The sequence below is a fragment of the Dendrobates tinctorius genome, unplaced genomic scaffold (genome assembly GCF_039654945.1).
Source record: "Dendrobates tinctorius isolate UK_male_01 unplaced genomic scaffold, ASM3965494v1 ptg000103l, whole genome shotgun sequence".
Classification (NCBI taxonomy): Eukaryota; Metazoa; Chordata; class Amphibia; order Anura; family Dendrobatidae; genus Dendrobates; species Dendrobates tinctorius.
The window spans coordinates 6,758,005-7,033,498 of record NW_027361771.1 but is presented as its reverse complement, the minus strand read 5'-3'; the positions used below and the strand labels follow the sequence as shown (position 1 = coordinate 7,033,498).

Genomic DNA, 275,494 nt, shown 5'->3' with positions numbered 1-275,494 from the left:
TGACATAGTGTACTTCACGTTCAATATGACTTGCGGTTATTTGTGAAAATATATCAATTTTCAAACTTTTAATATTTCTACCCTTGAACCTGCAGTTATGTCGCACGCAATAGTGAATAAATGACTACTTTACATCAGCAATGTGAAACATTTTTTTTTGTTAGGAAGCCCTATCACCTAAATTATTATTTTATCTGATTCTTTTTTTCACACTTATTGAAAAAAAAACCATCGACAACTTGATGCTGATCAGTGATGTGTGTGACTGATCAGCGGCTGCAGGACGCGCGTATGGGGGTGATGCAAGGGGAGGAGAAAAAATGAACGGGAAAAAAGCCCTGGCCAAAGGCGAGCACAGACGTTTAAGGGTGTGTGCACACGCTGCGGATCCGCAGCAGTTCTGCAGACAGTGTACAGTACAATGTAAGTCTATGGGATTTACAATCCGCTGTGCACATGCTGCAGGTTTTTCACTGTGGAAAAGCTGCGGTTTTATATCCGCAGAAAGAATTGACATGTCCAGGTGTCAAACCGCAGGTCACTTTACCTGCAGATCCACACAGAAAAATTCGCAGCGTGTGCACATAGCCTACAGTGTTGTGTGTGACTGATCAGCACTCGGGGGCTGCAGGTCGCACACACGGAGGTGGTAGGAACAAAATAAATGTCAAAAACCGAGCGATCAAGTGCTGATCAATTGGACGTCATCTTCCAACCGATCCAGTCGCTGCTGGAGCTGGTGACCCTGCCATTGAACAGCTCCAGCCTATGATCGGTGCTATCATAGCACTGAACATAGCTGGACTTCAGTGTTTCAAGCCATTTGATTTGCCAATACAGTGAAATCTCACTGTGATTGGCTGTACAGAATTGAACAGCCAATCACAACGATCATAGTTGACAGGGAGCGGCGAAAATCCCCTGTGCCAACAATCACAGGCGCTGTACTGTCAGGAGCAGAAGGCACCTTCATGCGATCAACCTAGGTTGTGAATGGTTTATAGGGGTGGTTCAAAGTAATTTTCCTCCTAAATCCCATAATTTACCCCCCTTCACAACATGTGCCGTACATGTAGTGCATGTCGTGTCTCACCTTTTGATGTGAATTCTGGGGCTGAGCGCACATCTTTTCCAGCACATGTCAGCTTTTTTGGACTTGTGCCCACAATAGACGCCAGTGGAATCGTGATCCACCCACAGCTTTTAACCCATTAAATGCTGGTGTCATACTCTTGACAGCACCATTTAACACGGGCTTCCGGCAAGGAAATCCCACCCATCGGTGACCACCAGAGGTCTCCTGCAAACCTCTATGGTTGTCACTGCCGGATTGCTATGAGCACCGCCCGGTGGTCAGCATTCATAGCAAGTGAGCCGCTCTGCTACATACGGGTGATCTGATCATCACCTGTATGTAAGAGCCGATCGGCCTATGACAGCTTTTAGTCTCCCATGGATGGGTATATGGGAGGCAGGAAAAAAGGACCAGGATGGATATATGGGGGGCAGGAAAAAAGGCCCAAGATGGATATAAGGGGGGCTGCAGGATGGATATATTTGGGGCAGGACAAATGATCAGGATGGATGCATATGACTGGCCAGGATGGATACATATGGGAAGGCCAGGATATATACAGTGGGGCAAAAAAGTATTTAGTCAGTCAGCAATAGTGCAAGTTCCACCACTTAAAAAGATGAGAGGCGTCTGTAATTTACATCATAGGTAGACCTCAACTATGGGAGACAAACTGAGAAAAAAAAATCCAGAAAATCACATTGTCTGTTTTTTTTTCATTTTATTTGCATATTATGGTGGAAAATAAGTATTTGGTCAGAAACAAGCAATCAAGATTTCTGGCTCTCACAGACCTGTAACTTCTTCTTTAAGAGTCTCCTCTTTCCTCCACTCATTACCTGTAGTAATGGCACCTGTTTAAACTTGTTATCAGTATAAAAAGACACCTGTGCACACCCTCAAACAGTCTGACTCCAAACTCCACTATGTTGAAGACCAAAGAGCTGTCAAAGGACACCAGAAACAAAATTGTAGCCCTGCACCAGGCTGGGAAGACTGAATCTGCAATAGCCAACCAGCTTGGAGTGAAGAAATCAACTGTGGGAGCAATAATTAGAAAATGGAAGACATACAAGACCATTGATAATCTCCCTCGATCTGGTGCTCCACGCAAAATCCCACCCCGTGGGGTCAGAATGATCACAAGAACGGTGAGCAAAAATCCCAGAACCACGCGGGGGGACCTAGTGAATGAACTGCAGAGAGCTGGGACCAATGTAACAAGGCCTACCATAAGTAACACACTACGCCACCATGGACTCAGATCCTGCAGTGCCAGACATGTCCCACTGCTTAAGCCTGTACATGTCCGGTCCCGTCTGAAGTTTGCTAGAGAGCATTTGGATGATCCAGAGGAGTTTTGGGAGAATGTCCTATGGTCTGATGAAACCAAACTGGAACTGTTTGGTAGAAACACAACTTGTCGTGTTTGGAGGAAAAAGAATACTGAGTTGCATCCATCAAACACCATACCTACTGTAAAGCATGGTGGTGGAAACATCATGCTTTGGGGCCGTTTCTCTGCAAAGGGGCCAGGACGACTGATCCGGGTACATGAAAGAATGAATGGGGCCATGTATCGTGAGATTTTGAGTGCAAACCTCCTTCCATCAGCAAGGGCATTGATGATGAAACGTGGCTGGGTCTTTCAACATGACAATGATCCAAAGCACACCGCCAGGGCAACGAAGGAGTGGCTTCGTAAGAAGCATTTCAAGGTCCTGGAGTGGCCTAGCCAGTCTCCAGATCTCAACCCTATAGAAAACCTTTGGAGGGAGTTGAAAGTCCGTGTTGCCAAGCGAAAAGCCAAAAACATCACTGCTCTAGAGGAGATCTGCATGGAGGAATGGGCCAACATACCAACAACAGTGTGTGGCAACCTTGTGAAGACTTACAGAAAACGTTTGACCTCTGTCATTGCCAACAAAGGATATATCACAAAGTATTGAGATGAAATTTTGTTTCTGACCAAATACTTATTTTCCACCATAATATGCAAATAAACTGAAAAAAAAACAGACAATGTGATTTTCTGGATTTTTTTTTCTCAGTTTGTCTCCCATAGTTGAGGTCTACCTATGATGTAAATTACAGACGCCTCTCATCTTTTTAAGTGGTGGAACTTGCACTATTGCTGACTGACTAAATACTTTTTTGCCCCACTGTATATGGAGGGCAGGATGCCGATATATGGGCAACCAGGATGGATATATTTATGGGGGGGGGGGGCAGGACAATGGAACAGGATGCATATATATGGAGCCAATATGCATATATATATATGGGGAGCCAGATGGCTATATGGTAGAGCCAGGAGATATATATGCACATCCTGGTCCAACTTATATATGTATCCTGGCTCCCCCATATATATCGATCCTGGACCCCCCATATAAATATATAAGGGGGGCCAGGATCGATTTATGAGGGGGGGCAGGACAAGAGAACAAGATGCATATATATGGGGGGGGGGAAGAATGGATATTTATGGGGGGGCAGGACAAGGATGGACATATATGTGGTGGAGCCAGGATGCATCTATATGGGAGCCAGGATGGCTATATGGGGCCCAGGATGGATTTATGGGGGGGGGGGGCAGGACAATGGACCAGGATGGATATATGGGAGTTCAGGAGATATATGGGGCGGGCAGGACAAGGGACATATGGGGGCCAGTATGGATAGCTGGGGGGAAGGCTGGATATCTTGGGGCCAGGCTACACAAGGAACATAGGGGGGCCAGGCTGGGGCATATTATAAAATAAAGGGGGCCAGGATGTGGGACTTAATTACTGTTTGGGGGCCAGAATGAGGAACATGCTATATTAGTTTATGGTGACAAGTGGGGAGCATAATTTCTTTAGGGTCCAATTAGGGACATTATTACTACTTATACCCATGATCCTAAGTCAAAAAGGCAATAGTCACTTCAATTAACATGTCCCAAACAGAAATCATCACGGAAGGTGCCGTGAGGATCCAAGAAGTGAAAAAACAATGATATTGATAAAAATGTAAATTTTTATTGATTATAGATTAAAAATAACATAAATTATATTAAAAAGACAGGAGTAATGGTCTCCAACATGGGGGGTAAGGAAAAAACCAGCAAAAAGGTATATATCTCCACAGTGTGCAAACAGCTGTTTCAAGTATATCCAAATTTCAGAGAGAATCAGAAAGAATCCCTCCAAAGCCAGAAAAAAGCAAAGTATTTGAGGCCTATGTTCCAACAGCAGTTACAAAGAACTTGCCAAAATTGGGTGCTATGAGCACTATAGAAAGGAAAGGAAAAAATGGCCTAGTATGAAGGATGGCTAGGGAGGGAAATAATTGGCGGGAGTTATATCCAGAAAAGGGGCACAGCATGAAATAATGACATGGATGAAAACAATGCAATAATTGTGATAAGATTTTACCTGTCGCTGACCACTGTAAAATGAGGCCGATGAAATGGCTAAAAGCTGGCGAACCTAGTTCCCCCACCGCCGCCCGACAGCACTGTTTCGCATAAGTTGCTTCTTCCCGGGGCGTTCTGACAGGTAAGGGTGTTCCTGAAACCTTTATAGTTACCGTGGGCCAATGTAAACGGTCACGTGACCGGAGTTGTATGCACAGGACCTGCCATTAGGTATTTTGCTTCCGGTAGAATACCGGAAAGGGAATAGGACCTGTAGGTAGCGCGCGCGACCAGTTCCGCCCCCTTAAGCAAAAGGGACTTTCCAGGACAGGGCTCTGTGCTCCACAGTGGAACACACTGCGGTCACATATGTGAGCGCTCCTGGAAGTCAGCAGGCCGCCAAACCGGGCGCGTGCGCATAGGTCACAAAAAATACACATGGGGCCAATGTAACAGTATTTATGTATATAGCGATCGTAACATGGAAAAGAAAAAGAAAACTTCTCTGAGTGATTTGATATATGAGAATAAGAGGATCATATAATAAGGAAGTGATTATCCACTTTAGGCAATATGCTGAAAGGATAAAGTGATAGGTGAAAAATTATAATAATGTATTAAGGGGATAAAGTCAAGGGAGGGAGGGGGGGAGGGGGAGGGAGGATGATTCTATTAAAATTATATGTAGGGGAGGAGACAAAGTGATATATATAATGGCGATGGGCAAAGTCTCTGTGAAAATGTGAGGGGGATGTGTGTGGATGAGTGAGGATGGTGCTCATAAACATAAAAGGTAAAAACTGGGATGATCCTAGTGTAGGGGGGGGGGAGGGGGGAAGGAGGGAGGGGAGGAGGGATGAACCGAGGTGAATTAGGATATTGACCATATAAGACACATAAAACAAGGATCATGTTATGTGAATGAACATTCATATAAATATTCAAAAGTCCCAGAAACGTGATTAAGGAGAATTCTTGATCCATTTCTTCTTCTCTGCATGTTTTATCAAACCGAAGAGAATGATCAGGCAGTCATATGCTCAAATAATACGAATTTTCCATGTGCTGATTGTGAGCCACAGGTAACTTCAGATAGCATTGAATTTGTCTGAAAAAGTAATGAGAATATTTTAAGTGATCCTCCAGGTAGACCTATCATCTCAAGTAATGGAGGCCTATGTGAAGTTATTTCAAATTTCGTTGACTTCTTCTTAAAACCATTAGTGTTCACTTTACCTTCTTACATTCAGGATACGACGGCAGCTCTCCAGAAATTGAATAATCTCTATCTGGATGAACACATGATAATGGTAACAGCGGATATTGAATCCCTTTACACCTCGATAAGACATGAGGATGGACTTAGAGCCACTGCCTGGTATCTCCGGACTAGCAATTTGGATCCAGCCTTGTCCGGTTTGATACTCACCCTTTTGGAATTTTTATTAACACATAACATCTTTACCTTTAATAACAATACATATCTACAAACCCAAGGCACCGCTATGGGGGCCTCCTGTGCCCCATCTTATGCTAATTTTTTTGGCGCATGGGAAAGGGAAATGTTCCTGGGTGATACCATGGTGGACATCAACTTAGTTCAGGGTTGGATGAGATACATCGATGATGTATGGTTTATATGGGAAGGCTCAGTGGCTGATCTACATAACCTAATGGCTAAATTAAATGAAAATGAGGTTAACATTAAATTAACATACCAATTTGGAAGAGAATTGGATTTCTTAGATCTTAAAATTTCAGCATCTAGAGAGGGAATTATCAGTACTAATCTATATAGAAAATCCACAGCTAAGAATTCATTATTACATGCCACATCATCTCATCCTCCTGAAACTATTAAGGGCATACCCACCGGTCAATTTCTTAGGGCGAGACGTATCTGCTCCAATGATGCTGATTTTGAGTGGCAAGCGGCGGATTTGACTAAAAGATTTTTGAATCGGGGATACAGTAAACGGAGCATAAAAAATGGTTATAGGAGGGCTAAAAACACGTCCAGAGAAAAACTATTGTATTCGGCTCCTAAAAAACAGCAGGAAACGCCTGATCAAATTAGATTTATTTCAACTTTCAACAACCAATGGGAAGATCTGAAATTTCTTTTCAAGAAACATTGGCATATCTTAAAAACAGATCCCATTTTACAAAAAATTCTTCCCTCCACTCCATCCTTAGTGGCTAGGAGGAGTCGTAATTTGAAGGATCTATTGGTCCATAGCCACTATGATTCTATTACTAAACCTGGATGTAACCCTTTAAAACCAGGTTTTTTCCCCTGCGGCCTTTGCAAAGCATGCATCAATACAAAAAAAGCACAGCTATTTACTAATCATGACGGATCTCGGATCTTTGAAATTCGCAAACATTTAGCCTGTTCCTCTCAGGGCATTATATATCATGCAACATGTCCCTGTAACCTTGTTTATATAGGGCTAACCACTCGGGAATTTAAAATCCGTATACGAGAACATGTCCGGGATATTCAAAAAGCCCAAACCATTGAGGATAATTCCCTTTTAAAAACTCTTCCACGCCACTTTAAATCTCATCACAATTGCAATTCCAAGGGTCTTCTATTCAAAGCTATTGATCAAATTGAATTAGGCATACGAGGAGGAGATCTGAGTAAAATCCTAGCACAACTTGAAAGTAAATGGATTTACCGTTTAGGGACCATTACCCCTTACGGTCTCAATGAAAATTTTGGTTTCAATTCTTTCCTCTAACTGTATATCCTGAGTCAGGTTGTTTTAGGTGTTCGTTGTATTATACTTGGTCTTTTTTAATGTTTTTTATTCTTATTTTTCTATATTTATTTTTTTTTTATTTTGGCTCCAATTTTTTAATAAAATATTCTCATTATTTTTTCAGACAAATTCAATGCTATCTGAAGTTACCTGTGGCTCACAATCAGCACATGGAAAATTCGTATTATTTGAGCATATGACTGCCTGATCATTCTCTTCGGTTTGATAAAACATGCAGAGAAGAAGAAATGGATCAAGAATTCTCCTTAATCACGTTTCTGGGACTTTTGAATATTTATATTTATATGAATGTTCATTCACATAACATGGTCCTTGTTTTATGTGTCTTATATGGTCAATATCCTAATTCACTTCGGTTCATCCCTCCTCCCCTCCCTCCTTCCCCCCTCCCCCTCTCCCCCCTACACTAGGATCATCCCAGTTTTTACCTTTTATGTTTATGAGCGCCATCCTCACTCATCCACACACATCCCCCTCACATTTTCACAGAGACTTTGCCCATCGCCATTATATATATCACTTTGTCTCCTCCCCTACATATAATTTTAATAGAATCATCCTCCCTCCCCCTCCCCCCCTCCCTCCCTTGACTTTATCCCCTTAATACATTATTATAATTTTTCACCTATCACTTTATCCTTTCAGCATATTGCCTAAAGTGGATAATCACTTATTATATGATCCTCTTATTCTCATATATCAAATCACGCAGAGAAGTTTTCTTGTTCTTTTCCATGTTACGATCGCTATATACATAAATACTGTTACATTGGCCCCATGTGTATTTTTTGTGACCTATGCGCACGCGCCCGGTTTGGCGGCCTGCTCTGACTTCCGGGAGCGCTCACATATGTGACCGCAGTGTGTTCCACTGTGGAGCACAGAGCGCTGTCCTGGAAAGTCCCTTTTGCTTAAGGGGGCGGAACTGGTCGCGCGCGCTACCTACAGGTCCTATTCCCTTTCCGGTATTCTACCGGAAGCAAAATACCTAATGGCAGGTCCTGTGCATACAACTCCGGTCACGTGACCGTTTACATTGGCCCACGGTAACTATAAAGGTTTCAGGAACACCCTTACCTGTCAGAACGCCCCGGGAAGAAGCAACTTATGCGAAACAGTGCTGTCGGGCGGCGGTGGGGGAACTAGGTTCGCCAGCTTTCAGCCATTTCATCGGCCTCATTTTACAGTGGTCAGCGACAGGTAAAATCTTATCACAATTATTGCATTGTTTTCATCCATGTCATTATTTCATGCTGTGCCCCTTTTCTGGATATAACTCCCGCCAATTATTTCCCTCCCTAGCCATCCTTCATACTAGGCCATTTTTTCCTTTCCTTTCTATAGTGCTCATAGCACCCACTTTTGGCAAGTTCTTTGTAACTGCTGTTGGAACATAGGCCTCAAATACTTTGCTTTTTTCTGGCTTTGGAGGGATTCTTTCTGAATTTTGGATATACTTGAAACAGCTGTTTGCACACTGTGGAGATATCATATACCTTTTTGCTGGTTTTTTCCTTACCTCCCATGTTGGAGACCATTAGTCCTGTCTTTTTAATATAATTTATGTTATTTTTAATCTATAATCAATAAAAATTTACATTTTTATCAATATCATTGTTTTTCACTTCTTGGATCCTCACGGCACCTTCCGTGATGATTTCTGTTTGGGACATTATTACTACTGTAATATAATTTAATTTTTCAGAAACTGTTTTCCATGGAGGGTTCAAAAGGGGGGGGGGGTCCTGTGACTGTTTTTCTTCATGTGACATAGTGTAGAAGTCAGGAAAAAAGAGGAAAGTGCTCTGCAAGCGATCAGTTATTGATGACTGTGTTATTTTTGCAGAGATGAGTTTTGGCTGGAAAAAGTGATGGCGGTCTGTGCTGGCTGAAGAAAAGGGAAGGATTTCAACTAGAGACGTCATCGGTGAGTCAGTGTATTACATGTACACGCACACTATAGACTGTGTACAGAGTTCCTGTGTATAATGTCACTGATGATCACTGTGTTACCTGTACACTGACACTATATACAGAGCGCCTGTGTATACTGTCACCAGTGATCACTGCATTACTTGTACACTGACACTATATACAGAGCTCCTATATATGTCACTGGTGATCTCTGTATTACCTGCACGCTATACACTATATACAAAGTCACGACTGATACAGGAGGAGAGAGGACCCTGCACATGAGGGTTCACAATCTATCGGGTTCAAAGTACCAAACTAGACCAAATGTTGACATCATGAAATATACTGGTGACAGTACTTGAGATGTATTTTGCAGGTGATCAATTGGCTGCTTGCTTCCACCTCCAAATCATTTATAATAGAGCCAGGTAAAGTGCAACCCTTTGTGTGTCCCAGGGTGGACAGCCAAAAGGCTCTATGTAGTGTCTGCCCTCTGTCTCACCTTCTCCAGTATCTTCATCCTCAGAATGCAAACAGCAGTGAATACATTGATGGAGCAGGGCGCTTTCTCTTCCATCATTGAGCCTGTACATCTGAGAGAGCAACAGGTGTAATTACATCACTACATTGTGGCTTGTTTTGAAACTGTTAAACTGTAAAGCGCTGCGGAATATGTTGGCGCTATATAAAGATTATTATTATTTTTATTATTGTGCCGGCTGCATCTCAGAGCGGAGCTACTGGGAAATGGGGTGAAGCATTATTATGAATGGGGCGCTGTGTGGGGACATATTGTGTAAGGGGGCTTTGTGGTGACATAACTGGTGGCTGTTTGGGTGCACATTGCTGTTTAAGGGGGCTATGTGGAGACAATACTGCATAAGGGAGATTTGTGGGGGCATAACACTGAGTAGTTGTGGTGACAATACTGTGCAATGGGGCTTTGTGTGGATATAATACTGTACAAGGGGGCTGGATGGGAACATAGTATTGTGCATGAGACCTGGGTAGGGGCATAGTACAGTCATGGCCAAAAGTTTAGAGAATGACACAAATATTAATTTTTACAAAGTCTACTGCTTCATTTTTTCTAATGGCAATTTGCATATACTCCAGAATGTTATAAAGAGTGATCAGCTTAACAGCAATTACTTGCAAAGTCAATATTTGCATAGAAAATTGACTTTATCCCCCAAAACACATTTCAACATCATTGCAGCCCTGCCTTAAAAGGACCAGCTAACATCGTTTCAGTAATTGCTCAATTAACACAGGTGTGGGTGTTGATGAGGACAGGGCTGGAGATCAATCTGTCATGATTAAGAATGACACCACTGGACACTTTAAAAGGAGGCTGGTGCTTGGCATCATTGTTTCTCTTCTGTTAACCATGGTTATCTCTAAAGAAACACGTGCAGTCATCATTGCACTGCACAAAAATGGCCTAACAGGGAAGAGTATCGCAGCTAGAAAGATTGCACCTCAGTCAACAATCTATGGCATCATCAAGAACTTCAAGGAGAGAGGTTCTCTTGTTGCCAAAAAGGCTCCAGGGCGCCCAAGAAAGACCAGCAAGCGCCAGTACCGTCTCTTAAAAGTGTTTCAGCTGCGGGATCGGGCTACCAGCAGTGCAGAGCTTGCTCAGAAATGGCAGCAGGCAGGTGAGAGTGCATCTGCACGCACTGTGAGGCGGAGACTCTTGGAGCAAGGCCTGGTCTCAAGGAGGGCAGCAAAGAAGCCACTTCTCTCCAGAAAAAACATCATGGACAGACTGATATTCTGCAAGCGGTACAGGGAGTAGACTGCTGAGGACTGGGGTAAAGTCATTTTCTCTGATGAATCCCCTTTTCGATTGTTTGGGACATCTGGAAAACGGCTTATTCGGAGAAGACCAGGTGAGCGCTACCACCAGTCTTGTCTCATGCCAACTGTCAGCATCCTAAAACCATTCATGTGTGGGCTTGCTTCTCAGCCAAGGGAATGGGCTCTCTCTCAGTCTTGCCTAAAAACACAGCCATGAATAAAGAATGGTACCAGAATGTCCTCCAAGAGCAACTTCTCCCAACCGTCCAAGAGCAGTTTGGCGATCAACAATGCCTTTTTCAACATGAGCACCTTGCCATAAAGCAAAGGTGATAACTAAATGGCTCAGGGAACAAAACATAGAGATTTTGGGACCATGGCCTGGAAACTCCCCAGATCTTAATCCCATTGAGAAGTTGTGGTCAATCACCAAGAGACGGGTGGACAAACAAAAACCTTCAAATTCAGACAAAACAAAAGCATTGATTTTGGGGATATGTCAAAAGTAAAAGAAAAGTCAAAGATGCTATAGGATTTTTACAGGATGAAAATGATGAAATGGTAAGACAGGATGTTGAGAAGGCTGAACTTTTAAATTCCTATTTTGCATCTGTTTTCTCTCAGAAAGGAAATGCAACATCAACTGTTATTCACTGTCCTATTAAGGGAATAGAAGAATCCAGGATATCTATAAACAGAAAGATAGTGAGGAAACACTTAGCTAACCTAAATGAATTCAAGTCTCCAGGTCCAGATGAATTACACCCCAGAGTACTGAAGGAGATAGCAGAAGAAATTTTTGAACCCCTCTCCATAATCTTTGAAAATTCTTGGAGAACAGGAGAAGTGCCAGAAGACTGGAGAAGAGCAAATGTTGTTCCTATCTTCAAAAAGGGGAAGAAGGTGGACCCAGGCAACTATAGGCCGGTGAGTCTGACTTCTATACCAGGAAAGATCTTTGAACAAATTATTAAACAACATGTATGTCAATACCTGGATAAGAATGAAGTGATTAAACAGAGTCAGCATGGGTTTCTAACTAATAAGTCATGTCAGACTAACTTAATTTCCTTCTATGACGGTATCACTGATTGGGTGGATCAAGGAAATGCTGTAGATATAGTATATCTTGACTTCAGCAAAGCATTTGACAAAGTCTCTCATACAATCCTTATTGAAAAAATGACTAAGTATGGAATGGACAAGGCAACTGTTAGGTGGATTCATAACTGGCTTAGTGATCGGACCCAAAGAGTGGTCGTAAATGGCTGCACATCCAGTTGGAAGAATGTCTCAAGTGGGGTACCACAGGGCTCTGTCCTGGGCCCTGTATTGTTCAACATCTTTATCAACGATTTAGATGAAGGAATTGAGGGTAAACTGATTAAATTTGCTGATGACACAAAGCTAGGAGGGATAGCTAATACTAGAGAAGAGAGAGAGAGGATTCAAAAAGATTTAAATAAACTGGAGAAGTGGGCAGCAACTAACAGAATGGTTTTTAACAGGGAGAAATGCAAAGTACTACATCTGGGCAATAAAAATGAAAAAAGCATATATAGAATGGGAGGAATAGGGCTAAGTGACAGCACATGTGAAAAAGACTTGGGTATACTAATAGATCACAGACTGAATATGAGTCAACAGTGTGATGCAGCAGCAAAAAAGGCAAATGCAATTCTAGGATGTATTAACAGAAGCATACAGTCTAGATCACGTGAAGTCATTATTTCCCTCTACTCCTCTTTGGTCAGACCTCATCTGGAATATTGTGTCCAGTTTTGGGCACCACATTTTAAAAAAGACATCAACAAACTGGAGCAAGTTCAGAAAAGAGCGACCAGAATGGTGACCGGTCTGCAAACCCTGTCTTATGAGGAAAGGTTGCAGGATTTGGGAATGTTTAGTTTGCAAAAGAGAAGACTGAGAGGAGACTTAATAGCTGTCTACAAATATCTAAAGGGCTGTCACATTGTAGAAGGATCAACTTTATTCTCATTTGCACAAGGAAAGACTAGAAGCAATGGGATGAAACTGAATGGGAAGAGACACAGATTAGATATTAGAAAAAACTTTTTGACAGTTAGAGTGATCAATGAGTGGAACAGGCTGCCACGAGAAGTGGTGAGTTCTCCTTCAATGGAAGTCTTCAAACAGAGGCTGGACAGACATCTGACTGGGATGATTTAGCGAATCCTGCTTTGAGCAGGGGGTTGGACCAGATGGCCCAGGAGGTCCCTTCCAACTCTACGATTCTATGATTCTATGATTCTATGATTTTGCAAGAATGGACTGCTATCAGTCAGGATTTGATCCAGAAGTTGATTGAGAGCATGCCAGGGAGAATTGCTGAGGTCCTGAAGAAGGGTCAACACTGCAAATATTGACTTGCTGCATTAACTCATTCTAACTGTCAATATAACCTTTTGTTACTCATAATATGATTGCAATTATATTTCTGTATGTGATAAAAACATCTGACAAACACACATAAAAACCAGAGGGCAGCAGATCATGTGAAAATATAATATTTGTGTCATTCTCTAAACTTTTGGCCATGACTGTACTGTGTAAGAGGGCTGGGTGGGGACATCATTCTGAGTGGGGGGCTGTTTGGGAACATAATACTGTGTAGTATTGTCCGTGGTTGGATAATGACTTTTTCAGTGCGACAGTAATGTCATCTTTAAATTTTATTAACACATAGAAATTACATTTTGGGTGGGGTTTTTTTTTTACGAGGTGCCCTTTAAAAGGTGTTTGTTTTAGGTGATTGGCAATTTTGCTGGATCTCCCGCTGTACCACAGCTAGTCTACTAGAGACGCATTAAGACCTTCATGGTCGTAACTTTGCACTGGAACTCATGGTTCACATACCACATCAGCTACAGTGTGTCAATTGTTTTGATCCTTCTGATATGCCTGGGAGGAAACCTTGACACAGTGACAAGCTGTTAAGGTCATTTGAAAAGAGCTACTTGTGTCACTTTGTGCCCACCTTGCTGCAAAGAGATTTTTTTTTTTATTATTCTGGAATGGAATGCATTATATTTCTCTTATTTTCCTAGATCCCCCTTACCATCACAAGAGGAGTTTTGCAAGGTCCTTTCAGTTTGTAAAAACTGAATCGGGCAGGCTTCAAATCAAGGTTTATTGCTGTGGATACAGGACTTTGCTTGCGGTGACCCCAGAATGACAGGACAAGTGTATATATTAGTAAAAATAACGAGGCAGAGAGACAAGAATGTACTGGGCCAAGTGTGGGCGCTGTTCATTTTTTTGACCCGGTCTAGATGAGTATTTCATTTTGTATGGTGCCAACTGTAGTCCTCAGAAATTACTAGTTTTCAATGCTAATACCAGTTAGGTCCACAGAGCATGAGAAATCCCTTTCCTCTTGAACTGAGAGTTGCAGGCTATACAGTGGGGCAAAAAAGTATTTAGTCAGTCAGCAATAGTGCAAGTTCCACCACTTAAAAAGATGAGAGGCGTCTGTAATTTACATCATAGGTAGACCTCAACTATGGGAGACAAACTGAGAAAAAAAAATCCAGAAAATCACATTGTCTGTTTTTTTTTCATTTTATTTGCATATTATGGTGGAAAATAAGTATTTGGTCAGAAACAAGCAATCAAGATTTCTGGCTCTCACAGACCTGTAACTTCTTCTTTAAGAGTCTCCTCTTTCCTCCACTCATTACCTGTAGTAATGGCACCTGTTTAAACTTGTTATCAGTATAAAAAGACACCTGTGCACACCCTCAAACAGTCTGACTCCAAACTCTACTATGGTGAAGACCAAAGAGCTGTCAAAGGACACCAGAAACAAAATTGTAGCCCTGCACCAGGCTGGGAAGACTGAATCTGCAATAGCCAACCAGCTTGGAGTGAAGAAATCAACTGTGGGAGCAATAATTAGAAAATGGAAGACATACAAGACCACTGATAATCTCCCTCGATCTGGTGCTCCACGCAAAATCCCACCCCGTGGGGTCAGAATGATCACAAGAACGGTGAGCAAAAATCCCAGAACCACGCGGGGGGACCTAGTGAATGAACTGCAGAGAGCTGGGACCAATGTAACAAGGCCTACCATAAGTAACACACTACGCCACCATGGACTCAGATCCTGCAGTGCCAGACGTGTCCCACTGCTTAAGCCTGTACATGTCTGGGCCTGTCTGATGTTTGCTAGAGAGCATTTGGATGATCCAGAGGAGTTTTGGGAGAATGTCCTATGGTCTGATGAAACCAAACTGGAACTGTTTGGTAGAAACACAACTTGTCGTGATTGGAGGAAAAAGAATACTGAGTTGCATCCATCAAACACCATACCTACTGTAAAGCATGGTGGTGGAAACATCATGCTTTGGGGCCGTTTCTCTGCAAAGGGGCCAGGACGACTGATCCGGGTACATGAAAGAATGAATGGGGCCATGTATCGTGAGATTTTGAGTGCAAACCTCCTTCCATCAGCAAGGGCATTGATGATGAAACGTGGCTGGGTCTTTCAACATGACAATGATCCAAAGCACACCGCCAGGGCAACGAAGGAGTGGCTTCGTAAGAAGCATTTCAAGGTCCTGGAGTGGCCTAGCCAGTCTCCAGATCTCAACCCTATAGAAAACCTTTGGACGGAGTTGAAAGTCCGTGTTGCCAAGCGAAAAGCCAAAAACATCACTGCTCTAGAGGAGATCTGCATGGAGGAATGGGCCAACATACCAACAACAGTGTGTGGCAACCTTGTGAAGACTTACAGAAAACGTTTGACCTCTGTCATTGCCAACAAAGGATATATCACAAAGTATTGAGATGAAATTTTGTTTCTGACCAAATACTTATTTTCCACCATAATATGCAAATAAAATGAAAAAAAAACAGACAATGTGATTTTCTGGATTTTTTTTTCTCAGTTTGTCTCCCATAGTTGAGGTCTACCTATGATGTAAATTACAGACGCCTCTCATCTTTTTAAGTGGTGGAACTTGCACTATTGCTGACTGACTAAATACTTGTTTGCCCCACTGTATATGGAGGGCAGGATGCCGATATATGGGCAACCAGGATGGATATATTTATGGGGGGGGGGCAGGACAATGGAACAGGATGCATATATATGGAGCCAATATGCATATATATATATGGGGAGCCAGATGGCTATATGGTAGAGCCAGGAGATATATATGCACATCCTGGTCCAACTTATACTGTATATGTATCCTGGCTCCCCCATATATATCGATCCTGGACCCCCCATATAAATATATAAGGGGGGCCAGGATCGATTTATGAGGGGGGGCAGGACAAGAGAACAAGATGCATATATATGGGGGGGGGGAGAATGGATATTTATGGGGGGGCAGGACAAGGATGGACATATATGTGGTGGAGCCAGGATGCATCTATTTGGGAGCCAGGATGGCTATATGGGGCCCAGGATGGATTTATGGGGGGGGGGCAGGACAATGGACCAGGATGGATATATGGGAGTTCAGGAGATATATGGGGCGGGCAGGACAAGGGACATATGGGGGCCAGTATGGATAGCTGGGGGGAAGGCTGGATATCTTGGGGCCAGGCTACACAAGGAACATAGGGGGGCCAGGCTGGGGCATATTATAAAATAAAGGGGGCCAGGATGTGGGACTTAATTACTGTTTGGGGGCCAGAATGAGGAACATGCTATATTAGTTTATGGTGACAAGTGGGGAGCATAATTTCTTTAGGGTCCAATTAGGGACATTATTACTACTTATACCCATGATCCTAAGTCAAAAAGGCAATAGTCACTTCAATTAACATGTCCCAAACAGAAATCATCACGGAAGGTGCCGTGAGGATCCAAGAAGTGAAAAACAATGATATTGATAAAAATGTAAATTTTTATTGATTATAGATTAAAAATAACATAAATTATATTAAAAAGACAGGAGTAATGGTCTCCAACATGGGGGGTAAGGAAAAAACCAGCAAAAAGGTATATATCTCCACAGTGTGCAAACAGCTGTTTCAAGTATATCCAAAATTCAGAGAGAATCAGAAAGAATCCCTCCAAAGCCAGAAAAAAGCAAAGTATTTGAGGCCTATGTTCCAACAGCAGTTACAAAGAACTTGCCAAAATTGGGTGCTATGAGCACTATAGAAAGGAAAGGAAAAAATGGCCTAGTATGAAGGATGGCTAGGGAGGGAAATAATTGGCGGGAGTTATATCCAGAAAAGGGGCACAGCATGAAATAATGACATGGATGAAAACAATGCAATAATTGTGATAAGATTTTACCTGTCGCTGACCACTGTAAAATGAGGCCGATGAAATGGCTGAAAGCTGGCGAACCTAGTTCCCCCACCGCCGCCCGACAGCACTGTTTCGCATAAGTTGCTTCTTCCCGGGGCGTTCTGACAGGTAAGGGTGTTCCTGAAACCTTTATAGTTACCGTGGGCCAATGTAAACGGTCACGTGACCGGAGTTGTATGCACAGGACCTGCCATTAGGTATTTTGCTTCCGGTAGAATACCGGAAAGGGAATAGGACCTGTAGGTAGCGCGCGCGACCAGTTCCGCCCCCTTAAGCAAAAGGGACTTTCCAGGACAGCGCTCTGTGCTCCACAGTGGAACACACTGCGGTCACATATGTGAGCGCTCCTGGAAGTCAGCAGGCCGCCAAACCGGGCGCGTGCGCATAGGTCACAAAAAATACACATGGGGCCAATGTAACAGTATTTATGTATATAGCGATCGTAACATGGAAAAGAAAAAGAAAACTTCTCTGAGTGATTTGATATATGAGAATAAGAGGATCATATAATAAGGAAGTGATTATCCACTTTAGGCAATATGCTGAAAGGATAAAGTGATAGGTGAAAAATTATAATAATGTATTAAGGGGATAAAGTCAAGGGAGGGAGGGGGGAGGGGGAGGGAGGATGATTCTATTAAAATTATATGTAGGGGAGGAGACAAAGTGATATATATAATGGCAATGGGCAAAGTCTCTGTGAAAATGTGAGGGGGATGTGTGTGGATGAGTGAGGATGGTGCTCATAAACATAAAAGGTAAAAACTGGGATGATCCTAGTGTGGGGGGGGAGGGGGAGAGGGGAAGGAGGGAGGGGAGGAGGGATGAACCGAGGTGAATTAGGATATTGACCATATAAGACACATAAAACAAGGATCATGTTATGTGAATGAACATTCATATAAATATAAATATTCAAAAGTCCCAGAAACGTGATTAAGGAGAATTCTTGATCCATTTCTTCTTCTCTGCATGTTTTATCAAACCGAAGAGAATGATCAGGCAGTCATATGCTCAAATAATACGAATTTTCCATGTGCTGATTGTGAGCCACAGGTAACTTCAGATAGCATTGAATTTGTCTGAAAAAGTAATGAGAATATTTTAAGTGATCCTCCAGGTAGACCTATCATCTCAAGTAATGGAGGCCTATGTGAAGTTATTTCAAATTTCGTTGACTTCTTCTTATAACCATTAGTGTTCACTTTACCTTCTTACATTCAGGATACCACGGCAGCTCTCCAGAAATTGAATAATCTCTATCTGGATGAACACATGATAATGGTAACAGCGGATATTGAATCCCTTTACACCTCGATAAGACATGAGGATGGACTTAGAGCCACTGCCTGGTATCTCCGGACTAGCAATTTGGATCCAGCCTTGTCCGGTTTGATACTCACCCTTTTGGAATTTTTATTAACACATAACATCTTTACCTTTAATAACAATACATATCTACAAACCCAAGGCACCGCTATGGGGGCCTCCTGTGCCCCATCTTATGCTAATTTTTTTGGCGCATGGGAAAGGGAAATGTTCCTGGGTGATACCATGGTGGACATCAACTTAGTTCAGGGTTGGATGAGATACATCGATGATGTATGGTTTATATGGGAAGGCTCAGTGGCTGATCTACATAACCTAATGGCTAAATTAAATGAAAATGAGGTTAACATTAAATTAACATACCAATTTGGAAGAGAATTGGATTTCTTAGATCTTAAAATTTCAGCATCTAGAGAGGGAATTATCAGTACTAATCTATATAGAAAATCCACGGCTACGAATTCATTATTACATGCCACATCATCTCATCCTCCTGAAACTATTAAGGGCATACCCACCGGTCAATTTCTTAGGGCGAGACGTATCTGCTCCAATGATGCTGATTTTGAGTGGCAAGCGGCGGATTTGACTAAAAGATTTTTGAATCGGGGATACAGTAAACGGAGCATAAAAAATGGTTATAGGAGGGCTAAAAACACGTCCAGAGAAAAACTATTGTATTCGGCTCCTAAAAAACGGCAGGAAACGCCTGATCAAATTAGATTTATTTCAACTTTCAACAACCAATGGGAAGATCTGAAATTTCTTTTCAAGAAACATTGGCATATCTTAAAAACAGATCCCATTTTACAAAAAATTCTTCCCTCCACTCCATCCTTAGTGGCTAGGAGGAGTCGTAATTTGAAGGATCTATTGGTCCATAGCCACTATGATTCTATTACTAAACCTGGATGTAACCCTTTAAAACCAGGTTTTTTCCCCTGCGGCCTTTGCAAAGCATGCATCAATACAAAAAAAGCACAGCTATTTACTAATCATGACGGATCTCGGATCTTTGAAATTCGCAAACATTTAACCTGTTCCTCTCAGGGCATTATATATCATGCAACATGTCCCTGTAACCTTGTTTATATAGGGCTAACCACTCGGGAATTTAAAATCCGTATACGAGAACATGTCCGGGATATTCAAAAAGCCCAAACCATTGAGGATAATTCCCTTTTAAAAACTCTTCCACGCCACTTTAAATCTCATCACAATTGCAATTCCAAGGGTCTTCTATTCAAAGCTATTGATCAAATTGAATTAGGCATACGAGGAGGAGATCTGAGTAAAATCCTAGCACAACTTGAAAGTAAATGGATTTACCGTTTAGGGACCATTACCCCTTACGGTCTCAATGAAAATTTTGGTTTCAATTCTTTCCTCTAACTGTATATCCTGAGTCAGGTTGTTTTAGGTGTTCGTTGTATTATACTTGGTCTTTTTTAATGTTTTTTATTCTTATTTTTCTATATTTATTTTTTTTTTTATTTTGGCTCCAATTTTTTAATAAAATATTCTCATTATTTTTTCAGACAAATTCAATGCTATCTGAAGTTACCTGTGGCTCACAATCAGCACATGGAAAATTCGTATTATTTGAGCATATGACTGCCTGATCATTCTCTTCGGTTTGATAAAACATGCAGAGAAGAAGAAATGGATCAAGAATTCTCCTTAATCACGTTTCTGGGACTTTTGAATATTTATATTTATATGAATGTTCATTCACATAACATGGTCCTTGTTTTATGTGTCTTATATGGTCAATATCCTAATTCACTTCGGTTCATCCCTCCTCCCCTCCCTCCTTCCCCCCTCCCCCTCTCCCCCCCTACACTAGGATCATCCCAGTTTTTACCTTTTATGTTTATGAGCACCATCCTCACTCATCCACACACATCCCCCTCACATTTTCACAGAGACTTTGCCCATCGCCATTATATATATCACTTTGTCTCCTCCCCTACATATAATTTTAATAGAATCATCCTCCCTCCCCCTCCCCCCCTCCCTCCCTTGACTTTATCCCCTTAATACATTATTATAATTTTTCACCTATCACTTTATCCTTTCAGCATATTGCCTAAAGTGGATAATCACTTATTATATGATCCTCTTATTCTCATATATCAAATCACGCAGAGAAGTTTTCTTTTTCTTTTCCATGTTACGATCGCTATATACATAAATACTGTTACATTGGCCCCATGTGTATTTTTTGTGACCTATGCGCACGCGCCCGGTTTGGCGGCCTGCTCTGACTTCCGGGAGCGCTCACATATGTGACCGCAGTGTGTTCCACTGTGGAGCACAGAGCGCTGTCCTGGAAAGTCCCTTTTGCTTAAGGGGGCGGAACTGGTCGCACGTGCTACCTACAGGTCCTATTCCCTTTCCGGTATTCTACCGGAAGCAAAATACCTAATGGCAGGTCCTGTGCATACAACTCCGGTCACGTGACCGTTTACATTGGCCCACGGTAACTATAAAGGTTTCAGGAACACCCTTACCTGTCAGAACGCCCCGGGAAGAAGCAACTTATGCGAAACAGTGCTGTCGGGTGGCGGTGGGGGAACTAGGTTCGCCAGCTTTCAGCCATTTCATCGGCCTCATTTTACAGTGGTCAGCGACAGGTAAAATCTTATCACAATTATTGCATTGTTTTCATCCATGTCATTATTTCATGCTGTGCCCCTTTTCTGGATATAACTCCCGCCAATTATTTCCCTCCCTAGCCATCCTTCATACTAGGCCATTTTTTCCTTTCCTTTCTATAGTGCTCATAGCACCCAATTTTGGCACGTTCTTTGTAACTGCTGTTGGAACATAGGCCTCAAATACTTTGCTTTTTTCTGGCTTTGGAGGGATTCTTTCTGAATTTTGGATATACTTGAAACAGCTGTTTGCACACTGTGGAGATATCATATACCTTTTTGCTGGTTTTTTCCTTACCTCCCATGTTGGAGACCATTAGTCCTGTCTTTTTAATATAATTTATGTTATTTTTAATCTATAATCAATAAAAATTTACATTTTTATCAATATCATTGTTTTTCACTTCTTGGATCCTCACGGCACCTTCCGTGATGATTTCTGTTTGGGACATTATTACTACTGTAATATAATTTAATTTTTCAGAAACTGTTTTCCATGGAGGGTTCAAAAGGGGGGGGGGTCCTGTGACTGTTTTTCTTCATGTGACATAGTGTAGAAGTCAGGAAAAAAGAGGAAAGTGCTCTGCAAGCGATCAGTTATTGATGACTGTGTTATTTTTGCAGAGATGAGTTCTGGCTGGAAAAAGTGATGGCGGTCTGTGCTGGCTGAAGAAAAGGGAAGGATTTCAACTAGAGACGTCATCGGTGAGTCAGTGTATTACATGTACACGCACACTATAGACTGTGTACAGAGTTCCTGTGTATAATGTCACTGATGATCACTGTGTTACCTGTACACTGACACTATATACAGAGCGCCTGTGTATACTGTCACCAGTGATCACTGCATTACTTGTACACTGACACTATATACAGAGCTCCTATATATGTCACTGGTGATCACTGTATTACCTGCACGCTATACACTATATACAAAGTCACGACTGATACAGGAGGAGAGAGGACCCTGCACATGAGGGTTCACAATCTATTGGGTTCAAAGTACCAAACTAGACCAAATGTTGACATCATGAAATATACTGGTGACAGTACTTGAGATGTATTTTGCAGGTGATCAATTGGCTGCTTGCTTCCACCTCCAAATCATTTATAATAGAGCCAGGTAAAGTGCAACCCTTTGTGTGTCCCAGGGTGGACAGCCAAAAGGCTCTATGTAGTGTCTGCCCTCTGTCTCACCTTCTCCAGTATCTTCATCCTCGGAATGCAAACAGCAGTGAATACATTGATGGAGCAGGGCGCTTTCTCTTCCATCATTGAGCCTGTACATCTGAGAGAGCAACAGGTGTAATTACATCACTACATTGTGGCTTGTTTTGAAACTGTTAAACTGTAAAGCGCTGCGGAATATGTTGGCGCTATATAAAGATTATTATTATTTTTATTATTGTGCCGGCTGCATCTCAGAGCGGAGCAACTGGGAAATGGGGTGAAGCATTATTATGAATGGGGCGCTGTGTGGGGACATATTGTGTAAGGGGGCTTTGTGGTGACATAACTGGTGGCTGTTTGGGTGCACATTGCTGTTTAAGGGGGCTATGTGGAGACAATACTGCATAAGGGAGATTTGTGGGGGCATAACACTGAGTAGTTGTGGTGACAATACTGTGCAATGGGGCTTTGTGTGGATATAATACTGTACAAGGGGGCTGGATGGGAACATAGTATTGTGCATGAGACCTGGGTAGGGGCATAGTACAGTCATGGCCAAAAGTTTAGAGAATGACACAAATATTAATTTTTACAAAGTCTACTGCTTCATTTTTTCTAATGGCAATTTGCATATACTCCAGAATGTTATAAAGAGTGATCAGCTTAACAGCAATTACTTGCAAAGTCAATATTTGCCTAGAAAATTAACTTTATCCCCCAAAACACATTTCAACATCATTGCAGCCCTGCCTTAAAAGGACCAGCTAACATCGTTTCAGTGATTGCTCCATTAACACAGGTGTGGGTGTTGATGAGGACAGGGCTGGAGATCAATCTGTCATGATTAAGAATGACACCACTGGACACTTTAAAAGGAGGCTGGTGCTTGGCATCATTGTTTCTCTTCTGTTAACCATGGTTATCTCTAAAGAAACACGTGCAGTCATCATTGCACTGCACAAAAATGGCCTAACAGGGAAGAGTATCGCAGCTAGAAAGATTGCACCTCAGTCAACAATCTATGGCATCATCAAGAACTTCAAGGAGAGAGGTTCTCTTGTTGCCAAAAAGGCTCCAGGGCGCCCAAGAAAGACCAGCAAGCGCCAGTACCGTCTCTTAAAAGTGTTTCAGCTGCGGGATCGGGCTACCAGCAGTGCAGAGCTTGCTCAGAAATGGCAGCAGGCAGGTGAGAGTGCATCTGCACGCACTGTGAGGCGGAGACTCTTGGAGCAAGGCCTGGTCTCAAGGAGGGCAGCAAAGAAGCCACTTCTCTCCAGAAAAAACATCATGGACAGACTGATATTCTGCAAGCGGTACAGGGAGTGGACTGCTGAGGACTGGGGTAAAGTCATTTTCTCTGATGAATCCCCTTTTCGATTGTTTGGGACATCTGGAAAACGGCTTATTCGGAGAAGACCAGGTGAGCGCTACCACCAGTCTTGTCTCATGCCAACTGTCAGCATCCTAAAACCATTCATGTGTGGGGTTGCTTCTCAGCCAAGGGAATGGGCTCTCTCTCAGTCTTGCCTAAAAACACAGCCATGAATAAAGAATGGTACCAGAATGTCCTCCAAGAGCAACTTCTCCCAACCGTCCAAGAGCAGTTTGGCGATCAACAATGCCTTTTTCAACATGATGGAGCACCTTGCCATAAAGCAAAGGTGATAACTAAATGGCTCAGGGAACAAAACAGATTTTGGGACCATGGCCTGGAAACTCCCCAGATCTTAATCCCATTGAGAAGTTGTGGTCAATCACCAAGAGACGGGTGGACAAACAAAAACCTTCAAATTCAGACAAAATAAAAGCATTGATTTTGCAAGAATGGACTGCTATCAGTCAGGATTTGATCCAGAAGTTGATTGAGAGCATGCCAGGGAGAATTGCTGAGGTCCTGAAGAAGGGTCAACACTGCAAATATTGACTTGCTGCATTAACTCATTCTGTCAATATAACCTTTTGTTACTCATAATATGATTGCAATTATATTTCTGTATGTGATAAAAACATCTGACAAACACACATAAAAACCAGAGGGCAGCAGATCATGTGAAAATATAATATTTGTGTCATTCTCTAAACTTTTGGCCATGACTGTACTGTGTAAGAGGGCTGGGTGGGGACATCATTCTGAGTGGGGGGCTGTTTGGGAACATAATACTGTGTAGTATTGTCCGTGGTTGGATAATGACTTTTTCAGTGCGACAGTAATGTCATCTTTAAATTTTATTAACACATAGAAATTACATTTTGGGTGGGGTTTTTTTTTTTACGAGGTGCCCTTTAAAAGGTGTTTGTTTTAGGTGATTGGCAATTTTGCTGGATCTCCCGCTTTACCACAGCTAGTCTACTAGAGACGCATTAAGACCTTCATGGTCGTAACTTTGCACTGGAACTCATGGTTCACATACCACATCAGCTACAGTGTGTCAATTGTTTTGATCCTTCTGATATGCCTGGGAGGAAACCTTGACACAGTGACAAGCTGTTAAGGTCATTTGAAAAGAGCTACTTGTGTCACTTTGTGCCCACCTTGCTGCAAAGAGATTTTTTTTTTTATTATTCTGGAATGGAATGCATTATATTTCTCTTATTTTCCTAGATCCCCCTTACCATCACAAGAGGAGTTTTGCAAGGTCCTTTCAGTTTGTAAAAACTGAATCGGGCAGGCTTCAAATCAAGGTTTATTGCTGTGGATACAGGACTTTGCTTGCGGTGACCCCAGAATGACAGGACAAGTGTATATATTAGTAAAAATAACAAGGCAGAGAGACAAGAATGTACTGGGCCAAGTGTGGGCGCTGTTCATTTTTTTGACCCGGTCTAGATGAGTATTTCATTTTGTATGGTGCCAACTGTAGTCCTCAGAAATCACTAGTTTTCAATGCTAATACCAGTTAGGTCCACAGAGCATGAGAAATCCCTTTCCTCTTGAACTGAGAGTTGCAGGCTATACAGTGGGGCAAAAAAGTATTTAGTCAGTCAGCAATAGTGCAAGTTCCACCACTTAAAAAGATGAGGCGTCTGTAATTTACATCATAGGTAGACCTCAACTATGGGAGACAAACTGAGAAAAAAAAATCCAGAAAATCACATTGTCTGTTTTTTTTTCATTTTATTTGCATATTATGGTGGAAAATAAGTATTTGGTCAGAAACAAGCAATCAAGATTTCTGGCTCTCACAGACCTGTAACTTCTTCTTTAAGAGTCTCCTCTTTCCTCCACTCATTACCTGTAGTAATGGCACCTGTTTAAACTTGTTATCAGTATAAAAAGACACCTGTGCACACCCTCAAACAGTCTGACTCCAAACTCTACTATGGTGAAGACCAAAGAGCTGTCAAAGGACACCAGAAACAAAATTGTAGCCCTGCACCAGGCTGGGAAGACTGAATCTGCAATAGCCAACCAGCTTGGAGTGAAGAAATCAACTGTGGGAGCAATAATTAGAAAATGGAAGACATACAAGACCACTGATAATCTCCCTCGATCTGGTGCTCCACGCAAAATCCCACCCCGTGGGGTCAGAATCACAAGAACGGTGAGCAAAAATCCCAGAACCACGCGGGGGGACCTAGTGAATGAACTGCAGAGAGCTGGGACCAATGTAACAAGGCCTACCATAAGTAACACACTACGCCACCATGGACTCAGATCCTGCAGTGCCAGACGTGTCCCACTGCTTAAGCCTGTACATGTCTGGGCCTGTCTGATGTTTGCTAGAGAGCATTTGGATGATCCAGAGGAGTTTTGGGAGAATGTCCTATGGTCTGATGAAACCAAACTGGAACTGTTTGGTAGAAACACAACTTGTCGTGATTGGAGGAAAAAGAATACTGAGTTGCATCCATCAAACACCATACCTACTGTAAAGCATGGTGGTGGAAACATCATGCTTTGGGGCCGTTTCTCTGCAAAGGGGCCAGGACGACTGATCCGGGTACATGAAAGAATGAATGGGGCCATGTATCGTGAGATTTTGAGTGCAAACCTCCTTCCATCAGCAAGGGCATTGATGATGAAACGTGGCTGGGTCTTTCAACATGACAATGATCCAAAGCACACCGCCAGGGCAACGAAGGAGTGGCTTCGTAAGAAGCATTTCAAGGTCCTGGAGTGGCCTAGCCAGTCTCCAGATCTCAACCCTATAGAAAACCTTTGGAGGGAGTTGAAAGTCCGTGTTGCCAATCGAAAAGCCAAAAACATCACTGCTCTAGAGGAGATCTACATGGAGGAATGGGCCAACATACCAACAACAGTGTGTGGCAACCTTGTGAAGACTTACAGAAAACGTTTGACCTCTGTCATTGCCAACAAAGGATATATCACAAAGTATTGAGATGAAATTTTGTTTCTGACCAAATACTTATTTTCCACCATAATATGCAAATAAACTGAAAAAAAAACAGACAATGTGATTTTCTGGATTTTTTTTTCTCAGTTTGTCTCCCATAGTTGAGGTCTACCTATGATGTAAATTACAGACGCCTCTCATCTTTTTAAGTGGTGGAACTTGCACTATTGCTGACTGACTAAATACTTTTTTGCCCCACTGTAGCTACAAATTGGATGGAAGTTATGACGTATCATAGCATTAATCGATACTTTTCTTTCTACGAGTATAATAAACTATTATACCTCTACATGTAAAAAACAGTGTATAAACAAAGTTATTTGCCACCGGAATCCAATTTTTAGGTGCCTATGTGCAAAAATTAGATACGACAAGATAAATTTAGATAAAATTCACGTTTCAGACCGCCGAAGCAGGGCGAAACGAGCGCGTCGGGGTGCGGAGGTGGAAGCTCTCGTTCACTCCTTGAAACAGCGACTGCATTACATTAAGGTATATATTTTTGACATGAGCAACCTTTGTTAAAATTTGCTTAACATAGACCTTCAGACACATATGCCTAATAATACAGTGGTCTGCATTATAGTGTCGGCAGTTAGACACCACCATGTGGCTCATTTTGAATACTACATCTGAATTGGGTATAAATCAATGTCTTGACTTGCCACTTTAGCGGAATAGTCTTTGATACCCGCTGGCCATTGCAGGTTATTGTCTGCACATATATCCTTATAAGAGTTTGCTTTCAGACCTGTTTTTTGTTACCAGCAGTCTCTATGACAAATTATATAGCAGGTGTGCAAAAACTGTGATTTTATTACAATACTGACATTTGATGATTGTGTAATTTTTTCCCTTTCTTTTCCTGTTTGGGTTTTTTATGCCTAATTGATATCCTTGTTATTTCACATATATTGAGAGTATTTTCCAGCTCCCCATTTTCTTTACACCATTTCCTGTTTTTTTTTTAATCGATGCTATTTTAATTGATTTAATAAAATATCATAAATTTTATCTAATTTTATCTTGTCACGTCTAATATTTGCACATAGGCACCTATAAATTGGATTCCTTTGGCAAATAACTTTGTTTGTACGTTCCTGATGATATCTATATATGATGATATAGAAGTGCCACTCATCCAAATGAGTTATTGTTTATCTAGGACAACCAATTTATATTCATATAAAAACAGAGTTGGGGTAAAATCATATAGAACAATGGGGCAATTAATTTTCCTGATGGGCCACATGAGAGACAGTGGCTGTTGTGGAGGACCGAACTAATAGGCTGGAATTAATTCCACTCAATATTAATAACAGTTATAATTTGATATTAATTGTACCACTTAATATTGAGCAGAATTAACCCCTTAGTGACGGAGCCAAATTTTTGAAATCTGACCAATGTCACTTTATGTGGTAATAACTATGGAACGCTTCAACAAATCCCAGTGATTTTGAGAATGTTTTTTCGTCACACATTGTACTTTATGATAACGGTAAATTTAGGTCAATATGTTTTGTTTTTATTTACAAAAAATATCAGAAATTTGAGAAAAATGTTAAAAAATTAGCAATTTTCAAACTTTGAATGCTTATCCCTTTAATACAGATTGTCATACCACACAAAAACATTCATAAATAACATTTCCCTCATGTCTGCCTTACATCAGCACCCTTTGTAAAATGTTCTTTTATTTTGTAAACATTTTAGGAGGTTTAAAAATGTAGCAGTAATTTTTCATTTTATAAAGGAAATTTACAAAACTTTTTTTTAGGGACCTATCCAGGTTTGAAGTGATTTTGGGGGTCCTATATATTGGAAAACCCCCAAAAGTTATACCATTTTAAAAACAGCACCCCCTGACATATTGAAAACAGCTGTCAGGTAGTTTATTAACCCTTCAGGTCATTTTCAGTAATTTATGCAAAGTGGCATGACAGAAATGAAAAAGTGTATTTTTACCACCTAAATGCCGCTAACTTCTGAACAGCTTACAACAGCAGTCAGGCTCTAAGGCCGCTATTTGGTCGTGAATTGCCATGTCAAACATCAGGACCACACAATCATGATCTCAGGGTGCCGATGGGGATAAAGAGGAAGCCCCCACACTCTGTTAACCATTTACATGATGTTGTCACTATTAACAGCATCTAAGGGGTTAAAATGATTTGAACGGTGCAAACACTGATTGTGGTTGATGCAGCAATTTGTCAGCTATAGTGTACAGCTGACAGCTGCTGCATTGTCACCTATATGGGGATGTTATTCTCTTATATCTCAGGTCAGTTAAAAGACGTATTGGCGGTCATTAAGGGGTTAAGTATGCCGACATCCCCCTATACACAGTTTGAGCCCGCACACAGCCCCATCTAGATCGTGAGCGCACACACACAGCCCCTATATACCTTAAGAGACCCCACGTAGTCTCCCCCTGTCCAGCATGAGACCCATAGCCTCCCCATATCCAGCATAAGACTCCCATAGCCTCTTCCTATCCAACATGAGACCCCACAGCCACCCCAGGTCTAGCCAAACTTCCCATACACATGAAAAGACCACCACATACTCACCTGCTCCCATTCTGCCTCTGCTCCTATATCCGATGCACTGAGTCTGCGCAGAGCACAGCTGACACGATAAAATGACATCACCTCAGGTGTCGCACACGATTGGTCGAAGAGGCTGGCGGAGCCTTCTCCACACATTGTTCTCACCGCTACCTGGATCCCAAGGATGCAGATGGCAGTGTGGCAGTGACAGTGGGCGGCGGCGGACAGGCTGGGGAGGACATGGTGCGGTCTGTGGGCTAGGGCCATGGTTTTCAGTCCCGCGGCTGGATATGGCCCTTGGGCTGCACTTTGCCCAGGTCAGATACAGAGACATGAAGCATTCCATGCCAGAGCTCATACCTATCAATGCCGGAGTACAGCGTAGTCATTTCCTGGTGATAAGTTATAATATGCAAATCTCTTACATTCTTGTGTTTCTGTTACTATTTTTAAGTTTTACAAGATCATTTATGCTTCCAATTAATATGCTGACAGCAAGCATAATCTTCAGAATAGCACAACTTCTAAAGGGAGCAAAACAGCTAGTGAACAATGACAAAGCTTTCCTAATTGTACAACTGCCTAAACCAATGCTATAGGTTAATGGCAGACCCTTGGAAAATGGCTTGTGTGCAGCCTCGCAACTCAGAAAGCTTAAAGGAAATCTATCCGGTGCTTTATAGGTGACACTATTTCCAGTTTAAGCAATTCCTGAAATGTCTCATTAGCTGCTGTCAATCATAGCATTGGAATACCCTCAGCTGCTGTCTTCCCTGAAAAATGAATATCCTTATAATGACACAACTCCACGCCCTATCGACTGCCCTGCTCTGCAAGGTAAGCGAGAAATTCCATTGTAGGTTTCGCACTTGCGAACTGCACCTCTGGTGTTCCTACATTGTGTGTGCCGTTAACAAGGACTAGGAGGTAGCAGTGGGCATTAGGTGTGAACACAACAATAAAGGGTACATACCTTTATGATGCTGTTCAGTTTAGCCACCAAAAAGGACCGAACAGTTTCTTAGAAGCCTGACTAGAACAGGGAGTTTTATAAGAATACAAAAAAAAGTTTTCCTGCAGAAACCAGTGGTAATTTCATCCATCACGGCTCATGAATAGCTGTAACGTTTTTGTAATGTCATACTGCCACTTTAAAAGGGATTCTTTGAGATGCTGTCCAAAATGGTTCCTGCCTCATTTTTCAATCTGCAACTCATCGTAGGCACATTTTAGGATGGGTTGCCTGTAGAAATATTGCTGGAGACAGAGGTCTCTGAGCGAGCGAATTCCTGTCAAGCTGAGGGGCAGCAAAATGTACGAGCATAACTGATAGGCACACTCAAGGCCAAGTTCACACATTTGTATGCAAAAAATTGATTTTCAAGCCCCAAAACAGTTTCCTATGAAAAAGAATTGGAATGTAAACAAGTAAAAATCAAATTACTTGATTAGACAAATTTAATCCGAAATATAGAAGAGACTAGCGCATGCTGTGATTGTTATTTTCACGCATTCAGGTCATGCTTTTTTGAAGAACATTGGTCCGAGTACTGTCAGTTTATTTCCACAGACAGCGTTCGAACTGGAAATACGGCTGATCATGCTCAGTCAGCCACTGTGCCCTGCTGTAATACTGTAAACCTGTCAGGCTGACTGAGAAAACAAGTTAAAAACTGAGCACGGAATAGTACTGAAGCAGCTGAATAAAAGCCTGTTCTGCTCAACAAACTGATGTTTGGGATTTTCTTTAATTTCTCCTGCTTCAGCTCTACCATGTGTTCATTCGTAAACATGTCAGGGTGAGTTTCAAAAATCAGTTACGCTTAATCACGATGCTGCCCCTCAGACAAACATGCTCCCTCATTGCACAGAGACACCTGTCTCCAGCATTGTTTCTACAGGCAACCTGTCCTAATCTATGCGTATGACTGGTTGCAGCTCGAAATATGTACTGGCAACAGTTTTAGACACCTACCTGAAGAAGCCATCACACCTCATGCATCTAAGCCTTTGTTTGCACTTGCTCTTTATTCACTTTTTGTTTATAGAGATTTTGTACAGGGCACTGGATGATGATGATACAGTACTGAACAATAATGAAGGTCTAAATTTTTGGGCCCCTTGTTTTTGAAAGGGTTTTCCCACAATGGACATTAATATTATTTACATAATGGATAGCTGATAGAGTAGATGTCCCGTGCCCCAGCGCAACCGTAGTGAGAACTTTGTAGTAGTCAAAGACAGAGACTGGTGGTACAGACCAGGTACAGTGCTTGGTTAATTTAGTAGGTTCCACTTTAGTAAAATCATAAATACTTATATCATTCAGCAAATATAAAAACAATGAAATCCATGTCCACCAGTCATGTACGGTATATAGAAAAATGAAGGGGGCATGTAACGAGAACTTAGTTGTGCCTAGAGATGAAATGAGGTCACTAGAAGTCAGATGAAGAATACATGATTTTTTTATTATTATTCACAGTTAATAACTATCTACCAAATGATGCATTGAAGGATTAAATACAGAAGCTGTTCTTAATTATTTAAACACTGATTTGATTTTTTTATATATATACACACACACATTATTCCTCTGCAAAGGATGCAGGATATACACAAATCCCCCAAATACACAATCATATGGTCCCAGTGCGTTCCTAACCCTATTCACTTAGGCCTGAAGGAAGCAGACTATGATGGGCCAAGACACAGAGTCAAAAGTACGGGGCAGAAAGATCAGTTACAGTTGTACTGTAGATATTGTAATCACTGTATGTTAGTTCTCTAGCGGATTTTCTATTAGTATTGTATTTCAGAACACAGGCACCCAGGTTGTCCACAGCCCCTCTTAGAGGGATCATTTAATGTAATGTATATGGCTGCATCAAGGCCAAAGCTCAGCCCTCGTACGTTGGCACTTGTATCATTACCTCTATTGTTAATACATGGAGTTCTGAACAATATGAGTTACATGTGTATCTTGTACAGGACAGAGTTCCCTTTTTTCTTTGTCTCTTACTAACTATCTGTATTATGTAAATCATAAGGCTGACAAATGGAGGAAGTGACATATAGGTTATATCGTTGTAGTGCGACCTTCCCTTTATCAGAGCTCTATCCAGAAAGTAAACTCTTCGTTGCAAAACCCAGGAGCAATTTCCATCTTCAAAGAGTAGATAAGTAAATCGGTTTGGGGGAAAGGAAAGCATTGCCTGCTGTAGGTTAGATGATGGGTGCCATCCCTGTAACACTTGCCTTTAACCTCAAGACCTGAAATCTGAGGACACAATTTTCAATGTTCCTTGCAAACACACCCGGAACCCACGATTTGCATAGAGAGAAAATGATTGGATTTTGTACATTTTATTTTACAGGTGCGTGTTGGATCGAATGCGTTGCAAACACACATGCATGGTAAACAGGAAAAATGTGGAAAGAAATGGAATAAAGGTGGAACAGCAGCAGTAAAGGGAATCTGTTAATTTAAAAAAAAAAGTCTCTTGTTTCCTGTTTAATTTATAGGTAAGTTTTGGCATTCTAAATCAATCCCCACAATTGTATAATCCCTCCCCGTGAGCCGGCAACATCCCCCAACTGCCCACCCCTCCCACACAGTCAAAAGGAGCTCCACGCAGAGGCAAATGGTCATTCCCCTTGCAAAAAGCAACGGCATACAGCACAGACAGACAACCGAGGAAGCCTACGTGTCACATTCATGTTTCTAACCTCTGTCTACACCTTTGAGCTAATCTTTTTTTTACCCTGAAGTCATATCAGCCGCATTTCTACTGGTCAGTTTAAGAGAAATCCCTACACTTTTAAGTCTGCTTTATTTTTACCCCCATGTCCTGTCCTTTTATAATACCTTTGAATTTGATTGATTTTCACCTGTTCCTTGAATTAATGGACAATTTAATTAGTGCTCCCCGGTCTGTCAGTAGTCGGTCCATTCTCTTCTATTTGGTCGTCCATGTGCCCATTCACCCCAAAGTCAATCTGTATGCTCCAATTGGCGTCGTAGTCAATCCCTCCCAAGTACGTCTGCCTGTGCTCCTTCTTGGCTTCTGGTCCGGTGAAGGCTTTAGTTACAGATTGCGGTTGACAGGTGTCACATAGTTGCGTGGAAACATGCCGGTCTGCCCATGACATGTCCCTTTCCACCAGTTGGGGTCTGAGTTGTCTACCACCTGGATGAAATCTCCTCGACGAAATCCAAGCTCCCCATCTTCCTGGGGGTCAAAGTCAAACAGTGCCTGAACATATGTAGGTTGCTGTAAAGGGAAATGTTGAAAGGTTAGTTGTGTGTTACATTTTTTTAATAATGCTATACATACAAGGTGACAAAGATATGTTATTGAACAGAGAAGTTGAAAGGTTAAATTACGAGATGATCTAATGTTAAACTGAGAACTTAACACCTTAAATACCTTGGCAGAATAGATAAAGATACACCTCTCAAATCTGCTGAACAGTCTGTCTTCTAGATTCCCCCCTCTATATACCTGTGGTAAACTTGTGGCTCTGTCTCCCCCGTGTACCTGTGGCACCTGCTCGATGTCACGTAAGAAGATCTGCTGGTTCCGAGACACGGATGTGGACCGATGGTAGTCCACCAGCTCATTCAGAGAGTTAAATTTTACAACCCACAAGAAGTATTTTCCTGCGCCGTCCCGCAGGACCTTGAAATGTTGTACATCATTGCCAAACCTACAAAAAAAAGTGATAACTTTATACATGAAGCTACTGAGAGCTTAGCAGCCTGATAACTAAAACACGGAGCAGATTACGATCATTCAGTAACACAACCACTTAAAACTACTCACTTAACTGACAAGGAGAAGTCTCCTGGAGCACTCTCACTCTCTCGGATCAAAAAGGCACCATCATGTCTCTGTTTCCCCAGCATCTCCTCTGCTTTGGCACGTGGGATTTTGCCAAAAAACCACCTGTAAAATTAGTAAAAGATAAGAAATCTGGTGCACAAGAGAGAAAAATAAAAAAAGATTTACTGTCATATCCTTATAGGAGTGGATTTGCTTCCCAGTACCCCACCCCCTCCCGCGCTGATAAATGATGGCCATCAGAGTGTGGCAATGTGTGCTGGCTGCAAAATCTCATCCATTCTTTCTGGCTAATGACAGGAAGGATTGGGTATAGCTGCAAGGTATTTTTGACCAAATTTCAACATATGAAGTTGAGAAAACCACTGTGCTAAAACCCCATATAACAAAAAAAAAGCTTAAATAAAAACTTGGAAAAACGATGTTCTGTATAGAACTTGCACATGCAATGATGATTTATCAGCCTGACCCAGGGTTTCGCCCACAATCTCTGCTTCTTCTGGGGCACTGCGCTTAATAGCATAGTTTCCACAAAGCACTTTGTTTATCGATGTCAGTGGGCATAACTAAAAAAATATTTCTTCCCTGATGCAAAATTTGCAAGATTTTCACAATGATTTTTTAATCATCTATTTATTTGATCGAAGACGTAATCAGATCGAAAGCTATTTGAATAGACAGCTGAGCATTTCTTTGGGGATATCACCAATGGAGACATAATACAATCTGCAGGCATTTCTACATAGTTTTTTTTTTCCCCCCCTGAACTATAAAGTGTTGGTGAGTGGGATGCACGCCACCTTTTTTCTCTGTGAATATATGGCATTGCAGCACAGTTTCTAGTATTATCATTTTTGTTGATGGGATTGGAGGACTTGCCCTTCTTTATAATTTGCAGAGATTTGGATTCATGTGGCAACACTAGATTCATACAATAAAAGTTCAACCCATACCTCTCCTAATTAGGAATGCCGTCACACACATACCGCACCTCAACAGCAAGTGAAGGAATCTTATACACCACCGAACTTATTCTCAATCCATCCCAAACAATACTCACGGATGTGGTTTCATTTCTATGTAGTTTTTGGGAATAAATCCATCTTTACCATTGAGCTCAGCTTTGTACCAGTTTTGGTCACATTCTTCATTCAAGACCTGCAATGATTACAGACAAAATAGTTGGCGGAGATGGGGGCTTCTTTATATAGTTCCTTTAAAACAACTTCCTAATAGGATGTGCTCTTTAGCCGAGCCCTCTTCAAATTGTTTAAAGGTTATACATTGCATTGGTGTCTGGATAACACCACACTCAATGATACCGGGATTACCACACAGCCCTCTGAAAACAAAACCAGGACTGTCCCATCAGTTTACAACAAAGCTGGCAATGCACATCAGACAAATGTGACCATAAAGTCTGATTAAGGTACCATATTGCATTTTTGCACATTGATTTTTTGTATGCACGCTGCTGTTCTCGCTGATATTTTGTTCAAATTTCTACAACTGAAATAAAAAACAAACAATGAAAACCTAGCATGCATGAGTCCTATCTGAGAATCAAGGGTTGGCCATGCTGGATTTCAACATGTCTGATCCTTCTTTACGCAAAAGAGATACACTGGCCGGGGAGTTATGTAACAGATAACCACACAGCAAACTTCCTATATAAGCATAAATTATAGCTGGGCCAGCAGCCAAAAGGTCCCTATACACATCTGATGAAAGTTGTCCAGATGACCATCTGAGGTGTATTGAGGCTTCCTAGCTCTCCAGGAGATTCTCCTCCATTCCCTGGGTACCATAATCCTGTAAAAAATAGAATTAAAATAAAAAATAGGGGTATACTCACCCTCTGATGGCCCCCGGAGTCCTCCTGGCTCTCAGTGGTGCTGCCGGCATCTTCCGTTCCCAGGGATGATGTCGCGGTCACTCGACCATGACATCACAAAGGTCCTTCACTCAATGCATCCCTGGGAACGGAACGTACCGGGAGCGTCGCTGAGGGCATCGGGGGCCGTCAAAAGTTTAGAATACCATTTTTTTTATTATTTTATTTTGCATAGGCAGCATCAATAATTAAAAGTTGGTCACACTTGTCAAGCACTTTTCCAAGCGATGCTTCAAACTGCTTGGAAAAGCCCAAGCATTCTGCAAGCTAAAAACGCTTGCAAAATGCTTGTATTTTGTGGGAAAATGCATGCGAATTCTGCATGCGTTTTACCCGTGGCAGGGAGTTGTGGAAATGCTGCAGACATTTCCGCAGCATTTCTGCAACGTGGGCTCATAGCCAAAAAGCAGGAGTCCCCAACCCACGGCTTGGGCCATAAAAGCTGTCAGCTCTGCACTGACAGAGACTTGCTAATCATGCATTGAGCATGATCAGCAAGTTTCATAGCTCTGGTGACCTTGATGTTGTCATGATGACATCGGGTCACCATGGCAAGGATCAGGATTTCACGTCACGTCTCCGATCCAAAGGTAGAGGTGCTGTCAGCCCTCTGCTGGCTTCTGGAATGCTGCGATCATGTTCAATCGCAGCATTTCGGGGGTTAAAGTGCCACGAGCGGTCTGTGACCACTCCTGGCACCTAGTGCCGGGTGCCAGCTGTGCGCGGCCAATAGTGATGATGAAATATTCTGTCCCTGGTCAAATAGGCCCAGGTCACATGGACAGAATATTACGTCTGATGTCAGAAAGGGGATAAATAACTGATCTCTGCTGTTTTTGTTTTTTTTTTTACAATTAAAGTCTATGGAAACAGATCCAGTAATTAGCCATTGTTTTTTTTTTTTTTTCACCTGTAATGGATCTGTTTTTTGCCTACTCGATCCAGTAAGCTAAAAACGGATCCGTTACAAATAAAAGAGAAATGGATGGCTAATTAACGGATCCATTTTCCGTAGACTTCGATAAAATATATTCAGCAGAGATCAGTTATTTAAAAACGGACTTAAAATTGTCTGTACAACTTTTTTTTTGCCAACGGATATCTGCTAGATCAGATCTAACTGATCACTGCTGACATTACAGGAACCAATACATTCTGAGAAGAGGAGAAACAGCTGCAACCCAGCCGCAATCTGTTAGCGCCTTCCAAGCAAATGAAAACAGATGGTAACGCATATTCGGCTGTCTATTCCATTTATCATGCACTTATGATGTTTCTTGCCTTAAACAGAAATGGAAAGTAAAGTGTCAGATGAGCGTGAGAAGACAGACAGATGACAGTGAAATTTTAGACTATGGGGAGATGGATATATGACAGTGTGAATCAAGGACAATCCTGTGATTTGGACATAGAAGAAAGATCTTACAGGGAATGTGTTATCGGAAAGTATGCTACTGATTAGATCAGGATAACAATATTGCAATAGGTGATGTCACAGCTGATCCTGCTCCCTTTCCCTTCAAAATGATCTGACAACTGTGGATTATTTGTACATGATGTTTTCTAAAACAGAAAGTCTTAAAAAAAAAAAAAAAAAAAAAAAAAAAAAGGCCAGTGCGAAAATTGCAAGATTTTTCATTTGTAATTTAATACAGATTGTGATATGGGAAAATAAACATTGTTAAAAATGAAAGAAAAAAAAAATGTATGTACAACGGGTGAAATAAGTATTGAACACATTTCCAATTTTTGTCAGACATGAAATTCAAACCAGATGTCGATAACAACTCATCCAATCACAGGCAAAGAAATCAAACAAATATCCATAAATTAAGTTATGTGTAATGATGAGAAATGAAACAGGGAAAAAGTATGGAACACAAGAAGGAAGAGAGGTGCAAAAAGTCATGACACCAGCCATGATCTATCGGTAATTAGAAAGCAATCCTGCCACTTAGTGAAAAATAATATCAACTGATTCAATTATAAAAAGGTGCCACACAAGAAACATCTCATGATAGGTAAAACCAGTGAGCCGTCTCAAGACCTTCGCAATCTTATTGTTGAAAAACATACTGATGGCATAGGTTAAAAAACAATTTATAAACTACTGAAGGTTTCAGCGAGCAATGTTAGGGAAATAATCGGGAAGTGGAAAGAAGATCATTTCACAATAAACTGGCCACGACCAGATCCTCCCTGCAAGATTTCAAACATAGGAGTGAAAAGAATTATCAGAAGAGTGGTACCAGAGACAAGAATAATCTGCGGAGAGCTGCAAAAAGACCTGGAATCAGCAGGTACAATTGTTTCATAGAAAACAATAAGTAATGCACTCAACATCCATGGCCTGTATGCACGCTCACACACCAGGCAATACTCCATCACTGAGCAAAAAGCATGTTCAAGAGTGTTTGAAGTTCACTCAATAACATGTATACAAGCATGTGAAATACTGGGAAAATATAGTCTAGTCAGATGAGAAGAAAACTGAACTCTTAGGATGCCAAAATATAATACACACTATGTTTGGAGGCCAAAAGGCACTGCACATCACCCAAAGAACACCATACAAACAGTGAAGTTTGGAGCATACAGCACTGGCAAGCTTCATATAGTTGAAGGATGGATGAATGGACAAATGTACAGTGACACTGATAAAAATCTGCTGCCATCTACCAGGATGATAAAGATGAAACAAGTCTGGACATTTCAACAAGACAATGATCCCAAACCCAGAGCCAAGGAAACTCTCAACTGGTTTCAGAGAAAGAAAATAAAGCTGCTAAAATGGCCCAGCCAATCACCTGACTTGAATCCAATAAAAAATGTATGGAAGGAACTAAAAATCAGAATTCATAGAAGGAGCCCATGGGACCCTGAGGATTTTAAGAGTGTTTGTGTGGAAAAATAGGCCAAACTCACACCTGAGCAATGCATGCGACTAGTTTCTCCATACAGGAGGTGTCTTGAAGCTGTCATCACCAACAAAGACTTGCGTACGAAATACTAAATTAAATTCAGTAAGCATGTTCAATACTTTTTTCCGGTGTCATTTCTCATAACTTAATTTAAGGACATCTATGGTTTGATTACTTTGCCTGTGTGGATTGGATGGTTTCTTACCGACATCTGGTGAAAATTTCATGTCAATAGCACCTTTAGAAATATATTCACTTACAAAAATTGGTGTCAGGTTTAATACTTATCGACACATCTTTCCCATAGAGGTTTTAATTAGGAGTCAAGCCTGGATCCCGTCTTCTCCCCAGGTCACCTGAGGTCCGTTTGGTCACATTAAGAGGTATTAAGGACCATCCAAATATTAAGGTACACTTTGTTGAAATTGGATGGCCTTTCAATTTCTTGATCAAAAAAATGTTAATGAAGTACCTTTACGGTTTTAACGTTTATAGCAATAGTGGCGTTCGTGTGTATATTAATCGCAGTGTGCTGATGCAGTGTAGGTAAATGATCCCTTTATCCAGGCTAATGATATTATGGCCTATCATTAGGATACGTCATCAATATCAGATCCGAAGTTATCAGCTTTGGTGATTGGAGGAGAAATAGCAAAACGCAAAACTCCATTCACTGTGTAGATGCCTATGCAAAAAAACTGCAACTGAGCTCGTACTTACTTGAAGCCCAGACTCAGCTAATATAGCCATAGGGCATAACATTGGGTAGTCAAAGAAAAAAAGAAAAAGCCTATTGGTCTGCCAAGTTATAAAAGGTTGATTACCCATATGGTATAAACTCATTTTGAAACACAACCCCCATTCAAAAATAATACTAATGCTAGGTCTACATCAAATGGCAGAAGACGACACTGATGTGGGAGAGTTAAAACGCTGTATTAGAAGTGAACTAATGTCACATTTCCCCTTATTAATGAGTTTTTCTGGTTCTTCAGGTGGTAGTTATCAACTTTCAGGAAATATTCAATCCATCATTCAGTTACCTTAATTGCTGGGTGAAAAAAACAGACTCAAAATATAAAAAATAATGGTAGATTATGAATAAAATTAACATGACGGAACTGATAAACGCTGAGGACCCATTTGGACCGGTCATGGATTGGAAAGTTAATACTCTCACTCATTCTTGATGAATGGCCCATGTAAACAGGCATGCATACACATGCCGAAAGAGCAAAATGCTCATTCCTTGGGAGCGATCATTTTTAAGAGGACTTAGAAATCATTGCTCTCAGCAGCACATCGTCCTACGTAAACAGCACCGTGCTGCCAATAACATATCGACAGGTTCGGCCAACAGTTTACGGTGCATAGGGCGCCGGCTGACTGGGAGATGTCGATTGCCGATGGAATTATTTTCCCAGAGATAAGCAGCTCGCTGACATGTCATCAGTCGGCTTTCGCACAAAAGAACACGGGGAACAAGTGCTTCTAAACATGGGAGCCGAGATGGCTGTCGATTGAACAATTGGTGAAGCATCATTTGGCAGACAGCCATCTGTGTATAGAGGGCTTAAGTCTTGTTGACCAAATCAATCAATTAAGGAAAAGGAGATTATGGGAATTGCTTTCTACTTCAAACCGGCCCTGGAAAATTAAAAGCTGGAATCTAGGTGTTATGAGTGTCACTGACACATATGGTCTCTACTGTTTCTTTCTTGCTTTCTTTTTGCTTAGCAAAGACAAGGTAATGGACATCAAATTACCCCAATGTCCTGAGATAATAAGTAAAATGTTAAGCTGATACAAAAGGATCAAATGATTTCCTGTGTAGAAGGTGGCTCAGCTTCACAGGGTTAGATAGACATGGGATAGTAGGATAAGATAACATAAATGAGATTTAAAATAGGCCAGAAAGCCAAGAGCTCCTAATCTGCAATGGCTGGAAGCTAATGGATGAGATCAGCGGGAGTACAGGAAACCGAACAAATCAATATACAAATATAGAAGGAGGAAAAGGCAGCGGCATGTTAATGACAGTGAAATGATTCCAGCCAGAGGATAACGAGCAAAAAATAAATGGACAATTATCATCCAACCCATGGATCAGCAGCGCAGACTAAACGAAAATACTGACTGAAATCCAAGTCGTCTGGTCCCATGGAAACTTCAGAAGCTGCATAACAACTCTGCGTTGTGCCATTCCTCCTAGAAACTTTACAATAAATCGATGACTGTTTTAGCAGTTGGGGGCGTGTCGCTTACTGTCCAATCAGTGCAGTCAGTGTCAGATTATAAAGAGACACACCCCCTCGGAAAGGAGAAAGGTAACACCCAGTTGTAAATTATTCACACACTTCTAGGTGGAATGAGAGAGGAATGACAAGAGTTAGGAGAAAAAGAGGAATCAGAATTCATATTTCATGGGGAATACAATTACTAAACAGACATTTCAGGGGAGCAGAGACAGGTCACGTATGTGCTGACTAAAGGAGCGTTACGCAGCTTGCAAAACTACTGTCAGATACAGAAATCGAGTGATAAACAAAAAAGGCACAATTTGCATGGCTAAATCCACATTATTTCAAATGGGGGGAACAGCAGGTGGCTCAGGTTGACCACCCCCTTTTTAAATATTGATCTTCCCCATTAAAATCCATATTTCTTTGGGTAGTGATCTCACATTGTAAGAAAGCCAGTTGATGACCGATAATGTCCGATAGCTCACCTCATACAGGGACTCTCCAAGCAACATTCGTGTGTGCGCGTGCTCAGCTATTTCTAAGGGTCCCATTTATATTGTACAGAGTGTGGCAGCTCAAGGGTTAAGATGTATGACCCATTGGTGATTATGTTATACTCCCAACTCCCTAATTTGAGTTGTTTAAGGATAACCCTATTACAGGTTTCATCTGTGAGAGCTCCACATACAATCCACACGCGTTTCCATCCTTTCTTCCATGTGAGATAATTATGGCCCCAATTAATCATTTTTTTAAAGTCATTGTCTAGTGGTATTTGCTGAAGTCTTTTGTTATAAATTCTCCAAAATAGAATGTATGATTCATACATTTGGGACACAATCAAAAATGTTCTTTATATTTATCTTTAAAGGGAACCCATCATGTAAAAAAAACGCTATTACCCTGCAGGTTAATAGTGTCCTGAACCTGCTCTCACTGATAGTCCCGCCTCAGAAATTAACTTTATTCCTCTCGGCAGCCTCGGGTTTTCACTGATGGAACCCATCATGTAAAAAAACGCTATTACCCTGCAGGTTAATAGTGTCCTGAACCTGCCCTCACTGAGAGCCCCGCTGCAGAAATTAACTTTATTCCCCTCGGCAGCCTTGGGTTTTCACTGATGGAGGAGGGGGGGGGGGGGGGGGGGGGTCAGTTACCGCTCTGGGCATAGTGAATGGCGGCTGTAACCGCGCCCCCGCCACAGTACAATATAGAGCCAGCTGTCTGTCAGTGCCGGGGGTGTGGATTCAGCCACTGCTCACTATGTACTGAGAGTTGACTGAAGCCCTCCATGACTGAAAACTCGAGACTGGTGGGGGTAAAAGTTAATTTCCTCCTGGCAGACCCCTGATCTTAACAACACAACTAGCAGTAGCCGTGGAGCGTGACTACGTTACCCTAGACGCTTCATCACAGCCGGAGGACTAACTAAGCCTAAAGACAGAAAGGTGAAATATAAACTGCCCCGAAGCAGATCCCAAAAGGAATAGACAGCCCCCAAACATATATTGTCGGTGAGACAAGATGAAGCACAAACACAGACAGAAAATAGACTGAGCAAATGATGGGGCCCACACTGACTAGATAGGACAGGAAAGAACAGGCACTGTCTGCAATCACACAAAAACCCTAACAATTCCAGCACGACTGATGTACAAAAATACTGAGGTTTGCACAAACCTCGCCTCCACTATATCAGCACTCAGGTGTGAACTGGCGGCTAGCAACAGGCTAATACAGCAGGGGACTGAGCAAACAAACACAACATACAAAAATACAGGGCAGGAGCTAGCTGACCCCTGACAGCAAGGCACAATCAGATGCAAAGGGTTTAGCAAATGACACTTAGCAGAAAAATGCAGGATCAGGCAGGAGACAGAAATCCTCAATAAGCAAAGAAAGGAGTATCACCAGCAGCCACTGAGAGAAGTCTGCTCGCTTATGTAGTCCCAGTCACTGCCCCCACTCCTCCAATTATCTTCTGCAGCTGTTGGGTTAACATCATGTTGGCCAGCTCCACTACCAGCAGTATCCACCAGAGGGAGCCTTGCCTCAAAAGTCAGATTAAGAGAGTTCACAACAATTTGCTAACAGTCGCAATTCCTGATTCTGCATAAAACATCTAGATAAGGAAAGTTAAGGAAATTTTTTTTTTTTAAAAAATGGACATAAAAATGGATTAAAAAGTATAGAGAATAAGGCACAAATACTAAAGCCGTTAAAAGAAGAGCAAATTACTCCAGAAAACTGGAGAAACAGTAATCATGAATCAGGATCTATGGGTCTAATAGGAAATGTAGCCTTCATCACTGAGAAAATGAATCAGACAGAAAGGAAAACTTGCACTAGAGAATTGAAACTGGGCATCTGTAGCTCTCACGGATTGATGAACCAAAATGGGAAATCTGACAGTGATAGCTCTTTAATCCATGTCTACAACCATTAGTCAAGCATGATGGAAAAGAGGTGAAAGTGTGGACATCTATAGCACATGCAGTTGGCGATTTGCTTTTTTTTTCCTTGATTGTTGCTACCCAAATAACTTGGCTGAATGAGCACCTGGCGGATGATACCTTTAGTTTAGAGGGTGTATTGGCAACCTTAGTAATAATGCAAATAAATTCCCAGGTCCAGCAGTCACATCTGTCTGCCAGAATGGAGCCCTGCGAACTGCCTCCTACCGGCTGGAATCCCCAGGGTCTCTTTTAATGTGTAGGCCTGGAACGAAGTCATTGTTGCAGAGTGATGCATGCATGTCGTCAGGCAGGACCTACTAATCAATATTGACATGGTCGCTGGACCATGGATCCTGCACATTGATTTGTTCATTTCTACTTAGTACTCAACTCTATGCAAAAATGTGGGCAACTGTATGACAGCAGCATGTCTCCAGTGATTTTTATACTGTAGCTTACCGTATTTTTCAGACCACAAGACGCACTGAAAATGGGGGTGCGTCTTATGGTCGCAATATAGTTCCTGTGGCGGCCCCGATGCAGCCTCCCTTCCAAGGCTGGTGCGGCTGTGGTATGGCTGTGGTGCCGCGGTGGCTTTGCTCTGTGGTGTGATGGTGTCGGGGCTCTGTGCTGCGTGGGGGGCTCTGCTGGTATTTCATCAAAGCACTGAGGCGGTGCATGCACAGATTCAGATCTCGGCAATGAGATCTCCTCCCGACATCTTTCCAGAGGCCTCTGCGTCGCAACTACGGAGCTGCGGGGCTTTAATGAAATGCTGGCGGAGCCCCCCCACACAGCACAGAAAGCCGCTGTCGCCCCAGGACAAAGTGCTACCGCTCCACAGAACCCAAGCCGCCCCACAGAGCCCAAGCCGCAACACAGAGCACCGCCACCGCACCAGCATGGGATGGGATTTCCCGGAGGCCACTGCACGACCCCTGTGACCACTCCTCTACCTGTGCCAATCCCTTCCCTGGTAAGCTGAATTCGGACTGTAGGACGGACCCCCATTTGACACATTATTTTTTTTCCCTATTTTCCTTCTGAAAATATGGGGTGCATCTTATGGTCCTCAGATCCTATGTTTAACATGACAGGTTCCCTTTCAGATCATAAAAAATATACTGTATTTTTCAGACTATAAGACGCACCCCGTCTTATAGTCCAAAAAATACGGTATATTTTTTATGATCTGAAAGGGAACCTGTCATGTTAAACATAGGATCTGATTTGCAGGCAAGATGTTAGAGCAGGAGGAGTTGATCAGATTTGTGGGTAAAGTTTCAGTAAACCTTCAATTTTTATTCATTGAAATCCCCGGTGTCTGTATGCACAAGTACAGTGGGCAGTCCTTCTCAGTGATCTGACACTGCATGCATGTCTATGCATACAGAGATATCCGTCTATCACGAGTATGACCACCAACTGGACTCATACAAATACAAGCACCTGGATTTTAGTGAATAAAACACAGTTATACTGAATCTTTTCCAACAAACAAAAATATAGTGTTAATCTACAAGTAAATAGCGTCACAATGCATCATGGCCACCTTACCAAAAGTCCGGTTACAGGTAGAAAATGAACTTATTTCCACCTGGGAGCCACTGGCTCAGAGTCATGTGGATGGGCATGGAGCGACTTTGGTCGCCACTCACAGCACCGCTTATTATACTGTAAGCATGCCCTGGCACTTTGATTTGCAGATCACTCTCCTCAATGTAATGTTCTCACAACTCCTGTCCATCAGCCAGGCCAGTAATCTGTGACTGCTGGAGGGGAGGCTTGCAAATCATCTTATCCCTCTGCATTCCCGGCTCTTTTAATTGCCCAGTCTGGCAAGACATCGTGTGTATCATGGCCGCAATGATGATGTTTTGCCAGCCTGGCTAAATCACAAAAGAAAGAGGTCAGGAATGCCAGGAGGTACGAAGATTCGCAAGCCTCCCGTCCAGCTTTCCCAGATTACTGACCAGGCCGATGGACCAGAGTCCTGCGAATCGATTGTCTCATCTCTACCTTTAAGCACTGTTCACATTACGTTAAAAGCCCCAAGTACACCAACATATAGACCAAAGGGACTCTTTTTTGAGCTGGATGTGACATGAGCAGACATTTCCAACATCAAGTAATAAATATCCCTTTTTACTAATCTCACCAACTGTTGTGAACAAAGGAAATGGTTTTTATCAGGAAAAAAAAAAAACCTTTTAACTGTTGCAACACTAAACATTAAGTGCTGTAAGATGTCATCATGTGAAACGAGGAATATTTTAATCTTGGAGAGAAGAACACAAATGTCTGACAGGAAGTTACAGTGGATGTGGTTTCCATCAATTCTGTAGAACCTTTCACAATACACCACAAAGCAGGCCGATAACATGCTCCACATTACACAGGGGATGAGACTGCGCATGCTTAGCGGCCATCTTTATGTCTCGCTGGCACCACTCACCTTCAGTACGTCTCCTCGTTTGAAGCTAAGCTCATCATCTGCTGTCGCTTTGAAGTCGTATTTTGCTATGGCCTCCATGGTTGCCGCAGTGTCCCTGCCCTGCGGGGACCTTCAAAACAGGGCTGGACCCGTCTGCTGCCCACACCACGTCAATGCCACCTGGCGCAGCACGAACGGCTCGTCACCCACCTCACGTTATGTTTCCGTGTTTGCGGCCTGCAGAAAAAAAGAGCTCGTTATTTTAAAGAGTTACTTAATCATATCATGGGCAAATATAAGGCTAGGGCTACACGGCCTGCGACACTAAAAACGCAGTATTGCACTGTGACATTTCATCTAATGGCTTCCTATGGCGAGAGTCACAAACATTTCTAAATGTGTTGGATATCCTGAGACACTTACCATAGACTTCAATGTCACATGCGAATGCCACTTGCCCAATTTGGCCATATTTTTACAGCAACCTCACGGCTTTAATATAGTCGCATGACAGCAAGTGGCACATGTCCCCATGTAACCCATACCTAATATTCCTCAATAATATTAGTGTAAATGGTATACAACACCAATAAATACCACAAACATCTCTTTGCATTAGTGTTAGAGGCGTGCAGTGCTATTCCTCCCATCAAAACCACTGACTCCATAATGGAACCCATTGTGGGGTGTAGGTGGTATCCATCGTAGGATACATGCATTGTGGCTTCAATTATAATACAAGTGTGAATACTCCCCCCTATATATATCTCTGGCCCAGACGTCACCTCTCTGCTCTCCAGAATCCCAGAGTGTCTATCAGCTATATCAAACTCAATGTGGACAAATCTGAACTGATCATCTTTCCTCCATCTCACAGATCTTCCTTACCCGACCTTTCTATAACAATTGACAACATCACGCTTTTCCCCGTACCAGAGGGTCTGCTGCCTCGGAGTAACCCTTGACTCTGCCCTGTCCTTCAAACCGCACATCCAAGCTCTCTCCACCTCCTTTCGCCTCCAGCTCAAAAATATTTCCAGAATCCATCCCTTCCTCAACCCTCAATCTAATAAAATGCTTGTGCATGCCCTCATCATCTCCTGCCTCGACTATTGTAACATCCTTTTCTGTGGTCTCCCTGCTAACACCCTCGCACCTCTCCAGTCCATCCTCAATTCTGCCGCCTGACTAATTCATCTCTCTCCTCGCTACTCCTCCGCTTCTCCCCTCTGTAAATCTCTTTACTGGCTCCCACTCCCTCAGAGTATCCAATTCAAATTACTAATACTGACCTACAAGGCCATCTACAACCTGTCTCCTCCATACATCTCTGAACTAATCTCCCGATACCTTCCCTCACGTAATCTCCGGACCTCCCAAGACCTCCTTCTCTCCTCCATACTTATTCGCTCCTCACCCAACCGCCTCCAAGACTTCTCCCGAATAGCCCCCATCCTATGGAATTCTTTACCCCAACACGTCCGGCTATCAACCACACTTGGATCCTTCAGACGGAACCTGAAAACCCATATCTTCAGGAAAGCCTACAGCATGCAACGACCTCGCTGCCTCCTCACCACTACTGGAGCTACTGCCTCACCATCACCGGAGCTGCTGCAACCCCCCAACCTACTGTCTCCTTGCCCACCATCCTGTAGCATGTAAACCCGAAAGGGCAGGGTCTTCTCCCCTCTGTATCAGTCTGTCATTGTTAGTTTGTTTACTGTAAGTGATATCTGTAATTTGTATGTAACCCCTTCTCATGTACAGCACCATGGAACCAATGGTGCTTTATAAATAAATAATAATATATGCACTTAATTGCTCCTACAACCACTTATGGGGAGAATTACAATTGTGATGCCCCCATTCCCAAGGGGTATCTAAGCATTGATGAATGCTCCCCTGTTCAGACCTAGGCCTCTAACAAATGTCCCAGGACGAGGTCTACTTCCCTCTCTGTGTTCAGCCGAATCGTGTGTAGCTGCAGACAGTCTTTTCAGGTCAATATGCCAATAAAATAGTTACACAATAAATGCAGAAATGGCCACACTGAAAAAAAAAAGTTGGGACCAGGAGATTGGCAGGCCATATGCAAGATACTAACACCAAATATAACACAAATCCAATGGTGCATCATGGAGATACAGATTGTGTGTGACACTGCCGGTTGAAATGTCAGGTCGACAGCAAATCGGTAAGCCCAGATTTGTCAGTGTAGACGGAATGCCCCACTCAGACTACTGAGCTCAGTGACTGGATGCAGCGCTGTCGACGGGACATCTGTGCTCTAGCCAATGACAGATGTAGGGAGCAGTGGTGGAGACTTAGCGCTAGACTTGGGAGAGGGTAACAATTTTAACAAACTTAAGGACTGGTGTTTTCTGAAAGGGGACAACCCTTTAAATGGTCAATGTGCTTTCAGACAAGTTGATCTCATTGAACAGATAATTGGCTATATGCAAATCACTGTTCACATATATTTGTTTGCCTTACCCCTGACAAATATCACTCCCAAGTGATGGCTATTAAGTGTCCCCCTTGTGAAACTTGCGGTCCACTGCCAGTTGTCAAATGTGATCCATCTCTAGCAGCAGAGATGCCAAAACACATTACAGGAGGCAGATGCTAATGAAGATCAGAGTCCCACCCACAGATCTTAACAGCTCATTTACATATTAAGAAAAACATGGAGATCTATGGAATAAGACATGTCAAGGCATCATTTTATTCAGCTTACTATGACCTACATGCCCATATAGACGGCTTAGAAGGGTTGATATGCATTAAATCTGCCTCCTGTTATGTGTTTTGGCAAATCTTAATGTCATAGAATCGTAGAGTTGGAAGGGACCTCCTGGGCCATTTGGTCCAACCCCCTGCTCAAAGCAGGATTCGCTAAATCATCCCAGTCAGATGTCTGTCCAGCCTCTGTTTGAAGACTTCCATTGAAGGAGAACTCACCACTTCTCGTGGCAGCCTGTTCCACTCATTGATCACTAACTGTCAAAAAGTTTTTTCTAATGTCATTAAGAACCATCTTCAGTGTAAAGAAAAACAAGTAAGCCTGGAAGTGATGATATTGCCCCCACAGAGCCGTGATCTAAACATTATCAAGTCTGACTGGGATTAGATAGAAGAATTAGTGCAAGCCTACATCCACAGAAGATCTGTGGTTAGTTTTCCAAGATGTTTGGAACAAACGCCCTGCTGACTGCCTTCAAAAACTAAGTATACCTCGAAGAACTGATGCTGTTCTGAAGACAAAAGCTGGTCATGCCATATATTGATTTGATTGAGATTTCTCTTTTGTTCTTTTACTTTTCATCCTGTTAATTGATAAAAAGAAACTAACACACACTTCTTACTGACTAGCACTTACTAATGTGGCTAGCAGCGGATGCTTTGCCACTGCAACGTGGAAATAGCGTATGAGCATTGAAGTTGGCTGGATCCGGCCAGCTTCAGAGCAGCACTTTTTCACAGTTGGCAAATGTGTGCCCTTTGCTTAGGAAGTCAGACACCGCAGAGGAAGCTGGTAGCCAAGTCAACAAGTGGTCCACAATAGAATTAAAAGTCCCTACATTATTAAGAGTGGGGTGTATTTTAAAAAGGGGTAAATTGCAAAGTTTCTTGTTTTTCAAGCACGTTGCAACCATAGCCATTTAAGAAGCTGAGACAAAAGAGTGTATTATAATCTGAATAAATACAAACTCAAATTCTGATAAAGAACCGGCTGGTTTAATGGTGCAATGCTTTGTAGAAACGTTATACTTTATTTGTATTGTTTGTTTATACTATTATTGAAAGTATGCTTACATATCTTCTTTGGATGGTAATTATATGCTGATCCGAATTCTATACTGCATTATTATTTGCTTGTATTAATTTGTGGAATCTTTCATTAAAAAGAGTTTTAAAAAAAAAGAAGAAGCTGAGACAACCTCTTTAAAGAGGCTATCCAGTAACTCTCACTTCCTTGTCAGCAGATGAGAGGCACTGCTGACATTCCATTGACTATTGTTTTTTAGGTCATGCACACATGTCATTTTAGTAATTGGATAGGTGCACAATACCTGCCAGCCCCTTCTGATAGCTGCAGGAGGCCATGTGTGCTACGCCTGCAGTGCCTCTCACCTCTTATGCATGTATGGCAAATCCATTTTACGATAATAGTAATAATTGTATTTCTATAGCGCCAACATATTCCACAACTCTTTACATTTTAGAGGGGATTTGTACAGACAATAAAAGACAATACAGCATACCAATACTCACATAAATCAACAGATACCAAGAGGAATGAGGGCCCTGCTCGCAAGCTTACAATCTATGAACAATAGTTACTATTCTGGTTTCGCACAGTTCTTTAATCAGACTGAAATTGGAATATGATGTATACATAGCAGACTGAATTGTATGACGGCAGCTGATTCCTGTTTATAGAAATGCTTGCACAGCAACAAATAGTTGAACCGTGCCAGCTATTTGCGCAATCTGGGGAATCACTGGCATCCAGAATATGGATTGAGTCTCAAAGTGAATATTCTGGGAGTCGGAAAAATGCCTATAAACCTTTTGGTGTTTGGATACATTTTAATTTAGGCCATTGACAACTTCTTTCACTTTTCGCTTTACATAGTTATGTACCAGGAGGGGCTCAGCACTAACAAAATAAATAAATGTTCACAAGATGCAGCTATTTGTCACAATGACACCATGGTTACCAATTTTATAAGAGCCATGTCGGATCCCACGGATTTGGAATGGACATATTAGTGACTTCAAACTGAAAAGGTCACTTTAAGGCCACATCCTCACATAGCTTAAAGAGGTTGTCCACCTTTGAGGACCATTATTTATTTTTCACAATCTGTCACCCCTTTTTTGAGATATCATATAATGATATCATTCAATTGTGTGTCACATAAGGATTCTCTTCGTACTTTTGCTTCCCCCTGACCCCGCACCTTTCATGCATAAATACCTTTCTTATATCGGTTCAGATGTATGTAAACTGCCGCTGTCCGGTCCGCTGGGCGGGGCTTATTCACTTGCTCCCCCCCCCCCCGTCTTGCTCTACACAAGAAGAAATGCGTAGAACAAGACAGGGAGGGGGAGCAGGTGAATAAGCCCCGCCCAGCGGACCGGACAGCGGCAGTTTACATACATCTGAACCGATATAAGAAAGGTATTTATGCATGAAAGGTGCGGGGTCAGGGGGAAGCAAAAGTACTAAGAGAATCCTTATGTGACACACAATTGAATGATATCATTATATGATATCTCAAAAAAGGGGTGACAGATTCCCTTTAAAATACATGTATTCTGGGCTAAAAACAGTTTTACATTTGAGTTCCATTTAACATGTTGCACTGTTTCCCTTCGATGGCTTCTGTGATACACTGTCTATTGCTGCGATGTGATGCTAGTCATTATGATAGTATTTGTCAACTGAAGGGGTCGGCGGTCCAAAGCATCAGCAGGATCCGAGCAGAGTGTGACCTCTGATCCGAGCATACGTGCTTACAGTTCTTCTGTCAGTCATTGAAAGGTCGGCGGTCCAAAGCATCGGCAGGATCCGAGCAGAGTGACCTCTGATCTGAGCATACGTGCTTAGGCTGTGTGCACACGCTGCGGATTTTGCTGCGGTTCCGCAGCGGTTTTGGCCGCTGCGGACCCGCAGCAGTTTCTGCTGCGGTGTACAGTACCATGATTCCCTATGGGAATCAAAAACCGCAGTGCAGACGGTGCGGAATTTTCCGCGCGGATTATCTGCGGTTTTCAATCCGCAGAAAGAATTGACATGTCAATTCTTTCTGCGGATTCTCCTGCGGTTTTCCATCTCCTCTATTGAGGAGATGAAAAACCGCAGGACAAAACCGCAGAGCAATCCGCAGGTATTTTGACCTGCGGTTTCACCTGCGGATTTTACAAAATCCGCACCTAATCCGCAGCGTGTGCACACAGCCTTACAGTTCTTCTGTCAGTCATTGAAAGGTCGGCGGTCCAAAGCATCAGCAGGATCCGAGCAGAGTGACCTCTGATCTGAGCATATGTGCTTACAGTTCTGTCAGTCATTGAAAGGTCGGCGGTCCAAAGCATCGGCAGGATCCGAGCAGAGTGTGACCTCTGATCTGAGCATACGTGCTTACAGTTCTGTCAGTCATTGAAAGGTCGGCGGTCCAAAGCATCGGCAGGATCCGAGCAGAGTGTGACCTCTGATCTGAGCATACGTGCTTACAGTTCTGTCAGTCATTGAAAGGTCGGCAGTCCAAAGCATCAGCAGGATCCGAGCATCTGAGAAAATCGGTCTGATTATTTTAATCACACTGATCAGAGTCTGATCTAATTTTCTAGGATGTGGAGAATTATAAAAAAAAAATCTCTATCTTTTCTATTTAGTCTGTCCATGAAAATCAAGTCAAAACGACATATAACACTAGTCCGATTTTTACAGTCATATGCATGAGCACTTAGGAAGTGTCAGGGCATATGAAAAGGGTTTAATAGTAGTGGAGGACCACTTTATAGAAGGTGCCCACTACTTTTATTTTGATGCCCTATTGTTAGGACAGTGCATCAGTGTCTGATTAGCAGGGGGCCGGTACTCGGCACCCTCTCCGATCAGCTGTTATCGATGCCAGTTCCTCTCAGATGATTTCTGGCCACAGACTACATTAAAGCTAAATATGCAGGGAAAGGGAAACAAATTAAAGCCAAACAGTGCAACATTTTTAATTAAACACAATTGCAAAAGTTATTTTTAGGCTCAACTATATGTATTTAAATAAAATAAAAGTCCCCAAAAGGTAGACAAGCCATTTGCTGTGTCTTTTCCCGCTGAATTTTTGTGTACAAAAAATCTATTACATTTAACAGTCCACGCAAAGTGAATGCGATTTTATAACTAGTCATACCCATTATGCACTTACAGATGCTATAGAACTGTGGCTTCTTGGTGAGTGTTTCCTACACAGGCTTCTATAGCATAAAAAAAAATGCAAAACCAACCTACTATAATGTGGGAATATTGTTATTGCATATTATGGTCCAGTCACCTGCAAAAGCATAAGGATAAAATGCAGCAGAAAAAACGCAGCATTTACGCCACTTGTGAACGTGGTGTAAAGAGGATCGGTCACCTCTCCAGATATTATATGTTTTACTAATGCTTAAGATTTTCCATTAAATACAAAGTCTGTGAATATGAAGGTCGTAGGGGGTCAACTTCTCTACGCCCTTTCCAGAGTGGCCCCCGCTGTGGAGATCATGGCCTGCTATTGGCAGTGTCCTTGGTGGTGTCAATGACCAGACCCATAAACTGACCACTGGGACCACCTTTAATACATATGGTTGTCTTCATCCAAAACGTTTAAGTGACCAAAAATGACCTCATACTAATAAATTATACTCTAAAATAAATTACTGGGAAGACCTACAGGGAAATCCTAAGCTCTCACCCCAGACAAAACCTAAACTCAGCAAAATGTGGGGGGTGAGAGAAGATAACCCTTTCACTACCAGATGCTGATCAAGATAACTAGGACAGCTTAGGAAGATATAGGGCAGGCATTGGTGAGGAGGTACGTATATAGTAGACAAAAGACGCTATTTTGGCGCTGTCACTCCAGCTTTCTTCTACTCTATACTTACTGATGCTTGTTTGGCAACTCATCTGAATCTCCTCTGGACAAAGGAAGAAACATCAGAATACGCCAGGCATTGGCCGTCGCTACCGTTGCTAACACCTTGGCTCGAGATACGCTTTCAATACAACAAAGTGGGCACCTCCTGGTAGGATATCTTACAAGATGGATGCCCTCTTTGTATTGTTTTATGTGGTTGTTTGATACTTATGTAATTAGCCGGATTCCTTCATCCATACAGAGCTGCAAACGACAGCCGTCAAAAAGCAGAATAAGGTCCCATTCACAAGTCTGATTTTCACAAACGTGTATTGCGTTGGCCTTTTTTTTTTATGGACAGCACATGGACACATTATAGCCTATAGTTGCATCTGCATACCAATAATGACCTGTCCAAGTTTGGTCCTCGGATTCAATCCAAATGGGAACCAAAACACACGCTGGCATGTGTATGCTGTCTATTAATGTGCATCGTGGACGTCATCACCCCACAGGTGATCACAAGTTTATACAACAAAACTGCGTTTGCGAAAAGCACACAGCGTTCTCGGAGCGGTGGAGAGAGATAGGGCAAGCTCTGGCTCTTGTTAATCAGATTGTTGTGCATGGAATCTTAAGGCCCCGTTACATTTAGCGATGCACCAGCGATCCCGACCACGATATTACCTGGTCAGGATCGCTGGTGCATCGCTAAATGGTCGCTAGTGAGCTGCCAAACAGGCAGATCTCACTAGCAATGCAGCAGCGGTCGGCGGTCAATACTTACCGCCAGACGCAGCAATGATGTCTTCGTCCGCCCACATCCATGGCTCACTCGTCGGCGCCAGCAGGAAGCCGACAACGAGAAATGGACCAAGCCAATCTCGCGCGATCAGCGATAACCAGCGGGTGAGCCGGTCGGAGGGGAGTATCACTTATAGAGATATCGCTGCTGCGTCACAAAATCGGTGACGCTTCAGCGATATTGCTGGCGACATCGCTATGTGTAAAAGGCCCTTTAGGCTAGGAATACATGACTACTTTGGCCGTGACAGCCTTTGCACAACTGAAGTTCACTCAATGCTATGTCAAGCAAGTCACACAAAATCCAACCCAGTTTAATTTTCTTCAGCTTGCTTGTCGTGGTAGCGCAGGTGTCACAACACAGCCCCTTTCACTTCTATAGTGCCGCAATGTAGCAGTGATACTGGATGAACTTCGGATGTGCAACGGCTGTCAAGGACATAGTAGCCATAGCCTTATGGGCTAAGCTGTATCAAGAGCAACTTGTTCTGAAAAAAAAAAAAAAAAAAAAAAACAATAAAGAAAAAACGATCAGCTCGCCTATTGAGTCCACTAGATCCCGTAATCCAGAAGGAAGCAGTCTATGTGGAAGAAAGAGAAAATGGTCCAAGCACTTCAGGTAATAACCCAGGATTTATTTCATGCTTTAAAGTATAGTGTCAGTAAAGTTCACACTTGACATGGATTATCTATTGTATCGAAGGAGACAGTCCCACAAGAAATTCATTAAAAAGTTGACGCGTTTCGAAGCACTACGTCTTATTCATAACCTGATTTCAAAGGTGCAACTCAAAATATAGAAAACTCTCTGCTCTTAGAGGCATAATGGTTGTCTGGCTTAGCTAGTATTCCTCATCATGTTAGAAGCCCAGTTAACGGGTCTGACACTGATGTCATAGAGACAAAAAAAAAAAAAAGACATCTCAAGAGAGGGGATATGTCACCCTCACACTGAACATATGGCATAATTAGGGAAGAGAGAAACTAATCAAAACAGGGGAAATGAGAGAAAGACATAAAATGTCAACCTCCATTGAAGTAGGGGCATCCTGAAGTGACCAGATAATTACGGCAAAGATTTGCTGGGAAGACAAAGTCTGAGATTCATTATGCAGAGGCAGGGAAGCACGCATCCAAACCAAAGAGCTTCCTCTGATCAAAAAATATTTCTAGAACATTTTGAGCTAGTGGTCAGTGATGAATTTTGTGTTGCAGCAAAAGGACATATATAACGCCTTCATTCACTTCACCATAAGGTCGGTAGGACCCTTCTAACTTAATATTGTTCCGAGGAATGGTGCCATCTATGCCATGTTTCATCTCTATAGACCGATAAAATTGCGATAAGAAACATGACGACAACATCTACCACCTGGGACCTTCAGGTGCGAAGATATCCCGAAAGTTAGGGATCTCATGAAATTCTAAACAAACCTAGCACATCCCACAATGAAGACATAGTTCGCTGTGAGAGTGTACCATTTTCCCAATCGCAATGCTTCCCTCAATAAAGATAAGAACTATTTCTGCAACATCAGGTTTAGTAATTCTCTTTCATTATTCCTTTTTATTTTATGTGATTGCTTATATCTTATTGTTTTGTTCCCATTTTGAATCATCTTTGCATTTCTTTTATAAACACTGCCTACCTTTCTGGACTAAATATATAAAACGTAATACCTCCTCACACCCCTAAGAACATATGCTACCTGTAACAGGTGCGCCTGTATAACTGATTTGTGGTGGCAGTTAGTAATGTTCCTTTTGTTATTGTGGAGTTGGCAGTGACCGTACTGGGATATATACAGCTCTGGCAAAAATTAAGAGGCTGCAAAATTTTCAGTTTGTCTGGTTTTTCTCTTTATAGTTATATTTTTGAGTAAAATGTAAATTGTTCTTTTAGTCTATAAACTAATGACAACATGTCTCCGAATTTCCAAGCAATAAATTTTGTAATTTTTTTTCTAAAAATGAGAAAGGTCAAAATGAAATAAAAGTACCAGTGCTTTCAGACCTCAAATAATGCAAAGAAAACAAGTTCATAATCAAACAACAAAACTAATGTTTTAACTCAGGAAGAGTTCAGAAATCAATATTTTGAGGAATAATCATTCATAGAATCATAGAATCGTAGAGTTGGAAGGGACCTCCTGGGCCATCTGGTCCAACCCCCTGCTCAAAGCAGGATTCGCTAAATCATCCCAGTCAGATGTCTGTCCAGCCTCTGTTTGAAGACTTCCATTGAAGGAGAACTCACCACTTCTCGTGGCAGCCTGTTCCACTCATTGATCACTCTAACTGTCAAAAAGTTTTTTCTAATATCTAATCTGTGTCTCTTCCCATTCAGTTTCATCCCATTGCTTCTAGTCTTTCCTTGTGCAAATGAGAATAAAGTTGATCCTTCTACAATGTGACAGCCCTTTAGATATTTGTAGACAGCTATTAAGTCTCCTCTCAGTCTTCTCTTTTGCAAACTAAACATCCCCAAATCCTGCAACCTTTCCTCATAAGACAGGGTTTGCAGACCGGTCACCATTCTGGTCGCTCTTTTCTGAACTTGCTCCAGTTTGTTGATGTCTTTTTTAAAATGTGGTGCCCAAAACTGGACACAATATTCCAGATGAGGTGTGACCAAAGAGGAGTAGAGGGAAATAATGACTTCACGTGATCTAGACTGTATGCTTCTGTTAATACATCCTAGAATTGCATTTGCCTTTTTTGCTGCTGCATCACACTGTTGACTCATATTCAGTCTGTGATCTATTAGTATACCCAAGTCTTTTTCACATGTGCTGTCACTTAGCCCTATTCCTCCCATTCTATATATGCTTTTTTCATTTTTATTGCCCAGATGTAGTACTTTGCATTTCTCCCTGTTAAAAACCATTCTGTTAGTTGCTGCCCACTTCTCCAGTTTATTTAAATCTTTTTGAATCCTCTCTCTCTCTTCTCTAGTATTAGCTATCCCTCCTAGCTTTGTGTCATCAGCAAATTTAATCAGTTTACCCTCAATTCCTTCATCTAAATCGTTGATAAAGATGTTGAACAATACAGGGCCCAGGACAGAGCCCTGTGGTACCCCACTTGAGACATTCTTCCAACTGGATGTACAGCCATTTACGACCACTCTTTGGGTCCGATCACTAAGCCAGTTATGAATCCACCTAACAGTTGCCTTGTCCATTCCATACTTAGTCATTTTTTCAATAAGGATTGTATGAGAGACTTTGTCAAATGCTTTGCTGAAGTCAAGATATACTATATCTACAGCATTTCCTTGATCCACCCAATCAGTGATACCATCATAGAAGGAAATTAAGTTAGTCTGACATGACTTATTAGTTAGAAACCCATGCTGACTCTGTTTAATCACTTCATTCTTATCCAGGTATTGACATACATGTTGTTTAATAATTTGTTCAAAGATCTTTCCTGGTATAGAAGTCAGACTCACCGGCCTATAGTTGCCTGGGTCCACCTTCTTCCCCTTTTTGAAGATAGGAACAACATTTGCTCTTCTCCAGTCTTCTGGCACTTCTCCTGTTCTCCAAGAATTTTCAAAGATTATGGAGAGGGGTTCAAAAATTTCTTCTGCTATCTCCTTCAGTACTCTGGGGTGTAATTCATCTGGACCTGGAGACTTGAATTCATTTAGGTTAGCTAAGTGTTTCCTCACTATCTTTCTGTTTATAGATATCCTGGATTCTTCTATTCCCTTAATAGGACAGTGAATAACAGTTGATGTTGCATTTCCTTTCTGAGAGAAAACAGATGCAAAATAGGAATTTAAAAGTTCAGCCTTCTCAACATCCTGTCTTACCATTTCATCATTTTCATCCTGTAAAAATCCTATAGCATCTTTGACTTTTCTTTTACTTTTGACATATCCCCAAAATCCTTTATTATTGCTTTTGACATCTCTTGCAAGCCTCAGTTCATTTTCAGCTTTAGCTAATCTGATTTGTGCCCTGCAGGTTCTGCAGACAGCATTATATTCTTCTTTAGATATGCCTCCCTCTTTCCATTTTATAAACATTTTTTTCTTCCTTTTTAGCATGTGCTTAAGTTCTGTGTTCATCCATCCTGGTTTCCTTAAATGCTTCCTATTCTTCCCTCTTTTCGGAATTGTTAACAACTGTGCTTTTAGAATTTCATTTTTCAAGATTTCCTATCCTTCCTGGACATTTTTGTCTTTAAGGATATCCAGCCATTGGATCCCTCCAATTCTCTTTCTGAATCCCTTAAAATCTGCCTTTCTGAAATCTAACCTTGACGTCTGAGTCTTCACAGGTCTTCCACCTCTAGTAATCCAAAATTCTAAAATAGCATGGTCGCTACCTCCTAGGGTCCCAGCCACTTTTACCTCCTCAACCATTTCCTCCCTGTTTATAAGGATTAGATCCAAGGTAGCAGTTCCCCTTGTTTTCTCCCTTACCTTTTGGAAGATAAAGTTGTCAGCAAGAGAGGATAAGAATTTCCTTGACCTGTTAGTTTTGCCTGAGAGAGATTCCCATTCATGTGTCTTGGCATGCTTTCCACTCTGCTTTTGAGTGACCTTATACCACTCCTGGTACAAAAATGTAAGCAGTTCTTTGTTTGGTAGCTTGTGACCATCTATCTTCCTCTTGATTACATTCCAGAGGTTCTCAATGGGGTTCTGGAGATTGGGCTGGCCATGACAGGGATTTGATGTGGTGGTCTCTTAATTTTTGCTAGATCTGTGCAGGCGCAGTGAATCATTCAGCTGATCCTGGCGGCAGATGTGCGACGTGTCTACAGGCAGAGAAATCCGGTCACATTAAAGGGGTTTTCCCACGAACGAAAATTCATTTTAAAAATTGTCAGTGTCTGACCGTACGGTGCATACCATATCTCCTGGGCAGGGGAGGAAGCAAAAGACAATACTGACATTACAGCAGGGGATCACAGAGGATTCATTTTGTGAGGTAAAATATTTCTATGACTTTTTTGCTTCCTCCCCTGCCCAGGAGGTATGTTCTGTACATGATCAGACACAGACAATTTTTAAAATGAACTTTCGTTTGTGGGAAAATCCCTTTAAAAAGCAAATATCAACGCCAACATGGCTCCACCTAAAAAGTATGCCAATGACAATGAAAGGAAAGCAGCAAAGGCACAACATCGGAGACAACAACGGGCAAATGAGACTCTTAAAGAGCAACAGCATCGCTCGGACAAAAACAATGCATATAAGTGTAGGCGTCAAACACGAGTCCACTGATGGGAGAGGACATGGGGTACAAAGGTCAAAGAGAGAGGACATGAGAGGAGAAGACAGCAGACAGGGGAGAGAGAAAGTGCATAGGAGTGAGAGAGACAGCGCACAGGAGGGAGACTGCCCAAACGGGACAGCACATGAGGGGAGAACACAGCACTGGAAGGAGAGAGACAGTAGACAAGGGGGATAGCACATGGGGTAGACAGGTCAAAGAAGAGAGCACAGATGGGAGTAGTCAGCATATGGGGAAAGAGAGTGGATAAGTGGGTGAGCACATGTGGGGGGTAATTCTCAACGCTGCAAAGCCTGCCCCCAACGTGACATTACCGCCCTCACGATGCGACAGGATGGGACCTCCATCTAGTAGATTGGCTAATGGACAAGGAAAATATCTTAAATGGATACTGTTAGGGTGATTTCACTACTGAAACTAGCAGTATGACTGCATAGTTACCCAACTGCAAATAACAAATGACAGTAGCGTTGTAGTTACCGGATATGCCATTGTGGAGTAATCAAGCCTTGTGGCCTTGGAGAACCTGGCAGTACGAGCTTGTAATGTAAAGACTTGGCTGTAATACCGATTACACAGATACCTTTGGTGAAGAAATCAACTTTGTTGTTCTTCTTTAATCACCAACTCAAATGTTGGTGCACAGGGGCCAGACTGTACACGGGGTCTTCTCCTCGATGTCTGTGATTCCCAGGCCACTATGCCTGCCTCTGATCTTTGTGTGACAGGTCACTGCTGAGATTACAGAGGAGGCAGATCATTCACAGACCGGAGGAGGGCGGAGGGGCCAGAAATCACAGGCAGCGAGGAGAAGACCCCGTGTACAGTCCGGCCCCTGTGCACCAAAATCTAATTAGCAGAAACCTTCAGATGGTGATTAAAGAAGAATAACAAAGCGGATTTATTCACAAAAAGTATCAATTTAACCTGTATTAGGCTATATGCCCATGTTAGCATTTTTAAACGTTCAGGAAACTGATCCCCTTCCGAGAAAACGCGCGTCTTTTATTAGTGCGCTTCTTGCGCGTTTTTTGCAAAAAAGACTCGCGTTTTTGATGCATTTTTTGACGCGCGTTTTCTCGGAACATTGGAAATCGCCGCGGAAATTAATGAGCATGCTGCGGTTTTAGCCGCTAAGTGATTCCTGAGCGGTTAAAAACGCATGCATTGGCACAAAAAGCCAAAAACGCATGCTGATTAATTTGAAGCTTCTTTTAAGCGTTTCTGCAGCATTTGGTCCGGCACAAACGCTGCGGAAACGCTTAAAAAAACGCAACGTGGGCACACAGCCTTAGGCTATGTGCACACGGAGTTTTTTGCCTCTGCGGATTTTGTAGTGAAAACTGCAGATAAATCCGCAGGTATCTGCGGTTTTGCCCTGCGGTTTTACACCTCATAATGGATGAGGTGTGAAACCGCAGTGTTCCTGCACAAAAGAATTGACATGCTGCGGATTGTAAACCGCAGCAAAACCGCGTGGAAAAAATCTGCAGCATGTGCACTGCGTTTTCCAGTTTACCATTGAAAACAATGGTACTGTACAACGCACCTAAATCTGCTGCGGACCCGCAGCTGCAGAAACACTGCAGATCCGCAGCAGAATCCGCACCGTGTGCACATACCCTTACAGCGTTAATACAGCAATGCCTTTACACATTACAAACTCGTGCCGACAGGTTCCCTTTAAAGTTTGATTACCCAAGACATAGACCAAGGACTGAGGAGAATCAATACAGTCACTGCTGCAGAGCATGAAGGGGGCTCTACAAATAATGGACAGCATGGGAGAAAGAAGAGTAGCAAGAGGGACTTTTTAATGTTACCAGAACAGGCTTTTCATTGGATGTTACAGCCATTTAGTACAACACATCCTCGACAGCTGGAATAACCATTTTAATGGAACCTGTCACAAACAAAGAAAGGAGTTGGTGTGCTGTGGGCTGAACTAATATGCATCACAATGTAACCAATCAATCGCCTAGAAACCATTACTTTCGGGATAAAAGGAAAACCTCAGAGAGGCTTTGGTACCTAACAAAGTGACAGGCTGTGTATAAACACGCACGGATTATATATATATATATATATATATATATATATATATATATATATATATATATATATATCTCTACCTCTCTCTCTCTGTGTGTGTGTGTGTGTAGAGGGAGAAAAAAAAAAAAAGAGCTGCCACTGCCCAATGTGCAAAACTAAATGTTCCAATTCAATGTGCTGGACAACAGCAGTGGGGGGAATATTTGTATCAATCGCAGCATTTTACCATTGACTTGAGTTCCTATGAAATTGGTGCACAAAAAAAAAAAAAAAAAGAAATATAGAAACTCTAAAGTTGCTCATGCAAGTTGTCGTACACTGCCGATAGTTGTACAGAAGATAGAGCAACCTTCCATGTAGCCCCCAGACCTGTGATTTAGCCGGGGTCTCACTGCAGGCGATCTCAGCAGCCACTCCATTAAGAGCCTTTGTGAATTTGGATAAAAGCATTTCTATCCAAGGGGCTTCATTGATCTGAGTGTCCCTCTGCAACAATGCACATGTTCAAAAATTAAAAAATACTGCGCTAATGTCCTATCCTAGGAGAAAATCATTATTGGCAGCAATATAAGCGCAATCACAGCCTGAGCCAAATATTGTATGTGGGACTTATACAGCTCGTCTCTAGGCTGGGTTCACATAAACTTATACAACATCATCCTTTTAAATCCTGAAAAAAATAATGATTTTTCATCTGCAATCCGTATGTCCATTTTGTCCATCTGCTTTTTTTGCATAAACTAAACTACATCTGTACATGCTACTTCCCTAAAACCCAAACCCAAGTTAATTATCAGTTGGTTCATTGGTAATCCATTTGTAACTAATAAATTTGCATTATTGTATACAAACGTAGCCAAAGCCAAAAAGAATAAAAAACTACATTTGTTCCGATGCTTTGTGTATATGGACCCATTTGCTGGACATAAGTACCGCCTTTGTACTTTGGTCACTATATTCTCTCTGATGTCACATTTTCAGGTCACTATAACTTCATGTCAATATTCTAGATGATCAGAATTTTTCTATTAATCTGATCTATGTGATAAGGCTTCACACCTGGGGGACAATCTGCCCATTTTCTGCAGGGTTACATATATTTCTAGTTATTGCGGGATGTGCATTTTTCTCTTATGCCACATTAATCATACGGTATACCGTATATATATTTACAATAATCCATTCAGTAAAATTCGAGCCGTCTCCAAACACTTCTACCGTTCTCGCATATTAATCCACTTTTTTAACTCTCCATTTGCGATCCAAATAAAGAGTAGTCGGGGAACAGGCTCTCTATTGTGCGCTGTGGGGGAGTAATCCTTGACAGAGCACATAAGAAGGAGGCAGGGGTAGCCCTTTAAATTGAAGTTATGCTAACATTCTTACTTCCTCTTAGAGAATAGTGGCTTAACTCATCAATGGCTGACAGGTTTTTTTTTTTGTTCTTCTGGAAGCTCAGAGCCTGTCCCAGGACACAGTTCCAGAATCTCAGGCCATCTGTCTGAGACGACGTGCATTCATTGTATGGGAGGGATTTCTAAATGCCTTTTTTGGATGCCTACTGTGATCCCATCTGCTGAGAGGCACAATCTATTGATAAATAATACACATTGTATCCTTTATTTATGCGACAATTAGGATAATAGGTCTTCCATAATGTATAAATGTGTATATTTAAAGCGAGAACCAACTTAAAGAGGAAACTGGGGCTTTCCTTATTACCTTTAGTAAATAACGGAAAGGGGTTTTCACACAAAGACATTTTAAATTAATAGATCTTGGAATAAAAATAAGTTCCACAACTGGTTGTGTTTAAATAAAATGTCTCTGTGCTGAGATAATCTTATAAATGTGCCCCGGCTGTGTACTGTGTAATGGCTGTGTCTGACCATACAGGGACATGGTCTGATCATACCACATCTCTTGTGGGAAGAAAAAGGGAGTACACAGACAGGAGAGTACGGGATCACAACTGATTCTTTCTGAGAGGCAAAACATTTCCGTGCCTGTTTTTAAGCAATGTTTTACCTAAAAGAAGAATCATTTGCAATCCCATGCTGTCCTGTCTTTACTCACTCTTGCTTCCCCCCCTCCCCTGCCCAGGAGCTGTGGTATGATCAGACCATGCCCCTGTATGTTCAGACACAGCCATTACACAGTACATAGCAGCAGGGCACATTTATAAGATTATCTCAGCACAGGAACATTTTTTTTTTTTTTTTTTAAAACACATCCAATTGTGCAAATTTTAATTCAAAAGATCTATTGATTAAAATTAACTTTGTCCCTGGGGAAACCCCTTTAAATAAGCCATCCTTGAGCTTAGGACAAAGGAATCGCCATGAAAAGAAAAAAAATACAAGACTACACTAGTGCTTATATGTTATATATACACACGTATTATCTTCATCGGACTTGTTTACAGCCCTATCTAAGGGTCCTGCTTCCTTTTGTACATGGTTCAATTGTAAATGGCAACAAATCCCAGGGCAGAAACCTAGGAACACTTTACCTGCTGCTTATGTAAAATGAATGAACCGGTCAGGTAGCCTCTTACCAGTCTCCATTCTGTGGGCTGTCTCATGTGACCGGATAAAGGGGAATAGCTACAGTAGTCACCCACTAAAGGCCCCGTTACACATAACGATGTCCCAGCGATCCCACCAACGATCCGACATGGATGGGATCGCTGGGACATGTTAGACAGCCCCTCCAGCGATCAGGACCAGGGAGCAAGCTGGTATCCAACATAAACATCGGGTTTCTAAGAGCCGCTCGGCTCTTAGAAACCCGCTGTTTACCTTGGATACCAGCGTGCAGCGTCACTGATCGCTGGCTCCCGCTGCCACACGCAGCGATGCGCGCTGGCCAGCGGGAGACCAGCATGATCAGCGATACCCGACGGGGAGGCCGGTAGCTGCTGGATGTCACACACAGCGATATCACTGGAGAGATCGCTGATGTGTCACAAATTCAGCGATCTCGGCAGCGATATCGCTGTGTGTAATGGGGCCTTAAGGCTCAATGCAGAAGTGCCCCATTTTACAGGAACGCCGAGAACATTTTGACAGGACAGGATGTCATCACTAATTTACCATCACCCCACACACAGGAAAAGGGTGTGTAAGTAGGAGTTAAACCCTTTAAAGTACTGAACAGCCGTGATGGGACTAAATAGTACAGAATGACTTTACAGTAATTAATTGGTTACAGCAACCCTGAATGAAAAATACATACAGCTTCATTTCTAAAAGTCTCCTCTCCATTCTTGAGATTGTTAAAAAAAATATTCTCAAAATATTGAAAGGGATAGGAGCAGAGTTGCAGTACCCAGGATCAGCCTCTACACAGTATTTGGAGCTAATGAGCTTACAAATGACCACTGCCGAAGCGGATAACAGCTGATCACTGGGGTGTGGGTGTCGGATCCCCTCCGATCTGATATTGATGATCTACGCCAGGATTAATTTCATAGGGCAGCATGATGGCTCAGTGATCAGCATTGTAGCCTAGCAGCACTGGGTTCAATTCCCACCAAGTACAACATCTGCAAGGAGTCTGTATGTACTCCAATTGTTTGCATGGGCTTCCGCCAACACTCCAAATACATAATAATAGGGGATTTAGATTGTGAGCCCCAATGGGGATAGGGATGTCCATGTCTGTAAAGCACAGGGGAAAATAATGGTGCTATATAACTAAGGAAAATACATAAGTGGAAATCCCCTTTAAGGAGTGGTTCCTGTTCTAGCAGACTTAGGTTTTTTCATGCAATACATAATCAGCAATTATTCTGAAGGGTTACCATATAATACCACACTGCCACTAAATGGAAATAGTATGGTTGGCCGGTCTTTCCTCTGCTATATCTGCTGATCGCCAGGCTCTCTTTTGTTGTAAAAGCGATTGACATTACTACTAATAATAATAATTTTATTTCTATTGCGCCGACATATTCCGCAGCACTTTACATTTCAGAGGGGATTTGTACAGACAATAGACATTACAGCATAACAATAAACACATAGATCAGAACAGATACCAAGAGGACTGAGGGCCCTGCTCGCAAACTTATAATCTATGAGGAAAAAGGGGAGACACAAAAGGTGGATGGTAACAATTGCTTTTATTGTTTGGACCATCCCTAGTGTAAAGCCCCCGTTACACACTGCGATATCGCTAGCAATATCGCTGTAAAGTTACCGATTTTGTGACGTTGCAGCGATATTGCTGCATGTGATACTTACCTCCGACCGGCTCCCCCGCTGGTTATCGCTGATCGCGCGAGAAGCTGCTGGACCATTCCTCGTCGGCCACTTCCTGCTGGGGCTTCCTGTGGCGCCGACGAGCGACGCGTGGAGCCGGGCGGGAGGACGCAGGATCGCCTCGTCTGACAGGTAAGTAGCGACCCCCAACCCCAGCGATGTCGCTAGAGAGATCTGCCTGAGTGGCAGCTCACTAGCGACCACCTAGCGATGCACCAGCGATCCTGACCGCGTCATATCGCTGGTCGGGATCGCTGGTGAGTCGCTAGGTGTAACAGTACCCTAAGGGTCCCGTTTCACCTAGCGACTCACCAGGGATCCCGACAACGATATGACCTGGTAGGGATCGCTGGTGCGTTGCTAAATGATCGCTAGTAAGCCTGCTAAACAGGCAGATCTCTTCAGCGACGCAGCACTGATCTAGCAATCAAACACAGCGATGCATGCTAGCCAGAGGGACGCAGACGACGAAAAAATGGCCCAGGATATTCCTGCACGATCAGCGATATCCAGCAGGGGGCCGGTCGCTGCTGCGTGTCACATGTAGTAAGATCGCTGTTGCGTCACAAAATCGGTGACGCATTAGCGATCTCGCTATGTGAGACGGGGCCTTTAGAATCGGGTGTTCCTGTTGCTGCATGAACCAGTTAACAGTCTAAATATGTAACAGTACAGACACAGAGGGCTATTAAATGCAAAAAGCATGTGAGAACATGATGCGAGGAACCTGGATATGTTAATAAATTTTGAAATGAGCCACACAGGAATATTTAGGTTAGACTATCCCTTAAATCATAAAGGGAGAAGGAAATGCATCAATGCATATGTAGGGACATGTGGCTCTCAGGACTTGGGGTGACATCTGTAAAAGATTTGTGACAACCTGATAAAAAAAAAATTAAGACCACGAGGGGGTAAACCCATCTCGATGAATAAATCATGCTCCCTAAAGCTGACATAAGTACTGTCTAAAAGTTAAAAAGAAAAAAAAAAAAAAAATGAATATTCCACAAATGTTTTTATATATACAACATCTTGCAGGAAAACAACTATTTCATTTCATACAGAGAAAAATCTGCACCGACATGACATGAGCTGCATCTGTCAGTCTTGCAAACTATGAAGCATAGCAGGTTATGGCCCCTCATGTGCATCTGTCGCCATGAAGACACATTGATCATGGGACACATACGATCAGCCTTCCATCTTCCTACTCCTTATGCGCCTTCGCCTCATGGCATTTTGTGAAGAGAGATTGTTTAGTTTTCTTTGCAATATGTCAATTAATTGGGACGACCATTAACATAAATATCTGTATGATCAGAGAGAATTTGCTTGCTTGACAAATGCCAAATCTTTCACGATTGCCTAACACTGCAAAGAAAACATGTGAATCTAGCCTTGGGTGGTATCACACACAGCATTCAAAAGAACACCACTGCAGATTTTGGGGCTTAAGCAAGAGGTCTCTCTAGCTGGGAGAAGTATACTTCCTTCCCTTACTTACAGTTCCCATTCTTTTAGAAAACTATTCAGAATTGAGAGTCCTCAGTGGTTGATACCTTTTAATGAAAAGATGGTAACACATTGCAAGCTTTCAAGACTACTCAGGTCTCTTCATCAGGCATATACTAATACAAAATCTGAAGAATCACATATTTATATACAACCACTGAGGACTCTCAATTCTGAATATTTTTCCTATCTACTGGCTAACACGGTACAAAGATATATATTCCTTTAGAAAACATTTCTGACTTTAGCTAAAAAAAATCTATGGTACATCAAAAACTGCAATGACATTTTCAGTAAAGAAGCTGTATGCAAAATCACTCTAAGAGGATTTCATACCGAAATAAACAAATGTAGAATCGTCCTCTTCCACCGAGTATTTTTTGCTTCATCAGTTACTTAGAGTACAGCATGGTATCCTGTATGGACCAGCTAGACGGCAGCCTGGACGGACCAGCTAGACGGCAGCCTGGACGGACAAATGTAGAATCACCTTCTATCGAGTATTTTTAGCTTCATCAGTTACTTAGAGTACAGCATGGCAGCCTGCATGGACTACCTAGACGGCAGCCTGCATGGACTACCTAGACGGCAGCCTGCATGGACTACCTAGACGGCAGCCTGCATGGACTACCTAGACGGCAGCCTGCATGGACTACCTAGACGGCAGCCTGCATGGACTACCTTGCCATCCCTTGAAATCAAAAAACTGTGTAGTTATAACAATAAGTCCTCCTTCCTGTTCTGTGGCAAAAGTTGCAAGATTCACTACTCATATTAAGGAGAGACAGGTTGCTGACATCATACTGGCGGCCATACTGGATTCACCAAGCTACCAGCACTGTAAGGCTATGTGCACACGCTGCGGATTGGTCTGCAGATTTTTTATCTGCGGAACCGCAGGTAAAATGACCTGCGGTTTTACCTGCGGGTTATCATCTCTACAATGGAGGAGATGTTAAACCGCACATGTCATTTCTTTCTGCGGATTCAAAACCGCAGCTTTTCTACAGTTAAAAATCCACAGCATGTGCACAGCAGAATGTAAATCCCATAGGATAACATGCTACTGTACACTGTCTACAGAACTGCTGCGGCCAAAACCACAGCAAAAACCGCAGCGTGTGCACATAGCCTAACAGAGAAATTCCTCTGTTGAGCGTCACTGAAAGGCCAAGTGAGACTGAGGCTAGAACGGTCACGTCTGCAGACATGTTACTTGTCTCATCAGGTGATTCTGCAAAAATGTAACCAAACTCAACAGTGCAGCCATCATTTCACAGTTCTGCCTTATGGGGCTTCCACAGAATCTACATTACAGCATCTTTCCCTGCCAAGAGCCTCAGGACTGGAATTCTGCACGTTTAAAAAACTGACATACTTGACCTCATGCGATCTCCATCCTTCTTTACATGAGAGGGGTCATCATGAGGTTAGGCCGAAGCTTACAAATGGGAGAGACACACTCGTTAGATGTATGTCTACTATGCCACCACCGTCTGGGAGTAGTGTTCCAGGTATATGCTTCTGCTAAAAAATCTCCCACATCCCATATACCTGGCTTCATGGCTCTTGGCAAAGGCTTGTGTTTAGAATGTTCTTCCCAACAGTTTAAAGATATAGTGGTGGCATTAGGCCACGTGCACACGTTGAGTATTTGGTCAGTATTTTACCTCAGTATCTGTAAGCCAAACCCAGGAGTGGGGGATAAATCCAGAAGTGGTGACGGGTTTCTATTCTACTTTTCCTCTCACTGTCCCACTCCTGGTTTTGGCTTACAGATACTGAGGTAAAATACTGACCAAATACTCAATGTTTGGATGTGGCTTTAGTGTTTAAAACGTAGGTTGTCTTCAAATTGAAAGCTCCAGTCATATAATATTGTGACCTCTCTCACATGAGGAGAGATGGAGATAAGATGGGAAAATCTAAAGGGGGTTTTACACAGAGCGATATCGCTAGCAATATCGCTAAAGCATCACCGATTTGGTGACGCAGCAGCGATATCACTATGTGTGATACTTACCTCCGACCGGCTCCCCCGCTGTCTGTCACTGATCGCGCAGCTTCATTTCTCATCGGGCGCTTCCTGCTGGCGCAGACGAGCGACGCGTGGACGCGGGCGGGCGGACGTCAGGATCGCCGTGCCTGAAAGGTAAGTAGCGACCCCCGTCCCCAGCGATGTCGCTGGGGAGATCTGCCCGTTTGGCAGCTCACTAGTGACCATTTAGCGATGCACCAGCGATCCTGACCGGGTCATATCGTGGTCGGGATCGCTGGTGCATCGCTAAATGTAAAGGGGCCTTTACAAGTGGCTACCGGCACCCTGTGCATGCACAATAAAGCGAGCTGTACTGGCACACACAACACCTAAACAGACTTTTAGCTGAAGCATGTTAGGACAATATATTCCAGCAGTGTCACAGCATACAGGTATTTGGGGCACAAAACGTTTCAGAAGATTCATGTTGACCAAACCATTACAGGTGCACTCTGGGAAATTTTGATTTTCAATGCAAAAAATTTTTTATTATTGAAGACACCACAGGGGAATAGTGCGTTGAGGTTCACTGGATGACTGTCTGGACTAAGTTCCAGGTTCAGCTTGCACCTACCTCATATCCACAGAGTGCACACCTTGTCTGTATCACCAAACCATTACAGGGGCATGCTTTGTTTTACGCTAATACTAGAGAGGACACAGTTTAATAAAAGTGAGCCCAGAAAAAGGGAGAAGAGGCAAGGGAGTGGTTCCCCACAAGGCTAAGGCTGTGTGCACAAGCTGCGGATTTGGCTGCTGCGGTGTACAGTACCATTATTCCCTATGGGAATAAAAAACCGCTGTGCAGATGGTGCGGATTTTTCAGCGCGGTTTTTAAGCCGCAGAAAGAATTGACATGTCAATTCTTTCTGCGGATTCCGCTGCGGTTTACCATCTCCTCCATTGTGGAGATGAAAAACCGCAGGGCAAAACCGCAGAGCAATCCGCATCTTTTGACCTGCAGATTTACCTGCGGATTTTACCAAATCCGCGCGGCCAAATCCGCAGCGTGTGCACGTACCCTAAGGCTACATTCACACATCAGGGTCAATTTTTACATCCGTGAGAAGTAGACCGTTCTTCATTCTTTCTTATCCATTTTTTTCCTCATGCTTTTTTTTTTCCTTCCACTGAAGCAAAGAGAACTTTTAGGGTGTGTGCACCTATGGCAAATGGAAACCGCAGTGCAGACGGTGCGGATTTGCTGCGGTTTCTAATCCACAGAAAGAATTGACATGTCAATTCTTTCTGCGGATTCCGCTGCGGTTTATCATCTCCTCCATTGTAGAGGTGAAAACCACAGGGCAAAACCGCAGGCTAATCCGCAGGTCTTTTGATTTTGCAAAATCCGCGCGGATCAATCCGCAGCAGAATACGCAGCGTGTGCACACACCCTTACTGAACCATTTACTTTTTTTACAATCTATATCAGTGAAAAATGGACTTAACACTGAAGTAAAATCTCAGCGTGTCATCCATTTTATATGGGGATCCCCATTGACTCCCACCCCTTCAAAACCAGGCAATTTTTAATTTTTCTGCTTTCGTTTTTTTTCCTACTGGACAATATATAGTTTTGAATGACATTATTCATTTCACTATGTAATGCACTGAAAAATTGCAAATGAAGTGTAAATGGTGAAAAAACACCATTTAAATCCCAGGGTATGAAGAAAAAAAAAAAAAAGTCAAAATTGCAATGGACCAGACAAATGTAAGCAAAGAAAAAAAAAGAAAAAAAAAAAAAGAAAAGCAGAAAAGAAAAACAATTTAAAGAAAAGAGGGTGGAATAAGGGGAGAGGGGTACAGTAGTACATACGATGCTTCAATCATATTCTTTTTTTCGGGAGGTAATTACCAAAAAAAAGGAATTTTGTTTCGATTTTTTTTCTTCAAACAGCATTTACCGATTGAGTTAATCTTATAGTTTGGTAAATCGGACATTTACAGACGCAGGGATTCCAAATAGAAATTTTGAATAAAAGATAGTTCAGATATTTTAATTCATATTTTAAAACAAATATTTTTTACTTTGGTCCTCTCTTGGGGGACTTGTCTGATCGCTTTTATTATATAAGCATGCTCTTACCAAAAAGCCTTCTTTTGACCTGTATTTAGGGCAAAGACGTACAACTTCCAAGACACACCAAGACTTCGAAATGTGAAGACAGCAGATTCAGGGTAGACCAGGCCAACAACCTCCCTCTCAGGTGACGTGCTAATCTCTATAATATCCATGCAGCTTAGATTGAAGGCATATCTTGCCAATTCAGTGGGATCCACTAATCATCTGTATTTACTAAATATTATGTGCCTCTAGAATAGAAAATGATACACCTGCAATACACATGTAATGGAAATTCTGCCTAGATAGTTTTTTTGCACCAGTGTGGTACAGTCAGTGTCTAAAAAAAAAAAAAAAATGAAATGGCCCAGGTTCGTTCTGTGCAATGCATCCAAATAATAGATTAGGGCTAACCCCTGAGATGCATGTAAAGGACCTTATATGTGTGAGACAAGTCGTACAAATTTACCATAACCACCAGGATCAGCAGCCAGTCTAATGTGTATGTAGGTCTCCCCACTTCCACTCTTCCGACAGAGAAGTATCCAGTCTGGTGGATTTTCACTCCTCTTGATCGAGGTATCAGGAGTCTGGCAGTGGCTTTCTCAGAGAATATCCATCTAAGCAATCCTGGGGAGTTGGGAGAGATAGTGGTCAACTAAACTATCAACTGCTACCTAATGGGCATGAGGGCCTTAAAAAGGGGCTCTCCAATTTTAGATAAACGGTCAACAACTAATCAGAGAATAAAAGATCATACATGCCCTCACTCGGTCCAGTGCCGACTCTCAGATACAGCGCCGATGTCTATGTTTGGGCTGCAGTAGTGATGTGATAACCAAGGCTGTGGAGTCGGTGCTCATTTTGGTGGAGTCGGTATAAAATGGACCGACTCCTAAAATATATAATACATTGGGTACAGTAGTTCAATGCAGAATATTTTTTCATAGGAGTTTGGGAAAGTTATGAAATGTCCTATAAATGACTGTTATATTCCTGATCTAAGGCTACATTCACACACAGCGCTTTTGCTGTGTTTTTTGAGGATACGTTTTTCAGCTGCAAAAGCAGATCAGCTTTTTAAAAAACCGCATCACCTGAAAGGTTTTTGAGCTCATAGATAATGTTTTCAATAGCAAAAGCAGATTAGAAATCTGCTCTATCTATATATCCATTTATCCACATCTGTCTATCCATATCTTATCTGTACCAAAAAGAATGAAAGCCAGGTAGCACACAGACTAACACTTTTTTTTTTTTTTTTTTTAGCACCAGTCAGGTACACCTCATAGCTGCCCAAAAGGACGCCCAGGACAGGCATTGCTCGTCTTCAGTAACACATCAACATCAATTGATAGTTGGAATAAATAGACTGCATTCATCACCACATCTTCTTAAGGTGCAGGCTTTATTTTCAAGTGTAGGGGTGTGCAGTACGAGGTTCTGCAGCAGCTGAGCTGTGCAGTATGAGGTTCTGCGGAACAGTATGAGGTTCTGCAGCAGCGGATGTGTGCAGTATGAGGTCCTGCCGCCCCCCCCCCAGGTTTGATCCTGGCTACGCCCATGGTGTGAATGTAGCCTGAAGATCTAGGCTTTGTCTTAGCTGAGATAAGTCATAATATATATATATATATATATATATATATATATATATATATATATATATACACACACACACACACACACACAGACACACAGTATATATATGTAATCGATATTACATAGTGTATTACATATGTACAATTTATTACAGTTTTTTGTGTTCTAAAGTTGTATTCCAATAAATATATATTATGTTCTAAATATCTTGATTATTTTATCATAAAAATGAGTAAATGTCTGATGTTCACATTGTACTACAATACATTTTTCACTTAAATATAAGCAATATATGTGGGAGTCGGAGTCGGAGTCAGGGAAATTGAGGAGTCGGAGTTGCAGGTTTGGCTTACCGACTCCACAGCCCTGGTGATAACTACAGCATGCATCACCACCCCAGCCTCTCACTGAGCTCAGCAGCTCTGCTTTAGGCACAATAAGCCGTGGAGCTCAGTGATTGGCTGCAGCAGTGATGTCATAACTACAGCATGCATCACCACCCCAGCCTCTCACTGAGCTCAGCAGCTCTGCTTTAGGCACAATAAGCCGTGGAGCTCAGTGATTGGCTGCAGCAGTGATGTCATAACTACAGCATGCATCACTACCCCAGCCTCTCACTGTGCTCAGCAGCTCTGCTTCTGGTGTCGCCATGAGCCATGGAGCTCAGTGACCGGCTGCAGCAGTGATGTCATAACTACAGCATGCATCACCACCCCAGCCTCTCACTGTGCTCAGCAGCTCTGCTTCTGGTGTCGCCATGAGCCATGGAGCTCAGTGACCGGCTGCAGCAGTGATGTCATAACTACAGCATGCATCACCACCCCAGCCTCTCACTGTGCTCAGCAGCTCTGCTTCTGGTGTCGCCATGAGCCATGGAGCTCAGTGACCGGCTGCAGCAGTGATGTCATAACTACAGCATGCATCACTACCCCAGCCTCTCACTGTGCTCAGCAGCTCTGCTTCTGGTGTCGCCATGAGCCATGGAGCTCAGTGGCCGGCTGCAGCAGTGATGTCATAACTACAGCATGCATCACCACCCCAGCCTCTCACTGTGCTCAGCAGCTCTGCTTCTGGTGTCGCCATGAGCCGTGGAGTTCAGTGACTGGCTGCAGCAGTGATGTCATAACTACAGCATGCATCACCACCCCAGCCTCTCACTGTGCTCAGCAGCTCTGCTTCTGGTGTCGCCATGAGCCATGGAGCTCAGTGACCGGCTGCAGCAGTGATGTCATAACTACAGCATGCATCACCACCCCAGCCTCTCACTGTGCTCAGCAGCTCTGCTTCTGGTGTCGCCATGAGCCGTGGAGTTCAGTGACTGGCTGCAGCAGTGATTTGTGCTGCAGTCATGAGCTCACCATTGCAGCTAAAACACAGAAACAGAAGCAGTGGCAGAAACATATAGCTGGACTAAGAGAGGGCAAGTACTATAGTCATTTGCATTTTTTTTTACTTCTATCTGACCAGGTGGACAGTCGTTTATTGAGGAACAGGATTTGCACATTCCATTAACGTCACCATCACGTTGCATCTCTACCATTGTTCTCCCTGTGTTTCCTCGTGCAGGTTTTAACTTACAGGTAACTTTACTAACAATACAACATTACCTAGAGACAATGTGCACATGGCAAAAACATGTCATCAGAATGCTAACACCTTAATGTCTGATGATGGACAAATCTGTCACAGATGGGTGCCGGTTCCCAAACTATGACGCTCGGTATGCACTGACTAATGTAGATTGCTCAGCACAGCTGTAATGTGAGATTACCTCTGCTGCCGGCAGTGTACCCCTTAAGGGCCCGTTACACACAGCGATCTCGATGCCTGCAGTGCACGCTGGTATCTAGGGTGAACATCGGGTTTCTAAGGGCCCCGCAGCCCTTAGAAACCCGATGTTTACGTTGGTAACCAGCTTGCTCGCTGGTCCTGATCGCTGGGGCTGTCTATGTGACAGCTCACCAGCGATCAGCTAACAATGTCCCAGCGATCCCATCCACGTCGGATCATTGGTGGGATCGCTGGGACATTATGTGTAACGGTACCCTTAGATGCAGCAGTCAATAAGAACCACATCATCTACGGTAGTTGGCAGTGGGATCACCATGTTTGGACAACAGCACCATGCAAAGAGATTGTGAGGTGCCCAAAAAGGCTTTGCTAGAACCATTTTATGAATGCTGTCATATATATCAACATGTATTATAAAAAAAAAAGTGACATAAGATGAGACTACCACTTTAATAAAGTGGTATCACCACTTTGGGCATCCAAACTGAAGTACCCCACCAATCCTGAGAACTAAGGGGATGCAGCAATTGTTCCCTACACTTTCACTGCTCGATGGTGCTTCCAGTCACCCGACTACATCCAGCCCCAATATGCTGTATTTTTTCACAGTGGTGATTTTTGTAGATCATGAAATCTGTGATAAAATTGACTGCAATAAAAAATATGCACCAAACCTGTGCTACCTCTGTACATGGCATCCAGCTGAGAAGTACTGCAATCTGGGTTATTGGGGGAGCCTTGCCTGAAAGCACTTATGGCCCACGTTTTAATCTTTAGTTGCACCTTTTAGACATTATTGATTGTTGTGTCTGCAATTCATGTCAGTGAAGCTGTAAATATGACCAACAAGGAAGCCATTATCTAGTCCAGGGAAAAAAAAACACCAAACACTAAGGCCTATTGGCAAAATGACAATCACACGTCAGATTAACCATGCATGTAGAAGGATGTGATCTGTATAATTAGTGCACATATATCACATCGCTAGTTACTAGGTGTATTAGGTGTACCGAGGTTTTCTAAAATTCCATTACTCAGCAATTTCAGAACATGAGAAGTGCTGCATTAGCAGATCTTTCAGATTATGAAGCCAGGGCGAGAAATCAACTCAGGACTTCGACTCCTAATTACGTATAGGGCTATTTCCACCGTTGCTGTTCATGGATGAGATGAGAATAACTGTCCTGATCAGATTACCAAAGCTGGAGTCCCGAAAAAAGCAGCGAGCAGCTGAGCTACCCCGATTGCCTTACGCCCATGGAAATAATTGGGACTCACAAAAAAAGCCATTCTCAGCCTGTGGGAAAGGTACAAGGTCCACCACCGGTGGCGTTACCTTCTCAGCCATGAAAGAAGAATTCCAAATCATGAAGAAACAACCACTGGTGCAGCTTTAGCCTTGAGATATCATTACAGCATGCATGGGGGATGGGCTGCTCTGTAGTGAAGCAGGTTAATGAATCAAGATGACATGTCTAAGAGCCACATCACTAACGGTCAGGTCATTGACTGTGATCTTCTCGGATATTTGTGCGATTCTTGACTGGTAACTTGGACCACCACAATAACAGAGATATCCACAACAACAAGTGCGTAAAGCTGTGGTTCCATCTTGTGTGGACAAACCCTTAGGTCATGTGTACATGGACTGATGAGTAAAAGAAACCGTCACAAAGCCGCCAGCAAACTTGACATCATCAGCCAGTGTGATGTGGACTGTGCTGCACATTTGGGGGATGAATCTACCAGAAACCTTAAAATAGTTCAAATATAAGAACAGACGCTGAAGTGGATTATGAGCACCGCCCCGCAGGCCCATCTCCACGCCCAGAGATTCCACAATATGTGGCTGACAACAACCTTGGCTTGTACCGTAATCAGTGTCAGATTTTGTTTGCACAAATTGAAAATGTGTAGCAGAAAGGACCGATATGAACTGTACAGTGTATATCTAGTAATAAGCCGTGACATAAGCTCCCCGCTCACTACAACGCCGGCCTCCTGTAACTCCAACTAGCAGCACGTCGCCTGGAGCACAAACCCCCAAACCCTGCAACAGGAGCTTCCTCTTTTTCGTCATTGGGAGATTTCCTCATCGGTGACAGCCGCCTGGTCTGTAACTATTACATAGGTGCTGGCACTGGCGGACACAGAGGGAAGAGGCCCAGGTGCAAGAACAGGTAGATGTGGGCCCCCTGACCTCTTGAGCCCCTGTGCAGCTGCCCAGGCTGCACCAATGGTATGTCCGCCCCTGGGTGCTGGGTCATTAATGGGAAGCTCCATGTACCTACTAACAGAAGTGGACATCCGAGGGGGCAGTCAATGTGGATTACCAGCATCTTCTCTAACACAAGAGGCAGAAGTCACATGTAGAGACCAATGGCGTCCTGGGATCTGGGCACGACGGTGGCGGGGATCTGGACACGGCTGGGATGGGGCACTGGAGATGACAGGCTGATGAGGAGCTGTAAGGTCAGAGGGCTGGAGCCTGGCTGTGATTGATCAGTACACTGGTGGCGGGGATCTGGACACGGCTGGGATGAGGCACTGGAGATGACAGGCTGAGTAGGTCAGAGGCCTGGAGCCTGGCTGTGATCGCTCCGCACACTGGTGGTGGAGATCTAGGCACGGCTGGGGCACTGGAGATGACAGGCTGATGAGGAGCTGTGGGGGTCAGAGGGATGGAGCCTGGCTGTGATCGCTCAGTACACTGATGGCGGGGATCTGGGTACTGCTGGGATAGGGCACTGGAGATGACAGGCTGATGAGGAGCTGTAGGGTCAGAGGGCTGGAGCCTGGCTGTGATCGCTCAGTACACTGGTGGCGGGGATCTGGACACGGCTGGGATGTCACTGGATATGACAGGCTGATGAGGAGCTGTGGGGTCAGAGGGCTGGAGCCTGGCTGTGATCGCTCCGCACACTGGTGGCGGGGATCTAGGCACGGCTGGGCTGGGGCACTGGAGATGACAGGCTGATGATGAGCTGTGGGGTCAGAGGGCTGGAGCCTGCTGTGATCGCTCAGTACACTGGTGGTGGGGATCTGGGCACGGTTGGGGCACTGGAGATGACAGGCTGATGAGGAGCTGTGAGGTCAGAGGGCTGGAGCCTGGCTGTGATCGCTCAGTACACTGGTGGCAGGGATCTGGACACGGCTGGGATAGGGCACTGGAGATGACAGGCTGATGAGGAGCTGTAGGGTCAGAGGGCTGGAGCCTAGCTGTGATCGCTCAGTACACTGGTGGTGGGGATCTGGACACGGCTGGGCTGGGGCACTGGAGATGACAGGCTGATGAGGAGCTGTAGGGTCAGAGGGCTGGAGCCTAGCTGTGATCGCTCAGTACACTGGTGGCAGGGATCTGGACACGGCTGGGATAGGGCACTGGAGATGACAGGCTGATGAGGAGCTGTGGGGTCAGAGGGCTGGAGCCTGGCTGTGATCGCTCCGCACACTGGTGGTGGGGATCTGGTCATGGCCGGGCTGGGGTACTGGAGATGACAGGCTGATGAGGAGCTGTAGGGTCAGAGGTCTGGAGCCTGGCTTTGATCGCTCCGCACACTGGTGGCAGGGATCTGGACACGGCTGGGGCACTGAAGATGACAGGCTGATGAGGACCTATGGGGTCAGAGGGCTGGAGCCTGGCTGTGATCGCTCCGCACACTGGTGGTGGGGATCTGGACACGGCTGGGATGGGGCACTGGAGATGACAGGCTGATGAGGAGCTGTGGGGTCAGAGGGCTGGAGCCTGGCTGTGATCGCTCCGCACACTGGTGGTGGGGATCTGGGCACGGCTGGGATGGGGCACTGGAGATGACAGGCTGATGAGGAGCTGTGGGGTCAGAGGGCTGGAGCCTGGCTGTGATCGCTCCGCACACTGGTGGTGGGGATCTGGGCACGGCTGGGATGGGGCACTGGAGATGACAGGCTGATGAGGAGCTGTAGGGTCAGAGGGCTGGAGCCTGGCTGTGATCGCTCCGCACACTGGTGGCAGGGATCTGGACACGGCTGGGGCACTGAAGATGACAGGCTGATGAGGACCTATGGGGTCAGAGGGCTGGAGCCTGGCTGTGATCGCTCCGCACACTGGTGGTGGGGATCTGGACATGGCTGGGATGGGGCACTGGAGATGACAGGCTGATGAGGAGCTGTGGGGTCAGAGGGCTGGAGCCTGGCTGTGATCGCTCCGCACACTGGTGGTGGGGATCTGGGCACGGCTGGGATGGGGCACTGGAGATGACAGGCTGATGAGGAGCTGTGGGGTCAGAGGGCTGGAGCCTGGCTGTGATCGCTCAGTACACTGGTGGCGGGGATCTGTGAGCCAGCTGAGGACATCGCCCCATGACTTCTCTGACACTTCCCACACTCCATCCTTCCTTTCCCCTCCCGTGCACTGATGTCACGCAGGACCAGCATCCACAGCTTCCATGTACTGTCATCCTCTCCAGGCATCAGATGGAGCCTGCACTCAGCGCGCCCCATGTTACTCCACCCAGAAGCAGGATGACACCCCGCACCCGTGCCTGGCCGTTATGGCTGCTCACTTCCTCCTGAGGTTGTCAGTCCGACCAATCCTCAGCCTCCTCCTGTCACTAACAATACCAAACCCCACAGCACAATGGCCAAAATCCCCGTCCGCCGGTCTCACCGTTCTCCGCGGAGCCGCCTCTCTCCTCGCTCTTTCTGGCCGCTTCCGCTCCGCCCCGGGGCAGATCCTCCCGCGAGACTTCCGGGGCCGCGTCAGATCCCGCGGTCGTAGAACGCACTGCGTCATTGCGCCGCCGCGAGAAGAAGCTGACGTGTGACGTGCGGCCAGTACGCAACCAGCTCAGTCGTGGGCAGTAACGGGCCGTAGGCTCTGCCTGACGTAACCAGCACTGTTCACGACACTCTGCGCTCTAATTACGGTGTTACCGTGGTAACGGAGGCCCACGGGCCATAGTTTTCTGGAATTTATAACATAATAAGTTAACCAAAAGCAACACAGGGTTGAATAAAGAGTGATTCCCCTCCAGCTCTCATTCTATTCGCCTGTCTTCCAGGAGGTTATGGGCCTTATATCATTCATGTGACCGCTGCAGACAAGCGACGGTCTCACTGTCACTAGTGATATTTGCAATATAGTGTGTGACCACTGAAGCCAATGATTGACAGCTTCTGTTATGCAAATGATATAAGCACGTGACCACTGCAGCCAATCGCTGAAATCTGTAGTGACATTTGCAATATAGTATGTGACCACTGAGGCCAATGATTGGCTGCAGCGGTCAGTTAATAATGTTAGGCTTGTGACATCTGAAGCCAATCGCAGGTCTCAGTAGTGACATTTGCAATATGTGATTGATCACTGAGGCGAATGATTGGCTGCAGCTGTCAGTGAATGATGTTAGGCACATGAGCCTCCCAACCGTCTCGGATCTAGCGGGACAGTCCCGATTTTGACAGCCTACCCCACTGTCCTGTGTCAAGTATAGCGTGGCACTACCACAAGGTGCACAAGTAGGTTACCCAGACCCAAGTGAATAATAATAAAGTAGCTTGGCACTCAACTGAATTGTCCTTTTTAAGTGAAGTTTTTATTTATGTGCAGTCCTACAAAAAGACGTTTCGGCCTACACTTGGCCTTCGTCAGTCCGACTGCTGTCTATATAGTATGAACAAACGTATGTCCACGAGCAAAATAATTTTTTTGTAAGTTCCTGCTTCCAAATATGGTGTAGGCATATAGCAGGCTTCCAGCTACCCTTAAGGTGTGCTGTGCTGGTAATTCAATTAGATGCAATATATTCCATAAGGAAATGAGGAGAGGTTCCTGCTGGATTGCTGAAGCAATTTGCCTGTGGAAGATGTCTGTACTGAGACCGGTGTAAAAATATACCTGTAGAAAAATGTCTATACTGAGACGGGTAGCAAAAGACTCGTATGGGGCATATAATAGTAGCTTGCAGGTGTGCAGGTGAGACCGGCAGCCTAAGGCTAATATAGGGCTTATAGAAGTAGGTTGCAAGTGTGCAGGGCTGAACGCGGTATCCACCGCCGTTTGGAAGCTTTGCCCCCCCATGCACCGACCCCATCCATTCCACACCGCAGCCCCGGCTCACTACTAATAAATCCCAGCAATGATGTGGCTGGGCTGCTCTGTGCGCACAGGACCTGAGATGAGGTCACAGGAGGGGAGAAGTCAGGGGTCCCATGATCAGGGGCCTCAGTGTATGCAGAACTCTGCTGTGCTGTGCTGGTTGTCATGGTGCTGGATGAGGGGAAGTTTATGTGTGGGGTCAGAAGGGGTTTACAGGGTGGATGTAGCAAAGCAGTGTGTGTACGAGGTGTACGAAGCAGAGATGTGCGTGTACGAGGTGTACGGAGCAGAGCAGTGTGTGTACGAGGTGTACGAAGCAGAGATGTGCTTGTACGAGGTGTACAGAGCAGAACAGTGTGTGTACGAGGTGTAAGAGCAGAGCCACGTGTGTACGGGGTGTATGAAACAGAGCCCTGTGTGTACGAAGTGTACAGAGCTGAGCCGTGTGTGTATGGAGCGGAACAGAGCCATGTGTGTACGAGGTTTACGGAGTGGAGCCGTGTGTACTGAGTGGAGCCGAGTGTGTGCGAGGTCTACGGAGCGAAGCTGTGTGTGTACGAGGCATACAAAGCGGAACCGTGTGTGTATGAGGTGTGCGGAGCCGTTCGTGTACAAGGTGTATGGTGGGGAGTATTCATACCTCCCAACCGTCCCGGATCCAGCGGGACAGTCCTGATTTTGAGAGCTGCCCCGCTGTTCTGGTCAGGAGCTTACTTTTCCTGCGGACACGGGAGTACACGGCGGAGCCCCGAGGAGCACTTTAAAATTTGCACGTGACGTTCTACCGGAAGTGATGTGCTGGAAGCTGACCGAAAATAAGGTAATTTCGGGAGGAGATTGTGACGGAACCATGGAGGAACCTCATGGAATGCTTCAGATCCATCACCATGTCCTCCTCTGACAGCACGGACAGTGGGATCGCCTTGGAATCGGGGATGCCGGCCATGGGAGCGGATCATGATATTCCTGCAGTGGGAGGCTCAGGTGGGCACTACAATGGGAGCTGGGCTGCTGTAATATCTTTATAGAATCTTTCTTCCTCTCTCTGTTCCTTTCTCTCTGTTCTTTCCCTCTCTAATCTTTCTTTCTTTTCTCTCTGTTTCTTTCTTTCTCTGTTCTTTCTTTCTCTCTCTGTTATTTCTTTCCCCTCTTTCCTTCTCTCTCTCCCTGTTCTTTTGCTCTCTGTTCTTTATTTCTTTCCCCTCTTTCTTTCTCTCTCTCTGTTCTTTCTTTCTCTCTCTGTTCTTTCTCTCTATCTGTTCTTTCTTTCTCTCTGTTCTTTCTTTCTTTCCCCTCTTTCTTTCTTTTTATCTCACTGTTTCTTTTTCTCTCTCTGTTCTTTCTTTCTTTCACTTTATTCGTTCTTTCTTTCTCTCTGTTTTCTTTGTCTCTGTTCTTTCCTTCTTTCCCCTTTCTTACTCTCTCTGTTCTTCCTTTCTCTCTCTCTCTGTTCTCTTTCTCTCTCTGTTCTTTCTTTCTCTCTCTCTCCTTTCTCTGTTTTCTTTTTTCTCTCGCTCTGTTCTTTCTTTCCCCTTTCTTTCTCTCTCTGTTCTTTTTTGCTCTCTGTTCTTTCTCCTCTTTCTTTCTCTGTTCTTCCTTTTTCTCTGCTGTCTTTCTTTCGCTCTCTCATTTCTTTCTCTCTGTTTTTTTCTCTCTCTGTTCTTTCTTTCCCCTTTCTTTCTCTCTCTCTGTTCTTTTTTCCCCCTCTTCCATTCTCTCTCTGCTCTTCCTTTCTCTCTCTCTCTGTTCTCTTTCTGTTATTTCTTTCTCTCCTTTCTTTCTTTCTTTCTTTCTTTCTTTCATTCTCTCTGTTCTCTTTTTTCTGTCTCTGTTCTTTCTTTCTTTCCCCTTGCTTTCTCTCTATCTGTTCTTTCTTTCCCCTTTCTTTTTCTCTTTCTGTTCTTCCTTTCTCTCTCTGTTCTCTGTCTTTCTCTCTGTTCTTTCTCTCTCTCCTTTCTTTCTCTCTCTCTGTTTCCTTTTTCTCTCTCTGTTCTTTCTTTCCCCTTTAGTTCCCTCTCCCTGTTCTTTCTTTCTTTCTTTCTTTCTTTCTCTCTCTCTGTTCTTCCTTTCTCTCTCTGTTCTTTCTTTCTCTCTCTCTCGTTTCTATCTTTCTCTATGTTTTCTTTTTTCTCTCTCTCTGTTCTTTCTTTCTTTTCCTCAGTACTAGCCACTGTGCCCATAATGCCAGCCACTGTGCCCTCAGTACCAGTCAGTGTGATCAGCAGTGCTAAATGGGTGCTGTGGGGCGTGGCCATGGTTGCGACTAGTTATGAAACGGGTGTGGTTGGGGGCATGGCCTAAAATTTGCCCTCTTTCCCTTGTTCAAAAGTTGGGAGGTATGCCGGACATGACCACTGCAGTAAGCAAGTGGACAGGCAAAAGTGAAGTGATAGGAGATCACCCTTTGCATCCAATTTTCATTTTTATGTTTGCATTTTGTCTCTTCTCCTTCTAAGAGCCACAACTTTTTTCACTGCTCTCCCACGGGGATACCGTGACAGAAGAGCCAGAAGACCGCAGTGTATGGTTTCACGAACTTCTGCACTGGCTAGAAAAACTTCAACATTGTATTAAATTGTGCTTTCCTACAAGGATTGTCTCAGCTGTTCAGTGTTGGCCACTGCCCTCTGCTATATGTCATTGCCTTTGGCACTTAGGAGTTGCCAATGTTAGTTTTTACTGCCTGGTTCTGGTAGTTTGTGATTGCAGTTGGTGTTTGAAGATTGTTCAGGAGATTGTTGTTTGGAGTTTTGTCTGTGCCCACATCCTCTCCTATTTGGTTTCTCCTTCCTTAAACTCCCTTGTGTTCCACTATGTTGTTTGGTGTGTACAGTATTTTGTATGGTTGGTATTTTCATTTATCCATGCCCGTCTTCCATTGTTTGTCTAGTTAGTGTGTTGCTATAGATGTCAGCTTCCCTCTACCCTAGGTGTGGGAGGGAACAGATAGGAGTTGATATAGGAGCATAGCAAGGCATGAAAACCCGGTGTCTCCACCTTCAGGAGTAATCCAGTGGACCAAGTATAGACTAGGGCCCTCCTAGTTTAAGCGACATGATTAGCGCCCTTAGTCCCAAAACCATTGTGACATTAACCCTGGCCCATACCTTTTTTGATCCATTATGGATGGTGGCTGCTCTAGTAGGGTATCTACAGCAACTCAGTCTAGAGGTGGTGGACTTACGCACTGTTATTTTGCATCACCCAAGCACTTCAGGTTTAGAACCCGCTGTTCTCGGGCAACCGCTGGTGGAGCCTATGATCGCTCTACAGATAAGTTTTCTGTGGGTCAGTATAAGTTTGATGTTTTCAGGGAGGCCTACAAACTCTATTTTAAATTACGCCCTCACTCAGGTACCGAGGAGCAATGGGTGGGAATTTCTCTCCCCCAGAGTGAGCTCTAAGCCTGAGCATTTCCTCTCACGTCAGACTCAGTCGCTTCAGATCACTGAACATTTTCTGGGTCATATATGATGACCTTGACCGCGTCTCTCTGGCCGATTCTACACTACGTCAGCTTCGGCAGGGAGACTGGTCACCGGAAGAATATTGTTCTGGGTTCCTTAGGTGGTACATGGATACTAAGTGGAATGACTGCACTCTGTAGTCAGTTCTGTCAGTGGATTTCTGTAAGGGTAAAGGACACTTTTGCTCTATATGAGACCCCAGTTTCTCTGGAGGCTGCCATGTCTCTGGCTATGCGTGTGGACCAGCGCCTTCGTCAGAGACGTTTGAGACTCCAACTTTCGGGGAGCCTGGGGTCAAAGGAACATAGGGATGAGTCAACCGTGGAACCCATGCAGTTGGGGGGGAGTGTGTTTTTTTCTGTGGAAAGGGTAATTTTGTGGGTACTTGTCCTTCCATACATAACCACGAAGAGCCGCCAGAAAATTAAGAAGCCTGGGTTTTGGAGAGCTTAGCAATCTTGATGTATATATTTCCTTAGTGGGTAGGTCACAATTTTTTTTTCACTGGCTGAGATCGATTTTGACAAACATAAAGCCATTCTGGACAGTTGAGTGGGGTTTAACCCCTTCCTGACATCAGACGTACTATCCCGTCCATGGGACCCGGGCCCCTATGCCCATGGACGGGATAGTACGTCTACTGCGATCAGCGGCGCCCACGTGGTGAGCGCCGCTGATCGCGGCCGGGTGTCTGCTGATTATCACAGCTGACACCCGGCACTATGTGTCAGGGGCGGTCTCGGACCGCCCCCGACACGTTAACCCCTTGCACACCGTGATCAAACATGATCGCGGTGTACCGGGGGTTAAAGGGAAGCATCGGCAGGGAGGGGGCTCCCTCCGTGCTTCCCTGATCCCCCCACGGCAGCGCAATGTGCAGCGCTGCTGCTGGGGTCTCTTTCCCTACAGGCCCCCAAATCCAAGATGGCAACGGGGGCCTGTAGGGAGCTGACTTCCTCAGTGCCTGCAAAGCGCAGGCATGAGGAAGTCTGCAGAACTGCCTGTGACAGATTGCTGATCTGTCACAGTGATCTGTGATGTGACAGATCAGCGATCTGTCACAGGACAGTGATGTCCCACCTGGGACTATGTAATAAAGTTAACAAAAAAAAAAAAAAGTGTTAAAATAATTTAAAAAAAATCGCCAAATAAATTAGAAAAAAAAAAAAAATATTCCCCCAATAAATCCATTTTTTTTAAATAAAAAAACACAAAATAATAAAAGTACACATATTAGGTATCGCTGCGTCCGTAACGACCTGCCCTATAAAACTATCCCATTAGTTAACCCCTTTAGCGAACCCCTTAAAAAATAAAAATAAAAAACGAAGCAAAAAATAATGATTTATTATCATACCGCCAAACAAAAAGTGCAATAACGCGCGATCAAAGGCGCATATAAATAGCCATGGTACCGCTGAAAACGTCATCTTGTCCCGCAAAAAACGAACCGCCATACAGCATCATCAGCGAAAAAATAAAAAAGTTATAGCTTGCAGAATAAAGCGATACAAAAATAATTATTTTTTATATAAAATAGTTTTCATTGCATAAATCCGACAAAACATAAAAAAATGACCTAAATGAGATATCGCTGTAACAGTACTGACCCGAAGAATAAAACCGCTTTATCAATTTTACCGCATGCGGAATGGTGTAAACGCACCCCCCCCAAAAGATATTCATGAAACGCTGGTTTTTGTTCATTCTGCGTCCCAAAAATCGGAATAAAAAGCGATCAAAAAATGTCACGTGCCCGAAAATGATACTAATAAAAACGTCAACTCGTCCCGCAAAAAATAAGACCTCATATGACTCAGTGAGTCAAAATACGGAAAAATTATAGCTCTCAATATGTGGTGATGCAAAAACTATTTTTACAATAAAAAGCGTCTTTTAGCGTGCGACAGCCGCCAAAAATAAATACCGCCATAAATAGTAAATCAAACCCCCCGTTATCACCCCCAGTAAGGGAAAAATAATAAAATTAAAAGAAAATGTATTTATTTCCATTTTCCCATTAGGGTTAGGGCTAGGGTTAGGGCCAGGGTTAGGGCTAGGGTTAGGGCTAGGGTTAGGGCTAGGGTTAGGGTTAGGGCTGAGATTAGGGTTAGGGGTGTGTTGGCGTTAGGGTTGGAGTTAGAATTGGGAGTTTCCACTGTTTGGGCACATCAGGGGCTCTCCAAATGCAACATGGCGTCTGATCTCAATTCCACCCAATTCTGAGTTGAAAAAGTCAAATGGTGCTCCTTCCCTTCCAAGCTCTGCCATGCACCCAAACAGTGTTTTACCCCCACATGTAGGGTATCAGCCTACTCAGGGCAAATTGCAAAACAACTTTTGGGGTCCAATTTCTCCTGTTACTGTTAGGAAAATAAAAAATTGGGGGCAAAAATATCATTTTTGTGGAAAAAAATGATTTTTTTTATTTTCACGCCCGGGCTTTATAAACTTCTGTGAAGCACTTGGGGGTTCAAAGTGCTCACCACACATCTAGATAAGTTCCGTGGGGGGTCTAGTGTCCAAAATGGGGTCACTTGTGGGGAGTTTCAATAGTTTAGGTAGATTAGGGGCCCTCCAAACGCACATGACACCCGCAGACCATTCCATCAAAGTCTGCATTCCAAAACGTCACTACTTCCATTCCGTGCCCCGACGTGTGTCCATACAGTAGTTTTCTCCCACAAATGGGGTGTCAGCGTACTCAGGACAAATTGGACAACAACTTTTGTGGTTTAATTTCTCCTCTTACCCTTGGGAAAATAAAATAATTGGGGACTAATTGATCATGTTTGTGGAAAAAAATATGATTTTTTTATTTTCATGCCCGGGCATTATAAACTTCTGTGAAGCACTTGGGGATTCAAAGTGCTTACCACACATCTAGATAAGTTCCGTGGGGGGTCTAGTGTCCAAAATGGGGTCACTTGTGGGGAGTTTCAATAGTTTAGGTAGATCAGGGGCTCTCCAAACGCACATGACACCCGCAGACCATTCCATCAAAGTCTGCATTCCAAAACGTCACTACTTCCCTTCCGAGCCCAGACGTGTGCCCATACAGTAGTTTTCTCCCACAAATGGGGTGTCAGCGTACTCAGGACAAATTGGACAACAACTTTTTTGGTCCAATTTCTCCTGTTACCCTTGGGAAAATAAAAAAATTGGGGACTAATTGATCATGTTTGTGGAAAAAATACGATTTTTTTTATTTTCATGCCCGGGCATTATAAACTTCTGTGAAGCCCTTGGGGGTTCAAAGTGCTAACCACACATCTAGATAAGTTCCTTATGGGGTCTAGTTTCCAAAATGAGGTCATTTGTGGGGGGTTTCCACTGTTTAGGTACATTAGGGGCTCTCCAAAGGCAACATGACACCCGCAGACCATTCCATCAAAGTCTGCATTCCAAAACGTCACTACTTCCCTTCCGAACCCCGACGTGTGCCCATACAGTAGTTTTCTCCCACAAATGGGGTGTCAGCGTACTCACGACAAATTGGACAACAACTTTTGGGGTTCAATTTCTCCTGTTACCCTTGGGAAAATAAAAAAAATTGGGAACTAATTGATCATGTTTGTGGAAAAAATATGATTTTTTTATTTTCATGCCCGGGCACTATAAACTTCTGTGAAGCCCTTGGGGGTTCAAAGTGCTAACCACACATCTAGATAAGTTCCTTAGGGGGTCTAGTTTCCAAAATGGGGTAATTTGTGGGGGGTTTCCACTGTTTAGGTACATTAGGGGCTCTCCAAAGACAACATGACACCCGCAGACCATTCCATCAAAGTCTGCATTCCAAAATGTCACTACTTCCCTTCCGAGCCCCGACATGTGCCCATACAGTAGTTTTCTCCCACACATGGGGTATCAGCGTACTCAGGACAAATTGGACAACAACTTTTGGGGTCCAATTTCTCCTGGTACCCTTGGGAAAATAAAAAAATTGGTGACTAAAAGATCATGTTTGTGGAAAAAATACGAATTTTTTATTTTCACGCCCGGGCGTTATAAACTTCTGTGAAGCACTGGAGGGGTCAAAGTGCTCACCACACATCTAGATAAGTTCCTTGGGGGGTCTAGTTTCCAAAATGGTGTCATTTGTGGGAGGTTTCCACTGTTTTGGTACATCAGGGGCTTTCCAAACGCGACATGGTGTCAGATCTCAATTCCAGCCAAAATCGTCAAATGGTGCTGCTTCCCTTCCGAGCTCTGCCATGCACCCAAATAGTGGTTTACCCCTACATGTGGGGTATCAGCGTACTCAGGACAAATTGCACAATAACTTTTAGAGTCCTGTTACCCTTGGAAAAATAAGAATTGATGGTGAAAAGATCATTTTTGTGGAAAAAATATGATTTTTTAATTGTACGGCTGTATGTTATAAACTTCTATGAAGCCCTTCGGGGTTCAAAGTTCTCACCACACATCTAGATAAGTTCCTTGGGGGGTCTAGTTTCCAAAATGGTGTGATTTGTGGGGGGTTTCCACTGTTCTGGTACATCAGGGGTTTTCCAATCGCGACATTGTGTCCGATCTCAATTCCAGCCAAAAACGTCAAATGGCGCTGCTTCCCTTCCGAGCTCTGCCATGCACCCAAATAGTGGTTTACCCCCACATGTGGGGTATCAGCGTACTCAGGACAAATGGCACAATAACTTTTAGGGTCCTGTTACCCTTGGGAAAATAAAAATGGGGGTGAAAAGATCATTTTTGTGGAAAAAATATGATTTTTTAATTGTACCGCTGTACGCTATAAATTTCTGTGAAGCCCTTGTGGGTTCCAAGTTCTCACCACATATCTAGATAAGTTCCTTGGGGGGTCTAGTTTCCAAAATGGGGTCACTTGTGGGGGGTTTCCACTGTTTAGGTACATCAGGGGCTCTCCAAACGTGACATGGCGTCCGATCTGAATTCCAGCCAATTTTGCATTGAAAAAGTCAAACGGCGCTCCTTCCCTTCTGAGCTCTGCCATGCGCCGAAACAGTGGTTCCCCCCAACATATCAGGTATCAGCGTACTCAGGACAAATTGCACAATAACTTTTGCAGTCCAATTTGTCCTGTTACCCTTGGTAAAATAAAAAAAATTGAACCTGAAGTATTTTTTTTGTGAAAAAAAGGTAGATATTCATGTTTTTTTTTTAAATATTCAAAAAATTCCTGTGACGCACCTAAAGGGTTAATAAACTTCTTGAATGTGGTTTTGAGCACCTTAAGGGGTGCTGTTTTTAGAATGGTGTCACTTTTGGGTATTTTCTATCATATAGACCTCTCAAAGTGGCTTCAAATGTGATGTGGTCCGTAAAAATAAAATGGTGTTGCAAAAATGAGAAATCGCTGGTCAATTTTTAACCCTTATAACTTCCTAACAAAAAAAATTTTGGTTCCAAAATTGTGCTGATGTAAAGTAAACATGTGGGAAATGTTACTTATCAAGTTTTTTTGTGTGCCGTATCTCTGTGATTTAAGGGCATAAAAATTCAAAGATGGAAAATTGCGAAATTTTCAAAATTTTCGCCAAATTTCCATTTTTTTCACAAATAAACGCAAGTTATTTGAATGAAATTTTACCACTATCATGAAGTACAATATGTCACGAGAAAACAATGTCAGAATCACCGGGATCCATAGGAGCGTTCCAGAGTTATGACCTCATAAAGGGACAGTGGTCAGAATTGTAAAAATTGGCCCGGTCATGAACGTGCAAACCACCCTTGGGGGTGAAGGGGTTAATTTGATTGAAGCCAGATTTGTCCAGGAGCAGGGTCTCCAGGCACATAAGCTATCTAGACCTCTACCCATAATCGCCACTGGCTCAGCAGCCTTGAGCCAGGCATAAAATACTCAGGTCGTTCAAGGAATATGCACATCTGCAGGTAGGGGCCATGCACTCGGAATTTGATTGTTATGTACTGGAGGGCTTACCTTCTCCTGTGGTTCTTGAACAACCGTGGTTGAGGTTGCATAATCTTGTAGTGGACTGGCTGACTTGGGATGTGGTAAGGTGGAGTGAATACTGTCAAGGATACTGCTTGTGCACCCAGCTAGCCAGGGTGGATACCTCTGCCGGAATACCTGTCTGACTTCGGGGATGTGTTTTCGGAACAGGGATGTCAAGAACTCCCTCTTCATCATCCTTATGGTTGCACTGTTAATCTTATAGCTGGGGCCAAGCTGCCTAATAGCAGGTTACAGGGCCGCCATCAGGGCATTACTGCAAAAGGGGGCCCACATCGGACCCGTCACCTCTACCCATCGGGCCCCACTGCCCCGCCTCCAGGACACAGGTTCATTTACTCTATTGCCTTGCGGTCCCGCACGGCAATAGTTAAAGCTGCCAGCCAATCAGAGGCTGGCAGCTGACGTCATAGCGCACGTCGCCGGCATCTGATGTCATTTTCAGTCGCCGGTGAGTGCATGCTTTCAGGTTGGGGTGAAGATCACTCGCAGCTGGAGCGCGGCAATGTAAAGAGAAAGGTGTTTGTTTTTTTTAATTAGTATTGAAAGCGGCAAGCTGGCAGGACTGGAGACACTGGGGGCAGGATTGGTCACATTGGGGGCAGGATTGGTCACACTGGGGGCAGGATTGAAGACACTGGGGGCAGGATTGGAGACACTGGGGACATGATTGGAGATACGGGGGCACGATTGGAGACACATTGGGCAGGAATGGAGACACAGGGGGCAGGATTGGAGACAGGGGGCATGATTGAAGACACTGGGGGCATGAGTGGAGACATGGGGCTGGATTGGAGACACAAAGGGCATGATTGGAGACACGGGGGCAGGATGAAAGACATGGGAGTAGGATTGCAGACACAGGGGGCATGACTGGAGACACAAGGGGCATGATTGGAGACACAAGCGGCATGATTGAAGACAATGGGGGCATGATTGGAGACACAGGGGCATGATTGGAGACACTGGGGGCATGATTAGAGACACAGGGGGCATGATTGGAGACACTGGGGGCAGGATTGGAGACACTGGGGGCAGGATTGGAGACAAGGGGGCAGGATTGCAGACACGGGGCATGACTGGAGACACAGGGGTCAGAATGGACACACAGGAGGCAGGATTGCAGACACGGGGCAGGAATGCAGACACAGGGGGCAGGATGGAGACATGGTGCGGGATGGAGACAGATGGGGCAGGATCATGGTGCAAGATCATGGGGCAGAATGGAGACGGTGCAGGATCATGGGGCAGGATTGGAGACACAGGGGCAGGATGAAAGACATGGGAGCAGGATTGTAGACAGATGGGGCAGGGTTGGAGACAGATGGGGCATGATTGGAGACACAGGGGCATGATTGGAGACACAGGGAGCATGATTGGAGACACAGGGGGCAGAATGCAGACAGAGGGCAGGATTGCAGACACAAGGGGCAGAATGGAGAAACAGGGGGCAGTGTTATGAGTGGGTCACCGAGGAGGATAGCAGGACCAGACTAAGCCACCAGAAAACCAGAGAGGTTGGTAACTAAGCGGATTGCAGACCCCTGATCCTATCCACACAACTAGCAGTAGCCGTGGAGCGTACCTACAATGCCCTAGATGCCTCGGCACAGCTGGAGAGCTAACTCAGCCTAAAGCAAGAAAGGTAAAATCTAATCTGCCCCAGAGCAGACCCCAAAGGAATAGATAGCTCCCAAACATATATTGTCGGTGAGACAAGATGAAAACACAAACGCAGGCAGAAAAATAGACTGAGTAAATGATGGGGCTCAAACTGACTAGACAGGACAGGAAAGGAAAGACACTGTCTGCAATCACACAAAAAACCCTGAAAAATCCAACACGTCTGATGCACAAAAAAACCACTGAAGTCACACGACTTGGCCCCCACTATATCAGAACTCTGGTATATACTGAAAGCAAAGCAAAAAGAGACCAATATAACAGGGCACAGAACAAACTGACACAAGCAGTAACATATGGGCGGTGATCCAGCACAGCCCCAGCAGGAGCAAGCTGACCCGCACAAAGTAGAGATAGACAAAACCAGATCAAATGCAAAAAGATTAGCAAATGAACCACTTAGCTGAACCATGCAGGAACAGAGCAGGAGACATCAGACCTCAAAAGGCACAGGAAGAAAATCACCAGCAGGGATTGAAGGAAGTCAGCTGTCTTAAATAAACCAGTCAGAAATCCCAGATCTCTAATCGTCATCATTATCAGGTGGCAAGCCTCTGTCAATCTGACCAGCTCCACTACCTCCAGTAACCACCAGAGGGAGCCCAGAAAGAGAACTCACAACACCTCTGTCAATCTGACCAGCTCCACTACCTTCAGTAGCCACCATAGGGAGCCCAGAAAGAGAATTCACAACAGGGCAGGGTTGGAGACAGATGGGAGAGGATGGAGACAAATCCGTGCATGATGGAGACAGATCGTGCAGGAACATGGGGCAGGATGGATACAATGGAGACAAATGGGGCAGGATGGGGAGATCATATGGGGCTGAATGGATACTTATGAGGGCAGGATGGGAGAACATATGGCTGAAGCCAGGAATGAGACACACAGGGGTCAGGATGGGGGATATTATTACCATAGGGGCTTGTTCTGTCTCCAACATCTAATTTATAATCCTCGATTCTGCTTGTTTATATTTACAGTGATTTACTGGAGAATATATAAAATGTTCAGTTTTCCATAAATTCTATTGTTTTCATTGTTTCTGGCTCCTTCTAGTGACCAGAGACATAACCACAGTGTTATTGTGTTATTTTACTTTCACTTTTGATGCTCGTATTTTTTCCCTCCGTTGCAGTGCTTTCTGGTAAGCTTTTGCAGTGCATTCTGGTAAGGTTGCAATGCATCCTGGTAGCCTTTGCAAAGGATTATGGTTAGTTCAGCCTCCATTTCCCTCCAGTTCTCCATTTACCTTCTGCCTGCATTCAGGAAGCATCTCATTTCTCTTCTCTCCTTGTGATAGCATCGCTGGTATGTATTTATGCTTCCTGTATCTAATTCCTGTCTCATATTAACCTGGTTAATTAGTCCTTCCCCTGGTTAGCTATTAGTTCAGATGTTGATTTATGATGTACTATGTATAACATGTATTTCTGATGTACCCTGTATTGACTGATTGTACATATATGTTTTGCTTGTAGTTTCACCGCACCAATATACATCAAGTTCAGTAAAGCACAAATTCAACTACAGTCTCCTTATTGGACCCCGGTATAGCGGTTTAGCTGCCTGTATAAGCTACATGAATTCTACTTCATTTAATGAGGACAGAACAGGGCTAATTAAGGGATATTATTACTGCAGTGATGTATTTATTTTATCTTTTCAGTATACTGTTTTAAATGGGGGGGCGGTTCTGTTACTGTGCAGAGTGATACTATGTTGTCTTTCTTTCTTCATGTGGTGTAATGTAGAAGGTGGGAAAAAAATTAGTAATGTGTTCTGCAAGCGGAGCTCTAGATAACTGTTATTTCCTGCAGAGACGAGCCCTGGCTGGAAGAAGTGATGGCGGTCTGTGCTGGATGAAAGATGAAAAGCGAAGATGAAGGACTTCACCTAGAGACGTCACTGGTAAGTCAGTGTGTTACCTATACACTGACACTATACACTGCATGCTATATACAGAGGTCCTGTGTATAATGTCATCAGTGATCACTGTATTACCTATACATTATATACAGAGCTCCTGTGTATAATGTCATTGATCACTGTATTACCTGTACACAAACACTGCATACTAAGTACAGATCTCATGTGTATAATGGCACTTATGGTGATAGTACTGTGGGTTTTTTTTAATTACTGATCAGTATTGTAATTTTCAGTCACTATGTGGTAATAATATGTGGTCTAGACATGGTGTTGCTGTATTTGTCCCTTGTATGTGCTATTATTTAGTCACTTTGTGGTGGTAATATGTGGTCTGGTCATGGTGCGGTGGTATTTAAATGTCCCTTGTATGTGATATTATTGGTCATTTTAAAAATTGAAAAATAAATAAAAATTTGGGGTGGAGGAGGCTGCGGTGCCCATGTTTAATTGAGTCTATTGAGACCAGGTATTTTTTAAGGCACATTTATCTGGCCATATTATTTCTATTGTGTCTACTTTAGAGTGGTCAGTTTAGATAGATTTATATGAGGACTTAGACGTTAGCGTCATGTTGCTGTCATATTTAACCGTTACATGTATTGTGCCATTCAGGTTATTTTGATATATTTAGGCACTTATAGCAGACCACTCTAGGTCCAGTTTAGAGCGGTTTATCTAAGGTTGATTAATATGTGGACTTAGACATTTATGTCATGTTGCCGGTATATTTAACCTATATATGTATTGTGCTGTTTAGGATATTTTGACACATTTAGATATTTAACTATTTATATACAGCAGTGAATTGTGAAGATTTTTTGCACTACTTAATATTTTTTGGAGTGTTTATTATCTACCTTTATATGTGACTTTCTGTGCCTTGTTACTATGCCTGTTCACATTTGATTGGTGTAGGGCTATTTGCGCCTTCTGTTGGGCATTTTTTTCATGTTTTTTATATATTATTAATAAATGATTATTTTAATATATTTTTTCTGGATCTCTTCATTGTTCCGGCAATAGGTATTATGTTAGTCCGGTATGTTTTTTGATTCCATATGTTTTTGAAGTGCTAGAATATTATTTTGTTTGGACAATATTAGTATAAATAAAAGGTGGTAATATGTGGTCTGGTCATGGTGCGGTGGTATTTAAATGTCCCTTGTATGTGATATTATTGGTCATTTTAAAAATTGAAAAATAAATAAAAATTTACCGAAAATTGTATTGCATATTCTAACAAATATTTGATAGGTTACAGTAGAGTAGAGTTCGGCCAAAAGTGTCTACTGTGTTGTGGTGGCGGCTTAAAAAATCTTTTGGCCAAAACAAGAGCTGCTGGCTATGTGTGTGATCTGGAGATGGGAACTGTTAATGTGTGATTGGTGAGAAGTGGAGTTTTTCCAAGAGAGAGCAGTGGGGCTGTGGACAGTTTGAGGGGTGGAGGTGGGGCTGGGGTGGAGTCTGGGTGGAGTCTCAAGGGGACCCTGAAAATTTTGCCAGTATGGGGTTCCGAAATTCCTAGTGGCAGCCTTGGCAGGTTACATAGTATTTCTTGGCCGGAGAGGCAGGCCATGAAGGACTATATCAATGAAAGTCTGGCAAAGGGTCATGTCATACCTTCCTCATCTTCCATTGCAGCCGTTTTTTCTTTGTTAACAAAAAAGTTCTGATTAACTTCACAGAAATCTAGGCAGGGGTGTTACACCCCTGCCTAGATTTCTGTGAAGTTAATCAGAACACAGTCCGAGATCCATATCCTCTCCCTCTCATTCCGGACCTCTTTATCCAAATCTTCGGGGCAAAACTGTTTTCTAAACTGGACCTTGGGGGGGCATATAATCTCTTTCAAATTAAGGAAATAGATGAGTGGAAGGCAGCCTTTAATACACCTAAGGGACACTATGAAAACCTTGTGATGCCATTTGCTTTGACTAATGCCCCTGCCGTCTTTCAGCACATTGTAAATTACATTTTTTGTCACCTGGTAGGTGTGTGGTGGTCTATCTTGATGACATATTGATTTATTCGCCTGACCTTGAGTCACATCAGGTACATGTCAGGCAGGTCTTACAGATACTCAGATGCAATCAATTATTTGTCAAACCAGAGAAATGTATGTTCTCTGTTCCGGACATCCCTTTCTGGGATATTACTTATTGTCCTCTAATTTTCGCATGGATCTTGCGAAAGTTCGGGGCGTACTGGATTGGGATCGCCCTAAGGAATTTAAGGATTTACAAAGGTTTTTAAGTTTCACCAATTACTACCATAAGTTTATCAAAAACTTTTTGGTAGTGGTCAAATCTCTTACACATATGACCAGGAAAGCGATGGACTTTTCCAAGTGGTTCAGTCCGGCCAGTGAGACATTTAGTACTTTGAAGAAATGTTTTGCGTCCGCACCAATTCTTATACACCTTGACGTAACTCAGCCATTTATTGTAGAGGTTCATGTGTCTGAAGTGGGTGTGTGGGCTGTATTCTTGCAGGGCACATCTCCAAGTAAATGGCATCCATGTGCTTACTTTTCAAAGAAACTGTTGTCCGCTGAGAAAAACTGTGATATGGGTAATAAGGAACTTTTGACAATAAATTTGTATTTTGAAGAATGGCAACATTTTCTGGAGGAGGGAGTACATCCATCCGGTCATGGTAATCACCGATCATAAAAACCTTTTATATTTGGTATCTGCTAAGCGTCTGACACCTCGACAGGCAAGATGGTAATTGTTCTTCACAAGATTCAACTTGTTTTATGACGTATTGGCCGAGAAATAAGGACACTATGGTGGATGCCTTATCTCGTTTTCATGGAAAAGTAGAAAAGTGTGAGTCGGTTCCTATATTACAGAAAGGGGTAGTTATTTCAACTATATGTTCTGATATGGAGAGGGAGGTTTTAGAGGCCCAGTGGGACGCTTTTGCTGCTTGTCCTTTAGGTAAACTGTTTATTCCGGTGAATCTCCGTCTTAAAGTGTTAAGTGGACATCATTCGATCTTTTCCGAGCATCCTGGTAGTAAAGCCACCTTAGATCTCCTTACTCAGCGTTTCCGGTGGTCTGGTTTGCACCAGAATGTTCGGGAGTTTGTAGCTGCTTGCAGTATTTGTGCGCGTTCTAAAACCCCTCATACTTATCAGTTTGGGGAGCTTCAACCCTTGCCAATTCTCAGTAGACTTTGGATGAATTTGTCAGTAGATTTCGTTACTGATCTACTCGTATCTGCAGGTAATATTGGTGGTGGGAGACAGATTTAGCAAGATGTCTGACTTCATTGCGCTACTCACTTTACCTGCCGCCAAGAACTTAGCACACATTTTTGGCATTGAAATCATGAAGTTACATTGGAATCCTACTGATATTATTTCCAATTAGGGAGTGCAATTTTTTTTCCAAATTTGGAAAGCATTTTGCGCTTGTTTGGGGATCCATCTGTCACGTGCCCCGCCCTGAGTGACAAGGCCAGCAGGCCGGTAACTGATACAACAGGATGCGGCACGTGTGATTGTCCTATGTGACGCGGCCCGCAGGCCGGTAACTAATACAATAAGACAAAGGGAATAGGGAAAACCTGGGTAACAATAACAATGGTGGCCCTGCGATAGGGAAGCGGGGAAGTGGAGACCTCCTGCACTCCCCTGAGTCAGTGTCTCTACACTCCTAACGTTCCCTAGGCCGGTTCCGCACTGGGCGCCGATCAGGAACCTCAAAACCCTGACTCGCCCTACACCTAAACCCTCACTAGAGACTAAAATTGGCTCAGGAGGCAGTTGATAAACTGCACATGATGCAAGCTGAGAGGAAAAGGGCATTTCAGCAAGCTCAATTCTTTGAAGAAGGAGAGAGAGTAGGTCACTTGTTGGCGGTGATATCTGCGGCACAAAGGGAGTCTTCCAGGGTGTATAAACTGGGAGATCAAATAGGGGTGACTCTGACAGACACAAAGGACATACTGGAGGTCTTCAAGGCATATTACATGGCACTGTACACTTCGAGAGCACGGGACACAGAGGGGGATGTGGAGAAATTTTTGGAAGGCATTTCACTACCTAAATTGTCTGAGGAAGATAGGTTGAGGTTGGAAGAACCTGTGAGTGTGGAGGAGGTGGAATGTGCAATACTGTCTATGCCCAATAACAAATCACCGGGAGCTGATGGTCTACCTGGGGAGGTGTACAGGGAGTTAGTGGAACTGCTGGCTCCGAAATTGAAATCTGTGCTTGATGAGGCTTTAGTGACGGGGGCACTGCCGAGATCAATGGAGGAAGCGGTGATAGTAGTTCTGCCGAAGGAGGGAAAAGATCCCATGGATGCGGAGTCGTACAGGCCCATTTCGTTGTTGACAACGGATGTCAAAATACTCGCTAAGATCCTGGCCACCCGGCTCACCGGGGTTGCGCATACCATTATACACGAGGACCAGTCGGGCTTTATGCCTAACCGCTCCACGGCTGTTAACTTAAGAAGATTATTTCTTAATATGCAACTGCCTGCTGATAATGGTGGCAGGAGAATAGTGATGTCATTGGACGCTAGGAAAGCATTTGATAGCGTGGAATGGCAATACTTATGGAAAATCATGGAACTGATGGGATTCGGCCCCGCGTTCATGGCCTGGGTGAAGTTATTGTACTCATCCCCAAAGGCGGTAGTTAAGGTGAATGGAGAACAGTCCGGGATGTTTGACTTGCATAGGGGCACAAGGCAGGGGTGTCCGCTGTCCCCGCTATTGTTCGCGGTGGCAGTGGAGCCCCTGGCGGCCAAGATCAGAGCTGAGAGGGGAGTGGTCGGATTTAAATTTGGGAAGCTGGAAGAAAAAATATCATTGTATGCCGACGACATCCTGTTGTTTTTGGAAAGTGCAGGAGAGACACTGGGGTGCGCGATGTATGTAATTAAACAATTTGGGAGCATTTCGGGACTGGAGATAAATTGGCACAAGTCTTATGTCATGGCTGTGGATAGAGCAATAGAAGCGGAGGAGATAGATGAGAGGGGGAAACAACTCCAGCTAGTTTCACAGTTTAAATACCTAGGGATATGGGTAGCTCTTCCACTGTCCCGATTCACGGGTCTGAATTTGGTTCCTCTGCTAGAGAAATTTAAAGGGAAAATAGGTGCATGGTGCAAATTGGCTTTAACGGTAACGGGTAGAACTAACCTGATTAAGATGGTCCTTATGCCACAACTAATGTACGTTTTGCACAATTCGCCGATATGGCTACCAAAAAACGGTTTTGGGGCATTGATTCTATCTTCAGATCCTTGATATGGGGCAAGAAGCAGGCACGGATTAAATTTGGAACTCTGCAAAAAGGAAAGGAAGAGGGAGGACTGGCCGCACCAAATCCATGGGTCTATTTCTTTCAGTACAGGGCCAGCATGTCAGGGGATGGAGAGAGCTCGATTGTGGAGGAGCAGCTCACCGGGTGCTGGTACATGTGACGGGGAGACGCCCACTTATCCAGGGTCTAGAGGATGGTACCTTTAAGAAACTGGGAGCACCATATCCTACCATAGGCATGATTCAGAAGGTATGGGACACCATTAAAAGGATCAGAGGGGTGGATGAGCTGACTAGGTACTCACCGGTGTGGGACAATGAGCATCTGCCGGAACTTAATAAGCTGCGTCAAATGGGCAATTGGAAGGCGAAAGGAGTAAGATATGTGTGCCAGCTGCAGAGTGGAACGGACCTGAAGACCTTTGAGACATTGAGAGAGGAATTTGATTTGCCTTCGGTATGGGGGTTTCAATACTATATGCTTCGACATGCTTGGAGGGCACAGTGTAGATTGGGAGCCATGACGGTTCAGGGCGACATTGTACTAGACTTTGTGTGTATGAAGGGAGGGACGAGGGGAGTTATATCGAGCATATATCATGATCTACTACACTCCTATCTGGGGGACAATCACCTCACTGCAAAGAGTAAATTGGAAAGGGAGGTGGGTACCCTCACAACAGAACAATGGGAGACTATTCTTGAATATGTCCCGAAGATCTCTCTAAGCGAGCAGGCACGGCTCTCCCAATTATATGTAATACATAGAACATACAAAACACCGCTGGTCCTATTCAAGGCGGGCTTGAGGGGAGACTCTAGCTGCCCTAGATGTGGCACAGACCAGGCCGGACTGTTACATATGTTATGGTCGTGTCCGCGGCTGGTGGCATACTGGCTGGTCGTTATCAACAAAATTGAGAGAGCTTATGCATGTACGCTCGACAGGAATCCAATGCTGTGTGTTTTGGGGGAGGTGGATGGGATAACTGTCTCAGAACATTACAAAGTGGCAATAGCGAGGTTGCTGTATGTGGCACGCAAACTAATAGCACGAAAATGGAAGGATTCGGAACCCCCCACTAAGAGGGAATTTATTGCTCAGACACGTACGGTAATGCATTTAGAGGAAAGCATTTACAGGCGAAGGCATGGTGAAAGCACTTTCGAAAAAATATGGTCCGCCTGGATGGCGGTGATATGATTGCTAAGACTCTCAAGTATACCCGGCATAAGGAGTATTGGGGGAGGGGGGAGGGGGGGATGGCTTTGATTGTATTACTACAAGATATGTGAATTGTTACATGTATATTGATATCCACTGTTTATTGTTTAAAATCTTTTGAAACCTAAATAAAAATAACTGGTTTAAAAAAAAAAAAACCCTCACTAGGGAATTGGTCGGTGCGGAAACTAATCCCACCACTGCACTAAACACACATAAGGAAAAGTGACAAAACAGGGGAACACCACTTAGCTTTGCTCTGTTGCTCACGCTCCCAGCAACAGAGCCCACCACCTGCGTGCATCTTTTCCTCCACCGTGTCCGACATCTGGGTGCACTGTCCAAAAACGGACCTTCTCAGCATCATAGTGCAGCCTTGGAGCAACCAGAGTCCACACCTGCGTGCAGCTGTCGAGAAACAGAGTCCCGCAAATGAGTCCAGCTTTTCTGCCCAAAAGTCCAGCATGCTTGAGTCCAGCTCTCAGCAACCAAGTCCAGCATTTTGAGTTAAGCTCTACACCGCAGCTGCCACTCCACCAATCCATACACAAATTCCTTGCTGACACCATAACTGCGACTCCACCACGCCATGCAAGCACTCCTTGCAGACACCATAGCTGACACTCCGGGAATCTCACTGAGCTGCCCGTGACTCTCCTTTAGCTCCATCCTTCACCCAGGCTTGCTTGCAAATGAATACTTTATCACCAACAGTGATTAACACACCTGATAATCTCTTAGAGAGCTATCACACCTGTTACATAATTACGGGCACAAACTAAGGTAACCAGAGTGTAATGACCCTAATGGCCACCGGGGGGAAAACTACCTTTGGCACACAGCCAAGGGGGAAAAAAAGGTTACTTTGTTACTTTGTGCATTTACTCTGTCAGATCCAACCTGGATCATGACACCATCTTTCTTTTTCTTTAGCCTTTCATCCACAGTTTAATGGACAAACTGAACATGTAAATCAGAATCTTGAGACTTATCTAAGTTGTTTTGTGTGTGAGAATCAGTATGATTGGGTTACTTACTTATCTCTAGTTGATTTCATCCTCAGTTCTGCTCTTTCAATAGGAATCGTTCTTCAGGAGTACCTGAGAAGGAATGGTCTTCTTCACCTATTACATCAGTGTGGCAAGGTATTCTTCATAATTTGAAGAAGATGGGGTCCAAATATAACAGTGTGGTTGATCAGAGATTTTTGGTGGGTTCGGACCTGTATGTTGGTTATTTGGTGTGATTGTCCTCAAGAAACATTAAAGTTCCATCTTGAAAATTGGGACCCAGGGTCATTGTTCACTATAAGATTGTCGTCGTCAATCCAGTTGAGTTTCGCCTTGCTTTGCCACCCACTTTTAGGATTCATAATGTGTTTCACCGATCTCTACTAGAGATGGGCAAATCCGAACAGAAAAGTTTGGCGTCCATTCAGAACACTTACTACTCGGTCACGGAACACGGACTTCACCAGGAAGTCCGTGTTACTGTTTGGGTTCGGCCCCTCCAAACACCGGGTGTTTGTCATGCTGTCATGTGCATGACAGCGCGGCAAACACTGCTTCTGATCTGCGGTAAAATCAGTTCCCTCGCTGTCAAATGACAGCCCACAGCTGTGATCAGAAGTATAAAGTTTACCTCAGGTCACTGGCGTTGGCCGATGGTACAATGCATAGGTGACATCAACCCCACAAATATTACCCCACTTGCAACCACTACAGGGCAAGTGCGAAGAGCGGGCAAAGCACCAGAATTGGCGCATCTAATAGTTGCGCCTTTTCTGGGTGGCTGTGGGATTCTATTTTTAGGCTGGGGGGGCAATATCCATGGCCTCTTACCAGTCTGAGAATATAAGCCCCCAGCTGTCTTCTTTAGCAAGGCTGGGTGTCAAAAATGGAAGGGACCCCATGCTTTTTTTTTAAATTAATAATTTATTTAGTGCGCAGGCACTGGCTGATGAATACTCCCAACAGCCGCTCCTACTCTCGCTGTTATTAGCGGCAGCAGGCGTAGGCTGATGGGAGCAGTAGTCCCTTCTGCCCATGCCAGTGACCGGAGGAAAACTTTATACCTCTGATCACAGCTGCGGGTACATGCTGTCATTTTACAGCGTGGGAATCGTGGCTCTCTGACCGGCAGTAATGATTTTACCACCGATCAGAAGAAGTGTTTCTCGCGCTGTCATGCACATGACAGTGTGGCAAACATTACATGATCAGGTCCCCCATTCACGTAAATGTGGTCTAGGTCCTGTTCTGGTACCCAAGTACTCAAACCCAAACTTTTTTTTTAACTCTTCGGCTGAACCCGAACATCCAAGTGTCCACCCATCTCTAATCTCCACGCTAAAAAATACATTGTTTCCCTTGAACCATCTCCACCACAACCTTCCCCGGTTGTTATTGATGGTAATTTGGAATTTCAGATTGCTAAGATTATTGATTCTCATTTGGTTTGTCGATCTCTTCAATATCTGGTACACTGGAAGGGTTACAGTCCTGAAGAAAAAATGTGGATACCAGCATCTGACATCCATGCGGTCAATTTGATTCAGTCTATTCACGCGACACACCCTGATAAACCTGGCTCTGAGGTTCCAGAGGTCCTTCTTAGAAAAGGGGGTACTGTCACAGAGATACTGCGACAGAGAGGAGCCAGAGGACCGCGGCGTCTGGTTTCACATATTTCTGCACTGGTTAGAAGTACTTCACCAACGTATTAAACTGTACAGGTTTTTTCGTTGCTAGCAGTGCAGGGGTTAATCTATTAAGTTGAAGCTCCTGGAGCTTTCCTACTTGGATTGTGTTAGCTGTTCAGTGTTGGCTACTCCCATCTGCTGTATTTGCTCACCTCTGGCACCTAGGGATTGCCAGCGTTAGTTCTTACTGCTTGGTTCTGCAGTTGGTGGTGTAGTTAGTGGTTGGAGTTGGCGTTTGGAGATTGTTGCTTGGAGTTTTGTCTGTGTGCACATCATCCTCTCCTATTTGAGTTCTCCTTCCTTAAACTCCCTTTTGTCCCACTCTGTTTAGTGTGTATTTTGCATGGTTGGTATTTTCATTTATCCCTATCCATTTTCCCTTCTTTGTTTGGTTAGTGTGTTCCTATACACTTCCGCTTCCCTCTACTCTGGGTGGAGGAGACAAATAGGGTTTTATATAGGAACATAGCAAGGCATACGAACCCAGCGTCTCCACCTTCAAAAGTAAACCGGAGGACAGGGATAGACTAGGACTCTCTGAGTTTTAGGGACCTGGTTAGCGCACACAGTCCCAACATCCTCGTGAAACCTACTTTTTAATCTGGTTTTATTAAATATTATCTCTTCCAAAGATTTTATTTGGATTTTAAAATAACAGGCAAGAATAGGGAGTAAGGGCAGGAGAGGAAGGAGGGGGGGGGGAGAGGATAGGGATGGGGAGGGGAAGAAAAAAGGGAGGGACATAGGTAAAATAACAATTAAATATTATCAATAAAGATTTACCTTTTATTAGTTTTGTGTTTTTTGTGCACGTTTATTCTTCTAATGATAACATTCTTTGTAGCTGGGAGAAGGGACGAGGGTGGAGCTCTGCCTCAGAGAGTTTTATATTCTCTGGCGTGTAATACTTTATATCCGTTATCATATAATTTTATTAATCAGCAATGAGAATGAAACATGAGCCCTACTAAACTAAAATCCCAGACAGTGGACCAGTTTCGGAGAAAAGAGACAAATCAACTGTGTCCCAACTCTCTCAGAACAAGTCACCTCCAATGAACTAAGAACCACCTGCACCTTGCACTAATGAGCTATATCCGGCCATCCGGGTACAATGAAAGTATTGAAAGTTTGCATGTCAAGCTACCAAAACCACAATATCAAAGAAATTAAGATATCTTTACTTTATGAAGATGCACAATGCACCTGTGAGGGTATCAGAGGTTGAATACCGAGCAAGCACACTGGAAAACCAAGCAACACCTTTGACTTGCCATCAAGGGAAGCAGAAGTAAACGTAATGAAGCTTCATCATCTTGGTGACCAGGAGTACCGCCTTGCAGTTGTAATCTCCATGTTAATGAGCTCCCTGAAAAGACAGTGGAACTTGCACTGTAAGCATTTTTGGTAGAATTACAAATGTATTTGGCAAAGACAAGATCTCAGTAATGTTTGCGGTAGAAATAGCTCATTATATTCTGCCTAAACCTTTCCCTCTTGGAGCTCTCCTGTAACATCTGTGTCGATTTCTTCTTCGGCCACTAGTAGGCGCCACACCATTGTTGCTGGTGATGTTTGTTAGTTCAAAACCTTTTTATTCATTGAACTTGTGGCTCTGGCCAGGCCAGAAGCTACGGAGTTAATCTTGTTAATTTGTTTTTATCTGCTGTCAGACTGTGCTATGAGGATCCTTGGAAATTACTGCTGCATTTTCCTTTCTTGGACTTGGTCAAGCTATGATATCTTTCTCTATTATAGTAATTGAGTATCCTTTAGAATTACAGTGCTACCTCAGCACTTGACCAAAATCCGTTCTGGAAGGCGAGTCGAGAACCGATCAGTTCAAGTGCCAAGCAATTTTTTACCCATAAGAAAAAATGAAGCACTCACCAAAAACTAAATACCTTATATTATTCAGATTACAGCATATGTAAAAGGATGGGTTTGTTTCAAATGTTTAACTGAAAAAAAAAAATCAATTTAATCTTTACAGTACTATAAAGTTAAATAACTCATCTTTTTTTAAATAGAATAGATTGCTTCGTTGGTGAGGAATGGAGGAAGGAGAAGGATACACTGTTTGGAAATAATAATAATAATTTTATTTCTATAGCGCCAACATATTCCGCAGCATTTTACATTATATAGGGGACTTCTACAGACAATAGACATTACAGCATAACAATAATCACATACATCATAACAGATACCAAGAGGAATGAGGGCCCTGCTTGCAAGCTTACAATCTATAAGGAAAAAGGGGAGACACGAAAGGTGGATGGTAAGAATTGCTTTTATTGTTGGACCAGCCATAGTGTAAGAATCGGGTGTTCCTGTTGCTGCAAGAACCAGTTAACAGTCTAAATATGTAACAGTACAGACACAGAGGGCTATTAAATGCATAAAGCACGTGAGCACATGATGCGAGGAACCTGGTTATGGTAAAAAAAAAATTTAATGAGCCACACAGGGATATTTAAGTTAATGCGTTGAGTCTGAACAAATGCGTTTTTAGGGCACGCTTAAAACTGTGGGGATGGGGGATTAAACATATTAACCTGGGTAGTGCATTCCAAAGAAATGGCGCAGCATGTGAAAAGTCTTGGAGACTGGAGTGGGAGGTTCTGATTAATGAGGATGCTAACCTCAGGTCATTAGCAGAACGGAAGGCACGGGTGGGGTGGTAGGCTGAGACGAGGGAGGAGATGTAGGGCGGTTCTGAGCCATGGAGTGCTTTGTGGGTGAGGGTAATAAGTTTATACTGAATTCTGGAGTGGATGGGTAACCAGTGTAAGGACTGGCACAAGGTAGAGGCATCGGTATAACAATTGGTGAGGAATATGATCCTAGCTGCAGCATTCAGGACAGACTGGAGAGGGGAGAGTTTGGTAAGAGGGAGACCGATTAGTAGTGTGTTACAATAGTCCAGAGAAGAATGAATAAGAGAAACAGTAAGAGTTTTGCAGAGTCAACTGTAAGAACGGGTCAAATTCTAGAAATGTTTTTGAGGTGCAGATAACAAGAGCGAGCCAGTGATCGGATGTGTGGGGTGAATGAAAGCTCGGAATCAAGTATGACCCCAAGGCAGTGGGCATGTTGCTGGGGAGTAATGTTGGAACCACACACAGAAATGGCAATGTTGGGCATAGGTAGGTTAGTAGAGGGAGGAAACACGAGGAGTTCAGTTTTGGACAGGTTCAGTGTCAGTTAGAAGGAGGACATGATGTTAGAGACAGCGGTAAGACAATCACTGGTGTTTTCCAAAAAGGCAGGCGTGATATCAGGAGAAGTGTATAATTGGGTGTCATCAGTATAGAGATGGTACTGGAACCCAAATCTACTGATTGCTTGACCAATAGGGGCAGTATACAAAGAGAAGAGGAGGGGGCCTAGAACCGATCCTTGAGGAACCCCAACAGTAAGGGGAAGATGAGAGGAGGAGGAGCCAGCAAAAGATACAGTAAAGGAGCGGTCAGAGAGATAGGAGGAGAGCCAAGAGAGAACGGTGTCCTTGAGGCCAATGGAACGGAGCATAGTGAGGAGGAGCTAATGATCCACAGTGTCGAATGCTGCGGAGAGATCCAAGAGAATTAGCATGGAGTAGTGACCATTAGATTTAGCTGTTAGAAGAGGGTTCTCCTTTTCCATAATGACTGAAAATAATGTACCTTCTGGACTCTTCTTTCGCCTGCATTTATGCTTGTCGTTCTTCAATTGAGGAGGGTGTAGATGGCCATCTCACTAAAAACCTCTCTACAGAAATCTGCTTTAGTCTTTTCTTAAAGATCATTCTAATAAAGTTCGATATGATATAGTTATTCCCTAAGTTAATAATACGGTTAGTTCCAGCTCTGTTAGTGATTCTTTTCAAAAATACTTTGTAATTCTGACCATTGGACACAAATTTCTTTTAATATTGAAGTGGAAAGTTCCTTTCTTTTTTCCTCTTCTTCCTCACATGCATATGTAAAGTGACCACAAGCAGTAGACATTACAGAGCTGCTGCTCCTCCATCACGCTCTGGCACTTTACAGAAGTAAAATATTTAGCCCAAAATATTTCATTTTCAGGAGAAATTGAACCATAGAATTTGTTGTGCACTTTCTCCTGAGCATGCCAATACCTCATATGTGATGGATAACTACTGTTTGGGCACACAGCAGGAATGGAAGAAAAGGAGCGACATTTGACTCTTGGAAAGCAAAATTGGCTTGAATAGATAGCAGACGCCAAGGCAATTATTGCAGAGCCCCTCATGTGTCTAAACAGTGGAAACCTTCACAAGTGACCTCAGTTTGGAAAGCAGACAGTGCTTCACAGAATTTTACAATGTTGAGCTGTAAAAATGTAAATTCACATTTTCCAACAAAAATATTGTTTTAGACCAAATTTTTTATTTTGAAAAGGGTGACAGGAGAAAATGGCCCCCAACATTTGTTATGCAATTTCTCCTGATACGCAGATATCCCATATGTGATTGAAAACTACTATTTGTGCACACGGTAGAGCTCAGAAGGGAAGGAATTCATCTAGCGGTGTGGTGAGAATCTTGAATCCACAGGTGCTTCATAGAATTTTAAAACATTGGGGTATGAAAATTAAAAGTTCCCTTTTTTCACCCAAAAATGTTGCTTTAGACCTTTAGTCCCATATTTGGATTGCCCAATTTGTTTGTTTATAGAGCCCTTCTACTTCCAGAAGAGCAGTAAACCGCCCCACAAATGACCCCGTTTTGGAAACTACACCTTTGAACAAATTCATCTAAGGGTGTGGTGAGCATATTAAACCCACAGGTACTTTACATTGAAAATGAAAAATTACATTCACTTACACGAAAATGTTGTTTTAGCCCTGCAATTTTATAAAAAAAAAAACTAATATATTGGAAATGGACCCAAACATTTATAAAGCATCATATTCCAAATCCAGCAATACCCTATATGTGGTCATACACTTTTGTTTGTGTGTACTTCAGGGCTCAAAAGAGAGAGAGCACAATTTGGCCATAAGGGGACTGAGTTTCCTGGAGTAGTTTGTAGGCACCATTTGCAGAGCCCCTCAGCTTCCATAATAGCAAAAATCCCCAAAAAGTTACCCCATTTTGCAAATTACACTCATACAAATCATCTAGGAGTGTAGCGACTATTTTAACCCCACTGGCATTCTCCAGAAATTAATGTGCAATTGATGCTGCAGATCGAGAAGTGAAAATATGCCATTTTAGTGCCCAGTACATGGTGCCCGGCTTGTGCCTCCTGAGAAGTGCCGCATAAAGTGTTAAAAGGGTTGTTTAGGACCTAACAATTGATGAGTCATCTCAATATAAGATTGGTGGGGGTATGACTTTCTCAAGATCAGCTGATACTGCTCTGGAAGCAGCCCGAAATAAAGTAAGGTAAAAACTGCGTTTATGGACACTGTTGGGTGCTTACGCTCAGGAGGTATGCGTCCAATAGTGTGCACTGTCAGGATGGATCCCGAAGCATCCGTCCACCCACTGTAAAGAGACATATATTGTATGGTATACATCTCTGTGCAGTGTTCCCCTGTGCAATCTACTGCACTTTCCTATTTAGGTACATAAGTGCATGCTGGCCCGATGGAGGCGTAACCCCTTTACCCCCAAGGGTGGTTTGCATGTTAATGACCAGGTCAATTTTTACAATTCTGACCACTGTCCCTTTATGAGGTAATAACTCTGGAACGCTTCCATGGATCCCGGTGATTCTGACAGTGTTTTTTCGTGACATATTTTACTTTATGATTGTGGTAAAATTTCTTTGATATGACTTGCGTTTATTTGTGAAATAAATGGAAATTTGGTGAAAATTTTGCAATTTTCCAGCTTTGAATTTTCATGCCCTTAAAATCACAGAGATATGGCGCACAAAATACTTAATAATTAACATTTTCCACATGTTTACTTTACATCAGCACACAATTTTGGAAAAAAATTTTGTTAGGAAGTTATAAGGGTTAAAAGTTAAACAGCGATTTCTCATTTTTACAACTTTTTTTTAGGGGCCACATCACATTTGAAGTCACTTTGAGGGGTCTATATGATAGAAAATACCCAAAACTGACACCATTCTAAAAACTGCACCCCTGAAGGTGCTCAAAACCACATTCAAGAAGTTTATTAACCCTTCAGGTGCTTCACAGTAAGTTTTGGAATGTTTTTTTTTTTAAATGAAAATTTAACTTTTTTTTTACAAAAAATTTACTTCAGATCCATTTTTTTTTATTTTACCAAGGGTAACAGGAGAAATTGGACCCCAAAAGTTGTTGTACAATTTGTCCTGAGTATGCTGATACCCCATATATGCAGGTAAACCATTGTTTGGGCGCATGGTAGAGCTTTTCAAGACAAAATTGGCTGGAATTGAGATCAGACGCCATGTCACGTTTGGAGATCCCCTGATGTGCCTAAACAGTGGAAACTCCCCACAAGTGACACCATTTTGGAAACTAGACCCCCCTAAGGAACTTATCTAGATGTGTGGTGAGCACTTTTACCCCCAAGTGCTTCACAGAAGTTTATAATGTAGAGCCGTAAAAATAAAAAATAATTTTTTTCCAAAATTGATCTTTTCGCCCCAAATTTTTTATTTTCCCAAGGGTAACAGAACAAATTGGACTCCAAAAGTTGTCCAATTTGTCCCGAGTATGCCAATATCCCATATGTAAGGGTAAATCTCTGTTTGGGCGCACAGCAGAGCTCGGAAGATAAGGAGCACCGTTTTACTTTTTCAACGCACAATTGGTTGGAATTGAGATCAGACACCATGTCGCTTTTGAAGAGCCCCTGATGTGCCTAACCAGTGGAAACCCCCCAATTCTAACTCCTACTCTAACCCCAACACACCCCTAACCATAATCCCAACTCTAACCACAAACCTAACCCTAACACACTCCTAATCCGAACCCTAACCCTAATCTCAACCCTAACTTTAGCCCAACTAATTTTAGCCCAACTCTGACTCTAATGGGAAAATGAAAATAAATACATTTTTTTAATTAGTTTTCCCTAACTAAAGGGGTGATAAAGGGGGGTTTGATTTACTATTTTTTTTTTCAATTTTGATCACTGTGATAGGGTCTATCACAGGTCTATCACAGTGATCAAAATGAACCAATAGGAAAAAAATCTATTGCACTGCGTATGAACCCGCCATATTCTCGCTGAAGAAGAAGCCGGGGGGACTTCAGGGGGGCCTGCATGGACATTAGAGGTACTGGGGGGGTGATCGGGGGACCCTATTTCTCATCTGATGTGCGATCACATCAGAGGAGAGAGAAATTAAATGTAAAATCTGACTCTTTTTTGCGGTCGCCGTTATACTGTTAATAACGGCGATTGCAACATCGGGGTCGGTAAAAACTGACCCGAATCATATTCTCTGGGGTCTCGGCTACCCCTGGCAACCAAGACCCCAGAGACATTCTGACGCTGGGGGCGCTATAACCTTAAATCTCAGTGCAGTTAAAAAAATGGCGCTGTGGTTTAAGTACGCTTAACTGCCGCCGTTAAAAGTCATATCGGCGGTCGTTAAGGCGTTAAATGTAACGCTCATCATTCTCCCCTGCTCGCACTGATCGCTGGCAGAGCAGGGGAGAATGATGAGAGCCGTGTTCAACTCCCGCCGCCGGAGAACAGCGCTTACTGCAACGCTTCTTCCTTGGCGCCCGTCCATGTGGTACTGATGCGGCACACACATGCCACACGTGTGCCGCAAGTATTACACACATGGACACTGACATCTACGGTACTGGAAATATCAGGACATGTGAAAGAGGCATTATAGCGGGTTTTTATGTTTGGCAGCTGTCACACACTAAAAGACGCTATTTTTTGCAAAAAATAGTTTTTGCCTTACCACATTTTGAGATCTATAATTTTTCCATATTTTGGCCTTCAGAGTCATGTGAGGTCTTGTTTTTTGCGGGACGAGCTGACATTTTAATTGATACAATTTTCGGGCCCATGACATTTTTTTATCACTTTCTATTCCGATTTTTGTGAGACATAGTGAGCAAAAAACCAGCAATTCATTAATTTCCTTTTTTTTTTCGGGGGGGGGGCATTTACACTGTTCCACGTGTGGTAAAATTGATAACGCAGTTTTATTCTTCAGGTCAGTACGATTGCAGCGATACATCATTTATATTTATAGAAAAAAAAAATTGTTTTTCATCACTTTATTCTGACAGCAAAAACTTTTTTTTTTCCGCTGATGACGTTGTATGGCAGCTCTTTTTTTGGGGACAAAATGACGTTTTCAGTGGTACCATGCTTATTTATATCCGTGTTTTTGATTGCATATTATTCCACGTTTTGTTCAGCAGTATGATGATAAAGTATTATTTCTTGCCTTGGTTTTTTTTTATGGTGCTCAATAAAGGGGTTAACTAGTGGGACAGTTTTATAGGTCGGGTCATTAAGGACGCGGCGATACCAAATATGTGTACTTTTGTTGTTTAGATTTTTTTATTCAAATATTGATTCAATGATAATAATAAAAAATCAATATTTATTCTATTTTTTTTATTATTTTTTACAATTATTTAATTTTTTTTTTTACTTCATTCTAATTTTTACACTTAGTCCCACTATGGGACACTCATTTTTTGCAGGCTGATCATTTCTGTAGCATGCAGATGAAGCCGCATCTGCATGCTACAGAAGCTGTCAGCGCTGCATTCTGTGCACACTGACCTGAGAGACTTCCTGATTTGCACTGCTCATGACAGGAAGTTTCTCAGCTCTGGTAACCCGGATGTTGTCATTGGGTTACCTTGGGAGTGATCGGGGCCCCGCGTCATGCCATGGGGTCTCCGATCCAAAGGCAGAAGGCCTGTCAGCCCTCTGCCTGCTCCTGGAATGCTGCGATGGTATTCAATCGCAGTATTCCAGGGGTTAAAGTGCTGGGAACGGTCTGCGACCGCTCCTGGCACATAGTGCTGGGTGTTAGCTGTGAGAATCAGCTGACACCTGGCCGCGATCGGCCGCGCACCCCCCCCCCCCCCCCGGCCAATCGCTATGACATACTATCCCGTCCGTGGTCAAATTGGACCAGGTCACATGGACGAGATAGTACGCCTAATGTCAGAGAGGGGTTAAAGAACATAATTTTAGCTTGCGTATAGTGAATGATCAGCCATGGTGACTTTACAGCCTACACCTGGAAAGGTTATTGGATGTATACTGTAGGCTAGGTGCACCGATGCATTATGCAGGTAGCCTAAGCAATCTAGGGGCTATATACAGCAACCCCATACATTGTTTTTTGACCACTGCCTGAATACTGCAGTACATTCTCTCCAATCGGAGAACATGCTCTGTACTCGTCTACTAAGAAATATGCAGGTCTGCTGTATTTTGCTCATACATCACTTAGGTCCGGACGCTGCAGTTTTCAGTTGATGGCTGGATGTGCTGGTGTCTGAGCTCCAACTATCTCATAATGAATAACTGTCCAGTGGATAGATAATCAATTATTAGATCCAGAGATGCTATTTAAGGGCATTCTTCCCTCTGCAGTAATGCCATACATGTTGACATTAAGTGTGGTTTGAGCACATTGCAAGGCTCAGAAGAGGGGCCACTTGGCATTCTCAGTTTGGATTTTACTGAATTTTTTTTGGGGGGGGGAACCATATCACTTTTCCAACGCTTCTGAACTTGTAGGAACACTGACATTGACAGACGACAGATCTGGGTAGAGACTTGTTTGTTTTTTTTTTGTGGGATGAGATGAAGTTTTTATTGGTGCCATTTGGAGATACATAACTTTTTTTATTTGACTTTCATTCAAGTATTTGAGAAACAAAATGGAAGAAATAAAAATCAATTCAGGAATTGTCTGGGGTATTTTTTACCTCATTTTACACTGTTCACATGATATGGCAACTTTATTCTTTGCGTCAGCACAATTATAGAGATGCCAGAGTTATTTAGTGTTTTTATAATTTGCTATTTTTACCCGCTAAAATACTTTTACAAAAAATGTTTTTGTTATTGCATGGCCATATTATGGGAGCTACAACTTTTTTATTTTCCGCTGAACGAGCTGTGTGGGGGCTTGTTTTCTTGCAGGATTTGATGTTTTTATTCTACCATTTTAGACTATGTAGAGTGAACATAAACCAGAAATTCATAAACGTTTTTTTTTTTTTTTCACATCATTTACCGTGTAGTAAAATTGATCAGGCAACTTTATTCTTCAGGTCATTATGATTGCAGTGATACCTGGTTTTTAGAGGTTTTTTATGTTTTGCATCCGTCATCATACTCTGATAGCTGTAACTTCTGTTCTGTCGGCGTTAGCCGTTCTCCGCTATCTTACCCGCTCCGCCCCGGTTCCACCCCCTGCGGTCATGTGCCGCAGGTCCTGCACGTCAGTGGTCACACCCCATCTCGGTAAGCTTTCTGTGTGCTGCCCAGCTGCTCGCCTGGGACATAGCGGGGCACATGTACTGAGTGAGCTTTATCAGTCACAGTGTTCCTGATATTATAACTGACCAACACAGTCTCCTGGCGCTGGGGGTAATATGGACCCCATGCGCACCCTTTCTGAGCAGGTGCCTTTCTCTATTAAGGGGAGCCCCGCAGGTGTGTTTTTTTTCTCTCCCTTCCACAGCCCCTGAGAGAATGTCGGGGGATGCATTCTTTGAGGCACTTGGGCATATCTACGATGAACCAGATTGTGTGCATCTGGCTGAGGACATGGTGAGGAGTGTTTGTCAGGGGACGCACTCGGCCAAGTGATTCTGTACTGAGTTTAGACACTGGGCCACTGAGGTTTCCTGGGACGATGCCACCCTTCAGAGCTTGTTCCACAGAGGCCTGTCTGAATGCCTGAAAAATGCCTTGGCCCTTCACCCTCAACCTGATTCTCTGGAGGACGCCATGAGCCAGGCTGTCCATATGGACCGTAGGTTGCGGGCGAGAGGGGTGATGCAATTAGAAACCCCGTTGTTCCCCAGTGTGAGTTAAGCTGCATCGACATCTGAGGCCATGGAGGTGGGAGCTGTCACCCTCAAGGAGAAAGAGAGGAGATGCTGTCGCGAGAAGCAGCTGTGCTTTTATTGTGGGGAGTCTTGACACTGGAAGAAGGACTGTCCCTCCTGCCCTTCGTTAACCAAGGTGTCGGGAAACGACTAGGCCTGGGTAGTTGTCGAGGAGACTACCCAGACCCTCAGGTACAATTTTCCGAATTCTCTAAAGTTTTGCTGCAAGTGGAACTGCTGGTGGACGGTTGTCCTTCTTTTTCTACAGCTTTTGTTGACTGCGGTTCATCCATCAACTTCGTCAACTCTTGTTTGCTTTCTCAATGCAAGATATTGTCAGGCTTAATACTCCGATTAAAGTGGTGGCTATTGACTCTTCTCCCCTCACCAAAGAAGGGATTCTCTATGTGACGGAGTTTTTTTCACTCAAGGTGGGCTCTGTGCATGTTGAAAAAATAAGTTGTTTTATCTTGGAAAATCTGCTTGCTGGGTTGGGGTTGGGGATGCCTTGGTTGCAACGTCACAGCCCCGTCATCAATTGGGAGTCTGGGGACATTTTTCAATGGGGGCCTAACTGTATCAATGTTATAAAACTGCATTGTTGTCTGAACCTGTCGGATCTGCCTCTGTGTCATCTGTCGGTCTTGAGGAAATTCCAGAGTACCTGAAGGACTTCGAAGACGTGTTCTCTGAAAGCGAAGCTGAGGTTTTACCGCCACATAGACCCTTTGATTGTGCCATTGAGTTAGTTCCTGAGGCTAAGTTGCCTAAAGCCCATCTGTTCAATTTGTCAGGTCCTGAGCGTTTAGCTATGAAGGAGTATATTACAGAAAACGTCCGCAAGGGGCATATACGTCCTTCCGTCTCTCCGGTGGCTGCCAGATTCTTTTTCATAAAAAAAAAAAGATGGCGGTCTACGTCCCTGCCTCGACTTTCGAGAACTTAACAAAATAACTGTGAAAAACACATACTCTCTTCCCCTTGTCCAAAATCTATGTAATCAGTTGTCTGGGGCTAAATGGTTCTCCAAACTTGATCTCTGGGGAGTCTAAATTCTGATAAGGGTTCGGGAGGGGGACGAGTGGAAAACGGCGTTCCTCAAATCTGAGGAACTCTTTGAAAACCTGGTTATGCCGTTTGGTCTTACTAATGCTCCTGCCATATTTCAGAATTTCATTAATGTAGTGTTTGCTGATCTTATAGGACGTTTTGTTGTTATCTATCTTGATGACATTTTGGTGTATTCCCCAGACAGTCATACTCATTTGCAACATTTATGAACTGTTCTCCAAAGACTCAAGGAGAATCAGTTGTTCGCTAAATTGGAGAAATGTTAGTTTTTCATACAGGAACTGTCTTTTTTGGGCCTGATTGTGTCCTGTGAGGGGTTTCGTATGGATCCTAAGAAGGTACAGGCTACTGCTGACTGGGTCCAACCCTGGGATCTTACTCCAGTGCTTCTTAGGGTTTATCAATTATTATAGTAAATTTATTAAGGGGTTTTCACAAGTGGTCAAACCGCTTACTGATCTTATACGTAAGGGTGCGGATGTAAAAAATTAGTCTGCATCTGCCAAAAATTCCTTTTTGACTCTCAAAAAATGTTTCATGTCCACTCCGATTTTGGTGCAGCCAGACCCGTCTAAAACTTTTATTGTGGAGGTGGATGCCTCTGAGGTGGGGGTGGGAGCAGTGTTGTCCCAGGGACCAGCCACTTTGACCAATCTTAAGCCATGTGCTTTCTTTTCCAGGAAGTTCTCTTCAGCCAAAAGAAATTACGATGTGGGCAATAGAGAACTTCTTGCGGTCAAATTGGCATTTGAAGAATGGAGGCACTTTTTGGAAGGGATAGCTCATCCGATCACTGTTATTACTGATCATAAAAATTTAGCCTATATTGAGTCTGCTAAAAGACTGACTCCCAGTCGCTTTTTTTTTTCTCGGTTTCAGTTTTCTATTACTTTCCATCCTGGGTCCAAGAAAATTAAAGCTGATGCTTTGTCCCGAAGTTTTGATTCTGTGTCTCCCCTCGAGTCGCCGTCCTCCATTCTTCATCCTGGGGTGGTGGTGGCTGGGGTCTCGTTGGAGTTGGAGCAAGAGATTGTGGGGGCTCAGTCTCTTGCCCATGCCTCCAAACCGGGGGGGGGTAAATTGTTTGTCCCGGAGAGATTTCGGCTTAGGCTCCTTCAGGAGTTCCATGAGTCTAAGCTGAGTGCTCATCCTGGCATTTCGGCCGCACGGGAGGCAGTGGCAAGGGTTTTTTGGTGGCCCTCACTGGGTACGGATATCAAAAAATTTGTATCTGTGTGTGGGGTTTATGCCCGTTCTAAGAGCTCTCATTGCCGGCTGGCTGGAGAACTGATGCCTTTGCCAGTTCCTGATAGACCATGGACTTTATCACCAATCTCCCTCCTTCCAGGGGTAATACTGTGATATGGGTGGTGGTGGACAGGTTTTCTAAACAAGCCCATTTTGTACCCTTACCTACACTGTTCTCAGCTAAAACCTTGTCTAAGTTGTTTGTGTTACATGTGGTTCGCTTGCATGGGGTACCCTTGAATGTGGTGTCTTACAGAGGTGTGCAGTTTGTGGCCATGTTTTGGATGGCATTTTGTAAGAAACTGGGTATTTCTTTGTCTTTCTCTTCTGCGTACCATCCTGAGAGTAATGGTCAGACAGAATGCACCAATCAGTCCCTAGAACAGATTCTTAGGTGTATGGCCTCAGTTAGGCAGGATGACCGGTCTGATGCATTGCCTTTGGCAGAGTTCGCCTTTAACAATCATGTGAGTAGGTCCACTGGTATGTTCCCATTTCTGGTCAACTATGGGTTTAGCCCACATTTTGGGGAGTTTTCCCGCCTAGATTCTGGTTGCCCTGGGGTGGAGGGGTCTGTACGACGTTTAAAAAATCTGTGGGCTGAGGTCAGTCTTAATATCTCCAAGGCTCAGGGGAGGTATAAATTCTTCGTTGACAAGAAAAGAGTTTTGGGTCATGCGTTTCGGGTTGGGGAGAAGGTTTGGCTTTCCACACGGAATATCAACCTTAAGATTCTGTCGTCCAAGTTGGGTCCTAAGTTTATTGGGTCTTATGAACTTGTGGAGGAGGTCAATCCTGTAGCATATAGGTTACGTCTCCCAGCCTCTTTTAAGATTGCTAATGTATTTAATAAATCTCTTCTGAAACCCTTGGTGGCGGTTGAGGAGGACTCTGGGTCAGCTCTCCCTCCAGTGTTGGTTGAGGGTCATATGGAGTATGAGGTTGGACACATTGTGGATTCTCATCTGGTACGTCGCTCCTTGCAGTATCTAGTTCATTGGAAGGGATATGGTCCAGAAGATCGGTCGTGGGTTCCTGCCCACTCTGTACACGCTGTCTGGTTCGGGCCTTTCATGCCAGACCCCTGAGAAGCCTGGGGGTCCAGTGGCCCCCTGTTGAGAGGGGGATACTGTCATAGTTTGGAAGTTTTGGCTAGTACCTCAGGGTTTAAGGCTTTTTGGCCTCTCTCTGGCTATGAGAGGGCTTTAAATAGCCTCAGCTGGGCTCCGGTCTTTGTCAGTTATACTTCTGCCCTCAGCTGAGTAGTTTGACCCTTGTGTGCTTGTGCCTTGTGCCTGTTCTTTGTATGTTATCCAGTTACTGACCCGATTTGTTTCCCCGTTTTGGCTTTTGTCTATTGATTCGGTACTGCTCATTCATTTGCCTGGTTTCTGACTTCTGCTCCGTCCTGACTGCCCGTTTTGCCTGTTCCCCTGGTACTTCTGCTGCCCTCTATTGTTTTTGGCACTTGGCTTGTATTTGACTCCTCTTTTGTACCTCGCTCTTGTACCTCGCTGTCCTCTCGGTATTGACCTCAGCTCTCCTGATCTACTCCTGTTCTGTTGGCATCCGCCGTTCTCCGCTATCTTCTCTGGGAATGTTGCAGCTGGCTCCGCCCCAGTTCCACCCCCTGCGGTCACGTGCCGCAGGTCCTGCACGTCAGTGGTTGTACCCCGTCCTGGTAAGCTTTCTGTGTGCTGCCCAGCTGCTCGTCTGGGACATAGCGGGACATGTGTACTGAGTGAGCTTTATCAGTTACAGTTTTCCTGATAGGATCTCAATCGTTCTTTCTCTTTACCTGCTTCTGCCCCTGAACATGTGTCTATGGATAGGTTCTTTGAGGCCTTAGGACTGATTTTTTATGAGCCTGACCGGGTCTGAGTGGCAGAGGACACAATCATGCGTCTTTTTCAGGGTAAGCTCTCGGCCAAATGGTACTGCTCAGAGTTTCGTCGATGTTCCACTGAGATGTCCTGGAATGACTCTGTGCTAAGATGTCAGTTCAGGAGAGAACTGTTGGATCACTTGAAGGATGCTCTGGATCTCCATCCACCACCCAGCTCATTGGAGCAGGCTATGACTCAGGCTATCCATATGGATCGGAGACTGCGGGAGAGAGGTGTTACACAGCGTGAGGTTCCGTTGCTCCCTGCTAATCTTATTGTTTTGCCACCGTCTGAACCTATGGAGGTGGGGGCCACCAACCTCAAGGAGAAGTAGAGGAGACGGTGACGTGAAGGAAATCTGTGTTTTTACTGCGGAGATCCCAGACATTGGAAAAAGGACTGCTCTACCTGCCCACCGACTAACAAGCGGCTGAGTCTGGGTGATTGTCGAAGGAGGTCACCCAGATTCTCAGGTACCTTTTTCCTCATTGTCGGGGGCTAAATGGTTTTCTAAATTGGACCTCAGGGGAGCATATAATCTAATCCGTCTTCAGGAGGGGGATGAGTGGAAAACGACATTTCTCACTTCTGAAGGGTTATTTGAGATTATGGTTATGCCCTTTGGTCTCAATAATGCGCCAGCTGTGTTTCAGAATTTTATCAACCATGTATTTTCTGATTTATTTGGAGCTTTATGGTGGTGTATTTAGACAATATCCTTGTGTTTTCATCTAACAAACAAGTCCAAATGGATCATCTACGTGCAGTTCTCCAGAGGTTACAAGAGAGCTTGCCTTTTGTGAAACCTGAAAAATGCTCAATCTTTGTCCAAGAATTGTCCTTTCTGGGGTTTATTCTGTCTGGCGAGCAGTTCTGTATGGACCCTGGGAAGGTATGGGCCATTGTGGATTGGGTGCAACCCAGAGACTTAAAGGGTCTTCAACGTTTTTTGGGGGTTTGCAAACTATTATAGGAAATTCATTAAGGGGTTTTCACAGGTGGTCAAGTCCATCACGGATCTGACTTGTAAGGGGGCTTATCTCAAAAACTGGTTGTCATTGTTTGTCCAGGAGTCCTTTGGCAGTACTTCTAGGGTTAATACTATGTGGCCTCTCTTTGGTTGGGGGAGGACTCTAGCAACCCGCCCCTGTGCTGGTTGTCAGTTATACGTCCATTCTCGGCTGGGCAGCTGACCCCTGTATTTCTGTGCGCATTGCCTGTCTTTGTAGGTTTGCCTGTGAATGACCCGGTCTGTTCCTCATTTGCTATCTGCCTGTTGACTCTGTACTGTCTGCTACAATCTTGGTTTTGACCTCGGATACGTCCCCTGACTTCCCTCTTACATGTCCTTCTGGTACTGCGCCGTCCTCTGTATTCTGACCCCGGCTTGTCTCTGACCACTCTACTCGTCTGTACCTTTGGTTACCGTGCTCTCCTCTGGCTTCTGACCTCGGCTAGTTTTGACACTCCTACAGACTTGCCTGTCCTGCCATCGTCCCCGGCAGACCAGGACCTTGCTCCGCCTCCAGCCACTCCCCCGGTGGTCACGTGCTGCAGGTCCTGTTCACCTGCAGCACACACTACCAACCGCGGTCACACGTCTCTGCAGGACCCCCCGGGGTTCCCCAGCACATTCCTGGACACGTACAGCCTCTGGTGGTGAGTCTGATACGGTGTCCATCACACTGGTCAGCTCCGGCTGTGGCGAGATTTGCTTTATTAAAAAAATGCTTTATGTCTGCTCCTGTCTTGGTCCAGCCTGATCCGTTCATCGTTGAGGTGGAGGTGGGGGCGGTGTTGTCCCAAAGACCCGCCACTTTGACTAACTTTAGGCCCTGTGGCTTCTTCTCAAAAAAATTCTCTCCCGCTGAGAGGAGTTATGCTGTTGCGAATCGGGAGCTTTTAGCTATCAAGTTGGCCTTTGATGAATGGAGGCACTTTTTAGAGGGGGCTGTCCATCAGATTATGGTGATTACGGACGACAAGAATCTGTTTTATATTGAGTCGGGCAAACGTTTGACTACCAGACAGGCTAGGTGGTCGCCTTTTTTTTCACGCTTTAATTTTTCTATCACTTTTCTGCCTTGTTCCAAGAATGTCAAGGCGGATGCCTTATCTCGCAGTTTGGATCTGATATCACCTCCCGAACCTCCTTCCTCCATTCTTCAGCACGGGATGGTCATGGCAGTAGTGTCCTCAGAATTGGAGCGGGAGATTCGTTAGGCTCAATCTCTTGCTCCTCCGTCATTGCCTGACAACAAGCTCTTTGTCCTGGTTCAGTACCGATTGAGGGTGCTCGAAGAGTTCCACGATTCTGCTCTTAGTGGGCTTCCTGGAATCTCGGCCACCCATAGAGCTATTACTAGGCTGTTTTGGTGGTCCTCTATTGCTTCTGATGTTGCCGTGTTTGTTTCTTCGTGTGATACTTTTACTCATGCTAAAGCTTCCCATAACTGGCCGGCCAGGGAATTGGTGCCATTGCCAATTTTGGATAGACCTTGGACTCATTTGTCCATGGACTTTATCACTGATCTCCTTCCTTCCAATGGCAAAACTGCGGTCTGGATGGTGGTGGATAGATTCAGTAAACAGGTGCATTTTGTTCCTTTGGCGGGACTACCTAATGCTGAAACACTTTCTAGGTTGTTTGTTGGGCACATGGTGAGATTGCATGGTGTGCCTTTGAGTGTGGTTTCAGATGGGAGGTACAATTTGTGTCCAAATTCTGGAGGGCTTTTTGTAAAAGGTTAGGTATTAGTTTGGCCTTCTCCTCGGCCTATCATTCCGAAACCAACGGTCAGACAGAGAGGACCAATCAGTCTCTTGAACAAATTTTGCGGTGTCTTTCCACGTCCCAGCAGGATGATTGGTGTTCTTTGTTACCAGTGGCTGAGTTTGCCTTTAATAATCGTATTAATCAGTCCACGGGCACCTCTGCGTTCTTTTGTAATTATGGCTTTCACCCCCATTTTGGTGAGTTTTCCAGGATGGACTCGGGATGTCCAGGAGCTGATTTGGCCATTCAACGGTTGAGGGAGGTATGGAGGGAGGTCCAGAAGAACTTTGGGGAAGCTCAGGGCAAACATAAAGTGTTTGCGGATAAACGACGATCTACAGGACCTATATCCCTGGTGGGAGATAAAGTATGGTTGTCTTCCAAGAACATTCGGCTGAAAGTTCCTTCCGCTAAGCTAGGTCCCAGGTTCATAGGTCCTTATGAGGTAATTGAGGTTGTCAATACAGTTGCCTTTCGCTTATGCCTCTGTCGCTTCGGATCCCCAATGTGTTCCATAAGTCTCTCCTGAAGTCATTTGTACCTTCCTCTGATGTGTCTCCATCCCCTCCACCTCCGGTTTCTGTGGACGGGCAGATGGAGTATGAGGTGGAATGCATTGTGGATTCGCGCATGGTCTGTAGTTCTCTGCAGTATTTGGTCCATTGGAAGGGTTACGGTCCTGAGGATCGATCCTGGGTCCCGGCGTGATCAGTTCATGACGATCGATTGGTTCGGGCGTTCAAGCGTGGTATCTTGGGAAACCTGGGGGTCTGGTGGCCCCCCTTGAGAGGAGGGTACTGTCATGATCCAGAACGGGTTTTGAGTCCTATTTTCCCTTTTTCTCGGTCTGGTCATGTCAAGAGTTAACCTTTCCCAGCCTCAGGCTGGGTTCAGGTTGGCTATTTATCGCCACTGCTTCCTGCAGGCGGTCAGTTATAGTTTTTGACTAGGGCTTCTGTAGCTGACTGCGATTGCTCTGATTTTTCCTGCTACGTTTGGTGTCTGAACCCGTGTCTCTGTTTTCCTCTATTCCCGTCTCGATTCAGTGTTTCCCTTTAGTGTGCCGACTCCCTGGTTTTGACTTGGCTTGTACCTGACCTGCTTCTGTCTTATCTGCTCCTGATCGTTACTATCCCCTGGTTTGCCTCTGAAAGTTAGTTTGCTTACTCTTTTGGTACTGCGCTACAGTATAGGATCTGATCCGGCTTGTTTGAATATACTGATGCCACCTGTGGTAGCCTCACTGCTGCACTGCAGGCCAACTCTGTTTAGGTGCAGTCCTGCTTCCACTCTACTGCCATCTAGTGAAGCCTTCACCTACCTGCATTGCAGCAGCGTGACAACAGTATTTTTTCACCGATGGGCCAAAGAGTACAAAACAAAAATAAAAAAATAATATCCCTCACCTGTCTGACGTTCTGTCCCACGCCGTAATCCATATTTGGGGATATATAGCTTTCAACTCGACAGTGCCAAGATGAGACCGTCCACCCTGAGAACCACTGGTGACTGAAGTGCTGCGAGTGCAGCATCAGTGACCGGCGGTGACATCGTCGAGGTTACTGCCAATCACCGGGGCTGCGTTCCCAGCCAGGCTGAACTACGGTGACCTCAGCACCGTGTGAAAAAGTCACTGAGTTCACTGCACTTCAGCTCGCCAAGTTCACCGCAGATCATCGTGAGAATTAAAGAGGGCCTGTTACACGATTGTCATACGTTTGCATCCTTTTGTTTGTGTTTTTTTTCATTTTGCAATTGGATGTAACATACAGTATATGTAAAAAAAGTAAAATACTTGGTTTAAAAGAGATCTACGCTAAGTGCAGCCCAGTCACCCAAGGATGGAACAAGGGCCCTTGAGCTAGAAGGTCCGGCCTCTCTGGAAGGACCCACATGTTCCTGAGTCAAAAAAAACAGGACCTCTTAGGTTAAAAGGGGCTATGAGCACTACTCTTGCCCTGTCCTGCCTGATCTTCCTGAGAACCGCTGGTATTAGACAGACCGGGGGGAAGGCATAGGCCAGGGTAAAGTCCCATTTGATCCGAAAGGTGTCTACTGCCTGATGATTTTCTCTTGGGTTTAGGGAGCAGAAGTTCTCCACTTTGCGGTTCTGGCATGTGCCAAAAAAATCGGTTTCCGGACGCCCCCACATGTTCACCAGACGGCTGAATATTGCTGTGCCGACGTGCGCCAAATGCACCATGTTGCATTTTTATGCACTGAGCGCAGCGCAAAAAGGGCGCATGCGCCGGCAAAACCATACCAGCGCACGGCCAGCACACCCAACGCTAAATATAGGGTACGCTGGTCGCATGCAGCGTCATGCGCACATAGGAGGAGCTGACCGGAGGAGGCGCGGCCAGGGGCGGAGCTTAGCGGCGGCCCTGCGCTGCGCCTCCTAATGCTAGTGTGAAACTAGCCTAATGTGTTCTGCAAGCGGTGCGCTAGATAACTGTTTTTTTCCTGCAGAGACGAGCCCTGGCTGGAAGAAGTAACGGCAATCTGTGCTGGATGTAGATGAAAGAGTTCACCTAGAGATGTCACTGGTGAGTCAGTGTGTTACCTATACAATGACACTATACACTGTATACCATATACAGCTGTCCTGTGTACAATGTCACCAGTGATCACTGTATTACCTTTACACTGACACTGCATTCTAAGTACAGATCTCCTGTGTATAATGGCACATATGGTGATATTAGTATTGTGTTTTTTTTTATTACTGATCAGTATTGTAGTATTCAGTCACAAAGTTGTGGTAATATATTGTCCGGCCATGGTGTAGTGGTATTTGTCCCTTGTATGTGGTATTATTCGGTCACTGTGGTGGTAATATGTGGTCTGGTCATGGTGCGGTGGTATTTGTCCCTTGTATGTGATATTTTTTGGTCACTGTGGTGGTAATATGTGGTCTGGACATGGTGTGGCAGTATTTGTTCCTTGTATGTGGTATTATAGGTCTTTATGTGGTGGTAATATATTGTCTGGACATGGTGTGGCAGTATTTGTTCTTTGTATGTGGTATTATAGGTTACTATGTGGTGGTTATATGGTGTCTGGTCATGGTATGGTGGTATTTGTCCCTTTTGTGTGGTCATTTTAAAAATTGAAAAATAAAAATTTACCTAAATAGTATTGCATATTTTATCAAATGTTTAATAGGTTACAGTAGAGTAGAGCTTGGCCAAAAGTGTCTACCGTGTTATGGTGGCGGCTTAACAAAATCTTTTGGCCGAAACAAAACCTGCCGGCTATATGTGTGATCTGGAGATGGGAATTGTTAATGTGTGATTGGTGAGAAGTGGAGTTTTTCCAAGAGAGAGCGGTGGGACTGTGGACAGTTCGAGGGGTGGAGGCGGGGCTGGGGTGGAGCCTGGGCAGAGACTCAAGGGGGCCCAAAAATTTTGCCAGTATGGGGCCCTGAAATTCCTAGTGGTAGCCCTGTATATAGTGCAAGCCATCACAGTGCAGGTTCAAGTACCTACCTTAAAGAGACTGAGGCTGGTTTCACACTAGCACTTTATCGCGCAGCGCATCGTGCGCTATCGGGCGCACGTGCAATGTTCCCTATCTGTAACATGGTGGTCGCAGGGTCTTGCGATTGCACGCGTTCATCAGCGTTTAGTGTGCGCTGCGCGTTTTCCAGGTGTGCGCCCAGATGCGCCGTACGCTACTTGTTGCATTCTTTGTTCCGCCTACAACGTTAAAAAAATCGCGCGCGCACGTGTGCGCCCAAAAATAGCATTACAGTCTATGGGGTCACTGGCGTGCGCTTGGATGCGCGCACGTCAGCGCTTTGTGCTCGCACGCGATTTGAGTAAAGTCTAGACAGTTGTTTAAACCTCCCCCTAAACAAGCAACATTGTTTGGGAGGAGTGTTGATAAAAGAAGGTGTCTTCAGGGACACACCACTACAGCCTTGAAGATAAGAGCAGCTACAGAGAGCAAGAGAAGAGCAGCTACAGACAGCCTTGAATAGAAGACCAGACAAGAGCCTTGGATTCAAGCTTCAGCAGCCAAAATGTGAGTATTCTTCAACATAATGTGTGTGTGTCCTGTACAATTTATGTACTAATGTATTTTTTGTTTAAATTTCAGCATGTCTTCTTCTGGATCGGTCTATTTGCCATCTCGGCAAGAGCTGGCCCAAGCTGATCGTAAGGAGAGGATATTGCTGCCTTTGGGTAAGTTTAGCTGCTGCCTCTAGAAATGTGTAATAATATTTTTTTCTTTACAGACATCGGACACGGCCAGTGAAGGTGAAGTGCGGGAGCAGTCTGAGCAGGAGCAGCATAGCCAAGTCGTGGCGAAGAGACGCAATGTTAATATATAGTCTTTGCTTTTTTTTTTTTTCTGTCTTTATTTTCATCTTCTTCTCTGTTTATTTTTCTAACTTTTTCATTCTCCAAAATTACAAAGATTCTAATTTTTTTTTTTAGGTACCACAACGGGATGACGAAGAATTTTACATCGACAACGAGCACCTGATCCGCCTTGTTGAGGAGCGGATCCCGTTGTGGGACAGCCGTGACAAGCAGTACAAAGAAACAGTGGTGACCTGGCAGCTCTGGAATGAGGTGGCCGCAGCGATGATGGATGGCTGTGACAGCGCCTCTCCTACTTCAAAAAAGTAAGTATAAAGCTGCTCTGTGATGCTGTATTGACTCTTGGTCTTGAAGGTACTGGTGTGTTTGTTGAAAGATATATTCTTGCATCAAACATCAGTCCCCTCATGATCAACAGTGAATGCTTTGTGTATTGAACTGCTGTCTTGAAGCTGCATTGATTTTTGGTCCTGATGGTACAGGTGTGTTTGTGGCAAGATATATTCTTGCATCAAACACACCAATGCTTTCTGGAAAACAGTGATTGCTTTGTGTATTGAACTGCTGTCTTGAAGCTGCATTGATTTTTGGTCCAGATGGTACAGGTGCGTTTGTGGCAAGATATATTCTTGCATCAAACACACCAATGCCTTCTGGAAAACAGTGATTGCTTTGTGTATTAAACTGCTGTCTTGAAGCTGCATTGATTTTTGGTCCAGACGGTACAGGTGTGTTTGTGGCAAGATATATTCTTGCATCAAACACACCAATGCCTTCTGGAAAACAGTGATTGCTTTGTGTATTGAACTGCTGTCTTGAAGCTGCATTGATTTTTGGTCCAGATGGTACAGGTGTGTTTGTGGCAAGATATATTCTTGCATCAAACACACCAATGCCTTCTGGAAAACAGTGATTGCTTTGTGTATTGAACTGCTGTCTTGAAGCTGCATTGATTTTTGGTCCTGATGGTACAGGTGTGTTTGTGGCAAGATATATTCTTGCATCAAACACACCAATGCCTTCTGTAAAAACAATGATTGCTTTGTGTATTGAACTGCAGTATTGATCCTGCTTTCACTCTTGCTCCTGATGATGCTGTTGTGTTTGCTGCTATATTCTAGCAGGAAACATAACAGTGTCCTCAGGATCAACAGTGACTGCATTGTGTATAGAATTATTTTGTGCTGCCGCATTGACTGTTTGCGAAGTTCTATCAGGTGTGTGTGCTGATAATTATGTTGCCTTCAGTGCATAGTCTGATGTTTTTTCTTTGTTTTTCCAACAGTGAACAAAGTCTGCACACGTTGGCTGGCGCTCGATGAAGGACCGCTTCAACACTGATGTTCGTGCTGAGGGACAGGTTTGCAGTGGTTCAGTGGCAAGGCACAGAAGTACCGCTATCATCGCGAGTTGACTTTCCTGATACCGGTCCTTGCCAGCAGAGCGTAAGTATTATTATTCTTTTTTTTATTTTTTTATTACCATGTGCTTTTCTATTCCACAGCTGATGCTTCTTGTTAATGCATGATAGTAATGTTTTCCCTTTCTTTCCACAGCACTTGGAGCAGCACCCTGCAACCTGTCCCTGGAGCGGTCCTTCATCGGTCGACCTCGGACCCGTCTCAGCCATCCGACAGCCAGGAAGCATCTTGCAGGTCAGCAACACAGACAGCTGGTGACCAGGAAGCTGGTCAATCAGGTGTTCCCTTGTCCCAGGTCTCTGCCACTGGTTATGCGGGCACTACCCGCCAGCGGCAGAGGGCCTTGGACAGGCCTGTCATGCCCGAGTTCATGAACTTGAGCGAGGCCTTTCAGGCCAGCCTCAAGGCGCTGTCCGGCAGAGTGGAAAGCGGTTTTTCCCTGATGGAACGCGGTTTTAACCACATGGAACACCGCTTCCACTCTGTCAACCAGCGCCTTGACCGTCTGGAGGCCGACCTCAAAAGACCAGCGCACCATTTTTTCAGTAAAATTGAACAGGGCATGGCGGAACAACTTAGTTCTGAGCAACAGCAGAGTGTGTTACAGGCCTGCAACACTGCTTACTTGCAGGCTATGCAGCAGAATCGGTATTTGCAGCAGTCAGTGGTGTCATTTCCAACAGTGCCACCGCTGACTCGCTACACCTCCCTACCGACTTCTGCTGCATACCACCGCACGGCCACCTGCATTCCAAGCCAAGCCAGACACCACTACACCACCCCAAGTCCGAGTGCTGCCGGACACTCCTCCGCCACCACCACTATGGCAAGCGTTGCTCCTGTATGGAGCACCACCACCGCCACTGCACCACCTGCTTGGAGCAACACCACCACAGCACCTGCTTGGGCCACCGACACCACCAGTCAGCATCATCAAAGGAGCACCGCCAGCACTCCTCATCAAAGGGGCACAGCCAGCACTCCTCATCAAAGGGGCACAGCCAGCACTCCTCATCAAAGGGGCACAGCCAGCACTCCTCATCAAAGGGGCACAGCCAGCACTCCTCATCAAAGGGGCACAGCCAGCACTCCTCATCAAAGGAGCACAGCCAGCACTCCTCATCAAAGGAGCACAGCCAGCACTCCTCATCAAAGGAGCACAGCCAGCACTTCTCATCAAAGGAGCACAGCCAGCACTCCTCATCAAAGGAGCACAGCCAGCTCTCCTCATCAAAGGAGCACCATCAGCACTCCTCATCAAAGGAGCACCGCCAGCACTCCTCATCAAAGGAGCACCGCCAGCACTCCTCATCAAAGGAGCACCGCCACCACTCCTTATCAAAGGAGCACCGCCACCAATTCTCCTCCTAGGAGTCCCGCCAGAACTTCTCCTGCTCAGATCAACGACACGCAGCCTCCTTCTAGGAGCACCGACACGACTTTGTCTCCAAGGATCACCGCCACTTCTTTGAGCACCGCCACGAGTTTGTCTCCTCGTATCACCTCCACCGCCGCCACTTCTATGAGCACCGACACAACTTTGACTCCTTCTAGGAGCACCGCCACCACAGAGCAGCAGAGTGGTGACCCACATTCCATCTTTTACAGGTCAACGCCACGGTCCACCATCTCCAAGCGGTCGAGCAAAGTAAGGCGGTCACACGGTGGAAGTCGGGCCAGGCAGGATACTCCTGCGCCAAAGAAAAAAAAACAAAAAACTTTGTTTGTCCATCCACCCTCTCCTCCTAACGTGTCTCAACCTGCCTCCATGTCCATTCCAGAGCTCCCTTCCCCTAGTACTTTCGTCGCCCCTTCTCCTAGAACCCGTTCCTCAACCTCCAGCCATTCCTCGTCTATCCACAACCCCAAAGTATCCCAATCTTCCCCCAAACGTCATTCCTAATAAAATCTTTTTTTTTTTTGTGGAAAAATAAATGTGCAATTCTGCTTTCAAAAAATTTGGATTGATTACTGTGTCAATCGCCGACTACACACACTGCGCCGTACACACACTGCGCCGTACACTTAGCGTTTTTGACACCAGATATCTCCATTACTGAGACATGTTTCTTGTGTCAGTCTTGGAGGCATGTGTTGTCAAAACAAACAATCTATATGACTTGTATTTTCCACACCAGTCTCTACATTCTTCTAATATTGCACAGACTGGATCCAGCAGGGTTCCCCAACTCCAGTCCTCAAGGTCCACCAACAGATCATGTAAGGAATTCCATTTTTTTTGCTCATGTGAAGCAGTTATCAACGGAGCAATGGAATTACTTACAACATTATCTGTTGGTGGTCCTTGAGGACTGGAGTTGGGGAACCCTGCTGAATTCAGTCTGTGCAATATTACAAGAATGTAGAGACTGGTGTGGAAAATACAAGTCATATAGATTATTGTTTTTGACACCAGATATCTCCATTACTGAGACATGTTTCTTGTGTCAGTGTTGGAGATATGTGTTGTCAAAAAAAAAAACACTGGTACACCTGGCGAGTTGATAACACTATTGGGAGTGTAAAAATACAAAATGCACTCAGTACAGGTATTAAAACATTGTTTTATTAACCCAACAACAAGAAATTTTTTTTTACACCATTTGATCTTGCTATTCCACCCGACCTACATCCAAGATGAAGTAGGCCGCAAATTGGTCCCTCTTTTGGCCTACTTCAACCGATGACCTGAGAGGGTGCTGAGTAAATTCAGGCAATGGGTTAGGAGCAACATCATCAAGATCTAAGTTTGGGTGCTCTCTAGCCATGACAAAATTATGTAGAACCACACAGGCCTTCACCACCTAATCCACTGTTTCCAGTTTTAGATTAATGGCTGTGGCGAGAATGCACACTCAACAGTTCTTCTGGCCCTGGTCAGCCTGTAATTAAAAATTCTTTTTGTGTGGTCCAAGTCCCGGCTATAGTAGGGCTTGAGCATGTTTTGGGACATCTGGAATGCCTCATCCCCAACCATTACAAAGGGCTGTGGCGGAGCTTTGGTGTTGGGAAGAGGCCATGGCATGGGAAAATTAAATTGGTTGCCATACAATCTCCGGCCCATGTCTGAGTTCTTAAAGGCCTGGGAGTCATTTCCACGGCCAAATGCCCCAATGTCCACTGCTACAAACATACAGTCTGCATCCAAAATGGCCATGAGTACTGTCACGCTCGCGCCTAGGCTGAATGGCGCGAACCGGGGGTTGTGGCCCCACTGTGCCACAGACCAGACTACCCTGGAAGGGGCGTGACTGCGACAGCTACCTTGGTCTTCACTGGAGCCTCTGATGGTGAGGTCAGGCTTGTGCGGCAGATAGCTGTCGGGTGCCACTCCAGGGTGGTGTCTGGCTGTGGCTGCTGATCCCACTTGGAGACAAGTCACTTGGACAGATGTGACTGACAGGCAGACTGAGACACAGGACAGGCGGGCACGGCTTGGAGACACAGGACAGGCGGGCACGGCTTGGAGACACAGGACAGGCGGGCACGGCTTGGAGACACAGGACAGGCGGGCACGGCTTGGAGACACAGGACAGGCGGGCACGGCTTGGAGACACAGGACAGGCGGGCACGGCTTGGAGACACAGGACAGGCGGGCACGGCTTGGAGACACAGGACAGGCGGGCACGGCTTGGAGACACAGGACAGGCGGGCACGGCTTGGAGACACAGGACAGGTAGGGACCTCTTCACACAGCAGGTATGGATGCAGGCAGGCAGGGAATATGAAGGAACAGGTTTGGACCTGTTCACACAGGAGGTGCAGGTATGGATGCAGGCAGGCAAGAGTGAAATAAGAAGGAACAGGTTTGGACCTGTTCACACAGGAGGTGCAGGTGAAGGCAGGAGTGGAGAGAGAAGCTGCACAAATAGGTTCTGCAGCAGCAGCAGGAGTAGAGCAAAGCAGAACCACAAGGTCTGTGGAGAGAAGCTGCAGCAAGAGGTTCTGCAGCGGCAGCAGGACTGGAGCAAAGCAGAACCACAAGGTCTGTGGAGAGAAGCTGCAGCAAGGGGTTCTGCAGCAGCAGGACTGGAGCAAAGCAGAACCTCAAGGTCTGTGGAGAGAAGCTGCAGCAAGGGGTTCTGCAGCAGCAGGAATGGAGCAAAGCTGAACCACAAGGTCTGTGGAGAGAAGCTGCAGCAAGAGGTTCTGCAGTGGCAGCAGGAATGGAGCAGTGCAGACAGAGCGGCTAGAGTGCAGATGCACAGACAGGGAGGACACAAGGAAAGACACAGCAAGGAAGGGAGCCACAGACAAGGAGAAAGGGAAACTGATAGACAAGGTAAGACTGAGTTCGGACAGAGACAAAAAGACACAAGGACCAAGACTCAAGGGCCAGGATATTCTGCCTCCTGGCAGGCGGACAGAGAAATGCTAGGCAAGGTACCAAGACACAAGAGTACGCAGTAAGAGCCTTCAGAGAAGGCAAGACAGGGCCTGGCTGGCTCAGCAGCAAGGAGCTAACTGAGTTTAGACATTGCACAGGCAATGTTTCAGTGGGAGTGGTGAAACTAAATAGTCAAGGGCTCCAGGTGATTGGTCAGGGACAGATTACCCAGGTGCACCCTGACTGCATAAGAACCAGAGAGTTCAGGCGCCGCCCCCCTATACACACAGTCAGGAAACATGGAGAGCAAGCAGGAAAACAAGAGGCATAGCACATGGAGCTCAGGGCTGGCAACAGACAGATTTCACAGCATGGCTTGAAGCAGAAAGTAAGTTGGTGTGCGGGGATGGGAGGCCATGTAGTGATGCCAGCAGGGTTGTTACAAGTACTGTAGAGAAGTACTTTTTATAGTTGTAGTACTCCGATCCAGTTCTTTTTGGCTTGATAATCCGGATGTGTTTCCTATCCACCGCTCCCAGTTGGGGAAATTGCATACAGTCCAGAATTTTTCGTCGATTTCCAACCACTTTTTTGCGGTGGGAAGGACATGAATTCTGGACAAAGAACGTTCCACAAAACCCGGCAGGTGTCCGCTACAATTCCAGACAACGTGGAGATTCCAATACGGTACTGGAAGTGGAGTGAAGAGAGTGTTTCTCCAGTTGCCAGGAATCTGGGAAACAAAGCAAAAACAACAATTATTACTTCTGTATATGGATTTTAAAAACACCAACAATAAATTAAAAGAAAAAAAAAAGTTTATAAAAATACATCTGCAGCCTTTTGTTCATTACATGCCATAAAAAAAAAAACGCAGCTTTTTGTCAAATACATGACAGAACTATAATTCTGCCAGATTTGTAATAGCACATGTCACAACAAAGAAAATTCAGCAGACATTAGTTTTGCAATACTACGTAGCATAATGTAACCAGTAGCCGTTCCTCAGGAGTAATCGCACGCCGAAGCTGTGTGTCCTGTCTCCGTATGGCTTCTTGGACCTGACCAAGCAAATAGTTAAAGGTTTCTTGGGACATCTGGGTATAATCCGCAAGTTTCTCCGGGTTTGCCTGTAGCTCACTGTAGAGGGTGTGGTATGCTCCACGGCTCTCCCGGAGTTCAATAATGGGATGTATCCACAAACGCCGCCGCTACCGCCTTCGCTGCCTCTCTCTCTCCCTCTGTTCATGGTAAGCAACTGCATAAGCCTGAGCCGTCCTGATGTCCAGATCCAAGTCAAAGTAAAAACTCTTCCAGCTCAGATCCATGTTTCACAAGGCAAATGCAAGCAAATGTGAAGAATTCAGCTGTAAACAGGGGCTACAGTTGTGGCCAAAAGTATTGACACCCCTGCAATTCTGTCAGATAATACTCAATTTCTTCCTGAAAATGATTGCAAACACAAATTCTTTGGTATTATTATCTTCATTTAATTTGTCTTAAATGAAAAAACACAAAAGAGAATGAAGCAAAAAGCAAAACATTGATCATTTCACACAAAACTCCAAAAATGGGCCAGACAAAAGTATTGGCACCCTCTGCCTAATACTTGGTTGCACAACCTTTAGCCAAAATAACTGCGACGAACTGCTTGCGGTAACCATCAATGAGTTTCTTACAATGCTCTGCTGGAATTTTAGACCATTCATCTTTGGCAAACTGCTCCAGGTCCCTGATATTTGAAGGGTGCCTTCTCCAAACTGCCATTTTTAGATCTCTCCACAGGTGTTTTATGGGATTCAGGTCTGGACTCATTGCTGGCCACCTTAGAAGTCTCCAGTGCTTTCTCTCAAACCATTTTCTAGTGCTTTTTGAAGTGTGTTTTGGGTCACTGTCCTGCTGGAAGACCCATGATCTCTGAGGGAGACACAGCTTTCTCACACTGGGCCCTACATTATGCTGCAAAATTTGTTGGTAGTCTTCAGACTTCACAATGCCATGCACACGGTCAAGCAGTCCAGTGCAAGAGGCAGCAAAGCAACCCCAAAACATCAGGGAACCTCCGCCATGTTTGACTGTAGGGACTGTGTTCTTTTCTTTGAATGCCTCTTTTTTTCTCCTGTAAACTCTATGTTGATGCCTTTGCCCAAAAAGCTCTACTTTTGTCTCATCTGACCAGAGAACATTCTTCCAAAATGTTTTAGGCTTTTTCAGGTAAGTTTTGGCAAACTCCAGCCTGGCTTTTTAATGTCTCGGGGTAAGAAGTGGGGTCTTCCTGGGTCTCCTACCATACAGTCACCTTTCATTCAGACGCCGACGGATAGTACGGGTTGACACTGTTGTACCCTTGGACTGCAGGGCAGCTTGAACTTGTTTGGATGTTAGTCGAGGTTCTCTATCCAACATCCGCACAATCTTGCATTGAAATCTCTTGTGAATTTTTCTTTTCCGTCCACATCTAGGGAGGTTAGCCACAGTGCCATTGGGCTTTAAACTTCTTGATGACACTGCGCACGGTAGACGCAGGAACATTCAGGTCTTTGGAGATGGAGTTGTAGCCTTGAGATTGCTCATGCTTCCTCACAATTTGGTTTCTCAAGTCCTCAGACAGTTCTTTGGTCTTCTTTCTTTTCTCCATGCTCAATGTGGTACACACAAGGACACAGGACAGAGGTTGAGTCAACTTTAATCCATGTCAACTGGCTGCAAGTGTGATTTAGTTATTGCCAACACCTGTTAGGTGCCACAGGTAAGTTACAGGTGCTGTTAATTACACAAATTAGAGAATCATCACATGATTTTTCGAACAGTGCCAATACTTTGTCCACCCTCTTTTTTATATTTGGTGTGGAACTATATCCAATTTGGCTTTAGGACAATTCTTTTTGTGTTTTTTCATTTAAGACAAATTAAATGAAGATAATACCAAAGAATTTGTGTTTGCAATCATTTTCAGGAAAAAACTGAGTATTATCTGACAGAATTGCAGGGGTGTCAATACCTTTGGCCACAACTGTATATAAAGAATTTCCATAAGACACGCCCACTGCTGTCCCATTGGTGGAGTTTGTTGTAAGAATTTTTCAAGGATTTTTTCTCCTGTTTATTGCGCTTAAAAAATGCAAACGCATGAAAAACGCTGCGATTTTTTGTCGTAATGCGCACAATAATGCTACAAAAAACGCAGCGTTTACAAGCGATTGCGTGCGCTTTTGACATGCGTTTCATGTGCGCTCGATACGCTGTGCAAAAAGGCGCAAGGGTGAAAGTAGCCTGACATGAAAAAAAGTTTAAAAAAAATGAAAAAGAAAAAAATATTTTATATTTGTTTAAATAAAAATACACATGTGGTAAAAGTCATGGGTTGTTCACCATTAGGACAACCCCCCCTCTCAATCTGAGTCAGACTAAAACACGTACTCCTGCCCCCTGGTGTGCATATACCCTGCTACTGAAACCCACCTCGCTGTGTGAGAAAACCGCAACCAAAAAACGCTAGGAAACCCACACTGAGCCTGCACAGAGCCTGTCGTACATAAACCTCCTTCCTCATCTGCAGTATTCTCCGCAACATCCTTGTAGTCATAAACCAGTAATCACTGCCCCCTACAGGCAAGCGGTGAAACATTTCACTGCGAACTTTCAACACTGGTGATGTTTTGTCGCTAGAGACAAAACTGTGCTTATTACAGATAAACCGCAGTGTCCTCCGCTGTATCTCTATAAACACCGATAGGGAAGCCATTTTTGTGGAGACCAAACACAGGTTTGTTGAAATGTAATTGATCAACAAAATGACTTCAGCAAAGGAGACAATTGTGAACAGCAGGTGAAAACTGTCACAGAACAGAACGCGGCTGATGATGACAGAAACATGGCGGCTTGTGGCTAAGCTGGGATCCGGGAGAGGTTGGTGACGGATATTGTGGAGACAGAGGCTGGACTGGTGAGGACAAGTGTTTTATATTGCGTCCTTAGGTCTGAGAAGCCATGTTCTGTGGTTACATTTGTAGACGGTGTTTGCAGTAGTGTGTATTACAGCGGCTGCTAGCCACCGTCTGCTGGTGCCAGTCACCTTCTGCTGGTGCTAGTCACCTTCTGCTGGTACTAGCCACCTTCTGCTGGTGCTAGTCACCTTCTGCTGGTACTAGCCACCTTCTGCTGGTACTAGTCACCTTCTGCTGGTACTAGCCACCTTCTGCTGGTACTAGCCACCTTCTGCTGGTGCTAGTCACCTTCTGCTGGTGCTAGTCACCTTCTGCTGGTACTAGCCACCTTCTGCTGGTGCTAGCCACCTTCTGCTGGTACTAGCCACCTTCTGCTGGTGCCAGTCACCTTCTGCTGGTGCTAGCCACCTTCTGCTGGTACTAGCCACCTTCTGCTGGTGCTAGCCACCTTCTGCTGGTGCCAGCCACCTTCTGCTGGTACTAGTCACCTTCTGTTAGTGCCAGTCACCTTCTGTTAGTGCCAGTCATCTTCTGCTGGTGCCAGCCACCTTCTACTGGTGATAGCCACCTTCTGTTGGTGCCAGCCACCTTCTGTTGGTACTAGGCACCTTCTACTGGTACTAGCCACCTTCTGCTGGTGATGGTCACCTTCTGCTTGTAAAAGCCACTATCTAATACATACCCAGTTTTGCATAATAGGTGTCAGGTATTAATAGAATGTGTTTGGAAATGTCTTAGCTCTGCAATAAATGGCTATAAGATTGCACTGTGCCAGGATTGCTATGGCTGACCTTTTAAAGCGGTATTTCACCTTTGGGGCCATTTTTATTTACTTAACTGCATGTATTTGGGGATAAAATAATTGTTGCAACTTGGTTTCATGAAAAAATTGTGCACTGTTTGCCATTTATAGCCTCTGTACTGCACTGCTTACTGTATTTTTTGGACTGTAAGACGCAACCCAATTTTCAGAAGGAAAATAGGGAAAAAAATAATGTGTCAAATGGGGGTCTGTCTTACAGTCCGAATTCAGCTTACCTGGGAAGGGATTTGGCACAGGTGGAGGAGTGGTCACAAGGGTCATTCAGTGGGGCAGGTTGGTTGTGCTGGGGCAGCTGTGATGGGGCAGTGCTGTGCTGGAGCAGCTGGGCTGGGGCAGGGCGGCTCTCTGTGCTCCGCCGGCATTTCCTCCAAGCCCGGAGGCCCCCGCACATCCCTTGCTGGCCGCCGCCATGTTGCGGTGGCCTCCGGGAACATGGACACCGGGAAGATGGCCGCCGGTCTGGGGACGGCGCATGCGCTGGTTCAGATCTCGTCCCAAGATCTCGGGGGACGAGATTCAAATCTCGGCAACAAGATCTCGTCCCCCGAGATCTCGAGACGAGATCTGAACTTGTGCCGTCGCCGGACCGGCGGCCATCTTCCCGGCGTCCATGTTCCGGGCTTGGAGGAAATGCCGGCGGAGCCGCCGCCCCTGCATCGGAGCACAGAGAGCCGCTACCCCTGCACCGGAGCACAGCCCGCTGCCACCACCGCACTACAGAGCCCCGCGGCACCAGCCTCCAGTCATGATCGGAGGTTAGTATATTGTGACCATAAGACGCACCCCCCACTTTCCCCCAAAATTTTTTGGGGAAAAAAGTGCGTCTTATGGTCCGAAAAATATGAAGAATGAGTTAACTTAGAATCTGTCAGTGAGCTGGCTGCGATGGGGAATTCATAACTTTTTTTTTATTTTGTTAGCTCTTCTCAGGTGATTTTTTCTCACAAAGTTGAATGTCAAGAGAAACCAGGAGCTTGTAAAAGCCAAAAGGTGCTTTTTTTTTTTTTTTAAATTAAACCGAATTTACAAAAATGTTTTATTTTTCAGCCTTGAATATATGCATTTAACGAAAATTCTAAATATATAGGTTGGCCAACACCTTTAATATGGATCCAAATGAATCTTGATGGATCCAAAGTCATGAGCGTCATCAAGGATTTTGATATTTTTAACAGCAGAATAGTGCAGAGGATTACTATGCTAATTTCACACTGTTACGTTGTGATGCTCCATAGATGTTGGTTGTAAAGGTTATCTGGTTATCTAGGGTTATGCCAAAACCTTTTTGTACTGAAAAGCCACAACTGGTCGTGATGTCCTGAGCACCTCCCAATCTGCACATATGATGCCCAGTGCAGTGGGAAGAACTGTTTGGGGGACAAAAACACACACTCAGAGCATTATCACCTGGTAAGGATAGTGAAAGGCAGGAGTATGTGTTCACCTGGCAATGTTGTAAAGTCACAACACCTTTAGATGCGTGTAACTGCTGCTGCAGCCCGTGACTGGAGAAGAAAAACTTCTTCCACATGGATATTAGTAGAAGAGGATGCTATCATGTTGATCGAACTGCGCTGCGATAAATGAGAAGCCTTTTGTGTTTCAAAATGTTTATTGTTTCAGCGCTTTTCTTAAGGTAAAAATTGTTTTGTTTTTTTTTTACTTGAGAAGAGTGCCGGTCTCTCACCGAAACGCGTTGGGCTAATAAAGAACCATTTTGGAAAAGGCTTCTCATTTATCACAGATCTATTCTATACTTTAGGGAGAGCATTCTCTGGTACAACTTAAGGCCAGGGTTAGACAGGCGTATAATCTGTCCCTGTGCACGAGATCTAGCATACAGACAGCACGCTGACCGATTGCGTCAGTGTGTAGTTCACATGACTGTTTTCACACTCGGAGTGATGATCCTTGTGTTAAGACGCTACAGCGTGCACTACTGTGATCCGTTTATTGAATAAACTTGATGACTTATATTCATGGGGGTGCATGATAAACAAACAACCTGAGGCCATTCCGTTACATCCACTGCAATGATCAAAATAGAGAACTGTATTTGGCTTTTTATTTTTTATTAAATTGTGAAAAAACAGATTTCATACAGATGAAAAAAAAATTCTCGTGTTTTTTTTTTTTTTGTGTGAACGATTTTGCAAATGGTCATCTGAACCCGGCTTTAAAGGGAATCGGTGACACTATTTACCTGCAGATTTAGGGGTAATCTTCAGGTAAACAGTATTTAAATCCTTTATAGCTGGAATACTGGACCAGCGGCTACAGGGAGAAAATTTTTTTTGCAGCCGCGGTTATAGTGAACGATCTGTAATCATTCCCTGGCACATTGATTGACAGCTTGCTCTGCACACACCTGCTGTAGATCTGGCTGGCTGAGGGGTGATCACAGTGCGCCCAGTGTGTAGAGAGAGGTGACTGTAACCACTCCCTGCACCGCCTCTATGATCTGGGGTTCAGGCCAGGAGACTGATTGGTCTACACTCAAACGCTGAATGTCAGATGTGTGAAACTAGCCCTAGACAGTCTATAAAGAATGGATCAGTCCTGTTCCTTGTATACAGAGACAGTCGCCCTAGAAGCAACAGTAAGTACAGTACAGTGAATCCATATAATGGCTGTGTACAAACAGCTGTGATCTATACTGCTCGCATCTACAGCAGCCTTTGAGGCTTTAAGGCCATGTGCACACGATGCAGATATCCAGCGGATCCGCAGCGGATTTTACCGCGCAGAAATGTTGCATATCCGCATTGTGATGTACAGTAGCATGTTAGTCAATTGAAAAAAAAAAAAACGCTGTGCAGACGCTGCAGATTTTTCTGCGCGGTTTTCTTGTGGTTGAAAATATGCAGCATGTCACTTCTTTTGTGCGGTTTTCCACCTGCTCCATTCTCCAAATCCGCAGGGGAAAACCGCACAAAAACTGCAAGAAAGCAGGAAGAAATCCGCAGGAAAAATGCAGGTAATTTGACCTGCAAATTTCTTCAATTCTGCGCGGAAAAATCCGCAGGGCAAAAAAGTCCGTCTGCACTCAGCCTTAAGCTCCTCTGCGCATATTTCATTCTCCCAACACTGCCATAAAAACAAATCGATGACATACGCCATAACGGCTCGGTATGTGAGTAGAAGCTGAAAGTCCCCATCAGTTCTGAGAAAGCGGGGGTGCATTTGCTGCCACCTTACCGCAATGTTCACACAGGATGACTTGTTTTACATGCAAATTTTGTCATAGCGTATCAGGGCATTTTTACCTTTTGGATGTTAAATCCCCAGTGAAATAACACATAGATATTATAAATTCTGCATCGCATGTAAGCTTTTGCACAGATTTTTTTTTTTCTCAGGGTGCGAATGAGAATTGTTAAAAACCTACCCACTTTGCTACTGTTACCATGTGCTGCAGATTATCTTGCAGAATGTGCTTCCCATGAGAACATTTTCACTGCAGACTTGTGCACATACAGGTGCTTGTCACAAAATCAGAATATCATCAAACAGTGCCACAGGCTGATCTGCTCCATGCCACGCCGTATTGATGCAGTAATTGATGCAAAAGGAGCCCCGACCAAGTATTGAGTGCATTTACTGAACATACATTTCAGTAGGCCAACATTTCAGATTTTAAAATCATTTTTCAAGCTGGTGTTATAAAGTATTCTAATTTACTGAGATAATGACTTTTGGGTTTTCATTGGCTGTAAGTCATAATCATCAACATTAACAGAAATAAACACTTGAAATAGATCACTCTGTAATGACTCTATATAATATATGAGTTTCATTTTCTGTATTGCAGAACTGAAATAAATTAACTTTCTGGTGATATTCTAATTTTGTGAGATGCATCTGTAGGAGCCCCATTCTCAAAATCAAAGGAAGTTCTAAGGACGAGAACACTCTACATCTTTATCCATTGACGAATTCTCTAGTTTGGAGTCTTCAGGTCTGACTTGTTAAAGGGACAATAGGGCTCAGCTTTTCTTAGCCTGGTAAATAGTTAGAGAGTTTATTGTTGTGAACGAGGATAATGTCACATTGCATGTAGCTGAAAAGTGTGGCCCTGGAGTGGTTACTGGTGGGCCCTTGGCTGTAATGATGTAGGTTTAGTCCCTTTCTGCTCTGTTGTACATAATTTCCGGCCATATCTAAATATTTTAGGCACTCACCATATCAGCATCCACATCACTGATGCCCCATGTTTACGTTACATCACTTTTTATCCTTTTGTATCTTCCTTTCACTTTGCTGTTGAGTGTCTAGCTTTACTTCGTTACCCAATAAGCTACTTCTTGTCTCCAGCCGTCACCATCATCTTCGATGTCATCTAACATCCTCTGGGGAGAAACGTAGCTATGTGATGGCGTGCTGGCGTCCCTGAAGGCTGACAGTCTCGGGAAGCTAATAGCTTCTCATTATTCTTTGTTGCTTAGCATCAGCAAATCCCAGATTATGCCAAGGCATTTGTGTTCTTGTTTGTTATGTAATTGGAAATCACAGTTAAAAGTAGAGAATTTATTTTGCTGCGATCTATCCATGCTTGGACTCTAACTGTTATATTTTGGATATTTAGGAAGGACGGTGGTGGGGGTCGCAGCCGAGAAGCCTTTACATGACTGCCTTCAAAGGATATGCCCTATGGATCCAAATGAGAAGATCCAGGTACATAAGTTATTGTCATACATTTCTCTGTTTGTTTGAGCCTGGGTTTAATAGATATGTTCTGCTTATTTCCAGGATGGTCTTCATCCAGCTCTGGGACTGTCCACACGCCAGGCTCTGTCACGCTTGCAGGAGCAACTGTCATCTGCACTGAAGTATCATCAGCAGAAAAGGACAGTGTTTTGGAGGGTGAGGTTACATGGAGTGCTGTGCACAAGGAAAGCATTTAAAATAGCTTCCATCTTATTTTTAGACTGCCTCTTTAAAGGCTTCCCATACAGAATATCACACATAGACCTCATTGATGTCTCCGATACCATCTGTGGTTGAGAATGTTTCTTCTTGTTACTTGTACTGATCCATTTGGATAGAATATGCATACTAATTCCTTTGGGTCAGAACTTGTAATCAAACAATTTTGTTGAAATGTTGCAGAAAATATAAGAGTTTCCTTCTGATGCATTACATATTCATCTACAGGCGCAAAAGGGTTGTGCCACAACGAGCATTTATCATCCATCCACAGAATAGGTGATAAATGTTTGGTTCCTGGGAATGGAAACACTGGGACCCACATCGATTCTTAGAACGGAGGTCCTGAGACCACCCCGTTCCTGCTCACTGCACTGCAGTAGACCATGCGCCCTATTGGGCCGATTAGGAAAAAGCCAGTCACTGTACTGCAGAGCTATTTCCATCTGCCAGATAGTCATTCATTGCAAGGTTCATGCTCGACCCTACTTCATCCAGACATCTCCTTACTGCAGATTGGGACCCACAATCTGATTATTGATGGGATCTCCAGTGATCAAACACATCATCTATTTTATGGATAGGCGTGGGACAGTGCTCCAAGTGTGATCTGGAGTTTGTGCAGAGGATGGATATGGGTTATCTCCTGGGACACATTCTCCCTAGATTTCAACTGTTTTTTATTGTATGGTTTAAAAGGAAGAAAGTATATTTTTGCTACTGTTTGGTGAATTTTCAACATTTAATACTCCTTGTTGAAGTCCTTGGTCACGTATTGATTTACATATCGAAACATATATAATAGTCAATCATTGTGATTTCCTATGCCCACAAAATCAGTGTGACAGCCCATCTTTATCTAACACCACGGCTCCTGATGCAATTGCAAAGTCCAGTTTTCCTTTGTCGCCCATAAGTCTCCTTACAATGTCATTGCAGGGATGCCGATGGCTTGCCATGGCAGCAAGGTGCTACTATTCTCCGAGTGTATACTGTGAGGTAGCGCTGTCATTCACATAGGGGATTCTCACTTAGCTGCCACAAAACCAGATCCGGCACAGGTTTTCCATAAAACCATTATAGTCCATGCGGTTTATTTATGCAGTATAAACCCAAGCAAGCAACATAAAGTTCATATCAGCATAGCGTCGCTGACAGAGCTTCTCTCTGTCCTCCCTGTGGTCACACAGGTTGGCATACACAGGCTCTCCAGCCTCATAGTTATCTCACCCATGTCAGGGTTTCCTCATGGCTCTTTCTCCATGCTGCAGACATCCATTCCCTCCAGGGAATCATCAGGCACGTGCAGCCATTACACACAGCCACTCCACATGCTGTTAGCCAGTAGACACATCTCCCAGCGGGACCTTTCACAACGGACCAACCAGGTCCCTGCATTCACCACATGTGACCTACCGTAGCCACGCCCACCGGGTCACATGGCTATGACCTCATCACAGGTCCTTGACCCCTTCACACACACTTTGCAACATCGTTCTTAAACACGCCCCCTGGGTGGGTTTGTACGTAACTGGGCCCGCCCGTCTCCCCAGCTACCTGGAGACTTCTCATTGACACAACATGTCAGCAGTATCACTGCTGATCAACACACACATCAGTCTCCATCTCAAGGCCACCCCACCTTGAGATACATAATGGTCATTCATGACTCTGCCATTCATCCTCTTTCCTCGGACATCCACACAGCTCCCCCTAACGGACACAGTGGTCACTACACCACAATACGTTAAACTAATGTCTGAATTTAGTGTGAATGTGGCCTAGCATTCTTATCTACTGCATCAGGAGCAGCATTAACCTCTTCACCTCGGGCCATGTTCTGTTTTATTTTATTTTTTTTCGCTTTTTCCTCCCCTTATTCCAAGAGCCATAACTTTTTTATTTTTACATCGATACAGCTGTATGAAAGCTTTTTTTTTTTTTTTTACATTGGCTTCTGTTTTTTTTTTTTATTTACCATTCTCACTATACTGACCTGGCAATATAATTCTCAAGGTGAAAAATTTTTTTGCTTGTGTTGCCATTTAGGACTGTATGAGGACTTTTTTTGCACGCTGAGCTGACAATTTTACTGATACTATTTTGGGGTAGATGTGATGTTTTGATCGCCTCTTACTGCATTTTATTGCAGTGTTGCAAACATAATTCTTTCATTTCTATTTTTTTTCTTTACGCAGTTTACCTGTCAGATTTATTTTATGTTTTGATAGATCGACCTTTGACAAACGCAGCGATACCGAATGTGTATTTATTTGTTTTATTTTTTTTAATTGTTTTATTTTTAACTGGGCAAAAGAGAATTGATTTAAGCTTGTTTTTATTATTTTTTTCAGTGTTAAATACTTTTTTTTTTGCTTTTTACGGTATTTGTTAGTCCCCTTAGAGGACTTGAAGCTACGATTATATGATCGTATATGTTATACTTCACCTTGCATCAGCACTTCTATGTATAGAGAAAATCATTATTTTTTATGAACGCCAGCTAAACTCTGGCTTTCACAGGAGGATCCTAATGAGAAGCACAACAGTCTTCAGCAAAACCTCTGCTGTCATGGCATCTCATAGGTGTCCTGGGCGCACTGAGGGGTGAGTGGAATGATGTGCCTCTCTGCCAGTGCGTGTCAAGTGCCGCCGTCAGAGATTGATATCACATTGAGCTTAGGAATTCCAGATTTCATTGTCAGCTCAGGAATCCAATTTGACACCTCAGGCCTCACTGAAATTGACTTTTTCAAATTCTTTTTCAGTGAGGAAATAAATCTTATTGTGGCCCAGACAAATTTACCATATATGTCCCATCAATTTTTCTCCCAAAATCCCACATCATCATGCGCCAGATAGATCTCTGTAAATGCAGCAGAGATGAGATTTTGGGGCATTGTGCTGCACATGGGCATAGTCAGAAAACCAGAGCTTCGGCAGTACTGGAGTACTGAGATAATCTACAGCACACCGGTTTTCCTTATGGCCATGACAAGGACACAATTTGAAGCCATCCCAATTTTGCTGCATTATTATTTATTTATATAGCGCCATTGATTCCATGGTGCTGTAAATGAGAAGGGGTTACATACAAATTACAGATATCACTTAGAGTAAACAAACTAACAATGACAGACTGATACAGAGGGGAGAAGACCCTGCCCTTTCGGGTTTACATGCTACAGGATGGTGGGGAAGGAGACAGTAGGTTGGGGGGTTGCAGCAGCTCCAGTGATGGTGAGGCAGTAGCTCCAGTAATGGTGAGGAGGCAGTGAGGTCGTTGCATGCTGTAGGTTTTCCTGAAGAGGTGGGTTTTCAGGTTCCGTCTAAAGGATCCGAGTGTGGTTGATAGCCGGATGTGTTGGGGCAAAGAATTCCAGAGGATGGGGGATATTCGGAAGAAGTCTTGGAGGCGGTTGGGTGAAGAGCGAATAAGTGTGGAGGAGAGAAGGAGGTCTTGGAAGGACCGGAGATTACGTGAGAAAAGATATCGGGAGATTAGTTCAGAGATATATGGAGGACACAGGTTATAGATGGCCTTGTAGGTCAGTATTAGGCCTGTTTCACACATCAGTTTTTGTCCATCAGTCAAGATCCGCCGTTTTGCAAAAAAAAACGGATACACCATTTTGCTTGGCGGATCCGTTTTTTTTCCCATTGAGTTGCATTACCGGCGGATCTTGACGGATGGCCATCCGTTGGATCCGTTTTTTTGCGGATCCGCCAAAATTTTGACGTCCGCCGGCATGCCCGAACGGAGCATGTAACGTTTTTTCGGGCGGCAGGATCCACACTTCTCACTCAGCCTGAAATTTAACCCTAAACTCTGTTCTGGCGGCTGGAAAAAAATTTCTCTCTCGCTCTTTCTCTCTTTCTCTCTTTTTCCCCAGGCAGCGGTTCGTTTAAAATTATTCCTTTCACGGATCCGTTAAAATAACGGTCCGGTGACAAACGTTGTGGTCAGTTCAGAAACGGATCCGCTGTCCGCTGTTTTAGCGGATTTTGACTGAACACAAAAACTGATGTGTGAAACAGGCCTTAGTAATTTCAACTGGATACACTGAGGGAATGGGAGCCAGTGAAGAGATTTACAGAGGGGAGAAGCGGAGGAGTAGTGAGGAGAGAGATGAATTAGTCGGGCAGCAGAGTTAAGGAGAGGTGCGAGGGTGTTAGCAGGGAGGCCAAGGAAAAGGATGTTGCAGTAGTCAAGGTGGGAATGAATGAGGGCTTTATTCTACTGTGCTGTAAAATAAAAGAAATTTTGCAAGCAGAGGTAACATTTTGTCCCCACCGTGAGCTTACATGGGCATGGGGAGTAGTTTTTATTTTGCTCTTTTCTCTGATTTGCTCTCGCCCTATATAACATGCTTGCTGGTTTGTTTTTCAGCATTTACCATTTGAAGAGTCTCATGTCTCTTATGGCACCACGGTCATTTTTTTTATACGTAGGTTTTCTCTCTGCAGGACTGGAGAAGTAGCTTCCTCTATCATGGCAACCGCTCGTCTTGCTTTCATTGGCCTGGGGCTGCGCTGATGTTGATTGCTACACTGCTCCTCTTGTGTTGTTATGGCCGCCAGCCAGATGGGAGGTGAGCTTGGCACTGCTTCATGTCATTCCATTTATGCCTGCACCTCTCATCCTACTGCTGAAAGCAGCTGTCAAATCTGACAGGTCTTTGTATTTAAGACAAGTTCTCACATGGTGATATGTTATTGCCACATACTGTTTTCTGTTTCCTGCATTGGAAGATAGTTCTTGATATTACCAATTTCCGAGGATGCCTCAATGTCCTCTCTAATTGGTTACTGCTCCTTGATATCAATTGTGATAAATTACCTTCAAGGAGCACACATTTCGTGAGGCATTCAGGGGTTGCATTCACATTTTTATAGTATGCTCCCAATTTGTGTGAGAACCATCCCCCATTACATACCACACCTTTTAACATGCCCCTGACGCGGTAACCAAAATTAAAGGCACATTACCCTTTGTGCAAATGTAATAGGTCTCACTCGCAGTCCTATGTAACAATAACAAGTACAGATAATATAGTGGAGGTCAACTACAGTTCCATGTAACAGTGATAAATCTCTCAGTACAGATAATCTACAGGGTGGGCCATTTATATGGATACACCTAAATAAAATGGTAATGGTTGGTGATATCAACTTCCTGTTTGTGGCACATTAGTATATGGGAGAAGGAAACTTTTCAAGGTGATAGCAACACCGCAGAAGAAATGCTGACACAGGCTTCCAGTATCCATTGTCTCAGATGCTGCGCCACTCGTATCTTCACAGCATAGACAATTGCCTTCAGATGACCCCAAAGATAAGGGGGTCAGATCGGGAGATCTTGGTGGCCATTCAACTGGCCCATGATTACCAATCCACTTTCCAGGAAGCTGTTCATGTAGGAATGCTCAGACCTGACACCCATAATTGATGGTATGGTGTGGTATATGGGGTATATAGATAGTGGGGCCATTCTTCATCAATGGAAACCTCAAAGCCACTGGATATCTGAACATGCTACATAATGATGTGCTGCCCTCTTAATGCACTGAAGATGGCATGTTCCCTGAGTTTTCCAGCAAGATGGTACACCATCACATTCTGGGTGTCAGGTCCGAGCATTCCTGCAAGGAATCTGACCCCCTTAGACAGTGTGTTGCGGTGTTGCTATCAGTGTGTCAAGAGTGGGAGAAGAGGGTTGCATTGACAATCCAACACAATGGGCAGCACTTTGAACACATTTTATAAGTGGTCATATACTTGTAAATAACTCATGAAAGAATAAAGTTCCTAGACTGTTCATTAGTTCGTCCATCCCTAAAAACTAAACCTATAATTAATTATACCCTAGAAATTAGTCATTAGTTGCTGACCTCAGGACCGTGTTTCTGAGAAAATATATTAATCGTTGAGCTTTGTAATATTTGTTTTCTTCCTCATTTCTTGTAGCCAGGGTGCAGAGGTGGGTAACGCATGCGCCTTATTGCTGTTGCTCCTTCTCGACTTGTTTTTAATGAGACGCTATGAAAGGTTGAAGGACAAAGAAGTGAACAGGAGACTGCGGAGCATCATTAAACAGATTGATGGTAAGTTATTTTTATGTCCATAGCAGTCTTTACTTTCTGTGTAAATATATGGAGAGAAATCCTGGATAAAAAGCGCAAACGTGCAATAGGGCCCTGTCCAAGCAGTATAGAGGAAACAAAGGGTAAATGTGAGGTTGTGTGCGACGCAACCACTAGAAATGCATGAATTCAAGCTGTGGCAGCTTCCACAGAATTGTATATGAATTGTGCCAGGGAAGATGGAAGCATCCTGCCCTGCTGAATAACAATGACGATCCAAGACAAGAATGAAGGAATGGTGGTTTAATGTCAACGTGTTTCAAAGGCACTCCTACTTCAAGGCAACCTTCCGTGGTTGAAACGCGTTGACATTAAACAACCATTCCTTCATTCTTGTCTTGGATTGTCGTGGTGCTAGTTGGCAGCGCAGAATGCTTCCATCTTCCCTGGAGTAATTAATATGGAGGGAAAGTCTCAACTTTTAAGTGTGAAGACTCATTAAAGTTTTTCTTTTCTAAGTGAAGATCAATTATAACCTGTATGTTCACCACTTTCAAGATCTCTTGACAGTAAATGGAAACGTAATCCCTATCATGTCCTCACATCTCTTCGGTAACCTAAAAAGATAGGTATAGAACATTTCTGTGTAAGTTGAACATTGTATTTAGCAGAAAACGCTGAGCTGTTTGATATGTAGATTTGTAGACAAAGGTTCAGTAAACTGTTTAGGAGTCCAGTGGGTGGTCCTTTTCAGTGACCGATAACCTTGCCTCTTTGACTGTGCATACAAAGATAGCTGTCAAATACCAAGTATGCCTGCCCACCAGGGCTGTGGAGTCAGTCGGTGTCATGGAAATTGAGGAGTCGGAGTCCGAAATTTGGCTTACTGACTCCACAGCCCTGGCAGGGCTGTGCAGTCGGAGTCGGAGCCCATTTTGGTGGAATCATTGTCATGGAAATTGAGGAGTCGGAGGTTTGGCTTACCGACTCCACAGCATAGAAGGGAAGGATTTCTGTGACTAAATGACAAGTTATACTGTGGGTTGCCCTAAAGGGATGTGTTTTTCCTCTTACTCTATGCCAGTTGTGGGCTGTTGGCTCGGAACAATAGCTGGCACTGGCTCTCCCAGTGTACTTGAGTTTGTAAAACACAAGTGCACTGGCTCTCCCAGTGTACTTGAGTTTGTAAAACACAAGTCTTACTGTTATTATACCTGTACAGTAAATGCAACTTTTTTCATTGCCACAAAGTGTGCCTTATTGCCAAGGCTGCTAATTCATCCCTGATGTCTTCTGCGTGTACAGAGACTGTAATTGTATAGATGAGATGTATACAGGTGTAGCTTGTATCCGATAAATGTAAGGTAGACACAAGTTGTGTGTTTCCTACCCCTATATCATCCCCCTATTCCAAGACCACATTCATACATGCGTACCTTGTCTTTGCTGTTCTCTGGAAAGAGTCTCATCTTTTCAGTAAACCTTGTCATATTCCTACACAGGATAGGAACCACAAACTCCTTCGTAAATCCATCAGGCTAAATATTTGAGGTCTTGCTCTTTTTTTAGCTGCATGTTTATGCACATTTCATGCTACTTGCATACTTATGTCATGGCTTTTTACAGGTTCTGTCCAGTATAAAACTGTCCAATATGATCTAATGTAGTATTACTGCATCAAGTAGACCAGCTTGCTCCCTCATTTTTTTTCACTGTAAATAAGTAATCTATAACCCTCGGAAATGAGCTGACGCACTAGCCTACTACATCATGTATTTCCATTTACTGGATTGTTGCAGATGTGCTAAATAGCGGACCGGAGCTAATATGGGAGGATACTGTGTATCCCGATTTGTACATGCCATCAGCCCCATCATGGTCTCTACACTGGGTTTACAGAGATGGGCGACTAGTGAACCTCCCGGTTAGTCTGCTGGTCGATGGCGATGTCATTGCTCTCAGGCCAGGGCAGGAATCATTTGCATCTCTTCGAGGCTTGAAGGTAAGTGGGTCAATATAAGCTTTATACCAATGTCAAAATGACTGTGTTCCTGTGATGCTCTGTTTATTTTAAATGGAAACTTAGGTATAGAAAAATATATACAAATTTTACAATTCCTCATTTTTTATTGTACAATGTCTTACATTACGTTAAAATGAAGAACTCTATTAATAATTCCTCCACATTTGCTCGATTAGATTAGGCATTTCCCCCACAAAATTCTCTGTCTGGCTGCAGCAGGAGCTTTCAGGAAACTTAAGGTCTCCATCCTCCATGACTGCGCCATGGTTAGGGTCATGCCTCTCATTAACTGATGTTAATTTTTCTTTGCCATAAGTCTTTTAAATTGTCTTGTTGGTGGTCTGCAGAGCTACATCTTGTTTCTCGTTCGCCTTATTGGGGGACACAGAGACCATGGGTGTATGCTGCTGCCACTAGGAGGCTGACACTATGCACAAAAAAAGGTTAGCCCCTCCTCCGCCGTATACACCCCACCGACCGGCAGGAAGTTCCTCAGTTTAGCTTAGTGTCAGTAGGAGGTGGACACGGGTATTTGATTAGACCCATATCTACCTCGATGTGCGTCGTTTCTTTTCAGGTTTTTCCGGAGGGATACAGTGTGAATAGTCACATCTGTAGTCCCACAAAGAGACTATGAGTATGGCGTGTACTGCCACCCCGTATCCTCATAAGTCTACAGCAGGACCAAGACCCCTAACATGGATGTGGCGTTCCAGATGGTCCTCGCTCCCCGTCTCCCACCCACTCGCCTACCAGAGCCGGTCGGTCGGTTGAGGCGCAGGATACTCTCCTTGAAACAGTACGCTGGATGAAACGGATCAGGAGGGTAAGTATGAGACCTGAGTCCCATTCTCCCCTGCGGGTTCCACGCCAGGCCACTCCATGGATTCTTCGGCAGCGGTCGCTGTGACAGTGCTGCGACGCCTCTGCGTCGTCTCCAGGTGGCCGCTGCAGCTATTTAGGCCCTGGCTGGTTATCGGACAGCTCATACCTTCGACATCGCTGACGCCCCTGCGAAATCCTCAGATCAGGAGGTTTCGTTCAGACGGGCGGAAGCACCATCCAGGGTGTTTCCCTTCCATTCTGAGTTTGGAAAGATTTTTACAAAGGAGAGAGAAGATCCGACCAGACGCTTTCAAAGAGGAAAGCGTCTCGGCGTGCTGTACCCGTTTGCTAAAGAGCTCACGGACAACTGGGCCGCTTCTCCCTCGGTGGACCCTCCCGTGTCCAGACTTTCTAATAATACGGTCCTTCCGCTGTCAGGTGTGGCGTCTCTAAAAGATTCTAATGATAGGATCATAGAATCTCTAGCAAAATCTGCCTTCGAAGCGGCATCAGCAGCGGTATGTCCAGTCTTTGCTTCTTCTTGGGCAGCAAAGGCCATATCCACTTGGGCAGACGACCTTCGGCAGGGCATTCTGGATAAGGCACGACCAGAGCATTTGGCTGATCTCTCCAATCAGATTTCCCATGCGGGGGATTATCTGCTTTCTGCCTCCTTGGATGCCGCATCTTGCGCAGTTCAGGCGTCAAGTAACATCGTGGCAATCCGACGTACAATTTGGCTCAAGGCCTGGCAGGCGGACTTGTCCTCTAAAAAGTCTCTGACCAATCTGCCTTTTCAGGGAGTGCGTCTCTTCGGATCACAATTGGATCAGATTATTAAGGACGCTACCGGAGGTACGAGTTCTCTTCTCCCCTCCAAGCCTCGCAGACCTCCTCCAAGGCGTCAGTTTCGTCCCTTTCGGACTTTCCGCCGTTTCAATACGGCGGAAAACCCTTCCAACCAGCAAAGGCCACAGGCACATCAGGAAAGAAAGAAGGTTTCCTTAAGGCCCACTCCGTCCTGGCGGTCCCACTCTTCCCAGGGAAGACCGTCCAGATCTAGATCTGGACGGTCTACATCCGCATGACTACCATCGGTCTCCCGTGGGTCCCTTCCAATTGGGAGGTCGACTTTTCTTCAGCGACGTCTGGCTCGCCTCAGTAGAGGACGCTTGGGTCAGAGGTTGTATCAACAGGATACAAAATAGAGTTCATTTCTCTTCCACGGGATCGTTTCTTCCAATCCCGTCCGCCGAGGGATCCGGCCTTGGTCCCGGGGTTCGGTTCGGCCATCGCCTCTCTTCTCAGTTCCGGGGTGATTGTGCCCGTTCCCGAATCGGAACGCTTCACAGGGTTTTATTCAAACCTGTTTGTGGTGCCGAAAAAGGACGGGGCAGTTCGGCCCATCTTGGATCTCAAGTTACTCAACAAGAGAGTTCGCCTTCGCCACTTCCGGATGGAGTCAGTACGCTCGGTAATTGCTTCCATGGAGGAGCAGGAATTCATGGGTTCCATAGACATCCAAGATGCCTATCTACATGTGCCCATATTTCCCGGACATCAGAAGTTCCTGCGGTTTGCGATTCACCACGAACATTACCAGTTCGTCGTGCTTCCTTTCGGGCTCGGCACCGCTCCCAGAGTCTTCACGAAGATTATGGCGGCGTTGATGGCCTTGTTGAGGATCAGAGGTCTCGTTCTTTTTCCGTACCTCGACGATATCCTGATCAAGGCTCCCTCCTTTCAACAGGCCCACCTAAGTGTGGCGATCGTTCTAGACACCCTGTCCAGTTTTGGGTGGATTGTCAACCGGAAAAAGTCCTGTCTGTTCCCTACTCAACGCCTTGTGTTTCTGGGCCTTCTGTTCGACACTCGTCAGTCAAGGGTATTTCTCCCACAAGACAAGATCCTTTCCCTGCAGCAGGGCGTGCGATCATTACAGATCACACGATTTCCATCCCTCAGGACAGCCATGAGGGTCCTGGGGAAGATGGTGGCGGCGATAGAGGCAGTTCCCTTTGCCCAATTTCACGCCAGGCCACTCCAGCAGGCCATTTTGTCCAGGTGGAACAGGTCGGCTCTGTCTCTGGATCGTCCGGTTCGCCTTTCATGCCGGATCAAGCGGTCTCTCAACTGGTGGTTGACGTCTCCCCTCATTCTCTTGGGGCGGTCTTTTCTTCCCGTTCACTGGCAGATTGTCACTACGGACGCCAGCCTCATCGGCTGGGGTGCAGTGTTCCGCAATCACACTGTTCAGGGTCGATGGTCGACTCAGGAATCAGCTCTGCAGATCAATGTCCTAGAGATACGGGCGATCCATCTAGCCCTCGTCCACTGGGAAAGGCGCCTCAAGGGCCTGCCTGTCTGGATTCAGACAGAAAATGCCACAGCGGTGGCGTATATCAACCACCAAGGGGGGACACGGAGTGTCTCAGCTCTGGCGGAAGTGTCCAGAATTCTTCAATGGGCAGAGACCTTTGTTCCAACGATTTCCGCGGTTCACATTCCCGGCGTGGACAACTGGGCCGCCGATGTCCTCAGCCGCGAGGGTCTCGCGGCAGGGGAATGGTCCCTACATCCGGAGGTGTTTCATCTGCTCTGCCGTCGGTGGGGAACTCCGGATGTAGACCTCATGGCATCTCGTCTCAACAGGAAAGTCCCACAATTCGTGTCCAGGTCTCGGGACCCTCTGGCAGTGGGCGCCGACGCTCTGGCCGTCCCTTGGTCACAGTTCGAGCTCCCCTACCTGTTCCCTCCTCTGCCTCTTCTTCCCAAGTTGTTGAAGAAAATCAAAGCAGAGGGGATTCCAGTCATCCTCATCTCCCCGAATTGGCCCAGAAGGTCTTTGTTCGCGGACATTGTCAACCTTCTCGCGGTCGCCCCCTGGAAGCTTCCCGACAGGGCAGATCTGCTGTCTCAAGGCCCGATTTGCCACCCCAATTCTCGGTCGCTCAATTTAACGGCGTGGCTGTTGAGACCGAGGTTTTGAGACGGGCAGGATTCTCTGATCGGGTAATTCATACCATGATCCGCGCCAGAAAACCTTCTTCTTCGAAGATCTATTACCGTACTTGGAAAGCCTATTTCTCCTGGTGTGAGACCAATGATATCGCGCCCTTGGTTTTTTCGCTCCCTTCTATTCTGGCGTTTCTGCAGGCAGGGCTGGATGCGGGGCTTGCTCTCAGTTCCTTGAAGGGTCAAGTTTCGGCACTGTCCATTTTATTTCAGAAAACGCTGGCCTCCCGGCCCCAGGTCAAAACCTTCCTCCAGGGTGTGGCTCACACGGTTCCTCCGTACCGAGCGCCCGTGGATCCTTGGGATCTTAATTTGGTTCTTCAGGTGCTGCAGGGTCCTCCTTTTGAACCTCTCAGGGACGTTTCCCTTTCCCTCCTTTCTTGGAAAGTGGCCTTTCTGGTGGCCATTACCTCCATCCGGCGCGTGTCGGAATTAGCAGCACTTTCTTGCCGCTCTCCTTTTTTGGTCCTTCATCAGGACAAGGTAGTTCTGCGGCCTCCGCCCTCTTTTCTTCCGAAGGTGGTATCTTCGTTTCACCTCAATGAGGACATTGTTCTGCCATCCTTCTGCCCGAGCCCAGCTCACCCTCGGGAGCGGTCCTTGAACAAGCTGGACCTAGTCAGGGCATTGAGAGTCTATCTAGCCCGGACGACTTCCTTGCGGAAGTCAGACTCTCTGTTCATCATTCCTGACGGGGCGAGGAAAGGTCACCCAGCCTCAAAGGCCACTATTGCGCGCTGGATCAGATCGGCAATTTTGGAGGCATACCGGGTCAAGCATCGAGTGGCCCCTCCAGAGGTCAGAGCGCACTCTACCCGGGCGGTGGGTGCCTCCTGGGCGGTGCGCCACAGAGCTTCCGCGCTGCAGCTTTGCAAGGCTGCAACGTGGTCATCGGTTCACACCTTTGTGAAATTCTACAGGGTCCACACCTACGCTTCGGCGGACACCAGCCTAGGTAGAAGGATTCTGCAGGCTGCGGTGGCGAGTCCACTGGCCTGATGGAAGTTTGTTTCCCACCCCAGGGACTGCTTTGGGACGTCCCATGGTCTCTGTGTCCCCCAATAAGGCGAACGAGAAAACAGGATTTTTTGGGTTGCTTACCGTAAAATCTGTTTCTCGGAGCCTTCATTGGGGGACACAGCACCCTCCCATGTTCTACAACTCCTGTTCTTATGTTTGTCGGTTTGTTACAGTTGAGTTGTTTGTTCTGTTCTCAATCTATTCTGTTACTTCTCCTACTGCTTTCTCACTAACTGAGGAACTTCCTGCCGGTCGGTGGGGTGTATACGGCGGAGGAGGGGCTAACCTTTTTTTGTGCATAGTGTCAGCCTCCTAGTGGCAGCAGCATACACCCATGGTCTCTGTGTCCCCCAATGAAGGCTCCGAGAAACAGATTTTACGGTATGCAACCCAAAAAATCCTGTTTTTTTAGTCCTCTGACTGGTGAGGACTGTGATTGGCAGCAGGTGACTGGGAGGGTCTCCTGTTCCAGTCACCTGACCCCTGCAAAAGGCTTCACCAGTCAGGTGACTGAAGAATGGGACATTAGTGTCTTTCTGACCTGGAACAGACCACAGGAGTAGCTTGTACTGGATCCACAGGGGTGACAGCAGGTGAGTATACCAGAAATTGTTAATTTGAAGACATCCTTGCGCTGGTACAATTTGCCTAGAGGCCAGACAACTCCATTAAAGAGTAAGGTTTCTGCTGCCTAAAATCTGTAAAGTATCGATACGTGGCCTGTCTCTTTCATTACTTGCAGGATGATGAACATATAGTCCTGGAACCAGGAGATCTTTTCCCTCCCTTCTCTCCACCACCATCCCCTCAAGCTGAAGGCAAGAAAGCACCACATTTCCCTCAGCAGCATCATCTGTTTCGTGTCTTGAAAACCCCTGTGATGGATAATGTAAGGTACAACAAACATCCACTTGGAATTCTGTATTTTCCACATCTCAGGATCCAGAACAGTTTTGGCTCCATCCTGTTCTCCATTAGTATGTATCAAACAGACCTGTGAGATGACCTTTCTGTTTCAGGAGCTGGCTGGACCATGCTCTCTCCCGTCCTGTTACAGCTCTGGATAATGAAAGATTCACTGTCCAGTCTGTGATGCTCATCCATGCTGTCCCTGTCATTATGGTGAGTTGATTTAGCCCTAGTTTTACATATAGACACTGTACACTTTCAGTGTTAATAAGAAAGTGTAGAATATTTATGATGGTTACATTTATTGTGGATTTTTTCTGTATGTTGGGCAAATATGGTACACACGAGTGAAGAACCTGTATTATAGTGTTGTTTACTTGTCCAAACTACAGGCTACGTTCCTCATCACCAATGCGCTGCGTTTCATCTTCCATGCTCCGGGCACACCCCCTGCCTCCTATGCTTTTCTTCAGCTTCAGGTATTGGGTCTGCATAGTTTACATTTGGTTCTGTTTTTGTTACTCTGATTTTGTTTTGCTTGCAGAAATGTTACCTATTTGTTTTTTTCTGACATTTTATAACTTAATGAATCACTCCGATCAAAGTTTTTATCCACTTAATATTGCAATTATCATATTATGTTGCACTGTGTACTGACAATTGCTCATTTTGCCTCTCTACCCAATTAATTCTTGTATTTTCCATTAGGTCTATGACATCACATGATTAAAAATTGACTAGCTGAATCCCTCTAAGCTCTATGTAGAAATTTTCCCTGTATGAGTCATACGTCACTGCTAAAGCTCATGGCAGGAGGGCGGAGCGGAACAGCTGAGGCAGGGGGGATGATAAATGCAGGGGCAAGAAACTTCCTCTTTCTGTATAGAGCAGAGAAAACAGAGTAATTAGCTGGGTAGAAAGGCAAAATGAGCAATTGTGAGTACACAGTGCCATATAATATGATGATTGCATTATGGATGGGAGTGCTTCTTTAACGTCTTCTTACTTTTCAATATCATATGCAGAATTTACAAGTTATTATCATATATGCATTGGCAGTGTATTATATCCCGCCCTGATGATGACATGATGACTTTTGACTTGGGAATGGTTTAACTGCTTCCTGCCATATGACATAATACAATGTAGTATGTCACAAGTGTGGGTTCCCATATGTGGAACTGGCTCAGGAGCTGAGCGCACACAAAGCCTGAGAGATGCCTGCTTTTTGACCTGCCAACATCTTCCTGTAGCAACAGTGGACAGAAGGACTTCCGATAGCTCCTGGTTTTTAAATGCTGTTTTCGATCTCTGAATGGGACATGTTAATAGCACGATTTCTGATATGCTCATGTACTGTCTCCCATCATCCCTGAAACCGCGGGGTACTGATAAGTTGCCATGGCAGCCGGGGGCCTGCTGAAGTCCCCCACAACTGCAATCTTTATCATCCTGTGAAGTACAACCTGATAGCTGCAGAGAAGTGGCTGGTATGTTGAGTTACATTTTTTTCCTGGAATGTTCAGACGATTCTCACAAAATTAGAATATCATCAAAAAGTAAATTCAATATAAAAAGTGAAACTCATATGTTATATAGAGTCATTACAAACAGAGTGATCTATTTCAAGTGTTTATTTCTGTTAGTGTTCATGATTATGGCTTACAGCCAATGAAAACCCAAAAGTCATTATCTCAGTAAATTAGAATACTTTATAACACCAGCTTGAAAAATGATTTGGCCCAAGTAAGACGCTTCTGGCGTTGTCTATTAGTCATGAGTGGCCTGACACAAGGAATGTGACACTTGTAGCCCATGTCCTGGATACATCTGGGTGTGGTGGCTCTTGAAGCAATGACTCCAGCAGGAGTCCACTCCTTGTGAATCTCCCCCCAAATTTTTGAATGGCCTTTTCTTAACAATCCTTTCTCTCTCACCCATGACAGCACCACGGAGAGAGGGGGTCCGCCCATCAAGGACAGGAACCTACAGATAAAAAGGCAGCACCTCTCCTCCGCCCCCAGTTGGGTTCCCGTCCTTGACGGGTGACCCATGGAACCAGCAGCGGCAGCAGCTTACCGTGTAGAAGAGGAGTCCAGGGCCGTCCCGTTCGCAGGTCTGACAGCGGGGAAGCCCCTGTCGCGGGGTCGGTACCTGAAGCCGCCACCACTGTAGCCGAGGGGCTGTACAGGGTGAGCGGGCGGGAGAGGACCGAGCCGCCGCTCCGGATAGGAGAATGGGGCTGGGGGACGCCGGTACACGTGCGGGCTGCGCCGTGGTACAAAGGTGTACCAAGATAGCGCTGCCCCGGAAATGAAGCAACAACTCCCGGGTCCCCGCGGTCGGCGCACTGCGCGCTTCTTGGGGCACAGCGGTGCAGGCTGGGAGGAGGAGGTGACGTCACGGCCGGGAAATTCAAGAGAGATGCTGGAGCTGCTCCATGCTGGAAGCGTCCTGTGAGCATGGAGGACAGCAACCAGCATGAGGAGCAGCCAATGCAGCAGCAGCACAGGCAACATCACCATCGCCGACAAAAAGAAAAGGACGGACGCGAGGGCCGGTCCAGCTACATGAATGTTCCCCATTGTAATAGACTTCTTTCCCTTATTAGGGAAAGAAGAAAGAAAAAACAAAACAGGGAATGCCCCACCTGTAAAAACCCGCTACCAGCTTCCTGGGATAAAAAACTCTGCCACTCCTGGATACAGGAGGTTCTCTGTGAGGAAACCCCGGATTACGCCTCAGATCTAAGAGCGGTAATCCGTTCGGAGTTTCAGAGCGCCCTTTCATCCCTAAAACAAAAAGGGAGGGGGAGGAAAAGGGACACAGTAGTAGGATCCCAGTCAGAGGCCTCAACGTCAGGGGAAGTTACCTCCCATACTTCAGACACCGACTCGTCATCCTCGGATGAAGAGACAGAGGGTCGTCATTGTTTCCCCCTGGATGAGGTAGACATGTTAGTAAAGGCAGTAAGAGCTACCATGGAGGTGGCAGACCCTCGGCCCGATAGATCAGTCCAGGACATAATGTTGGGGGGACTGGGCCAGAAGAGACGGAGAGTATTTCCATTAAACGAGAACGTACAGGGCCTGATAAAAAAGAATGGGAGAGACCAGATAGGAAGAACTCTACGGTTCCCTCTCTTAAAAGAAAATACCCATTTGACGAGGAATCATCCACGTCCTGGGACAAAGCCCCCAAGCTAGACGTGGCGGTTGCCAAGACCTCAAAGAAATTTGCACTCCCCTTTGAGGATATGGGTACTCTAAAGGACCCATTAGACAAAAAAGCTGACACCTCCCTCAAAGGCACTTGGGAATCAGCAGGGGGAAACCTTAGGCCAGCAATAGCGGCAACTTGTACCTCCAGAGCCCTCATGGTATGGGTGGACCGATTAGAGAGGCAAATAAGGGAAGGTACACCCAGGGAGAAAATCCTGGAATCCATTCCAGTCATAAGAGGAGCGGCGGCTTTCTTAGCCGACTCATCAGCTGACTCAGTAAGGTTGTCTTCCAAAGCGGCGGCCCTGTCAAACGCAGCCCGTAGAACGCTGTGGCTTAAATGCTGGCCAGGGGACTTACAGACTAAGATGAAGTTATGCGCCATCCCTTGTGAAGGGAAATTCCTATTCGGAGAAACGTTGGATGACGTCCTCCAAAAGGCAGGGGATAAAAAGAAGGGATTCCCCAACCTGGGTCCTACAGGCTTTAAAAGGTCCTTTCGAAACAAAAAGTTTTTTCAGAGGAGACCCCCCGAGAGAACAAAAATGGGCCGACAGGAGAAGGGACAGGGGGTTCTTCTTCGGTAACTCGTCCCGAGATAAAAAAAAACCCAAGTGACTGTTTGCCCAAGGTGGGAGGGAGACTAAGTTGTTTTTTTTTTTACCAGCCCAAATATTAAATCTGATAGGATGAGGGTTAAGGATAGACTTTGTCTCTCTCCCCCCTCAAAAATATTTGGTAACCCCACTATGATCATCGATGCTGGGAGAGAGTGAAGCTGCTGGCTGCCTGCCTTGTACCCATTTCCAGCATGCAGATGATCCCAGGATAGGAAACCTGGTGGAGTGTGCGGTGCTGGAGTTGTTCTGGAGATCTTGTGGTCCACATGGAGCTGTAGGGCTACAGGATTCGGCAGAGCTGGGAGTAGTGTGGAGACTGCGACCAGCTGGGACCGGTGTCTTTCTGTCCTCGTGGAGCTCCGTTCCTGGTTTCAGCTGGGAGAGAGTGAAGCTGCTGGCTACCTGCCTTGTACCCATTTCCAGCATGCAGATGATCCCGGGATAGGAAAGCTGGTGGAGTGTGCGGTGCTGGAGATGTTCTGGAGATCTTGTGATCCAGGTGGAGCTGAAAGGGTGAGCTGGGCAGGTTTGGACTGACTGTTGTCATGTCCCCTGATGTCCCTGTCTTGTTGCACCCATGCCCTCCCCCCCAGCAGTGCTGGGAGCACCCTTTATGGAAAGTTGTACATTTAACTCTGCTAAGCTGTGACTGTTCAGTCTTTATAGCTACAAGCTGAGTGTAATCATGGCCACTGCACTCTGTAAACCTACTCTTATGATTTCAAGGGACGATTTATTATTCTGGAATCATCCACAATTTCTCATGGACTCCCCTTCTTGGAGCATGATTGCTAATTCAACAATTGAGTACATAAAATCCATTACTTCTGTGAAACCTGTGGAGGTGTACTGCAAGAGAGGTAGGAGAGGAGGAGTCCTGGCACGCCTTCGGAGGAGAGGGTTCAGAACAGCTCTTCCTTCACTCCACTTGGCTAATGTCCGTTCCTTATCTAACAAAATGGAGGAACTGAACTTACTTTGTAACATGAGATCTGATATGGCCAATTCAGCTGCTCTTTGTTTTACTGAGACCTGGTTGAATGACACCATCCCTGATTGTAGTCTGGATCTACCTGGTTTTGTTATCTACAGAGCTGACCGTGATTGTGTAGCTTCAGGTAAACAAAGGGGGGGTGGGGTATGTCTCTACATCAACACTAGCTGGTGCTGTGATGTTAACATACTGGGAAAAGGTTGCTCTCCAGATCTAGAGTACCTTGCACTCAATTGTAGACCATTTTACGCTCCAAGAGAGTTTTCATCTATGGTTCTGGTTGCAGTATATATTCCCCCTCAAGCATCTGTTAAAGCTGCTATTGGTGAATTAGCTTGCAAAATATCAGAATGGGAGAAAGGATCTCCTGAAGCATTTGTGATCGTAATGGGGGACTTTAACAAAGGAAAACTCAACCTGGATCTCCCCAAATTTACTCAACATATAAACTGCTTCACGAGAGAGAACAATACGCTTGATCACTGCTATACAGTCATAAAAGGGGCCTACAGGGCAGTGAGGAGAGCAGCAGTGGGCTTTTCAGATCATTGTCTAATTCATTTAATTCCAGCCTACAGGCAAAGGTTGAAAACATCCAAACCTACAGTTTATACAAAGAAGACATGGTCTGAGGTGGCAAAATTGCAACTGCAAGCATGCTTTGAATGCACGGACTGGGAGGTATTCCAGGAAACATGCTCGGGTCTGGATGAATGGGTTGATGCAGTGTCCTCATATATCCGTTTTTGTGAAGACACGTTTATTCCATCCAAATCTGTCCACTTTCGGGGAAACAACAAGCCGTGGTTTACAAATAAAGTCAGGTTGATCCGTAAGGGAAAAGAGGAGGCTTATAAAGCAGGCGATATTACTGAATTCAAGAAACTTAGGAACTCGCTATCTAAAGAGATCAAGTTAGCCAAACACGAGTATGCAAAGATTCTGGAGGAAAGGTTCTCATCAAAAGATACTAGATCTGCATGGAGAGGATTAAGAGAGGTCACCAATTATAAAAGCCACCCCACTATAGTGAACCCCAGCAGAAGTCTGGCAGCAGAGTTAAATGAATTCTACTGCAGATTTGAGGCAAGCTCTACACACAGTGGCTATTCATCTCTAAGCTCCTCAGTCTGTTCATATAAAGATCATTCATTGTGCAACACCCAAGTAGTGATCTCCGAGGCAGAAGTGATACGCATCCTGAAGGGACTTAAGGTCAAAAAGGCACCTGGCCCTGATGGTGTATCTCCAATGTGTCTGAAAGTATGTGCTACCCAGCTTGCCCCTATACTGACAAATATATACAATGTGTCACTGAAAGAGTGCGTTGTACCTCAGTGTTGGAAAAATTCCACAATTATCCCTGTCCCCAAGAAAGTGGGATCCTCTGAGTTGAACGACTATAGACCAGTAGCACTCACATCTGTAGCTATGAAAGTCTTCGAAAGAATTATGATGTCCCACCTGATAAAATTCACGCAGAAGCTATGGGACCCGCTTCAGTTTGCCTATAAGGAGAATCGTTCGGCAAACGACACTGTCAATCTGGCACTGAAGTACATTTTGGATCATACAGATGAACGGCACTCATATGTCCGGATTCTTTTCATGGACTTTAGCTCAGCGTTCAATACCATTGATCCGAATTTACTTCATAAGAAAATGGTAGCTCTTGGAGTCCCTCTCAACTTATGCTTGTGGATTTATAACTTCCTGACAGCCAGGATACAGAGTGTAAAAGTTGGACCATTCACTTCGGACACCTTGGTCACAAACATCGGGGCACCTCAGGGGTGTGTTTTGTCCCCGTTACTGTTTTCTCTCTATACGAATGATTGCATCTCTTCAGCAGACTCAGTAAAAATCTTGAAATTTGCCGATGATATGACACTGATTGGTCTCATCAGGGGAAATGCTGAAGACTTGTATCGGAGTGAGGTGGAAAGAATATGTGACTGGTGTAAAGCCAATAATCTTGTACTCAACACTAAAAAAACTGCTGAGATGGTTGTGGATTTTAGGAAAGATCAACATGAGATACTTCCAATCTACATCCATGACGAAGTGGTTCTTAGGGTCACAGAGACCAAATTCCTTGGTGTTATCATCTCTCATGATCTTAAATGGGGGAAAAACGTGGATGCTGTTATAAGAAAAGCACAACAGAGGATGTTCTTCCTGCGTCAGCTGAAAAGATATGGTTTGTCTAAGAATCTGCTGATCTTATTCTTTAATGCTGTCATCAGATCTGTGATTTGTTCCTCTCTGATAGTCTGGTATGGGGGAGCCACTGCGCATGACAAACTCCGCTTACAAAGGACTTTCAGAACAGCAGAGAGAATTATAGGCTCCCCCCTGCCTAAAATCCAGGATCTTTATGATAAGAGTATTCGATCCCACGCATTGAAAATTTCATCCGATCCCTCTCACCCGGGACACTCCTCATTCCAACTACTCCCTTCAGGACGTCGCTTCAGAGTCCCCAAATGCAGTACCAACCGCCATATGAACAGCTTCTATCCACTCTCTGTTCAACAATTAAATCGTCATGTGTAGACTATATACTGTATCTGTCTTGTTAGATGTTACTTGTTGTATCTGTTGTTATATATTATGTTGCCTCTTTGCCACAAAGAATTCCTTGTATATATGTAATATGTACTTGGCGATAATAAATTTGATTTGATTTGATTTGATTTGAAGAAGCCCTCGAAAAAGAGGTCTTAAGTCTATTGAACAAAAGAGTCCTACAGGAGGTTCCCCCGCGGGAGAGAGGCAGAGGATTCTACTCGCCTCTCTTTCTAGTAACCAAACCGGACGGTACCTTCCGGACAATAATAAATCTAAAGAGACTGAACGATTACGTCAAAAACGAAAAATTCAAAATGGAGTCGATCAAGTCGACCATCAAAATTCTCTCTCCACATTGCTTCATGATAGTATTAGACCTCACCGATGCGTATTATCACATTCCCATCCACAAAGACTCCCGGAAATACCTCAGACTGGCGGTCTCCATAGGAGGCGAAGTAAAAGAGTTTCAGTACAGGGACCTGCCATTTGGAATTTCTGTAGCCCCGCAAGTTTTCACGAAGCTAGTGGCAGAGATGATGGCGCACCTGAGAGAGCAAGATATTCTAATAGTCCCATATCTGGACGACTTTTTTATTGCGAGCAACTCGGCCCAAAGATGCCGGGAACAGAGAGAGTGATAGACACTCTACAAAACCTGGGCTGGCTTCTAAACCTAAAAAAATCAAGGCTGGAGCCCAAAAAAGTTCAGGAGTTCCTAGGCCTGACACTGGACTCAAACACCCAGGAGTGCGACCTCCCAGACCACAAAAAAGAAAAGATTGCTCAGGTGGTAGCAAGAGCGATGCAGAACCCTTCCAGGACACTAAGGAAAGCAATATCCCTGTTGGGGTCCCTCTCCGTCTGCCTGCCAGCGGTCCAGTGGGCACAGATGCATACGAGAGATCTCCAATGGGATGTATTGGCCAACCAGTTGGCATTAGGAGGTCACTTGGAGGGTCACGTCACACTAGACTCCAAAACTATTTATTCCCTAACTTGGTGGGGGAACAGAGACAACCTATCCAAAGGGGTTCCCTGGGTGATAAAAATCACACACGTAATCACCACGGATGCCAGTCCCAAGGGATGGGGAGCACATATGAGCAACAGAGTGGCTCAGGGAGAATGGGGAGCTCAGGAACTAGAAGCCTCCTCGAACCAAAAAGAACTATTAGCAGTAGACTATGCCCTAACACACTTTCTGCCGGTACTATGGGGCCATCATGTCCGGATATTTTCGGTCAATCGGGTGACAGTTTATATAGGCCACCATCAGGGGGGAACCAGGTCTCAAACACTAATGAACACATCCTCCGAAATATTCACGTTAGCCGAGGAAAACCTACTATCCCTCTCTGCACTACACATACGAGGAGCAGAAAACCAGAGAGCAGACTTCCTGAGTCGCACCCAGCTACATCAAGGGGAGTTGGTTCTAAAACAGTCCATTTTTCTACAGATCGTAAAAATGTGGGGAACCCTGGACATGGATCTGTTTGCTGACTACAGAAACAAGAAAGTAAAAGCTTTCTGTCCCTAAACCCCAGGGGAAACCCCCGGACCCTGGATGCATTTATGCTTCCGTGGACACAGGGCCTAATGTATGCCTTTCCGTCGCCCATTCTCATCCCGGCAGTCATATGGAAAGTCAGAGATGACGGGGCAAGAATGATACTAATAGCCCCGTTCTGGCCAAAAAGAACCTGGTTCTCCTGGCTGAGAATACTATCAATAACCGACCCCTGGGTTCTACCAGATCTCCCCGACCTTCTGTCCCAAGGTCCCGTGTTACACCCTCGAGCAGCGAACCTCCATTTAACAGCATGGAATTTGAAAGGACACTGCTAAGGGGGAGGTGGTTCTCAGAAAACCTGATCACCACTCTACAAAAAAAGTAGGAAGCCAATAACAACCAGGGCCTACAGGAGAACTTGGAGGAAATTTCTGTCCAGTTCCGGGGCAAGGGTTCAGGATGGAGTTCAGGTTGAAAAAATTCTTGAGTTTCTGCAAAAGGGGCTAGAACAGGGGTTGGCGACCAGTACGTTGAAGGTACAGATAGCGGCTCTAGGTGCCCTTTATAACCAAGATGTGGCAGGCAACCCTTGGGTAGCACGGTTCATGAGAGCCGCAGCCATGTCTAGACCAATAATCACCCAGAAATTACCATCATGGGATCTAAACCTAGTGTTATCTGCACTAACGGGGACCCCATTTGAACCCATCCAGTCGGTACCCCTAAAAATCCTATCATTAAAGACGGTACTTCTAGTGGCCCTAACATCTGCTCGCAGAGTGAGCGATATTCAGGCCTTGTCAGCAATACCTCCGTTCACTAAAATCCTAGACGATAGTCATATTGAAACCTGACCCTGCATACCTACCCAAGGTGGCAACACATTTCCATAGGTCCCAAGATGTAGTCCTTCCTTCCTTCTGCCCAAACCCTAGGAATAGGGGAAAGGAGAGATTTCACACCCTAGATGTGAAGAGGTGCCTAGTTCGGTACTTAGAGGCCACCAAGGAATATAGGAAGGAAGGGTCTCTCTTTGTGTGTTTCCAGGGGCCTCAGAAGGGACTCAAAGCATCCAAGAGTACCTTAGCAAGGTGGATAAGGGATGCGATTGCCCTGGCGTACTCATCCAGTGGGAATACCATCCTGGAGGGTTTAAAAGCTCACTCCACAAGGGCGATGGCGACCTCATGGGCAGAAAGATCAGACTTATCGATAGAACAGATCTGTAAGGCGGCCACCTGGTCAACACCTTCCACCTTTTTCAGGCACTATCGACTAGATCTAGCCTCTGCGTCTGACCTAACCTTCGGGGAGAAGGGTCCTTCAGGCGGTTGTCCCTCCCTAAGCTACCAATCTCTGAAATTCTCTCCGTGGTGCTGTCATGGGTGAGAGAGAATAGCTTAGTTACTCACCGATAACTGTGTTTCTCGGAACCCATGACAACACCCGCTTATCCCCTCCCCCTTTTCACGAGTGCGGTGAGCACGGCTTAATGTGTGTAGAGTGTTTTTCGTTAGACACGGTGCTTCTCCATAATATGCAATATTATAATGTTATGTATATACTTTTGTTAACTAACCGAGAGACCCTCTGATGCTTTGTAACCAACTGGGGGCGGAGGAGAGGTGCCGCCTTTTTATCTGTAGGTTCCTGTCCTTGATGGGCGGACCCCCTCTCTCCGTGGTGCTATCATGAGTTCCGAGAAACACCATTATCGGTGAGTAACTAAACTATTCATGACTGCGGTTATCCCGGTTGCTTGTGCACCTTTTTCTACCACACTTTTCCTTCCACTCAACTTACCATTAATATGCTTGGATACAGCACTGTTATGAATGGGAAACCGAGGAGGAAAAAAAGAACAAGCTAAGTCTCAGAAAACCAGAGAAGTTGGTAACTATGCAGACTGCAGATCCCTGATCTTACCCGCACAACTAGCAGCAGTTGTGGAGCGTTCCTACGTTGGTCCTAGACGCCTCGTCACAACCGGAGAACTACATAAGCCTAAAGCAGGAAAAGAGGAAAACTAACTGCCCCAGAGCAGACCCCACAGGAAAGACAGCCCCCCACATGTATTGACGGTGAAGCAAGATGAAAATACAAACAAAAGGCAGGAAAATAGGCTGAGCAAACGATAGGGCCCGGCTAACTAAAAAGGACAGAAAAGGAAAGAGACTGTCTGCAATCTGCCAAAAACAACCTACAAAAATAATGTCCAACACTTCTGATAGCAAAATTAACCCTGAAGTCACTAGACTTCTAAACCTATATCAGCACTCTGAAATATTCTGAGACAGAGCAAAAAAGAGGCCAATCTAATAAGGGACAAAAAGCAGATTGGCAAATACTGATTAATAGGAGTGGAATTTCAGCATAGCCCCAGCAGGGGCAGGCTGATTACACAAAATCTGAATTGACCAACAAGCGCAAGTGTGAACATTAGCAAAAAACAAACTTAACTTGAGAAGACTGGAAGAGAGCTGAAGTCCAGGACCTGAGAAGCAGACTGAATCACCATTACCCGGATAGGGCGTCGGCTGTCTTGTATCCAGTCTGATACTCCAGAGATCCAATCGTTATCTTCCTCATCAGGTGGCAGATCACTACCACTTAAACCAACCGCACTACCTCCTGTGACCACCAGAGGGAGAACGGAAGGGGAACTCTCAACTGGTGGAGCAGAAAATGAGTTTATGACACAGCACTCTGTGAGCAGCCAGCTTCTTTAGCAATGACCTGTTGTGGCTTACCCTTCTTGTGGAGTGTGTCAATGACTGCCTTCTGGATATCTGTCAAGTCAGCAGTCTTCCCCATGTTTGTGGAGCTACTGAAATAGACTAATGGACCTTTTTAAATGCTTAGGAAGCCTTTGCAGGTGTTTTTTGTTAAAGCGAACCTGTCAGCTGTTTTGGCCGCTATAAGGTACGGCCACTGCCTTTCAGGGCTGATATACGGCATTCTATAATGCTGTAGATAAGTCACCGATCCAAACTGCAAGTTAAGAAAAATAAGTTTTATTATACTCACCTGCAGGGCGGTCCGGTCCGATGGGTGTCGCAGGTCTGGGTCCGGCGCCTCCCATCTTCTTGCGATGCCACCCTCCTGTTGCTTCATCGCTCCCCGGCATCGCGCTCCTGCATAGGTGTACTTGTCTGCCCTGTTAAGGGCAGAGTAAAATACTGCGGTGTGCAGGCGCTGGGACTCTCTGACTTTTCCCAGCGCCTGTGCACTGCAGGAATTTGCTCTCGACGGCCCCGGATCTGCGACACCCAAGGGACTGGACACCCCCCTTCCCCGGTGAGTATAATAAAACTTATTTCTCCTATGCCTCATTGGGGGACACAGACAGTGGGTGTTATGCTGCTTGCCACTAGGAGGACACGAAGTAAACCAGAAAAAAAGTTAGCTCCTCCCCTGCAGTATACACCCTCTCGCTGGATGAGATTTCTCGAGTTCTTGCTTAGTGTCTATAGGAGGCACTTGGGTCTGTCTTCAGACCCCACTGTTTTTATTTTATTTTTACATTTTCTGTAAATTTTTATTTTTTAATTAAAGGAGTGAAGGGGGTGACGGTTCCCTTCTAAGGCCCGCTCTCCCCAAACCAACAACAGGCAAGCACGCAGAGTATACCTCCCCGTACACTTTCCTGCGACGATTGGGGTTGATTCCTCTGGCGATGATCCTTACGGTCCCGGTAATCCACGGCTACGAGGGCAAGCGCATGGAGTGCAATGGAGAAGACTGGAATAGCGCTTCCGAATGCCCTGAATCAGCCCCATAGCTCTCTATCCCCCTGCCATAGGAAGGATCGATTGAGCATACCCCTTTAAGAACTCCTCCAGCTCTGCTACATCAGCCCAGGAGGATGAGAAGACCTGCATGGATGGCCCCGGACAGCGCGGCATGCCGAGCACTGGAGTGGAGGTATGAGGTCGAGTCCTGGTCCCCGGGAGAAGCGCTGACTTAGCGTCAGCGGCGGTGCACCGGCTCCCCATGGCGGGCCCCGCCCCCGGCGCCTACTGCGGGTTGGCCAAAAATGTAGTTGCCGGCTTTTCCGGCCTGCTAGGCCGCAATTTGAATAGCGCCGCCTACGCTATCGTCGCCGCCCCCTCCTCTTGGCGCCTCTTTCCTTACGACACGCGCAATCCTAATCTCGGGGGCCATGTCTTTTACCTCAGCCTGCTCTGGACAAGAGCTGTGAGGTGCGCCCTCTGCCAGATACCGGGTGACACCACAGGGCCACCGCTATTCCTCCCGGGGGACTCGGCACAGGACCGTGGGTAAACTGCATCTGCCCTCAGATTAAAGCTTAACCCCTTCCCGGCACACCCTATCTCATTTAAAAAAACCAAGCGTGTGCGCAGGTTATTTACTACCAGCCATCCGGAGTTTAAGGAAATTGTCCAGAAAGATAGGGATCGGCCACATAAGCGGTTCACAGGGCAAAAGTCTGCTGAGGCTAAATACCCTTTTGATCCAGATCTAATGAAGGATTGGTTACAGTCCCCACCGGTCGACCCTCCTGTATCGCTTCTTGCTTCTAAAACGCTCCTATCTATTTCTGAGGGCTCCTCAGTCAGAAATCGCTCTGATCGTCAAATTGACTACCTTGCCGGCTCAGTTTTTGAAGCTTCAGGAGCGGTCCTTTTTCCATCTTTCGCAGCAATTTGGGTCACTAAGGCAATGGCTGCTTGGGCAGAAGTCTTGATTACTTCCTTCCAGGGCACCAATCTTCCTCCGGAGGCAACCTCTGTCGCCAGGCAGATAATTCACGCAGCAGACTTTGTAGTGGACACTTCTTTTGATGCCGCCAATTGCGCTGCTCAAACTGCCGCTAATGCAATTTCCATTAGAAGAGCCCTATGGCTCCGCGACTGGCGGTGGAAGATGAACTTCGAAAAGTCTTTCCCAAAACCGGCTCAGCAGATTTCCTTTTTAGGAATTATCTTGGACACTTCCCGCGGGTTGGTCATTCATCCTCCAGAAAAGACCCAAGCTTTACAAGAGGCAGCGCGGACTGCTTCCCGACCGGTTTCTCACTCCATTCATTTCAGCATGAGAGTTCTTGGAAAAATGGCGGCTGCGATGGAAGCAGTTCCATTTGCACAGTTCCATCTCCGTCACTTACAACATGCGTTGCTGTTAGCTTGGGACAAGAACCCGTTCTCCCTGGATCGTCGGATCCTTCTTTCCCTGCGGGTTAGGCAAGCCCTCAGGTGGTGGACACTGAGGTCCTCCCTGAATCAAGAAAGGTCTTTTCTCCCAGTAAGATGGTTAGTAGTAACCACTGACGCACTTCTTCTCAGCTGGGGTGCGGTCTTTCGTCACCACACGGCACAGGGTCGTTGGTCAACCCGAGAGTCACGTCTCCCCATCAACATTTTGGAGATACGAGCTATTAGATTAGCTCTACGGAGTTTCCACCATCTCCTCGCAGGTCTCCCCATCAGGATCCAATCCGACAACGCCACGACTGTAGCGTATATCAACCGCCAGGGAGGTACCCGGAGCAGGATGGCCATGCACGAAGTGAATCACATCGTCCATTGGGCTGAGACCAACCATTCATCCATCTCAGCAATCCACATCCCGGGCGTAGAAAATTGGGCGGCAGATTTTCTCAGTCACCAAGGCATTACCTCGGGGGAGTGGTCTCTTCATCCGGAAGTCTTTCAACAGATTTGTCATCGTTGGGGGACTCTGGATGTAGATCTCATGGCCTCAAGACGAAACAACAAGGTTCCTCTGTTCATTGCCCGATCGTGCGATCCATGCGCCATCGGAGCGGACGCCCTAGTTCTGCCATGGCACCGGTTCCGGCTCCCGTACATCTTTCCCCCTCTTCCCTTGCTTCCGAGGGTCATCAAGAAGATCAGAGTGGAGGGAGTACCAGTGATCCTAGTCGCGCCAGATTGGCCGCGCCGAGCATGGTATGCAGAACTAATACAACTAGTCGCCGACGTCACCTGGCGACTTCTGGATCACATGGATCTACTCTCACAGGGCCCGATTTACCACCAGAACTCCTGGGCCCTGTCTTTGACGGCGTGGCCGTTGAATCCTGGATTTTAGCAAAGGCTGGGTTCTCTCACGACGTGATTTCCACCATGATTAGTGCTAGGAAGCCTGTGTCCATACGTATCTATCACCGCACCTGGAAAACCTTCTTTTCGTGGTGCAAGGATCATGGTCGATCCCCTCTGGTGTTTTCCATTCCGGCCATATTGGAATTCCTTCTATCCGGATTAAAGTCAGGCCTCGTGTTTAGCTTGCTCAAGGGCCAAATTTCGGCCTTGTCAGTGCTTTTTCAACGCAAAATTGCCACCAAACTTCAGGTCAAGACGTTCATTCAGGGAGTTTCCCATGTAGCGCCTCCTTATAGAAGGCCATTGGAATCATGGGACCTTAACCTGTTTCTCGGGGCCTTACAGGAGGCTCCTTTCGAACCGCTGCAGGACGTTTCACTGACCATCCTCTCGGAAGGTGGTCTTTCTAGTGGCAATTACGTCAATTAGACGAGTTTTGGAATTGGCGGCCCTGTCCTGCCATTCTCCGTTCCTGCATTTTCATCAGGACAAGGCAGTTCTCAGGTTGTCCCCGTCCTTCCTGCCCAAGGTGTCGTCTCCTCTTTCCATCTCAACGAGGAAATCGTTTTTGCCTTTCCTTTTGTCCGGTGCCAGTCCATCGCATTGAGAAGGCCCTCCACACCCTGGATGTGGTTAGGGCTCTGAGACAGTACGTTTCGCGGACGGCTCCCTTCCGCAAGTCAGATGCCCTGTTCATACTTCCAGAGGGGCATTGGAAAGGTCTAGCCGCTTCAAAAGCAACACTAGCCAGGTGGATTCGCTTGGCAATTCAGGAATCCTACCGTGTCAGGAATGCGCCTGTCCCAGCGGGGATTAAGGCGCACTCTACCCGTTCAGTGGGCGCCTCTTGGGCCATTCGGCACCAGGCCTCGGCAGAATAGGTTTGCAAGGCTGCGGCTTGGTCCAGTCTGCATACTTTTACAAAACATTACCAAATTCATTCTCAGGCCTCTGCGGATGCAGCTCTCGGCAGACGCATCCTGCAATCGGCAGTACCTCAGTGTTGACTCAGTGGTACATGGGGTATTATCAGATGTATGCTCCCCACCCAGGGACTGCTTTAGGACATCCCACTGTCTGTGTCCCCCAATGAGGCGTAGAAGAAATAGGGATTTTTGTGTACTCACCGTAAAATCCTTTTCTCCGAGCCATTCATTGGGGGACACCGCACCCACCCTGTTTAGCCTACTGGCTCATTGTAGCATTCTTAGGTTGTGACTTAGTTATGGTTATTGTTGACTGTTTAAGCTCCTACTGCTTTTTTTTCACCGAACTGGAGAAATCTCATCCAGCGAGAGGGTGTATACTGCAGGGAGGAGCTAACTTTTTTTCTGGTTTACTTAGTGTCCTCCTAGTGGCAAGCAGCATAACACCCACTGTCTCTGTGTCCCCCAATGATTGGCTCGGAGAAAAGGATTTTAGGGTGAGTACACAAAAATCCCTCTTTTTCTTCTCTTTTAGGTTGGATCGGGGGCTTATCTACGGCATTATAGAATGCTGGAGATAAGCCCTGAAAGGCAGTGGCCCCATTTCATAGCGGCCAAAACAGGTGACAGATTCGCTTTAATTATTCTAATTTACTGAGATAATGACTTTTGGGTTTTCATTGGCTGTAAGCCATAATCATCAACAATAACAGAAATAAACACTTGAACTAGAGTCATTACAAACAGAGTGATCTAATATGAGTTTCACTTTTTGTATTGAAGAACTGAAATAAATTAACTTTTTGATGATATTCTAGTTTTGTGAGAAGCATCAGTAAATACTATCCATACTCTGCCAGGCCATAGTGGCTGAGGTCCTTGGAGTCAAACTGTAAGCTATGTATTTACAAACATGGAAATATCTCTTACTCCATCGCCAGAGTTTTTTTTTCTATTTCCAGTACCTTGAATAGTAAAATAAATGGTGTCATTAAAAACTGCTACTCCTCCTGCAAAAAACAAGCCTTCATGTGGCTGTGTTGGCTGAAAACTAAAAAAGTTATAGCTTTAAGAAGGGTAGGAAAAAACAAAAGCACTGAATATTGCCCAGCTTAAAATGAGTATATTCAGTTTACAGATGCTGCTGTAACTCTGTGCAGTAAAGCTTTATGGTTATCCTGCCTCAGATGTTGGTCATTGTGCGACATCATATCTGCCATGTGTCCAGAATCTGAACAAACCGCATTCTCCTTACCACAATAAAATGTCCAGTGCTGGTTCATCATCCTTTTAAGATTAACTCCTTTATTACACAGTTGTCTAGTTCATTTGGCGGGCTTAGGCTACTTTCAGATTTCCGTTTTGAAGCATCAGGCGCGATGCGGCGAAAAATGTAAAAACCGGATCCGGCGCCTGTTGCCACAGGATCCGGCTTTTTTCCCATAGACTTACATTATCGCCGCATTGCGCCTGATGGCCATGCGGCGTGTCCGGCTTTTGCCAGAAACGGCAAAAAATGCCTGTCCGGTGTCTGCAAAAAACGTTCCATGCGACGTTTTTTGACAGCGCCGGACCGCTTTTTTGCAGAGCGCATGCGCTAAGACTCTTTCTCCCTCTCCCTCTTCTGCGCCGTATCTGGCAAAAACAGATGATCCGGTGGGCTGCGGCTTCTACTGGATCAGGTTTGACAACTTTTCGCCGCAGCCCACCGGATTTAAAAATCTGAAGTCTGAAAGTAGCCTTAGGAAGCATACAGTTAGGTCCATATATATTTGGACAGAGACAACATTTTTCTAATTTTGGTTCTAGACATTACCACAATGAATTTTAAACAAAACAATTCAGATGCAGTTGAAGTTCAGACTTTAAGCTTTCATTTGAGGGTATCCACATTAAAATTGGATAAAGGGTTTAGGAGTTTCAGCTCCTTAACATGTGCCACCTTGTTTTTAAAGGGACCAAAAGTAATTGGACAGATTATTTCTAGTACTTGGTGGAAAACCCTTTGTTGGCAATGACTGCCTGAAGTCTTGAACTCATGGACATCACCAGATGCTGTGTTTCCTCCTTTTTGATGCTCTGCCAGGCCTTCACTGCGGTGGTTTTCAGTTGCTGTTTGTTTGTGGGCCTTTCTGTCTGAAGTTTAGTCTTTAACAAGTGAAATGCATGCTCAATTGGGTTGAGATCAGGTGACTGACTTGGCCATTCAAGAATATTCCACTTCTTTGCTTTAATAAACTCCTGGGTTGCTTTGGCTTTATGTTTTGGGTCATTGTCCATCTGTAGTATGAAACGACCAATCAGTTTGGCTGCATTTGGCTGGATCTGAGCACACAGTATGGCTCTGAATACCTCAGAATTCATTCGGCTGCTTCTGTCCTGTGTCACATCATCAATAAACACTAGTGACCCAGTGCCACTGGCAGCCATGCATGCCCAAGCCATCACATTGCCTCCGCCGTGTTTTACAGATGATGCGGTATGTCTTGGATATGAGCTGTACCATGCCTTCGCCATACTTTTCTCTTTTCATCATTCTGGTAGAGGTTGATCTTGGTTTCATCTGTCCAAAGAATGTTCTTCCAGAACTGTGCTGGCTTTTTTAGATGTTTTTTAGCAAAGTCCAGTCTAGCCTTTTGATTCTTGATGCTTATGAGTGGCTTGCACCGTGCAGTGAACCCTCTTGTATTTACTTTCATGCAGTCTTCTCTTTATGGTAGATTTGGATATTGATACGCCTGCCTCCTGGAGAGTGTTGTTCACATGGTTGGCTGTTGTGAAGGAGTTTCTCTTCACCATGGAGATTATTCTGCGATCGTCCACCACTGTTGTCTTCCGTGGGCGCCCAGGTCTTTTTGCATTGATGAGTTCACCAGTGCTTGCTTTCTTTCTCAGGATGTACCAAACTGTAGATTTTGCCACTCCTAATGTTGTAGCAATTTCTCGGATGGGTTTTTTCTGTTTTTGCAGCTTAAGGATGGCTTGTTTCACCTGCATGGAGAGCTCCTTTGACCTCATGTTTCCTTCACAGCAAAACCTTTCAAATGCAACCACCTCAAATCAACTCCAGGCCTTTTATCTGCTTAATTGAGAATGACATAACGAAGGGATTGCCCACATCTGTCCATGAAATAGCCTTGGAGTCAGTGTCCAATTACTTTGGTCCCTTTAAAAACAGGGTGGCACATGTTAAGGAGCTGAAACTCCTAAACCCTTCATCCAATTTTAATGTGGATACCCTCAAATGAAAGCTGAAAGTCTGAACTTCAACTGCATCTGAATTGTTTTGTTTAAAATTCATTGTGGTAATGTCTAGAACCAAAATTAGAAAAATGTCTGTCCAAATATATATGGACCTAACTGTACATCCCCTGAACTCCCATTTCAGCGACTTTTCACAGTCTGAACTCTTTATTCTCACTAAATTAACCCTTATGGGCACATTGTAGGTTCATGATAAGTAGTTTTTAATATGAATGAAGATTGTTTGTTTTTTAATAATAAGTCATTGGTTCTTCATCACATTGAACTGCTTGATACATTATGAGACATTAATCTCTTGTGTTTTTTTTTTGTTTTTGGAAGTGATCGTAATTCAATTATAGGGTTGTACAACATTATAAATGCTCTTGAGTTTAAAGGGAACCTGTCACATTGTAAATACATTCTGACCTGCCTGTAGAATGGTATGGAGCTAGAGTAGATTAGTATAAAAGTTTGTGGGAAATTGTTCAAAAACCCTTCTTTGTTTACTCTCTGCTTATTATAGAGTTTTCAGACAAAAAGGAAGTCTTCTGAGTGAGTGACAGCTTTCCTTTTATAAGTGTGCATACAGAGATGGCTGTCAATCACTGATAGGATCGCCCCTTGTGCCGAAAAGCATGCATTGAGCAGAGATTTAAAGGGAGTGTCCAGTCCAAAATGATAAGTCTGCCGTCACTCTGTGTGACAGCAGACTTATGAATCCCCCCCCCAGCGTGTGCACTATGGGCTGCTTGGATTTTTCTGGTTTCTGCGCCGGGACTGAAGGGTATGTATGCGTTATACATACCCCCGGCCAGAACCCGACTAGTGGGCGCAGCCTCACTCCATAGACTTGTATGGAGGGAGGCCGCACCCACTAGTCGGGGTCTGGCCGGGAATATGTATATTGCAAAGCGTATATAACCACCCTCTGGTCCCGACTCATAAACCAGCTAATCCCCACAGTGCATTCGCTGGTGGAATTCATAAGTCTCCAGTCATACAGAGTGACTGTAGTCTTATCTATTTGGACCAGACAACCCCTGTAAACGAATAAAATGTAAGGCTAGGTTCACATTAGCGTTTGAGTCTGCAGCGTATCATCCGCATCCACAAAACGCATGTTTACGCAGCGTTTTTTATGTGCATCTTCTTACGCATGATGGAAAAAAACACTGCGTGTGCATGCGTTTGTATGTGTTTTGGCATGCATTTGCGTTGTTTATGTGCATGTGTTAGATATGACATCAGAAAAATGGACGTGTCTCATGGGATTTCTGTTAACATTTTGAAGAACGCATGTGTACGCATGTCCTTGCATACCAGTGCGTTCCCACAGACAGTAATACGTTTTTTTGACGCACTCATGCGCATGTCTGTGCATATTTGACGGATTTTTGACACCTCAAAAAATACATGATGTTGCATTTGCCGCACACCTCGAAACGACGCATGCATACGCAAAAGCATGTCCCTGCATACACCATGTTAAATATATGTACGCATGCGGATCAAACGCTGCGCACACAGACGCTAATGTGAACTTTTCCTACAAACCAATATATCATTTTGCTTAACTGATCTTGCTTTTTCTCATAATACCTGCAGATTGGTCTACATTATCAATGTGACACGTTCATTTTATCATATACTGCATACCTGGAAAGTAGCAAGCTCCTTGACTATCCCATACGCTTTAATGATTAGACCAAAGAAAGAAAGAATGTTAATAGCCGTAAGGGAAGGTGGAAGATCTGCTGCAATTCACCACTGGCAGAACGTCTCTCACAGGTTGCCGAAATCAAATTAAAATGTGACTTACGCTGATGATATAACATATGGATGCTAGATCATCCGTACAAGTCAAATGTTAATGAGTCCCTCTCCTGTATCTATGTGTACCCAGTAACAACTATCCACGCTTTTTTGGCATTTAGGTGAATGCTGTGCTGCCAGTTCTTCCTCTTCTTTTCCCTGTCATGTGGATTTTGGTAACGGCATTATGTGAAGCTCGTGTGTTGGCCCAAATGAGCCGAAAGTATCCAACTTCTCTGGTGAGTGTTCTTTAAAATAACCTGTGCCAAAAAAGTTAGGAGCACCGGTTCCTAATAATCGTACAGCATAAACAGACTGCTGATCGTCTGACAAACGAACAAAGCTCTTGCTCGTCTAAATAGATGATTTTTAAACTTGCGTTGGCAGCACATTCTCCTGTGTAAATGGGACTCGTGCTGTCAAGGACAGTGACAGTCTATGCACACAGAACAATCTATTTTTGATCGTTCTGTGCGCATCGTCGGTTTAGACAGGCTATCGGCAAACATGTAGCTGGTGCGCTGTCATTTCATGGAGTGTGAACAAACGCTGAAAAGGTTTTCGCCTCTTCACATTTGATTAACTTCTGCCGCATTTATGTGAAAACTGAAAGGGAGATTTCTATCGCAGGTTTTGTGTTAGGAGGATAAGCGACTTGTATACTAGTTATATGCCCTCTTTTAAAGCAGTTGTTTGCCTTTGTTATCTTTCTTAGGTGGCAAAGTTCTCCGAGGATACTCTTAGCAGTTATACAGAGGTTGCATCAACACAGGTCTGTATGTAGAGGATTAGCTGATGTACAGTTCCTCTTTTCTGTGCTGTATTTTCCTAAAAATGACATTATGTGCTTATTTACTAGGAGATGCTGCGCTCTGTGTGTTCTCACTTTCTACATGTTGTTAGGGGGACGTGTGAGACTCTGGCATATACTTCTCGTTTGTTGCATGGTCTGGGATCTGTCACAGTGAGTAAAGTTTCCAAGTTACCTTGGATTGGCATATTGAAAGATTATAAGCTCAATGAGTATACCAATATCAGTCTCTCCTGACTTCCACATACACATGAATGCTTAGCAGAGGCAGCTGTCAAATTTCCCGGACGTTTGGTCCCACTAAAAATGTCAGGCTTGGTAACTTGCGATAATTATACAGCTTTTAGACAATTTAATTCTCGTAAAGACTTCTCCGAAGAATAGAAATAATAAGCGTTTTTTTTAATATCTAGAGGAGTGATGTTTTTTTTTCTTTTCAACACAGATGAGGATTCTTTACACTAAGAGCAGTGAGAATGTGCAACCTTCTGCCAGAGGACTTTGTTGTGCTAAATTTGTTAAAAGCTCAATAGAGGCCTGAATATCTTTGAGTGTAATATACATGTATGAACAAAACACTTTTGTCATTTTTATTTTCATGTGTGGGGTGATGATCTTTAGTAAATTTCTATAAACATGAGGATGTTTTCCTGAGTAATGTAAACTGTGCTCTTTTAAAAGGTCATTTGCTGTGTGGACAAACAGGGAGTCCTTTCCTGGCCAAATCCCAGTCCTGAGACAGTTCTGTTTTTTAGTGGACGAGTTGATCAGACCACTGATAGACATGATGATCTCACTGATCAATTATCCCTGCGTTCATTCTGCCAGACCGATTTAGAGGATGAGGTGATGCTCAAATTTAGTTTTTTTGTACATCATTATAATTATTTACAATAGCTTACATTTTCTGGAATGTCTTTCCTATCTGTTTTCTCTGCAGCCTCAAGAGATGGTGGCACTATTAGCAGAGACCAATATTCTACAGCTAGTAAATGAGCAGGATACTACGGAGCGTCAGAATGATGTCACTAGACCTTCTGAAACTCAGAGAAAACCTCATAGTCGGAACAAACATGCATCAGGCTCTAATGTGAGCTTCAGCCAGGACACTGGTGGACAGGTATATAAAATGTCTACTAAAGTATGATGATCTATAACTTCCAATCACACTCTTCATACACGGAAGGATTACTATGTTCATACATCTATTACTGTTTTCCCTTAAGGTTTCTTTGTAGAATAGCATAGTACACTATTCTATCCTTTTAAAAAAAAAAAAAAGCAACTGCAGTGAGAGAGGTGCAGGTGCTGGATTAATAGCTACACTGCTCAGCACTGCTTTATAATTTCTGCTGTCCTTAGGGTTGTTCTGCAGAGAGTTAGGGGAGCAGAATCCTCCTTTATCGCTTCATTGGGGGACACTAACTGTCGCTAGGAGGCTAACACTACGCAAAAAAGGAAAATAGCTCCTCAGCAGTATACACCCAATAAGTAACTCAGTTTAAGCTTATTGTCAGAAGGAGGCGGACCTGGATCTGATCCCAGATCCGCAGTTTTCCTTTTCAGGTCACCTATTGTGTTTTATTAACTTTTTTCCTTTGTTTTTGTAGGGTGTTCTTCATCTTCAGGGTAACGAGGTAATTTCTCACCCTGTTTCCCACACTTATACGACTGAAAGAGCAATGTGGTGTTACCCACATCGCCCACTCTCGTGCCCACAAGGCAAGACCTAATCCACTGTCACCTTTACGGATGCTTCAGGGTGATTCCTGGTGGCCGGTCCTAGCCTTTTCCCCCATCCCACCCTACGAGAAAGATGGTGGTCACCAGCGTTGGCCTTCCCCCTTCTTATAAGGGGTTGAGGCCGTCTTCTGCACAGTCTGTAAACGATGCGGGAAGGAGGATTTCCCATACCATTGACCCCATCCACCTGGGGGCTCCTGATGAAATCCTCATTGGTGAAGAGGACCGGCGCTCTCCTTGCAGGTATGTATGATCCCATCCCCATAGCGTGACAGGACCGAGTAGGATCACTGTTAGGGTTAGGGCGGCTATAATTCTGTAAAGCCCTGCATAGCGGCGGCTATTTCTTTCTGGCCGGTCTCAGACTCAGTGACCCACTCCCTTCTTCCTGGCCACGCCTCCTCCCGGCTTCCTCTGACCACTCACCACTGCACTTTTGAATTGTGCTCCCTTTACAGCTAATAGAAGGGCTTGCCTTCCTGCAGACTTGGCCACGACCCCCGCTACACAGCACGCGTCTTTCCGGCGCGCTTTTGCTCCTATCACGGAGCTTCCTCGGTCTGCTAGTACACACCCTCGGCGATTCAGCCAATCGGAAGCGTACTTTCACTTCCCTCACAGGCCGGCATTTCAGGCACGCCCACTGCAGAGCATCATGCTTGCTGGGACTCAGCTCAGCCTATGCTCCGTTAGAGCTTGTGCCTCAGCAGAAAGGATCATCTCTGCAGTCTCTGCTCATCAGAGCCTCTCAACTGCTACAGGGGGACAAAGGCAGCCACACAGTCACTGCTGATCATCGCCTAATCATGCGCTACCCTCTCCCTTTTTTCTAGCCTCCCAAATAGCCCTTCTCAGCAGTATTAACAAGGCTCGACTTATGCCCAACCCTAGAGAGGCTTCTCGTTGCCCCTCTAAGCCTACTGTGATTCATTACACCTGTGCCCTCGGCAAAAGAAAGTGGTCCTCAGGTCAGACTTCCCCTTTCTCCCCGTCCTACAGGCCTTCCACCATGTCTGCCCCACAGGAGCCCCTAACGTCCGGGATGAGACAAACACCCCTCCCTCTGGAGTGGGCTGTTGCCATGTCACAGTCGGTCTCTGACCTGACAAAAGTATCACAGTCCCTGGTCCAGATCCTGGTCACGGTGATTCGCACGCACCTGACCATGACCTTCGCAGGGACAGATCGGGTGCAAAGGAACACAGGCTCTTATCAGTTTCCCGGACCCCTCTGCATCCTCTAGGATGCTCTCCTCTCCCCATGCCCCCTCCTTGGAGATGGGTTTTGGGTTGGATGCAGATTCCCAGTCTGAGTCTGATAGGGACCAGGTCTCAAAAATGCATGATATGGTCACTAGCCTTATCTTGTCAATTACCCAAACTCTTAACCTAAAGGAGGACGAGGCACCTGCTCAGGAGCACTCTATTTCCTTCAAACGGGTAAAACGTCCTTCCCGGACTTTTCCCAATCACAGGGAAAGCGGTTATGGCTAAACACTAGGAATATCCTGAAAAGCACTTCCTGGGAATGAAGCAGCTAGACATTTTTAATCCTTTTAGCCCAGACCTCGTTGGTAGATGGGCTGAGTCCCCTAATGTGGATCCGCCGGTTTCTCGGCTGTCTTCCAAGACAGTCTTGTCTCTGCCGGACGGTGCATCTCTTAAGGACGCTACGGATAGGCAGATTGAGTCCTTAACTAAATCAGCCTTTGAAGCGGCTGGAGCCATCCTCTGTCCCATCTTTGCCTCCACCTGGGTGGCAAAGTCCATGTTTGCCTGGGCAAGGATACTTCGCCAGAGTATCCTAGCCGCATCTCCTCCGGATGAGATGGCAGATTGCCCATGTCGGCAAATATCTTCTGACCGCCTCCTTGGAAGCGGCCAGTTGTTCCACCAGGGCAAACAGCAACATCGTTGCTATACACCTCATTCTCTGATTGAAAGCATGGAATGCAGATCCACCCTCAAAAAAGTCTCTAACTAACCTTGCTTTTCAAAATTTATGATTTTCGGGTCCAAAATGGATCAAATAATTTCGGATGCTACTGGCGCGAAAAGTTCCTTTCTTCCCTTGTCCAGACCTAAATGTCCTTTCAATAGGAAAAGGTTGCTTCATTTTCGTTCCTTTCGGCCCTTCTCTTCTTTAGGGACTCCCCCCCCCCCCCCCCCCCCCCCCAGCAGGACCGCTCTTTCGCCAAGGGGAAAGGAAGAAGCCGTCCTTCAAACCTGCACTTCACTGGCGGCCATAGGGTCGCACCTCCAAGCCCTCTGGTCCGTCCCAGCTGGATTTTCAACAGAGGGAAGTCTTCCCTGATCCCAGCACAGCACCTGGTGTTTCTGTGCATGAGGTTTGACACTGCCCAGGCCCGTGTTTTCCTTCCAAAGGAAAAGTTTCTCTCTCCCTACCAGGGGATCCACATTCTAAAGCAACCAACTCCTCTCCCCCTACGGTCCTGCATGAGAGTTCTGGGGAAGATGATTGCTGCCAAGGAAGCGGTGCCTTTTGCCCAGTTCCAATCCCATCCTCTTCAGCTGGCCCTCTTGTCTGTCTGGGACAAAAGGACGTCTCCCTGGACCAGCCCGTGCTTTTGCCCCTCAAGGTGAGGCAATCCCTGACCTGGTGGACACTATCCGCCTCAGTCCTTCGCGGGAAGGCCTTCCTCCCAATCTGGTGGCAGGTCATCACCACCGATGCCAGTCTTCTAGGTTGGGGAGCGATCTTTCTTCGTCACACAGCGCAGGGTCACTGGAACGTCCAAGAAGCCGCTCTCCCCATCAATCTTCTCGAGATCAGGGCAATTTTTCTTGCCCTTCGCCGCTGGCAGTCCCTCCTCGCAGGTCAGCTGGTCCGCATACAATCGGACAACGCCAGTGCCGTGGTTTGCATAAACCATCAAGGTGGGACTCGCAGCAAACCGGTGATGGCAGAGGTAACAAGGATTCTGCGATGGGCAGAGTGTCACGTTCCCGCCATATCAGCCATACACATTCCGGGATTGGAAAATTGGGCAGCTGACTTTCTGAGTCGTCAGGGTCTCGCATCGGGCGAGTGTTCTCTCAATTCCACCGTTTTCAACCAAATATGCCAGAGATGGGGCACACCGGATGTCGACCTGATGGTGTCTCGGATGAACTGCTAGGTTCCTCAGTTCGTAGCCCGGACCCGCGATCCAATAGCCATCGGTTGCGATGCCCTTGTGGTCCCGTGGTCCCATTTCCAGCTTCCTTAGCTTTTTTTGCTTCTTCCCTTGATTCGGAGAGTCATGAAAAAGATAAAGGCTGAAGGAATTCCCATAATCCAGGTAGCTCCAGACTGGCCAAGAATGGCCTGGTACGCGGAGCTGGTGAACATGCTCATGAACGCTCCCTGGAGGCTTCCAGACCGTCCAGATCTTCTCACAAGGCCCCCTCTTCCACCAGAGTTAACAGTCTGAGTTTAACAGCATGGCCGTTAAGGCCACAGTCCTAAGGGAGACTGATTTTTCCCATCAGGTCATTCAGACCATGATTAGGGCAAGAAAGACAGCGTATCTACCACAGATACTGTAAGCTTCTTTCGATGGAGTGAGGACAACAATTTGGTCTGTCTTTTTCCCTTCCTGCCATCCTGGGTTTTCTACAAGCGGGTCTTGACTGTGCTCTATCACTCAGTACCCTTAAGGGTCAAGTTTCCCCTCTGTCAATTCTTTTCCAACGAAATCTGGCTTCTTGTTCCCAGGTAAAGGCTTTTCTTCAAGGAGTCGCCCACCTGGCAACTCCTTATCGTCCTCCGATAGATCCATGGGATCTTTACCTTGTCCTTGGCACACTCCAGCGCACTCCTTTTGAGACCATTGAAAACATTCCATTTTCTCTCCTGTTATGGAAAGTTGCCTTCTTAGTTGCCATCACGTCCATCAGAAGAGTTTCTGAGTTAGGGGTATTGTCCTGCCATTCTCAGTTCCTGATTCTCCATCAGGGCAAGGTAGTTCTCAGACCCATTCCTTCCTTGTTGCCTAAGGTGGTTTGTTCATTTCACATTAATGAAGAAATCGTCCTTCCCTTTCTATGTCCCTCTCCAGTTCATCCACTGGAGAAGTCCCTCCACAAGTTGGATCTGGTCAGAGCTATCCGAGTCTACCTCTCAAGGACTACTTCCTTTCACCTCTGCCCTATTTGTCATCTCTGAAGGTCGTCGTAAGGGGCTTCCAGTTTCCAAATCCACTATTGCCCGTTGGATTCATTCGGCAATATTGGAGGCATACCGCATTCAAGACAAACAGCCTCCTCTGAGGGTAAAAGCTCACTCCACCCGGGCGGTGGGAGCATTCTGGGCAGTTCGTCAGCATGCTTCGGCTTTACAGATTTGTAAGGCTGCGACCTGGTCATCTTTACACACTTTTGCAAGGTTTTACAGGGTTCATACCCGTGCCTCGTCTGATGCAGGCCTGGGAAGGAAGGTGCTGCAGGCAACGGTTACGTACCGGCCGATCTAAGTCTATTTTCTTTGCATTATTTCTGTTTCCCCCCCTTGGGACTGCTTTTGGACGTCCCATGGTTACCTATGCCCCCCAATGAAGCGATAAAGAAAGAGGGATTTTTGGTACTCACTGTAAAATCTCTTTCTTTGAGCCTTCATTGGGCGACACAGCACCCTCTCTACCTGGTTGTACCGTTTTTTTTTTGTTTTTTTTTTGGGCCTACGCTCCTTTGTTGTTGGGTTGCTAAATATGTTGAGTTTTGGTTGCTTCTGCTACTGCTTTAACACTTACTGAGGTACTTTTGCCTGTCCGTGGGTGTATACTGCTGAGGAGGAGCTATTTTCCTTTTTGGCCTAGTGACAGCCTCCTAGCAATAGCAGCATACACCCATGGTTACCTGTGTCCCCCCAGTGAAGGCTCCAAGAAATAGATTTTACGATGAGTACCAAAAATCCCTCTTTCTCCTTGTGTGTTACATGTGGGGGACCTTAGCTAGTCTCCTGACTTAGCATTGCTGCATGCCAGGATGAGAGCCTGATTAGTGGGGACCAAGACATTTTTCTTTAGGACTTATTGTAAGTTTTCTTATCTTTTTCCATACAATTGATGGAAAGTTGTTTTATAACTATACTCTTTAAAACATGACCTGTTATAATTACTTGAGGATTGGTTGAGAAACAATGATCTGATTATGAGTTTATAATCTGATATTTTAATTGAAGTGAACACTTCTTTATTGATTTATCATTTTTTTTTTTTTCTACAGTTAAGCTGCGAGGTTGACGATTATGTTTGTGACTGTCACTTAGAAATGCTTCGGCTGTCCCAAGATCAACAAAACCCTCAAAGTATCCAATTTGATGAGGCTAACTGGCAACTCCATCTTAGCTCTTTAAAACCCTTAGGTCTTAATGTGTTGCTGAACCTCTGTAATCCAGGGGTGAGCACAACACTTTCCCGCTTTTCAGATCATCTGCGCCACATAGCTCTGCAAGAAACTCATAGCTCTGTGCTACCTGGACACATTCCTTGGGGACTTTGTGACTTTTCAAGACTCATAGGTACTGATCAATGATAATGTTTCCTTGCTTCTTCTCTGTCTTGTCCTGTCTTGTTTCTTTCTTTTGTGCTCTTTTTTTTTTAACTGATTTTTTTTAAAGTTTTTGGGAATTTTCAACTCCTCAATTGATAACTGCCTCTTTCTTCCTTATATTTAGGTTTCATCCCAGGAGCTAAGGACCTTTTTAAACTACAAAATCATGTTGCTCTCTATCACCTTCCTAGTGAGGAGCCTGTAAAGGAGACTTTACTTTCCAAGCTTCCAACTGGTGCCAAACGTAAACCACCACTTAGTCACATGATCAGCCTTTTTGTCCGAGATGTAACTACTAGTATGTACCTTTTTTTTTTTTTTTCCTTCTCATAATTGTCAAGTCTCATAAATTTACCTATACTTGCATTCCACCTTAATGTCTTCCTTCTTTACCTCTCAGACACAGAGCAGATGCTGTCCCATGGAACAGCTGACATTGTCCTTGAAGCCTGTACAGATTTCTGGGATGGAGCTGATATTTACCCCCTTTCTGGGTCGGACAGGTGCGATTCATAATATTGTTTTTTTTTTCCCCAAGAACCTTAAGGTGGGTTTCCATTACTTGATTTGAAAGCGTTAAATGACCACCGATCAGTAAATGGTTTCCACTGAGCCGTCAATTGCACAGGCAGAACACAGTAATGCACACTATGCGACCTCTTTACATAGGATGATGTGCTGCCAAGAACGATTAACTTTTCTGCAAACCAAAAGATCATTTCACCAGATAAACAAGTGTTTACCTCGTTGATCGGGTGATCAGCAGCCTTTTTAGACTACAAGATTATCATGAAACAAGCCGTCTAAGGAACACTCCTTTCTTATAATCTTTCAGTTATTGTATGTTTAAGCCATAATAATATAAATTTGAGAAACAAGAACCTTTAACCCCATGTTTCTCAATTTTAAGGGACAAGTTAGTGCGTCCTTTTCCTCTTCATATGTGCATCAGATATGCAAAAAATAATTAACCCAATCGGTAAACATTGTAAACAGGGAAAAAAGTTCACAAATGCCAAAATTAAATTTCTCCTACGCCTCATTGGGGGACACAGAGACAGTGGGTGTTATGCTGCTGGCCACTAGTAGGACAGTAAGTAAACCAGAAAAAAGTTAGCTCCTCCCCTGCAGTATACACCCTCTCGCTGGCTGAGATTCTCTAGTTCTTACTTAGTGTCTATAGGAGGCACTTGGGTCTGGTTTCAGACCCCACCGTTTTTATTTTATTTTTGAATTTTCTGTAAATTTTTATTTTTTAATTAACGGAGTGAAGGGGGCGACCGTTCCTTTCTACGGCCCGCTCTCCCCCCAAACCAACAACAGGCAAGCACGTGGAGTAACCCTTCACGTACACTTTTCTGCGACGAATGGGGCTGATTCCTCTGACGATGGTTCCCTTATGGTCGGTACTCCACGGATACGAGGGCAAGCGCAACAGGACGTAGCACAGGAGTGCATGGAGCAGACCTGAACAGTGCTTTTTCGGATGCCCTGAATCAGCCCCAGAGCTCTCCGTCCCCCTACCACAGGGTGGATCGATTGAGCAATACCCCCCTGTAAAACCTCCTCCAGCCCTGCTACATCGCCTGGAGGATGAGACTGAAAGACCCTGGAGAGCAACGACCTGACTGAGCACAGGAGTGGAGGTATGGGGTCGGGTCCTTGTCCCCTGGAGATGCGCTGACTTAGTGTCAGCGGCGGTACTGGCGCCCGGTCGCGGCCCCCCCTCGCCCGGCGCTTACCGCGGGGAGGCCAGAAATTTAGCCCCCCGGCTTTTTCGGCCTGCTAGGCCGCAGTTTAAATAGCGCCGCCCTCGATAGCGCCGGCACCTACAGTGGGCAGGCCAAAAATTTAATCCCCGGCTTTTCCGGCCTACTAGGCCGCAATTTGAATAGCGCCGCCCGCGCTATCGTCACCGCCCCCTCCTCTTGGCGCCTCTCATTCCAAACGAGACGCGCAATTCTCATCTCGGGGCCATGTCTGTTACCTCTGCTGCAGTTAACCCTTTCAGGAGCAGCCGAATTCCGGGTGACGCCACAGGGCCACCGTTTTCCTCCCGGGGGACATAACACAGGACCGTGGGTAAGCTGCATCTGCCCTCACATTAAAGCTTAACCTCTTCCTGGCACATTCCCTGCAGCTGCAGTCAGACTCTGCCGTTAACCCTTTCTGGAGGGCTATGCCTCATTCACAGGCTAAACGGGCCGCTAAGAAGCACACAGCGCTTTTCTACTGTGTGTACTACCTGCAAGTCGGCCTTACCACAGCGAGCATGACTCTCCAGTGCTCAAGCTAATCCATTATGCACGGACCGCGCCCTGACCTGCGCTCCAACGCCCCTCGCAGCCGCTCCTGACTGGCCTCCTGCGTCTGGTACCCCCGAGTGGGCTGCATCCCTGTCACGGTCGGTGGAGCCTCTGACCAAGGCTATATTCCCCCTCCGGGAGGATTGTCTCTGCCAAAGCGGGCTCATGGCGCGTCCCCTAGTCGCGTTCGCGCCTCAGCATCAGCGACTCCTGTCTCTCGCTCGCCCTCTCCTGAGGTTCACAGCGAGCTCCTCAGAATCCCCCAACTGATCAAGAGCCGCTTGATTCTCTTATAGAATCAGTCAACAGGATTCTGAGGTTGAATGAGGAAAATATTCCCGCTCCAGCACTCCTCATTTAAGGAATAAGCGTGTGCGCTGGTTATTTACCAGCCGTCCAGTATCATAGGGATCAGCCATAAGTGGTTCACTGGGCAAAACTTTACTCTGGCTAAATACCCTTTTGATCCAGACCTAATAAAAGATCGATTACAGATCCCTCCGGTGGACCCTCCTGTATCGCCTCTTGCTTCCACAACACTACTATCTGTTTCTGAGGGTTCCTCGGTCAGAAACCCCTCCGATCATCAAATTGACTACTTTTGCCTGTTCAATTTTTTTGGAAGCTTCAGGAGTGGCGTTTGTTCCATCCTTCGCCGCAGTTTAGGTCTCTAAGGCAAGGCCGCTTGGGCAGAAGTCCTGATTACTGCCTTCCAGGGCACCAATCTTCCTCCGGAGACAACCTCTGTCGCCAGCCAGATGATTCACACAGCGAACTTTGTAGTAGGCGGCGGCGCTTCTTTTCAGGCCGCCAATTGTGCGGCTCATACTGCTGCTAATGCGATCTCCATTAGAAGAGCCCTATGGCTCCACGACTGGTGGTGGAAGATAAACTTCGAAAAGTCTTTCCCAAAACCGAATCAGCAGATTTCCTTTTTAGGAATGATCTTGGACACTTCCCGCGGGTTGGTCATTCTCCCTCCAGAAATGACCCAAGCTTTACAACAGGCAGCACGGACTCTTTCCCGACCAGTTTCTCACTCCATTCGTTTCAGCATGAGAGTTCTCGGAAAAATGGTGGCTGCGATGGAAGCATTTCTATTTGCACAGCTCCATCTTCGTCCCTTAAAACATGCCTTGCTGTTAGCTTGGGACAAGAACCCGTTCTCCCTGGTTCGTCGGATCCTTCTGTCCGTGCGGGTTGGGCAAGCCCTCAGGTGGTGGACACTGAGGTCCTCCCTGAATTAAGAGAGGTCTTTTCTCCCAGTAAGATGGTTGGTAGTAACCACCGACGCAAGTCTTCTCGGCTAGGGTGCGGTCTTTCGTCACCACACTGCACAGGGTCGTTGGTCAACTCGAGAGTCACGTCTCCCCATCAACATTTTGGAGACACGAGTGATCAGATTAGCTCTACAGAGTTTCCACCATCTCCTCGCAGGTCACCCCATCAGGATCCAATCCGACAACGCCACGGCTGTAGCTCCGCGGCTGGTGGGCGGATACCACATCTAAACATTTGTTGACTTCTCCCCCCTTTTCAAGCGGGTCATCTTTTTGGAGAGAGACTGGACCAGCTCATTTCTGATACTACCGGGGGAGAAGACAAGTGAATTCCTTCCTCATCAAAGGGCTGTTCGGCCGTTTTCGCTCCAACAGCCAACGTGTTTCGATTTTCTCGCAACAATTCCAGTTGGTCCTCCTCTACCTTCTCTTTCGGATCAGGTCTGTCTCTGTGCGGAGACAGAGGCTCCCAGATCTCATACAGATCTAACCGTTCTTGGAAACCCAGGCCTGGGGCTTCTGGATCTAGGGGAGCCAGATCTCATAGATCTACCTAATGACGACAAATGGGTCAGGAAGCTGGTATTCTTCGGATATAATATACAATTTCTTCCCCCCCCCCCCCCTCCAACTTAAGTTTTCCTTTCCTCTTCCTCCAAGAGAAAGACGAGCCTTCTTTCGGGCTGTTCAGGCTCTTCTAAAGGTGTCATGGTATGCCTAGGTTACTTTAGGCAAAACCCCCGGGACCCCTGTGATGTCCCTCAGACTAGGGGAACCCTGTCTGTCCCTCTACCCAGGGTTTACACTGAAGGTGTGCCTGCCTGAGCCTCCACCCTGTCCCTGTCTCCTGTCCAGCCCTAAGCTGAACCCACCACCCTCCACCCAGTGAGGGGACCAGACACCAGACCCCACAAATACGTATGGACAGGGGTAAAAGAAACACCACACAGATAATACACAAGGGAATACAATAATGTGCAAGGGCAACCAAATATATATATAACAGATTGGAGAAAGAACCACTGAGGGATATACTGCACCAGATATCAAACGCTCCAACACCACCACTGCTGACCGGTATTGCTAGCACTAGGCTAAAGCTATAGTCGGCGACGCCCATAGTCAGGACGAACTATTTAAAGACCAAGGGCGTGGCCCAGCCCTCAGCCAGCATGACAACCTGGTTAACCCTATCCCGACTGGAACAGAATACCCAACAGGGTATTACCGCTGTCTGCCGGACACCCTGGTGTGAACAGTGTCCGACATGACAGTACCCCGCCTTCTACGAGGGACCTCCGGAACCTCACCATGTCGAGGACCTGGCTTGTCCGGATGGCGACGATGGAACATAGTAACCAGTCGATCAGCATGAATGTCAGAGGCCGGCACCCATGTCCTCTCCTCAGGACCATAGCCACGCCAGTGGACCAGGTACTGTAGAGTGCGACGCACAACCCTAGAGTCCACCACTTTGGACACCTCAAATTCCAACGCGCCATCCACCAAGACGGGAGGTGGTGGCCCGGGGGAACCATCCACCAAACCCACGACCTTTTTTAGCAATGCTTTGTGAAATACATTATGAATCTTATACACAGCCGGCAACTCCAAACGAAATGCCACGGGGTTGATCACTGCGGAGATTCTAAATGGGCCAATGAACCTGGGACCCAACTTAAGTGACGGTATCTTGAGCTTAATGTTCCTAGTAGATAACCACACCCAATCACCCACACACAGGTCCGGACCTGGCACACGTCTGCAGTCAGCCACCCGTTTGTACCTGGAACCCACCTTCAACAAGCGCTGCTTGACTCTCCTCCAAACAGACGACAATTGAGCTGCCAACTGGTCCTCCTCAGGGACGCCAACTGAGCACCCCTGACGCAAGGTGCAAAATTGAGGATGTTGACCATACACACAAAAAAAAGGAGATTCCCCAGACGATTCCTGGCAATGGTTGTTTATTGCGAATTCTGCCAGAGGAAGAAACGCTGACCACTCTTCCTGATTGTCGGAAATAAAGCAGCGCAAGTATTGCTCCAGGTTTTGGTTCATCCGCTCAGTCTGTCCATTCGACTGAGGGTGGAAAGCCGATGAATGAGATAATTTGATTCCAAGGCGAGAACAAAAAGCTCTCCAAAACTTTGCCACAAACTGCGTACCTCGATCAGACACAATGTCAGACGGGACACCATGAAGTCTGACCACCTCGCGAATAAATATCTGAGCAAGAGTCTTAGCATTGGGCAAAGACGGTAAAGCAACGAAATGTGACATTTTGGAGAACCTATCAACAATTACCAAAATGACCGAGTTCCCTGCCGAGGCGGGCAAGTCAGTAATAAAATCCATGGAAATCTCAGTCCATGGCTTACTGGGCACCCCGAGAGGCTGCAAGCTACCAGCGGGACGGGAACGAGGAGTCTTGGCCCGTGCGCACGTGGTACAGGCAGCCACATATGAGGCCACATCCTGCCGGATTTTAGGCCACCAAAAACGACGCGATACAAGTTCCAGAGTGCTCTTAACCCCTGGATGACCTGCCAGTACCGTGTCGTGATGTTCGCCCAACACTCTAGAGCGTAGATGTAGCGGCACAAAAGATTTATTAGCAGGCAACCCCGGCGGTACCACCTCCTGAGCCTCCGCAATCTCTGCCTCAATCTCTGTCGTGATGGCAGATACCACCACACCCTTTTGGAGAATAGGCACCGGCTCTTCACATAACTCTCCACCAGGAAAACACCTGGATAAAGCGTCTGCCTTAACATTCTTCGACCCAGGTCGATAGGTAACAATGAAGTTGAACCGGGTGAAGAATAATGCCCAGCGAGCCTGTCTGGAGGACAGGCGCTTAGCAGATTCTAAATAAAGCAAATTCTTATGGTCGGTTATCACAGTAATCTGATGAACAGCCCCCTCCAAGAAGTGTCGCCACTCCTCAAATGCCAATTTGATGGCCAATAGTTCCCTGTTGCCAATATCATAATTACGCTCCGCAGGCGACAGCTTCTTGGAGAAGAAGGCACACGGATGCAACTTGGTCCAAGAAGGGCCCTGAGACCGTACAGCCCCCACTCCAACCTCCGACGCATCCACCTCCACGACAAACGGTAAGGAGACATCGGGCTGCACCAGAATGGGCGCTGAGGCAAAACTATTCTTGAGGAATTCAAACGCCTGTACCGCAGGCTCAGACCAGTCAGAAAAGTCGGTACCCTTCTTAGTCATGTCAGTCAGTGGTTTGGCAATCATAGAGAAGTTCTTAATAAATTTCCTATAGTAATTGGAGAAGCCAAGAAATCGCTGAAGCGCCTTAAGATTATCAGGCCGATCCCAATGTAGTACCGCCTGCACCTTTGCGGTGTCCATCTTAAAACCTGAGGCGGAGATTATATAACCCAAGAACGGTAGCTCCTGTACGAAAAACACACATTTTTCAAGCTTGACATAGAGCCTGTTCTCTCTGAGCAACTGCAGAACCTGTCTAACATGCTCTATATGTGTATCATGGTCGCGAGAGAAAATGAGGATGTCGTCAAGATAAATTATAACAAACCTCCCCAACAACTGAGAGAAGACATCATTAATGAAGTGTTGAAAGACCGCCGGTGCCATAGTCAACCCAAACGGCATTACCAAACTCTCAAAGTGACCCTCAGGGGTATTGAACGCTGTCTTCCACTCATCCCCCTGACGGACTCTTATAAGATTGTACGCCCCCCTGAGGTCCAGTTTGGAGAACCACCTGGCACCAACCACTTGGTTGAATAAATCGGGTATAAGTGGCATAGGGTAAGGATCACGGACCGTAATCTGGTTGAGTTCTCTGAAATCCAGACATGGGCGTAAACCGCCATCCTTCTTTTTAACAAAGAAGAAGCCAGCAGCCAGAGGAGAAGAGGAAGGTCTAATATGACCCTTGCTCAGGCTATCCGCAATGTATTCCTTGAGAGCTAGCCTCTCGGGACCTGAGATATTAAACATTCTAGCTTTAGGTAACTTGGCCCCTGGTTTCAACCTAATTGCACAGTCATAGGGGCGATGCGGTGGTAGTTCCGAACAACCCTTCTCACCGCTCCCATTGTCTTTACCAAGGTCATGGCGGCTGTCATGCCCTTTCTTCACCCTCGGGGAGTGGTACTGTTACCGTATCTGGACGAAATGCTCATCAAGGGTCGGTCCCTTCCAGTCTGCAAGGAATCTGTGGATAACAGTAAATACTCTTTATTCGGACTCCCATGACAGCACCACGAGAGAGGGGATCCGCCCTTTAGGAACAGGAAACCTACAGATACAAAAAGGGCGGCACCTCTCCCACGCATCAGTTGTTGGTTTCCTGTTCCTGAGGGGATGGGATCCTACAGAAGACCGGATCCCAGGGCCGGCCGGCCGATACAGGTAGCGAGGGGGTCTCCTACCTCGGCCTGGTGCGGAACTCCTGGAAGACGCCACGGTGGCCCAGGATGGGTGGCACGGCGGTGGCGGATGCAGCAGGGAGCGGCGTCCGGAGGAGGTCCGTCTCCAGGGTAAGACCGCCGCCGGTGAGTATGCCCCCCTGGGGGCTCCCAGCTCCTGCGGCGCAAGTGCGGTGGTAACGGGGGCCGGCGCGGCTGCGGGGTGCTGAGACCGGGGAGCGCTGCATTTCGGAGCGCCCGGGCGTCCCACGTGACTTCCGGTCGCGGTGACGTCGGGGCGGGCGAAGGATGCGCTTCCGGTTCGGCGGCGCCACTGCGCAGGCGCGAGAATCCAAGATGGCGGCGCCCATCGTAAACGCTGATAAGCGTCGGCTCTCCGGCCAGGTGCAGCGCCAGCTGGGGAAGGGAGCCCTATTAAGGGGGGAGGGGCGCGGCAGGAATACTGCTGTCCAGAGGAGGGGTATATAGGCAGGACCCTGGCAGGGTGCCTTGCCTTGGCCACATTATTGCGAGCAATAATGGAGAGCGAGCAGCAGCGGCAGCAGCAACGGCGGCAGCAGCAACGACAAGCATCACTACCGCCCCTGGATGACCTTCGGCAGGGCAAGCAGAAAAAGAAAGAGTCCCGTGACAGTAAGGAACGTGCGGGACGAAGTGACCAATCCATTCATAAAAGCTCCTCTAGGCAGACAGGAGCATCGACTGAGAAAAATCCCCCTCATTCTCCGGTACTTGATTGTGGCACTGGTACAGTGGGGAAAAAAAGTATTTAGTCAGTCAGCAATAGTGCAAGTTCCACCACTTAAAAAGATGAGAGGCGTCTGTAATTTACATCATAGGTAGACCTCAACTATGGGAGACAAACTGAGAAAAAAAAATCCAGAAAATCACATTGTCTGTTTTTTTTTTTCATTTTATTTGCATATTATGGTGGAAAATAAGTATTTGGTCAGAAACAAGCAATCAAGATTTCTGGCTCTCACAGACCTGTAACTTCTTCTTTAAGAGTCTCCTCTTTCCTCCACTCATTACCTGTAGTAATGGCACCTGTTTAAACTTGTTATCAGTATAAAAAGACACCTGTGCACACCCTCAAACAATCTGACTCCAAACTCCACTATGGTGAAGACCAAAGAGAAGTCAAAGGACACCAGAAACAAAATTGTAGCCCTGCACCAGGCTGGGAAGACTGAATCTGCAATAGCCAACCAGCTTGGAGTGAAGAAATCAACTGTGGGAGCAATAATTAGAAAATGGAAGACATACAAGACCACTGATAATCTCCCTCGATCTGGTGCTCCACGCAAAATCCCACCCCGTGGGGTCAGAATGATCACAAGAACGGTGAGCAAAAATCCCAGAACCACGTGGGGGGACCTAGTGAATGAACTGCAGAGAGCTGGGACCAATGTAACAAGGCATACCATAAGTAACACACTACGCCACCATGGACTCAGATCCTGCAGTGCCAGACGTGTCCCACTGCTTAAGCCTGTACATGTCCGGGCCCGTCTGAAGTTTGCTAGAGAGCATTTGGATGATCCAGAGGAGTTTTGGGAGAATGTCCTATGGTCTGATGAAACCAAACTGGAACTGTTTGGTAGAAACACAACTTGTCGTGTTTGGAGGAAAAAGAATACTGAGTTGCATCCATCAAACACCATACCTACTGTAAAGCATGGTGGTGGAAACATCATGCTTTGGGGCTGTTTCTCTGCAAAGGGGCCAGGACGACTGATCCGGGTACATGAAAGAATGAATGGGGCCATGTATCTTGAGATTTTGAGTGCAAACCTCCTTCCATCAGCAAGGGCATTGAAGATGAAACGTGGCTGGGTCTTTCAACATGACAATGATCCAAAGCACACCGCCAGGGCAACGAAGGAGTGGCTTCGTAAGAAGCATTTCAAGGTCCTGGAGTAGCCTAGCCAGTCTCCAGATCTCAACCCTATAGAAAATCTTTGGAGGGAGTTGAAAGTCCGTGTTGCCAAGCGAAAAGCCAAAAACATCACTGCTCTAGAGGAGATCTGCATGGAGGAATGGGCCAACATACCAACAACAGTGTGTGGCAACCTTGTGAAGACTTACAGAAAACGTTTGACCTCTGTCATTGCCAACAAAGGATATATCACAAAGTATTGAGATGAAATTTTGTTTCTGACCAAATACTTATTTTCCACCATAATATGCAAATAAAATGAAAAAAAAACAGACAATGTGATTTTCTGGATTTTTTTTTCTCAGTTTGTCTCCCATAGTTGAGGTCTACCTATGATGTAAATTACAGACGCCTCTCATCTTTTTAATTGGTGGAACTTGCACTATTGCTGACTGACTAAATACTTTTTTTCCCCACTGTAAGTGATCTTCGTGAAAGTTCACTCAGTGACGGGACCCCCCTTCTGTGTTTTATTTTAGGGGAAGAAGGCTACAAGTAAAACTAAACACAGGGAATGCGCACTCTGCGCATGCCCATTACCAGACTCATGCCCCAAGAAATTGTGCCCCCCCTGTATTCAGCAGACAGTGGCGGAAGAGTCGCCCGCGGTAGCGGCGAGTTTAAGGGACATAGTCAGGGCAGAAATGAAAGAAACCCTAAAGTCTTTGTCCCAGCCAGAAAGTCTAAGGGGCGGGGTCCCGGTGGAGTCCGATTCTTCGGCAGAATGGAGGAGAAGTAGAGACTCCCAGGCTTCATCTCCCTCGTCCTCCTCAGGAGAAGAGGACTCTGGGCGGTTTTGTTTGCCGCTTGACCGGGTAGACAAGCTGGTCAAAGCAGTCAGAGTGACAATGCAAGTGGAGGAGCCTAAGCCCCAGTTATCCATGGAGGATGTCATGTTCGGGGGGCTGGAGCAGAGGAAGCGTAGAGTCTTCCCATTAAATCAGAAAATCCAGGATCTGATCCACAGAGAGTGGAAAAAAACGGATAAAAGAGGGTCGCTACCACCAGCCCTCAAACGCAGATATCCCTTCGACGATCCGGCAGTGAATACTTGGGACAAAGCCCCCAAATTAGATGCAGCCATTGCGAAGGCATCGAAAAGATCCTCGCTACCCTTTGAGGACATGGGATCCCTTAAAGATCCCCTAGACAGGAAGGCAGATACCTTCCTTAAGAATACCTGGGAAATGGCTGCCGGGTCCTTAAGACCAGCAGTGGCATCAACATGCACGGCCAGGTCCATGATGGTCTGGTTGGACCAGTTGGAGTCACAATTAAAACAGGGTACGTCGAGGCAAACAATTCTTGGGGCCCTACCAACAATCCAAGAGGGAGCAGCATTCCTAGCAGATGCCTCAGCGGATGCAGTAAGAATGGCCGCCAGGGCAGCAGGTCTCTCTAATGCGGCTCGTAGAGCCCTGTGGCTAAAGTGCTGGCAGGGAGACATTCAGTCCAGGGCGAAGCTCTGTGCTATTCCGTGTGAAGGTGAATATTTGTTCAGCGCAGTCCTGGACGAACTGCTTGAGAAGGCTGGGGACGACAAGAAAAAATTCCCAAATCTCTGGTCTGCATCCTACCGACGTCCATTTGGTAGAAGGAGATTCGGTCAGGGGAGAAGGCGCAATTCTTCGCCTATTAGAGACCGTCCCAGATGGGAAGATAGAAGGAGAAGAGGTACGGGCTACATGTTCAGACGCTCGTCGAGAGATCAAAAGAGACAGAATCAATGACTAGTAATTCCCGTGGGGGGTAGACTGTCATCCTTCCTCCCGGCATGGTTACAGATTACAAATAGTGACTGGGTGCGCAAGGTAATATCCACCGGGCTTAGATTGGAGTTTACCCAGGTCCCGCTTGATACCTTTAAACCAACTCCTTTAAGATCTTCACCCCTCGAACAAGCAGCTTTAGAAGCGGAGGTCTTGAGCCTTTGCCAGAAAAACGTCCTGATAGAGGTTCCAGAATCTGAGAGAGGAAGAGGGTTCTACTCTCCCTTATTCCTAATCCAAAAACATGATAAAACATTTAGGACGATTATTAATTTACGTTTCCTTAATGAGTTTTTGGTTAATCGTACTTTTAAGATGGAGTCCATCAATACAACAATAAAAATATTGTTTAAAGGGTGTTTTATGGCAGTCATAGATTTGAAAGATGCGTACTATCATGTACCTATCCATGCAGATTTCCAGCAGTACCTGAGAGTGGCGGTTTCAGTAGACGGCACAGTCCGTCATTATCAGTATAGAGCCCTTCCCTTTGGTCTCTCAGCAGCGCCCCGGGTATTTACAGAAATAGTGGCCGAGGTTATGGCTCATTTACGGGAAGTGGACATCTTAATTGTTCCATATTTAGATGATTTTTTGATTGTGGGAAAATCGGTGGGCCATTGTTTATCCAAGATAGAAAGAGCTAAATCCAGGTTAGAAAACCTCGGATGGATATTAAACTACGAGAAATCCCGACTCCAGCCCTTAAAGACGTTTCTAGGCTTACTATTAAATTCAGAAACTCAGCAGTGTCTATTGCCATTGGATAAATTGCAAAAGATACAGCAGCAGGTTCTTCGGGCGATTGATTATCCTTCTATGACCCTCAGACAGGCCATGTCCCTGTTAGGCTCTCTAACCTCATGCATCCCAGCAGTCAGGTGGGCACAATTCCATACTAGAGCCCTTCAGAAGGACGTCCTGGTTAATAGCAGGGCCTTGGAAGGCTCCTTACAGGGTCGAGTGTTGCTAAGCCCCTCAGCTGTTACATCGCTTAGATGGTGGCTCGATGACGAGAACCTAGCCTCAGGGGTGCCCTGGATAACGCAGATAACCCGTATTATAACCACAGACGCTAGTCCCTTCGGTTGGGGGGCCCATATGGGGGACATAGTGGTACAGGGACATTGGGATTCTGATACTGAAATCTCATCCAACCAGAGAGAGCTATTGGCGATAGAGCGGGCAGTCAAAAAACTCATTATGTACCTACAGGGCCATCATGTGAGGATACTCTCGGACAACCAGGTAGCGGTAGCATGTCAACCACCAAGGTGGAACCCGCTTCGACGCCCTGATGCGGATAACAGAACGTCTACTTCAGATAGCAGAGGAAAGTTTTCTATCTTTAACGGCCCTCCACATCAGAGGAAAGGACAACGTGAAGGCAGACTTTCTAAGCCGCAAGGCTCTAAAGCAAGGAGAATGGGCTTTGAACAGGGATATTTACCACCAGATTGTCCGCAGATGGGGTCAGCCAGAGGTAGACCTCTTTGCCACCAGAGAAAACAGGAAAGAAGAATCGTTCTGCTCTCTGAATCCCAGGGAAAATCCACTGGCAGTGGATGCCCTCCTGATAAGATGGAACTTTTCTCTGGCATACGCCTTCCCACCATTAAATCTTCTACCTCTGGTAGTAAGGAAGATCAGGGAAGATCGGGCAAGAGTCATATTAATTGTCCCCTTTTGGCCCAGGAGAACCTGGTTCGCATGGTTGAGGACCATGTCGGTATGCGATCCCTGGGTACTGCCAAACCTTCCGGATCTCCTCTACCAGGGGCCAGTCAGCCACCCGCAAGTAGCGGGACTCCATTTGACTGGGTGGTGTTTGAGAGGACACTATTAAAGGATAGAGGGTTCTCCAAGAATTTAATTGATACCCTCCTAAAAAGCAGAAAACTAACTACCACTAACATCTATGCTAGGACCTGGAAGCGATTCCTGTTCACCTTTCAGTTTGATGTCAGAGACGGAATTCCCACGAAACATATTCTGGAGTTTCTCCAGAAGGGTCTCGAATTGGGTCTCTCCACAAGTACATTAAAAGTACAGGTTTCAGCCTTAGGAGCCTTGTTTGCATGTGATATTGCCAATAACTATTGGGTAGCAAGGTTCATCAAAGCGGCGGCTAGATCGAGACCCATACACAAAGACAGATGTGTGCCTTGGGACTTAAACTTAGTCCTTACAGCCATGACAGAAAGTCCGTTTGAACCTTTGGATTCTGCCTCATTAAAGATTATATCTCTTAAGGCAGCATTTCTGGTAGAGATAACATCCGCACGTAGAGTGAGCGACATACAGGCACTTTCCAGATTGCCCCCTTACACAGAGTTTTTACAGGCTAGAGTAATCCTAAGGCCAGATCCAGCATACCTTCCCAAGGTAGCATCACAATTTCACAGGACACAAGAGATAGTTCTGCCTTCCTTCTTCCCTAATCCGACCAACCTTAAGGAGCAAAAACTTCAGGCATTAGATATTAGGAGATGCTTACTTAAATATTTAGCAGCCACGGATCCTTGGAAGAAGGAGAATGCATTATTCCTATCCTTCCAAGGTCCCAGGAAAGGTTGTAGAGTATCAAAACGCACATTAGCAAGGTGGATTAGGGAGGCTATCTCTCTTGCCTACACAGCAGGTGGAGGTCCGGCTCCGCAGAACCTGAGGGCGCATTCCACGCGCATTCCACTCGTGCCACGGCATCATCTTGGGCAGAAAGATCTGGAGTGTCAATTGATCAGATATGTAAGGCGGCCACCTGGTCATCTCCTTCCACCTTTTTTAACCACTATCGGTTAGACATGGGTGCCTCCTCAGATCTCACCTTTGGGCTAAGGGTCACATCTCTGTAATTCTCTCGTGGTGCTGTCATGGGAGTCCGAATAAAGTATTAAGTTACGTACCGGTAACGGTATTTTTCGGAGGCCCATGACAGCACCCTTAGTTCCCTCCCTTGTTCACATATAGCTCCTTTAGAAGATTGTCCACAATTTACGGTATGAGGGAGATGGTATAAAAATATTTCTGGTAAATAGGGTAGATAGGTTGTATATATTATATGTTGTGTACTAACCATGGTAGCCTCTCAAGCTCTGTAATCCAACTGATGCGTGGGAGAGGCGCCGCCCTTTTTGTATCTGTAGGTTTCCTGTTCCTAAAGGGCGGATCCCCTTTCTCGTGGTGCTGTCATGGGCCTCCGAAAAATACCGTTACCGGTACGTAACTTAATACTTTCCCGCCTAGGGCGGAAGATAGACTGCAAAAAGTCTCTCCCAGGACCGGCTCACACTTCCCGCGGATTCACCACTCTCCCACCAGGAGAGACCCAAGCCTTACAACAAGCAGAGCGGCCTTTTTCTCGACCAGTTTCTTTTTCCATTCGTTTTCAGCATGAGAGATCTCGGAAGGATGGTGGCAGCGATGGAAGCAGTTCCATTTGCACAGTTCCACCTCCGTCCCTTACAACATGCATTGCGGTTAACTTGGGATGAGAACCCATTCTCCCTGGACCGTCGGATTCCTCCGTCCCTGCGGGACAGGCAAGCCCTCAGGGAGTAGACACCGAGGTCCTCCCTGAATCACGGGAGGTCTTTACCCACAGTAAGATGGTAGTAACCTCCGACGCAAGTCTCCTCAGTTGGGGTGCGGTCCCTCGTCACCTCACAGCACAAGGTCATTGGTCAACCCGAGAGTCACGTCTCCCCATTAACTTTGGGAGATAAGAACAATCAGATTAGCTCTAAGGAGTTTCCACCATCTCTTCACAGGTCTCCCCATCAGGTGTCAATCCGACAATGCCATGGCTGTAGCGTATATCAACAGTCAGGGAGGTTTTCGGAGCAGGATGGCCATGCACGAAGTGAGTTTTATGTTCCATTGGTCCGAGACCAACCATTCGCCCATCTCAGAAAGCCACATCCCGGGCTTGGAAAATTAGAAGATAGATTTTCTCGGTCACCTAGGCATTGCCTCGGGGAGGTGGTCTCTTCATCCGGAACTCTTGCAGCAGATTCGTCATCGTTGGAGGACTCCGGATGTGGATCTCATGCCCTCAAGACTAAACAACAAGGTTCCTCGGTTCATTTTCCGATTGCGCGATCCTGGCGCCATCGGAGCGGACGCTCTAGTTCCGCCATAGCTCTGGTTCCGGCTCCTGTACATCTCCCCCCCCCCCCCCCCTCACTTGTTTCCAAGGGTCATCAAGAGGATCAGAGCGGAGGTAGTGCCAGTGATCCTAGTTGCGCCAGACTGGCCGTGCCGAGCATGGTATGCAGAACTAATACAACTAGTCGCCGATGTCTCCTGGTGATATTCATATCATATGGATCTACTCTCGCAGGGCCCGATTTACCACCAGAACTCCGGAGTCCTGTCTTTGATGGCGTGGCCGTTGAATCCTGGTTTTTAGCTCAGGCTGGTTTCCCTCACGACGTGATTTCCACCATGATTAGTACCAGGAAGCCTGTGTCCATGCGCACCTATCACCGCACCTAGACAACCTTCCTTTTTTTGTGGTGCAAGGTTCATGGTCGATCACCTCCGGTATTTTCCATTCTGGCCATATTGGAATTCCTTCAATCCGGATTAATATCAGGCCTTGCGCTTAGCTCGCTCAACGGCAAAATTTCGGCCTTGTCAGTGTTTTTCCAACACAAATTGCCACCAAGCTTCAGCTCAAGACGTTCATTCAGGGAGTTTCCCATGTGGCGTCTCCTTATAGAAGACCATTTGACTCATGGAGCCTTAACCCGGTTCTCGGGGCCTTTCAGGAGGTTCCTTTTCGAACTGCTGCAGGACGTGTCACTGATCGTCCTCTCTTGGAAGGTGGTCTCTCTAGTGGCAACTCAATCAGATGAGTCTCGGAATTGGCAGCCCTTTCCTGCTGTTCTCAGTTTCTGAATTTTTCATCAGGAAAGGCAGTTCTCAGGACGTTCCCGTCCTTCCTGGACAAGGTCCTCTCCTCTTGCCATCTCAACGGGGAAATTGTTTTGCCTTCCCTTTGTTCTGGCGCCAGTCCATCGCATTGAGAAGGCCCTCCACACCCTGGATGTGGTTAGGGCGCTGAGACGGTACATCTCGCGGATGGCTCCTTTCCACAAGTCAGATGCCCTTTTCATACTTCCACACGGGCATAGGAAGGGTCTAGCCAGGTTGATTCGCTTGGCGATTAAGGTATCCTACCGTGTCAGGAACGCGCCTGTCCCAGCGGGGATTAAGGCGCGCTCTACCCGGTCAGTGAGCGCCTCTTCGATCTTTCGGCACCAGGCCTCAGCAGAACAGGTCTGCAAGGCTGCGACTTCGTCCAGTCTGCATACTTTTACAAAAAGTTACCACATTCATTCTCAGGCCTCTCCGCAAGGCTGCGACTTGGTCCAGCTTGCGTAACTTTACAAACATTGCCTAATTCATTCTCAGGCTTCTGCGCGGATGCAGCTCTCGGCAGACGCTGCCTGCAATCGGCAGTACCACGGTGTTCACTCAGTGGTACGTGGGGTATTAGCATATGTATGCTTCCCAACCAGGGACTGCTTTAGGACGTCCCACGGTCTCTGTGTCCCCCAATGAGGCGTAGGATAAATAGGGATTTTTGTGTACTCACCGTAAAATCCTTTTCTCCGAGCCAATCATTGGGGGACACAGCACCCACCCTTTTTAGCCTATTGGCTCACTGTAGCATTCTTAGGCATTGATATTGTTATGGTTATTGTTAACTGTTTATGCTCCTACTGTTTTTTTCACCGAACTGTAGAATTTCAGCCAGCGAGAGGGTGTATACTGCAGGGGAGGAGCTAACTTTTTTTCTGGTTTACTTAGTGTCCTCCTAGTGGCCAGCAGCATAACACCCACGGTCTCTGTGTCCCCCAATGATTAGCTTGGAGAAAAGGATTTTACGGTGAGTACACAAAAATCCCTATTTCTCTATCGCTTCATTGGGGGACACAGAAACTATGGGTGTATGCTGCTGCCACTAGGAGGCTGACACTATGTATAAAAAAAGGTTAGCTCCTCCTCCGCAGTAGACACCCCACCGACCGGCACTAATTTCTTCAGTTTAGCTTAGTGTCAGTAGGAGGTGGACACGAGTCTTTCATTAGACCCATATCTACCTCAGTGTGCGTCGTTTTCTTTTCAGGTTCCGGAGGGATACAGAGTGAATAGTCACATCTGTAGTCCCACAAAGAGACTATGAGTACGGCGTGTACTGCCACCCCGTATCCTCATAGCTCTCCACGGCAGGACCAAGAGCCCCGAGCACGGATGCGTGTCAGGCGATCCAGCTGGTCCTCGCCCCCGTCTCCTACCCACTCGCCCACCAGAGCCTGTAGGTCTGGAAGAGACGCGGACATCCTTCTATGGAAGAAGACAGGATCATGAGAAGAGCCTCAGGTAGAGGGTAAGTATGGGACCCCGGAGTGCCAAGCCCTTCCTCTCCCTACCCTCCCTCCCATGACACCCTGGCTGCACCTAGCTCTCTTCATTTGGGCAGCCACGCTGCAGGCTCGGGTACCTTTTGGAGCGGGCACCCTGAGTGGCATTTCCCCAGGTATCACGGCTCCCCCCCCCTCCCCGGCTGCACTTATCTTATTTCAGCAACCAGCGGCCGGGCGGCGGGCACGGATCCCGATTCAGCTCAGCAGCCAGGCGGCGGGCATAGATCCATGGCGGAGCTATCGCGTGGCTGTGCAGCGTCGCTTCCGTGCTCCCCGCTGGCCGCCGCATCTAATCCAGGCCCCAGCTTCAATTGGGGCCTTGTCTGGCGTCGCGGCCATGCCCCCGCCTTTTTCCTTAGGTGGGCTTCTCTCCCGCCCGTTCTACGCCCGCCTGCTCCCCCCACATCGGCGCTCCAGAGGCGGCGCTCAGCCCCCTAGCCTGCCTATCAGCAGTGCGCGTTGCCATCCTTGGCTGCAGTTAGTCCCGCCCTCCTTCTCCCTGTCGCCTCAAGGAAGCGCGCGCTTCTTCCTACCGGGCTCCTCTCAGGCGGCCGCCATTTTCCCCAGCCTGTCAGCCGGACTCTGTCGCCTCTTCTGTGGCCACTGCATATGGACGAGCTGTGCAGCAGCGCTCGCTGGAAGCACCCACCGGACACCGGACTGTGAGTAGCTCTGCAACTGCAGACTGACACCCTCCTCTGCCTCCTGTCCCCCAACCTTCCGGCACTGCTTCAGTGACTTCCCTCACGATGTCTAACTCTAAGCCTGATCGTGCTCGTCCTCCGGCTTCCACTTGCACCTTAGTCAAATTCTTTGCATGCTCTTCTTGCAAACGCAAACTTCCCTCAGGTCAGTCCACTCCCCTCTGCATCGACTGCAGCAACCCCATTCAGCCCGCCGCCCAGGAGCCCCCTATTGCTCCACGCGAGAGCGAAACTCCCATGCCTGACTGGGCTTCTTCCCTATCTCAATCAGTGGCGGCTCTCACTAGGGTGTCTCAGTCCCTAGTGGCCGTTCTTGATGAGTTGCCCCTTGACACCTCTGCTGGACCCAGCAGGTCACAAGAGGTTTCATCTGAACCAGCCAGCATGAGCCACAAAAGACCCAGGCGGGATCTCCTGCCGGAATCCTCCCCTCGCTCCATCTCACCACATAGTCCTTCCCAGCAGTCTCCTTCCCGCACCTCCTCACCTGAGTCAGGCGAAGCATTCTCGGACGCACCATCCGAGGAGATTTTAGAGCTGGATTCGGACCATACCGCGGACATGAAGGTTACGGTACAGAACCTCATTGCAGCGATTAACCATACTTTCGAGATCTCAGACTCCCCTGCGAAACCCTCAGATTAGGAGGTTTCGTTCAGACGGGCAGAAACACCTTCCAGAGTTTTCGCTCCTCATTCTGTTTGCCAAGCTCCTCACCAGGGAGAGGGAAAATCCGACCAGGCGCTTTCAAAGAGGGAAGCGCCTTAGCATGCTGTATCCATTCTCTCAAGAGCTCACCGACAACTGGTCGGCTTCTCCCTCTGTAGAAGCTCCTGTGTCCATACTATCTAACAGCACAGTCCTTTTGATTTCAGGTATGGCAGCTTTTAAGGATTCTAACGACAGGATCATAGAATCCTTAGCAAAGTCAGCATTCGAAGCGGCTACGACGGTGCTCAGCCCAGCCTTTGCCTCCACTTGGGTAGCAAAGGCAATAGCTACTTGGGCGGAAGATCTCCACCAAGGCATTCTTGATGGAGCCCAACCAGAGCGACTGGCCGAGCTAGCCAACCAGATCTCCCATGCAGGGGAATATTTTGCCTCCGCCTCTTTAGATGCCGCCTCTTGCGCAACTCAAGCGTCCAGCAACTTGGTTGCAATCCAGCGTACAATTTGACTCAAGGCTTGGCAGGCGGATTTGTCTTAAAAAAAAAAAAAAAAAAAAAAAAAGTCCCTTACCAATCTGCCCTTTCAGGGTGCGCGTCTCTTCAGATCCCAGCTGGACCAGATTATCAAGGACGCCACTGGGGGCACAAGCTCTCTTCTCCCTCAGTCCAAGCCTCGTAGACCTCCTCCAAGGCGTCAGTTTCGGCCCTTTCGGTCTTTCCACCGCGTCACGGCGGCGGAACCTTTTTCCAACCAACAAAGGCCGCAAGCACGCCAGGATAGGAAGAAGGTCTCCTTTAGACCCACTCCAGCCTGGCGATCTCACTCCTCCCAGGGCAGATCCTCCAGGTCCAGGACTGGAAGGTCCACCTCGGCATGACTATCTACAAAGTCCCGAGGCACCTTTCCAACTGGGCGGCCGACTCCTTTATTTCAGAGACGTCTGGCTTGCCTCGGTGGAAGACGCTTGGGTCAGGGAAGTTGTATCCTCAGGATACAAGATAGAGTTCGTTTCTCGGCCCCGGGATCGCTACTTCGAATCACGTCCTCTAAAAGACCCTGCCTTGGCTCCGGGCTTCTTTGCATCCATCGACTCCCTTCTCAGTTTCGGCGTGATTGTGCCCGTTCCCTAAACAGAGCGTTTCACAGGGTTTTACTCAAACCTGTTTGTAGTGCTGAAAAAAGGCGGCGCGGTTCGGCCCATTCTGGACCTCAAACTGCTGAACAAGAGGGTCCGCTTGCGACACTTCAGAATGGAGTCCCTTCGCTCAGTAATCGCTTCCATGGAGGCGCAGGAATTCATGTGCTCAATAGACATTCAGGATGCCTATCTGCATGTCCCCATCTTTCCCGGGCATCAGAAATTCCTGCGCTTCGCTATTCATCAGGACCACTACCAGTTTGTCGCACTGCCATTTGTTCTCGCCACCGCGCCCAGAGTGTTTACAAAGATCATGGCGGCGTTGATGGCCCTGTTGAGGATCAGAGGTCTCGTACTCTTCCCGTACCTCGACGACATTCTAATCAAGGCTCCATCTTTTCAACAGACTCTCCAAAGCATTACCATCGATCTCGACACCCTGTCCAGTTTCGGGTGGCTCGTAAACAAGAAGTCCTGCCTCGTTCCGACTCAATGCCTTAGGTTTCTAGGCATATTGTTCAACACCCATCGATCGAGGGTCTTTCTCCCGGAAGAGAAGTTGATCTTGCTGCGATGAGATGTTCAATCGCTGCAGAACCCGAAGCTTTCATCTTTCCGGTCAGCCATAAAAGTCTTGGGAAAGATGGTGGCGACGACCGAAACGATCCCCTTTGCTCAATTTCACACGAGACCGCTTCAACAGGTCATTCTGTCTCGGTGGAACAGGTCCGTTCTCTCCCTGGATCATCCAATTCGCCTCTCGTCCCGGGTCAAACAGTCCCTCAATTGATGGCTGACGTCACCTCTCATTTCCCTGGGCCGGTCATTCCTTCCGATTCACTGGCAGATTGTGACAACGGGCGCCAGCCTTCTCGGCTGGGGAGCTGTGTTTCGCGATCAGACAGTTTAGGGTCGGTGGTCGTCTCAAGAGACAACTCTACCGATCAACGTCCTCGAGATACGGGCAATTTATCTGTCTCTTATTCACTGGGAAAGGCTTCTCAGGGGTCTGCCGGTCCGTATTCAGACAGACAAATTTCACAGCGGTGGCATATGTCAACCAACAAGGGGGGACACGGAGCTTTTCGGCTCTAGCGGAAGTGTCCAGAATTCTCCACTGGGCAGAGGTATCAGTCCAAGCGATATCCGCAGTGCACATTCCCGGCGTGGACTACTGGGCCGCCGATTTTCTCAGCCGCGAGGGTCTCACGGAGGGAGAGTGGTCCTTGCATCTGGACGTCTTTCATCAGCTTTGCCGTCGTTGGGGGGACTCCGGACGTGGACCTGCTGGCGTCTCGACTGAACAGGAAGGTCCCACAGTTCGTATCCAGGGCCCGAGATCCTCTCGCAGTGGGCACCGATGCTCTGTCCATTCCCTGGTCGCAGTTCAAGCTCCCCTATCTGTTCCCTCCCCTTCCTCTTCTCCCCAAGCTGTTGAAGAAGGTCAAGGCGGAAGGAGTACCAGTCATCCTCATCGCTCTGGATTGGCCCAGAAGAGCTTGGTTCGCGGACATCATCAACCTTCTCGCGGACACCCCCTGGAAGCTTCCAGACAGAGCAGATCTGCTGTCTCAAGGTCCAACCCCAATTCTCTGCCACTCAATTTATCGGCGTGGCTGTTGAAACCGCGGTTCTGAAGCGGTCAGGTTTTTCAGATCGGGTTATTCACACCATGATTCGAGCTAGAAAACCATCGTCTTCCAGAATTTATTATCGTACGTGGAAGGCCTACTTCACTTGGTGCGAGGACAATGACGTTTCGCCTATGTCCTTTTCTCTCCCCTCTATCCTGGTGTTCCTCGATGCGGGCCTTGCCCTCAGCTCTTTGAAGGGTCAAGTTTTGGCGCTTTCCATTCTTTTTCAGAGGACGTAGGCCTCCCGTCCACAGGTCAAAACCTTTCTTCAGGGAGTGGCTCATACCGCACCTCCGTACCGCACTCCCGTGGATCCATGGGATCTCAATCTGGTTCTGGAGGCTCTTCAACGGTCTCCCTTTGAACCTCTCAGGGAAGTCTCCCTGTCCCTTCTCTCTTGGAAAGCAGCCTTTCTGGTGGCCATCACCTCCATCCGGCGTGTGTCGGAATTGGTAGCCCTTTCTTGTCGCCCCCCTTTCTTTGGTGCTCCATCAGGACAAGGTGGTCCTGCGGCCTCCGCCTTCCTTCCTTCCTAAAGTGGTGTCCACTTTCCACTTCAATGAGGACATTGTTCCTCCCGTCCTTTTGTCCGGGTCCAATCCAACCTCTGGAGCGCTCCTTGAACAAGCTAGACCTCGTCAGGGCGATGAAGGTTTACTTGGCTAGGCCGTCTCCTTTGCAGAAGACAGACTCTCTTTTCGTCATTCCAGATGGTGCGCGGAAAGGTCAGCCGGCCTCTAAGGCTACCATTGCTTGCTGGATCAGATCGGCAATTTTGGAGGCCTACCGGGTCAAGCATCGAGTGCGCCCTCCTGGAGCTCACTCTACCCGGGCAGTGGGTGCTTCCTGGACGGTGCACCACAGCAGCTCTGCAAAGCGGCAACCTGGTCTTCGATCCACACGTTTGCCAAATTTTACAAGGTCCACACCTATGCTTCGGCGGACGCCAGCCTGGGCAGAAGGATCCTGCAGGTGGCGGTGGTGCGTCCTCAGACCTAATGGAAGTTTACTTTTCCCTCCCCAGGGACTGCTTTGGGACGTCCCATGGTTTCTGTGTCCCCCAGTGAAGCAATAGAGACAACAGGATTTTTGGGTTGCTTACCGTAAAATCTGTTTCTTGGAGTCTTCATTGGGGGACACAGCACCCTCCCATATTCTGCAACTCCTGTTCTTATGTTGTTGGTTGATTACAGTTGAGTTGTCTGTTCTGTTTTAATTCTGTTTTGTAACTTGTCCTACTGCTTTCTCACTAACTGAAGAAATTAGTGCCGATCGGTGGGGTGTGTACTGTGGAGGAGGAGCTAACCTTTTTTTTATACATAGTGTCAGCCTCCTAGTGGCAGCAGCATACATCCATGGTTTCTGTGTCCCCCAATGAAGGCTCCGAGAAACAGATTTTACGAAACAGTTTTTTTGGGTTGCCGCGATACCACAAAAAATGCTGTAACAAGTGATGAAAACATCATATTTATCCCAAAATGATATCAATAAAAACATTGTCTCTCCTTTCCAAAAATAAGCCATTGCACCGCTCTGTTGACCAAAGATTGAAAACTTTACGGGCGACACAACCCTAAAAAATATATTTTGCTTTTTTAAAATTCAGATTTTTTTTCAACCGCTTAAAAAAATTGGACAAGTTTGGCATCGCTGTAATCGTACCAATGAGCAGAATCATATGGCAAAGTTATTTTTACCACAAACTGTACACCGTAAAAACAATTCCCAAAAAGCAATGTCGGAATTGCTTTTTTGGACAATTTCTCCCCAGTTGGATATTTTTCCCATTTTCCAGTACACTATGTGGTAAAATGGTATTATTCAAAAGCACAACTCGTCCTGCAAAAAACAAGCCCTCGTGTGGAAGAGAAAAAGGAGAGGAAAAAGACAAAACGCTAAGTCGTAAATTGGCCATGTTGTGAAGGGGTTTAAGTCTCCTTACAAATTAAAATGTTCTTTTCTTAGAACCATGCATAACCCTGTTATTCCTCCTCAAAAACTCTGTATGCTTTAGGCATGGCTTTTTCAGAGATGTTTTCACGATAGGCTTCTCTATAGGTCTTAGAAAAAAAATACATGTCATTAATTTGCAGTAACTAAAAAATGCCATGAAAACTCCCAGTGGAGGAAAAAAATGCTTTTGATAGTGTGAAGGGCGAAATCTAAGAGAATAGAGGCCACACCGTTGACAAGTGCAATGGTAATAACTTGTCAGTTTAGTCTTACATTTCCAGGAAGAATAACAGTGGAATGGCAAAATACAGATAACGAAGACGCTGTAGAATTGTTATTTCAAAGGAAATATTCTCATTTACTAACTGGCATCACATTGCGGACAGCGTTGCCGTAAGATGTCCTATGGCTGTAGCTAAGACTTTACCATCCGCAGTGATAATTTTCTGCCCTTCTTTCTAACTTCAGGAAGAAAGTGTTGGATTTCTACCAAAGGGCCTGCTTGTCTGGCTACTGCTCGGCCTTTTCCTACAAGCCAGTGCACTTCTCATTGTCGCCTCAGCTAAATGGCAAGTGTATAGAAATGCAGCACGGTCTTGGGCACAGCGCAGTTTCAGCCCCAGGTGACGGTGGTGGGATTGCTCCTATGAAGCACACTGGCCGACATGACAGCTGGAGCTCTGATGGTGAGTGTCCCGTCACTGACTCCTTAATAGGTTGCTGCTGCGTATGAATTTTGCCTAATACACTGCTTATTTCTTGGTAACCTGTGCTTTATTTCATAAGCTTTCGTGTCAATGTAGCCTTGTCTTTATGGTTCTCTTACATATTGTCTACATATTATCCTCCTTCAACTCAGAAGGTATTGGGGAGGTGACAGAGGATTTTACTCAAGCAATGAGCGGCCAGATCTTCATGGGGATGGTCTCGTCACAATATCAGGCTCGTCTGGACATTGTCCGTCTAATTGATGGCTTAGTGAATGCCTGCATCCGTTTTGTGTATTTCTCGATGGAGGATGAGCTGAGAAGCAAGGTGAAGAGGAATTGTTCTTTTTTGTTTGTGTTTTCTATACTGTTTGTTACCTTTTCTAAAATGTTATACTTTTAACCAATCGCGTCCTTTGCTCAGGTGTTTGCTGAGAAAATGGGTCTTGAGACTGGATGGAACTGCCACATTTCCCTAACTCCAAATGGTGATGGGCCAGGATCTGAGGTTCCCCCATCCAGCCCCAGTCATGCCGGTTCTTTGCGAGATGATCTCCATCAGGGTTAGAAACCAGTCAAGTATTTTTATATTATGATTTCTTTGTAATGACACAATTTCATTTTAAACATAACATTTTATAGGTAAAGCTCTACCCTCTCCTAGTGTATCCTCACCCATCCATGTAGACTGTGAGCCCTCGCGGGCAGGGTCCTCTCTCCTTCTGTACTTGTGTGTCCCTTGTTTTGCACATTTTTATTTTACTTGTCTATATTTCCCCTTTTCCCTGTAAAGTGCCATGGAATAAATGGCGCTATATAAATGTATAATAATAATAATAATAATAATACTACAGGAGTTTAGTTGCTTTGGAACGCATTGCTTGGGCTAGGGCAAATATCTCATGAGTTTCCCCTAAGTTTTTTTCTCCAAACTTTGAAATTAAGAGGTAGAACTCCTGTCTGTTGGAAAGTAATATGTCAGAAAAACATGAATCATCAGGTTCTGCTGAGCCAGGCGGATTTTTCTCAATTTCCTTCCTATTTGGCACTAATTATTTCTTTAGCAGTAAGCCTTAGCGTGAGATCTGTCCATTCAGAGACCGGGCCAGGAAGTGCAAGTCCAAAATCTTAGAAGGTGGTCACCTCTTTCGCTGGGTTATGCTCCTGTACAGTGTATAGCCTTGCCCCCAGTTTAGATTTATTTTTTGTAACATCGTATACATTATATTTATCTTAAATGTTCTGTATCAGGTTTCCACTTTTGTTAACGTAGTTGCTACTAGGCGATCCATTTCAGTAAGCCGATCACGTGTTAATCTGGTACAGCTCATTTTTACTTTTGCTTCTTTTTTTTTTTTTTTACCCTTTTTCACTTGTTAGCATCTCGGGAGGATGCAGAAGGTCTTCTTCTCATGGATGACGAGGGACATTCAGATATGATTAGCTTCCAGCCTACTGACAGTGATGTCCCCAGCTTTTTTGAAGATTCCAACAGGGTATGAAAAATAATCACTAGTTTATTCATTACCGTATAGATATGTCCATAGATATGTCCATAGCTATGTTTCTTAATGAACAATGTTTCATTTAAAAAAAAAAAAAAAAAAAAGACGTGGGCTCCCTTGCAATTTTCTGCGCCAGAGGGGGAAAGCAGATGGCAGGGGGCCAATATTTGTAGCCTGGGAAGGGGGTAATACCCATGGCCCCTTCCCAGGCTATGAATATCAGCCTGCGGCTGTCTGCATAGCCTTTACTGGCTATTAAAATAGGGGGACCCCCCCAAAAAAAGACGTTGGGTCCCCCTATATTTTACAGCCAGAAAGGCTATGCTGACAGCTGCGGGCTAATATTCATAGCCTAGGAAGGGGCCATGGATATTGTGTGTTCCCCCCCCCCCCCGGGCTACAAATACCAGCCCGCAGCCGCCCCAGAAATGGCGCATCTCTAAGATGCCCCACCGATTCTGGCACTTAGCCCCTCTCTTCCCACTCCCGTGTAGCGGTTGGATATGGGGTAATAAGGGGTTAATGTCACCTTGCTGTTTTAAGGTGACATTAAGCCCGGTTAATAATGGAGAGGCATCAATAGGACACCTATCCATTATTAATCTTATAGTTTGAAATGGTTAAAAAGCCACACACATAAGAATAAAGTATTTTAATGAAATAAAACACAACACAGTTTTCATATTTTTATTTCACGCCCAGATCCAAGAGACACCCTCAGTCTCCTATAATAAAAAGTAAAAAAATAAACCAACCGTATACTCCCTGTCCGACGCAGTCCAATTAATAACAAGTGTCCCACAACGATTTCCCCTATAGAACAGTAACATCAAGTGATGTCACTGCTCTATAGGGCCTCCCAGTGATGAGCTGAGAGGAGACAATGGCTCCTGCAGTGCATCACTGAGGTTACCTGAGTTCAGGCTCTCACTTTACAGCAATGCTGCGTGAGGGTTAGGGTTACGGGACCTCTTTCTCGGCGGTGGAGGGATACATCGCGGAGGATTACCTCCTCCTGTCATTTCAGCCCTGGAGCCCCTGTAGAGTACTGACATCACCCGATGTCAGTGTTCTACACGGGAGATCGTCGTGGGACCCTCGTTATTAACTGGACTACGGCGGAAAGATAAGTATAGATTGTTTTATTTTTTTATTAAAGGAGAAGAGGGCTTCGGGGATTAGGTGATTTGTAAGTACAGTCATATGTTAAAGTTTGGGCACCCCTATTAATGGTAACCTTTTTTCTTTATAACAATTTTGTTTTTTGCAACAGATATTTCAGTTTCATATATCTAATTACTGATGGACTCAGTTATATTTCTGAATTCAAATGAGGTTTATTGTACAAACAAAAAATGTGCAATCTGCATTTAAACAAAATTTGACCGGTGCAAAAGTATGGGCACCCTTATCATTTTCTTGATTTGAACACTCCTAACTACATTTTACTGACTTACTGAAGCACTAAATTGGTTTTGTAACCTCATTGAGCTTTGAACTTCATAGCCAGGTGTATCAAATCATGAGAAAAGGTATTTAAGGTGGCCACTTGCAAGTAGTTCTCCTATTTGATTCTCCTATGAAGAGTGGCATCATGGGCTCCTCAAAACAACTTTCAAATGATCTGAAAACAAAGATTATTCAACATAGCTTTTCAGGGGAAGGATACAAAAAGTTGTCTCAGAGATTTAACCTGTCAGTTTCCACTGTGAGGAACATAGTAAGGAAATGGAAGAACACAGGTACAGTTCTTGTTAAGCCCAGAAGTGGCAGGCCAAGAAAAATATCAGAAAGGCAGAGAAGAAGAATGGTGAGAACAGTCAAGGACAATCCACAGACCACCTCCAAAGACCTGCAGCATCATCTTGCTGCAGATGGTGTCACTGTGCATCGGTCAACAATACAGCGCACTTTGCACAAGGAGAAGCTGTATGGTAGAGTGATGCGAAAGAAGCCGTTTCTGCAAGCACGCCACAAACAGAGTCGCCTGAGGTATGCAAAAGCACATTTGGACAAGCCAGTTACATTTTGGAAGAAGGTCCTGTGGACTGATGAAACAAAGATGGAGTTGTTTGGTCATACAAAAAGGCGTTATGCATGGAGGCTAAAAAACACAGCATTCCAAGAAAAACACTTGCTACCCACAATAAAATTTGGAGGGTCCATCATGCTTTGGGGCTGTGTGGCCAATGCAGACACCGGGAATCTTGTTAAAGTTGAGGGTCGCATGGATTCAACTCAGTATCAGCAGATTCTTGACAATAATGTGCAAGAATCAGTGACGAAGTTGAAGTTACGCAGGGGATGGATATTTCAGCAAGACAATGATCCAAAACACCGCTCCAAATCTACTCAGGCATTCATGCAGAGGAACAATTACAATGTTCTGGAATGGCCATCCCAGTCCCCAGACCTGAATATCATTGAACATCTGTGGAATGATATGAAGCGGGCTGTCCATGCTCGGCGACCATCAAACTTAACTGAACTGGAATTGTTTTGTAAACAGGAATGGTCACAAATACCTTCATCCAGGATCCAGGAACTCATTAATAGCTACAGGAAGCGACTAGAGGCTGTTATTTTTGCAAAAGGAGGATCTGCGAAATATTAATGTCACTTTTATGTTGAGGTGCCCATACTTTTGCACCGGTCAAATTTTGTTTAAATGCAGATTACACATTTTCTGTTAGTACAATAAACCTCATTTGAATCCAGAAATATAACTGAGTCCATCAGTTATTAGATATATGAAACTGAAATAGCTGTTGCAAAAACCAAAATTGTTAACCTTTTTTCTTTATAACATTAATAGGGGTGCCCAAACTTTAACATATGACTGTATGTACTCTATGTTATGTGTTGTATGTTATATGTATGTTCTGTATGTTGTATGTTCTTTTTTATACATTCAACACATTAGCTGGATGATGGGACTACTACTGTCCCATCATTGGCTAATGTGTCACTCACTGTCAGTGTAGAAGGCAGAGCCCGATGGGACTTGTAGTCCCATCGGACGATGCCTGCATACAGACGCCCCGGTAACCCCCGGACTCTGCAGTGCGCATGCTCCATACTGGGCTGTGACTCTTGATGACTGACTGCAGTCTGTGGAGGCTGGGTCACGCCTGGCTGATGTCACGTCAGTATCCAGAATCAGGAACTTGTCGTGACGTCGGCGGATATTAGCGGTGGCTGCAGCCTGGAGCTCACGTGACCCGGACTCAGCCGCCGGCATAGCGCCTCACACAGGCATTATCGGCAACATAAGGTATTTACAAAATTCATTATGGGCCCCGGGGGATACATTGGGGGGTTAATTTAAAGTAGTGGACAACCCCTTTAACTTTATTATCTTAGCTCTGTATATCCCACCCCCTTACTCAGTGGAAATCCTTAAAAGGATTATTTATTTTCTAAATTCCCTTCCAGAGACACCGGTTCTTATAGTAGGCGATTTTAACACCTACCTCCACCCTTTCTGGGATAAATTTCATATAGGAAATATTTCTCAATGTGCAATATTCATCTCTAGATTATCTGCTAGTGGAGGTTGGCATGGTGGACCTATGGAGAATACGGCACCCTGATATCAGACAATATTAATGTTCCGCCACCCATTATTCTTTGTAAAGAACAGACCTAGCCATTGGGTATGAAGCAATCATACCCTATTTTAAATTAGTGAGGTATCTGCCAAGGAGCCTATACAGGTACAACTGCAGATATGTGTTATGATGTCTCCGGGGGGGGGGGATATACATGGCTCATCAACCTCAAACAGATTTCTTCACAGCAGTTACCATTTTAATCAGTGTAACAGCTCCAACATGACAATGCCTGTAGTTTATTTAGCAAAATCATGCTGGCAGGTTCTGATTAAAGGGGTTGTTACCCTTGATTTTTTAGAAAACTTTCATACAAGGTAGTAGGTATGAACAAAAATCAAGTATTACCTCTACTGAAGTCAATGCTGGCTTTCTGCCATTTACCCGATGTCCTTTTGGTTGCAGCACTGATGTTACATCGACAGCTCGGAGGACATTCGTGGAGCTCAGTGGCTCTGTCCATGACGACACGACGATGCAATGTCAGTGCCACAGCCAAACTGGAACCGGGGCAGTGGCAAAGAACCGCTTTTAATAATATAAATATAAGTGCTGTCAGATAGCATGCAAAGTGGTTTTCTTAAACCTATTTTTTTTTTTTGTAATATATTTCTTTATTAAGGAAAAGTTGGAGCAACAATACAGTTGGAATTTGCAGTTCAGATGAAAGATCAATTAACAGTCTTGCTGTATGTCACCAGAGCTTAAGAGTATAACTGACAGTGTAAAAACTTTTTAAGTAACCAAGTTAACCATTAAACTAAAAACAATGGTGCAAATTTGAGAGCGAGATGAAAAATATTTTTGTCATCTTTGAAAGGTATTCCAGATAGTATGATGGACAATAAGATCGGGTTATAATGCAAACCTGTGAAAAAAACATGTGAGAAAGGCAAGATTGAATTTGGAGCCATGGTCTATAAGTGACTGATAAATCGTTGGGTAGAGTATAGGTCCGCTCCCAACCAACTAAGGTGGGGATGTAGAATTAAGGAATAGACCGGGGACTAGTGTTAAACAACTTTTTGTCTCCATGTAGCCCAAGCTTTTAGGAAAGAGGAATGTGAATGAGTCTCCCAGCTCGAAAGCTCTTCTAGTCTGTATATGAGTTTAGTTTTATCGATCCATTCGGTTTGGGATGGTAGAGACGGACTCTTCCAGTGGGATGAAATTAGGTGTTTAGCGGCGCTTAGCAACAGGGCTAGGGGACCATGCTTCTTTAGCTTACATTCTGCTGTGGGGCAGGAGAGTAACACCTCTTTGGGAGAAAGCTTTTTAGTTATTAACTTTAGGTATATTAACGTTTAATTAACCCGTGACCAGAATTCTTTTAGGAATGGGCAAGTTCAAAATATATGTGACATGTTGTCCACTCCCAATCCACATCTCCAACACAGTTTTGACTCTGTTAATCCAAGATGATGTAGAAACTCAGGCGTTCTATACCATCTCGTAAGAATTTTATATGCGTTTTCTTGCAACAGAGTGCACCTAGTGAAACCCTTTGAATTAGCTAGAATCTTATGAACTTCTGAATCAGATAAGGAAATGCCCAATTCCTTTTCCCATGAGAGCAAACAAATTGGCTTTGAGCCAGAGGGGGATATAATGTTTTTGTAGATTCAGGACAGTAGCTTGGGGGTGGGTGCTGGGAGTTTTGTCAGCATTTCGATCCAGGACCAACCTCTGGTCTTGGTATATTTAGTATTAAATTGTTTTAAAATTTCAGCGGCATGTGCTTTTTGTATAAAGTTTTCCGGGTGCATGGGAGCATTCGTAGGCCAGATATCGATATCTTTCCCAGATCTAGCTGCGAGATTGCCTGATATGGAAGATTGTTCCATAAGTTGAATATGTCAGTATAATTGGAATTAAGGAGGTATGGGATGATACTTGTGGGCATTAATGCGGGAGGGTTGTCTGAAATGGATAGAGATTTACTAAGGTCTTTTTTTTACTTTTAAAGTAGTTAAGGTGATTGTGTCTAGCTTCAAATGTGAAGGGGGTGTTGAGTCGTTCCAAATGTATTGATGCACGTTTTTTTCAAGGAGAAGAAGCTCCAGGTTGTTGTGAGACGGGTTTTGATGTTCTAATGCTTTCTTAAACCTATTTTGAGACACCATGTTTATAAACTGCGACCACTAGTTTCTCCTTCGCCTCATTGGGGACACAGGTACTGTGGGTGTATACTACTGCCGCCAGGAGGCTGACACGAAGTGAAAAAAAAGGTTAGCTCCTTCTCCACCGTATACACTCTCGCCCCGATTGCAGTTCATGCTTAGTGTCTGTTGGAGGCACATGTCTGTTTTTTCTCCAGACTTCTTTTTTTTTTTTCTTCCCTTTTTCTATGAAGATGAGACAGGGACGACGGACCCTATTGAAAGGGTCCGATCTCCCCAGACCAACAACGGGCGAGCACGTGCGAGTGTCGCCTCCACGTATCCTCTCCCGCAACATGGGACACGTCTGGTCATTTTTCCCAGACTTTTTTCTTTCCATGAAGATGAGACAGGGGCAACGGACCCTATTGAAAGGGTCCGATTTCCCCAAACCAACAACGGGTGAGGTATCAGAGATCGCGAGTCAGATCGCTATGGCTGGGGACTACTTAATGCTTCTTTGGATGCGGCCAATTGCGCAGCACTTGCTGCCGCAAACACAATTTCCATTAGTAGAGCCTTATGGCTAAGGACATGGCGGGCCGATTCAACCTCCAAGAAGTCCTTGACTTCTCTACCTTATCAGGGCGGCCGCCTATTTGGAGAGAAGTTAGACCAGCTCATCTCCAACGCAACAGGAGGGAAGAGCGGTTTTCTCCCTCAACAAAAGGTCAAACCGCCGTTTTCGCCACCAGTTTTAGGCACGGTTTCGGGCCTTTCGTAACCCCAAGTGGACTACAGCGGCCAATTCCGCCGCTTCAAGTCGCCCCAACCAGGATAGGGATCGACAAGTCTCATATAGAGCCAACCCGTTGGGGAGAATGCATGCTCGCCAGCCCAGGTCGAGGGGAACCAGGTCCCAAAGATCCTCAGCCAAATGACTCGAGGCATTTTTTTTAGGCGACCTCAGCAAAGTAGGTGGCCGCCTAGTCTGGTTTGGACCTAAAGCTCCTGAACAAATTTATCAGGATCTGACATCTCCGGATGGAGTCTCTCCGTTCAGTTATATCGGCCATGGGGAAGGGAGAATACCTGCCCGCAATCGGGGCGAGGGTGTTTACGGCGGAGGAGGAGCTAACCTCTTTTTTTCACTTAGTGTCAGCCTCCAGGTGGCAGTAGCATACACGCACAGTACCTGTGTCCCCCAATGAGCGTCTCGGAGAAAAGGATTTTACGGTGAGTTTATCACAAAAATCCCTGTTTTTCCATGTGACCTTAATAACTTTTTTCCCTGTTCAAGGCAAAGCTCCCTCGCGGTATCCATCAAGTTAGACCTCATCTGAAGAACATTGATAATGTTCCTCTTTTGGTCCCTCTCTTTACTGACTGCACCCCAGAAAGTGAGTAACTTACGACAAATATGAGTGACAGAAAAGAGTATCATTGGGTTTTCACACCAGGACTCTGAAGTCTTTAAGCCAGACCTCCAACTCCTCAGTGTCCCTTACTCCTCGACTCCGACCACTGCCCCACTACTGAGCATAAAGTTCAGCACAGATTTATCTCCACTAAAAGCTGAGATCCTTAGATCAGGAACAGAATAGACATTTATAGGATTTTTCATATATTTCCTAATTCTTGTGAAAACATTTACAGCATATACTGCACTGTACTACTGTACCCAATTAATTATATATTTTAGGAGTCGGGGTTGGTCCATTTTATACCGACTCCACCTAACTGGTTTTCATTCTTCTGTGTTTCCTAGCTATGTGTGAAATGATCCAGATCATGCAGGAGTACGGGGAGGTAACATGCTGTATGGGAAGTTCTGCAAGCATCAGAAACAGTGGATTGTTCTTACAAAGTGATATCAGGTCAGCAGCTTTATTTTTTTTCCCCTTTTTTAATGTCTTCTGGTTTGACGCGACAAGGTTTACAATAGTCACTACCTTCTAACCGAACTATAGTTAATATGACATTTCAGCATACTATAGCCGCACCGTCTTTCATTGTCTCATTCGGTTTATGTTTTGTGTTCAGTATGTTGGCATAGCCTAGCCCCCTTCTCGTGCCCATCTGTTTGATTTATGACCTTTTTCATTGTTCATATAATTAACAGCTGTGTTTATTCTTTTACATAGACAATTGTGTATTGTTTCTCGAACTCCGTCTTGCTTGTCGTTTTGTGATGCTGGATTTTGTCCCTTGTTCTTGTATCACTGCACCTTCTCTTGCATGCAAATGGAATTGTTCTTGCTGAAATGTGAAATTCCTACTTGCTTGGATCCATTTTTGTTCTTTGTAATTTTCAGCATTTATTAACCTCTTCCTGTCTTGGCCAAGTTTAATTTTTGTGTTTCATTTTTTTTTATTCCCTCTTTTCAAGAACGATAACTTTTTATTTTCCAGTTGACATTGCCATGTGAGGGCATGTTTTTTGAAGGACGAGTTAATTTTCAATGACTCTTTTCATATTACCATACAATGTACTGACAAATGGCAACAAAAATTCCAATTGCAATGAAATGGTGAAAAAAAAAAAAAAACAACCCATAGTTCTACCATTGTATCTTGTCTCGTTTTTACAGTTTATTGTCCAGTTTGTGTTATTTATTCTCCAGTAAAAATGACCTAGCAACTTGATTTGATTATGTTGACATGATTATGACGATACCAAACTATATGCATTTTTCCTATTTAAAAAATGTAAATCAAATTTGGAAAAGCATTTCTATTTTTCCGTGGATGAAGGATGTGGGTTTGCTTTTTGCTTTTCAAGTTGACATTTTTAATAATATTGTTTTGAGGTACATGCAACATTTTGTTTGCATTTTTTTTCAGGACTTGTGGCAACTGAAAATCTACAATTCTGGGGTTTCTATTTTATTTCCTTTACTACTTTTGCTCTACGGATTAATTAATTTTAGATTTTATTAGGACGTCTACAGATATGGCGATACCAAATATGTTTTTTTTTTATTATAATATATATTTTCCTTTAATGGGAAAACACTATTAACCTGCAGATATTTTGTTCATCTGCTTGTTAATAGTATTCTAAAGACATACGACTGCTGCACTGACATCCTGGCTACAGGTAGGAAATGAATGTTTTTCCTTCTGGCAGCTTCTGGCTTTCAGTCATAGTGGCTTGGCTTCAGTCGCTGATCAGTACGTAGTGAGCGGTAGCTGCCTGTAACCATACCCCAGAACACTATTAACTTGCAGTTTAGTAGCCGTTTTTGACATGGCAGGTTTGGATATAACCTGATTCAAATTATAAGTTTAACTTTAGATTGTTAGATCACTTGTTCTATATGCTAATATTGGAACATGTAGTCAAAAGGTTGTTTACTCTGTCGCCTCATTGGGGGACACAGAACCATGGGTGTTATGCTGCTGTCCACTAGGAGGCGACACTATGCATAATCTGAAAAAGATTAACTATGGCTCCTCCTCTGCAGTATACACCCCTGGACGGCGTCAGCCTTCTCCAGTTTTTGCTTAGTGTCGCAAGGAGGCACACCTAAAGAATTTTTCTTTTTTCCGTTTTTTTCTTTCGGATGACAGATGAAGAAAAGTGGGTCTCCTAAGTGAGACTCCCGGCATGGCTCCTTCCTCGGCCCCCCCTATTATGGGGTGCCCAGTTGAAGTTGAGATGGCGGTTCCCCATGTCGCTATTTCCCCAGTCCTGCGGGTGCTGGTTCGAAGTTGAGACCCCCCTCCTTCCCCAATTCCTTTTGGTCTTGGGTTGAGGTCGAAGCGAGGAAGAAGCCCCCTGACGGTGACAGCAGCAGCACCCGCCCTAATCCCCGTCTGGGGGTATTAGGTTGAGACGCCTCAGGTAGGGTCTGTTTCATGGCAATCTGCACAGTATCCAGGGACCCCAGCCAGCTGCGGCTCCTGTCGGGGCCGGGGGGAGTGCGGGCAGGCATAGCACATGCAGACACAGGGCTCCCTGCGCCCCTGTCTCTGCGGCAGCATTAGTCTATAGCGCCTCAGGGGACCCATCACAGGGCCCCGCTTCAAATTGTGGCCCCACCGCTAGCCTGTCTCTCAATCCGGGGGTGTCCGGTTAAAATCCGACCCCCTCCCGGACTACCGCGCCGGCCTGGAGCCCTTTCTGGGCATAGATGTCTAATTTAGGCTGCGGCTTCGGCCTAGCTGAGGTCGCCGCCTCCTCTCCGCCCCCCCGGATGACAAATATGACACTCCACAGTGTCATAGAAGGGATGGATCGAGGCAGAAAGGGCGCGTTTTTACATAGCCCTGCACGCTCTTTTCAGCTCTCCGCCCCCTTCTTCTTCCTCCTCGTCTTCTCGGCGGCCATCTTCGCTGCAGCAGACGCCGTCTGTGACATCAGCAGCAACGTCAGCAGTATCCGGGGGACACAGGACTGTGAATTGTCGGCGCTGGGCCTAGGGGCACACTGGTGGGGTAAGATCACAGCCGGGTTCTCTTTACTCGGCTGTGAATCCATACTACCTAGAAGGCTTTCCTATAGTTTTCCTCTGCGTAGCCACCCCGTAGGGTCCTCTGCTAGCCAGCCTCCGTGCACTATGCCGGGCTCAAGGAAGAGAACCAGGCAGGACTGCTTTTATGCTTTCTGCACAGCCTGCAAAACCACTCTCCCCAGTGGCAGCACGTACCCGCACTGCAGGGATTGTATCCAAAATACTGGGTCAGAGCCCCATGAAGCCCCTACCATTGCTTCAGCGGCTGCTACCACGCCGGAATGGGCTACCCAGATGTCGCAGTCTATGACATAACCTAACCTCCACATTACTCCAGGCTCTGCAGGGTCATGTCTCGGCTATGAGTGTTACCCAGCAAAGGGACAGCTCCACTCAGGGACAGGCCGTTTCTGGCTCTCCCAGACGTAAGCGGACCCACACGTCGCATTTCTCTGCGTCATCCCATAGCACACGGTCATCCCCCTCCAGGGAGAGACACCGTAGTTCCAGGTCGCCTAGGCCGTCCCCTACCAGAGACAGACAATGCAGATCTCCGCAGCGATCCCCAACTACAGAAGACCTCCGCCCCAGCTCACCCACCAGGGAACGCCTGAGCGATACGCATGATTCGGAAGGCATCTGTGACGCCGACTCAGACAATGAGACGGAGAGGTCTCTGGTCCCTTGTCCCCCTAGCAATACAGTGCTAGTTGAGGACATAATCTCTTCCATCCATTGGGTGCTGCACATTTTGGATCCTACCCCGGAAGTCCCAGAACACAAGATTTGCTTTGAAGGTGTTCTGAAACCACCTAAGGTTTTTTCACTAACCACCCGGAATTTCAGAATATCCTTACTAAGCAGTTTTCGCAGCCTGAGAAGAAATTCACCAATCGCAAATATTTGGAGGCTAGGTACTCCTTCCCACAAAAGGACACCAAGCAGTGGACAGATCCACCCGAAGTGGACCCCCCAATCTCTAGACTAGCAGCACAGACCCTCCTCTCACTGCCAGATAGCTCAATCCTCAGGGACGCAGCAGACCGGCAGGTAGAATGCATGGCTCGTTCAGTTTTCGAAGCGGCAGGGGCCTCCCTGGCCCCCGCGTTCGCTTCAGTTTGGGCGGCCAAGGCCATTCTGGCTTGGGCCAAAACATTGCAAGATGGCCTCCAAGCTTCAAATCCTGAGCTGTCGGACCATGTGGTTCTAATAGCAGTAGTAGCAGATTACATGCTTCATGCAGCCCTTGACTCCGCAAGAGGTGTAGCGGGTATAGCAGCAAACGTCATCACAATTCGGCGTATCCTCTGGCTGCGGGAATGGAAAGTGGATGCGGCCTCAAAGAAGTCCCTCACGCATCTCCCGTACCTCAGTGGACGGCTTTTCGGTGAAAAGTTGGACACAATGATATCCAACGCCACTGGGGGTAAGAGAGTACCTCTCTCCCTCAACTAAAACCTAAACGCACGTTTAAACGGCGTAACCAAACTCGATTCCGATCATTTCGGAATTCTTCGGGCTGGTCCGCCTCGCGCCCAGCACAAAATCGTAACCGCTCTCCACGCAGGTACAACCCACGGGCGGCGCAAAGGCCGGACAGGACCTGGCAGTCGAAAGCAGGCCAGGCGAAGCCCAAAGGAGGAAAACCTCAGAATTTCACCTCATCATGACTCACGAACTCCGGAAGACACCCCACCATTAGGCGGACGACTTCTACTCTTTCAGCAAGTCTGGCTGCCTATTACAGAAGACAGGTGGGTCAGGGAAATAGTGTCTTCCGGATACAAGATAGCGTTCACTTACAGTCCACCGAACCGGTTCTTCCTCTCTGTTCCACCAAAACCGCCAGACAAGGCTCGTGCCTTCCACCAAGCGGTCTCCTCTCTCCTTCAAGCAGGAGTCGTAGTACCGGTGCCCGTGGCCGAACGCTTCTGAGGGTTCTACTCCAATCTATTCGTAGTCCCCAAGAAAGGGGGCAGTGTCTGGCCCATACTAGACCTAAAACAACTCAACAAATATGTACGGGTTCGTCATTTTCGCATGGAATCCCTTCGGTCCATCATTGTGTCCACGGAGCAGGGAGAATATCTCGTCTCCATAGACATACAAGACGCATATCTGCATATACCAATTGCTCCCGCCCATCAAAGATTTCTCAGTTTCGCGATCAACCAGGACCACTACCAGTTCGTGGCTCTCCCGTTCGGACTCGCCACGGCTCCCAGAACGTTTATCAAGATCATGGCAGCCACCATGGATATTCTACACTCCAGAGGCATTGTAGTCTTTCCATACCTGGACAACCTTCTCATCAAGGCTTCCACCTTCAAGGACTGCGAGGTCAGCGTCTCAATCACAATCGACACTCTGAGTCGTCTGGCCTGGTTAGTCAACTTACAAAAGTCATCGACTACCCCAAGTCAGTCCCTGACCTTCCTGGGGATGCTATTCGACACCTCCAGGGGTCTGGTGCTCCTTCCCCGGGACAAGGCACTGGCTCTCTGTCTGGGAGTTCGCATACTCCTCCGCAATCCTCCCCGATCTCTCCGGCTTGCCATGAAAGTACTCGGCAGGATGGCAGCAGCAATGGAGGCGGTACCATTTGCCCAGTTTCACCTCAGGCCTCTTCAACTAGCCATCCTCAAGTCATGGGACAGGAATCCTTTCTCCCTCGACAGGGAGTTCCGGCTCACATCGGGAACTAGGAGGTCCCTACTCTGGTGGCTCAAGCCAACCTCACTTGCAGCGGGAAAATCCTGTCTCCCAGGTCAATGGAAGGTCCTGACCACCAACGCGAGCCTGACAGGTTGGGGTGCGGTGCACCTATATCACAAAGCACAGGGCAAGTGGTCACCAGTGGAAGCAAACATGCCCATCAACATCCTGGAAATTCGGGCAATCTTCCTGGCATTGATAGCTTTTCGTCAATTACTGGCAGCCTCTCATATCAGAGTACAGTCGGACAATGCCACGGCGGTGGCATATGTGAATCACCAAGGCGGGACCCGCAGTACCCAGGCGATGAGAGAAGTGGCACATATCCTCCAATGGGCGGAAGACACAAGGTCGGTACTCTCTGCGGTCCACATCCCGGGTGTGGACAACTGGGAAGCCGACTTCCTCAGCAGGCAAGGAATGGACTCGGGGGAGTGGTCTCTCCACCCCAAAATTTTTCACCAGATCTGCCATCGCTGGGGTACCCCTGACGTGGACCTAATGGCATCCCATCTCAATGCAAAGGTCCCCAATTTCATGGCCAGGACACGCGATCCGCGGTCGCTCGGAGCAGATGCCCTAGTTCAGGACTGGACTCAGTTCCAGCTTCTGTACATTTTTCCACCTCTTCCCCTGATATCCAGAGTCGTGAGGAAGATCAAACAAGAGGAAGTTCCAACCATCCTGATCGCGCCAGACTGGCCCAGGGGTATATGGTACGCCGACGTCGTACAACTTACAGCAGACGCCCCCTGGCGTCTCCCCGACCGTCACGACCTTCTATCACAAGGTCTGTTCTACCATCAGAACTCAGGAGCTCTCACTTTGATGGCGTGGCCCTTGAAACCTGGGTTCTAACCCAGGCAGGGCTCTCACCGGATGTCATTACGACCATGATCAGGGCAAGGAAGCCAGCCTCCGCCAAGATTTATTACCGTACCTGGAGAGCTTTCTTTACCTGGTGCGAATCTCGCGAACAGGTCCCACTCCCGTATTCCCTCCCGAAGGGACTCGGTTTTCTTCAATCGGGCCTGGACGCCAGGCTATCCCTAAAAGCCAGGTGTCAGCGCTTTCAGTGCTTTTCCAAAGGCGTATTGCTCACAAGCCGCAAGTAAGGACTTTTTTCCAGGGAGTTTCCCGATTAGTTCCCCCCTACAGACATTCACTGGAAACGTGGGACCTCAACCTGGTCCTGACAGCATTGCAGGCACCACCTTTCGAACCCCTTAAGGAAGTCCCACTCCGCATTCTATCGCAGAAGGTGGTTTTTCTGGTGGCAATCACCTCGCTGCGCAGGGTGTCTGAATTGTCAGCACTCTCCTGCAGATGGCCTTTCCTAACCTTCCACCAGGACAAGGTGGTTCTCCGTACAGTTCCATCTTTTCTTCCGAAGGTTGTGTCCAACTTCCACCTCAATGAGGAAATTTCACTGCCATCCCTTTGCCCGGTTCCGGTTCATAGAGTGGAGAAGGCTCTGCATACGCTTGACCTCGTCAGGGCATTGCGTATATACGTGTCTAGGACTGCACCCTTCCGGAAGTCTGATTCCCTTTTGCTTCTTCCGGAGGGCGTTCGCAAAGGTCTGCCGGGTTTCAAAGCTACCCTTGCCAGGTGGATCAAGTCCACCATACAAGAGGCTTACCGACTTAACAATTCTCCTCTTCCGGCCGTTATCACGGCACACTCTACGCGGGCAGTAGGGGCCTCCTGGGCCATTCGGCACCAGGCTTCGGCCAACAAGTGTGTAAGGCGGCCACTTGGACTAGCCTACACACGTTTACGAAACACTACAGTGTTCATACCCAGTCCTCAGCAGATGCGTGCCTGGGTAGACGGGTTCTGCAGGCGGCAGTGCCCCAAGTTTAGGGAACTGCTAGCACAATATTCGTCCATTGCTTCCCACCCAGGGACTGCTTTGGGGCGTCCCATGGTTCTGTGTTCCCCAATGAGGCGACAGAGTAAAGGAGATTTTTGTGTACTCACCATAAAATCTCTTTCTCTTAGCCTCTAATTGGGGGACACAGCTCCCACCCTGTTGCCCTTATGGGCCGTTGTTTACGGTTGAGTTCTCATATTGTTCTTTGAGCTCGTACATAGTAGCCTTCTTACAGGCATGGTTATGTTGTTTCTGTTACGTTCCTCCTAATGCTTTTGCACAAAACTGGAGAAGGCTGACGCCGTCCAGGGGTGTATACTGCAGAGGAGGAGCCATAGTTAATCTTTTTCAGATTATGCATAGTGTCACCTCCTAGTGGACAGCATCATAACACCCATGGTTCTGTGTCCCCCAATTAGAGGCTAAGAGAGAGAGATTTTACGGTGAGTACACAAAAATCTCCTTTTCCCATCCATAGGCTGAGCTTATCAAACTAATTTGCCATTTAAGTAAGCTTTTTGTACATACGGTAAGTTCAAAATTCAGTGGTGATTGATATCTTACTATATCTTAAACACAGCTGCTTTTCTTCCAGCATAGAATCCATGACTTTGTTCCTCTATGTCCTTTTGAAACCTTTTCTGGGCGGCACGGTGGCTCAGTGGTTAGTGGTGGGTCCTGGGTTCGAATCCCACCAAGGACAACATCTGCAAGGAGTTTGTATGTTCTCCCCGTGTTTGCTTGGGTTTCCTTCGGGTACTCCGGTTTCCTCCCACATTATAAAGACATACTGATAGGGAATTTAGATTGTGAGCCCCATCGGGGACAGTGATGATAATATGTGCAAATTGTAAAGCGCTGCGGAATATGTTAGCGCTATATAAAAATAAAGATTATTATTATTTTCACTTTCTAACATTTTTTTTTATTGCTCACATACCTCTACCAATCTTATTTTATGACTGTTTATGTTGACCTTTCATCTTTATCTCATTTTCCCTTTAGTATTTCTCTGGATCCATTGTTTCCTTCACGGTGTTCCTGGGAAATGTTTGGATATGTGAGCGACTCTCTTAGGGCAAATACATCCGAGGAGTTCTCTCCCTTGCACCTCTCTGCTGCACTTAACAGCCTGCCTTGTTCTCTATCCTTCAGGCGGGAGGAGAGTGTCAGCATTATCCGCCTCATTGAACAGGTCAGTGGTGGCACCAGTATGGGATTACTGGGAGTGGGATTACCAGAGAGCAATTTGGAGCACTAGCCTATTGTTCAGGTTGGGTAAGATGCCGTCTTTCTCTTTCCTGATGGGGAGAAAACATTTGGAAATCGTGCCATCTGCAAGTCTGTGTCTCTGATTTGGCTGATATCCCTCGTCATCTTCATGCTCTCAACTCTCCTGTGACATTGATGTGTCTGATATTTGCTTACAAGCTAGCTACCTATAGATGAGACCGTGTTCTTCCTTTTTGGAGGAGAGCTTATTTGCATACCTTTTCCCAGAAGCATTGTCTGTGTCCTGTCCTCAAGGAGGACCAGTGCCAATCAAAAATATACAAATAGGTTTAATAGGATTGAAAAACTCATAGAAAGTGTTGAAAATTGATCAGTTGCAGAGCAAGAAAACCTCTTTGGAGCTTGAATTTTATATTTCTCTGTCGCGTATATTCATATGCAGTTTACAGACATTTTATGCGGAGTCAGCATAAAATTGCAGAATGCTTAATGAGATGCTACTATTTTTCACTATTTTTTTTTTTTTTAAAGATGATGCTATCTTTCAATTACTTGTACCAATCTAATAATTTAGTGCTTATGGTCTTACCTTGCCAATATAATTGTTACTTGGCCTAAATTCTTCTTGCTTGTATTTATTACAGGCTCGAAATGCAACATATGGTATTAGGAAATGCTTCCTTTTCCTCTTACAATGTCAGCTTACACTTGTGATTGTACAGGTAAGTTTCATATGATGCATCACTGACTGTACTTGTTAACAGTAAAATAATGACTCATGAAAATGATAGTATGTCAGCTTTGGGTTTTAGCCATATATTAGGTGCCAAGGAAGGGCTGTCTTGACATCAGAGGATTAGTTCCAGTACTGTTCCTGGCACTAAATATTTGGCTCCTGTAGTAATAGAACTATATGAATTAGACATAATTGTTATCCTTGTGTATTTGCTTACAGTGTTGACAAATAACAAATGTAGTAAACATGGAACGTCTTAAAGCGAACCGGTCAGCAGTTTTGGCCAATATAAGATTTAGCCAGCACCTTTCAGGGCTTATATATAGCATCCTATAATGTTGCATATAAGCCCCCAAACCAACCTGGAAGAACTGAAAAAAAGCTTTATTATGCTCACCTGCAGGACGGTCTAGTCCGATGGGTGTCACAGGTCTTGGTCCGACGCCTCCCATCTTCTAATGATCTCCATCCTCTTGCTTACTTCTTGTGGATGACACGACCCTGTATCATCCACACAGACTCCCCGGCATCGCAGGAGGCATCGGGCCAAGTCCTGCGCCACCTATCGGACTGGACCGCCCCGCAGGTGAGTATAATAACTTACTTTATAGAATGCTGTATATAAGCCCTGAAAGGTGTTGGCCGTCACTTATATTGGCCAAAACTGCTGACAGATTCCCTTTAAGCCATGTTTCTTTACTTGTTTCTTGTTTTCTTTACTTGGTCTTAATTTCCATTTTTTGCCTTTTTCCTTAGTTTTTGGCCAGTCTAATTCAGCTACCTCCATGCCTCAGTACTACAGATATTCTGTGGCTGTCCTGTTTCTGCTTTCCATTACTCAGGTGAGAGTAGGAATATGTTTCTTTTAAAAAGGATATTCCAGTCTAGAAAAATATCGCTGTCATAATTGTTAGACCGGTATGGGTCACCTGTTTTCCCCTAGTTCAATGTCCATAGCACTGGCAAAGACAACCTGAAGTCGGCTATCATTTTCCCTTGAAAGGACAAAGAAAGCAAGTAGCGCACTACTAACTATTCCAGGCCACAGTCTTACAGTTGGGAGAATGGGAGGCATTTAGACATAAATTCTCTGTTATGGCAGCTGGAACCCCCACCATCTAACAATTGAGTTTTTATTTTAACAGTGTATCTCATTTTGCTAATTCTTCTTTCTCTGTCGCTTCATTGGGGGGGGGGATACAGGAAACCATGGCTGTATGCTGCTGCCTCTAGGAGGCTGACACTACTCAGAAAAAAAATTAATTCTTCCCCAGCAGGCTAACCCACTAACTGGAAACCAAGTTAATCAAGTTTTGCTTAGTGTCCAAAGGAGGCAGACACAGGTCTGCTTTCAGACCCCTCTGTACCTTTTTGTTGTGTTTTATTAATCATTTCTCTTTTTTCTTACAGATACAGCTTGTGACTATAGACAACAGGGTGTAACTGCTCACATTGTCATCCTACCTAGAGACCAAGTGTGAACAGTGTGGTCAGACCCAAACTGTAGCCTTTCATGTCTATCAGGCAGGACCAATCCCCCCAACACATCAAGAGTGTTTTGGGCATCAGCACAGAGCGACAGGAGGACTGGTCCTTGCCATCTATCTCCGGCTCGCTTGCCCACTATGACAAGACGTGTGCAGGGAGGGAAGATGTACCTTATACCAACAACTCCCATGAGGAGATCCTGAAGGAGTCAGGATGCCAGATGTCAGCACAGAGGTCTTCAGGTACTGTCATCACTAGACTGTGGACCACATTTTTTTCTTTGTCAGACCACGTTCCCAGGGTCCTCTGGCGGATCGCTGTCAAAATTTAGCCCACGGCTTCATCAAGGCCTACTCTCTCTTAGGCCACGCTCCTGGCCAGCCAATAGTGTGTGTGGCCTTTTTTTCCTGCTGTTCAACACCTTCAGTGCAGCAGCTTATCTCTGGCTTCCTGGCCTATCCAGCTTCAGGTGCAAATTTTCAGCCCCTCTATCTTCTGGCTCTATTTTTGTGTGATCTGCATCGGTTACTTCCTCCTGCATATCCTTGTCTCCAGCGCTCCAGTCTCTGTTTTTGTGCTTTTCCGATCATTTCCTCATTGGGTTCTGTGCCTCTTCAGGACCAATTGGCTCTGCTATTATAGGCACAGGGGCCTCTCCTCAGCAGTTCCACACCTGGAACTCATTTTCTTTTTTTTTTTTTAAACATTAGTGCCTCTTGCTCTCATCCTGCTCCTCCTATAATCCTACACTTTACCTGTTCTTCCTGTAAAAAAAAAGCTATGAACAGGTTAACAGACGGCCCTCTGCTCGGACTGTAGTAACTCTACATTGTAGGCCCAAGAGGAGCCCCCCACTGCCCATGTGGACAGCGCCCCCTCTTCCACCATGTGGGCTGCAGCCATATCTCAATTGGTCGCTGACTTAACCAAGGTCTCACAATTCTTGGTCTCCTACAAACTCATCCTCCATGTTTTGCTAGTTTCCCTATTTCTGAGGTCTCTCCCAGGGTGGACGGCCATCTCCTTCTTTTCTGGGATACTTGGTTTTCTGTTGTCGATGACTGCTGGGTCAGAGAGGTAATTTCCTCAAGCTGCAAAATAGAATTTTCTTTTCTCCCTCAAAACTGTTTTTTCATGTTTCGACCAAACGACAACTACCTAGCTTCTGTGTTTTTCAAGGTCATCCCTGCGCCAGTCAGGCACTATAGTCCCCGTTCCCAAGACGGAACTTTTTAAGATTTCTAGTCAAACCTATTTGTAGTTCCAAAAAAAGACGGATCCATCCATCCTATTCTGGACGTAAAATGACTGAACAGGAGTGTCTGCTTCTGCCATTTCAGGATGAAATTTCTCTGCTCCGTGATAACTTCTGTGGAACATGGGGAGTTCCTTTGCTTGGTAGACATCCAGGATGCTTACCTTCACATTCCTATAGTTCCAGGTCACCAGAGATTCCACTGGTTCGTGGTTCACGACTTCCATTACCAGTTTACGGCCCTTCCTTTCTTCCTAGCCACCGCTCCCTGGGTCTTTATGAAGGTTATGGCCTCAGTCATGTTTATACTCCACACCAAAGGGATTATATCCATTGCTTATCTGGACAACATTCAACTCAATGCACCGTCTTACCAATACTGTTCACTTTACTCTCAGCACCTTGTCCCATTTCGGCTAGATCATCAATAGCTAGAAGTCGTCATTGATCCCAGCCCAACGCCTAGTATTCCTAGACGTGGATTTCGAGACAGGTTTCCCAAGAAAAAGGTCTCCACCTTTGTTCTCAGGATTCAGCGTCTCAGAGAGGCATAACTTTGCTCTCTTCAGTTCTACATGAGCGTGTTGGTAAAGACCGTGGCGGCAATGGAAGCGGTTTCATTTGATCAGTTTTACACCCATCCTCTTCAGCTAGCCCTTCTCTCACATTGGGACAGGACGATCCCATCCATGGATTAGCCTATTATTCTCCCATTTCGGGTTAGACTATCCCTAACTTGGTGGAGTTCTTCTCCTTTCATCCGTCACGGGAGATCCTTTCTGCCCATCCGGTGGAAGGTTGTGACAACAGATGCCAGGCTCCTGGGTTGGAGACATGTCTTCCATAATCTCACAGCCCAGAGCCACTGGAGGGACCAGGCATCATCTCTTCCTATCTACCCTCTGGAGATGAGATCCATTTACCTGGCCCTCCTTCACTACCAAGACCCCGTCCCTTCCTCATCCAATGTGACACAGCCGTGGCATACATCAACCACCAGGACGGAAGACAGAGCTGAATAGTCATGTCGGAGGTGTCCCTCATCCTGGTTTCTGCCTAACAGATGGTCCCGGCTCTCTTCCTGTACACATTCCTGGGGTGGACAACTGTGCTGCCGATTTTCTCAGCCGCAAGAGTATCTTCGCGGGCGAGTGGTTTGTAAACCTGTCTTCTCTCAGATTTGTCTCTGGTGGAGCACCAACAGCGTCGACTTGATTGCATTCAAAATGAACAGAAAGGTTCTGCAGTTCGTGGTCAGGTCTAGCAATAGATTCCGACACTCTGGTAATAATCTCGGCCCAGTTCACCCTCCCTTAACTGTTTCCTCTCCTCCCTCTAGTTCCCAAGCTCCTCAAGAAGATCAAATCGGAGGAGAGGGCCTTCTAGTCATCCTCATAGCTCCAGGCTGGCCTAGAAGGGCCTGGCACGCAGAGATAATCCAGCTTCTCCCAGGCCTCCCCAGGGGGCTCCAAGATCGTTCAGACCTTTTTTCCCCGGGTGCCCTTTTACTCCAAAATTGACAGTCTCTCAGTTTAACGGCATGGCTATTGACGATGCAGTCTTGAAAGCTGCAGGGTTCTCCAACCAAGTTATTCCTGCATATACCATTGCACTTGCATGGTGCAAGACCAGTACTTATCTCTTTCCTCCCTCCTAGCTTTCCTACAGTCAGGCTTGAATTCTGGCCTAACGCACAGCAGTCTACGGGATCAGGTCTCTGCCCTTTCTACAAGAACTTGACCTCTCGCCCCCAAACAAAGACTTTCCTGTAAGGAGTGCCTCACTCCATACCTCTGTATTGGCCTTCCATACAGCTGTGAGATTTCAATTTGATCTGGTCTGTCCTTCAGGGTGCACCCTTTGAACCTATTTGAGATATTTCTCTCTCCTTTATCTCCTGGAAGATTTTGATACTTGTATTGATCACCTCCATCAGACTTGTTTCCGAACTTGCATCTCTTTCCTGTCATTTGCCTTTCCTTGTGTTCCATGAGGACAAGGTGGTCCTACGTCCGGTTCTCCTTCCTAAGATGGTTTCCCATTTTCGTCTCAATGAGGATATTGTCCTTCCTTCCTTCTGTCCATCTTTCGCTCATTCTCTGGAGTGGTCTCTACACAAACTGGATCTCGTCAGAGCCTTGAGTTTCCACGACAGCATCTTTCATATGTTTGGATTCTCTTTTCGTGATTCCTAAAGGTTCTTGTAGAGGTCTCTCTGCTTCCCGGGCTATCATTGCCTGGTGGATTTGTTCTACCATCTTGGAAGGGTATTGAGTGAGGAGAAGACTTCACCAACCCAGGGTCACTGCTCACTCCACACGTGCATTGGGGGACTTCCTGGGCAGTTCGCCATCAGACCTCTACATTGCAGCTCTGCCAGGCGGCCACATGGTTTTCGATCCATACCTTTTCCAAGTTCTACAGAGTTCACACCTATGCTTCGGCCAATGCCAGGCAGGTTCTGTGTGCAGCAGTGAACTGGTCTTAAATCTGTGAGTATCTGTTTTTCCACCCTAGGGACTGCTTTCGGACTTCCCATGGTTTTCTGTGTCCTTCAATGAAGTGATAGAGAAAAGAAGATTTTGGGTACTCGCCATAAAATCTTTTTCAGAGTCTTCATTGGGGGACATAGCCACCTACCCTTAGTTGTGCCTTGGTTGGTTAGTTTTAGGATATCTGTTTCTCCTTCCTACTGCTTTCTCTCTAACTTCCAGTTGGTGGATATATACTGCTGGAGGAGTTAATTTTTTTTTTTCTGCTTAGTGTCAGCCTCCTAGTGGCAGCAACTTACACCTGTGGTTTCCTGTAACCTCCAATGAAGGCTCAGAGAAAAAGATTTTACAGTGAGTACCCAAAATGTTTTTTTTTTATTTTTTTTTTACTTGACTAAAAGCGTTGTTTTGTCTTTTGACCAATCTTAATCTTATGGTGAAATGCTTTAGAATTGAAATAGGACATTTTATCCTTTAAGTGATTAACCCTTAATTAATATTAAATATCAATTTAATTACAATCAATTATTAATGAGCTTTGAGCGATGGGGGTTATTTCATTTAAATCATTCATTTCAGTGTTTTTGTGGTTACATGAACCATCTTTATGAAAGATTAGGCAACCTTCATAAATCGTCCTGAACCATTTTAAAATCTTTAGGTTCATAGTAACCAGCTTGTTTTGTTCCATTTTTTACTTTATCTTTTGTAGTGTATCTCTACTTGGAAAGCCATCTGATAATTCCATTATGACTGTAGCAACTGGAAAAAATCTCCAGTCTATACCTAGAAAGGTAAATCCAGAAAGTGATAACTGTGAAAGAAATCCATTATATTATTAATTTAAAATTATGGCTATGAAAAAGTTTCTCCCATTAGCTAATAAATTAATAGGGTTACCCGCATTGTACAGAAGGGTTCCAATGATGAGTTGTTCGCAGGGTATACCACTGCTCGAGCATCGAGATATATTGGTTGTAACCTGTCAGGAAACCAGCAGACACTTTAGTTTTCCTTTTGTGCCACCACAGACAAAAGAAGCCTTTCATGATACTCCATTTAATTCATTTTCCTGTCTGTGTAAACTTAAGGTGTGCCAAGTCCACCAGAGTGTGAGATGGAAGTCCTCAATAGGGTACCCACCTTTTACGCTATATATTTTACTGTACTCTGTGTGCACAATTAGGCAATTTGTATTTTTCATGATCATTTAGTATTGAACAATTACAGTGCTGTCGGTCAGTACAATAGTATAATAAATGTGAAACCTGAACCCTATTAAAATTTGAGAGTCCTCAGTGGTTGATACCTTGATACCTTTTAATGGCTAACTTAAAAGATGGTAACAAATTGTAAGCTTTCAAGATTACGGGTCTCTTCATCAGGCATAGACTATTACAAAATCTGAAGAGTCACACATTTAAGCACACCAATGCGCAGGAATAATGTAATAGATGACAAGTGGATTATCAGTTTGGAGAGGGAGAAGCAGTTGTGGCTGTAAATATTTTGGAACAGTTCATACATAAGGAGTGTGAAAGTTTTATTGTCTTGTGATTGAGGTTTGGTCCAGGGTTGCGATGCCCCCAAAATGTCTGAGGAGCACATTTCTTAGTTGATGTAGAAAGACATAAATCCAAGCAACACATTAATTCCTGCTCTGCGTCAAAGGTTGTCATAAGTTGGTACTTTCAAAGTTTTCTTTCTCCCTGAGATTTGAAGTTACCATTTATTACCAGTAATTTCATGTCCATGATGCTGTGATCAGGAATACAAAAATGCTTGGCCACGGATAGGTCACCCGGCACTTTCTGATCATGCAGCAAGTGAGACGTGGAGATCAGCTCTGTATCCTTGCATCTCACACACTAGAAACCTAAACTATGGTGCGGCATGTTCTCTCTCTAGCTTGTTGCTGCCTGCTTATGATTCTCGTACAGGAAGATGATATACACGCTCCCAGTGAAAACTAACACCACCCACTTGGGCTTTAAAAAAAAAAAAACGTAACTCCTCCTGAGTCAATACCTCAATAATAAAAAAAAAAACATGCTTTATTTTTTATGTGTGGATATTATTATATTGTATGTTAAGTTCAACTTGAAACATTTGGTGAAAAATCCTCTTTAAGAAAGTAAAAGTGAAGTTGTGTCTTAGAAGAATATCTGTGCAGAATTATTGTGCATCTATACGAAAAATGTCAATTTTCCGATCTCTGTTGTTTCTTTTCATCTGTTAAAGTGAGACTAATAACCAAACAACTTCAAATATGCAAAAATACATATCTGACATTATATGAAAAAATATCAATGACCAACATAGCCACCCTTCTTTTCATTAACTGTCATAAGCTTGCCACCCATGGAGTCTGACAGTGTGTTGACTATAAGTTTTTTGGGCAACACCAATCACTGCCTCCCAGACACTGTTCTGAGATGTGACTGTTTTTCTCCTACGCCTCATTGGGGGACACAGACAGTGGGTGTTATGCTGCTGGCCACTAGGAGGACACTAAGTAAACACAGAAAAAAGTTAACGCCTCCCCTGCAGTATACAGTCTCTCGCTGGCTGGGAATTCCCCAGTTCATGCTTAGTGTCTGTAGGAGGCACTTGGTCTGGCTTCAGACCCCACCGTTTTTATTTTATCTTTGAATTTTCTGTAAATTTTTATTTTTTAATTAACGAAGTGAAGGGGGCGACAGTTCCTTTCTACAGCCCGCTCTCCCCCGAACCAACAACAGGCAAGCACGCGGAGTATACCTCCCTGTACACTTTCCTGCGATGACTGGGGCTGATTCTTCTGGCGATGGTTCCTTTACGGTCCCGGTACCCCACACGGATACAAGGGCGAGCGCACGGAGAATATTTGACCAGCTCCTTCGGATGCCCTGAATCAGCCCCATAGCTCTCCGTCCCCCTGCCCATAGGGTGGATCGATTGAGCAATACCCCTGTAACAACCTCTCCGGCTCTGCTACATTGCCTGGGAGCTTTTTTACATCAGGATCTGAGATGGGATGAAACCTGCAGGCTCCTAGACAGCGCAGACGGAGCGAGCACCGGATTGGAGGTATGGGGTCGGGTCCTGGTCCTTGGGAGAAGCGCTGAACGAGTCTCAGCGGCGGCCCCCCCGTTCCCCTCTTCACCCGGCGCACACTGCAGGTAGGCCCAAAAATTTAGTCCCAGGCTTTTCGGCCTACTAGGCCGCAATTTACATAGCGCCGCCTACTGTTAGCGCCACCGCCCAGGTCTTTGGCGCCTCTCACTCTGTACGAGAGGTGCCCTGCTAGTCTCGGGGGCCATGTCCTTAACCCCTTCTCTGCTCCATGGGCTCTGTGACGGCTGCGGGGGTGCGCGCACAGATGAACAACACCTGGTGACGCTACAGGGCCACCTATATTCCTCCCAGGGACACAGCGTCAGGACCACGGGTAAGCTGCTCTCTGAGAAAAGCTTAACCCCTTCGCTGCACATTCCCTGAGCTGCAGCCCAGGCTCTGCTTGTAACCCTTTCATGGGCACTATGTCTCAGTCTAAGGAAGCAAAAAAGGGGGCTAATAAGGAGCGCACTGCGTTCTTTACCGCTGGTACCTATTGCAAGACTGCCTTGCCCAGTACCCAGACTAATCTGCTATGCACGGATTGCGACCCGCCTTGTGCTAAAACGTCTTCCGCCGCCGCTGCAAGGTGCTCCCTGCATTTAGTCCCCCTGAGTGGGCTGCGTCCTTTTCACGGTCTGTGGAGTCACTGACCAAGGCTATAGACTCCTCCGGGAATCCTTTTTACCACCCGAGGAGGGTTTTGGGCCGGGAACTGTCCGCCAGCAGGGGCCGTGCTCTCTCAAGGGATCCTCAGGTCTCTAGAAAGTGGACCCATGACGCGTCTCCTAGTCACGCTCGTGCTTCAGCATCGGCGAGTTCTGTCTCTCGCTCTCCCTCTCCTAATGTTCGCAGAGAACATGTCTCTGACCTCGAGTCTGACATGTCAGTCCCTCAGAATTCCCCAAATGTCCATGAATCGCTTGATTCTCTGACAGTCAGCCAACAAGTTTCTGACGTTGGACGAGGAGAATATTCCCGCTCCGGAACACATTATCTCCTTTAAGAAGACTAAACGTGTACGCAGGGTATTTGCCAGCCATCCGGAGTTGAAGGACATTGTCTGGAAACGTAGGAACCGACCACATAAGCGGTTCACAAGTTAAAAGCCTATCGAGGCTAAATACCCCTTTACTCCAGATCTAATGAAGGATTGGTTACAGTCCCCCTCAGTGGATCCTCCTGTATTGTGCCTTGCTCCTAAAACGCTTTGATCGATTTCTGAGGGCTCTTCAGTCAGAAACCCCTCAGAGTGTCAAATTGGCTACCTCGCCAGTTCAGTTTTTGGAGCTTCATGACCGGCTTTTTTTTCTTTTTTTTTTTCCCCCATCTTTCGCGGCAACTTGAGTGGCTAAGGCAATGACCACTTGGGCAGAAGTCTTAAATACTGCCTTCCAAGGTGGCAATCCTCCTCCGGAGACAACCAGTGTCACCAAGCAGATAATTCACGCAGGGGATTTCGCAGTAGACACCTCTGTAGATGCCGCTAATTGCGCCGCTAATGCAGTCTCCATCAGAGGAGAGCCCTGTGGCTATGTGACTGGCGGGCAGATTCTACCTCCAGAGACTTCTCTGCCGTATCAAACTGGTCGCCTGTTTGGACAAGAAACTAGATCAGCTCATTTTTGACACTTCCGGGGAGAAGAGTAGGTTTCTTCCCCAACAAGGGGCTGCCCGGCCGTTTTCGGAATCAACAACCGACTCGTTTTTTGACCTTTTTCGCAACAGCTCCAGCTGGTCCTCCACAACCTTCTCTTCCGGATCAGGTCGGTCCCCGCGTGCAGACAGAGGTCCCCAGGTCTCTCACAGACCTAACCGCTCTTGGAAACCCTGGCCGACAGCATCTAGAGCAGGGGTCTCAAACTTGGCAGAGTAAATGGGCTGCACATAAAAAAAAAATTTGAGCTGGGGGGCCGCATTCCTTTCAAACTTAATACACCCCGTACACACGCGCCTCCGCAACCTCGTACACACTCGGGGCTCCGCTCCGTACACCTCGTACACTCAGGGCTCCGCTCCGTACACCTCGAACACACAGGGCTCTGCTCCATCCACCCTGTAAACCCCTCCTGACTCCACGCATAAACTTACCTTCATCCAGTACCATGACAACCAGCCCACAGACAGCAGCGTACGTCCTGCACACACTGAGGTCCCTGATCATGTGGCCCCTGACTCCTCCCCCTCCTGTGACCTCATCACAGGTCCTGTGCAGTGTGTGCGCACAGAACAGCCAATGCCATTGCCGCTCCTGAATGCATGCCTTCCCCCTGCCTTAGGGAGTGAGACGTGGTGCACCGCGGGCCGCAGATGCCTGCCTCAGGGGCCGCGTGTTTCAGATCCCTGATCTAGAGCTAAGGAAGCAGATCCCATAGATCATCTACTCAATGACTTGTTGTGGTATCCGGCAGACACCGACAAAGTAGGCGGCCGTCTGCTGTCATTTAGTCACAGCCTTCCTTCGGGCCGTTCATGCGCCGCAAAGTGACAGTCATCCTTCCGGTCCATCAAGACAAATGGTTCAGCATTTTTTTTATTCAAACCTTTCTTTGTGGTTCCAAAGAAGGAAGGAGCGATGTTCTGTTAAATCAGTTTGTCAAAGTACGGCGGTTCCGAATGGAATTCTTCCGATCGGTGTCGCCTCCATGCAAAAGGGAGAGTCCCTATCATCCAGCAGTTCCTGCATTTTGCAATTCGAGAAGAACATTTCTAGTTTGTTGCCTTTCCCTTCGGTCTCGCCACTGCCCCCAGGGTCTATACCAAGGCCATGGCGGATGTCATGGCCATTCTCCACACTCGGGGAGTGGTGGTACTGCCGTATCTGGACAACCTGCTGATCAAGGGTCCATCCCTTCCAGCCTGCGAGAAATCTGTGGATATCACAGTAAATACACTTTCTCGCCTGGGTCGGAAGATAAACTTCGAAAAGTCTTCCCCAACACTGGTCCAGCAGATTTCCTTTTTGGAATTGATCTTGGACTCTTCCCATGGGTTGGTCATTCTCACTCCAGGAGAAAAGGCCCGAGCCTTACAACAGGCAGCGTGGACTCTTTCCCGACCGGTTTCTCACTCCATACGTTTTCAGCATGATAGTTCTTGGAAACATGGTGGCAGCGATGGGAGCGGTCCCATTCGCACAGTTCCATTTCCGCCCCTTTACAACAGGGTTCCCCAACTCCATTCCTCAAGCCCCACCAACAGGTCATGTTTTCAGGATTTCCTTAGTATTGTCCAGGTGATAATTGCATCACCTGTACAATACAAGGGAAATCCTGAAAACATGACCCGTTGGTGGGCCTTGAGGACTGGAGTTGGGTAACCCTGCTTTACAACATGCATTTCTGTTAACTTGGGACAAGAACCCATTCTCCCTGGACCACCGGTTGCTTCTGTCCCTGCGGGTCAGACGAGCCACCAAGCGGGGGACACTGAAATCCTCCCTGAGTTAGGGGAAGTGCTTTCTCCCAGTACGGTGGTCGGTGGTGACCATCGACGCCAATCTCCTAGGCCGGTGTGCGTTTTTTTTCTTCGTCACCACATGGCACAGGGTCGTTGGTTAATTCGAGAGTCAAGTCTCCCCATCAACATCTTGGACATTCGAGCGATCAAATTAGCTCAACTGAGTTTCCACCGTCTCCTCGCAGGTCTCCCCATCAGGATCCAATCCGACAACGCCACGGCTGTGGCGTATATCAACCGTCAGGGGGGTACTCGGGGCAGGATATGGACATGTACGAAGTGAGTCACATCCTCCATTGGGCGGAGACCAACCATTCGCCCATCTCAGCAATCCACACCCCGGGTGGGGACAATTGGGTGGTGTTTTTTTTCTCTCAGTTGCCAAGGCCTTGCCTCAAGAGAGTGGTCTCATCCGGAAGTTTTTTTCAGCAGATCTGCCATCGGTGGGGGACTCCGGATGTGGATCATATGGCCTAAAGACTAAACAATAGGGTTCCTCGATTCATTACCCGATCGCGCGATCCATGCGCCATCCAAGCAGACACCCTAGTTCTGCCGTGGCACCGGTTCCGGCTCCCGTGCATTCTTCCCTTGCTCCCGAGGGTCATCAAGAAAATTAGAGCAGAGGGAATTGCAGTGATCCTAGTCGCGCCAGATTGGTCTCGCCGGCCATGGTATGCAGAACTAGTACAACTAGTCGCCGGCGTTCCCTGGCGATTTCCAGATCACATGGATCTACTCTCACAGGGCCCGATTTACCACCATAATTCCAGGGCCCTGTCTTTGACGGCGTGGCCGTTGAATCCTGGTTTTTAGCACAGGCTGTTTTTTCTCACGATGTGATTTCCACCATGATTAATGTTAGGAAGCCCTTGTCCATGCGCACTTATCACCGCACCTGCAGAACTTTCTTCTCGTTGTCCATGGTCGATCCCCACTGGTGTTTTCTATTCTTTCCATATTGGAATTCCTACAATCCGAATTAACGTCAGGTCTCGCGCTTAGCTCACTCAAGGGCCAGATTTCAGCCTTGTCAGTGCTATTCCAATGCAAAAATTGCCACCAGACTTCAGATGAAGACATTCATTCAGAGCGTCTCCCAGGTGGCGCCTCTGTGTTTTAAGAGCCATTGGGAATCATGGGACTTTAACTTGGTTCTCGGAGCCTTACAGGAAGCTCTTTTCGAACCACTGCAGGACGCACCACTAGCTATTCTCTCTTGGAAGGTGGTCTTTCTAGCAGCAATTACGTTAATTACACAAGATTCTGAATTGGCAGCCCTGTCCTGCCGTCCTCCGTTCCTGAATTTTCATCAGGACGAGGCAACTCTCAGGACATCCCCGTCTTTCCTGCCCAAAGTCGGGTCTTCTTTTCATCTCAATGAAGAAATTGTCTGGCCTTCCTTGTGTCCGGCTCCAGTCCATTGCAATGAGAGTGCCCTCCACACCCTCAATGTGGTCAGGGCTCTGAGACGGTACATCTCGCGGACGGCTCCCTTTCACAAGTCAGATGCCCCTGTTTGTACTTCCTCATGGGCATAGTAAGGGTCTAGCCGCTTCAAAAACAATGCTAGCCAGGTGGATTTGCTTGGCTATTCAGGAATCCTACCCTGTCTGGGACACACCTGTCCCAGCAGGGATTCAGGCGCATTCTATCCACTCAGTGGGCGCCTCTTGGGCCATTCGGCACCAGGCGTCGGCAGAACCGGTCTTCAACACTGCGAATTAGTCCAGCCTGCATACCTTTACAAAACATTACCAAATTCATGCTCAGGCCTCTGCGGATGCAGCTCTTGGCAGACGCATCCTGCAATCGGCAGTACCACAGTATTAAGCAAGTGGTACATGGGGTATTAGCAGTTGTCTGCTCCCCTCCCAGGGACTGCTTTAGGACGTCCCACTGTCTGTGTCCCCCAATGAGGCGTAGGAGAAATAGGGATTTTTGTGTACTCACCGTAAAATCCTTTTCTCCGAGCCAATCATTGGGGGGACAGCACCCACCCTGTTTGGCCTATTGGCTCCCTGTTAGCATTTTAGGTTTTGACAGAGTTAAGATTGTCATTCGTTTAATGCTCCTACTGCTTTTTTCACCGAACTGGGGAATTCCCAGCCAGCGAGAGGGTGTATACTGCAGGGGAGGAGTTAACTTTTTTATGTGTTTACTTAGTGTCCTCCTAGTGGCAAGCAGCAAAACACCCACTGTCTGTGTCCCCCAATGATTGGCTCGGAGAAAAGGATTTTACGGTGAGTACACAAAAATCCCTATTTCCTTCACCGTAAATCTGGCGTTTAAGGGCCAACAAGTTTTCAATAGGGTTTAGGTCAGGTTACCTAGAGAAAGTAATTTTTGTCATCTTTATGGCCTTTACTGACTAGCTGAGCAGTGGAGACTTCGATGCATTTGATGAAGCCTTGTGCTGCATAAAAATCATGGTTTTCTGGAAAGAAGAAAAAACTGCAAAATAGTGGAAATAATTACTCACCTCAAATAATCTCCCCACAATGTCATGTAAAATACAGCAATTTGTAAGAATTAGATTGAAATATAACTTTTAATATATAACTCAATAAAATATGCTAATCTTTCTGCCTGTAAAAAGGAGGTAAAGTATCTCGCCAAGATATAAGTGTCCTTTCGCATGTACTTCAGACCCATCACCCTTCTTACCAGAACCGAGGCAGAGATGGGAGGGAACTGTTTTACTCTGCACATAGTATGATAGAGACCCTAATTGTGCCTTAGTTCTGTTGAGCAATCTATTGTGAAGAAACGCATCGAGACACACACAAGGTTAGTGCAGGGCCACCAAATTTAGCCTAGCACCTTGACAAAGGAAAACGCAAAACGCATGTCGGTGGCGGCGTGGTACGTGTCCTTCCTTGTACGGACTATGGGTAAGCATTGAGATGGTAGGATGGCTTAGCCTTGGGTTTTTTTGTGCACATTACTATTAGGCTTTGGTTTAAGTAATATATGTGGCCCACCCATACCCTTGATAATATTGGCACTTAGCACTTTATTGTGGTTCTAGTCCATCCATGTTTTAGGACACTTTTTAGCCACTACTGTATTGATCCTGTTGCTAATTGTTTCTCTGTACCTTTTTTGTACTATTTTTGTTTACTTCTTTAATTTTGTTTCTAATAAAATTACACTTCTTTTACATGTTTATGGACTTTGTACTCCGTTTCTTATTGTTTTCATATGCTTTTTAGGAGTGTCCTACCTTTATGCCCAACACCTAGCCACATGGCTTAGGGTGCTGGTTGTCATTTTGTCATTTATGGTTCTTTATATGGTTTCTATGTATCTAATTTGCCAAAGTGGTACTCTGTTATAAATTTAGAATTCTCCACTAGATATTTAGACACATTTAGTTCTGCCATCTCTTTCCTGGCATACTGTACACCAATATTTTGTGCTAAAATAATTTTCTCCAGTTATAAATTAGGCAGTTTTTTATTAGCCATCTTTTCTAACCCAGACCCTCCTCAAAACATGTATCTAAGACAATACATTTATTCATCCTGCTGCCCATCCATCTGTCCAGTGTATGATATTACCTATCTAGGTCTTCACTTGTCTGATGATTCTTTTCTCCTCTCTCAGACCCAGCACTATTTCCTGCTCTGTTTCCTGTTGAAGTTCCTACCTTCTTCCTTCTGCTGTCTAGCCTGTTTCTGGTTCTCGCTGCAGACGTTCTGTGAGATTTCCTCCCGTAGCAACATGACAAACTGTTCTGGGATTGCCGTGTACAGGTATGGGAACCTATGTTAATAACTGTATCTGAACTGTTCTTCTGTCCTTGTTCTGACGTTATTCATCATATTCACTTCCTTTTAGCAACTCTCCCGGGGCACCGGATTGGTTCGGCTCTTTGTCTGGGGCTCTTCTGCTAGCTCAGAAATTCTGTGCTTGTCTCATTGTTTTGCACACAGGTAAGTGCCTTGCTTTATTTTAGATTTGAGAAGGCCAGCGCAATTTGTAGTTTTTTAAGGGAAGCTATCATCAGAAAATGACCTATTATTTAAATCAGGTTTTTGTGTTGGAGCTATTTTTAGAATCTAACTTCCTGTTGCTTCAGGAAACAACACGTGTACATAGCCACAATAGTCAGATCACGACCCTATCTTTTGTTTTGAAGCCTGTGTTTTTAAGGTAACTGTTAAGTGAGGAGTACCAGGGTCAGCTGTGACATTGCCTATTGTGATTGGTGGATTATGTGTTATCAGCTGTGTATGGATGAGATGCCTATTGTTGTAATTCTGCTTCTGACAAGAAGCTTTGCTGAAAACCCTTCATGAAAAGACAGGGAATAAAATTTGTGGCCAGTGTGACAATTGCAAGATTACCAATTTTGTTTATATTTTTAAATAAAGATTGTAATATTAAAAAAAAAAAAAAAAAATCGCTAAAATTTTAAAAAATAAATACAGAAGAAAAGCTTGATTTAAATAATAGGTAATTTCTGAGTTGCTTAATTGAGGGACATAGGAAACCATGGCCTACCAGAAGGGGATTTTAGGGTAAAGGGCCTTTTACACATAGCGAGATCGCTAAAGCGTCACCGATTTTGTGACGCAACAGCGATATCGCTAGCAATCTCGCTACATGTGACACTTACCTGCAGCCGAACCCCTCCCCCCCCTTCGGATATCGCTGATCGCGCGAGAACGTCCTAGGCCAATTTATCCTCGTTGGCGTCCTGCTGGCGCTGACTAGCGACGCATGGACGCAGGCGGAAGTCGTCATCATCGCTGCGGTGTAACTGGTAAGAGTGACCGCCGACAGATCGCTTATCGCTGCTGTGTCGCTGGTGAGATCTGCCTGTGTGGCAGCTCACTAGAGACCATTTAGCGATGCACCAGCGATCCTGACCGGGTCATATCATTGTCGGGATCGCTGGTGCATCGCTAAATGTAACGGGACCCTAAGTGTCCTCTTTTTTCCTTAAAATGACTAAATTCTCTTTCAACAGTTTTTATCTCTGTCAGCCATGTCCATCGATCAAGGTCAGTGTGGATGAGAAACCCCTTTAGTAATGTGTGGTGGAGTTTAACTATTCCTGTGCTGTAAGTATTCAGTAGTCCTGATGAAGGGTGCATGCTTTCATGTTTTATAGGCTTCTCAGTTTTTTTATCCTCCTCTAGGGTATTGGCACAAGGACTTCAGACAGCGCTAGACTTTCAACTCTGGGCAAATCCTGGTGCACCTCTCACTTTTCACATACGGGACATCCCTTTGTTGTCCTGGCTGCTGGGGCCACTTTCTCTTTTTCTTGTTCTTATCGTCAATGAAATTGTCAAATTGCACGAGATCAGGTATGAGAGCTGCCACAATACTGTGTTCATAGTAAATTCACCTCTAATAACTGTTCTATCCAAATGACAGAAGTAGGTTAAGCTTCATTCAGACACATATTGTACCTTTGTTTAAACTGTTCCTACCATAATGACATGTCAGAAATTTTCATTATGGGGTCAGAGTGCTGGTTACAATGATTGGGCTAAATTGTTCTGTTTTGCACATTGAGCTTTTGCTTGTTATAGACTTTGTATGAATCTTTACTCTGCATGTTCATCTCTCTGAGCAGAAAGTACCGGACCCAGCTCTGTGCTCACTGCTTCTGTCCCCTTTGTTTTAGCAGCTGATTAGTCTAGAAAGGTGTACTTTTCTAGCTGTCTGTATACCAAATAACACACAGTATCCAAATGATGCTGTAAGTTTTGCTGAGCAGAACTAAGTGTCTGGGTGTTACATACAGAATATAGATAGTTAAACACCAGAGTATAATACGCAAGTCTGAATTGGTCTTTAGGTCTACTTCACATTTGTGTTACTTATTTTTAGTTATAACCATCTACAATAAATACTGAAGGACAGAATATAGTACGCACATACACTTCAGTAAGAAATAGCCAGGTGCTCTGTAATAATAAATAAAACAGAAACAAACCATGCCAAGTGGCATGGCAGCATGTATAGAAAATATTACCAAAAGGGCACCAAATCCAGGCAGCAAACTTCGCCTGACACCCCTGGGTATACAGTGGGGGGGAGAGTATTTGGTCAGCCACCGATTGTGCAAGTTCTTCCACTTAAAAAGATGAGCGAGGCCTGTAATTGACATCGTAGGTAGACCACAACTATGAGAGTCAAAATGAGAAATCAAATCCAGAAAATCACCTTGTTTGATTCGGCAACATTTATTTTGCAAATTATGGTGAAAAATAATTATTTGGTCACCTAAAAACATGCAAGACTTCTGGCTCTCACGGACCTGTAACTTCTTCTTTAAAAGGCTCTTCTGTTCTTCTGTCCTCAACTCATTACCTGTAATAATGGCACGTGTTTGAGCTTATCAGTATAAAAGACACCTGTCCACAACCTCAAACAGTCATACTCGAAACTCCACTATGGTGAAGACCAAAGAGCTGTCGAAGGACACCAGAAACAAAATTGTAGCCCTGCACCAGGTTGGGAAGACTGAATCTGCAATAGGCAAGCAGCTTGGTGTGATAAAATCAACTGTGGGAGCAATAATAAGAAAATGGAAGACATACAAGACCACTGATAATCTCCCTCAATCTGGGGCTCCACGCAAGATCTCACTCCGTGGGGTCAAAATGATCACAAGAATGGTGAGCAAAAATCCCAGAACCACACGGTGGGGACCTAGTGAATGACATGCATAGAGCTGGGACCACCATAACAAAGGCTGCCATCAGTAACACACTACGCCACCAGGGACTCATCCTGCAGTGGCAGACATGTCCCCCTGCTAAAGCCAGTATATGTCCGGGCCCGTCTGAAGTTTGCTAAAGAGCATTTGGATTATCCATAAGAGTATTGGAAGAATGTCTCATGGTCTGATGAAACCAAACTTGAACGGTTTGGTAGAAACAAAACTTGTCGTGTTTAGAGGAGACAGAATGCTGAGTTGCATCCAAGGAACACCATACCTACAGTGAAGCATGGGGGTGGCAACATCATGCTTTGGGGCTGTTTCTCTGAAAAGGGACCAGGACGACTGATCCGTGTACATGAAAGAATGAATGGGGCCATGTATCGTGAGATTTTGAGTGCAAACCTCCTTCCATCAGCAAGGGCATTGAAGATTAAATGTGGATTGGTCTTTCAGCATGATAATGATCCCAAGCACACCGCCAGGGCAATGAATGAGTGGCTTCGTAAGAGGCATATGAAGGTCGCGGAGTGGCCTAGCCAGTCTCCAGATCTCAACCCCATAGAAAATCTTTGGAGGGATTTGAAAATCCGTGTTGCCCAGTGACAGGCCCGAAACATCACTGCTCTAGAGGAGATCTGCATGGAGGAATGAGCCAACATACCACCAACAGTGTGTGCCAACCTTGTGAAGACTTACAAAAAACGTTTGACCTGTGTCATTGCCAACAAAGGATATGTAACAAAATATTGAGATGAACTTTTGTTAATGACCAAATACTTATTTTCCACCATAATTTGCAAAATAAATGTTGCCCAATCAGATAAGGTGATTTTCTGGATTTGTTTTCTCATTTTGTCACTCATAGTTGTGGTCTACCTATGATGACAATTACAGGCCTCTCTCATCTTTTTAAGTGGGAGAACGTGCAAAATTGGTGACTGACTAAATACTTTTTTCCCCACTGTATATACTGTATTTTTATTTATATTGTAAAAGAAAGATTGTCTTTATAAATTTTGTCCTGCACTATTTATTGTGTAGGTGGTTGGATTGTTAATCCGTGCTAGATATGACTTTAACTCAATGGGAAGGAAAGTTGTGTATGTTAAAGGCACCTGCCTTTAAAAGCAGAGATGGGAACCAACGCTGATCACTGTTGATGTCTTAAAGACCTCAATCACTGACACTGCAATCCAGCTGCTCGTTCGGGCGCCCATCAGGAAGCTGATGGGTCTCTGAAAGCCAAGGGCCTGCTGATTAAGACCCCAGTGCCTGTCATGTCAGTTCACTGGTGACGTCCACCATATACACTCACTGGCCACTTTATTAGGTACACCTGTCCAACTGTGTGTTAAGACTTAATTTCTAATCTGCCAATCACATGGCGGCAACTCAGTGCATTTAGGCATGTAGACATGGTCAAGACAATCTCCTGCAGTTCAAACCGAGCATCAGTATGGGGAAGAAAGGTGATTTGAGTGCCTTTGAACGTGGCATGATTGTTGGTGCCAGAAGGGCTGGTCTGAGAATTTCAGAAACTGCTGATCTACTGGGATTTTCACGCACAACCATCTCTAGGGTTTACAGAGAATGGTCCGAAAAAGAAAAAAAATCCAGTGAGCGGCAGTTCTGTGGCCGGAAATGCCTTGTTGATGCCAGAGGTCAGAGGAGAATGGGCAGACTGGTTCGAGCTGATAGAAAGGCAACAGTGACTCAAATTGCCACCCGTTACAACCAAGGTAGGCAGAAGAGCATCTCTGAACGCACAGTGCGTCGAACTTTGAGGCAGATGGGCTACAGCAGCAGAAGACCACACTGGGTACCACTCCTCTCAGCTAAGAACAGGAAACTGAGGCTACAATTTGCACAAGCTCATCGAAATTGGACAGTAGAAGATTGGAAAAACGTTGCCTGGTCTGATGAGTCTCGATTTCTGCTGCGACATTCGGATGGTAGGGTCAGAATTTGGCGTAAACAACATGAAAGCATGGATCCATCCTGCCTTGTATCAACGGTTCAGGCTGGTGGTGGTGGTGTCATGGTGTGGGGAATTTTTTCTGGGCACTCTTTGGGCCCCTTGGTACCAATTGAGCATCGTTGCAACGCCACAGCCTACCTGAGTATTGTTGCTGACCATGTCCATCCCTTTATGACCACAATGTACCCAACATCTGATGGCTACTTTCAGCAGGATAATGCGCCATGTCATAAAGCTCGAATCATCTCAGATTGGTTTCTTGAACATGACAATGAGTTCACTGTACTCAAATGGCCTCCTCAGTCACCAGATCTCAATCCAATAGAGCATCTTTGGGATGTGGTGGAACGGGAGATTCGCATCAGGGATGTGCAGCCGACAAATCTGCGCCAACTGTGTGATGCCATCATGTCAATATGGTCCAAAATCTCTGAGGAATGCTTCCAGCACCTTGTTGAATCTCTGCCACGAAGAATTGAGGCAGTTCTGAAGGCAAAAGGGGGTCCAACCCGTTACTAGCATGGTGTACCTAATAAAGTGGCCAGTGAGTGTATATACACTGTGTGTGTGTGTGTGTGTGTGTGTGTGTGTGTGTGTGGTGTGTGTGTATATATATATATATATATATATATATATATATATATATATATATATATATATATATATATATACACACACATAGTATAATTTCTTTTTTTTTTTTTTTTAGAAAATTCAAATATTTTTTAAGCCACTAGTATATTAAATAAGCTATACAAGTTTTATATCACTGTAGTAGTACGGACCTGGGGAATAATTTTTACTCCACAATTAACATCGTAACAATGAAACCCAAAATACTATGGTGGAATTGCTTTTTTTCATAATTTCATCACACTTGTATTTTTTTTTGCCATTTTCTCATGCATTATATAGTAAAATAAGTACTGTGATTCAGAAGTACAACTTGTCCCTCATATGTCTACATTGCTGTAAAAATAAAAGTTATGGCTATTTGATAGCGGTGAGTCAAAACTGAAAATTGGCTGCCTTCTTAGGGTTAAATTGATTGTTTAAAGAAAATGGAATTCATAAGTTTTGTATGAATGTTGCCTTTGTCTGCATTAAATAGAAAATAGTAGCAATAAGGTTTCCTCAAATTCTCCCTGAACCTTCATTCTTTTTTTTTTCTTAATTCCAGGGTTCGTGTTCGTTACCAAAAGCGACAGAAGCTTCAGTTTGAAACCAAACTTGGCATGAACTCACCATTTTGATTGTGCTGCTTTCCTCACTGTGTTCCGTGGGGGCAGGGTCTGGTTCCGACAGCTTAAGATGAAGGGGGGGTGGACAGATCACTGATATAGCCAGCCGTGACCTGACCGCTGGTGCCTCCCCCACCTCCGGTGCCTCCACAGTCTCCCTGCCTGTTTACATTGGATTAGCAGATGGAGAAGCTACCCCATTACGATTCTCTTAGACGCCTCTTCAGTGCACTGACAAAATTGAGGGAGGGGTGAAGAGTTTTTCTAAAGCAATGTCTAGTCCTGACACATCTTGCATGTGCATCCCTGGTGGAGCAAAGCTTGGTTCTTCTATCGCTCTTCTTCTGGCCTCTCTCCATATGCATGGCTAACTAGCATGGGAATCTCTGATGTCCTTCATACTACTGGACTGCGTCTCACTTTGCAGCTAGGCACAGAATGAAAGGAAAGTTGTTTTTATTTTAAACGATGTATATTTTCTATCAAGGATTGCGAGATTGTGATTTGGTACTAAATCATGTAAATAAAACAGGTGATTAGATCTCTGGTGTCTGTAAAAAATTACTTAAGACAGTCTTGTTTCTCTTCCATGGAGAAAAGTGTGCCTTTCTAAGGCTATGTTCACAAGTACAGTTACAACAGATCCAGCAGAAATCCGTTAGCAAAAAACTTGTGCAGGCACAATTTCTTTGTCCTCCTGAAGTCTATGGAAAACGGATACTTTAAATAGCCATCAGTTTTTCTCCCATTTGAAAAGGATCCGTTTTTTACGTAATGAATCAGTTTCAGATTCCTTGAAAGTGCACATGTCCAGTAGTATTTAATTTATTTTTCCACCTCCAGTTAGCAAAAAAAACTGATGGCTAATTAGCTGATCTGTTTTCCATAGACTTCAATGTTTTAAAAAAAAAATGGGTCCAATTGAAATCATTTTTTTTTTTTTTTTTTCAGACGTCCAAAAAAAAGTTGTCTGCATAACTTTTTTGTCAAGGGATTGCTACTGAATCCGTTCTAATTAATGATTATTGACCATACAAACGTGACCTAATGTAGCAGCCAACCAAGATTGTCATCATAGAATCATAGCTGCCTCACTCACAGAGAAATTAATTGTCATCACCAGGAAACTGTACAAAGTACAAAGACATACCAAAATAAAAAGTATGTAATTATCAACTTTTTTTTAAAATCAGATAAATTTTTATTGCATAACAAAATATAAAACAACCAGCATATTCAATCTGTCAAAAGTATACAAGTTATAATTTTTTTCAAAACATACTTCTCATTCCTTTCCCCCACCCCCCTTCCCTCTGTAAAGCACATATACAACTATTTAAATAAAAGTACATAGCAATGCAGCCTAGATCTCCTGAGGTCAGCACCTCTCCGTCCAGGGATTCCATATTGTTTCAAAGGTACCAACCTTTTTCCTTTTAGCGTATATACTCTTTTCTATACCCATATCAGACTGTCTATAGAACGCCCGCATTGTCAGTGGTTCTTCACTTATCCGACATCTGGCAATCAGTTTCCTCGCAACATATAATAATATAGCTATTGCTAGTTTATGATAATTCGATACCCCGATATCCTCTAAATACCCCAAGATACACACCAAAGGCTCCCTTTCAATTCTACAATTATATACCCTTCCAATTGCAGTCGTCACTTCCACCCAAAACGTGTTTAATTTTGGACATTGCCACAGCATGTGTATAATCCCAGCCCCTTCGGTCAGACATCTCTGGCATTCGGAGGTCTGTCTCAACCCGGTCTTAAATAGCCTCTCTGGAGTCCTATACGCTCTATTGAGCACATATAACTGAGACAATCTGGCCGGTTCGCTCAGTGACAGCTTAGGTATATATTCCATTACCACTTCCCCATTTATCTTCCTCTATATCCCCCACCTCTTTCTCCCATTTCTCTTTTGCTTTAATTGGATATCTTTGTAGGAAGGCAACCAGTAGGTCCCTGTAAATCTCTGAAACAATGCCTCTCGTCCCACCTTTTACACATAGTTTACCAGAATATCCGCCTGAACCTTCATATTAATTGTTTAACTCTGAGTCCTGTAAGTATGGTGGAACTGCCTATAGTGAAACCTACAGACCTCCGGCAAACTGTAAACCTCCTGTAGTCTCTCAAAGGGTAACAACTCCTGCACGTCCTGTACCTGGCCGATGTAACATATTCCAATACCCATCCAAATTTTAAAGTCCCCCATTTTAAACTCCGGTAAATTATAATTTTGCCATATTGGAGAGAAGTCAGTTAGATATTCCACCCCCCTAATCTTCTTAATTTCCTCCCATATCTTATGAATCAGTAAACAAGTGGGGTAGACCCCTCCAAACTTCCTAAAGCATCCTGCTTCCAGGCCCTGGATCAGTGGACTCCTCTCTAAAACATGCGCCAAAACCCTTTGTGTTGACCCCATATTATCACTTTCTCTCCAGCCCCTTATATGTTAACCCTGCGCAGCTAAATAGTAAATCCAAGGGTTCGGAAGTGCCAAGCCCCCTTCATCCTTAGGTCTCTGCAGAATTTCCAGTCGAAGCCTTGCCTGTTTTTTTCCCCCAAACCAGCTCTCTGAAAAGGGAATCCATGGTACGGAACCACCTCCTGGGTATCCAGATAGGGGCATTATGTAACACCTATAGAAGCTGGGGCATTAAAAATCATCTTGATCAAATTGATTCTCCCCACCACTGAGATGTGTAATCTGCTCTATGTCCCTATTTTATTTCTGAATTTCCCCAACAGAGGAACCAGATTGATATCAATATAGCTAGAGAGTGGAAGCGACACCTGAACACCCAAGTATTTGAATCGCTGAACCACTGCTAATTTTGCTCCCTCTCCCCTTAACATGAATTTGTCCTCCCCACCATCAACCACCATAATATTGGACTTCTCCCAATTAATGACTAGGCCCGACACATTCCCAAATGTTTTAAGAATGTTCATCACACCCAAAAATGAGTCTCCGGAATCCTCCAAAAAGAGCAGCATATCATCTGCATACAAGACTATTTTCTCTTCTATCTTCCCATATTTAAATCCCCTAACAGAGGCCGCATTTCTAATTGTCTGTGCCAGGGGTTCCACTGCCAATGCAAAAAGTAGCGGGGACAGCAGACACCCCTGCCTAGTTCCTCTGTAAAGGCCGAAACTGTCTGACAATTGCCCATTAACTTTAATCCTAGCAGTCGGGGATGCACATAATAATTATATCCATTAAATAAAAATTGGCCCAAACTCTTCAACACTTCCCAGAGATATCCCCATTCAACACTATCAAACGCTTTACGCGCATCCAGGGATACCACCACCCTGCGACCCCCATTGTCCAACGGCAGCTGTAAATTCAAGAATGCAGAAAAAAAGGAGAGATGTGCTCCAGGGATGAAACAATCCCCTGATGTATTAAAACAGTTTATTTGCTTCTTAAAAACATGAAAAAACAATGTGGGTAACACAAGAGGCAGAAATATGACCAACGCGTTTCAGCAATTAAGCCTTAATCATGGTATCCAGGGAGACCCCCCTGGCGTATGAAGAATATGTGGAGTGATACGCCTTCCCAATCCACCTCCTTTGTAATATCTCCACCTTTTCCCTCAATAAATGCGTCTCCTGAAGGCATATCACATCCGGCTCCCTCTTTCTAATGTATTCCAGGATTGCCGCCCTTCGTGTCCCTTCAGACAATCCTCTTATATGTGATTATCAACTTTAATGTGTCATTTTGTCAAATCATTTTTGGAAATGTCCCAGTTAAATTCTCGCTTTTTGAGCAGACACAAGAACCCATGGGTATTAGGTTCGGCCACCTAGAGACTGATAAAAAAAAAAAGTCAACTTCTACTCTGCAAACTACACCCTACTGGCACTAAGCTAACACCAATTCAGCTTACTGTCATATAGCAGGGAGAAACAGATCCGGAGTTACCAGATCTGTTTCTTCCTAAGTTTTTACTCATGGTTGTCTGTTTCTGTTTTTATTTAACCAATGTGTTTTAGGTTGTGAATAGAGTGTGGTAGGCCTCTCTGTTATCAATCTGTAATAGAGAAAACAGTGCTAAACCAATCCCATTGTCATCCCTACATTTCAGACAGCAATTCCATGTACCTAGACCAGGGACGGACTGGGACTAAAATTCAGCCCTGGCATTTGAAGTTACACAGGCCCTCTAGTCACATGGTGACTATATAATATCTTTGTACACTTGTAGGTTACAAGAAGTGAGAGGAGATTAACACGACTATATAACATGTAGTCAGAGCTGTGCCCAGTATCTCAGCTCAGTCATATTTATTGCTTTTAGGTGCAGTACTCCTCCCAAAGTTCTGACCCTTTTGTACGCATGGTGACAGAATTCCTGGCAGAACTGCTATCCATTGGGCAACCAGACCCCCTGGTCATAGCTACCCCTAACATACCTCCCAACTTTTGAAGAAGGGAAAGAGGGACAAAGACTGGCGCGCTGCGCGCGCCGCTACAATTTTTGTGCCACGCCCGGCCACACCCATTTTGCAACTAGTCACACCCATGTCCACGCCCAACCACACCCATTTAGCACTGCTGATCACACTGACTGGTACTGAGGGCACAGTGGCTGGCATTATGGGCACACTGACTGGCACTAAGGAAGAGAGAAAACAGAGAAAAGAGAGAAAGAAAGGAGAGCGAGAGAGAAAGAACAGAGAGAGAAAGAAGAAAGAACAGAGAGACAAAGAAAACAGAGAAAGGAGGAAAGAAGAGAAGGAAAGAAAAAGAAAGAGGGGAAAGAAAGAACAGAGAGAAAAAAAGAATAGAGAAAGAACAGAGAGAAAATGAGGGAAAGACAGCAGAGAATGAGAAAGAAAGAAAGAAAGAAAAAGAGAGAAATAAAGATTCTATAAAGATACTATAGCAGCCCAGCTCCCATTGTAATGCCCACCTGAGCCTCCCGGTGCAGGACATATCATGATCCGCTCACATGGCCGGCAACCCCGATTCCAAGGCGATCCTGCTGTCTGCGCTGTCGGAGGAGGACACGGTGATGGATCTGAAGCATTCCTGGTTCCGTCACAATCTCCTCATGAAATTACCTAATTTCCGGTTAGCTTCCAGCACCTCACTTCAGGTCGAACGTCATGTGTGTGTTTTAAAATGCTCCTCGGGGCTCCGCCGTGTACTCCTGTGTCCGTGGGAAAAGCCCGCTTTGTATGCTTCGTACACACTTGGCTCCGCTCCGTACATCCCGTACACACACGGCTCCGCTCCGTATACCTCATACACACGCGGCTCCGCTCCGGACACCAAGTACACACGGCTCCGCTCCGTACACCTCGTACACACGCGGCTCCACTCTGTACACCTCGTACACACACATCTCTGCTACATCTACCCTGTAAACCCCTCCTGACCCCACACATACTTACCTCATCCAGCACCATGACAAACAGCACAGCAGAGTCTTGCAGACACCAAGAGACAAGGCTGAGCGCACAGGACCTGTGATGAGGTCACAGTAGGGGCGGAGTCAGGGGGTCACATGATCAGGGGTCTGGACAAAGGCTCTTGATCATGTGACCCCCTGACTCCTCCCCTCCTGTGACCTCATCACAGGTCCTGTGAACAGAGAAGAGAGCAGGCAAGCGACGCTGTGAGTGGCTGCGGGGGGAGGCCTCATGCTACGGCGAGGATGGGGTGCGTGGGGGGGCGTGGCGGCTTGTCTCCCTGCAGTGCGGGAGGGTTGGAAACTATAACCACCATGCCCGCAGAGGGCCGGCGGCAGGAGCAACAGCCAGGGCAGTGGCCGCATCAGCTGGCAAGCGGCCAGATGCCCACATGACAGCGGCCCAGCGGGAAAATGCCCGGTTGGTTATATTACCAATCCGGGCCTAACCTAGACAGATGTTTTGGTCCTTGCCTCTTCTCCTGCCCAGACCCCAGAGCTTTTGCTTCCCCCTGACCCCGCACCTTTCATGCATAAATACCTTTATTTTATATCGGTTCAGATGTATGTAAACTGCTGCTGTCCGGTCCGCTGGGCGGGGCTTATTCAACTGCTCCCCCCCTCGCTGGCTTGCTCTACGCATTTCTTCTTGTGTAGAGCAAGACAGGGAGGGGGGGGAGCAGTTGAATAAGCTCCGCCCAGCGGACCGGACAGTGGCAGTTTACATACATCTGAACCGATATAAAAAAGGTATTTATGCATGAAAGGTGCGGGGTCATAGGGGAAGCAAAGGTACTAAGAGAATCCTTATGTGACACACAATTGAATGATATCATATGATATCTCAAAAAAGGGGTGACAGATTCCCTTTAAGGGCCAAACTAGACTGTTATTTCTGAAGATACGGGTACTTTGTTCCCACAATCTAGTCCATTTACTAATTCTTCTCAAATGATCAAGAAAAAAAGTCTATAACTTGAGAGAAGAGGACACCTTCCTTTAAGTCATCTCCATCCTGGCACCCTCATGCCCAGCCTATTCCACCCAGGAGGTCATTTTGGGTGGGTGGTCGTCTTTCCTCTTCCACAATGTTCGTCAAAGAGGTTGTTTCTACCGGATACAAAATAGAATTTTCTATTATCCAACATGACTGACTGTTCACATCACGTCCACCCAGTTCTCATCCTCTGGCTTCTAGTTCTACCAAGCCATCTTTTCTCCTTTTTAGTGCAGAGCCATCATTTACGTCCCTTGTCAGGTAAGATTCACAGATTTTTATGGTAACCTGTGTGTAGTTCCAAAGAAGATGGGTCAGTCAGACCCATTCTTGACCGATATATAATAGAAAACTAGGCACTCAACTTATGAAGAAATTTTGTTGATTTTTTTATTGCAGTCCAAAAAAAACGTTTTGGCCACATCCGGCCTTTATCAATTACAGACTGATTAAACGTATGTGGATTCATGGAATCCTAGTGAAAAATGCAGGACACGTCTCGGTATTTGTGGGCGTGGGGGTCTAGACAAGCAGTGGTATACTGCGTCTGTGAAGCTGGCATGTAAGACACACAGATCCTCGGTCCTCCTGGCTGATCAACAATATTAAAGGGTATTTCAAGTGTAGAGTTTATATAGCTTGCCCCAGTCATGTCCACAGGATGACATTTTAAAAGTAATGTCACAAACCAGGATTTGAAAATATACCATTTTATCAACCCTGGCACAAAAGGGATCATTTATAGAGCAGTGAGCCTATGCGGCCTTGAATATATAGGGAAACAAATACCTGAGTTCAGAAGACGGATAGGTGAACACCTGAGAGACATTTCTCTAAAAAAAAAAAAAAAGATACCCCTTTGGCCAGGCACATGAATAGTAACCACAATGGTGACACCTCTGATTTGAGGTTTATGGGAATTGACAAAATAGATGTACCCAAGAGGGGTGGCAATTGGAAACGGATGGTGCCGCAGTGTGAGACGAGATGGATATATCACCTAAGAACACAACTTGGGGCCTCAATGAGACCCTTACTTTTGTTTTTTTATGATAGGTTCAGCCGTCATAGAGTGGGGGCGCCATTCTTGTTATCCTTTAGGGTGCCAACCTCCACTGATAGGTAGATTGATATATAAGTTATAAGACTAAGGTTGCACCTGTCAGCATGGTCCGATTACATCGGCCTATACATAAAGTTCTTTCTTGCTTTCCTACCCCCATTTCCCTTTTTTCTGTATTTAACCTGTTCGACTAGGAAATTACAATTGTAGGGTCTACCAAGGCTTCAGATAGGGCCAGGCGTTGTTGATTGGGGCGCCACTTCTCGTTCTATCTTTTACAGTGCCTACCTCTACTGCTAGGCAGCGATCTTGGTAACACAAAACCCATGCATACTCAAATACACAAAAACATTTGATCAAAGAAAATGGCCATGATGTTTATTCAGGGTAACCAAAATGAACTTTATAATTAATAGATTAAGGCTGTGTGCCACGATGCGATTTTTAAGCGTTTTTGCCACGATTTTCAGCGCGAAAATGCTGCGAAAACGTTTAAAAATCTTGTATATGACGCACCCCATGCATTCCTATGGCATTCCGCACATGCTGTGCTAATGCTGCGCTTTTTTCCGCGGCGGAATCGCATCTTGGAAAAAAATCGCAGCATGATCATTCTTTTGTGCGGAATCGCAAAGAATTGCCACGATTCCGCACCCATAGGAATGCATGAGAATCGCTTACTTCCCGCATGTGGCTATGCCCACCATGCGGGAAGTTAAGCGTCTCATGTGCGGTTGGTACCCACGGTGTGGAGGAGAGGAGACTACTCCAGGCCCTGGGTACCATACCCCTGTAAAAAAAAAGAATAAAAAATAAAAAATCGGTGTATATTTACCTTCCGACGTCCCGCGCTGCCATCCCGGGCCTCAGCGTTCCCAGTAATGCCTTGCGGCAAGGTCCTGTGATGACGTAGTCTCGCGTGACTCTAGCGGTCTCGCGAGATCGCTATAGTAACGCGAGACCAACGTCATCACAGGTCTCGCAAGGCATTACTGGGAACACTGAGGCCCGGGAATGCAGCGCGGGACGCCGGAAGGTAAATATACACCGATTTTGTTAGAATGTTAAAAATGATAAAAAAAATAACAAAATCGGTGTATATTTACCTTCCGGCGTCCCGCGCTGCATTCCCGGGCCTCAGTGTTCCCAGTAATGCCTTGCGAGACCTGTGATGACGTTGGTCTCGCGTTACTATAGCGATCTCGCGAGACCGCTAGAGTCACGCGAGACTACGTCATCACAGGACCTTGCCGCAAGGCATTACTGGGAACGCTGAGGCCCGGGATGGCAGCGCGGGACGCCGGAAGGTAAATATACACCGATTTTGTTATTTTTTTTATCATTTTTAACATTCTATCTTTTACTATTGAAGCCGCATAGGCGGCCTCAATAGTAAAAAGCTGCTCACACTTGTCAAACACTATGTTTGACGAGTGTGACCAACCTGTCAATCACTTTCCAAGCGATGCTTCAAATGGCTTGGAAAGTGCTTGAGAAAATCGCTGTGAGATCGTGCGGAAAAAACCGCACGATTTCTGGGAAGGAGTCCAGTTTTCATTGTGCGTTTTAAAACGCTACGTGGGCCCATAGCCTAATAGTTAGAATATCAATAAATAAACCTTAAGGCTGTGTGCCCACGTTGCGTTTTTTTAAGCGTTTCCGCAGCGCTTTTAGACAAGCGTTTCTGCTGCAGAAACGCTTAAGAAAAGCATCTAATGTAATAGAATGGAAAACGCACATGTTGTGCTAATGGTGAAACGCTTAGCAGAAAAAAAGCAGCATGCTCATTAATTGTGCGGAATTGCGTGCGATTCCGCATACATACACTGTAATTGCAAAAACGCATGGGAAACCGCATGTCAAAACGCTTGACAATCGCGTCAAAAACGCGTGTCAAAAAGCGCATGCGTTTTCCCTGGCAAGGGCATGCGTTTCTGCTCAGGAAAAAAACGCTACGTGGGCACATAGCCTAAATCAACCAATCCACCAAGAGAGCTGGGCGATTTTCCCTGAAATACAATATCATAACAAGGAGTGACCATAAAATTTTGGGGAAGGGAGGGTGGGATCTTTTCTTCTCAATAGATGAATGGGAAAACCGACCATGAAGTGGGCCTTTTATAGATAAATTCTTCCCATTTTTTTCTGAATCCACCAATGAAAACGCTTAAAAAAATGTGCCAAAAAACTGATCAGAACTGGAATCAACCTGCTCGTGCCTCCCACAGCTTACTGAACTGACTTATTGACCCTGGCCTGACAGCCATAAATACCAAGAATCTATGAAAACACCATGACCAAAATCGATTATTTAGGGTCTGCGTTACCATGAAACGCCCCCTCTATATTTTATTTTCGGGGAAGGGCTGACATGGTAACACAAAAGCCATACATACTCAAATACACTTTTTTTTTTTTAATTCGTCTATTAAACCATAAACAAGAAAAACAACATACACACTTATTGTCAGGAACACCGCACTGAACTTGCTCACTGAACCAGTGCGCGTGTCCTGAGTAAAGCGAACTGTGCTCAACGATACCTGTGGAGCGGGCAGCAGCCAAGTAGATGCGTATTTCAGAGCCGCAGGACCTGAAGCACGTGACTGCTAGAGGCGTGGTCTAAACTCCAGGGAGCTAGGAGCAACAAGAGAACTCCTAGCAGGGTAACTGCGAGACAAAGTTACCACCAAGGGGCATAGACAGGGAGGATAGTCAGGACGTAGCCAATGAGTCACACACAGATAGCTGCAAGGTACAACAAGAGGAGCGAGCAGAGAGTAGTCAGGTCACAGGCAATGAGTCATACACAGATAATAACGCAGTACAGAATCAACAGGCAAACTCACAACGGGACACAGAACCAGGTCAGAACCATATAAGCAAGCTATAACAACAAACAGGCACACAGGGGTCAGCACACTAGGCCAAAGGCAAAAGCATAACTGGCAGGGATTGAAGCTTCCCAGGGGTTTAAGAAGCTCTCCCAGAACCAGAAAGAGGCCACCATCATTAAACCCATGTGTGCAGGTCAAAACCTGCACTGAGCTCCAGACATTAACCCCTAACGTGCAGCTCAAAAACCTGCACTGGGATCATGACAGTACCCCCCTCTCAACGGGGGGCCTCTGGACCCCCAGGCTTCCCCGGGTGTTGTGAGTTCATCTGGTTCACCAGTTGTGAGTTCCCCTTCCAGACTCCCTCTGGTGGTGACAGGAGGTGGTGAGGCTGGATTGATCGGTGGAGGTCTGCCACCTGAAGATAACGATTGGACCTCAGGAGTCTCAGATTGGATTTAAGACAGCCAATGCCCTATTCAGTTGCTGGTGATTCCTTCTGGCTTGTCAGCTCTTGGTTTTCAGCTCTGTTCCAGTCATCTAAAGCTAAGTTTTTCTGCTAATGTTCACACTTGATTTTGTTGGTCTGTTCAGTTTTTTGTGTGGTCAGCCAGCCCCGACTGGGGGCTGTGCTGAATTTCCACTCTTATTTATCAGTATTTTGCCAATTGGCTTTTTTGTCCCTTACTAGTTCGGTCTCTTTTGCTCTGTCTCAGAATATTTCAGAGTGCTGATATAGTGGAAGAAGTCTAGTGACTTCAGGGTTAATTTTGCTATCAGAAGTGTTGGACATGTTTTTTGTAGGTTTTTTTGCAGGTTGCAGACAGTGTCTTTCCTTTCCTTTCCTGTCTAGTTAGTTTGGGCCCCATCATTTGCTCAGCCTATTTTCCTGCCTGTGTTTGTGCCTTCATCTTGTTTCACCGTCAATACATGTGTGGGGGCTATCTATTCCTTTGGGGTCTGCTCTGGGGCAGTTAGTTTTCCCTTTTCTTGCTTTAGGCTTATTTAGTCCTCCGGCCATGACGAGGCGTCTAGGAACATCGTAGGCACGCTCCACGGCTGCTGCTAGTTGTGTGGTAAGATCAGGAATATGCATAGTTACCAACCTCTCTGTTTTTTTTGTGACTTAGCTTGTTTTGCTTTTTTCTCCTCGGTGACCCATTCATAACACCCGGGTACTTGGCATGGAAAGCCCGAACGAGGCGATCTGCATGTACAGAGCGAGCAGGGACCCATGAGCGCTCCTCTGGTCCATATCCCTTCCAGTGGACAAGGTACTGCAAAGAGCGGCGCACCTGCCGAGAGTCCACAATATGTCCGACCTCATACTCCAATTGACCCTCCACCAGCACTGGAGGAACAACAGACTCAGAGTCCTCTTTGACCGACCCTGCGGGTTTCAACAGAGATTTATGGAACACATTGGTTTTTTTTAAAGAGGCGGGGAGACGCAACCTATATGCCACTGGGTTGACTATCTCCATAATCTCGTATGGACCAATGAACTTTGGTCCCAACTTAGCTGATGGTACCTTTAAGTTGATGTTACGTGTGGAGAGCCAGACCTTCTCTCCCATCTGAAACATGTCTCCCGAAGTTCTCTTTTTGTCAGCAAATTATTTGTATCTCCCCTGGGCCCGAGAGATATTACGCCAGACTTCAGCCCAGAGGTTTTTTAACCATTGAACGGACCCCTCTGCCCCTGGACAACCGGAATCCACTCGTGAAAACTCCCCAAAATGCAGATTAAACCCATAGTTAATCAGGAATGGGGACATGTTGGTGGACTGACTCACCCGATTGTTAAAAGCGAATTCCGCCAACGGTAACGCATCACACCAATCCTCCTGTCTGGCGGAGGTCAGACACCTGAGAATTTGTTCCAGAGATTGATTGGTGCGTTCTGTCTGACCAATACTCTCCGGGTGATATGCCGACGAGAAGGAGAGTGAGATGCCCAATTTCATACAGAACGCCCTCCAAAATTTGGCCACAAACTGCACACCTCTGTCAGACACAACATTCAGGGGTACCCCATGCAATCGGACCACATGCTGCACAAACAACCTTGACAATGTTTCTGCTGAGGGTAATGCTGCCAAGGGAATGAAATGGGCCTGTTTAGAAAACCTATCTACCACCACCCAGATCACGATATTACCCCTGGAAGGTGGAAGGCCGGTAATAAAATCCATGGAAAGGTGAGTCCATGGCCTATCAGGAACCGGTAGAGGTGTGAGTTCCCCAGCCGGTCGGTTATGCGAGATTTTGGAACGGGCACACATGCCACAAGCAGAAACAAAATCCTTGACATCGGACCTTAGTGAAGGCCACCAAAAACCCCTGGCTACTGCCTCTCTAATGGCCGTGATACCTGGATGAGCACTCAGCCTAGACTCATGAAACTCCTGCAGAAGTCTAGGCCACAACAAATCTGGAACAAACAGTTTATCCCCTGGCCTGGTTGCCAGAGCTAGGGCCTGAGCCCTTAGAATTTCTTGTTCCAACTCAGTTGAGACCCCCGCTACTACCACCCCTGGGGGAAGAATGGAGGACGGCGGCTCAGGGGGAGACACTGGATCAAAACTTCTGGACAAGGCATCCGCTTTAACATTTTGGACCCCGGTCGAAAAGTAATGGAGAACTGAAATCGAGAAAAAAAAAGTGACCAACGGGCTTGTCTAGGAGTAAGCCTCTTAGCAGATTCAAAGTATGCCGGCTGGGGGCTGTGCTGAATTTCCACTCTTATTTTTCAGTATTTTGCCAATTGGCTTTTTTGTCCCTTACTAGTTCGGTCTCTTTTGCTCTGTCTCAGAATATTTCAGAGTGCTGATATAGTGGGAGAAGTCTAGTGAGTTCAGGGTTAATTTTGCTATCAGAAGTGTTGGACATGTATTTTGTAGGGTTTTTTGCAGGTTGCAGACAGTCTTTCCTTTCCTGTCTAGTTAGTTTGGGCCCCATCATTTGCTCAGCCTATTTTCCTGCCTGTGTTTGTGCCTTCATCTTGTTTCACCATCAATACATGTGTGGGGGCTATCTATTCCTTTGGGGTCTGCTCTGGGGCAGTTAGTTTTCCCTTTTCTTGCTTTAGGCTTATTTAGTCCTCCGGCTGTGACGAGGCGTCTAGGAACATCGTAGGCACGCTCCACGGCTACTGCTAGTTGTGTGGTAAGATCAGGAATCTGCATAGTTACCAACCGCTCTGGTTTTCTGTGACTTAGCTTGTTTTGCTTTTTCTCCTCGGTGACCCATTCATAACAGAATCACCAGCCATACCGCAGATTCTAGGGTACTCAAAAGCAGGAGGGGGTTGTTTAAAAAAAAAAAAAAAGTGTCAGAATTTTTATATATATATATATATATATATATATATATATATATATATATATATATATATATATATACACAGTGTATATATATATATATATTTCTTTTCTCTTTTTTCTCTGGGGCCGTAGGAGGATTTTTTTTTTCTTTTTCCTAATGGAGATTAAGCAATTGACTGATCGTGTGGAGCAGCTGGCTGCAGAAGTGCAGGGAATTTCCACCTACCTCATTCAGTTACATGCTGCTGAACCTAAGATCCCTACTCCTGATTTGTTTTCTGGGGATCGGTCTAAATTTCTGAATTTTAAGAATAATTGTAAATTATTTCTGGCCTTGAAGCCTAGATCATCGGGGAGCTCTGTGCAGCAGGTTAAAATTGTCATCTCCTTGCTGCGCGGCGATCCCCAGGATTGGGCTTTTTCTCTGACACCTGAAAATCCTATTCTGACTAATGTGGATGTATTTTTTCAAGCCTTGGGGTTGTTGTATGATGAACCTAATGCTGTTGATCAAGCTGAGAGAACCCTGTTGGCATTAAACCAGGGTCAGGATTTTGCAGAGTTATACTGTCAAAAATTCCGAAAGTGGGCGGTCCTTACTACCCTTCTTTCGGAAGGGTTTAGCAGAGACTGTAAAAGATGTTATGGTGGGATTTCCTGTTCCCTCTGGTCTGGATGATTCTATGTCATTAGCCATTCAAGTTGATCGGCGTTTACATGAACGTAAAACTACACGGGAGGCGCTGCCACCTTTTGAACAAACGTCTGAACCTATGCAATGTGATGGGGTTTTGTCTAGGGCGCAACGTCAGGAGTTTAGAAGGCGTAATAATCTGTGTTTTTTCTGTGGAGACGCCTATCATACTATTTCTGTCTGCCCTAAACAAGAGAAACGTTTTGCACACACATTTGCTGTGGGCAGTATACAACCTAAGTTTCTTTTGGCAATTACTCTGATCTGCTCCTTATCCACATTTTCCACGAAGGCTTTTGTGGATTCAGGAGCAGCGTTGAATCTGATGGATTTGGACTTTGCTAAACGTTGTGGTTTTTCCATGACGCCTCTGCAGACGCCTATTCCTTTGAGGGGTATTGATGCTACTCCTTTGGCGGAGAATAAACCTCAGTTTTGGACCCAGGTGACAATGCGAGTTGCCCCAGACCACCAAGAAAATTGTAAATATTTGGTGCTGCATAGTTTGCATGATACTATTGTTCTGGGTTTTCCTTGGTTGCAAACTCATAATCCAGTTTTGGATTGGAAATCTGGGTCTGTGGTGAGTTGGGGTTGTCAGTGTGTTCTTAGGGACGCTACTGTTTTCTCCACCTCTACTCAGTCTCTTGATATTCCTGATTATCTGGCCGATTTTTCTGATGTATTTAGTGAGAGCAAGTCTGCGTCTTTGCCTCCTCATAGGAGTTGTGACTGTGCAATTGAGTTGATGCCTGGGTGTAAATTTCCCAAGGGTCAGCTTTTCAACTTATCAGTACCCGAACATGATGCTCTGCGATCCTATATTAATGAGTCATTGAAGAAGGGTCATATTACACCATCCTCGTCACCTTTAGGTGCTGGGTTTTTTTGTGGCCAAGAAAGATGGATCATTAAGACCGTGTATTCATTATCATTCCCTTAACAAGATGACGGTTAAATATCAGTACCTGTTACCTCTGATGTCTGTTTTATTCTCCAGAGTTAAGAGTGCCTGCTGATTTACTAAGCTTGACCTCAGGGGGCGTATAATCTTATTCGCATCAAGCACGGGGATGAATGGAAGACAGCATTTAATACTCCGGAGGGACATTTTGAGTACCTGGTGATGCCTTTTGGGCTCACTAATGCCCCTTCTGTCTTCCAGTCCTTTATGAATGATATTTTCTGTGACTTTGTGGATAAGTTTTTGATCATCTATCTGGATGATATTTTGATCTTTTCTAGTGATTGGGATTCTCATGTGGAACACGTCCGGACTGTGTTCCGGATTTTGAGGGAGAATTCCGTTTGTTAAGGGATCGAAATGCCTTTTTGGTGTACAGAGGATTTCATTTTTGGGATTTATCTTATCTCCATCGACTATTGAAATGGACCCGGCCAAGGTACAGGCCATTTATGATTGGGTTCAGCCTACTTCTTTGAAGGCCCTCCAGAAGTTTTGGGGTTTTGCTAATTTCTATCGTAAATTTATAGGTAATTTTTCTGGTATTGTCAAACCACTGACTGATCTGACCAAGAAGGGCGCTGATGTGCTGAATTGGTCTCCTGAGGCTATCTCAGCATTTCAGGAGCTTAAGCAGAGATTTACTTCAGCTCCAGTTTTACAGCAACCTGATGTCTCACTTCCATTTCAGATGGAGGTAGATGCTTCTGAGATTGGTGCAGGAGCTGTTTTGTCCCAAAAAGACCCTGTGACTTCTAAGATGAATCCCTGTGCCTTCTTTTCTCGAAAGTTCTCCCCATCTGAACGCAACTATGACATGGAGAATCGGGAATTGTTGGCCATGAAGTGGGCATTTGAGGAGTGGAGACATTGGTTGGAGGGAGCTAGACATCAAGTTGTGGTCCTCACCGATCACAAGAATTTGATTTATCTGGAGTCGGCCAAACGCTTGAATCCTAGACAGGCTAGATGGGCCTTGTTTTTCACGCGTTTTAATTTTGTGGTCTCTTTTCTTCCGGGAACTAAGAATGTTAAGGCAGACGCCCTTTCTAGGAGTTTCTTTGCCGATTCTCTTAGTGTGACCGAGCCTACTACCATCCTAGGTGAGGGGGTAGTTCTTTCTGCCATTTCGCCCGATTTGAGACGCGCCCTGGAGGAATTTCAGGAGGATAAACCTGAGCGTTGCCCTATGGGAAAATTGTATGTTCCTGACCAGTGGAGAAAGAGAGTGATGTCTGAAATTCATTGCTCCGCATTGGCTGGTCATCCAGGTATTTTTGGTATCAGAGATTTGGTGAGTCTGTCCTTTTGGTGGCCTGCCTTATCTCGTGACGTCAGGAATTTTGTACAGTCCTGTGGGACTTGTTCTCGGTCTAAACCCTGTTCTCGTTCTAGTGGGTTGCTGATGCCCTTGCCGGTGCCCAAGAGGCCATGGACCCTTATCTCAATGGATTTTATTTCTGATCTTCCTGTCTCTCAGAGAATGACTGTTATCTGGGTGATTTGTGATAGATTTTCGAAGATGGTCCATCTTGTAGCACTCCCAAAGTTGCCATCTTCCGCTGAGTTGGTGCCCTTTTTACAACAGGTGGTTCGGTTACATGTGATTCCTGAGAACATTGTGTCTGACAGAGGAGTCCAGTTTCTTTCCAGATTCTGGAAAGCCTTTTGTTCCAATCTGGGAATTCAGTTATCCTTCTCCTCCGCTTTTCATCCCCAGACCAATGGACAGACTGAGAGAACAAACCAGACCTTGGAGTCTTATTTGAGATGTTTTATATCTGCTGATCAGGATGATTGGGTCTCATTTTTGCCCTTGGCTGAATTCGCACTGAACAATAGAGCTAGTTCTGCCACTTTGATGTCACCCTTTTTCTGTAATTTTGGGTTTCATCCTCGATTCTCTTCAGGGCAAGTGGAATCTTCGTCCTGCCCAGGTGTGGACACTGTGGTTAAGAGAATGCAGCAGATATGGGACCATGTGGTGGATAAGTTGTCACTCTCTCAGGAAAAGGCCCAGCGATTTTCCAACCGGCATAGGACCATTGGTCCCTGGTTTAAAGTGGGTGATAAGGTTTAGTTGTCGTCTAAGAATATTCCTATGAAGGTTGCATCTCCTAAATTTAAGCCAAGATTTATTGCTCCTTATAAGATTTTGGAAATTATTAATCCTGTTTCGTTTCGATTGGCTCTTCCAGTTACGTTCAAGATCCATAACGTATTTCACAAATCTCTGTTGAAAAGGTTTGATGAGCCAGTGGTTCCTATGGTAGCACCTCCTGACCCCGTGTTGGTTGAAGGCAATGTGGAATATGAGGTAGAGAAAATATTGGATTCTCGTTTGGTTAGACGGAGACTCCAGTATTTGGTCAAATGGAAGGGTTATGGTCAGGAGGATAATTCTTGGGTCTCTGCCTCTGATATTCATGCCAATAGATTGGTTTGTGCTTTTCACCGGTCCCATCCTGATCAGCCTGGTGGCATGGATGAGGGTTCGGTGACCCCTCCTCAAGGGGGGAGGTACTGTTGGGAGTTCATTCTCTGGTTCACCAGTTGTGAGTTCCCCTTCCAGACTCCCTCTAGTGGTGACAGGAGGTGGTGAGGCTGGTTTGATCGGTGGAGGTCTGCCACCTGAGAATGAGGATGACGATTGGACCTTGGGATTCTCAGGTTGGATTTAAGACAGCCGACGCCCTATTCAGTTGCTGGTGATTCCTTCTGGCTTGTCAGCTCTTGGTTTTCAGCTCTGTTCCAGTCATCTAAAGCTAAGTTTTTCTGCTAATGTTCACACTTGATTTTGTTGGTCTGTTCAGTTTTTTGTGTGGTCAGCCAGCCCCGACTGGGGGCTGTGCTGAATTTCCACTCTTATATATCAGTATTGTGCCAATTGGCTTTTTTGTCCCTTACTAGTTCGGTCTCTTTTGCTCTGTCTCAGAATATTTCAGAGTGCTGATATAGTGGGAGAAGTCTAGTGACTTCAGGGTTAATTTTGCTATCAGAAGTGTTGGACATGTTTTTTGTAGGTTTTTTTGCAGGTTGCAGACAGTGCCTTTCCTTTCCTTTCCTGTCTAGTTAGTTTGGGCCCCATCATTTGCTTAGCCTATTTTCCTGCCTGTGTTTGTGCCTTCATCTTGTTTCACCGTCAATACATGTGTGGGGGCTATCTATTCCTTTGGGGTCTGCTCTGGGGCAGTTAGTTTTCCCTTTTCTTGCTTGAGGCTTATTTAGTCCTCCGGCCGTGACGAGTTGTCTAGGAACATCGTAGGTACGCTCCACGGCTACTGCTAGTTGTGTGGTAAAATCAGGGATCTGCAATCTGCATAGTTACCAACCTCTCTGGTTTTCTGTGACTTAGCTTGTTTTGCTTTTTCCTCCTTGGTGACCCATTCATAACACCCGGGTACTTGGCATGGAAAGCCCGAACAAGGCGACCTGCATGTACAGAGCGAGCAGGGACCCGTGAGCGCTCCTCTGGTCCATATCCCTTCCAGTGGACCAGGTACTGCAAAGAGCGGAGCACCCGCCGAGAGTCCACAATATGTCCGACCTCATACTCCAATTGACCCTCCACCAGCACTGGAGGAACAACAGACTCAGAGTCCTCTTTGACCGACCCTGCGGGTTTCAACAGAGATTTATGGAACACATTGGATATTTTTAAAGAGGCGGGGAGACGCAACCTATATGCCACTGGGTTGACTATCTCCATAATCTCGTATGGACCAATGAACTTTGGTCCCAACTTAGCTGATGGTACCTTTAAGTTGATGTTACATGTGGAGAGCCAGACCTTCTCTCCCATCTGAAACATGTCTCCCGAAGTTCTCTTTTTGTCAGCAAATTATTTGTATCTCCCCTGGGTCCGAGAGATATTACGCCGGACTTCAGCCCAGAGGTTTTTTAACCGTTGAACGGACCCCTCTGACCCTGGACAACCGGAGTCCACCCGTGAAAACTCCCCAAAATGCGAATTAAACCCATAGTTAATCAGGAATGGGGACATGTTGGTGGACTGACTCACTCGATTGTTAAAAGCGAATTCCGCCAATGGTAACGCATCACACCAATCCTCCTGTCTGGCGGAGGTCAGACACCTGAGAATTTGTTCCAGAGATCGAGTGGTGCGTTCTGTCTGACCATTACTCTCCGGGTGATATGCTGACGAGAAGGAGAGTGAGATGCCCAATTTCATACAGAACGCCCTCCAAAATTTGGCCACAAACTGCACACCTCTGTCAGACACAACATTCAGGGGTACCCCATGCAATCGGACCACATGCTGCACAAACAACCTTGACAATGTTTCTGCTGAGAGTAATGCTGCCAAGGGAATAAAATGGGCCTGTTTAGAAAACCTATCTACCACCACCCAGATCACGATATTACCCCTGGAAGGTGGAAGGCCGGTAATAAAATCCATGGAAAGGTGAGTCCATGGCCTATCAGGAACCGGTAGAGGTGTGAGTTCCCCAGCCGGTCGGTTATGCGAGATTTTGGAACGGGCACACATGCCACAAGCAGAAACAAAATCCTTGACATCGGACCTTAGTGAAGGCCATCAAAAACCCCTGGCTACTGCCTCTCTAATTGCTCATCCAGGTATCACAGCCATCAGCCTAGACTCGTGAAACTCCTGCAGAAGTCTAGGCCGCAACGAATCTGGAACAAACAGTTTATCCCCTGGCCTGGTTGCCGGAGCTAGGGCCTGAGCCCTTAGAATTTCTTGTTCCAACTCAGTTGAGACCCCCACTACTACCACCCCTGGGGGAAGAATGGAGGACGGCGGCTCAGGGGGAGACACTGGATCAAAACTTCTGGACAAGGCATCCGCTTTAACATTTTTGGACCCCGGTCGAAAAGTAATGGAGAACTGAAATCGTGAAAAAAAAAAAGTGACCAACGGGCTTGTCTAGGAGTAAGCCTCTTAGCAGATTCAAGGTATGCCAAATTTTTGTGATCCGTGACAACCGTGATAGGGTGAGCCGCCCCTTCCAAAAAGTGCCTCCATCCCTCAAACGCCAGCTTGACCGCAAGAAGTTCTCTATTGCCTACATCATAGTTTTTCTCAGCTGAGGAGAACTTCTTGGAGAAGAAGGCACAGGGTTTGAGATTGGTAAGGGTAGCCGGACCCTGGGACAGCACAGCCCCCACCCCCACTTCAGAAGCATCCACCTCCACAATGAATGGTTTGGACGGGTCTGGTTGTACCAACACCGGGGCAGACATGAAACATTTCTTAATCGCTGAAAAGGACTCCTTAGCGAGTACAGACCAATTTTTTACATCAGCGCCCTTCTGGGTAAGATCCGTGAGTGGTTTAACCAATTGTGAGAAACCTTTACTGAACCTTCGATAATAGTTCGCAAATCCTAAGAAGCGCTGGAGCCCCTTGAGATCTCGAGGCTGAACCCAGTCAGCGATCGCCAGCACCTTCTTAGGATCCATGCGAAACCCCTCACAGGACACAATCAACCCCAAAAAGACAGTTCCTGTACAAAAAACGAACATTTTTCCAATTTAGCGAACAATTGGTTCTCCCTGAGTCTCTGGAGAACTGTCCTTAGATGTAGCAAGTGAGATTGACTGTCCAGGGAATACACCAAAATGTCATCCAAATAAATAATAACAAAATGGCCTATCAGGTCAGAAAACACAACATTGATGAAATTCTGGAAAATAGCGGGTGCATTAGTTAACCCAAATGGCATAACCAGGTTCTCAAAGAGTCCTTCTGATGTGAGGAATGCAGTTTTCCACTCGTCCCCTTCCCAAACCCTTATCAGATTGTAGGCCCCCCGCAGATCTAACTTGGAGAACCATTGGGCCCCCGCTAACTGGTTACATAAGTCTGGGATGAGGGGAAGCGGGTAAGTGTTCCTAACCGTTATCTTGTTAAGTTCTCGAAAGTCGAGGCACGGCCGCAAACCACCATCTTTCTTCTTCACAAAGAACAATCCTGCTGCCACAGGTGACACAGAAGGCCTGATTTGCCCTTTGCGGAGACTCTCAGCTATGTACTCCTTCATGACTTGGCGCTCAGGCCCAGACAAATTGAACAGTCGAGCCTTAGGTAACTTGGCTCTGGGTACTAAATCAATGGCACAATCGTAGGGTCTATGTGGTGGCAGCGCCTCAGCCTAACTTTCGGAAAAAACGTCTTCGACATCCTTCAGGTACTCCGGAATACCTTCCAGACCGACAGACGACACAGACACAGATTTAACAGTGTTAGCATGATGTCCCAGGTTACCACATTTATAATTGCATCCCCATTGAGTGATTTCCTCTGTAACCCAATCAATGGTAGGATTATGGAGTTGAAGCCAAGGCATCCCCAGTACCAGTCCTGCAGGCAAGTTATCTAGCACAAGACAACTTAGTTTTTCCACATGAGTGGAACCCACTTTTAGAGAAAAAAGTTCAGACCTGCAACAGATACCGCCCTGGGTAAGAGGAGACGAGTCAATTGCCACCAGTTTAACAGGATCCTGAAGCCTGACTGTCCCTATCTTATTGAGAGTCATAACTTTGGTATCAATCAGATTCACAGCAGAACCACAGTCAACAAAAGCAACAGTCTGAACAGGACCATAACCAAGTTCCAGTTCCACCTGCAGCACCATTTTTGCACGTGAGGAAAATTGTACCTGAAGGTCTGGGTAGCCTCCCCGACTACTACCCAGACCTAGTCGCTTCCCGCCACCTTGGAGGTTGACGGACAGGAGGGGCAGTCCTTCCAGTGTCCGGATTCCCCACAATAGAAGCACAACTGCTTCTCCCGGCGGCGTCTTCTTTCTTTTTCCTCACAGGTGACAGCGCTCACCTCCATAGCCACAGGAAGAGTCCGCGTCTCATCTCCACTGAAGAATAATGGTGTTTCCCATTGCATAACGCCTCTAGCCCGCAGTCTGCGATCCATGCGAACCGCTTGAGTCATGGCATCCTCCAGGGAGTCAGGAGGAGGATGGAGTGCCAAAGCATCCTTCAGACGTTCACACAGGCCTCTGTGGAACAGCCCCCGAAGGGCGACATCACTCCAGGAAATCTCGGCTGCCCAACGTCTGAATTCAGTACAGAACCATTCGGCCGAGTGCTCCCCCTGACAGACACTCATCACCTTGTCCTCAGCCAACCGCACTCTATCAGGCTCATCATAAATAAGCCCTTAGGCTTCAAAAAACGCATCCACAGACATTCTCTCAGGGGCAGAAGAGGAAAGCGAAAATGCCCAGGCTTGTGGGGACCCCCTAAGCAGGGACATAACTACACCCACCCTCTGTTTCTCATCCCCAGAGGAGCAGGGGTCTCAAAGAGAAAAAGAGCTTACAGCCCTCCTTAAATGCCCTGAAATAATCTTTGTTACCAGAAAACTTATCTGGCAATTTAACCGGGGATTCGGGTGGGACCAAAATGACATCTCTATTCCCCACCTGCTGGAAGCCTGCGGAAAGTACCCCCTGGACTGAGTCCTCAACCCGCCGTTGAGACTGGGCCAGAGCTTGGTGTTCCAAACTAAGCTTCTGCAGTGACTGAGTCAAGCATTTCACCTGCTCAGATAGAGAACACATTGGGTCCATGCTGCAGAAGTTAGGAGAGAAAAAAAATTGCAGGCCAGTTATAATGTCAGGAACACCACACTGAACTTGCTCACTGAGCCAGTGCGCGTGTCCTGAGTAAAGCGAACTGTGCTCAACGATACCTGTGGAGCGGGCAGCAGCCGAGTAGATGCGTACTTCAGAGCAGCAGGACCTGAAACACGTGACTGCTAGGGGCGTGGCCTAAACTCCAGGGAGCTAGGAGCAGCAAGAGAACTCCTAGCAGGTTAACTGCGAGACAAAGTTACCAAGGGGCATAGGCAGGGAGAATAGTCAGGACGTAGCCAATGAGTCACACACAGAGATAGCTGCAAGGTACAAGAGGGGCGAGCAGAGAGTAGTCAGGTCACAGGCAATGAGTCATACACAGAGATAATAACGCAGTACAGAATCAACAGGCAAACTCACAACGGGACACAGAACCGGGTAAGAACCATATAAACAAGCTATAACAACAAACAGGCACACAGGGGTCAGCACGCTAGGCCAAAGGCAAAAGTATAACTGGCAGGGATTGAAGCTTCCCAGGGGTTTAAGAACCTCTCCCAGAACCAGAAAGAGGTCACCATCATTAACCCCATGTGTGCAGGTCAAAACCTGCACTGAGCTCCAGACATTAACCCCTGACGTGCAGCTCAAAAACCTGCACTGGGATCATGACACTTATATATGATGATAAGCATTGCATAAAGCACATACACTTTCCACAGTATTGATATAAAACAAAATTCCTATGTCAGTTTACACATGGAATAAAATGTAGTGTCAGGTAAACCATGCAAGCTTTTATATTGTTATTAGATCAATAAAGTCTTTTTAACTTCCTAAACCAAACTATAACTACCAGTTCGCAGCCTAGTTCTACATAATCAGCTAATTATTATGCGATGTCTCTCTCCTACAAGGTAAGATGAGAGGAATTCCACCTCTCCCAGATCTTTTCGAATTTGCCCGGGCACCCTCTATTTCGATACAGCGTACGCTCATATGGAATAACCGCATTCACCAATTCGATCCAAATCGTGAGGGAGGGACCTGAGCCCCCCATCCAACGCAGTGCCAGAACCTTTCGTGCCATAAATAACGTTTCCCGTAAAAAAATCCCGATATAATGACCCCAAGATTCATCATCCCACACCCCAAACAGACAAACCAGCGGCTCAAGGGGAACAGGAGCTTGTACCAGGGAAGTTAATAATGACGTCACCTCCTTCCAATATTGTGCAATAATAGGGCATTGCCAAATCATGTGTATAAAGTCTGCATCCAATGAGTGACATCTCAAGCATTCCGATGATTGGAATCTGCCCATCCTGAATAGTCGGGTCGGGGTCAGATATGATTGATTTATAATATATAATTGTGTCATTCTGTTATTGATAGACGGAGACACCCCGATCGGAGATTCCAGAATTTCTCCCCATTCCTCTCCTTGTGCATCGGGGATGAGCCTCTCCCACTTCCCTTTAACCAAGTTTATGGCGTATTCCGCCCCTACCGATAGCATATATGTGTACAAAGTGGAGATGAGACCCTGGGGACCTTGCGATTTAAGGATGCCTATCAAGGCCAGAGACGATATAGCTTTGTTTACCCCCATATTTCTCATATGTGATTGAAAGGCCGACCTCAATTGTAGGTAACGGAAAAATTGGGATCTTGGGATGTTACATTTGACCTGTAATTGTTCAAAAGACACCAAGGTTCCATGATCGTGCAAATCGCTTACCGAGGAAACATTGTGCTGAGTCCAGAACTCTGCAGACGGGTGTTCAAGCAATGCCAGAAAATAACCATTATTCCACAGGGGCATTTCAGTCACTATGTCTCCAAATCCAATTACTCTCTTAATCTGCCTCCACACTGATCGTGCCAGGTGAGGCAGGGGCAGCAAACGGGGGACATTTATTTTTTCCAATTCTAAGAAGCCCAGTGGACAGCTAACTCGTGCGGCGTGGAGCAAGTGGCTTTCAGAGTTAGGGAGGTGATCATCAGGCATCCACTTGCATATGGCTTTAGCCTGTCCAGCCAGATAATATAGAAAAAAGTCTGGTAGCGCTGCCCCACCTTCCTTTTTTGGTCTTTGCAGAGTGGACAGCCTGAGTTTGGGCCTAGCTTTTCCCCAAAAGATGTAATTTGAGAGTTCAAATTTGCAAAGAAGGATCGCGGTACTACTACGGCACTGTGCTGAAGAGAGTAGCTGAGCTTAGGGAGCAGTATCATTTTGATTAAATTAATACGTCCAGCTACAGAAAGCGGGAGTTTACTCCAAATTAGAAATTTAGCTTTAACCATTTCCAACAATGGGTATATGTTGAGCCGCAAATCCAACAAACTGCTTTGAGATATGTGAACACCTAGATATTTGAAACTGGGTACAATAGGTAATGAGGAGAGGGCCTCCAGTCGTGGCATCGGGTCATGGGAGAGGGGCATCAGGGCAGACTTTTCCCAATTTATATTTAAGCCAGAATATTTACTTAATTTATTGATAATGGCTATTACCCGTGCCAATGTATCCTCCGCGCTACCCATAAAAATCACCATGTCATCAGCGTATAAGCCTATGGTGTCTACTCGACCCGCTATTTCTATGCCTTCAATATTAGGGGTAGATCTTATAGGAATATCCAATGCCTCGATCGCCAGGGCAAAAAGGGCTGGAGAAAGGGGACAACCCTGACGGGTTCCCCTATGTAATAATAATAATAATCTTTATTTATATAGCGCCAACATATTCCGCAGCGCTTTACAGTTTAACAGTTTCAAAACACAAGTCATAAGTAACAACGTTAACAATACAATAATTGAAGCAAAATAAGACGAAATGAGACGACCCTGCTCGTGAGAGCTTACAATCTACAATGAGGTGGGGGAGATACAAAGTACAGGTGTGTATTTACAATTGTGTATTTACAATGAAGGTCCAGCCATCTTGAGGGAGTGAAGGATGGATGGAGATAGTGAATGGGCTACACAAGCACACTTACACAGAGAATTACTTTGATCAGTGAACGTGATAGGCCGCTCTGAACAAATGTGTTTTGAGGGAGCGCCTAAAACTATGCAAATTGTGGATAGTCCTGATTTCTTGGGGGTAGAGCATTCCAGAGGATAGGAGCAGCACGGGAGAAGTCTTGGAGTCGGGAGTGGGAGGTACGGATTAGTGCAGAGGTTAGTCGAAAGTCATTTGCAGAGCGCAGCGATCGGCTAGGCCGATAGACAGAAATGAGGGAAGAAATGTAAGGGGGTGCCGCACTGTGGAGAGCTTTGTGGGTGAGAACAAGTACTTTGAATTGGATCCTATAATGAATGGGCAGCCAATGTAAGGACTGGCGAAGAGCGGACGCGTCCGAGTACCGATTAGCCAGATGGACGATCCTGGCCGCTGCATTAAGTATGGACTGGAGGGGGGATAGTCGAGTGACAGGGAGGCCAATTAATAGAGCATTGCAGTAATCCAGGCGGGAGTGG

The 275,494-nt window shown here is 45.4% G+C and overlaps 3 protein-coding genes across 10 annotated transcripts; 2 read left to right on the top strand and 1 right to left on the bottom strand.

The window, feature by feature from the left end:
* Positions 1–31,797: 31,797 nt before the first annotated feature.
* Positions 31,798–79,945, bottom strand: GRB2 (growth factor receptor bound protein 2). 5 transcript variants are annotated; one of them, XM_073588007.1, is made up of 7 exons: positions 79,792–79,908; positions 72,226–72,386; positions 46,159–46,374; positions 35,250–35,347; positions 34,172–34,294; positions 33,851–34,055; positions 31,798–33,619 (listed from the first exon to the last, which is right to left on the bottom strand). In XM_073588007.1, the coding sequence occupies exons 3-7, from the start codon at positions 46,234–46,236 to the stop codon at positions 33,434–33,436; spliced, it is 690 nt and encodes a 229-aa protein (XP_073444108.1). In that variant the 5' UTR covers positions 46,237–46,374; positions 72,226–72,386; positions 79,792–79,908; the 3' UTR covers positions 31,798–33,433. The 5 variants fall into 5 exon arrangements, with proteins under 5 accessions (XP_073444108.1, XP_073444107.1, XP_073444110.1 ...); XM_073588006.1 differs by lacking the exon at positions 79,792–79,908 and adding an exon at positions 77,434–78,683; XM_073588009.1 differs by lacking the exon at positions 72,226–72,386 and having other exon boundaries at positions 33,887–34,055; positions 79,792–79,945.
* Positions 79,946–121,674: 41,729 nt separating this feature from the next.
* Positions 121,675–127,471, top strand: LOC141099842 (uncharacterized). The gene is made up of 7 exons (XM_073587883.1): positions 121,675–121,908; positions 125,402–125,489; positions 125,565–125,623; positions 125,704–125,787; positions 125,906–126,096; positions 127,077–127,236; positions 127,348–127,471. The coding sequence occupies exons 1-6, from the start codon at positions 121,675–121,677 to the stop codon at positions 127,111–127,113; spliced, it is 693 nt and encodes a 230-aa protein (XP_073443984.1). The 3' UTR covers positions 127,114–127,236; positions 127,348–127,471.
* A 7,860-nt stretch (positions 127,472–135,331) lies between these two features.
* Positions 135,332–249,635, top strand: TMEM94 (transmembrane protein 94). 4 transcript variants are annotated; one of them, XM_073588004.1, is made up of 33 exons: positions 135,358–135,485; positions 137,230–137,299; positions 140,895–140,983; positions 141,059–141,172; positions 145,703–145,827; positions 147,203–147,339; positions 149,118–149,320; positions 154,944–155,095; positions 155,221–155,323; positions 155,503–155,589; positions 176,225–176,341; positions 176,818–176,874; positions 176,962–177,066; positions 177,595–177,759; positions 177,854–178,033; positions 183,882–184,176; positions 184,333–184,506; positions 184,609–184,711; positions 208,927–209,144; positions 209,318–209,493; positions 209,590–209,728; positions 210,546–210,661; positions 217,681–217,780; positions 218,149–218,257; positions 226,434–226,623; positions 227,306–227,383; positions 228,154–228,239; positions 233,345–233,426; positions 242,797–242,945; positions 243,031–243,125; positions 244,166–244,259; positions 244,338–244,508; positions 249,034–249,635. In XM_073588004.1, exons 3-33 carry the CDS (start codon positions 140,960–140,962, stop codon positions 249,104–249,106), a joined length of 4,017 nt encoding a protein of 1,338 aa, XP_073444105.1. In that variant the 5' UTR covers positions 135,358–135,485; positions 137,230–137,299; positions 140,895–140,959; the 3' UTR covers positions 249,107–249,635. The 4 variants fall into 4 exon arrangements, with proteins under 4 accessions (XP_073444104.1, XP_073444105.1, XP_073444103.1 ...); XM_073588003.1 differs by lacking the exon at positions 137,230–137,299 and having other exon boundaries at positions 135,332–135,485; XM_073588002.1 differs by lacking the exons at positions 135,358–135,485; positions 137,230–137,299 and adding an exon at positions 138,809–138,908 and having other exon boundaries at positions 209,321–209,493.
* The last annotated feature ends 25,859 nt before the right edge of the window (positions 249,636–275,494 follow it).

Bases quoted from the DNA above. Each gene is read 5' to 3' on its own strand.
- TMEM94 (XM_073588001.1), top strand. From the start codon at position 138,824: ATGTGTGAAACTAGCCCTAGACAGTCTATAAAGAATGGATCAGTCCTG. The intron at 140,984-141,058 runs GTACATAAGTTA...GCTTATTTCCAG, and splicing joins ATCCAAATGAGAAGATCCAG to GATGGTCTTCATCCAGCTCT. The intron at 242,946-243,030 runs GTATGGGAACCT...ACTTCCTTTTAG, and splicing joins TCTGGGATTGCCGTGTACAG to CAACTCTCCCGGGGCACCGG.
- GRB2 (XM_073588005.1), bottom strand. From the start codon at position 46,236: ATGGAGGCCATAGCAAAATACGACTTCAAAGCGACAGCAGATGATGAG. The intron at 35,348-46,158 runs GTGAGTGGTGCC...TAATCATTGCAG, and splicing joins AACGAGGAGACGTACTGAAG to GTCTTGAATGAAGAATGTGA. The intron at 34,295-35,249 runs GTGAGTATTGTT...CTAATTTTACAG, and splicing joins ATAGAAATGAAACCACATCC to GTGGTTTTTTGGCAAAATCC.
- LOC141099842 (XM_073587883.1), top strand. From the start codon at position 121,675: ATGGACTCGGGATGTCCAGGAGCTGATTTGGCCATTCAACGGTTGAGG. The intron at 125,490-125,564 runs GTGAGTATTCTT...TTTAAATTTCAG, and splicing joins CAAGCTTCAGCAGCCAAAAT to CATGTCTTCTTCTGGATCGG. The intron at 126,097-127,076 runs GTAAGTATAAAG...TTTTTCCAACAG, and splicing joins GCCTCTCCTACTTCAAAAAA to TGAACAAAGTCTGCACACGT.